At 47.3% G+C, this 243,793-nt stretch overlaps 2 protein-coding genes across 2 annotated transcripts; one reads left to right on the top strand and one right to left on the bottom strand.

The window, feature by feature from the left end:
- Positions 1–210: 210 nt before the first annotated feature.
- VWF (von Willebrand factor) lies at positions 211–153,260 on the bottom strand. The gene is made up of 52 exons (XM_014793926.2): positions 153,121–153,260; positions 151,864–151,918; positions 150,176–150,340; positions 141,707–141,809; positions 141,274–141,482; positions 127,010–127,134; positions 111,069–111,285; positions 109,255–109,377; positions 108,247–108,358; positions 107,235–107,281; positions 99,156–99,292; positions 98,276–98,414; positions 97,032–97,132; positions 92,756–92,951; positions 91,896–92,111; positions 87,771–88,011; positions 81,661–81,755; positions 79,118–79,278; positions 71,746–71,849; positions 70,361–70,499; positions 67,658–67,792; positions 65,895–66,041; positions 64,219–64,359; positions 63,911–64,024; positions 62,272–62,428; positions 61,485–61,643; positions 60,661–60,796; positions 57,299–58,677; positions 55,536–55,652; positions 55,301–55,441; positions 54,860–55,003; positions 52,290–52,454; positions 51,092–51,135; positions 50,603–50,780; positions 38,985–39,205; positions 37,363–37,555; positions 36,824–37,165; positions 34,862–35,061; positions 28,873–28,975; positions 28,351–28,425; positions 26,910–27,014; positions 25,572–25,777; positions 21,730–21,879; positions 17,352–17,462; positions 14,926–15,106; positions 13,761–13,801; positions 13,097–13,213; positions 4,725–4,823; positions 3,932–4,060; positions 3,365–3,404; positions 1,327–1,424; positions 211–529 (listed from the first exon to the last, which is right to left on the bottom strand). Exons 2-52 carry the CDS (start codon positions 151,916–151,918, stop codon positions 341–343), a joined length of 8,442 nt encoding a protein of 2,813 aa, XP_014649412.2. The 5' UTR covers positions 153,121–153,260; the 3' UTR covers positions 211–340.
- A 53,317-nt stretch (positions 153,261–206,577) lies between these two features.
- On the top strand, positions 206,578–239,577 carry CD9 (CD9 molecule). The gene is made up of 8 exons (XM_004438738.3): positions 206,578–206,742; positions 227,589–227,691; positions 234,329–234,426; positions 235,189–235,263; positions 236,885–236,983; positions 237,120–237,209; positions 237,827–237,910; positions 239,080–239,577. Exons 1-8 carry the CDS (start codon positions 206,677–206,679, stop codon positions 239,143–239,145), a joined length of 681 nt encoding a protein of 226 aa, XP_004438795.1. The 5' UTR covers positions 206,578–206,676; the 3' UTR covers positions 239,146–239,577.
- The last annotated feature ends 4,216 nt before the right edge of the window (positions 239,578–243,793 follow it).

Below are 243,793 nucleotides of genomic sequence, written 5' to 3'. Positions count from 1 at the left end.
AGGAGAAACACCATCCCTCCCCGTCCACTCCCCACCCCATGGAGGAGAAGACGTCACTTGTCCCCAGAGGTTGGCAGTGCCTCCCGCAGATGGAATGTCTTCAGATGCAGCCTGTGCTTTCTCCCTCAGAACCAGCCTCAGAACCCAAGCCCAGCCTACAGTTGTCGTCTCGGCCTGGAAGACGCAGTGAACCATCAGCCTTTTGCAAGATGAGAGATTGACCTTTATTATGGCCCCAGGAGGGCATGAGAGCAGAGCATGCAGAGGACCGAGCAGCACTCTGGCCGGTCCGGCCCCAGGCGGGTGACAGCGGGCGTCCATGGCAGCAGCGGCAGCGGCCTCACTTGCTGCACTTCCTGAGGTTGCACTTGCACTGCATGGCATTGAGGACCTGGTGGAAGATGACTGAGCCGTTGGTGCAGTACAGGGGCACCTGCATGGGCTCCGTCCGCGTCGGCGAGCAGCAAGAGCACTGGTCTTCCACATCCTCCGTGTCGATGGAGTATATGGCTTTGCTGGTACATTTACCCTGCAACGGAGCAGAGAGGAGAAGCATCACGATGGTGGAGAATCCTGGGGTGGGGAGGACTCTGGGGCAGCCTGCTTCCTCCACCTGCCCTCCTCCAAGCAAGGCAGGGCTTGCCTCACCCAGAGAAACCCAGGGCAGCTAAGCAATTTGCAAAGGTAGACCTCAGGGAAGTCTGGGATGTCCTCTCTCCTTATGGTACTATCACACCCACATCCCTCTCGCTGCAATTTCATGCATGGTTGATTCACCATCAGGAAATGTAGCCCACATCTTCCATAAATAACTCTCCATTCTCTTTAAAGCATTTGTCGAGTCTTTCCTCAGTTTTTTTGTTTGTTTTGTTTTTTGCAGAGGAGTCACCCTGAGCTAACATCTGTTGCCAATCTTCCTCTTTTTCTTTTTTTTTTTCCCCCTCCCCAAAGCCCCAGTGCATGGTTGTATATCCTAGTTGTAAGTCCTTCTAGTTCTTCTAGAACTGCCACAGCATGGCAACTGACAGATAGGTGGTGTGGTTCTGCAACCAGGAACCAAACCCAGGCTGCCGAAGCAGTGAGAGCACCAAACTTTAACCACTAGGCCATCAGGGCTGGCTCTTTCCTCAGTTTTTTTCTTCTGGGGTCAAAAGTTCCCAGTTACTTCAATAAAACAATTGCTTTAGAAAAAATTGCTTCCAGTTCCTTTCACTTCTCTTGTCTGTGACTTTTCCAGATCCTTTTAAAATGTCACTAAAGAGATGTCTCTGAACAAGGAGACCCAGCCCCCTCCACCGAGGCCATGGTGAAGTTGGGGCCCCTTACCTCGCAGTAATGAATGTCCACTTTCTCTTCCGACTTACAGTTTCCCACCTTGACATACTGCAGCCGGGCAGTGATGTCCTTGCATTCGGGCTCCTCACCTGGAGGACAGGGCAGAGGTGGACCTGGGGCCTGGCAGGGGTTCTGTGGAACACTCGCCACCCACTTCCCTCACTGGGCTGGAAGTAGGTCAATTTCACAGTAACCAAATCACCAACCCCATCAGCAGGGAGGGGAATTCAGTTATTCTGGTTCACCTCAGCTGCTCCCCGCCCCTCATAGTCAGAGATGTAGTTGTTGCCGGGTTTAACTCATTTAATGAAACAATTATAATTGCAGGAGGAGCCTAGATTCACTGGGCTTTCATGATGGAGATGGATGAGTCTATATAATTGTAGACTTTAAAAACCATAATGACTGGAGAAATCCTCTTATGCTTATAAAATATCCGAAGCTAATGGGCAATGAAGTAGCCAATAAATATAATACCTGTCATCCCTGTCTTTGGGTCAGAGGAAAGGCAAATGTCCTGGCCACATAAAGGTGCTCACTGCCTCTGTGGGGGCCCTTGTGGAAGCCCCTCTTCAGGTATAGCTGTCTACAGGTCATGGGCATGGGTTTCTCCACATACAGGGCTAGTGGCATTCAGATTTGAATCTCTACTTGGCCAGCTGAGAATTCTGAGATTTAATACCAGCTCACCATTCTTCATCTGAACACTGGGAGTTTTCCATTCTTGGATGCCACCAAGTCTAAATCAACCCTAACTACATATTAGCCTGCCTCCCAACTTCCAAATAATTCCATTTTAAAGTGAAAGCCTGCCAACTACATTAAGAGGATGAATAAGGAAAACATATTTAGGCCGACATACTATATTCTTTCACTGTAGATTTAAATCCCTGAGCATGGCTAACTTTCCTTATGAGGGTTCTCAGCCTCCTGCACGCACTGACCACCAAAGGGCCCTTGTTGCTAGTTTTGCAGGTAACAGTCTCCTAACCAAACTGCATGTGCAGTGCGCCTAGAGAGAATTCATCTTCTCTGATGGTTTCCTGACTCCATATTCTTAACCCATTCATACAGCAATCATAGAAAGAGATGCTTTCAGATCGTGTTTCCTCAGTCTGCAGCCTGGCTACAGCAATTACAGGGACTGTCAGAGTAAGCCATCAAGAAAAGAATGAATGATGGAACACTGAAGGTATTCATGTGTTCACCCGTCCTTTCTCTACCCAAAAATAAACATGGACCAATGAACCCAAAACAAAAAAAACAAAAAAAACTAAACTAAAAACAAATATATTAGTCCAGGAAAGTAACTCTATATTCAGAGAATATAGCATTAACATTGGGATTCTGAAAGTTACTTGTGCTCATGATCACAAAAATGTGTGGTAAGAATGCCATCTGACGTGCAGACGTGTTGAGCCCGTCTCCAAAGCTGCTGCTGTGAGCTATTAGGACCAAACAGTATAACATAACTACAAGGTCAAGAGGGGCTGAGAGTGAAAAGGGGAGGATAATACCCTGAGAGCTGCCTTATGAATCCTTGAGAGGACTCTATGTTCCCTGCAGCCCCCACAGCACATGGTAGGGGCTAATATTGGCCAACTGGTGGCTCCCCATCTCTCCAAGATAGCTGTATGACATTCAGTGAATAGATGTGTATTGAGTGTCTGCTCTGTCAAGATCAGGAATCAAGGGTGCCTGTCTTCAAGGAGCTCCGGTTGGAGAGAGAAGAGATTCTCTCATGATAAGACTATGAACAACTCAAGACTCTATGAGGGGAAAGGCAGATAAGAGGCTCGAGACAGTAAAGAGTTTGGAGGAAAGACTACATGACAGGCATTTGAAAGGGGATTTGAGCAAGAAGTAGTCTAAGGACTTTCAGGGAGAGGTGGCAATTCCCTACAGAATTCAACATAATGACTGGCCAGTGATCAAGAAATATCTTTCTAGAAGAAAGCTTACTCCAAAGAGCAGTCCCTTTACTTGGTCTCACGGGTTTCAAGGGACAAGCTATTGGTAACGTACTTACACATGTTACAGCAAGTGCCTGGAACGTTCATGACTTTCCCCTAAAAAAACAGCAAAGGCTCAGATTAGGCACAAATAGTACACAGTGGTCAGCTTTCAGGTCACTCTCCGGGCTAACTCTCAGCTCTGTACTCACAGTCCTGAGCTTAAGTCCCCAGTAAACTGTGCTTTCCTGTCTCAAATGTGAGCAGAATTACCACCCTACCTGACCAGGCTGAAACAATTTTGATTATTCTGAATTCCCTTCTGATTGAGTCATCAGGATCATCATTCCCACAGGAGACTGGAAATCAGTTTGATCTCTCACCTTCCCATTCAACGGTCACAGATTCAGTATGCTCCAAGGGAAAGGTATTTTTTAAAGCATCATATAGCGCAGAGAGTTTTGTCTCTCCATCGGGCTTTGATTTTATAAATTCATTGATGCTTAAACCAGGCCAGGGATCTCCCTCGGACACCTGGAAATCATGTCAGAATTGGACTGCATGCTGTTCAGAAGGACTCTGTTCTTAGAGTCAAATATGGAGACAGTCAAGTGGTAAGCAGGATCTGAGCTCCGACTACTCACTCCTTCAGCCCGACATTTGTGTTCATCAAAGGGAGGGCAGCTCATGATTCTCTTCTCCCAGATATACTCTCCTCTCTCATTGACCTTGCAGAAGTGAGTATCACAGCCATCCTGGAGCATCTCATCACGCTGAAAGGAAAGAGGGGAAGTGGGTAGAGACAGTGTTTGGATTACAAAGCCACTTCAAACCATCACCTTGACTCCTTGGAGTTGTTGACACAATTTGGAGAACTATGGAACAAGAATGAGACAGTATAAAGTCTCCACACCCAGAACACAGAATAGAGGTGGAGTCCCAGTTTTACAACTTATTTACTGTGAATAGTGCTGCATAAATGTAGAGAATCCCCAAATTCTCCTGACAGCTTAAAAGCTTAAAAAGCAAGGGTAAATTGGTTGATCAATAACTAAACTAGAGGTGAACCCGGCACCACCATCCAGCCCTACCATCTAATTCTGGCTTTCATAGGTCAGAGTTTGTTTCACCCTGATTGCCTATCCAGTCTTATAGACAATCAAGGCTGGAGAAAATCTTAAAGATCAACCAACTCCAAATCATGCGGCCATACACCACCAACTATGCTCTTGTCAAGAAGAGTGACAAAATAACTAAACCAAAGAAAAAATTCCGTACCTTCTATAGGTTATCCATCTTCTTTATAAAATCAGAAATAGGCAGGAAAAGAAGCCAATACTGACCCAAACTTAGTCCCTCTTTCTTGAAGAAAAGATCCCAAAATAGGAAACCAGATGGTGATATGAGGGGAAACTCCTAAGTTCAACTTGCTCCCACCTTCAGTGTCATGGTCTGTCCTCCTCTTAGCTGAATGGTGCAAGCCGTAGGCAGACATCTCCCACAGCAGTCACCTTGGATCTTCTCTTCCTTGTATCCCTATACCCAGGAGAAAAAACAGCCTTAGTTAACTTCCCCTGAACATCCCAGCATAAGTAGGCTTACTTTTCCAGCTTCCCATCTCTCCTATTCAGCAGTTTCACCTGGAGTTCAGAAAGTCAACATCCAACTCTTAACTAACCTTTGTCAGTTCTCAATCCCCTAGAGAGCATTCTGTCCCCCTACATATATACATCTTACTCAAGTTCTAGCAGCCAGATCTATTAAATTAGACCTCTCTCCTGAGCTCCAGGTTTATAAATTCAAGTATCTACTTGACAACTGTGTATCTTATTGTCATCTCAAGACTTATATACACAATGCAACTTGATTTTTGTCCCAAATCTCATCATTCTCCTGTCTTACCTATCTTGGTAAATGGTTTCATTGCTCAGTTGCTCAAACCAGAAATGTGGGAGTCATGCTTGACTTCTGTTTCTCATCGCACCACTCATCACCAAATCTTGCCAAAAATCATCTCAGACTCATCCACTGCTTGTCATGACCAGTGTCCTCTGTCATCACCTAGTCCAAGTAATCATCCTCTACCACTGGACTCTGGTAATAGTCTTAATTTGTCTTCCTACCTCCATTCTTGTCTCTCTACTGTAGGTCTCCACACAGCTGCTAGAATGACCTTCTTAAAATATGTCTAATCATGTCACTCTCCTGCTTAAAAACCATCAATGGAGTTCTGCTTCTAGTAATGGCAGAGTAGCTTATATTGGACTAACCCTCTGCAGATAACAATTCTAAATTCCTGACAAAATATTTAAAACAATTGTTTAAAGGTACTAGATGGCAAACATCAGAGATAAACCATAGGTGATTTGATCCTTGAAAGAGGAAACCATAATGGACAAGAATCTTGTTTAAATGGCTTTTCCCCTGAGAGCAATTTGCATGACACCGGACAGCTGGAACTTGAGCAGAAAATTACAGTTGTATCTGCCTGAGGCATCAGAGGACAGAGTTTCAAACTTCTAGAACAGCTGGAAGCTAAAGGGAAAACCTCAGAAAATAGGAAGTCAGGAAGGGAAAGCCATATAATCTGCATATAAACTCCCTTCAAATCCTTGGTTGACCTCTGAATTATATATGCTCAGAGAAGCCTATGAGGAAACCAGGGACAAAACAAGAGGTGGATGGCTAAAAGAGCTGAGCAGAAATTTCAGCTGCCACACACCACAGGGGAGCCAGAGTTTGGAGTCTGAATCCCACCAAGCTGAAGGGGCTAGATAAACACTTCAGGTTTCCACTGAAATTTCAGAAGGGTCAAGCCCTTGGAGTAAAGACCATGTGTCAGGACTAAAATATTCACCCTTGGACTAAGAAATATTGAGATAGACCATCCCTAAGGTAGTTTAAAATCTAGCCTTCTTTAGTTCAAGGTGAACCACCAATAATCTAACCACCTGCTAGAAGCAAACTTAATGTTCATCAGAGGAAATAGCACCAATGTCTAACACATAGTAAAAATTTCCATTCAAAGCAATGGAAAAATTTGATCTTCACTTTAAGAGAAAAAAATCACTCAATAGAAACAGACACACAAATGATCCCGAAATTGCAATTAGCAGGCAGGAACTTTAAAATAATTATGATAAATATGTTAAAGAGTCTAGAGGAAAAGATAGACATAATGGGAAAAGAGATGGGGACTTTCAGGAGCAACCTGGAAACTTAAAAAAAAAAAAAAATCAAATGGAAATTCTAGAACTAGAAACATGGTACCTTAAATCAAAAACTCACTTGATTGGATTAACTACAGAAAAGAAAAGATTGGTGATTTTAAGACAATCAATGAAATTGTCCAAACTGAAGCACAGGGAGGAAAACAGATTGGAAAAAATATACAGAGCCCCAATGACCAGCAGAATAGTATCAAGTGGTCTAATATACATGTAATTAGAGTTCCAGAAATACAGGAGAGAGAAAAGGGAGCAGAAAAAAAATTAAAGAAACAATAGCCTAAATTTTTCCCAATTTGATCAAAAAATCAATTCACCAGGAAGGACCCAGGAAGCTCCATGAATCCAAAGTAGGGAAAGTATAAAGAAAACTACTCATAAGCATATACTTAAAGTTCTGAAAACCAAAGATAAAGAAAAACTGTTAAAAGTATGGAATTGGAGGGAGTGTGAGGGGTACACACAGAACAACAATAAAAATCAGGTAACTTGTCATCAGAAAGAATTCAAGCCAGAAGACAACGGAACAACATATTTAAGGTGATTAAAAAAAACTTTCAACCCAGAATTCTATGTTCAGTAAATAAAGGAAAAATAAAGACGTTTTCAGCTAAATAAAATCTGAGAAATGCAATGCCATTGGGTGCTAAAAGAAGTTCTTTTTTAAGTTGAAGGAAAATGATATAACACGGAAATTCAGATATACAGAAAGGAAGAGCACTGGAAATTATAAATATGTAGATAAATATAAAATATCATTTTTAGTTCTTTTCTTAAATTCTATGAAAGACAATTTACTGTTCAAAGCAAAAATAATAGCAATGTCTTGTGAATTTATCTCATGTAGAAGTAAATCACATGACAACAAAAGCACAAAGTATAGGAGAAAGTGTACATTATACCTGCAATAGTATATTATTCAATCAGGGTAGACTGATAAGTCAAAGAGGCATATTACAATCTCTAGAGTAACTACTATTATCTCTAGATCAAAATATTTTCTATTTTCACTTGTGATTTCTTCTTTGACTCACAGATTATTTAAAAGTATTTTATTTAATTTTCAAATTTGGGGGAGTGTTTCTAAACACCTTATTGTTACTAATTTCAATCTAATTTAATTGTGATCATAGAATATAGTCTATATGATTTCAAAATTTTGACATTTATTGACTTCTCTATGGCTCAGATTTGGGTCAAGATAGGTGAAAATTCCATGTGTATATGAGAAGAATGTGTGCTCTGAAGTTTTAGAGTATAACAGTCTATTATTCTCAATTAGGTCAAGGTGGTTGATATAGTTTTCCAAATCTTCTACAACGTTTTTCCCTACTTATTTTATCAATTACTGAGAGAAAAACATTAAAATTACCAACTAAGGGCCGGCCCCGTGGCTTAGCGGTTAAGTGTGCGCGCTCCGCTACTGGTGGCCCAGGTTCGCATCCCAGGTGCGCACTGCCGCACCACTGCTCCAGCCACGCTGAGGCCACGTCCCACATACAGCAACTAGAAGGATGTGCAACTATGACACACAACTATCTACTGGGGTTTTAGGGGAAAAAAAGGGAGGAGGATTGGCAATAAATGTTAGCTCAGAGCCGGTCTTCCTCAGCAAAAAGAGGAGGATTAGCATGGATGTTAGCTCAGGACTGATCTTCCTCACAAAAAAAAAAATTACCAACTAAGATTGTGGATAAGCCTATTTTTCCCTCTAGTTCTGTCAATTTTTGCTTCAAGTATTAGAAGCTCTGCTATTGGATGCAGACACACTTGGGATTCTTATGATGAACCTACTGTTTTATCATTATGAAATAACCTTCTATATTTTTAGCAACATTTGTCATCTTAAAGTCTATTTTGTTTGGTATTAATATACCCATCTTAGCTTTCTTATTTTTAGTATTTGCCTGGTATATCTTTTTCCATCCTTTTATTTTCAACCTGTCTGTCTCTTCAAATTGAAAATGAATCTCTTGTAAACAGCATACCAGTTGAGTCTTGCTTTTTTATCCAAGTCTGGCAATTTCCATTTTTAATTGGGATTTTGTTTTGCCCATTTACATTTAATGTAATTATCCATATCATTGGGTTTAAATCTACCATTTTGCCATTCATTTTATTTGTTGTCTTCTCTGTTATTTGTTCTATTGTTAATTCTTTCCTGTCTTCTTTTGGTTTAATCAAGTTTTTGTTTTTCTAGTATTTTATTTCCTTTATTGGCCTTTTAGCTGTATTTCTTCATATTACTATTTTAGTGGTTACCTGGATTTATACATTTATTAGACCTCATCAAAGTATATACTTAATATCTGTGCATTTTATTGCAGGCAAACTATACCTCATTTAAAAAAATAAATTTTACAAAAATTTAAAAAATAAGACTTTCTATGGCTTCCTATTGCATTTAGAATAAAATCCAATCTCCTTAGTATGTCCTACAAGGCCTGACATGGCTCTTTCCTAATTTTCTGACCTTATCTTATACCACCATCCCATTGCTCTCCGCCATCCACTCCTGTGCATCTTCTAGGACCATGAACACGCCAACCTCCTCACCTGAGGGCCTTGTGTGTGCTGTTACCTCTACCTCGAATGCTCTTCTCCACGCCTTGTATAAATAGTTCTTTCTCATCCTTTAGTAATAATTTTAAATATCATTCCTCAGAGAGGTCTTCCAAAACACAACACGCACATACACACACACACACTATCTCTCTTCATAACACTTAACACAATTTGAATTTTTCACTTGTCTGTTTAGATGGCTTTTGTTCTCCCCGAGAGGCATGTAAACTCCAACTACATGTATGCTGCTGGTCAGTGTATCCCCAGCGCCTGGCTCGTACCAGGCACTCCTACATTCCCTGAGGAGAGGCGTTCAGCTAGGAACTCCTAGATAGTGGCTTAAAGTGAGAGCCCTTCATTTATATCTGCACTGGAAAAAGCAGCAGCTTCCAGACAGCAGGATTTGACTGTCTTACAAAAATGCCCCAAATTTGGGAGACAACATAGGGTAATCAACTTTTTATTTCGAAAAGTAAGAGTATTTTAAACAATGTTAATAAAATAAAAACCAAAAAGCTATCATCAGCTGCCTCATCATTGCATTAAAATTAAAGCTCTTTTAACTCTCTCCACCACTCCAAAAAGAAAAGGAAGAACATAATCTCAAAAACTGGTTAAAGCATAAATTTAGTTATGTGAGAAACCAACTATATTGTCATTCTTTTTCTTATTTTGCCACATTTAGTAATGACCACTTAGAAATTCCTTCATTGGGGCCCTGAGGGTTCTCTAATATGAATCTCCAGCAGGTCAGTTTGGAGTCCCCAGACAGAGGACCTGGTCATCTCCACATGGCTCCCTTGTTCATTGCTGTGCACAGACTCAATGGCCCTAACCAGCAGGCAAGGTTAGGAGTTGGTAAGCTTGCTCAGAGATGAATTTAAACAATTTGCTACTCCTAAATCAAGCTTCCGAACTCGTGTCTTCAGGGTGTAGGCAGTAGAGAAAGTGAATGAGCACAGAGCTCAGCACAAAACTGGGCCCGGGCCACACTTCCCTGGGAAGGACACTGCCGGAGTGTGAGGCCATCAGGTGGTGTTTCACTGGTGAGCTTTAACTGTGTTCTCAAAAATGCACAATTCCTGGAAGGTGTAGGACGGAGGTAAATGGCAGAGGAAGAATAGAGATAGAATAAACATTATGAGTGAATGCGAGTGGCCACAGTCAGAAGGAGGAAATAAAACAGGGCTTAACTCAGGAAAGATTTCACGGGAGCTTGGATTTCGGCATTTTTTGGTGAGTGTTAGGAGAAGAGACTAGGAAATACCCTCCCTCCACTCAGCAGGCCCAGGAGAGGAAAATGCACAAAACGTTTACAGAAGAAGTGAGGGGGGTGAGGACAAATGGAGGAGGGGGCTGCAAAGTGACAGGACAAGCAGTGGAAGCAAAATCCACAGAGCAGAGAGGCAGAGGGCACAGTTAAGCCAAGAATAGGGAAAGACAGAAGGCATTACGGGAGGAGGAAGAAGAGGAAGAGGGGTGGATGGTAACAGGAGAGGGCAACGACTTGAGAGGTGCGGTGGGGAGTTGGGAAGGAGGGACAGGAGGAGGAGAGGGAGCAGGGCAGAACCCACTTACAGGAGTAAATAAAAAACCAGACGCCCAGCATGACCGCTGCCCTGGAAGGCAAGAATGCAGCTGCAGCGGGTGACAGGGCTTGTTCGAGCCCTGCGGGGCTTCCCGGCCACTGCTGACGGCTGCATGTGTTCCATGTTGCCATGTATACACGGAGAAGGGCGGTGCTGAATGGGCTTTGGCTGAACATGCAGTCAGGGGCAGCCACTTCCTCTGCCTGCTGAGCCAAGTTCCCAGCAGCTAGACTTCACTTGTTTAGGTCTGAGCAGCCAATTAGTCCTGCTCTCCCCGACCAGTCAAGTCCCAAAAACTCTGCTTGCGTGGGTCTTGCAGCCCCCTTTCATAAATTGCATCGGCTGCCCAAGAACCTCCAGTCTTCTCTCCCCTGCCAGCCTTCTCTAACTCTTGCTTCTATCTGCCAGTCTGTGCCTCACGCCCCGTCCTGGAAGGTCCTCTCTTCTACATTTGACCCATTGCTCAAGGTCAGCTCACGGCCGCGCCCCTCCGGGACACCTTCTCAGTGTTCCAGGTCAGGGTGACCGCTCTTCCTCACGCTTTCCTTGAGAGTTCACCTGTCCAGCTTCCTCCCCACCACCCGCCAGCACAAGCCGCCTTCTGCTGGGCTCCTCTTAGGCATGAGCATTGTCTCCCCTGGGAGGAAATGAAGGCCTCACATGTCAGGTGATGCTAACACTTCAGTCTCACATAGGCAGTTCAAGCAGACCTACCTATACTGAAGTCACCACAGCTCTCCACCTGTGGGAGCCCTCACCGAGGCCCTTCATGGCAGACGAGCATGACAAGACCAGTTTAGGATGCTGAGCTAGAACGGGGCCAACTGAGGCAGTTTTCAGCAAAGGTTGAGAGATACATAGAAAGAGGGATAATCTAAGGGTTCTCAAGAGGGGAAAGTGGGTACACTGCCATGGGGAGATATCAGCATTTGGGAGGGAAGAAGGAAGAGTACACAAACCAAAAGGGACCATGGATTTAAAAATATTTAGAAACCTACATCTACATGGATTCTAAAGCTGGATTTCTACTGATGTGGAGGAGGTTACCATGCCACCTCTGACCACCAGAGGGCGCTGTGAGAGTTAGCAAGCCCTCCCTCCAGGAAGCTCTCCTGCAGGACAGCGTTGGTGTGGAACTCTTGCTGCACTGATCCTGGTTCAATGGACATCCAAGGTAAAAGGGATGCCACGAACTCCAGACAGCATTATTTCATTCCCTGTTCAAGCCCAGATGTATTCAAGGGGAGTTGTGACACACACACACACGCACCTAAAACCCTAAAACATCAATTGGGATTTAAAAAATAAAAGCAAAAACATGTACTTAATGGGCTTCTTTCTAATTGAGGCAAGAATGGTCTCTTTGGACCATTCTATCAGAAATAGCTATCTCCTATAGACCTATTCACTCCACATATATTTTATTAAGCCCTTACTTTGAGCATGCCACTGTGCCAAGTGCCATGAAGAACACAGGTGCAGAACACGCCCTTGTCTTCAAGAGCCCAGAAAGCACCTGAGCGAGTGTTCCTCGTCCCTGTCCCCACCCTGCTGCTGACCCCTCCCCCTCTGGCCCGCTGTGTGGCTCTGCTTAGGAAGGACTCCACCCCAGGCCTCACCTGCTGCCTCACAGAGAGGAGAGGAGAAGCCCTCTGTCTGGGCCATCTGAAAGAGTGATTACTACATTCTGTGCATCTCGCTCACAAGAACCTCCTCTGACCAACTGCATTCCCTAAGACGGCAGGAGCCCTGGCACAGAGGGCAGTCTGAGGAGGAAGCCAAGGCGTCCACCCAAGTGTTAGGTCCAGCTCTGTGAGGTGGGGCTAACAATCATAATTAAAACAGTGACATGCCGGTTTTCGTCTACCAAACTAGAAACCTAGATGCCACTTCTCAGAATCCACCCTCAGGAGGTACTCAGAGCAAACACAGTCATCATGACCTGGCAAAAACAGGGTGAAATATTTTAAACCACCTAAATGTCTAATAATAAAAGTATATGTTGAGGTACATATATTCTAAAGAATATCGTGTAGAACCTCCCACATAGTAAGTGTGATAAATATTTGTTGACTAATTTTTAATGTTTTCAAAGAATGGTAGGAATGCTTCTTAAAATGTGTAAAAAGAATACAATATCGTAATGGTATGGTACTATATGGTAAATATGGTGTCATAAGCCTTTCAAATATTGTGTTTATTTTAAAAACACAGGAAGAATATGTTTAAAATTTACAAAACTAAATTATAATTATTTCTGAGAGACGCAATTTGGGTGGGTGACTTTTAGTCTCTTCATTACAGTTGTCAAATGTTGTCCATAATCAAAAAATCATGAAAGCTTTATTTAAAGACCCCAGTGAGGTCCCATTGCTTGAGTCCCTCAAATACTGGTCCATCCCCTGGGTGCCCAACAACCCTCTCTTACCAGGGGGCAGGCCTGACAGGTGGTCTTCCTGCACTCCAGCTTGAATCCAGAAATTGCCCCCTCCCGGACGGTGCAGAGGCAAGTTGTACACGCATCAATCATGAGGCTCTTCCCGGGCTAGAACCAGAGGCACCAGAGTCAGGCCTCCCGGCACCCCGACCCACTGACCTCCCACTAGCCTCAGCCACATAAGCTGTCTGCCTTATGAGTGGGGGCCTGGCCACCCACAGCGGCCAAGAGCCATCACCCTGCTGCTCTCCTGTCTCCAGTGGCCCACTCCCTTCCCTGCCCTCCCACCTCAAGTATGGCAATGGTAAGAGTGAGGGCTGCCAGAGAGGGAGCTGGGACAGAGGGAGGGGGACAGATTGAAAAGTGCACCATGACTTCAGAGTGTTTCTCTGTACACAGAAGAAATGCTCATGTGCCTGGGGTGGGGGCCGGGAGATGAGTGCTGGACAGGGGGCCCAGGCCCTAGAGAGTTAGGAGGACAACTGGAGCCTGGGCTCCAGGATGCCTGGGAAGCCCAGGAGGCAGTGGAAAGCACAGTTGGGGTTGGTCTCCCTGGTTCCTCTCATTTCCACTTTAGAATGAGCTGCCCACCCTTCCCACAGCACCCCATTCCTGCCCCGTCCCATGCGTCCTGGAGAAGAAGGCAGCAGCTCACCTCAATGATGGTGCTGTTGAGCGTGCAGGCCTGCATGGGCTCTGGGGGAGAGAGAAGGGCAGGGCATCAGTGTGCAGAACACACCCCAGCAAAAACTCGCAAGCAGCCGGTCCCTTCAAGGCCTTCTTCTCCCCATCTGGGCTCCTCTCCTGCATCTGCCCGTCCTTCTCCCCACCCACCCCAGCACGGGGGTCCCACTGCCAGAGCCCTTGGTGGCCTCGCTTCCCCCAGGCCTGCTGAGGAACGACAGGCTGCCTGTTTCCTTCCACCCAGCCCACAGTGAGAGATCCCTGTGATCCTTGAGGAGTCAGCCCTTGTTTAAGTGATTTACACTTAAGGGGTGAGTGGGAGGATGTTTGGGCTCATGAAAGAATGAAGTTCTCCTCTAAAAATGTTAAGGCCCAGGGCCGGCCCAGTGGCACAAGTGGTTAAGTGCGCGTGCCCCGCTGTGGTGGCCCAGGGTTCACCAGTTCAGATCCCAGGCACGCACCAACGCACCGCTTGTCAAGTCATGCTGTGGCGGCACCCCATATAAAGTAGAGGAAGATGGGCACAGGTGTTAGCCCAGGGCCAATCTTCCTCAGCAAAAAGAGGAGGATTGGCATCGGATGTTAGCTCAGGGCTGATCTTCCTCACAAAAAAAATTTAAAAAAAAAAATGTTAAGGCCCAAGATAAAACCATACAAAGAATCCAGAGCAGGTAGTGGATGGTTGTTTGCTGTTGGAGAGAGTTGTTTATTGTTGTTGTTTATTTAAACAAATAAATAAACGAGGGGGTTGGGATGGGAAGTTAGAATTCCTCCCCCAGCAGAGGCAATACAGCAAATGATTGAGAAGGTGGCTCTAGAATCAGAGAGGCCTGTGGTCGAACCCCAGTTCCACCCTCACTAGCTCACGTGAGCCATGGAGGTGGGAAGAGTACCCGCCTCACGGGGTTGTCGTGAGGGTGACATGAGACAATGGTACAAAACCATTGCTGAGCACCAGGATGACCTTCAGGAAATTGCTACATTTCTCTCATCTTATTTGCTTTCTCACAAAAGCATTAGGAACAGATGAGAAGATCTTGATCCTACCCATTTCCCTGAGTTGCTAAAAGGCAAAGAATTCAGGAGCCCTTAGTGGCAAGAGAGGCTTGAAAGCTGGGCCAGATGGCATGCCTTACCACAGCGACAGGTGGGGCAACACTCTGAGGTCTTACAGCTCAGCTGGAAGCCCACAGGGCAGGTGGGCATGTTCAGCTGGGGGCAGGAGACGTTCCTCTGCTGCACGAAGACCTCCTCCTTCACTCGGACGCACTCGTTGATGAGGCAGGGGTTCTCAGGGGAGGCCCACTGAGAGCCGACCTGTGGTTAGAAAACTAGCGTTGGGCAGGACTGGGGCCCAGCGTCCCAGTGGGGATGGGCTGCTCTCTCAGGGAGCTGATTTGGGCCCTGGAGGTGAGCCACGGCTTAACATCTAAGTCCCACCCACAGGTAAGGCCCACAGAGGGAGTGAATGTGGCTCATCCCAGGTCCTTCAGTGAGTCTGGGCGAGTCACCCTGACCAAGATCCTAGCTCAGAGTCATGTGTGCTCCTACAGACGTGGTCTTCAATTGCCTGAGTGAGCCCCTGAGGGAAGCCCGGGGACCTCCCTTCCACCCTCAGCATCGGCCGTGAGCTGAGCTCAGAGACTCTAGGGCACTCTGACCCAGAAGCAGCAGCGCAGGCTGGCATGGAGACACGTGGAAGGAGAACTCAACCCACTGCCCAGCTGGTGCCACTTCCAACTCATGTGTGGAGACAGCAAGAGACAGGGGATGCCAGCGTCTGCCGCCTACAGCCCTGCAATCTGTCCCTCCAGGGTGTGGATGGGTGGCCTGACCTCAACGGTTGGCTCCACAGGCAAAGAGCACTGAGAGGGTCTAGAACATGGTTCAGAAAAGTCACCGTCGAGGTTCTGCCTGGAAAACGTGTCACAGCAAGCGCTGTCTGTGTAGGCCAGCTTCCCAGTGCATAACTAGGTGCATATGCCCGCCTACTTCCTGTCCTGACTACCGCTCTCAGCAACTGCTCACTTTCTTCTCTTCCCAGATGAGAAGCAGAAAATGCCAGACACCTGCAGCCTCTCTTTTCATCCCCACTTCTGACCCACCCTGACCAAACCTTTCCACTGCAGGCCTGACCCCAACCTCTGGCCCTCTCCCCCGTCTGATTATTTACCTGCTGAGCCTTGGCCACCCCCACTGGTCCCTGACAGATCCCAGCAGCAGGGCCAGAGCCATTGCTGCTGCCTAAGTCTTGTAGGTAAGTTGCAGGCTTGAACTGGGGGAGAGAAACTCCGGTCCCCTTATGTTTTGTAAACGCTGAGGTGGGTCAGGGCTGTGGGAGCCCTGGATGGAGATGAGAGATGGGTGGGGGGGCTCAAAAGGAGTACTGAGCCTCACAGGGACCAGCTGTCAGCCCCACCAGGACGGAGCAGCCTCTGATCTGAGCTTGACCCTGGCCCTCAGAGAAGGGGAAAAACCTGTCTTATTCCGGAATGGATGAGGAGCAGAAAAACTAAAAGGGTGGGGAGGAGGGACGCAGGAAATCCACAGGTAACTTGGATTAGAAGGGGAGGTGGGAACCCATGTGGAAAAACTCAGTAAGTCACTCTGTTATCACTGAGGGGAGAAAGGGGATGACAGCTAACCCTTTGCCTTCCCTTCTAAACACAGTGCACTATGTTCTTACTGGAACAACACGGAAGGGGAGGCCCATGGTGTACCTCATGCTCTTCCTGCCTCCTGAGGCTTCCAGGGCTCAGAACTACCCACTCTTCCTTATGAATCAGAGTGAAAGAATTGTTACTATCCTGGCATCTGGACTAAAATTCCCAAGGAGGGAATACTTATGTTTCAGAAAAGGGCTTGATAAGCATCCAAAGTGAGTACCTGAGGGCCAGCAAGGAGACGGCTAAACTGCTCTGCTTTAGGAGAGGGAATGCGGCTGGTGTGGGGGGCCAGGCAGGAGAAGACAGGAGTGGGGAGATGTGGGGCTAGAACATGGCAAGATGCTACAGCTGGAGTTGCAGAAATAGCTCGGGGCCTTTGGGAACAGAAATACTGTTTGCTTCTCTGGGTTATAAATTTATCCAGTGGAAACCAGTGAAAAGGTGAGAGGACCCTGCCTGGGTTGATGCATACAGAACAGTACTTGCCGCCTGTGGAGCTTTGGAGGGGTGGCGGGCCCACAGCACATGCAGAGTGATGAGACCATCCCCACACCAACCACTGAGAGGAAGCAGGACCTCAGATTCACAGGTAAACAGGAGAACATAAATCCCCCAGGAGTTCACAGAACTCCTAGGGAGGGAATTGGGCTTCTCCCAAAATTCACACAATGGGAAGTCTGAGGCAATCTTAACTAGTTCCTCAAGGGCAAGGTACTCCCATCTGACACTTGAATAACACCAACAGGCAGATTAAACTCCCTGTGGTGAAAGCAAAGGACAGGGAATGAGCTTCTACTGTACAGATGAAACCAAGGCCAACACTGGACCGTAGAATGGACTCCCAAGCTGGTGAGGTCACTGCCCTCCTTCCTACCCACCCTGGGGTCCAGACTTACATTCTCCCAGTAAGACTGTGAGTCCCCCCGTGGTGAGCCAGTCACCACCTCACAGCCAGATGGCAGGCACCTTCCACAGCACTCGCCTTCATGGAGGAAGTAAGTGAAACCCTGGAAAAATGCAAAGAACAGAAAGTAAGGAAGGAGAGGCCAGCAGTAAAGACACAGGTGTTCTTATCTACTCCACATGTGTACTGAGCCCTGGGGTTTTGCAGAGATACAGTTGGATTGAACATTTTCTTCTCTGTCATCCACCAGCCTCAAGATGCACACTAAGAAGTGACTAGGAAGCATCAACCATTGAGTCACTAAGCTAGGTCTTTCACGAGCTGAAGAGACATAATCCTGCCCTCTGAAAGCTTCCACTTGGAGACCAAGAGCCAGTCCATGGGAGTGTTAAAGACAGCCCAAATTTCCTTCAGCAGCAGCTAGGTGACCTGATCCTTATCATGGCCAAATCTAGGGCACCTCATTGACTAAGGGAGAACATTCAGGATGCCTGGGATCTAGTCTCTGCTCTAACAGGGCTAACTACCTATACAAAATGAGCACCTTAATCCCAAGACCTCTCACCAATGTGCAGAGTTGGGTTTCTCCAGGTAATTACTTGACATTTACCTAGTAGTTTATGGGGCACAGTAAGATGAGAGAGCAACCAAGACCAACCTCCCTCAGAAAGCCTGCCAGGAAGACCAGCATCCTTGAAGTTTGTCAGCCCATCCTGCCACTTGGAGGTCCTCCAATCTGGCCAAAGCATTAGGAACTTGGATTGCAACCCTCCACTGAAAACTCTGAAGCAACATACAAGAATAGGCAAAATGACAACGTGTGTGGTTGGCCCAGGAGGCAAGGGGAGAAAACCCAGGACTGTGCTTTGTCTTGGAGCTCTGTCCTTCACAGAGAAGGAGTAACTGCAGCTGTTCAGGCTGAGTGTGGATGCCAATTCTGCTCTGCTCCCCAAGCACAGTCACACGCAGGGCCAAGTCAGAGCTCACACAACACTCGCTGTCAGTCTAGCTGGTGCCTCTCTCTGGGGGACGGCGAGCACTCTGGAGACTTGACTCAACTTCACACCATCTCCGTGGGACCTACTTACATCCCGACCTGCGTCACAGCGGTGCCCAGTGAGCTGTCCCCAGTCTTTTATCAGCTAAGTTTCTAATCATTTACTGTGCATCTATGATGTGCTAGGTACTTTGGAGGAGCCAACAAATTAGGATGATACAATCTAGACACCCTCCACTATAAGGCAGAATATACAAGGGGCCATAAAAGAAACAAAGCCTCAAGGGAGCACAGAAGAGAGTCATCATACCTTTAGGGATCTAGAGTCACTCTTGTGCATCTCTCTAAGAGTACTCAGTGATCTGGATTTGTGCATTCTTCATGTTTTCTGCTGCCTCCCACCACGGGCAAACACACTGTTGATATTATGAATGCCTTGTTCCCAAAACCCCACCAACTTCTCATGCTCACGTACTCCTAGCCACGCCACCAAATTTCCTAGCTGCCATCTTTGTAAGTTTCCCCTCAACACGTCCAGCATTCCCATCTTCTTGCTGCACAACCAGGTTCATTCTACATTTTCATCTGTCTTTCTTTTCCCACACTCCTCCAAAACCTCTAGTTTATATCTGTTCAAAATATATGTCTCAGAGTCTTCTCCTTACTCTCTCCCCATCCTGTTTTCACTGGTTTTCCAATGAAGAGTGGAACTAAGCGGGTCTGATATCCACCCAATCTGAAGACAGATGCCACCAAAAAATAAATTCCTAATTTATTTAGCAGCACCATCCTTTAAGCACAATTGCCATCACTGAAATAGAGGTGGAAGGCATGGAGCACTGGTCCCTCGGGTCTTTCCTGGATCAAACTGGCCCTTGCAATGCCGGTGGTGGCAGGTGTATTTGTCTAACAGAATGGGCCCTGGGCTAGGGGTCAGGACATTCTCATGTCTGCTGGCTTCAAATGAGCTGTGGAGCTAAGGCCAACTTCAATCTCTGTGCTAGTCTTCTGCTTTCTATCTGACAAGTGGGAGGAACAGCCCTGCCTCTTCTTCCTTCTGGAGGAGTATCATGAGGATGAATAAAATATAATGCATTACATTCAGAACTGTGTCCCTCAGAACACAGTCCCTAAAGCCAGGACTTAGTTTGATTCTGGGGACTAAGCGTGGGGAATCCAGGTGGTCATAAGCCTTCAGAGAAAAACTCCCCTAAGGTTTATACAAAGGAGTGGGAATTCCTCTTGCTGTCAATGTGGAAGCAAGGCCATGGGCGTGTAGGCACAGCCATGAAATTCTTTAGGAAGCCAGCAATGTCCTTTTTTTGCTTTACATCATTTTTCTGACATGAAGAACAGAGAAACATGGAGGTAGTTGGGGAAAGGATGTTTCTGCAGACTGTGGCTTCAGAAAGGAACAATCAGAGGATGATGGTGAGAATGTTGTTTTGTTTTTTTTTTTTTTGGTCACATCCTATACAACAAATGAATTTGGGTAAGTGAGCCCAAATGTCTCTGGAGTCTGACCAGAGCTGACATAGTTCCTTTTTGAAGAATGAACTGTGAGGCCATCTCAATTCACTGAAGCTCCCACCTCCACCTCACACCCAGTACAGACCAAAACCCAGCCTCCCCCATCCCGTCAGCTTTAACTAAACCATGAGGCCTCCTTCTCCTCCCTATAAAGTGTGAACATTCAGTCTCTAAGACAGGCCACTCAATTCCCTAAAGCAACCACACAGTCAAGAGTTCTGGACATGCTGCCTACTCCACTCATTCACCTGACCTCTGACCCATCTTCTTTTTGAAACTGCCCCTGGCACCACAGCCTCCAGACAGCCAGGTTTATGCCACATGACCTGCACCCTCCCCAACAGTTGACTCGACCAGAGTGGGGAATGGACAGAGGACCCAATCCATGGGCTGAGCTGAGCCCATCAATTTTCTTCTTGAGAAGTTAATCTATGGAACACAAAGATTGAATAAGTCAAACTGGACAAGAATGAACCCTGGATCTGAAAAGCCAGGTTGAGTTGAAACCAGATTCAATAAGGCCATGTGCAAATGAAATTTATGAGAAAGCAAAACTTCCTCCCAGAGGAAGCTGGCCTGCAGTGAGGAGCTGGAGCAGATGGGCAGAGAGCAGGAGAGACGGGGGCTCATGGAACAAGGGAAGAGAAATGTATGACACGGTACCCACCCATATATCCTGCACTTCAGTTCTGAGAGATTTCTCCTGTCTTTTCCACAAATCCCGTTTATTTTAGCTAGCTTGAGTGGATTCTATTCTTCGCAATTAAAACTCCCTACTGAAACACAAAATATATGGGGTTTGACCTCTAAACAATAAAATGACCTCTAAACAGCACTCTCTTTACTTGATAGCAAGTTATTTCCATGCCTCCCATGGCCTGTGGGAGGAGATGGAGACCAATGGGTTTCCAAAACTTAACGTTCCCAAAGGGCACACCTAGATACCACAGCATCATCTTCTCCAGAAGGTGCCTAGCAACTCTGATCCTCCCCCATACCAGCAAAGCAGGTAGACAGCAGATGAACTGAATGCACTTTCCCATTTCTGGATTCACACTCAGGCCCTTCCTTCCATCATCAGACCACAACACTTCCAAAACAGCATCAAGAGCATTATCTTCACTACTGTTAACATTCACAAAAGCAACCACGAGATGTATGTACTTGCCTCCCCTGGCCACTTTTTTTTTATCATCAACTCCTGATAATACTGCAGTAATAATAATATTAGCATTAAGCCAGCAAGCAGAATTTGACCCACAATTCTCTCTGAATACTATTGCTCCCTTTTTCTACGGTGTGATCAGTCTTAAATGTGCAAGAATAGAGTGCCCCAGAACACATAGGAGCCTACGGATAGGCCACCACAAGAAGAATTAAAAACTGAATTGGGGTAATCTGTGCCTCAAATTATAAACATGGTCTGAAAAATCACCAATCTATATGGAAACACTGTAGTACATTGAAACTGGGACAATCTCAGGGATTTTGGAACATATATCTGTTCTAGGGATAGACTAAGGTGATGTCTGAAGGAGAAGAAACAGGAAAAAATTGAGTCTTCTTTTCTAGGCATTTAATCCACATCTCTGCTCAAACCAACTCCACAGCCCACTGGACTCAAGACCATACGACAGAAATGACCATTAGCGAAGGACTGAAGCACAGAAGGATGACACAGCAATCTGTTTTTTTTACCCAGCCCCATTCCCCTTCCCTCCCCCTACCTCTGGCCTTGAACCAGAGGTTACCAGAGGGGCTGTCTTGCCCCTTCCTGGGATCCCCTCCCCTACTCCCCTACCCCGATTACTCCCTGCAGTGCCCAGCCCCTCGCCCTCCTTACCGGCTGGCAGCTTTCTTCACAGGACTTCTGAGAGCACTGGGCAACACGCAGGCCCATCACAGCATCCTCCATGTCTGTGCAGGTGCACACGTCACAGCCCTCCTCCCAGAACTGGCCCACAGGGTAGATGGTGCCTCGGTGGACACACACCTGTAGACACAAGGTTTCTGTGAGTGAACTCATTCAGTTCATTTAAACAAGAGGGTAGTAAGCATCTACCATGTGTTGGAAGCTGCTCTAGATGCTGAGAATACAGCAATAAATGAAACCAACATGGGCTCTGCCCACATGGAGGGGTGCTTATGAAGTAGATTTTGCCCTCTTCCCTTCCCTGCCCACCAACCTTAGAAAGGCCATCCCTGGTCTATCCTGGGAGTGGCCCCTTGGGAGTTCTTTGCGGCCCACAGGCTCAGATATAACACACTGATCAACACCTTGATCTGGTTTCAACACTGCCTTAACTGCATTTAACTCCTTTTATGTCACATAGAAAGCTGCACCCTAATTCTCAGACCTAGTGATATCCTTGGACTTGGAACCCATCAGACATAGCCCTCATTAGGAGTGGGTTGAAGGTGAGGGCAGATTGGGCAGGGACTATGAATGAGTGTTCCCTTGAGGCCCACAAATGACAAGGAAAGTGAAGACTCTGAGGCACAGAGTACAGGATACGTCTGAGAGACAAGGGATCCTATTTGGAAGAACTATAGGCTATGGAAGGGATGTGGGAAATGACATCACAAAGCTTGGCTGGGATCTGAACATGTAGAGCCTGGGGTGCATGCGATATACAATGCTCAGACTTTATTTCTTAGGAATGAGATGCTAAGGAAGCTGTTTGATCTGAAGACTTAAAGACAGTTTTGAAATTATCCCAAGTCTGCCCTCCCCAGCTAGAACTGGTCTCCACCCTCATTCACATAATAGCACTACAAATACTTTCAAGTCATTATCCTACACCTGCCCAGTCTTCCAGCTTCTGTATAACGAACTCATTGAATGAGACCTCCTGTCCTTCTACTAAGAGGCTTGCTAGAAAATGTTACCACCCAGAATCTCACTTCTAGGATTCTGTCCCAAAAGACACACTGGAAAAAATACAAAATGACAGATGTACAAGGCTATTTGTTACAGCATTATTAGTAATAGCAAAAGATTGAAGCAACTCAAATGTCCATCAATAGAGGACATGTTAAATGAACTAAGTACTCCATGCAATGGAGTACTATGCAGCTAAAAAGAAGAATAAGATAGATCTCTATCTACTGGTATAGAATAATCTCTATCATATATTGTTAAATGAAAAAAGAAAAGTTCAAGACAGAATTTATAATATGCTACTCTTTCTGTGAGAAATGGGAAGAAATATATATATAATATGCCTGTATTTTCAAACAGAAGAAAATGGAAGGATATGCCAAAAACTAATGAAAATTATAAATTACAGAGAGTAGGGAAGGAACAAGGTAGAGGAAACAGAGACAGAGGTGAGACTTCTGGGAATGCAACTTGTTTTATAATTTAGGTTTCAGAATCATTTAAGTGTTTTACATAAGAAAAATATTAAATCAGAAATAAAAAGCAACCTCTAAAAAGAGAAAACAAATTGATATATCTAATTAACTGGACATCAAGTCAGTGGCACAGGGAAAATCATTATTTCAACTGACTTTAAAATCCAGTATTTCTACCATATATCCCTAATGGGTTATATTCTTAGGACAAGAAGAACTACAAAGAAATCTTAAACCTCTCTCAATAGTCTTAAATGATTAGCCGTAATATTGGCATTGTTATTTTTGGGACTATTATAGGCATATTGTAAGATAAAGCAAATAAGTACTTACGTTAGGAAACCAAGGTTTCCAACTTAAGAGAAGTGATATAAGCATAAATCAAAGAAGTTAAGCAAAACCCTTTAATCAAATTTGAATCAGGAATATCATGAATGTATGATATGCATTTCCAAGCTCTGTTCACCAGAAAGGTCCAGAGGCAATGACAGCCCACAAGCAGCAAACATCCTTGACACCCAGGTTGTAATAAATACTACGTTCACGCAAAGGTGCTCAGAGTCAGGCGAAACGGCTGACCCAAGGACTGGGGCAGGAAATGTCCATGAGGAGCCTGGAACACCTTATTGTTTCAGAAAGCAAGAAAGCAACCAAAGGCTAACAAGGCCATGCCAAAGGCCTTAAAGGTCAGCTCCCGCTGACCCCAGATAGACAATTTGAACATTAAATAAATAAATGAAGATTGCAATGTATCAAAACACATCAAATACATCAGCATCCATGAGTTCATAATGATACTTAAAAGAAACTTTTTGGTCACCACTGAAGGTTGCTAGGGCATCAGCTCATTACTCTGAAAATTGGTAAAGGAAAAGAGTCAAGCATTTATCCTGCCTTTCCTAAAGTAATTCTATTTTAGGGTAACCAAAAGCAGTTGGGGGAAAGTTCTTCCTTACAGAAGAATCCCAGCTGGTAAGTGCATAAGAATGATAGAAGTAGAGAGGAAAGTCACCATTTTGCAACTCCTAATGACATAATGAATCTTAGGCAACAAAAACATCCATGAATATAAAAACTATTAGTTAAAATGTCTATGGGGGACTCTTCATGACGGAGAAACAGTCTGGTACCAACTGAACTGAGTAATAAGTCTTACCTTTAAAAGTGGGACAACAGAACATGATGTGCCTCATAGCATGAAGCAATAGGAAGCACCAGCATCCCCTACACTGTACTCTTGCCCCCCCAAAATTGTACTTGAATGTAACTAATTCCCAGGGTCTGACCTTTAGTTTACTGGAAATACAGGGGATAGGAGAGCCCATTAAGCAACACCATGACGAAGCTATCAGCCAAATCCAGAATGTTGGCCTTCTATAGGACAAATGACCCAGATTCTCCAACAAATCAAAGGCATACAAAATGGGGGTGGGATTGCTATGGATTAGACAGACATAAGAAACATTAACAGAAGAAGAAGGGCAAGTAGTGGGGGGAAAGGAGACAGAACAGAGACGTAAGAAGCAGCAGCAATCCCTGCCTCCTAGACCTCCTCCTGCCTCTCTAGAACCTGGGGGCTTAGAAACTTTGAGCTGGAAGAGAATCCAGAGGTCTAGAGCATTCCAGGCAAATGAATGTGTGTTCTAGCTCTGACAAGCTCTGGGAAAGATAACTGCGGCTCCTCTTTGGCCTTCATTCCAGGACTCAGCCTCAATAATCCAGTAACTGCAACTACACCCCGTCTTCCTGCTGCAATTCTGCTAATGATAGCTCATCTTGATGGATCTCTCCCCTATAAGACTGCTATTTGCATTTAACATCTATACCATCCATTGACACTTTTTATTGTATTCAGTTTATAGACTATGTCTTATATATACTAGCATCATAAGTAGACTGCATCTTACATTTCTCCCATAATGCCTAACACAGTAGCAGTTCTGGTAGAACAGAGCAGTTGCTCAGTAAATATTGAATGGATAAATGGACAGATGAAAGGATGGCAATTCACAAATAAGTAAACTATTAACTAGTCTCTAAATAATCCATGCAATCATATTATTTCCTTAGCTAACCCACAAATAATCTCTTTAAAGTTAGAGACCAAGTCTTAAACCTTGTTTGTAACCTTAGCACCTAGCCATGCTGCGAACAGAGTAGATTCTCTATAAATACCCCCTGAGCTAACTAAATTTCCATTTAGGCTGAGATGGAATGCTGACTGCACACCCACCAAGCCATACAGCACTTGGTTTGGGCAGGAAGGCAAATCTTCCATGAGAAGCACATGTTTGGCCATCATCCTAGCCAGAGCTGAGCAGCCCATACCTTGTCAGGGAGGCAGGTGGTGGTGGTGCAGCCACAGTCATTGGTGATGGTCGAGGCCAGGTACCCCAGCGGGCAGCTCACCGTGGAGTTGACACAGCTGCAAGCACACTCATACTCATCACAGCACTGGGTCTTCCGAAGGGTCGGCGTCCGGTGTGGGGGGCAGGAGGGGGGGGACTCCCTTTTGCACTCTTCCTTCCTGCAGGCTGAAGGGCAGCACAAGGTGATGCCCTAGTCCTGCCACACTGAGCATTGCACTCAGCCAAGGTCATATGTACTCAGCTAGGATATAAGGTTCCAGAGAACTCTAGACCCAGAATATTACATCAGAAGTGCACAAGAGCCCACCTCCGGAGCTGCAGGATATTCAATCATACCAAAAAGCAGTTAGTCTGCAGAAAAATAACAGTTATCAAAAGGAGGAATGTGAAGCTAGGAATTCTAATGGAGGAGAAGTGAAAGCTGTTTGGTCCCTGCTCTATCTCCTTCCCATGAACATCTGGAAGAAACAGGGTCCTTCCAGCTACTGATTCCCAGAGCTGGCAGATGGAGACTCTCTAAGACCCAGATAGGCCTGGGCACACCACGATCTGGTAAGCATTTTTATATGCTGACAGCTTCTGTGATTCTATCCTATCTCAGTACCTAGAACAATACCCTACAGTTTTAGGTCCTCTAAAAATGTTGAATAAAAGAATGACAGCAATCCTGTTGAATCCACAATGTCATTTTATAAAGGCCAAATCCCATCCCTGTGTCCTTTGCCTATCTCCAACTTCCTTCAAATCCCGTGTGGTCTCCTCTCACCCTCGAGGTCTTACATCTAGAAACTCAAGACCTCCACTTGACTCAAAGCAGGTATTCCCAGTAGCTAAATACAGAATCATTTTCTTGACATGTCTTACCTTAGTCCAACACTGTGCTTAAATTATAGTATTTAGAAATTAAATATATAAACATACAAAGGGAAAAAAGTCTATAAATTTGTTTGGGAATAAGATCCAATGATGAGGATAAACCAAGGGAACATTTCCTCCCCTCAGTGGCATATGGGAGGATGGGAATAAATAAAGTTTGGATCTGGAGCCTACGTCATCTCAGACCCAACCTCCTCTTGAAACAGCCCAAGAGGGAGGTGCCTGTAGCTGTGTCCACACCTGGTACACCTTCAGCAGCACACAACAGGGGGAATTCTTAGAGAACTCAATCCAGGCATGACTTTAACCCCTCTTTCAGATGTACCCCACCCCTGGATTCAGCTAACCAGAATACCAGATGCCTTCCCCAGGCCAAGAGAGAGCAGCCACACCAACCCCTCCTCATCCATGGAGGCTTTACCACAGGCGAAGTTGGGTCTGCAGTCGCCGGGATTGGTCAGTGTCGGCTGGAGGCCACCTTCACAGTGAGGCACCAGGGGCGGGTCACAGTTCACCAGGTCACAAACTGAGGGCCAGGAAAGAGAGACATCCTCTCAGACTTCAGCAGTTATTCTCACATTACCTGTGAGTGGGACTCCACATTCCTGTTCATGCAGACTTCCACTGGTTTAGGCAGATGGTGATGATGAGATAGAGGTAGAAATAGAGATGACAAAGGTAAAGGTAGAGAGAGAGAAAGAAGAGGAGATGAGACGGGAGAGGAGGGGAGGGGAGGGGAGGGAAGGGAAGGGAAGAGAAGAGAAGGGAAGGGAAGGGAAGAGAAGAGAAAGAGATAGATGCATGATTACAGATAGATAGATAGATAGATAGATAGATAGATAGATAGATAGATAGATAGATATAGATCGATCGATCCAAGTCATATGATAAGCTCACATTGTCACTACTCTTGTCATCGTCTAGGACTTCCAGATCTCAGCCAAGTCACTTGAATCCTCTACACCTCAGTTTCATCTTCCGTGAGGTGGGAACTCTACCTTGTAGGGTTAGTCTAAGGAAGTCATGAAGTAACGAAGGCCAAGTGCCTGGCCCACTGCAGAATTTTAATAATGTTTTCAAGATGAGGGACTTGAACTAAATGATCCCTCCAGTTCTCTCTACTATTAACATTTTAGACCTCTTTTACACAAATTGTTCTCAAGTCAGATGCCCCTCCCCATAGGACTTCTATTCATCCCTGATAAATTTCATCAGCATAAATTTCTCGGATTATTTAATTCTTTTTTAGATACTTGGACTGTCCTTTGATCTATCTGCCCTCCCTTGAAGATCTGCATCACTGCGAATTTCACAAGCCTGTGCTTTGTGTCTCCATCTGCACAATCAATAAACACAGTGGGCAGGACAGGGACGGAGCACTAGGATTTTCCGCCGTGTTTACCATAATTCCATCAGCTCCCAATTCCTCTGATTATACCATTATTCAGCCCATTACTCAGTAAGTAGTTTGCAACCTATGATGAAACCTTCTGACAAATATTTGCTGAAACCAAGGTGCCCTGTGCGTGGCCCTCTCGAAATCCAGTGTCCTCGGACTCTTATTGGCATAGTTTTCCTTCAGTAAATCCCTGTGCACCCTCCCTACCAGTGATTACCCCATCCTTTTCTTTAATGCTTCCAAACCTTACATTTAATAATTCACTGCAGAATTTTTCTAGGATGCAAATCCTATTTTCCAGAGGTTACTCTTGCCTGTTTTGGAAAATCCAGTCAGTCTGTACCCCCTCCTCTCACACTCCCTGTGCCTGCGGGACACATGTCCCTTTCAGCACCCACCACCTCGTTGCGGGGGCCGGGCCGGGGCTCAGACCCTGGAGAAATGCCCACGGTGGGACACATACCACACTCGTACTCCGGGCAGCACTGGCCTGCGTTCCGGTGGAGGCGGGCCACTTCACACGGGCCGCACGTGGGAGCTGGAGGAGGAGAATGCCACGGAAGTCAGAGAAGAAAATAACGGTACAGCCTGGAGAAGGATTTAAAATGTTGCAGACTCTCGCCCCCTGAAACCAGCACAGGCCCCGCTCGGGAGGCCCGCGAGGAATCAGGCCAGGGGGCGTCTGAGAAATGAGTCTCCTCGGTGCGTCCCGCTGAGCCCCTCAAATGTGCCCTCCAGGAGACTCTGAGCTGAGGGCCAAAGCGGGGACAGGCGGGCAGGGTTCACCTCGGAGAGTGTCTACCCCAGATGCAGAAAGGGGACCTGAGCCCGGCGAGGTAAAGAAGGGAGGGGCTGACAAGGGGAAACACAGACGAGGTCGAGGAAATCCACACTTTAATCTGGTCCACCAGGTCTGGACACAGGGTGACCACAGGGCCTCGAGGGAGCCCTCCTGCCTCCAGGAGCGCCGGGCGGGTGGGCTCACCTCTGGCCGAGGGGCAGGGCTGCGACGTGCAGTTGACCTTCCGCCCGCTGAGGCACGTGCAGATCTGGCAGGGCTCGTGGTGCGGGATCCAGGTTTCCAGGAACTGAGGGAAAAGGAGGTTCAGAGAGGGCCCAGGACACTCGGAACACAAAGTCCTGGAGTTCACGGCAGTCAGTTCCCCCCACCTCGGGCTCGGTCTCCCCCTGAGGGCAGAGCCTGAGCCACGTCTGTCAGAGGCGCCCAGATGAACAGACGACGTCGAGAGGCGGTGTGGGGGCTGATAAGGAAGGAGCTGGAGGAGCGGCAGGGGCACCCAGGGGGCCGGCCCATGCTGCTTTGTAAACTCAGGGGGGCGACAAACTACAGATTTCAGAAAACTGAGGAGCTTTCACTGCAGCCTTCTCTCTTGGTGGCGCTAAAACTAAGCAAAGCAAGAAAACGAGAATTCCTGCACCGCACCACTGGCCATTCCCCAAGCCAAAGGAGAAGCTGGGATGTAGCTTGAACAAAGCTTCCATCTATTTCTGGAACTGACTTAAGACAATGGGGCAGGAAGAGTCGAGGCGAGGACAGCAAAACTCCCAAAATCGTCACATCGTGGATACCGGAAGTGATCTTAGAGACCACAGTGCAGTCTTCAGATGAGGGTTCGCCCAACTGGTGAAGCAACTCTCTCAGAGTCGCACGCAGCCCTGCCGCGTAGGGGCTTTGCAGTCAGGGAGACCTGAACTCCAGTGTCGGCTTCACGCCTCCGTGCCTCAGTTTCCCCACTGTGCAGTGAGGGTACTCAAGCCTGCCTCACAGCACTGCAGTAAGGAGGGGGAAACCAACCAGCCTGGGTGGGGACTGCACAGCTAGGACTAGGTCTCCCTCTAGACTGCTCCATCAAGTTAAAATCTAAGTTAAAACTAAATTCAAGTTAAATTGCCCCTGAATAAACACCTTCTTATCCAGTAGCTCAAAGGCCTCTAAAATGTCCCCAGATCAAGAAGTTCCTACTTACTCCACATGATTCTGTGGTCAGCAATCGGTCCTCTGAGAAGAAGGAAGATCAGAGATCTCCAGGAAAAACACCTTCCCCTGAGCCACCCGTCCTCCCCAGGGTGGAACCTCTGATGGTCCCCTTGACCTCCCACTCCGTCCATCAGCCACAGCAGCCGGCATCCGAAGAGCATCTGCCATGTTCCACCCTTTCAGGGGCTTGAGATAAATTACTCATCTCATCCTCACTGCACCCCTATGGCGAGGACATCTTTATTATTATCCCCACTCGTCGGGGGAGAAGCTGAGGTACGTGCTCAGGGTCTCCGTGTCGCAGCGGCAAAGCTAGGATTTGGACCCGGAATCCATCTTTGTAACACTGTGCTCTGCTGCTCCCAGGAATAACGAGCATTAAATAAGTCCAGGATGTTTGTCCAAGGGTTTTACATTAAATCACTTTATGCTCCGTATAATAACCCTACCAGGTAGGTACTGTTATTATCCACATTTATAAATGATGGAATTGAGGCCCAGAGAAGGCACTTGACCAGGTGGCGCATCCAGGATTTCAGCCTTGCATTCTGGCCCCAGACACCACGCCTCCTCCATGCGACAACTGCTTCTCGTCGGTGGTCACAGTGCCTGCCATGGCCAGTCACACTGCCCGGGCTGTGGGGGTGACGGGCACTGAACACATGGTCCTAGCCCTCAAATGGCTGACAGTCACATTGAAGAAATAAGATTCTTCCACAAAAAGCTGAATGGGATAAATAAGTTGTGATACATCCACACCCTGGAATACTACTCAGCCAGAAAAACAAACTATCGGAACACACAACAACATGGATGGGTCTCAAAAGCGTTATGCTGAGTGGAAGAAGCCAGGCAAAAAAGGAGCATATACTGTATGATTCCATTTATATAAAATTCCAGAAAACGTAAATGAATCTATAGTGAGAGAAAGCAGAGCAGTGGTTTCTGGGCGATGGGAGATGGGGCTGGGGGATGTATGAAAAACAACCTTAAGGAAACTGTTGGGGGTGATGGAAATGTTCATTATCTTGATTGTGATGACAAGTTTTCAGGTGGGTGCATATGTCAAAACTCATAAAACTGTACACTTTAAACAGGCACCGTTTGTTGTCTGTAAAATATGCCTCGATAAAGCTGCTTTTTAAAGAATGAAACACGAAGGAGCTGCAGGAGTGCAAAAGAAGAGTTCACGAGGGCTGGTGTGCTCCAAAGAGGCCTCTCAAAGGTGCACCTGTGAAGGTGGGAAGGACGTGGGCAGAGAGGAAAGGAGAAGGAATTCCAGGTGGGGAACAGAGCAAACAAAGGCACAGAGGACGGGATATCCTTCAGGGCAGGTGGACTGTGGCAGAGGCCTCCCCGTCCACTTCGGGAGGCTGTGCTTCACTTGGTAGGCAGGGCGCAGCCCTGAAGGTCTGTAAGCAGGACCCGGCCTCAAAGAGAAGAGCACGAAACAAGGACAAGCCTGGTGACAGCGAGAAGGATGGAGAAGGGAGGGCCTCAGAGGGCTGGGGGGAGGCTGGGCAGAGTGGGGCAGGGCTGGGGAGAACACCTCACGGTTCCTCGGGCCTCTCTGCCCTGCCTCCTCCCTGCTTTTACGCTGACAGTAATGCCACCAAAACAGCGAATCAGGGGACCTATATTTAGACTTTTAAGTGGCAAAAGTGATGAGAAGAAAAAGGACAGGGTTATATGGACACGTTTTGAGTTTTTTTTCTCTTTTTAAAGAAACTTTAAAATGAGTCTCTTTTCTGTGGACTTGAGATATCTAAATTCAAGAATAAATAATACAACTTTCCAACTATCCTTAGAGGGGGCAACACCACAATAGATGACCAAAAGCAGGCGTTAAATATCCTTCTCCAGGAATTTCCATTTTCCCAGGAAGCTTCAATGAGACCCGCCCAAGACAGGGAAGAGAACCTATGGCCCCTGAAAAAGCTCTTTCCTGCTCAGGCTAAGCTTATACAAGTGCCAGCCGTCAGCTCTACCGCCCTGGTCGGGTTATGCAGCAAACAGCCAGCAGGTGGCACTCCTGCATCAGGACAGGCCAACTCCAGCGGCCCTGTCTCACCCACCAGGTTCCTGCGGGGTGTGACTATCACCGGGACAGGAGAACAGGTACTACAGCTAGCTGGAGTTAAAGATTAAATAAAAATGGCATAAAGACGGCCTACAGAGAATATGGCAAGGGAAAACGGAAGTCTTCAAAGTCCAAGGTCAGAGAAGGGACCCAAGCAAGTAATCAAGCACCATCCCCCACCGCCGCGGAACTGATGGAAGAATGAATGAACGGAAGCACTGGGCCGGCTACAGAACACCGGAGAACAGAGAGGAAAGCGACGCTCCAGGCCCTACGCTCTGAGTGATGGAGGCAGTTTTGGCTGAGCTGAGGCCGTGCTTGCGCGGCACAGCCCCCACCCCACCGCCCCCACGCTGAGAGAGGCACAGCAGTGCGCAGCTCTGCATCCCTTCTGAGCCCGCTGGAGAGGCTCACGTCTGTAGAGTGCATATTGTAAAGTAAACAAGAGCTATGGAAACTGGTAAATATTTTGCCCTTAAAGTTACCACAAGAGATTTACACCCTGGTTTATTTCCCTGAAGAAAAGTTTTCTAGGCTTTATTTTTCAGTTAAAAAAATTTCATTTAATGGAAATGTTCCTCATATTAGATTTTTATTCTTTCTCCGCTTGAAAGCTGAAATGGCAGGTGGCTGGATAAGATAGTTGTTTTCATCCATTTAAACTCTATTTTCTGAAATAACTAAAACTGGCTGTGTTCCCTTCATAGTTTTTGATTAATTTTCTCACTTGATTTTAAAATATAAGACTGTTTCCTAGTCAAAAATATTGCACTATTTGGAGGCAGTGTGTTGGACTGCAGGTGAGAGGAGCAGCAAAAAGGGGAAATAGAGTCAGAGAGGAGGAGTCGGGGGAGGGGGTGGAGAAACTGAGATAACATTCACAAGCTTCCTGTGTTCAGCACCCTGCAGACCTCTGACACTTATGGAGCCAGAAACGCTTTGCAAACAAGCTCCCTTCTCACCACAGAATGCCAAGGAAGAGGGTAGAGACCATTTCCGCCTCTCTCTGAGAGTACCTTACCACTACCAGCAAAACCAGTCTGGAATTATCACTGGATGCCAGCACCACATGTAAATGGTACATATCACCTGAGCCCAATGAGAGTCCAGAGCTGTGCAAATCTGGGAGAGCAATGTTAGGTTTTGTCAACTCCTTTGGGGACTATTATGGTACAGGCAGTTACTTAATTTGGCAAGTTGGAATATGGCAGTAGAGTATGACTGGGCTTCCCTCCTAGTTTATTTATTACACTGTGAGAACAAAAGGGATCCACTAAGATAAAGCCCAACAATAAAACAGAGCAGATGGAACCATCCAAGTGTAGCCTACTGGACGCCATGCTTACATGGACACCCAGTTAGTGAAGTTTAGCTCACAGTTCCAATGAGATCAGTGGCAGGGCTAGACACTGTGGGATGACCTGGTGTAGGGAATAGGAATTCTAGTTTTATCACCTCATGCCATCTGAGCCTCAGTTTCCTCATCCATTCAATGGGACATGTGAAAATTACCCTATGAAGCTTTGGGAAGAATCAAATGAAATGGTCCATTTCTTGGCTTACGATGTCAGGGACAGAATAGCGTAGTTACTGGGATTATTGTTTTCATCATTCTCCAGGTTGGTTAGCTAGTTTTACCATGAGTTCTCCTAGTTGTGATTAAATATAGTGGTAAGTCCACTGGTCCACTTAGTGATGAAGGTCCACCTTGGGAATGATGGCGTTGTTAGGTCTTAGGTGCAGCCCATGATCATGGAACACATTCTCCTTTGCTAGAAACCAAATGTGCTCCTGCCTCTACCATGCTCTGTAGTATCACTGTCCGTGTATCACAGGACACTGCACACAGTCATGTGTGCACAGACACACACTGCCCCAGATCCTACAAATATACATGCTGTCAACTTTGAAGAGATATGACTGCTATCTTAGGCCATGGGGGATTATCCTTTCAAAATGTGCTCAGTAACTCCTAAAGGGCTAAAAGAATTGGTGACTCAATGACGTGCAAGCAAATCAGCCCAAAAAAGACCTAGCAACAGGGAAATAGCATATTATCGGAAAGAGCAAGCTCCCTGGAGTCAGACAGAGCTTCAAATTCTGAGTCCAATTCCTAACTCCATCACTTACAAACTGTGTCCATAGGCAAGGTGCTAAGCTTTCTAAGCCTTAGGTTTCTCATAGAGGTTTTGTGAGTATTTATGAGATGATGTAAGAAATCCCAGTGTGTTCTGATGAACCTGAAGCCAAGGGAATGCTGCACACACACACGCGCGCGCGCACATGCACTCACTGCACCACATATACAAGTTCCATGGTCAAATAAGTTCAAGAAGCAAAGACCCTCTTAAATATTTGCAATGTACATTAGTACATTAAAAGCTCTAAAAAGTCCTGCAATAAAGAAGCTTATTTAACTGTGTTTGGCTAGTGTTCTTTAAACTCTCTTGACCACAGGTTACTGTTAATACCCTGCAAAACACACCTTTGAAAAACGTTGACATAATGAATATATAGTGCTTAGTACAATGCAAGGTGCATAATATATCTTCATGATGGTAGACATCACCATATAAAATACTCTTTTCCCATTCCCTCCTGGGTTCCTACAGCATTCTACATGCATGAATATAATGATCAAAATAGTAGTAGTGGTAATGTGTTTTGACACTTTGGTGTTTGATCACACAGCTAATACATGACAGACCTGGGATTTGAACCAAGATCTGTCTGACTCCAAAACCATTATGCCACGCTGCTTCCCTATCCCTCCACCATCCCCTGAACTCAACCCCTGCTGCCAAACTTGTAAGGGGCGGATCACTAGTGAACACTTCACCTACTGACCCCAGAGGGAAGCAGCCCCATGAGGAGGTGAGAGGCCAGGGCTCCTACCTGGTGCCGGACTCCATCCTCACTGACACACTGGGTGCAGGCCTCCTTGGGGACACAGCTGCCTTCCAGCATAACTTGGTGGTGGGGGCAGAAGCAGCCTTCCAAGGGATGGTCCCCACAGGAGCTCGTATTGCCCTCACAGTGCTGAGGGCAGCCATGCTCACAGTGGTTGTACACCAGGGATGGTGGGCACGACATAGCTGCAGACAGAGAAAGAGGTCACTCTCACAGGCCCACACCAACCAGAGGGAAACAGGCACAGCTAATTCAAGGTGGTCAATCATCTGACAAACTTGCTGGGGCAGAGATGGCTAGTTTCCACCAATTTTCATTCTCCCCATCTTCCACAGAACTAGAACTTTTAGCTGGGCACATCATCACCCAGAATAAAGACTACATTTCCCAAGCTCCCTTGCAACTAAATGTAGTCATATGATTAATTTCTGACCAACGAACTGTAAGAGGAAGTGTAGACTCCTATAGCAGCCTCCAGGAATCTTTTTTAAAAGACAGCTATGCATGCCCTTTGTCCCTTTTCCCTCCTTCCCTCATCCTGCCTCTTGGAACATGGATGTGAAAGCTTAAACCATGAGGAAAAACAACACCCAAGGGAGGGCAGAGCAAAAAGCTAGAATCCAGTTAAAGGCCCAGAAACAGTGGGAGCCACCTCCCTCTGATCAGCTGTGAGACAGAGAATCTTACTTCTCTGTTACTTGTAGCCAAATTTAATCCTGATTATGTGAACCTGTGTGTCCTTCGGAAGTTTTGTGATTTTTTTCTTTTGAATACAGGTATATTTAATGCTTTAAAAATCCTCTTAAAATTAAATAAGTAATCCACAGCGATGAAGAGTTGCCTTTGGAGAGAAGCTGCAAGACCATTCACTTCCCCCACTTCTGGCCCTGCTCAACCCCTGCCTCACGATCTCACGGTGCTGAGGCAGGTGGCAGAGAAGGTTTCCAAGGGTTTAGAGCACCACGGGTTTTCCTGTACATGCACAATAAATAGCCAGGAGGGAGACAAAGAAATTAGTAAGCAGAGAAGTTACCACTGATAACTCAAAAACTAACTTTTGCTCCTTGATCTGCAAGCAGATTGAAAGGAGTTAGTATCATACACATGGACTCAGAAAATCAGGGCTGGAAGGAACCTAGGGGTTATCTCGTCTAACTGCCTCACTCTAAGATGCAGAAACTGAGGTCCAGAAAGACTAAGAGAACGGCCGGTCACCAGCTGAGTGGGGACTAGGATGCCTGAAGCCTCCAGCCCCAGGTTAGAGCTGCTGACGGCTCCATGATAATCAACTCTGAGACCCCAAGATGCTTATGCATATTGATTTCCCTCAAAAAAAAAAATCAGGGGTTATATTCCATAATTGAGGATGTTGAAGTTCAGTATTCTTTTCACTCCAGCACCCCTCGAGAGCAGGAGCCATATCTGATTCATTCTGGCATCCCCTACATGTTAAAAGATAAATAAATGCCATGTCCAAGTAGGGAAGCTGACCTTGAAGGACAGATGTGTACACTTGTGATCCTATGCTATTTGTCATCAAGAAGCTTCTTGGTACTCAAACGGAAAAATTCCACCCACACTTCAAAATCCTGTTCCTCATGGCCTACTCTGTAAGCCTTTGCTAAAGTTTGGTGGAATTTCAAATTCAATGTGACCGGTTATTCTGTACGTTGATGATGCCTATATTTGTCTAATACATTAAAATCACATTTGTCTGAACTACAGAAATACTAATAGGAAGGATCGTGCTTTCACTTACATAGAAATTCTACATTCAAATTACTTATACATCTACTATCTTATTTGATCCTAACTGGAATCCTAGTAATAGGAAATGCAAGGATTTTGATCTTCATTACCCAGATAAAGAATTTGAGGCCCAGAGAGGTTGAACAAGCCCACAATTAGCTGGTCTTCACAACTTTTGGGGTCCATATGGAGACTCACCACAGAAATCTGTTGTCCTCCAGTCAACACAGACCCCACCGGTCCGACAGAGGTGGGCATAAGAAGCAATCACCTCACACACTTTCTCCTGGTGGCAACTGTCCTGTTGGCAGATGGTGTAAAATGTGGCTGGATCAAGGACCTTATGGCACTCAGCAAACAGCGCTGAGAGAAGGACCTGACAGTGGGAGCTGCTGGAGGCAGGACACTGCTCCTCAGGCACAGGCTGGCATTTCTGCCCTGGCTCCTGCACAGTCCATTCCTGGATGAGCGTTTTCCAGTCTGTGGTGACTGTGCCATCCCTCAGCATGAAGTCATTGGCCCCGTTCTCATCACAGATCCCTAGAGAAACAAAAAAAAAGAAAAGAATGGTAGCCCTGGGTACTAACTCATTGATGCCAGAGACCTGGCCATTCTCCATCTCCAACAGGTCTGAACTTTGCTACTGGACCCAGAAATATAAGCACCCAAGAGTCTTGAGAGTAGAGCAAGGAAGGTTTATTACTATAAAAGGGGGAGAGCCGAGAAGATGTTCTTACCACAGAGACCATACATCTTTGAAGCAAAGGTGTTGGGGCTAAGCTGCAGCTGGAACTCATTGTTTAGTGGAGTGAATGTGAAGACGTGGTCAAGATGGTTGAATGTGATCTTAAACATGATAGCACCATAGACGCTGACTTCCATGTTCCCACCCACGTAAGGGAGAGAGACCACTCTCCCATTCACTGACACCTGCCCAAAGAAGAAAATGAGTCCTCAGTAGTCATAGCAATAAGAAATCCTCGAGTTTCACTCTTAGCTTATTCCCAAAGTTACTCACAGTCCCTACACATTCCCCACCCTCAACTCCAGTGTTCTCCACAAACCCTAATATTCGTCAGCAGCTCTTCTAAGATAAAGGGGCTTTGCAGATCTTGACAGGAGAACAGACTATTATAATACTGTACAGACAGCCGTGCAGCTGGAACCCAAAAGCCCAGGAGTTAAAGTGAACCTTGAGTCTGTGTGCATTCACTATGGAAGAATGATTCCTTCAAGATAGGCTGGGAAAGCCGCCATTTTGCCAGCTCATCAGGGTAGTGTCTCCAGGAGCATCTAACAGGACTATTCTAAGTCTTTTTATTTTATTTATTTATTAATATATATAGACTTTTTGGTCACCAGCTCTTTGGAGGCCCCACTATACATCATATCAAACATATTAAAATGTACTTATATCCCAAAATGAATATAATTTTTGCTGTAAAAATTTTGGAAAGCTTCTTATCCTTTTGATTTTAAAATTTTTGGCTATGAGTTACTCATTTAATATATGACTAATTGTGATTTTTTTAGCAATTACTCTACATATTCAAGAATTCTTGCAAAATGAGAAGATCTACCCTATGTTATTTTCACGTAATGAAATATTTATTATTTCTAAATGAGCAAGTAAAGAAGTTGGCATAATGTAACCTTTTATAAACATTTAATCAAACCTTTATTTATATCAGTTTTGCAGTTTTCTTTTTGAATTTTGGAGCCATTCTTTTTGTTTAGGCCCTGGCTAGTTTCCTTTGAAAAGCTCACAGGGGGCTGGCCCAGTGGTGCAAGCGGTTAAGTGCACATGCTCCACTTTGGCGGCCCGAGGTTCACAGGTTCAGATCCCGGGTGCGCACCAACGCACCGCTTGTCAAGCCATGCTGTGGTGGCATCCCATATAAAGTAGAAGAAGATGGGCACAGATGTTAGCTCAGAGCCAATCTTCCTCAGCTAAAAAAAAGAGCAGAATTGGCATTGGATGTTAGCTCAGGGCTGATCTTCCTCACAAAAAAAAAGAAAAGCTCACAGGTCCTAGGCACTGTGCTCATAATGCCTGCTGGGTAAACAGTCCTGGTGTCAACCCCAATTTTCTACCATGCCAGAAACTAGCATAAAACTCACAATTTAATGCTATCTAAAATTGACCTTTTCTTCCAAATCTGGGCCCAGAACAACATGGAATCATGCCAAAACAAGGGAGATGGCAAGAAGCCCTCCTAAGAAGGTGGTGCTCTCCCAGTTAGGCAAAAGGCTAAGTCCTAACAAGAGCACCAACTAAAACCAACTGCCACCAGGTCCATGTAGTCCCCCAAGATTCTACTGCTGCCATGCCATGGGACCCACAGAAAGCACCTCTCACCTCCATATCACTGTGGAGCTGAACCGAGAGGCCGTTATGCTTCACCTCGATGGATTTCACACAGGCCTGCCTCGCCCCAGGGCTGCAGGCACCATTATGGAGAATCACCTCCAGGTCCTGCTCCTTGTTTTGAAATAGAACATACGAACAGTCGCCAGTCAGCTTGAAATTCTGCCCATCAAAGGTCACAATGTGCCGGGTAGAGCTGCCCATGCACACACCTGGACAGGGAGAACAAAAGATGGATGTGTCATTATCCAAACCCCCATACATGCAGAGGCAGGTGTTAGCAAGTTGCACACTGATAAATAGAGTTGAGAGCTGAACAGGCCCTTTGAGATCATATAATCTAATTTCTTCCATTTTATAGATTAAGAAACTGAAATTCTAAGAGGTAGAGTGGCTTAGGTAAGCAACATTTGGTCACTAAATAGTTTCCTAGAGAAGATTTAGAGGAACAAGTATTACATAAAACTGTGGCAAATTATAGAACCATACTTCCAAAAACTTTAAATGTGCACAGTGAATGATCTACTCTACAGGGATGCCTTGGCCCAGGAAACAAAGTTAAGTTCCAGGGGTGTCAAGACTCACTGAAATCACAAGGAGCTAAGCAAACCATGAGCTCATGATCTCATTGCAAAGACAGTTCACCTAAAGACACATGTGTCCTTTCAGCTGCCAAGTGACTAATGCTACAAGTGGCCATGTTGACTCGATCACTTAAGAGGTCACACAAGAGAAATATTTCTGAAGCCAAAACAAATGGCTGGGTCCCAGCACTGCCTCATTTGCCACTCATTCAGTCACATAATCAGTAAATTCTCAAGGTTCCTATTAAAGCACCACTTGGGAAAACTAATCATCTTGTATCTAAATAAGATGATTCTGTAAAAATCCCCCCATGGAAGGCACCACTGCCATACATGATTTGAAAGCTAATCTTGGACCTAAATGAAGTTGAAGATGAGCTTTCCAGACAAGCCATAATCACATCTATGGTGGTGGGTAAATGAAAGCCCAAGAACTGACAGGCAGATTCAGGGACATGAGGCCACACTACTGTCCCTCATTCATAGCCAGGCCTAGGCAATCTCTATCTGCATGAGTGACCTGTATATCAAGGCAGCGTGGCCACTGACAAGCGATGAGTCTGGATGTACCATTTGTCAGAGCTAAGCAGCCTCCCCAGGAGTTCTCTCACTCAAAATCCCCTAAGTCCCTGAGCAGTTAATCATCGCCAAGTGACAGCACTGAGTACTACTGGCCTAGTGACATACATGCTTATGCTACAAATGATCCCAAATACTCCAGCCTTAAATATTGTCAAGTCTTAAGGAGTCCAGCCCCAACTGCTATGAGTAAGTAATAAGTCACAAGGCAAAGAAATGGTTTTATCTCACACACGGCAAGTTAATGAGAAAGGCTTTGCCCACCATAAGATAAACTGTTACAGTGACATGGGTACTTCAGAGCCAGAGAACTCAGGATTGACTTCTGTTCCACCACATGCTTGCACTGTGACCTTGGATAAATTACCTAAATTATGTAATCCTCTCCTATCTCCTCTGCATAATGGGATTATAATAGATACCTTTTAGGATTAGTGTAAGAATTAATTGCAATATAGATAAAATGCCTGCCTAATAGTGTATGACACATACATGCATGTTTAACAAATAAACCTATAAACCTATGAACAAGCCAATGCCACAAAGGAAATCCAATAATTCATAGTAATAAGAAGGTTTCTGGATTGTAGGTATATGGAACTTGAGGTCCCCCATCTCCAGAATACTGAACCAAATCACCTCCCAACAAACCATTACATTGTACTCCAGTTTATTGATCGGCTTTAATGAAACTCATTCATTAACACATTCCAGTGTTCAGGACATAGAGAAAGTTAGGCTGAACCAATTACAATTAACCTATGAGAGAAAAATAGTTAATTGCAGAGTAAAGTATACCACTTATAAATATCTCCTGAAATCATTTTATCTCCTCTCTCTCCTTTTCTGCAACATCTGCCTACTCATTCTCTTTGTGAGTGACAACAGATGTATCTGTGACAGAAAATTATATTAAAACTTTTAGCTGCAGTGTCAAAATAGGAAGGATACCAGATACTGAAGCAAATTGTTAGACAGACCAAAGGGCAGATGTTCAAAAAGACATCCATTAGCCAAAGACAAGAGCAACTCCCCAGGCCCTTACATTCAGTTTATCATCCAAACACAACACAGAATAAGAAGAAGAACAAATTTGACTGCATAAAAACCATGCCTTCAGCATAACTAGAAAACAGAGAGTGCCCAAACTTTAATGTAACTGTAAATAAAACAGGAAGAAAACAAACACCAATCCCAGCAAACAATCTCTCATTCTCTTGCCACTAGCCTTTGTCATGAGCAAGGGCAATCGAGGAAAACTGTAGAGAAGAGAGAAAAGGGAAAAACTGTAGAGAAGAGAGAAAAGGGGAAAACTGTAGAGAAGAGAGAAAAGGGGAAAACTGTAAAGAGAGAAAAGAGGAGGTAGCAGCAAGCCTAAAATTTCTCTCATACCACCCCTAGAAAGAGAAGTCCTCAATGCAAAAATATTTAAGTATCCTGGTCAGAGCAGGGGCTTAAAATACACACAATGTTAAATGACCATCTGAGATGCTCAGCTTCTGAGCCGAAAGAGCAAAAAGGAAAGGAAAGGTGCTATTTGGCAATAGAATGGTGATATAAAAAAGAAGCAAAAGGAGAAATTTAGAAAGAAAAGAACTAAAAATTCAGAGGACACACAACCCCACAGCACACATGTGTGTACACACACACACACCACTGAGGAACCGATTTTTCTACACTGACAGAAGAGCATGTCAGTGAACTAGGAATCTTGTGAAACCTCAAGTACACAAAATGAATGGAAGGAAACTAGGCAAGTCTATATAAAGTTACTTCTAAAAATCAGAAAATGAGAATCAACACTCCTCGGCTAACAAAATCCACCAAAACAAACAAACAAACCACGACACAGAAGAAAACGGCAAGACAATACTCACGCTAAATTGAATATACTCAAACAAACACTTGCAAGAATGAAAACCACCTTGAATGAGAATTTTAAAAACTAAGAAAAGAAATATACAAAAATAAGAATAAATAAAAATTGAGCTGATTGAACTCAGAGAAAAGAAATGGAAGAAAAAGGCGAAATCATCTCAGAAATAAAGACTAAATTATAAGGGCCCAAGGGAGAATAGACCAAAATAGAAATTTAGTAAGGAGCAACTGAAGAAAAGCAAGAAACAACAAAGAGGATGAGAATGAGTTAATGATGGGAGTAAAAGGGTCAGAGAGAAAGTAATGAAAATGTAAGACAGACAGACAAAAAGAGAGTCCTAGGAAAACAAAACAAAACAATAGAACAGAACTAATATTTAAAGACTGTAATCCATGAAAAGTTTCTGGAAATCAAAGAAGAACCAAATCTACATATTGAAAGCACATGCCAGATGTCTGGAAAAATTAATCCAGAACAGTCAACTCTGAGACGTATTATAGTAAAAGTATTAGATTTCAAAGATAAAGAAAAAATTCTAAATCTCCAGACAAAAAGATCAAATAACATACAAGGGCAAATAATTAGATTGGTATCAGAATTCTCAAAAAATATATATAAAGCAAGGCAACAATGAAGCAGCATTTTCCAGAAACTCAATGAAATAAAGTGTTAACCAAGAATTTTATAACCAGCCAAGGTGTTCTTCTAGTATCAAGTCTATAGAAAAACAGTTTTAAATATATAAGAACTTATGGAAATCTGAACCCATAAGCCCTTCTTGAGAAATCTACTAGAAGACAAGCTTCCTCCAACTAAAAAATGACTAGGATATGTTATCAAAACAACTGAAGGTGAGAATTTTTATTTATATCATCGTAGATTTAAAACTAAAACAAAGGAAGAGTGGAAGACTAATGTACAAATGTTATATGCTGTGACAAAGTAGAAATAATGCAACTAAAACCCAGGAGGAGAGGGAGAGAGAATGACACAAGCAGAATAACCTCACAGATTGATGTTTAAGCAACAGGAAGAAGTTAAAGGATGCTATTAAAAGTTGACAAACCCATTAGTGAATGATAAAATAAGAAAACAAGGGACTTAGAGCATTAAAAAAGGTAAAAGTACAAAGGTAGAGACTAGAATGAAAATATAAACCTTCCTAAACACTAGAAAAAGAAAAAAATAAAAGGCAAAGAATACACACCATGTAGAGAAGGTAATAAAATAAAATATAACAAACATAATTATAAAACATAATGACAGAGTAAGACCAAACATAATATGGCAATAAATGAAAATGGGTTTAACTCATCCATCAAAAGAAAAAGATTTTCAATTTGGCTCAAAAGCAAGATCCAACTATATGCTGTATACAAAGGACATACCTAAAATTCAGAAAAGCTAAAGTAAAGGGATGGACAAAGGATATCAGGCAATAAGCAACTAGGAATAGAGATTCTGATATCAGACAAAGTAGAATTCTAGCCAAAAAAAGTTTAAATATGACTAATAAGAGCATTTTTGAATGCTAGAATTCACAACGAAGACATAACAGTTGTGAATATCTAAGCACTACAACCACCTTTATGAAGCCAGAACTACAGTCGATGCAAGGGGACACTGATAGACAAACTAATCATAGGAGACTTTTACACACCATTCTCAGTACAAGACAGACAAAGTGGGCAAAAAAAGTAAGGATATAGAAGACCTAAACAACAAAATTGAAAAAGGTATATCCTATGCATTGTTTGGACTGGATGTTTGTGCCACACCAAAATTTATGTTGAAATCCTAACTCACAATATGATGGTTTTAGGCAGTAGGGCCTTTTGGACATAATTAGGTCATGAGGGTGGAGAACCCATGAATGGGATTAGCACCCTTATAGAACTGTGAGAAAAAAAATTTCTGTTGTTTATAAGCCACACCAGCATGTATTGTGTATGCATGTATGTATACATCAAATTCTACACCCTGATAATAGAGAATTCACCTTCACAAAAATCGATCATATATTAGTTCACAAAGAAAATAACAACATACATAAAGTAGAGCTATTACAAACAACATTTGATCACACTGCAGTAAAAATCGAAATTATTTTAAAATTTAAAACCAACAACAACAATAAAAAGACCATTACACTTGGAAATTTTAAATTCTATTACATAAATCTTGGGTGAAAGGGGCAACGCAAACTGAAATTACGGCATTTTTTTAAAAAAGTAATGATAATGAAAATACCACATATCAGACTCATTGGGATACAATGAAAGTGATCATAGAAAAATTCATTGCACTAAGCACATCAATGAAAACAAAAATAAATAAATAAATAAAATTCCAAGTTCCAAAAAATAGAAAACCACAAAAATAATAAACTAAAAGAAAATTCTTTTCTAGGAGGAGGAAGGAAATAAAATAATAGGAGGAGGGAGGAATTAAAATAATAAACATAAAAGCATAAACTAATGAGTTAGAGAATAGGAAATAGTAGACATAATAAATTGAAATCTTGATTTTTTAAAAAATTCACAAAGGCAAACTATGAGGTACCTTGAGCAAGAAAAAAAGAGAATGCAGGAATATATAAAATAAGAAATGAAAAAGAAAATAATTATTAAAAGAGAATTTTTAAAAATATATTATAAAAGACTACTTTGCAGATCTCCATGCAAGAAATTCAAAAATCTAGATGAAATGGATAAATTTGTAGAGAAATAGAGATTACAAGAGTCCCCCCTTATCCACAGAGAATATGTTTCAAAACACCCGGTGGATGCCTGAAACCACCATATATTCAGATAGTACTGAACTCTTTTATACTATCTGTCTTCCCTTACATACATACTTATGATAAAGTTTAATTTATAAATTAGGCACAGTAAGAGATTAAAAGACAATAACTTCTCTTTGGCATATCCAAATTGCCAAATTGCCAGCACCACTACCCTTGAGCATCGGGGCCATTATGCAGTAAAATAAGGGTTACTTGAACACAAGCACTGTGATACTGCTCGTTGACCTGATAACTGAGGTGGCTACTAAGTGACTAATGGGCAGTTAGCATATACAGTGAGGATATGCTGGACAAAGGGATGATTCATGTCCCGGGCAGGACAGGGTGGGACAGCACAAGATTTCATCACGCTACTCAGGACAGCATGCAATTTAAAACTTGTGAATTGTTTATTTCTAGAATTTTCCATTTAATACTTTCAGATCACAGTTGACCAAAGGTAACTGAAACTGCAAAAAGTGAAACCACAGATAAGGCAGAACTACTGTACCAAAATTGACTTCATTAGAGATAAAAAGCTGAAGCATACCAATTTCCATGAAATATTAGAGAAGGTTAGCAAGGAACTATCTCCACGGAAGATAAATAAAATAAAATCCCACTAGACCCAAATGTTTTCACTAGAAAATTTTACTAAACCTTCAAAGACCTGACAGTCACAGTGCTCTATAAATTGTGACAGATAATTGAAAATGAGAGGAAACTTCTTAAGGCTTTTTATGAAACAAGTTACAACATTGCTATCTAACCCAGATAAAGACAGGACAAAAAAAAACTACAGGTGAGAGCTAGAGGAAAGACGGCAGAGTAGGAAGCACCAGGAATCTGTTTCCGCACCTAGACAACAATTGCATTGGCAGGATCTGTCTGATGTAATGAATCAACAGAATCTGTCCTGAGACAGACCAGGTGGTGGACTTACTAGACAAAGAGCTCAAAGAAGAAGTGGGTGAAGTCGAGTAAATGACAAGAACAAAATGAAAATATCAATAAAAAGAGAGAAAATAGGAAAAGAAACCAAAAAGAAATTCTGGAGATTATTGTAATTTTAGTTTGTAATTCCATTTTTTGTTTTCTATGTGATTTAAGAGACTAACTTATTAAAAAATAATTATTAGTCTATATTTTTGGATACACAATGCATAAAGATGTAATTCTGTGACATCAATAATTGAAGGAGGGTGGGGATGAAGCTATATAGGAGCAGAGTTTTTGTATGTTATTGACATTAAGCTGGTATAAATTCAAAGTAGAGTGTTATAACTTCATGATGTTAAATGTAATTCCCATGATAACCACAATGAAAATAGCTATAGAACATAGACAAAAGAAATGAGAAGGGAATTAAAACATTTCACCACAAAAAAATCAACTAAACACAAAAGAAGACAACATGGATGAAACTTGAAAACGTTATGCTAAGTGAAATAAGTCAGTCATAATAGGAAAAATACTGTATGATTCCACTTACATGAGATACTTAGAGTCATCAAATTCATAGAAACAGAAAGTAGAATGGTAGATATCAGGGGCTGGGAGGAGGCGGAATGGGGAGTTACTGTTTAATGGGGACAGAGTTTCAGTATTGCAAGATGAAAAAAACTCTGGGTATGCATGGTGGTGATGGCTGCTCAACAATGTAAATGTGCTTAATACCACTGAACTATACACTGAAAAGTGGTTAAAATGGTAAATTTTGTTATGTATATTTTACCACAAGCTTTTAAAAATAGGTAATTTTAAAATTACACACAATACACTTAGGAATATCAAAGCCAAGGTACTAAATAAAATATTACCAGTTTCCAACACCACATTAAGAAAATAATACACCAAAACAAGTGTGATCAACATTAGGAAATTCCTTCATATAATATACTATATTAATATATATAAGGGAAAGAAATCATATGATTATCTCCATATATGCTGAAAAAGCCTTCAACAAAATTCCACAATAACTCCTGATAAAAACACTCAAGAAAATGAGAATTGAGGGATACTTTCTTAATATATAGTAAAATGTATGGGGTGTGTGTGTGTGTGTGTGTGTGTGTGTACACTTAGCCCTAAAGCCAGTATCTTACTTAATGGGGAAATATTAGAAGCATTTCCACTAAGATCAGGAACAGGCAAGGATATCTACAATCTCCACTACTATTCAACATTGTACTAAAAAATTTGTCAATGCATCAGACAAGAAAAATTAATTGCAGGCACAGAATTGATAGAGAAGAAGTAAAATAATTCTATTTGCAGATGATACAACATCATATCTGGAAAACCCTAGAGAATCCACACTAAAACTAATTCAATAACTAAAGAATTCAGTTAGGTAGTAGGATATGAAATCAATATCCTTCATATACGCAAACAATAACCAGTTAAAGAACATAATGAAGAAGAAGAAAAGTTTTAAATAGCAACAAAGAGAGTTAAATACTTGAAATAAACTTAACAAAGAATGTGCAAATCCCACATGAGGAAACTTTAAAACACTACTAAAAGACAGGAAAGTCAACTTGAGTAAGTGGAAAGACATCCTCTGTTCTTGGGTGGGATGATTCAACATCATAAAAACGCCAGTTCTTCCCAAGTTAATGTATAAATTTAATGCAATCTCAATAAAAATACCAATAAACATTTTACGGAGCTAAACAAGTTGACTTGAAAAAAATCAAACATGAAAGAATAGCCAGGAAACACTGTAAAAGAAAACTATGTGAGGTTACCTCCAGGGAATAATAGGTGCAAGTGGGTAGAAATATGCGGGAAAGGGAAAGGGAGGAGTGGTTTAGAACCATGTTAATGCTTCACATACTGAAAACAAGTAAATAAAATTTGCCAAGAAGGGGAGAGGGAAATCCAAAATGGAATACAAACAGAAACAAATTAAACTAATGGTAATGAATAACATAACTACACTGAAGTGGGGGGGAAACTATCCTAAATAACTTTGGGAAAAAATTTACTATATACTCAAAGACTAAAGACAAAAAGAATTGTACACAAATATTGTACTCAAGTTAGCAGATCTGTTTTTCATAAAGGTATTGGTTAGCAATTCTGAAACTACTTTATATATATTCTGGGATTAAGCCAATATATAAATATATTGTGGATAACGAGAGCCAGGCTTCTCACTGTCTGAGAAAGGAAGGGATATGGACATCTCAAAAGGACACAAGAGTAAAACTGAAGAGTAAATTCTCCCAGTGGCCAAATCTGGGACCATTTGAGCTAGAAAATAAATAATGCTAGTAATCGATTATACCCCATAGAATAAAATAAAACCCATGAGTCCATATTGTTACAAATAATTAATAGAATTAATAAATAACAGAAATAAAGCTCTTCTTTTCAGTAGAATTCCAACCAATAAATGTGGGTGAAGGGAATGATGGAAATCGAAAATCACTATTTGGTAAACACTACAGTAAAAAAAAAAAGCAAGGATCACCAATGCATGCTCAACTTAGTGAGTAAAAATATATTTCCATAGTTTCACACTATCTCTGCACATGATAATTATTAAATGGAAGGAGGAAAATAGTAACTTTACAGTGGAGAAACCTGGTGAATACCACCTTAACCAAGTAATCAAACCGAACATCACCAGTAATTGGAGAAACTAATATCATGTGCCTCTTGATACATCAAAAAAGACATAGTATGTTTTCTGGGGTATTCTTGACAAAATGTATAACCTGAATTTAATCCAAACTGAGGGATATTCTACAAAATTACTAGCCAGAACTCTTTAAAATGTCAAGGTGATTTAAAAAAAACAAAAATGAATAAAGAATTGTTGCAGATTTAAGGAGACAAAGGAGATATGACAACTAAGTGTAATGTGTGATTCTGGGTTGACTCCTACATCTGAAAAAGGGATGTTGGTGGGATAACTGACAAAAATTAAATAAGATAATAGTGTTTTATCGATGTCAATTTCCTAATTTTGATCATTATACTGTGATTATATAGGATATTATAGTCCGGGTGAAAGTATACAGGAATTCTTTATACTATTTATGTAACTTTTTTATAAGTCTGAAACTGTTCAAAATAAAAAGTTTTAAAATGTTTTTAAATTAAAAACGTTTTTAAAAAAAATAGCCAAAATTTAGTTGTATCACTCTTGAAGCCCTTCACTCGTTTTAACGGTATAAAAAGAGTCAAGAGGGGTATTGAGGGATTGGATTTAAGAAGAGATTTATTTGGAGAGAGCTGCTACTGTGTTGTGAGTCTCATATCCCCGTGCGCCCCACCAGGGACAAATGGGGCATCCAAGCCTAATGAGCAGGACTTTCAGGAGGCCGTTCCCTCCAAGAGATGGGTGTGTGTTCCATGCAATTATAGAGAACACTGGACCAGCGTCTGACACATGCCTGAAGAACCTAAAAGAAAGAGGATATGGGTATTGGCCAGAGGTGACCAGGCAGCAAGAGAGAAACGTGCTGCTGTTTGGGGAAGTAGGCGCACGCCACTCCAATGGTGGGGCCAAGGTGCAGGAATCTGGGATCAGATATAGGATCTACAGAAGGAATGATGGCCCGGGGCTGTTCTAAAAGTGACCCTGTCTAAGAGAACTTCTGCGATAGGGGAAGGAGGATCCCTAAAGACAGAGCGAGTCCATGAGGGGCTGAATGCAAAAGAACCAGAAGCATGGCAGGAACAAGAAGCAGCCACTCAAAGGATATAGACGACTCCTTGCACCCCATATCAGAGGAACATAGCAAGGGGACCTCTTAAATCCTCAAGAGAGCAGGCAAGAAAAAGCATCTGCCTTAAACACCTGCCAGGCCAGAGAGTGCAGAACCCTCTCACAGAGGCGCCTGTCAGTCACGTAAGAACCTGAGCCCCCTTCCAACTCCTCCCTCTCCACGTTCTAAGCTGGGAGAGAAGCTGACCACACCCCTTTCCCAGAGGCAGGAAGCCCAAACTGGGATTAGGGAGGTGTTTTAACTCTCACTCAAGTTCAAAGTCTGGATTATTACACAGGAGTGGGCATCTGACTACCAAATTGAGACTTTGTCTTATGACTCAAAGTGACCATAGAACTCTTTACGAATAAACAGAAATGACATGAGGTCTAGTAGAATTCTCATCTAAGCCAGGGAGAAAATGTATCCCACTAAATAAATTCTAAAGGGAGAGAAAGATATAAAACACTTTGATTTCATCCCACAAGTTGTTTCTGTTCAGCATCATAATTATGTTCTATCCTCTGCTAAGTAGGGATTATCATAAGCAGCCATTTCTACCAACCATGAGACAGAAGGCAAACCCACCCCCATGGATGAATGCTCTCCCCAGGTCTGCATGAGAGGGAGTTGACTATGTCCTTCTCTTAAACCAGGCTACCATGATGATACACCATCGCACCCAACCCCCCTACAGCCATAAGTGTGATTGTAGCTCTCTGGGGACATCTCTCTCACTGCTATACTTCCGCTGCATAGATTCCTAAAGGTTGACTTGCCAACAGCCAAGCTGAGCACTGACCTCAGAAAATCAATTCTTCCTTCTGCCTATGCATAATCTGGGGACGTGCCTTCCAAAGACACAGGAAGAGAACAGTGATCCCTGAGACTAAATGAAAACACATCCAGAGAACGGGAGAGGAAGGGAACGTGGGTGAGGGTAGAAGTGTGCACGCGGTGAGGAGAGAAAGTGTCTTCTGGGATGCTCAGCTTCTGGTCCATCTTTCTGCACAGCCAAGCTAAAAATACTGTGCAGGGTGGTGAAGCAAAGGACTCACAGGGGCAGGTCCAGCGGCAGCCACAGGTCACTTCCACCTTGATAGGGGACTGGCTGTTGGGGCATGAAGGCCTCGGTCCCAGATCACAGTTGACCCGATGACTCTGCAGCAAGGTCTGGCCATTTGGCAGGCAAGTCACTGTGTGGCACTGATCTGGCAAGGTCCAGACGTCCCCGGGCTGGGGAAGAAAGAACCAGATTCAGGCAGGGAATAAGATGAGGCACTCCAACTCTAAGCCCACCTACCAGGCAACTGACACACTCCGAGGACATAGAGACTAGGACTTGGACACAGGCCTAAATAGCAGGACACAGGATGCAAAACACAAGACTTACAGGTGGACTCCCTTCCCAAAAAATAAAAAACAGGATTTAACAGTAAGAAGGAGAAATGGACCAAGACCAGAAGAATAAAAGTGAACCAGGGGGAACAAGGGCCCCAAACATACATTTATGACCTTTCTTTAGATGTCAACGGAAAGGAACTTACCCTCTTCTCATTCCCATCCTCGTCCATGCAAACACTGATAAACCCTGAAACAGACACAAATAAGATCTGAGGTCCTGCCATCACCCAGAAATTCTAAGCCATTCACAACATCTGCCTGGGCTACCTGGGCTAGTCCTTGAAGCCGACTTAACTCTGAAAAGAATGTGAGTGTGTTTAATGGTGAGGATGCAGGTACACCAGATTAGGAGGAGGTCATCCTGTGGTTCTCCAGGCATGCTTTGTGGTTATTAATAATTACGGTGATGACGGTGACAATATGGCAATAACTACAGTTCATGACGCCTTTTCACAGTCGATATCTCCTTGTCCTCTTTCATATGTGGATCAGTGCCTAGTGAGGGACAGCAGGGAGGAAGGGAGCCCAGATCCTGAAAACTTGAAAGAGATCTTGGAAACATGATGTAATCCGTGCAGAAATAGAAGTATAATGATGTACACCTGAAATTTATACAATGTTATAAACCAATGCTACAGAAATAAAAAAAAAACTAAAAAAATTAATAATAAATGAATAAATAAATAGAGTTCAGAAGAGACGACCAGAAAGGATCAATTTAATCAAAGGACAAAAAAAAAGAAAGAGATCTTGGAGATTCCTAGCCGGGGAGCTATCTTCTAGCAGGAAGGGGCAATAACTCTGTGGCGGGTTTTGACTCACAGCTAATTACATTAGGAAAATACATAAAACCAGGTTTTAAAAGACACATATATGGTTAAAAAAAAAAGTTTCTAACCTTAAGCCAACTTAAACTGTGGTAATCTGATATTAGAATCTGTGTTGTTGTATTTCTAAAGCCCTTTATACCCACCCACGCTGAGGGTGAGTGTAGGGTACGGGGAAGAAGACCATGATCTGCAGGATATTGGAGCTCCCTACTTCTGTCTTCCACTTCTTTTTTCCAAGATCCCTCTGCAAAAATAAGCAAGGGCTTTCTCTGCTCAAGTTTGGATGGACAGGTAGGATGGAAGGAGGACTATGCACAGAGAACTTTCTGGTATCCCCTTGGAGGTTTGTAGCACAAATCTTTCATGAGTAGAAACTTAAAGGTCCTGGTCTATATGAGAGTCTTCATTCAAGGCCAAATCTCATGCATGGGCACTCTCGAGTCTCTAGAATGGGTGTTGCTATTTTTGTTCTTGTTTTTGAGGGGGTTAAGAAAGATATTACAAGACTCACCAGAGCACAGCTTGTAGAGGAAGGAATTGCCCAGGGTGAGCATGGTGGGGAGGTCTTCGATTCGCTGGAGCTTCACTATGTTGGAGCTGGCCTCTGAGCCTGCCAAGATCCTCAGCTGGGCCTCATCATACCTATCCCCAATTCCAATGGGGAACACTCTCACTCCTAGAGTTAGCAGAGAAAAAAGAAAGGGTCTGTATCGACCTGCTTTGGTCAGGTGGGCTGGCCCAAAGCTATACCCAGCATCTGTCTATAGCCTCATGTTTTTCAGCCTGGTCACATCCACCGACCCTAGGAGGAGGATATTCCATCAGTCAACAAATGTTAATGAGCTCCTACTCTGTGTCAGGTATATTCTAAGCTACGGGGATACAGTGAACTGAGCAGATCAAGTCCCTGTCCTCGTGGAGCTTACATGGAGGAGAGACAGACAACAAACACAAGAACACAAGTAAATATCTAGTATTTCAGATGTGGATAAGTGCTTAGGAAAAAACAAAATAGGATAAGGAGGATGGGAGTGCCCCAGAGTAGGGGTGAGGGTTATTGTTTCATACGAGCTGGTTGCAGAAGTGTTCAGTGGAGAGATGACATTTGTGCAGAGACCTGAAGTGAGGATGGAAGGAGCTAAGAGGACATCCCAAGCAGAGAGAATGGTGAGTGCAAAGGCCCCAGAGCAAAATTATGACTGCATACCTCAGGGTGGCTGGAGCAGAGCAAAGAAGAGAGGGAGTCAGGCACAGATCACGCAAAGCATCATAGGCCACACTAAGGACTTAACGTGCTCTCTGAATGAAACGGGAAACAAGCCAAGACTTTGGAGCAGAGGAGTGACATGAGCTGACTTCAATTTTAAAGGGTCACTACAGCGGCTGTGTTGATTATGAACTGCAGGGGACAAGGTGGGGAAGCTGAGGTCCCAGTTAGAAAGCTATTACAATAATCCATGGGGGCTGGGGTCAGAGTGACAGTGGTGGAGGTGAAATGCTGTGGTGGGGTTCTCAATATATTTTGAAGATGGAGCTATAGTTTGCTGATATATTGAATGGGAGAGGGAGGTAAGAGAGAAAAAAAGAAGTCAAGGATTCTGAGGTTTTCGACCTGAGCAACTGAAAGAATGGAATTGTCATTTTCTAAAATGGGAAAGATTGCAGGAGGAGATTTGGGTATGAAAGTCAGGACTCCCATTTATATTGAGTTGCCTGTTAGAACATCTAGGTGGAGCTGAGGTGAGAGATCCAGGCTGGAGATAGAAATTTCAAAGTCAATGCTGTATAAATGTATTTAGACCCATGACACTGAATGAGACCACCCAGGGGAGAGTGTAAGAAGAGAAAAGAATGTCACAGGGCTGAGCCCAGAGCATGTGCGTGCCCACTTAGGGATGAGAAACTGAGGCTCTGAAAAGTTCAATGACTTGCCCTAGATCACGTCTGTTTCCTCCAGACCGTAATTGCTTCCTTTCCTATTGAAAGTCTTTCTTTGGATCCTTGATACTAAAGGAGAAAAGTCTCCATCCTGAAATTCCTTCAATTAGTTCTCCAGAAAGTTCTAGGTATTTGCAGTTTGCTTAAGGTTATACCTGATTTCCTGCTAGCAACTTTTCAGCTCTTGCAAGCTGGTTGTATTATCCAAACATATATCTTTTCCCTTTTAGGGTCCCTTTCCCTAAAATAATAGATTTCATAAATGTGTCACATTCATTTAGTCAACAAACACTAAATGGCCACCTATTCCATGCATCATGTACAGATGATACAAAAATAAGATTTTGCCCTTGCCTTCAAAGGACTCCCAGTTTGTGCAAGAAAGAGATATGTAACAAATAAATACGATACAATGATTTGCACATTTTGAGTAGTTCAGATGTGGTACAGGAAACAGAGGGAATAACTCTCTCAGGAAGAACATCAGGAAGACATTAGAGAAAAGACAATTCCAGAGCAGGGTTTAAAAGACGAACAGCTCTCCAAGTGGCCATGAGGGACCTTAACATCATTCCACTCACCCAGCCCTGCCCCGGCACTACACCACCTGTCCTGGCTCATATTTGTTGATATTCACAGCACAAGTTCTTATGGGGCATCAAGGCTGGGCATCTGCATCCATCCCCTTCCCAAAGCAGCAGCCTTGCCTCTTGTCCATCCAGCAGCCCCCAAGCCCATTAGGCTGGTACGGGAAATGGGCTCTGAATGCGTGAAGGTCTCTGATGGCTCTCAACGGCCCATAATGAATCACTCTGGCCTAGATGTGGCATTTTGGTGAGACCAAAGATACCACTTTAAAAAAGAAGGGTATGGAGGTATGACCCACCCCTGGACACAAAGGGAAAATATGGAGAAATTAAAGGTTACAATCTATCTAAAGCATGCAGACAAATGAAGGATAAACACACATTTATTGCTCTTTGATTTCCAAATAACCCAGGGATTGGACAATTTCCTGCTCTTTGAAAGGCCACATGTGGGTATTAAGTGTTTAAAATCAGCCAGGACATCCGAAAGTAACCCCCACCCACATTCAATCCTCTGGCAGTTTAGGAGTCTCAGGACTGTACACTGGACACTCACGGTTGGATCTGGCGGCGGCGGCTGCTGCATCCACCGAGTCCGTGGAGACGTCCATGACCAGAATGACCACTGCCTTAGAGGCTCCAGGCCTGGCACCATGGACTTCGGAAGTGACATATCGCAGAGCAAAGCCCAAAGCATCCCCTGAGAATGGAGAGCAGACCACACCACGTCAGTCCTGACCGCAGTACGCTATATTTCTGCAGCCAGCTGGGCATCCAGTCTCACAGTGGAGCCTGAGGTCATCAAAATTGAAAAATTCAGAGACTCAGAGACACACATAAGTGAGACGTGGAAAAGGAAGAGCCTCTAGGCCCTCACTTTACAGAAAAGGAGACTAAGGCCAAGGAGTAAAGTGGCTGGCAGAAGTCACCCAGTCACTTATGCCAAGAATTAGAACCAGACAAAGCTCCTGCATCCCACTCCGTGGCACCACATTACCAATCTGGCTGGGGCCTCCCTCCCGCTGCATGGGGTCCACGAGGCTCAGTAAATGGGCTTTCTCCTGGGCCACCTGCCACGGCACATCGATGGTGGTGACGCTTCCATACTGGAGCACTGACACATGAGTGAGCTGAGGCCCTAACAGGAAAGAGAACATAGGAATCATGCTCTGAATCAGGTGGAGCCCCAATAGGGCCTCTTCCTAACCTGCTCCTTCTGGAGCATCACTCACCTATATTGGCTTTTGAAATGAAAGCCTTGGCGAAACTCTTCATTTCATCAAAGTCAGAAGCTAGAACATTGGAGGAACTGTCTAGAAGGAGGACCACATCCAGGGGCTGGCTGCAGTCTGCAAAGAGACCAGGACGGTGAGCACACAAGCACCAGCAGAGGGAATGGCCACCAAGCCCCCTGCAGCAGACACCTGCATTCACTGGGCTCTGCAGGGCACTGCCAACCGCATGGCACCATAGGGGGAGGTGTTTCTACTGGTCCTGCACGATGGCAACACGGGCCAGCGAGGAGGGAAGGGGACCCATGAGCACCCAGATTGGGAGGCACTGGGAAGTCTTCAGCTCCACCCAAAGGCAGTTTAAATGCCTGCAGATGAAAGCAAGAGGCATCACTTCCTCCAGCTCCCTGAATTGAGTGAAATATTGGAGCAGCAAACAGGGAGATGGCAAAGGAAATGGGGTCGCAGCATGTTCCCAGAAAATGAGCCTGTGTGCTCTCAGGTCTACGGGCAGGGAAGGTGCCATATGGTATTCCGATGACAAACGCCTAATGCACGTGTTAATGTTTGGGCACAGAGTCTCGATCATAGAGAGGAAACAAACTCTGGCCTAAACGCCATTCTGAGATTTGATAAGATGATGCAATTACTGTTCTCCTCCACAGAAATATCACAAGAATTTAAATAAAACTGTGATCAAAACAAAAACAAAGAGGGGCCGGCCCCATGGCGTAGCGGTTAAGTGCGCACACTCAGCTTCTGGCGGCCAGGGTCCGGATCTGGGCGCGCACCGACGCACCACTTGTCAGGCCATGCTGTGGCGGCGTCCCATATAAAGTGGAGGAAGACGGGCACAGATGTTAGCCCAGGGCCAGTCTTCCTCAGCAAAAAGAGGAGGATTGGCATGGATGTTAGCTCAGGGCTGATCTTGCTCACCAAAAAAAAAAAAAAAGAAACAAAGGCACTGATGACAAGTGTGAGGATCAAGAGACATTAAAAGAAGGCTAGTTATTCTGAGATGGTCCCAAACACACCAACTAAAGATGTTCAAGAACTAGGAGTTGATTAAACATTAGTATCAGTTAAGAGGGCAATAATAACAGTAGTGTTGGCAAGTATTTTCTGAGCACTTGCTCAGTGCTGGGGGCTGTTCTAAGCATTTTACGAGTAGATCCTATTATTATCCCCATTTCTCAGATGAGGAAACTGATATACACAGAGATACTTGCCCAAAATTACCCAGCTACTGAGTGGCAGAGGTGAGATTCAAACCAAGGCAGTCTGGCTCCAGAATCTGGAGATGAAATCTGCTACCTGTCACCTAACTTCCTGGCCTTGCCCCAGAGAATGTTAGCTACTCAGAATAATTTTATCCACCCAGTGTGGTCAAAAAGCTGATAATCACCAAATTTAACAGGTTACCTCCAAGGCAGGGAGTGGGATTGGGTGGGAATGAGGCTGTGTGATAAATTAAAACATGCATTTTTTACTCCATATCCTTGGTATTGTTTAAATTTTAACCATAGATTTGCATTACTTTTGAATTTACAAGCACATACAATAAGGAAAGATCCTCCCCCAAAAAAGGATCACAGATGCATCCACCTGCCCGGGAGGTGAGGAAACACAGGCACTCTGAAGGCAGGGGTTTGACCCAAGGCACAGAGCGGGGAAGCCAGGATTAGAAACCACGGGTCGCATCCCCGCCAAGGCCACCTTCCAGCCCTCGCCAGCCCTTGCATCAACACAAGGCAGCAGCATACCTGGGGCGGGGGAGAGGGTGGGGATCTGCAGCCCCTCTCCGGAACAGCACCTCTGCAGCACCAGGTCAGGAGCCTCTCGGGGGAGCGTCTCAAAGTCCCGGATGAGGATGGGCGCATTGGGCCAGCCGATCCTCTCCAGCTCCTGCACGTTGGCGTGAGGGCCCACTCCAATGGGCACCACCTGGATGTCTCCGGGCATCCGCTTGATCTCATCAGAGGCAGAGTTTCCTGTGACCATGTAGACCAGGTTAGGCGCCTGCTCCCGGTCCCCCTGGCGGGCCGAGAAGCTGTGCTCAGCCAGGTACTGCAGGGCCAGTCCGGTGTTGGTCCTGTTGCCACCCTGGTAGCGGATCTCACGCACCCGCTGCAGGACGTCCCTCTTGGACTGTGCCTCGAGGAAGGTGTACTCCTCGGTCACCATGTACGAATACTGCAGCACTGTGACATGGATGCTGTCCCGGCCCACGTCCATCCGCTGAATCACCTCCTCTATGAACTCCCTGCTCCTGTTGAAGTTGGCCTCACCAGTTTTGTCTGACCCTTCCAGGACAAATACCACATCCAGAGCCATGGACTTCCTCTCGGGTCCCAGTGACAAAACCCCCCAGAGCTCCGGACGCACAGTGACTTGTGCTGTACGGGGGCGCTGAGTAGGGGCAGGTGGTTCGGGGGCAAGGTCACAGAGGTAACTGATAATCTCGTCCCTTTGCTGCTCCAGCTCGTCCACACCACTGAGCACAAAGGCCTTGTTCTCTGGAGCCTGCTTCTCGATGAGGCGGATCTGTTTGAGGTTGGCATGGGGCCCAATGCCCACTGGGATCACGATGACCTTCTTCTTCTTCAAGGCCTGGATGTAGCGGACCAAGTTCCGGGCCAACCTCGGGGGCTCCTGGCTGGCCATCAGGAGCAAGGTGATGCGAGAGGCTTCGGGGCGGTCAATCTTGCCAAAGATTTGGAACAGCGTGTACTTCAAGACCTCACTGGTGGAGGCCACCTCGCTGCCTGCGTACTTCACCTGGCTGGCAATGCGCCGCAGCTCCGAGGGCCGCTTCCGGTCCCTGAGTGCAATGTAGGCGTGGGAGCCATCGTGGTACTCCACCACGGCCACGCGGATCCGCTTCTGGGAGATGTGAAGGCGTTCCATCATGCCCACCACAAAGGCCTTCAGCACTTCGAACTCGGCCTCAGAGAGCTTGGAGGAGCCATCTAGCAGGAAGACCAGGTCCAGAAGCTTGCTGCAGTAGAAGTCATGCAGGGGTAGCTCCGGGGCGTCCTCCACATATGCGGTGGTGGGGCTGACCGGGCCTTCCGTGGGAGGCATCGGTAGGACTTCCGGTTTCCTGCAGGCCTCACAAATGAGGTTGACACCATCACAGCGACTGCAGTAGAGAGGGAGAAATGGAAATGAGGGCACTTCTCAGTCCTATTCGGAACCATTGCACACACTCCCATGGAACTTCCTGCCCAGCCCACCTGAACCTGAGCTCCCACGGTCACTCCCCACCCAAGTACAACGTCATTTTTTAACATATGTCCCCAAATAGCACCCCTAGACACACACACACACACACACACACACACACACACACACACAACAAAGCCTTCCCTTGATTCTAGAAGCCAAAGCTTTAACCCATCCTAGGGTCTGAAAAAGAATGTTTCTGGCTCCTAGGTCATCCACACAGCCATTCAAAGTTGATGTCTCCTCAACCCACATCTCTAGCAACAAGAACAATTAATTATAATCCAAACTTTCTTCCAAATATCTCCAAAGACAAATATTGCCCTGAAATGTTGACACTGACTCAGACTTGCAAATGTTCTATTGAAGATAAATGCTTTACAGTATTTATTACAACAGAATTTAAGCTGTATGAATTTTGCACCGTGTTTAATACATTGGGCCTTAAGGAAGAGAAGAAAAACTGGAGCAAAAACATTTTGAAAAGATGAATAAAGATTCAAAATCCCTTCTTAATCTAGCAGAACAAAGTACTTGGGAGTAGTATAGGGTGTCTCCAAGATGTTAGGGGGGAAAGACAGTGGCTCATTCATTCATTCCTCCAGTGGACATTCAGTGAGCACCTACTATGTGCCAGGGACTGGCTAGGCCCTCTGCCCAGCCCCAAGCACATCCCACGAGTCTGTTGTAGAGCAGCACAACCTCCTACACTGCCAGGTGAATCAAGTCACCCGTGGTGGAGATCCATGCAGGCTAGAACCTTCTCCTCTCTATACCTTCAGCCTTTAAGGCAACTTGCCTTCAGCAACCCCAGTAAAGCCAAGAGGGCAGCAGCGCCTTGAGCCCTGGGAAGTGTCTCCTGTGGCTTGCCTCCCCGGCGATGACCCTAGCCTGCCTTGCAATTACTGTCCACACCTGTTTGCAGACACGGTATGTACCTGGTAGTTGTCCCTTCCCATAAGCCAATGGAGGGAGGCAGGAAGAGGGCTCTAAGCTCTTTTGCCCTTGTGGCTCGGAACCCCAAGCCCACCTTGGGCTCACCCATTCTTTATTCCTTACAGTCTCCATTTCAGCATTGAGTCAGTAAACAGGCAGGGCCTAACTGAGAAGTTAATTCCTACTTCCTTGTGGTTCACATGATTTATTGCTTCAATCCTTGGTTAACAGTGCATGAGTGACATACTTTCTAGTTTCCTGTGTTTGCTAGAAAATCCACCCCAGGCGGTGTTCACTCTTGTTTGTACAGATGGCGGCGGCAGGATCTGACTCTGGCAGCTGTGGCCGCGGCCCCTTCCCCAGCAATGTAAGTTCTCAAGTTTAGGTTCCCATAAGGAGTGGTGTTGAATACATCAGCATCTGAATACATGTTCCCTACTTAGAAGCAGGACTTCAGAGAGTCGGAGCTCACACTGAGGACTCCTCACCTCCCCAAAGGCTGGATCCCAGAGGCGAGACAGGTGAGAGCCCCAGGTGCAGCTACAAGTGTCTCCCTCCTAATTACGAGAGCCCCATCCTGGGACCCTGGCTGTAGCCCTGTGGTGTCTATGTTACACTGAGGGGTCAGGGCGCTGCCTCACTTTCCTCCCATGCATCCCCACCTCCAGTAGAAAGAAATCTGACTTTCATAGACACCTGCACCCAGACTAGATGTGACCTCCAGGGACGATATGAGACCACACACTTCCTCCAGTGAGAAGAGTTGAAAAACCTAAACCTCTTAAGAGATATTTCCTGGGGAAGTGATCTTGTCTGTCTTTAAAGAAAGAGAAACAAATTAAACAAAAACACTCTGTGTCAACTCACATAGCAAGGAAGTGTCTCCCAAAAACTACACCTCTGAGCAGCCCCCAGAGAAAACAGTCAGACCCATCACTTCAAACAGCCGGGGTGACTATTTTACCAAATCTGGCAGTGCTGAAGGTCACTGGAGTTCAAGGCGACTTTCTTTCCGGGGGCTAAGCGCTGGCCAGCCACCTCACACACGGGGCAGTCTTCAGGGTCCACGCAGGTCTGCAGGAGCTCATCCAGGATCTTCCCTGTGCCACAAACGTCTCATGAGGAGCCCAAACTCTCACCTTTCCCACAGCGAAGACTCACCTTCAACTAAAGGGCCCTGCCCCAGGAGCCAGCTCTGCCTGCCTCGCCCGAGGGTCACCCCAGAGCTTGGGGAGCAACCCTCCTTCCTTGGGCCTTGATTTATCCCTCTGCAAAACTGGGAGGCGGATTCCTTCACCCTACCTCACCTCCCCCCAACCTCAGGACAACTGAAATCTTATCTCCAAAGGTCTTTTTGCTCCACCAAAGAATATATTTGATAACTAGATCCGTGCTATTCAATACAATAGCCAGGAACCACATGTGGCTAGTTAAATTTAAATTAAGTACCAATGAATAAAATTTAAAATTCAATTCTTCAGACACGTGAGTCACATCTCAATAGAACATTCTCATCATTGCAGAAAGTTCTATCAGCAGCAGAAAGTGCTGCTCGAGATGATTAACCCATAAATAGGCAAACGGAAGTACCGTATCAGAGCTCAACTTCACAAAACTCAGAGCTGGCCTGGCTTTGATGGAAGGACATGTGGAAACAGAACCTAGGGTTGGAGGGTTGGAGATAGGGTGCCTCTGGGCAAGGCCGAGAGCAAGCAGGACAGGGAATCACCTCTCCTAACAAGCTCTCCCATCCTGCCAGCCCATCCCTACCCATGTGAGGTGCCTCACCTGGAGGGCAGTGTGCGTGGCAGCCATCCACACACTGCACAGGGCACGCCAGGGGCTCGGGGTGCTGGCACGTGACGGGACAGGCAGGAGCACAGCTGTTATAGCGCCACTCACACTCGTACCCATTCTCCCGGTGATTCCTCTCCTCGCAGTTCTGGGCTGTGTGGATGAAGAAACAGGCAGGGCCGTGAAGGCGCTAGGCAGCCCCATGCAACCTGAGAAGCTGGGACTGCACCGAAGGCCCCAACAGATGGTGGTGAGACCACTGGTGGTGATGGCACTGGGGGAGATGATGACTGTGTTGGGGAGCTAAGAAACTACAGAAGTCACCAATATTAGAGGCTTCCGGGTTTTTAAACCACCTACACCAGGAATCTAGTTGTTCTGAATGAGTTTTCAGTATAAAAACAATCAGCTGCTTACACCCGAAGAAGGAAGACCTTATGTAAATGTGTGAACTGATCACTCATATGGGCAGACATGATAGTGTCTAATTAAAGACATCTATTGACCTCCTTCTGCTCTTCATCACTGTTCCTTCTTCTCCCTCTTCCAGACTTCTTCTTCAGAAGAACCTCCACATATTAATGTCTTGAGTCCCTGTCCCTGTCTCTCCTCACATCAGTGTCTTAACTCCCTTCAGCCCTCGGCCATCCATCCCCACATTAGAGCTCTGTCTTCTCTCCCATGAAGCTGTCCTCCGGCACCCCACTTTAAGGTCTTAAAGTCTAGACACATGAGGGCTGAGGGGAGGGTGTCTGAGACCACGAGGGGTATCAGGACTCACGGCACAATGTGGCCGTCCTCCAGGTCACCACCTTGCCATGCTGGGCACACACGTGGGCATAGGCAGCAATGATGTCGCAGAAGCAGGCGCAGTCCCCTATGGACTCACAGGAGCAGGTATCGTAGATGCAAATATCCAGGAACGGCTCAGGGTCCACCTGCAAGGGATCCTCAGGGTGGCCTAGGCCTGGGACTGGCACTTAGGAACCCTGGCTCTTGGTCTGGGTGAAGATGTTCCAGTGATAGATGAGCTCCAGGGTAGAAGGAGAAATGTAGGCCAATGCTCCCAAATAGGGAATGGGTAAAAAGGCAGAATTCCTAATTCTAATCTGGATTACAGCAAGAAAAGTTGAATAAAGTAGTTTTGCCAGCCTTTCATAGAATAGATACACCTAAGAATTTTTCAAAAGAACATTCCCTTCTATCCATCTGCTCAGTCATCTATCCATCCCCATAACCCACTCCCAACCTCATGGGTGTTTGGGGTTTTTACATAAACACATACATGCTGGTCACTTTCTTTCCTTGCCTCAATTCAGCAAAGAGAAGGAGGAAATACACCAAGACCCCTCCAGTTGCCTCACTGAGGTGCTATGGGGCTAGTACGCTGGACAGTAGGACAGCCTGGGGACTCCTGGACTCTGACCCCAATCCGCATGGAGGGGTTGCCCACCCACCATCCATGTTCGATCACAGTAACCACTTCCCACCTTCCCTCGCCTCCAAATATGCCACTACACACACTGGCCTTTTTCGGGGTAGTTGTGATAGGAACAAATTCAGACATTACATGGGTCATTGTTTCTAAGACATTCCAATGATCCCAGTTCCCCTGACTCCTCGCACTGTCTTCACTCTTCCAACTCAGATGCCCAGGGTTTCCACCAAACCAGGGAATCCTAAGTATCCTTTGGAGTCATCAGGGACTAAAAATCATTGGATGGATAGAAAGAGAGCTGAGATACGTATTCAACCAGTCACTCCCACACTGGTGGTGCACAGAGCAGCAAGTGTGTGTACATGGCTGTGTGTGTACATATGCACATACACACACACATACCTGCACATAGCCCCGAATACATGTGTGTGTACATACATTCGTATAGAGACAGAGAGAAAACTACATTTAACTTTGTGGAATTCCTTATCACCATTTGAGATAAAGACACAAAAAGAAGCCATAAAATGAGAGCTCAGAATCACTGGAATTAAGGCCAGAAAAGAGTTTCTGTGAGACAACAACTAGGAGCTAAAAGGTTTTGTGAGCAGGGGGTGGGGGTGCTCAGGTCCAGACACATAGCGTGTCACGGGAAAATGACATCCCTGGCCTCTAGTGTTGGAGAGAAGATAATTTGTGGGGGAACAAACCCTAAGACTGAGGCCAGGAGAGAAGCACTGGCAGATGCCCTGAAGAGCTATGCCCTGCCCAGAAGGAAAATGATTTGCCAGGAATCGCTTGCTTGTCGATTATCCTTTTTGTTTCCCAGCCTGAAGCCAAGAGAGTAAAGAGGTGACTTGATGCAGATCATTTCTAAGGTAGTGTCCACAAGTAGAGGCTCACGGTCTGAGTGCCCAAGCCCCTGGGCCAGCCCTGAGCCTCAGTTAGCCTCTTCTGCCTCAGTTACCCTGGTGGGCCTCACCAGCTTGTTGCAGTCCTGGAAAACGTCACTGGTGAGGATCCTACAGGAGGAATCCACTATCGTCTGCTTCATGATGTTGTTGTGGCAGGAGGCAGGGGATGAGTCTAGCGGAACCTGGGGACCAGGGCAAGAGTACACAGATGAACCAAAAGACAGTCAACCAGAAGGACCCAAGAGACCCCCTTCCCAAGCCTTGCCCCACTGCAGTTCATGGCACTCACCACCCACCCTCTGACCCTGATGAGATGGGGTGACATTCCAGGAAGCAGGCCCCTCAGGCTCAGTCCATACAGAGACCCCAGACGTACTTTCCTGGTGTCAGCACACTGCGGGCTCACTTTCCAGGAATTCCCAAAGTCCACAGGGTTCTCCTCCACTTGGAGGCTGCTGCTGGTGAAGTCATTGTTCTGGATGCCATCAAAATTCCCACAGAGGCCACACACCTGCTCCTGATGGACAAGTGGAGAGCATGAGCATTGCCAACCTCAGGGAAAACTCTCTGATTCAGGGAAAGGAGGGTTCCAGGAGCGAAGGAGGCTAGGCTCATCTGATGAAGAGGAGGATGGGTAGGGGAGAGGGATAGAGACCCAGGAAGAGACCAGGGTGATCAGCAAAGCCTTGCCCTTCCACGGCCTTTTCTCAGGCTTCCTCACTGATCTCATTTTAAAGTTAAGGAAACAAAGGTCATTCACAAAGAGAGGGAACCTGCCCATGTGACATAGTTGGCCAAGGGCTGAGGTGGAAATTAGGCAGTCTTGGCCCTGGAATCTCCAGTATAAACCATCACCTTCCCAGTAAGAGTCTGAGTAGAGAGAGGAGGTGGTTCAACACTACATCAGTGTTGAATGTAGAGGCCCAAGGAGGGGACCTTATGGTCCCACTTTACTATGGACAGGGGAGTCCCTTACCTGGAGAACTGCAGCCTGTTCAGAGCAGGCTAGCCAGGATTCTGCTATATAATGAATGCCACCAGGGCTGACATAATATCTTATTCATCTCTGTGTTCACCTACTGTGGTGTACAGTATACAACAAGTCCTGAACAAGTGATTACTGAATGAATGGAAACCGTCACATAGAAACTATGGGAAGAACTGGAAATATTTGGCCTGGAAAAGAAAAGGTACTATGCTCTTATGACATATTGGAACCGTGTCTTGGGATAAAGAGATGTGATTTACTCTATTTTGCTTCACTAGGGAGAATTTGGTTTGGTACAATGGATCTAAGTTATTGGGAAACGTAAGAAGAATGTTCTCACAGTTGGACAAAAGGCCAAAGACCTTTACATGGCCTAACATCCCGCATGGGATAGCCTCTGCCCTCTTCCTGCCCTGGTTAACTACCATTCACCCCAAGTCCTTCTTCTCCAGCCACACTGGTCTCCTTGCTCAAACACTCCAAACACTGTCGACCTTAGGGCCCTTGCACATGCTATTCCATCTGCCTACGTTCTGTCGTCCAGATATTTACACGGCTCACTCCCTCCCTTCCCTGAAGACTCTGTTCATACGTCACCTCTTCAGACAGGTCTCATCAGACCAATCAAATAATATCCCCACAGGATATGATCTCCACTAGGGTTGTGGTAGGCAAAACCTTGGTCCCCCAAAGATGTCCATGTCCTGATCCCTAGAACCATGAATATGTTACCATACATGGCAAAAGGAACTTTGCAGATGTGACGAAGTTAAGGATCTCGAGATAAGAAGATTGTCCTGGATCATCTAGGTAGGCCCAGTGTAACCATGGGGTCTTCTAAGGGGCACAGGAGGAGTCAGAGTGAGAAGGGTGAAACGGCCAAGACTAACTCTAAACCTTGAGTCCATGATCGTATGTGTGAGGGGAGAAGGCTAGACTAGATGACCACCCACCCTCCCCCAAGACAGAGGGCAGAGGCAGTGTGTTGCTATTCAGGAAGCTGAAGAAGGTCCAAACAACAAGTCACAGACAAGATGAAGAGGAAGTGCAGAAACACCACTGACCTGGTATGTCTGCTTCAGGACCACAGAGATGCCCAGGTGGCGGTCCCAGACCACAGACAGTGCTTTGCCTAGCAGCAGAATGATGTACCGGCCGGACTCCACCACCTCAAAGTGAGTATCATCCCTCACGGGCTTCTTCACATTCACCTGAAGGAGGACAAAGTGTGAGAACAGGGGGGTGAAGGACACGCATGAGTGTCCAGCTCCTCCCTCTACCCCACACCCATGCCTGTCTCCACAGCCCCCCAGAACCACAAGTCGTTTGTCCCAGCCGGTCAGATCTCGCCCCTTCAGGGCTAGCACCCTGCCTGGATGTTTCTATGTCCATCTCGCCTACCGCCGTCCAAGAATCCTATGACTAAGGAACAATAATAGATGTGGCAGCAAAATCGTAATTATGAGATTAAAAATGCAATGAAACCAACTAGCAGAAGGTCATTCATCACTTCACAAAAAGAATTTTTTTGACACTTGGTCATTAAATACATGTGGTCCCCTAGAAAGGTTTTTAACGTGGCAATGATTTTAAGCACCTCTAGGCAATTGATTTAAAAATGTATCCCTTTATGAAAATGAGCACGAGACTCCTTTCCTTCCCCCATGTCCCACTCCCCAGAGTCGCTGCCCAGAGGACAGAGAGGCTGAGGGGCTCACTTCACCTCACCAGAGCCCGTCTCAGCATGCTTGGCTGACGGCCTAATTTGTAACATTGAGCTGATGCTGAGACCCTGTCACTGCTTTGTAAAGGTCCTCTCCTTGGTGACATACAACATGTAGAGCTAATATATGTGCACACCTCCTATTTAACATCACTATTGTCACCTGTCCTAAGTAGAGCTGTCCTTTGAAATGGAGTTGACGCTGCTGACCCACAGTCGATAGGACACACTTGCTGAACAGTTTTCTTCCATAATGGAGGAGAATTCACCTCCTGTTCCCTGATATCAGTGGTGGGTATTTGCAAGAAGGCAGGGATACAGGCTGAGGCCATGGAACGAGATGAAGATATCAGGACAGGCTTGAGCCCAAACCCTGGGTCTCTCTGGCACTAGATGTAGTCAGACCAGTGGAACCAAAACTATGGTCTACGGACTATCTGCCACTTTAAATGCAGATTCCTGGACCCCACCTAGACCTACTGAGTCAGAATCTCAGGGGGGACCCTGATATCAACATCTTAAACAATATCTCCCAGGTGGTTCTGTGTACCCTTCCGAGAACCACTTCATAAGCTCTTGGTACACAGGGACTGAACCTCTTTACTTCTCTTTTCAGCTCTTTTAAAAAGATTAATCTGAAAAGAACTGAAAAACATACAAGAAAGTAAAAACCCCCCAAAATACCATCACTTCCCAATATACATAGATATTTATATATGTGTATATAATATATATTTTACATGTATGTATTTTCTATATATGCATACATATGTAAAAGGGAAAGTCCTCCTGCCCTTCAACCTCCACTCCGCCCTCCAGAGGTAAGCACTGACTCTTCCTGTGCTTATGCAGACAGCTACATGTCTTCTCCACACATATCTCTGAACTTTATTTTACTAAAATGGGATCACACCATATCCATCTGCAACTTGTTCTCCTCATAGACCATGTCAAGGTTGGATGATACAGCTCTACCTCATGCTCTTTAATGGCTGCACCAATTCCACCCACACAAGTTTTAAATGAATGCTTGATACGTGCTCATAATCGGCTGACAGAAGAACAAAGGGATGTGAGAGTGGAGGGGATGAGGCTGGTACTCACCTCTCCATTCAACAGTTCAATCTCTCCTTCTTCCACCAGGATGGTGACCCGCTTCTTGCATTTCACTGAGGGGTAGATGCACCCCTCGTTTGCCACCAGGATCCGGAAGGTTCCAGAGTTACTGCCACAGTAATCCTGGGGGAAGGGGTGCCAGGAGAGAAATATTATCCCTACTACCTCTCCGAAGATCAGAATATTGGCATCTCGTCATCTCAGGCCTTTGAAGAGCATGTTTTATAGGATGTTACCATGTCCATGCATGTGTGTGTGCGTGTGTGTGTGCGTGTGTGTGTGTGTGTGTGAGAGAGAGAGGGAGGGAGGAGGGGGGGACACTCTCAGGTAAACTCCCTCAGGTGTGTCATCCTCACCATTCCATATGATCCAGGTGTCTACAGTCAGTGGGCAAGGGTGGTAATGCACACAAGGTAGAGAGGGCGGGAGAGGGAGAGGGAAAGTAGCATGTGCAGTGCTTTGATGGAGATATCAGCCTAAAGGCCCCCACCTAGAGCTTGTTAGTTCTGAGTCTCACCCAGGTAACTAGGACAGTTTGACACATGGCACTTGTGGCTCTAAATTCCAGTTGAATGTCCAGACTGCTGGACTGCTGGCCCAGAAATGTAACCAAAGGTCCTTTGAAACAACAGCACCAGTCCTGAGCTACCATCTTGGGAATAGAGGATGAGGGAATGCTGGTCCTTAATGGTCAGTTCCATAGAAAATTAAGCAAAAGAGGACACGTTTCTGACAAATACCTCCTCGTGGTGGCTATTACTGTGGTGTGATAGGAAAAAAAAAAACACTCAACTTAGAAAACCTGTGTGGCCTTGGTTCTGCCACTATTGAATAACATTAAGTCAGTTACCTCTCTGATCCTCCACACACACACACACAAGACACATACACAGACACACACACTTATGTTCACACACACACACAGACACATACAAACATACATACACACAACACACATAATCTGCCCCTCTGTAAAATGGGATCCACCAACTTAACGGGATTGTTAGGTGAAATGGGTTGGTATTGGGTTAATGGGATTGTGAAGGTTAAAAGATGGAACAAAGGTGCAAGTGCTTTGTAAATTATTCTTGTCACCAGCTGAGATTTTTCTGAAAGAGAACAGATAAGTCTTGATAATACCTCTCAAAGGAGGAAGGGAGAAAGGGGAGGGAACAAAGTATCAGAAGGGACAACAGGAATGGGCTGTGGGGAACGAAAACAAGCAACCCACAGAGGGGCACCATTTGAAAGGAGACTCTCTGAAACTGGCCCACTTGGGAAAGCTTTGCCTGGGCAGGGGAAGAGCTGGAGAGCAGTCGATCTGACCGGCTGCTTCTCATTGCACTGAATTAGTCATGTTTTCTGGCTGCTCAAACTTTATATACTGGCTGAGTGGTTAAGCCCCAGAGCCAGTGTCGTCCAGTCTTTTGCTACCAAGGTTGGGAGACAGACAGATCATCAAAAGACAGGCTTCCATATATGATCTGTGGGAAAGCTCTAGAGAGGGATACACCCCACCTAGGTTTACAGATGTCGGTAAAACCATTTCCATGGTATGCATGCCCCGTCTCAACATGCTGCACGGCTCTCTGGGGCCAGACTGGGGCGTGGGAAGGGGAGGCTTAGGGGCTCACTCCCAGCATGCTCTGCACACGGCTGCCTGGTGTGGCTGCTCACTCCCAGCATTCTCTGCACAAGGCTGCCTAGTGCAGCTGCTCACTCCCAGCATGCTCTGCAGGCGTGCGTGCTCAGTCACCCTCAATCCTTGACTCACAGGGCCCTGCAGTTCACGGGGGCTAAGGGTCCTATGGGTTTGTGGTCCTCCCTTCAGATCACACCAAGCCCCCATCCCTCCTCTTCCCAAGAATGGAGACAGACCACGTTTGTTTAAAGCTTCACAGAGTCCAAGCCATCTCATTTCTCATGAGAAAAGCACTCATACCTCCTTGCTTACCCATTTTGGTATCAACCAGCGAGAGAAATTTACAGGAATCCATGCATGGGGAGAGAGAGGCAGAGGGGCTGGTGCCCTCATTCACTGGCTAGGATTTCCCGGGGTCTTTCTCATCCTGCTGGGCAGTATGACTTTTCTGTGCCCCCACCCCCATCTCCTCCCCATACTGAATTGCACTAGGGTTAGAAATGAAAATAGTGGAGAACGCAACAGGATCATAGGGCGGGAAGCAAACTCCAGGGGTCATTTCAACCATCTACCTGCACAGGGCCGCTGCATAAGGCCACGTGGGCTGTGCCCCACACAAAGGTAGTAGCAGAGAGGGTGAGTGGGGGCTGAAATCCAGCCTGGGCTCCACTCCTCACCATGCATCCTGACTGAGGCTGTGTCTGCTAGAAGGAATGGATGCCTTTATCTAAATCCATTTTGGTGCTAATTTAGGCTGATGGTAGCCTTGCCCCCACACAATCCCAGTGAACAAATGAGCTTCTGTCCTGTTCTAATAAGTCTCCAGGTGAGCTGAAGGATAATGGACAATTACTCTGAGTTTCAAGCCCCCTACCTCTTGAGACGTTTCTTTAAGGGGGTGGAAAATTACTCCAGTAGAAACCAGCCCCCAGAGTTTTTCTGCAGAGAGAACAACAGAATCTGACCTAGGAGCCCCCAAATTGCAGTCAGCACCTCCCAGGTCCTCCTAGAAACAGACAGAACCCTCGTCTCCTCTCCCTCACTCTCACCTGCACCAGAACGTACTGGCACTCCCCGGGGAACATGTATTTGAGCCCGTCGAAGGTGAGGTAGTGCGCCATGCCGATGGCAGAGCACGTGGCATCACACACGTGGGCCGTGCAGTTCCACTTGCGGTCCCGACAGACACTAGGAATAGTAATGGGAAGGATGATAGGTTGGGCACCTTGGGTGTGAGGGGCTCATCTAGGAAATGAGGAGACAACGAAGGAACATAGAATGCTCTGGGGTGCCAGCCAGCCCTCCTGAAAGCCTCCAGAGGTGGAAGATCTGTGGCCTGTGGAGCCTGGACCTCACAGAGTGAGGGGATTGGGGAACTCTGCAGTTGTGAATTGACACATCTTTAGAGCATGAGGCCCAGGAGGAGAGAGGGAAGCCACACTGCTCTTCAGTTACAAGATGGAAACTGAAGCAAAGAAGGGAATGGATTGTCCAAGGTGATCCAGGCAGCCAGGGGAAGAGCCCAGATCCTCTATGGACCACTTGCTATGGATTCGCTAAAACTTCCTTCCTGGAAGTTGCCTGAGTGGCCACAGGGTCTCTACAAAACAGAGACATGGATGTTGAAAACACTCTGAGGCTAATGAGAAAGACAAGACAGAACGGCAGGAAAGTTCTGAGTCGGGAAAATAGTGATCAACTGTGAACTTCTGCCAGGAGAGGTTTTGTGTATACATAGCTATATGTTTAAGTCTATAGTGATCTCCCGACCGCCACATGCCCCATCCCACCAGCCCGTAACCAAAGCTGATATCAGGAAGCCCACTCTGTGCGTCAGGGGTGGTAAGCTCAGACCTCAGGCCCAAGACACAGCTGAGCACCTTCCGGGTCCCAGCCCTTCCTGCCTCTGTCCACATGGGCCTTTCCCTAAACCTGTGCACAGCCCCGAAGTCAAAGGCAGGGTGAATGAGCAGAGCAAGGGCTATGGGAAGGACGGCCAAGGAGAAGGAAGAAGGAAAACCAGCCACCCTCACAAGGTCGCTTTTCAAATAACACCATTACAAGCACATTTGCAATATGCTCAGGGGGGAGTATAAGGCCAGAGAAGGACGCTCCAAATTCCACGCCCTTTGGCAGCTTGGTCACATGTGCAATGACAGATACAGACAAGGTCCTCAACTTCCCCAGGATCTCCCTGCACAGAAACACTTCTCCCTAGGAGCGGGTCTCTGTGGGGTGAGCACAGGTGATGACAGAGTCTCCCCACTTCACAGACAGACAAACAGAGGCACAGACAAAAGGAGAAGGTGCTGGAGGCAAGTGCCAGAGGTCCTGTGGCCGTGTCAGCCCTCGCGGCATCTTGATCTGCGTCCCCACTTCCGCTCACTCCACCCCCAATGGCTGGATCGCCAGGAAAGCCCCTCCCAGGCCTCACCAAGTGTTGCAGTCGATCTTCACCGTCTCTCCAGGGGCGTACTCTCTGCCCTGATGGAAGCAGGGACACCTTTCCAGGGCCACACATCTGTTTTCATGCCGGACCTAAGGAAAGCAATCCAAAAGTCTCAGGGGCCATAGCGAGTGATCTAGAGCCCTGCTGGGACACAGCCTCAGCCACAGGCCAGGCTGGGGAAGCCACGCCCAGAGTGGGGCTTGGTAGACATGGGCACCCATCTATACCAACCCTCCCTAGATCAGCTGAGACACTGTGACTGCCTTCTGCCCTCATACCCCACTGGGGGCAGGGTAACCTGGACCTTGGTGAGGACTCTTTGGTAACATGTGTCTGAAGCCCTCGAGATGTTCATATCCTTGGGTCCAGTAATTCCACGCAGATGATTTCTCCAAAGGATATAGAGTTATGGACAGAGGTTCACGTAGAATTATTTATCATTGCAAAAAAAAAAAATGGAAACAACCAAGTGTTCAACAATAGGAAAATGATTAAATTCATTAAGGAATCCTGATGGTGTCCCATGGAGCTATTAGAATCGCCCTTTGGAATAATCTTAAATGATGTGAGAAATACTTATGCTGTTGATTTTTAAAACAGGGGGAAAAAACTGTGTATACCTATGGTCCCAATTATGAAAAAAATATATATATCTATTTCAAAAAAAAGACTAGAAGGAAATATAGAAGTAGCCTCCAGATGATAGAATGGGATAAGGGAGTGGGGAATTTCATTTTCCTTTTAAATTTTTTTTTTTTAATTTTTTAAATTTGGAAATTTTTTTTCCAAATGTTCTTCAATGAGCATATATTTTGTTTATAATTGAAGAAAATGGACAATCTATTTAATGAAATTAAAATGCACTTAATACCCTGGAGGTGAGAGCTGTATATTGGTTATAGGCAGGGATGGACCAAAACGAGTGTCTTGGGCTTTTCCAAGCCTCACATGCCCTCTCCACACCCCGTCACCCAAGATTCTGACACACCATCCAGGGGGGTGTGCTCTGCTTCCCTGTCGTCCACCCACAAAGAAGTTACTATGTGAGCATGTTATATTCCTCAGGTCTGTAGGAGCTGGGGGAGAGGGGACGGAAGACCTATTGGCCCCCGTGGGCTCAGGAAGAGCTGGCCAAACCCACTCTGACCCCAACATGTAGATCTGCTCTGTCCCAACCCCAGGAGGCAGCACGGGACATCTGCTCTGCTGTGGCCTAATGTTGGGTGGTCTAAAAGAGCCCTGAGTCACCCCCAGGTGAAGGGACCATGGCACTTTGGTTCCAGAGTTACCTGAGCGGTGAGAAGCTTCTGGTCTGGATGGCTCAGGATCCGTGTGATCCAGTCACTCCCCAGACAAGCCTAGACAAGGCTTGGATCTCAACAAAGCCCTGGGAATAGGGCAGTCTTGGGCTGAACAAAGGACTTTCATGCCAAGGACCACAGGTTAAAATCGTGTGTGTGTGCATGTGTTTGTGTGTGTGTCTGTGTGTGTGTGTTGGAAGGAGATCAGAAAAATAGTCTCCACTACTTAGCCACCATCTTCACCCAACCTCAGGATATTCCTGAGTCCTTAAAGCCTCAGTGATGGGGCAGAATGGGAGCACAGAGCAAGGAAGATGCGGGTCAGCCACATTCTTGGCAGCTCTTACCTCCTAGGACCACAGTTCTAGGAAGACAATGAGCTTAGGCTCCCAATAGGGAAGATGGCAGCGTGGTAGGAACAGGGAGGGGGTGAAGAATGTCTCTACCAGAGCTTCAAAGGCTGTCACAATCACGGTTCATTCCCACATCCCGTCAAGCTTTGTAAGCTCTAAGTCCCAGGCCTGCCACCTGGTGGCTACTCTAAGAATGACTGGCGTGTCTGCTGGGGAAGCTTGACCTGCCCTCCAACACTCACTCCTACGGTTAGTGGAGACAGTCAGCCTCATTACGGGAAACATTACGTGAGACGAAAGTGGTGCAGGATGCATGGGGATGGATCCAGGGAGCAGAGCCCTGCTCACCTCCCCTCACCTCAGCAGAACACGAGCTGCCCTGTTGCCTTCAGCAAGCTGGGTCAAGGGCTCCCAGGCCTCTTAGTTTGCATGCTGGATGTTTTTACCTTTCTCCAGGATATTCAACCCACTGAGAAAAACTCCCGCACACCCATGGCCCAGGCAGCCCCTCCCCTCGCCCAGGGTGAGTCCCAGGAAGCCCAGCCTCCCCCAGGGGACGTGCAAGTCATATCCCAGCTTGGCAATGAGACAATGCTGCCACCTCCTTCTCACTCTCACTGACACACCATATGGCTCCTCTCTGCCCAGACTTAGTTTAGCAAAAGGAGATTACTAACCGATGGATTACACTATTAAAATAGCACCTTGACGTTGAATGAGGACTGCTGTAAAGACAACAGGGGCTTGGGATTAGATCCGTAAGTCAGAGCTGGAGGGAAGACAAAGCAGAACCTTAAAAGGAGAGGAGAGGTTTCCAGGCCACACCTCAGCAGCAGGCTCCTGACTCGGGAGAGAAGATCAAATAACACCAGTCCAGCCAAAAACACCCAAAGAGGCCTAAAGCGTTAAAGAAACACACAGAGACAAAAAGATAAAGGCACAGTGCAGGAGAGGAACAGGATCTCGATGAGACCTGGTCAGACACGTGGGGTAGGCCAGTACAGCAGTGCCTAAGTGGATATTGTGACAAGTCACTTACACCTCGCGTGTAAAATGGAGAGAACCATCTCTGCTAGTGTTTGTCCCTTTGTGACACCAGAAGGACAATAAGGTAAAGTTGACAAATGTCCTTCAGAGACTTCAGAAGAAAACAGGCAGAAATAGTTGTCACTATTCTTCATCAACTCATGACAGCTGGAGTAAGAATGGCTCACGCTGAGAACACACACGGTACTAGGTCTTGGTCAGCCCCAAGAAAAATTACGAAGTAGAAAAAATTTGGTTTTGTTACTCTTTTCTGAAAGGGCTTCATCTTCCCCCCACCAAAAGACATGAACACCATACCGACCCGTTCTCCAAAATCATTTTTGCCTTCCCATGTCCTTTGTTCATTCTCCCACCCCATCAAGACTCCCAGCTCCACACAGCTGATTTCAACTAGATGTTTGCTAGGAGGAAAGAATCTGATAAAATAACTCACGCTAAGGTGTGAATGACTTCCTACGAGGATTTATAAGGGTGCAAGCTTTTTTAAAGTTTGTGCTTGTTAAGCAAAATGAATTTATGCTTACTATATTTCAGTAAGCCTTATTCAGTGACAAATTGTCGGAGGTGTAGGAGATATTTTGGAGATAGGAGGGCTTTCTTGGACCTTTTAAAATTACATCTTGTAGGCTTTACAATGCCATGTGAGGTCCACTCTGGATGGGCCCCTCAGGCCAAGCTCTAGATTTCAGGAATCAGTGCCAAAGTCTTTTCAGTCTTCATACTGGGCCGGCGAGAAAACTGAGCATCAAAAGACCAGGGAAATGAACACACTTCCCAGCTGCCAAGAGGTTTCCTATTACCAGCAGAACTGGGTACTAGCTTGGGAAATGTAACCACTAGATTTCAGAGGGTGAGTTAACGTCTTCCAGACAGTAGTACTACATTTTCCCCAGAGCACCTGGTGGCCCAGCCTCCCAAAAGGAGACAAACGGGGCTGAAGGAGCCCTGGTCTGGGAGACAGGAGACCAGGATGTCCAGTATATATGTAACTGTGTAGCCTTCAATGGTTCTCATTCTTTTCCTTCCTCAGTCTCCTGTGTGATAGAAAGGGTTGAAATCGTGCGTCTTTAGGGTTCCTTCTCACTGTGCCACTCAGTGATGCTCCTGGAGAGAATTGGGACTGTGGCTGGAATGAGGTGTGAGCGGGGCAGTGGGCTGTGCTTTGCTGTCACCTTGTGGTGGAAGCAAGTAATATTCTAACTTAAAGGCAAGAGGTTCACTCAAGAATTTTTGAACTTTAGAAAAAGACTTGGGAAGTTTTCTAGTGCAACTCCCTCATTCTATTGACCCAGTGGGTCTCAAATGTGGACCCTGAGGTCCAAAAAATTGCTCCCAGGGTGTACTAATTTCTTATTGCATCTCTGTTCCTAATATGATTTGTGGTTTTCCTCTATGAACTTCTTATAACAGTGGTCTTTCACCCACCACTTACTAAGCAACTTCCATATGCCTGCCACTGTTATCTCCAGTCCTCCAGACAACCCTTCTAACCCAATTTTACATGTGAGGAAAATAAGACACAAAGATTTTAAGTGACTTGCCACTCAGTGAAGCAAATGTTGGGAGCCAGGATTCAAACCAAGAAGTATGGGACTCCAATTCAGTGCCTTCTCCATGCAGCTTCTCCACCCACGACTTATGCTGGCGTTGAGCACTTATCAAAAGCACCCCCACCCCCTTGTTCCAGGCAAGGAGACCTTCGCACCAGTGGCAGGAGCAGGTAGAGTCTGCAACTTGTGGAGTGGACCAGAAAACCTCTGCTCTCAGCACATGCCAGGCCTGGAACAAACTGCAGAGAGAGGGACTCCCTCACTGTCCCCAACATTTTCAAACAAGTGCTGCTGGCCTCACAAAGGACAGCGAGAGCTGCCTTGAGAAAGGAAAGGAAGTCTTCAACCAAGAGCAGGGCTGCCCCACATGCTGGTCCGGCTGATATAAGTATGGAAAAAGAGAGTAGGTGTTTAGAAAATCGTATAGCAATTTGACTGAGCAATATATCACGTCTGCTGTATTTAATTAAAATTGGGGGGGGCTCATATCTTGTGTGTCATTGCTTTTTGTTTCATTTTTCTGATCATTCATTTCTATTGTATTTACAAAAGCTTTGGTCCACAACAGACTGGAATTTAAGAAAACGGGCCCTTCCCGGGTCTCTCCTGTGGACAGGAGGAGGAGGGGATCGGCACAGCCTCTGAGAATGAGCCTTGGTTATTTACGAAAACGACAATTAAAGCTATTCCTACGATCCTATAGCACTTTCTGTTTCAAAGTGCTTTCACATACAACTCGTTCAGCCAACGTGTGATGCAGGCAGAACAGGAATTACGTGTCCATGTTACAGATGAGGCGACTGAGGCCCAGAGAGAGAGTGAATGATTGCACAAGAGTGCGGAGCTGGAAAGGAGAGCAGCCTGGACTGAGCGCTTGGCCCTTGGCCCCTGCTCCTACTCGGGGGCTCTTTCTGCTCTCAGCAGATCTGCCCCCCAGGAAAGAACGACTTCCTCCCCCCTTCAAGTCCTCAGAATGCAGAATCCCTGACCTCTTCCCCCAACCCTCGGTACCACGCCACAACTTCACCACTTCCACGGGCAGGCTGAACAGAGAAACCCCCTGAGTAGGCTGTCTGCACCGGCAGAGGGGCCCAAACAGGGTGTTTCCAGCTCCTTTCTCTTTGTGTTGTAGCCAAGAACATGTGTCCCGTGCAGCAGCCAGCACACTGCACACTTCATAAATCACCTCGACTTTTCTGCTCTGCCGAATCCGGCCTCAGCACTTTGCACGTTAGTCGGCATCGTAATGAAGCAGTTGTGAAAATAACCCAATCTCTCACACCACGAGCTTTCAAGTTCATAATCCCCAGCCGCCGAGGTGAGAGACACCTCGCTATATGACAGATACCAAAGACCGTCCTCAGAAGGATGCCCAAGGCTTCAGGAATGCCAGTGAGCTCCTAACGGTGTGTCCACATCCTGTGCTTGAGGTCTCACTCTCCACTGGGGATTTGGGGCAATAACACATTTATCGTGGTTATTAATATTTAAGACTATCTGTACTGTTTCCTTCATGGAAAAGAAGTTCATTTAAAAGAATCCCTGCTGCTGACATAATCTCCCAGGTGATGTCCCTTTTCTTGCCAGAGCCTTCTCTGATGCGGAAAGAACTTCTCTTCCAGGTATGGTAAAGGGACAGTCAACATAAGAGGCCCTCAGGGTAAAAAGAGCAATAATAAAGGGGGAAGCTTCCCCTCTCCTCTCCTATTTCTTGCCACTACCCAGTTCTGAGCTTCCTCCTCCTTATATACCTCCTTGAATACCCACCTTCTGCACCAGACAAGACCTTTCAGTTTCGGGGTGCTCCCTAGCCAGTCTCTAGCTCCCTCATTAGAAAAGACAGTTCCAGAATCCTCAGAGGCTGAGACAGAGGGAAACACCCAGGGGAGAATAAATAACAGCTCGTCTTTGTCTTAGAGAGGAAAGAGTCGGAGGGAAAGGAGACAGACTGTCTGCCCTGCACACACCCCAATCCGCAGCCTTCCTGAGGCCACTGGGATGCGCCCAAGTTCCTCTGCAGAATACTGGCAGCTCCCATGGCCCAGGACACTGCCCCGAAAGCTGAGGCCTGCGCATCATTAATGCCCTTTACAGCCGTATGAGAACCATCCCGCCTCCTCCCATTTTGGCCTCTAAAAGCCTTGCCCCAGCCCCTCACTACTCACTTTGGGTATGGGAGATCAGAGTCAGGGAAAGCAAGAAGACAGGATGCATTTGAAAGAGACAAATCCAGAAGTTGCATCCTTCAGGGTGACAAGAACAATATATGCATAATATATTTAATACAAAACAACCTAAGATTAGACTTAAGAGGGAGGTAAGGAGGCTTGAGCATGCTCAGACCATTGCCACCACCAGGAGGTACTTAGGCCAGGTGGCTGCAAGCCAGCGTGGCCTTGGACCACACGTGGCCTCTAACGAAGGGCTGGCGTGGCCTTGGACCACACATGGCCTCTGAGGAACTGCTGGCGTGGCCTTGGACCACACATGGCCTCTGAGGAACTGCTGGCCACAGTTGCATGTTTGTAGCCCCAGCCCCAGAAGTAGAATGTTACAAGCTGGCCAAGACCTCATCATTCACTTTACAGATGAGGAAAACAAGGCTCAGTGTGCAGAAGGGACTTGTTGGACCTATGGCTTGCTGATGGCACGGCAAGGACATTAATGTCTTCTCTTGAAACAGAAAGTTATATGCATATATGTAAATCATATGCAAATCTGTGTGGGTGTCCACTGACCTTCATCTGATGGAATGCAGCCCTTGGGAAAGTTCTAGTGGAAATGCCTGTTTTCACTTGTGAGTATTTTCTGGAAATACTTGCTTTGCTTCCTATGGCCCCTCTGCACTAAGTTCTTGTATTTTTGTCAGATCTCATCAGGATCAACCGCAGGCACTGCTTTCCTACTGTCTCCCTCCCTGACGCTGGTGGCTGACCCAGCCACAGAAGACTCTCCCCCACCTCTGCCCCCAGTGCCACTGCCGCCCCATTACCATCCTTGTTTAGCTCTTGTTTCTTCCTCTCTCTGGCTCCATAGCCCACCTCACTCCTCCCTGCCTGCAGGAAAACGGAAGGCTGCCGGCCCTTTGTGGCTGTGGATGGCTCACCATGCCCGGGGGACAGAGGCAGCCGGAGACGCAGCCTGTGCTCATGCACTCCAGGTCGTAGTTCTGGCAGGTTTTGGCACACTCGAGCCCTTCAGCCCTCGGGTTGTCAGCAGGACACACCAACTTGACCATGGGGGGCCGACAGGATAGGCTCCTTTTGCCTTGGAGACAGGAAAATCGAAGAGGCGATTGGTGAAGGAGTGAATGGATCTACCTTCTGCCCTGTCCTTTGGTCCCCTAGGTGTTGTCACTCAATTCCAGAAACTCAGAGCTGCCCACTCCCTGGGATAAGGTGCTACCCGACCTCTGGCTGGGTCTAGCCCTGAGCCAGGTTCCCTGGGTGGGACTGCGATGGCAGCCTCGGCTGCTCATCTGAACTTCTGACCTTTGCCTATGCTGAAGGTACCCCTCCTGATCTCAGCACCCCTCTGACGGCCCACACTCCTCATCCCCCTGGATCCTGCTATAGCAGTTTGCATTGAATCAAGAGGCATTGCAAAAATGTCCAAACCCAGGCTTCAAAGGTGCTAAAAAGGAACCTTCACAGTCCCAACAGGACCATTCCTAAAATAGTTACAACTGATTTAGTCACAAAAACTTTAAAGTTGCCTTTGCTCACTTGTCATCCTCTGCCCAGTCACTGGCCATCCCAGCCACCCTGTTGAAATTTGCAACACTCCATCCCCTGCCACTCCTGCCTGCCCTCCTGCTTGGTCATTCTCCATCTGATCACCACCTGATATCACCATCTGATTACCATATATTTTACTTATTTGTTGATTGCCCACCCCACCCCACCCCACCCACTAGAATACATGCTCCATGAAGGCGGCGGTTTTTGTCTACTCTGTTTCTTGATATACCATATTTCCTGACAATTAGCAGGTATCAGTGGCTGATTGAATAACTGATGACAGCAGATAATTGATACAGCACCTTTCTTTTGAAAACCCTGATGCACTTAGTGCATTTATATCTTTTATATATCATTTATATCTTTATGTATAGAACTTACTATCTCTTGTGGACTAGGAAGCTGGAATTTTCAGCCTTATTTTTACAGGGGAACTTTTGTTAAGAAACTGAAACACTAAGAGGTTAAATGGCTTTTTCAAATCACATGAAATTCTAGGAGTTTTCTGACTTTGAAAAAGATGACACCTTCCAGTGACTAGGCTAGAGGACTTTGAGCAAGAGGAAGCATTAAGACAGAACTAAGAGGCAGAAAGCAACATAGAGGGGTGGGTGTGTGGAAAAAATGCTACAGTGAGAGAGAGCAAGGGAAAAAAAAGAAAGAGGCAGAAGGATTTAGTGACCTTGAGGTCTGCTATGGTCTGAATATCTGTGTCCCCCAAAATTCATATGTTGAAATCCTAACCCCCAAAGGTGATGGCATTAGGAGGTGAGACCTTTGAGGGTGACTAGGTCGTGAGGGTGGAACCCTCATGCATGGGATTAGTGTTTTTATGTAAGAGACCCCACAGAGCTCCCTTGACCCTTCCACGGCGTAAGGACACAACAAGAAGTCTGCAACACGGAAGAGGGCCCTCAACCAACCCCGTCGGCCCCGATCTCAGACTTCCGGCCTCCAGAACTGTGAGAAATAAATTTCTGTTGTTTATAAGCCACTCGGTCTGTGGTATTTTGTTAGAGCAGCCCGAACAGACTAGGACAAGGTCACAAGTTCTGATTTCAGCTCGTGAGCCCCCATGTGATTGGGAACTTGCTCCAGCTCCAGGCTGAGAGGTGCTCCCCAATCAAGTCCTCAGGGGAGCCAGACTCCTCTCCCAGGACAAGCTGGAGAACAAACGCCTGGCACAGAGCTGGGTCACTGGGAGAGAGGGCATCTTGAGGAAAGTGACAGGCAGAGAGAGAAGAGGTCAAGCTGGAGGTTGAAAATAGCCCATTCGTCTCCTAAAGTCCCTCTCCCTCCTACTAGGAGAACCCTTCCCAAGCAAGGATGACGGATCCTTCTGGGAGCCAATAAGGCCCCCACCCAACCCATAATCATGAATATGGTCCCACTAGTGCCAGGTCCCCTTCTCCCTTCTGTGCCTTGTCATTAAACAGTGCAGCAACTATTATGACCTTCAAACTGAGAGCAACGGGTCTAAACTCTCCTCGTTCAAATCCATCTGAGAAGCTTTCTAAAGAGGTGTCCTGGCCAGCACAGCCCTAGGTGAAAAGAGGCCACTTGAAGGAGGGCGATTTTCACCACAACCAAGGTGACCAACTCCCTCACAGCTGCTTCCTAGGTTAAGGTCACCATGGGCAAAATAGAGGTCTCACCCATTCCATCTTGCACATAATCCAGTCTTTCCCCGCCACAAAATAAAATTCTTACTCTCTCAGCAATTTGGATGTACACGTGCAAAGGCATGTCTAGGCCTGAAGGTCACTCAACCAAACACAGAAACTGTGGCAATCCTGACAGGTGCCCGAATGCACACCCACAATAGACCGAGCAGCCAGCTCTCTCCCCGCCTCCACGCGGGGAAGTCTGGGCACAGGGAGGTGAGGAGCCCCCTGGGGACAGTACTCACTGCGGTGAGACAGGGGACTGCTGAGGACAGCGTCTGGCAACAGGCTTCCCGGGGCCCCGCTCGTGGAACAATGCATGAAGCCATCCTCACAGTAGCTGCAGAGAAGAAAATCACAGCCCGACGTCGAAAGAGCGGCCACATCTGCCGTCTCCATTTCCTTGCCTCCCACTCAATCTCTGCTCCATCCACCCTGGCTCCCAGTCCCACAATGTAGCTTGCTAAGGCCACCAATGTCCTCCGTGTCACTAAACCCAATGGAATTGTCTCCAGTTCTTTTCTTACTTGATCCCCTCCAACTTTATTCATCACGCTTGACTTCTCCATTCTTCTAGAAAACGAAAATAAAACTCTCTCCTGGTTTCCCTCCTACTCTCCTGGTTGTTCCTTCTCAGGCTCACTGTAGCTCTTCCCCCTCTGCTGGCTCCAGCCCAGGCTCTCTCTTCTTCTCATACCATGTGTCAGTCACACTTCCAACTGCAATTACAGAGACGACTCACAAATTTACATCAGCAGCTTGGATCTCTCCCTTGGACTCGAGATCCATACATTCAAATGCCTACGTGATAGCCTCCTTTGGTGTCTCAAAGACAGTTCAAATTCAGTGCGTCCAAAACTGAACTCATGACCTCCCACCAAAGCCAGTCCTCCTCCAGGGCTCTGATTCATTGCATGACACCACCATCCACCTAGTTTCACAAACCAGAAACCCAGGTATCAGCCCTGACATTGCCCCTCCCCAGCCCCTGTATCTGATCCATCACCAAGCCCTTGCACTTTGTTTCCTAAATTCTCTGGAATTCATATCCACGTCTTTATCTCCACTGCCACAAGCCACCGTCACCTCTCACCTAGACAATGCAAAAGCCAACTAACTGATGTTCCTGCAGCTATTCTTGCCTCTCTCCAAAACACACTCCTCTTGACAGCCAAAGTGTTTTTTCAAAACCTAAATCTGATTATGTCACATCCCAGCTTGGAATCCTTCAATAGCTCCCCCTCAATAGGCCTTAGGATAAAGATCAATTCCCAACCATGGCCTCCCAGGCACACATGAGCTGACCCTGCCTACTCTCCCCTCTCCATCCCCCTGGCCTTCTTTTAGGCTTGAAGATGCATTGCTCCCTTCAAATTCAAGGGCTTTTGCACACACTGTTTCCTCTGATCTAATGTCACTTCTGCCCACCACACACACACACACACACACAACCTTTGTTCCCATCCCATTTGAAGCTTTCATAGACCACGACCTTCTCTTCCCACCACACTTGTAACATCACATTATTATTTGGTTAACATCTCTCTCTCTGTCACTGGACTAAAGGACCCAAGAGGACAGAAGCCATGAGTGCTCTTGCTCACCATTATATCCCCAGCATCCAGCAAAAGGCTTTGCATAAAGTATCCAATGATTTTTTTTTAATTCTCTTTTATTCCTCTCCTCCAATCACAATCCTCTACCCTAACATGGGCAACTATTTTTATGGTATCTAGTCTCCTAAATGGCCCCCAGTGATCCCCACAACCTGGTATTCACACCCTTGTGGAATCTCCTACATTGTACCAAGGTTGGTCTGCACAACCAACAGTACATGGCAACAGGGACATGCCACATGTCACTTAAGATTTGGTCATAAGAGACTGCAGCTTCTGCCTTGGGGCTCTCTCTTGGATACTCACTCTGGGGAAACCACATCATGAGCAGCCCCATGGAGAGGTCCACACGGGGAGGAACCAAAGCATCCTGCCGACAGCCATGTGAGTGAGCTGGAATGGACCCTCCAGCCCCAGGCAAGTCTCCGGATGACCACAGCCACGGCCAACAGCTTGACTGCAACCTTATGAGAGGACCTGAGCCAAAACCACCTAGCTAAGCCACTCCTGGACCCTGACTCTTAGAAACTGTGAGAGATCACAAATGTTTGTCATTTTAAACTGCTAAATCTGGGGGTAATTTTTATTGCAGCAATAGATAACTGATACAATTCTATTCTGTTTAATGTATATCTGACTGAGTCTATTCTTATAAAATATGTGATTGTTTTGCATGCATGCATGTTTTATGTATATAAATGATATTAGCTTATATAACACACCGTGTTTTACTTTTTTCATTCAGCACCAGGTGTTTAAGACTCATCCCCGTTAACACATGTCCTACTTGTCTGGAGCATCTAAGGCTGCACGACACTGCAGTGTGCATCCGCTACATGTTACCTATTCACCCCCCAGCGATGGACAGATTGTCACTTACTCCTCACCACCACAAACAAGGCTGTGCCCTTAAGAACTCATGGAGAATGTCCTTAGTATATGCCCAGGAGCAGAACCGTGGGAATATCAGGTGTGCATAGCTAATTTGCAAACACTGCGCCAATTGCTCACTTAGGTGCAGTTGACCTTGCGTTTGAAGGGAGCAATGCACCTTCAAGATTAAAAGAAGGCCAGGGCCTTGGAGAGGGTAGAGGTAGGCGGGGGTCAGACCACATGGAGCCTGGGAGGCCATGTGTAGGATTTGATCTTTATCCCGAGGCCTGTTGAGGGGAAGGTATTGAAGGATGCCAAGCAGAAATGTGACATAGTCAGATTTAGATTTTGAAAAGATCCTGGGAGTATCTGAACAAGTCTGTGTCCCACCACTAGCAGATCAGGGCCCAGGTCCCACAGCCCTGCCAACACTTAGCATTATCCAGGTTTCGAATCTTTCCAGTCTAATAAATATAAAGTAACAGTCACTGTTTTCATTTGTATTTCTCTGATTATAATGATTTTGAACATTTTTAATGTTGCTGCTGTTCAATCAAAATTTTTTGAATGAACAAGAAAATCAGCCCTTTCCTCCCTGGGTACATGCAGAACTGTGCCTTCCAGTTTTTAACGAACTTTTAGTTTAAAAATACTCTTCCCTAAATGTAATGTTCTATCTGTCATTTGGATATGACACAAAAGCTTAATTTTATTTAAAAACAAAATCCTTGCAGGTAGGTTAAAAATCAACTCCTGGCCCACAGCCTGGCCTGCAATAGAGCAAGTGCTTCACTCTGACAGCTGTTAGAACGACCAATTGAATGATCTGAAAAAACTTCCAGGCTACATGTATTTGCACCTTCCTACCACTTTTCATGGGCATCACTAGCATTTGCTCCAGCTGGGTTCATTTTTCAGTGCATTGTCTAAAGAATAAAGAAAATAAACAGCCACAGACAAGCCCTGAACTCTCTCGGGCTCACATTCTCCATGAGATCCAATTTTCTAAACGAAGTGGAGAGACAAGACAGTCAATAGCTTTCAGCCCTGGTGCCTGAAGGGAGACCAGGAAGAGGAGGAAGTCATGGAGAGGTCACTGATGTGCAAACTCCGAAAAGAGCCTGAAGCCAGGGCCCTGTTCACCCAGAAGCTGGTGCACCCCATCTCCTACCTACCTCCGATATGGTCAACTAACCAGTGACACTTGCTGCCCTCCAAGTCACCCCAGCCCCCTACCCTCTGGCTTCTCTCCTCATCACGCTACTGAAACATGGGGGCCACTATGACCTTTTGATCACCAAATTCAACAGCCTATTCTCCGTGTAATACAAAATGTTCAAGAGTCCCTGGGTTCTATTCACTTGCTGGATGATTTGGGAAAGTGATAATCTCTCTAAGCCTCAAATTCCTTACTAAAAAAGCAAGCCCTGCATGCCTAACAGTGTTGTTTTAAGGTCCCAGAGAGAAACACTGAAAACTATAGCCAGACAACTGTAGTAAAACAACCACTGGGCTGAGGCCAAACGCTCAAACCAACAGAAGATGTCATTACTCCCTTGTCCCTTGAACTTCCATGATAGGGCACTGTCCTGGCTCTGACTTTTTTGCCGGCCTTTTTTCTTTCACCTCTCTCATAGGATCCTCTTTCTCCTCCCCTGGCCCTCTGAATATTCCCACAAAGTCTGGACTCAGTCCTCTCTTCTGCTCTTTGGTCCACTCCCCTCACAAGCCTAGCTACTCCCACGACTATAACTGTTACTTCCACTCAAATCTCTTTCTCCAGCCTCAATCTCTCACTCCAGTTCCAAACCCAAAACGCCAGCTATTGGTTCCACTCATTCACCAAAATGCCCTTCTGATAACTCCAAGTCATCAAGGCCGAAGCCAAACTCATTACCTTCCCTCTACCTACAAAGAGCCCTCTGGCTGTTCTCGGCATCACTGTCCTCCCAAGCACTCAAGTTCAGAGCACCGGGGCCATCTTCCACAAACTCTGTCCTCCCAAACACCCCACCAGTCTGTTCACTTCTTCGGGGTCTCTGGCTTCTGGCTCTCTCTCCATTTCTACTGCTGTTACTTGGCCCAGGGCCTTATCACCTTTTGACCAGACTGTATCAACATCGTCCCCCCACTGACCTCCCTGCCTTCAATGCCCATGCAGCTTCCAGAACCCACTCCCTAAATCTACACTTTGATCCCATTTACTCTCTGCTCAAACCTTCCAAGGTCCCCACTGCCTACTGCTCAAGCATCAGTCCTCACTCTGTCTTTCAAAGACCCCTGAACCTGGTCCTAACTTCCCTCCAGTCTTATCTTTCCTTCATACAACATATGTTACCTCCAGAGGACTCACCTTGGTGACTGATGAGTACTCCTTGTGCATTTCAATCCCTGGACCTCAACTCCACCGAAAAAGCCCTCCTCCCGTCATTCCACCCCACTCCAGCTGTTAGAATCCTCCTCAAAGTCAAAGCTACTTCCTGCATTGCATCTTTAATTTCTCCCAAACGGAAGTGATCCTCCCCTATTCTGAATGAGTAAGGATTTTTATCTCTCTGATATGGCATGTCTACAAATATTATAGTTATTTCATCTCAGTAAACATTGATTGCACCTACTTTTTTCCACAACTGTGTTAGGTGCTAGGGATTGGGGCCTAAGATATGGTCTCTACCCTTGGAGAGGTTACAGTCTAGAGGGGAGATACAGCACATTTTGCTGAAATCCAAGTTCAATAGCCATAACTGTTTTAGTACAGTGTAAACAACCTCCTTTGGGTACATGAGATTGGGAAGGGCTGCAAATTAACCTCACTGGAGTGCTGAGAAAAGCTTCATACCAAATGCAACGTGCAGACTTTGTTTGGATCTTGATTTGAACAAACCAATTATAAAAAGACATTTTGAGACAATCAGGAAAAAGTGAACATGGATTGACTATTAGACATTATTTAGGAATTATTGTTAACATTTAGGTTAATAATGGTATTATGGTTAGGTTTTTGTTTTTAGTGCTTATCAGTTAGAAATTCATACTGAAGTATTTTCAGATGAAATGATGCAATATCTGAGGTTTTCTTTACACTACTCCAGACAACAAGGGGAGGAGGGAATAGATAAAGTGAGAGTGGCCAGTGCTGATGATCACTGAAGCCGGGGGCACGCGCCAGGGCTCCTTACACTCTTCTCTCTCTTTCACGTCTGTTAGAAATGTTCCGCAATCAGGACATTTTAACTGGTCCCCCGAGCAGACCGTCAGCATCTTTGGGCCCACACTCTCGGGTTCATCTTCAGATCACCCATCTCTAGCCCAGCATCCAGGACAGAGCAAGTGCCAAGGAAGTTTTTGCCCAACAAAGGTGCAGTTACAAATTTCTTCTGTGACCACGACAGCCCTGCGGAAACTGACCATGACAGAGGGCCTGAGCGAAGGGCTGTGGGAAGCAGGCGTGATTGAGAGCTATTTCAGGGAAGGGCATGGAGCAAGTCAGGACAGCAACGCATCACGGAGGCAATGCCGCTGTGTCTATTTTCTTCTGGCTCAAATACTTCAGCCTGAGAACACTGACGGGAGGCTGACGGGGAGGGGGACTGGGAGATCTCCCATTTCCTGCCCTAGGAAAGGAAGACTGAGACCTAGAGCAGGGAAAAGGGGCTCTCATATGACATTGGCAATAAAGCTCAAGAATTCTAGTTCCCTGCACAGGAAGGAAGACAGAAGACCTGGGCGAGATCCCAGCTCTGCTTCTGACTTGCTGTGCACATCTGGCCAGGTCGCTTCCTTTCTTGGGCCTTAGTTTACCCATCAGTGAAATGAAGAACTTGGAGGGCCGTCCTCCATTCCCTGGCCCTGCTGCTTGTACTTACCACATGGTGTGATGGTCTGAGAAGATGTCTTCGGGCTGGAAGATCTCACCATCATAGTAGCAAGGGCACTGGGCCCTGGGCACGCAGTCTCCCCTCTCATCCAGGTAGAGCCCCGGCGGGCAGAAGCAGCCCTCGAGGCAGACCTCATTGCATTCCTCGTCCGGGTGAGAGAGGGAGCGGCAGGTCCTGTTGCAGGGAGTCCCACACTGCAGGTACACCTGGCCCTCTGGGCAGCTCAGTGCTGGGAGAGAGGGCGGGGAAGAGGGCCTCAGTGGAAACATCAAGATGACAAGGACTGTGGTTCTGGAACTTGGGCTGCCACCCTTGCAGCTGTGACCCCTGTTATATCTGTATGGTCACTGCCTTCCTTTCCCACTATGAGCAAAAGTGTATTTTTAATGCACACAAATGTATATTAAAGTTAAAGATGCACAGGTTTTCTCTGCTTAACCAGAGGGATCATGCTGAGTCATCTCTCAATTCTCAGAGCCTAGGACACAGTAGAAATCCTGGTGGGTAGAGAAGCTGTGAATATTAAAAAGCATTGGGAGTGATTGGCAAGGACATTTCTCCCATGACGATAATAATAATAACAGCCACGATTTATTGAGCACCTACTGTATACCCTTATACCTACAGTATAAGGCATATATGCAGGTTTATGCCTTTTACGCCTCTCTCAGGGAGTTAGAGCTTGTTAACCTCTTTCTACGGCTAAGAAAACCAGAACTTAAGCTAAGTGGCTCATCAGGGTCATGATGAAGAAGCAGAGGCAGGATGTGAACCCAACTCATGTTCCTACTCACTATGCTCTAACAAGGAACAGTCCCATAGGAACCGTGCTCCTGAGGGCATGCCAGTCTAAGACACACCAGGGTAAGAGCAGGGGCACTCCTATATCTACTCCAGCAGAGGGGGCAGCACCCATGTATCCACAGCCCTCACTCTCCCTGGCTTCCCACAATGAAACAGCACAACAGACAGACACCAAGAACAAGCATGGCAAAGTTGCAACTCAGCTACGAGAATGGGCTCTGCGTCCCAAAGTCCTGGGTTCAAGCCCCAGTTCTGCCGTTGGTTAGCTGTGTGACCTTGAGCAGTTCCCTCACTGGAATATAATAATAATACCCACCTGGGTTGTAGCTCACTTAACCTAACACATTTAGAGTAATGCCAGGCATAGGGTAAATGCTTACTGCTATTATTATCACTATGATGAACAGGGAAACACAGCCCCGGGTCAGCAGGCTCCAGATGGGAGGAGTATTCCAGAGGAGGTCTAGGCCTGAGAAGACCTGGCACTCTGGGATTCGGGCCAACACATAACCTACTTTCTGTGCTAACAGTAGTCTCATGAGCACCCCGACGACGAAATTTTTTACTGGGGTGTGGGAAGTACTTTATCCTTTCAAAATGCTTTCCCGTTGCTGATCAGCTGTTGTCCAAGAAATGAGAACCTCACTCTGGGGACACCCCTCCTGGGACCATTAGAATCCTTCCCCTCTCTGTTAGAACCCATTTCTACAGCAGAAACCCACTGCAGAGGATTTCACAGAAGCAGTACAAGGAAGCCCTGGCCATGAACCTCAGAAACAGGGGTGGGGGACCTCTGGAAAGCCCCTACAGCCTCCCCCGCTCCAACTGTTCTAGGCTTGGTGTTTGAGGGTAGCTGGGAAGGGAGGGGCTCTCTAACCATACTAGACATGGATCTTTCCCTGAACCAGCAGAGTAGTTGGGTCATTGGATGAATATTTAGAGTGAGGGTGGGTTAAGATGGGGCATGCTGAGCAATAAAGATGGGAATCCCTTTCAATCCATTGAACCCATGATGATAAGGGCACATTTCACCCATTAAGGGGCAGCTAGAGCTGAGAGCTTAGTTTTCCTCTGACAGACGGTCTCTAGAGCTGGCTTGGAGCCATATTAGATTTCTCCTTTGGCCTTCTTCCCCAGAAGAGGTAACGCACATCTCCATTTAACAAACATTTATTCTGTGCCCACTGTGTGCAGGGGCTGTTCTGGGCTCAGGGATGCAGAGATGGGAAGACTTGGTCCCTGCCTTCAAGGAGCCCACAGTCTTGTCTTCCCAAAGGAAACATTACCAATTTACAAGAAAAAACAAATGTGTGTGTGCTTCTCCCAAATCTCCTCACAGCATCCCACGCAGCAGCTATGTGATCAGTCCTTGCTCCGTGAGTGTCCCCATTGGTGTGACCTCTTCTTATGGACAGAGTCAGTGGTTTAGGGAGCTCTGCTCATTTCTCGGGAAGGGAAAGTGAGGTACAGGTCAAGGAGAAAGCTGAACCTGAGCTCCTATGTTGAGAAAGGATGGAGGCAGGAACCCTGGAGTCCTGCCCACCCTCCTTGGGCTCAGAGGAACAACCCAAGGCTGTCCAGCCAGTCTTTTCTCTGGTTCACCTCCACATAACCCACAGAGACAAATTCCTCTTGTCCTTAAAAGTCTCCTGGGAGAGCTCCTTCTCTCTGCCCCACGCTTCAGCCATATCATGAAGTCTCAGGAGTCAGGAAACTCTACCCGAATCTCAGGCCCCACTATTGTAATGTCAGCCCATTTCCTCTTGTTCTGTTCTCAGTGGAGGTTAAGAACAGCTGCTCTCAAGAGATTAAAGAATATTTCAGCAAGCCCTCAGCCTTCTGGGAGAGTTTCCCAAATTAGGAGATCCTTCAGATGCTGCAGCCCACTGATGACGTGTAATTTCTAATGTCGGCTGACAAGTAAGGCACGTTCACAACAGTGTGCCACTTACTCTCCTTACTTGCCCCAATTTCCAAACAGCAGACATGGAGGAGGAAACTGCAGTTTGCAGGGTGAAGTAAAGGGCTCAAGTCACGCAGCTGGGAACTCACAGGCAAGTGGCCAGCAAGGCCTCAGACTCAGTTCTTCCAGCCACCAGCCCGTGATTCTCTGACGTACCAGAGCTAGAGGAACAGGGGCCACTGCATGCCTCTAGACGCCTGTTCCCTTTCGTCCTTACTTGTGTCTCTGCTCCTCTTTTTTATGAGACTGCTGAAACCCAAATAGTGACACTTCTGGAGCCCTAATACCTCAACTTCACTTCAAATACATGATATTAAGCCCTTTCACCATTTCTCGTAGCCCCTATTTTCCTGCCTCTGTCAGGACCACTGACATCTTAGTCTCCAAACATGTCTAATTCACCCTAAAAATCAAAATATCCACTACACCTTATCCTTGCAGGACACCCTCTACATATCACTACTACAATTCATCATTGGAAAAGCAACTCTCTGCCAAGAAAGCACCTTTTGAAAGCCTGGTCAAGTACACCACCTCCAGAAAGCCTTCCTTGGTTGCCCCTGCCTGAATCTAATTATCCTTGTTCTCAGCAGTTTCAGTCTGTGCCTCAAAAGGGAAGGGCAGGCTGTACAGTGCTGCCACTGCCTGACCACACTGGGCACTCAGCAAACGTGCCCAGAGCAACAACAACAAAATGAGCACAACCCAGCCACTCAGGGACCGGAGAGCGGGGCGGGGCAGGTCCCAACTCTGGTGCCGGGGATCCAACAGTGCCGAGGGAGGCCCCAAAGTCAGCTGGGGACAATGGTGTCATTCGACTTTAAATAACTTCCGACAACGCCAGAGATTTGGGCCAGGAGTCCACCCACGGTTTGCCTGAAGTTGTAAGCGAAGGATGAGTAGGTGCGTTTCCCATTGCCTTCATCAGACCCTCCGGGGATGCAGGGACCCCTGCGATCCGGGACCCACTCACTCCTCAACCTGGCTGTACATGTACCCAACACTAGGTGGCAGCAGCCACAGGAACTCTCCTCTGGGCAGGGACGCCAAGGTCTCGGCCTCCAGGTGGGGGTCAACTTGCCCTCCTGGAACAGGCCAGAGTAGCCAGACTGTCCTATGGGAGAGCCAGTCCCCACCACCGTGTCCTGCTGGGAGATAAGAGGGGAAAGCGGCTGCAAATCAACTGTTCCCGCAACCCATGCTTGTCAAATGCCCCCGGGCCGGTTTCTGAACGCCACGCTGCAGAGACAGTGCTTTGAAAAGCACGCGTGCGCAGAGCCCGCGGGCAGCCCCCGGCGGATCCGCGTGGGGTGCGTGGAGAGCTGGCGGGCAGGGAGGGCACACACCACAGAAGCCGGGCTCGCGCCACGCTATGTGCACGCCTTTCCGGGCGCAGGCCGCGGCGTAGTTGGCCACAGCGCCGCACAGGCAGTCCCTGCCATCGGAGCAGGAGCAGACGTCGTAGCGGCAGTTCTGCAGGTAGGGCAGGGGGCCCACGGCGCGGTGGCAGGCCTCGAACCTGGGCGACGTCAGCAGCGCGCACGCCTCCTCCGCGAACTTGGCTGCAGGGGAGAGAGAGGAGGGAGCCGGCATGGCCGGGGCCTGCCGCAGCCTCTAGGTGCCCGCACCCCCAGGGCAGCAACGGCTCCTACGCTGAAATCCCGGCCCAGCTTCTCCCGTGGCAGCACGCGCTGCAAAAACAACTTCTCTCGGCTCAGGAACCATTGTGATTTTTGTTTCACGGCCAATATACTTTCCTAATTACCTTTGCTTTAAGTACGTAAGAAACTGCATTTCCAGGGCACACACCCCCGGACAGAAGGGGAAAATCGTTCCCTGATGAGTTGGGTGAGAGGGATAAGTTAATGTAGGACTGAAATGTTGCCACAGGTAAATCTGCACATGGCCACCCCCGGGGCATTTATCTTCCGATAGTTTCGTTCTGAATTTGTGTGCCTGCTGCTCCAGCAGACTGAGAACGTCCGGGGGCGGGAACTCTACTATTCCTTTCCTTCCCAGGGTTTGGCGCGCGGAGGGTGCTCAATACAGGGACTTGGAAAGATAAATGATCCAGACGCAGATAATCAAATGCTGATGGTGAAAACAAAGTCCCCACCACCACCACCCCACGGTGGTGCACTGTCCGCTGGAAGGCACCGGAACGTGGGGGCTCCGCGGAGTGCCCGCTGCCCCCAGGCTCACATACTCAGGCGCGGGTTGAGGTGGCACGGGTCGCCAGGCTGCTTCTGCAGGTCTTCGCAGTCCCCGCGCAGTTTCCATGCGTTCCCGAAGTCCTCCACCAGGGGCTCCACCAGGCCCGCGGGCGTGAGGAAGTCGTCGCCCTTGTTGCCGTTGTAGTTCCCACACAGGCCGCAGGTCTTCCCCGTGTAGACTGGGGACAGCTGCGGGGAGAGGAGACCACCCTGAAGCAGCTGCCGCCAGAGCGGCAACAGCTTCCTTTTGCTAATGAGATGGTTTTAATCAAAAAAGCTCTGTGAGTGACAGATAAATACGAATTTAATGAACTGCAGCTAAGCTCTAGGCTGCAGAAGAAAAAAGCCACCTGCACATCAGGTTACCACCAGCAACGTCCCTGCGCTTCAACCATTAGAGTCAGAGAGCTGTTGTGTGGGTAGTGATTTCAGAGATTATCCAGTTGTCCAGAGATGGAGACATGGAGTCCCAGAGAGGGAAAGTGACTTGCCTAAGGTCCCAGAGGTCGTGGCCAAGCTGGGACCAGCAGCCAGGCTGAGCCCCGGTCCAGTGTGCTGTGCCACCCTTGCCTGTCAGAGGAGACGTCCAAGCCAACGGGCCCGGACACCCATGGGAACCAAGTGCAAAGTCAACACCCCTTTGTGGAACACTCACATCGGTCGCACACACACAGGGAAGCAGGCTGAGTCGGTTATGGTCCAAGTCCTCTCAGGGCTCACATTTGGTGACAAAGCATAACACTTTCCTAACTGTTTAACTGAGCATCATTGAAGAGAAAAGGTCACCAGCCAAAGAGGACTCTGAGGGCTGTGATAGGAGGAGGTAGAATCAGAGAGGACTCTGGGGCAGCCTGCTGCAGGTGACCAGGAAGGGCCTAGGGGTCAAAATCCAGGCCATCAGCATGTGGCTCATTCTCCATTCTTCTGAGCCCAAACTGCACGTTTGGGGACGACTTGCTGAGTGGAGCCTGCCTTTCATACTCTACAGCTGGAGGCATCTGCTGGTTTGTATCGAGAGGGCTCTGACTCAAAGGTGGAGCAGGGGCTGGGACCCCGAGTGCTGACGCCTGCTCTGCATGTAATAAACAGGCTGCATGACCCCCTGTGTTCTGAAACCTTCACGGGCCAGGCCTGGGCTCCATATGCTCATCTCTAGAGCCCCGGCCAGCTTCCAGCTCTGACTTCACGAGATGCAGGATGAACAATCTAGTGGAAGATTCTGGACCCATGTAAAATGTACCCAAGGAAATATTGAAAGAAAGAGGATGGAGCCACATTTCCTTGTTTGCTTTACAAACATCAAGTGCTGCACATCAGGCACCGGGCCTGCCCTGCCCTCCCTGTTCAAAATGTAAATCCTCCCCACCCTGGCACTTCCTGCCCCTTCTCTGCTTTGTTTATCTCCCGGGATTTATCGTCTTCTCGTACGTGATATAATTCACTTGTTGGCTTTGTTTATTGTCTGTCTCCCCCATTAGAATTTAAACTAATTGAGGCAAGGATTCTTGTCTGTTTTGTTTCACTGTTGTAACCTCGGCCTCTCGGATGGTGCCTGCGCACACTCAATAACTACGTGTTGAAGGAACGAATGGTTGAACAAATGACAGAATACATTCATGAATGAATGAGGGTCTCCTCTGGACGCAGCTGAAACGTGATGCCAACAGGGTGGGCCAGCCCTGAGCAGAGTAGCAAAGTTGGTGACGAGTCCTTTTTCCCCAACCTGCGCCTCGGCATCCTCGCTCTCCTCCTCTTCCTCAGACCCTGAGTGCACTCCTCTCCCCAAGTCCCCTCCCGTCGACCCCACCAGGCCTTCCTACCACCCCCCAACCCTCTCAGAATATATCTTCCTCCGTCCCCTTGGCTCAGAGGTGGGCTTGCCCGGGGTTAGAAGAATGGACTGACCGCGGGCCCTGCATGTCCCGAGATCAGGGACTTGGAGAACACGCTTGGAGAACACCTCAGATCAGTGACACTTCTGACAAAGTGAAGACTGTCACAGGGTCTTTTCTACACCGCTCAGCCTAAGGCCGAGCTGGCCCACATCACAGCCAGCAGAGCCCCGCTGCCTAGACCGCCCGGCCCCACGGGGACAGGGCATCCCTTCCTCGCCCGGGGGGAGGGAGAGCAGGGGGCCCCTGGCAGCACCTCACCCAGCCTCCTCCCAGGTGAATGTGCTCACTCTGCTTCTCCCCGGGGTCCTGGCTCCAGCTGGTGCCCTCCACTCGACAGTCCCCACAAACCCCAGGGGTCAGCACGGCTAGGCACCCCAGCTCTTGCCCCATCATCCACAGATGCTCCCTTTCCTCCTCCAGACCAAAGCACCAGGACATGCCCACAGGCCACGAGGTCACCTGCCCCTGTCCTGAATCTTGACCTCGGAAATCCTCTTCTTGTTAAACTGAACTTGCTAAACTGACCACACCCACCCCCAAAGATGACCTGACATCCCAATCCCACAGAAAGAAGGCTTCCTTTCTCTCCTCAGAGGAGAGATGAGGACAGAGGAGCCTGAGGAGAAGGAGGAGAGCCGCCCAGGACGAGATGTCATGGCCTGCTGCTGAGGGGAAACACCGTCTCTAAGACGTGGGAGGTCACTGAGAGAGTAGGATGGCTGACGGGGGCACCTCCCTCGAAGACCGGGGTGCAGGAGGCAACTTCAGACAGGAATCAGGAGACCCGCGTTCTAGTCCTCCTCTAACCACGTGACTGTGAGACCCGGGGCAAGTCACGTTCCTGCTCTAGAAATGATGGAGGTTTATTTCCAACTGTACACGAGGGGTTGAAAGAAGATCTCCAAGACCCTCGTGCTCTATGGTCTGAGGTCATAACGTTTATTTTTTGTAAACGAAAAAAAGGTCGTTGATTTGGAACTGTGGCAGGACTCTAAGACAGGAGAAGGAACGTGATGTCTGAGGACGAAGGAAACCAGGATCTTATCAGGGACACCCCAGGCACCCATCACAGGATTCTACCAAGGACCCTGTGGAACACGGAACCCCAGGACACAGGAGGGGACTCTCCAGGGATCCTAGGAATGATCTAGGGCAGTGGTTCTCAAAGTGTGGTCTTGGGACCCGGGAGGGGCGGGGCCCCTGAGGCCCTTTCAAGGGGTCCACAAGGCCAAAACTATTTTCATAATACTACGAAGATGTTATTTGGCTTTTTTCCTCTTGTTCTCTTATAAATGTGCAGTGGAATTTTCCAGCGGCTACATGACATATAATATTGTAAAAGATTGAATGCAGAAGTAGACATGAGACTCCAGCTGTCTTCTATTAAGCCAGCTATTAAAGAAATTGGCAGAAATGTAAAACAATGGTATTCTTCTCACTGCTTGTTTTCGTTTTGGAAAACAATATTTTTCCAAAAAAATGTTGTTTATATTAACGTTTAGTGTGTTTATTACTGTTATTTTTAAATGAATTAATAAATACATATTTTAGATGCCTCTGATTTAATTTCTAATCTAGTAAATGTGGACAGATATAATCTTCATAAAAGATCTGGATTTTTAAATCATTGTTAAGAGTGCAAAGGCATCTGAAGACCAAACAGTGAGAGGCACTGGTCCAGTGGGGAGGACGCTGGGCAGACAGCTGACCGGCTCTGCCACCAGTCGGCTGCGTCTTGCTGGGCACATCTCCCAACCCCCTGAGCCTTGGTTGCTTCATTTATAAAGTGGCAGTGATAATGTCTGCACTGCCCACCTGCCAGGGAAATTTCCAGAGAACAAAAGTATATGGAAGCCCTGCGAAGTGTATGGATGGTTATCTAAATGTGACTCCAGGCCCACAGAGACGAGAGGAGGTGACCACAGGCTGCAGAGGCCCGGGGACCCGGTGAGGGATGTGGCAGCCCTTTCACAGGCAGCCGGCGGATTTGTCCCCCACAGCGCACCACACAGGGTCTCAGCTGTGAGTCCCAATCTGGTTCTTGCCTTGCCACCCACAGTGGGCACCCCTGGGGTCACCCCCCCACTCCCAGGCCCTGTGGCAGCCAGGAGGCCAGGCAGCAAGTCTGTCGCCTTCCCGGCCGGCAAGAGCCCGCCCCCTCTGGAGGCACCAGAAGTGAGAACCCCCAGGCCAACAAGGGGCATCCAGACAGCAAACACCAGTTTCCCATAAACAAGAGGGGCCTGTTCCTCCGTCTGGGGGCATAGGGTCTGGGGAGAAAGGAATTCTCCTCCCACCACACAAGCCACCCTAGAGCACAAGGGGCACTTTGTAAGGGCGGCTGCGGAGAGGCAGTGCTGGAGAGGGGACCTACCTTCACCAGCAGCCTCCCGCGGCCGTCCCAGTCCATCTGCAGGTCCTCTCCATAGCTGAGGCGCACGGAGCCCATCACTGTGTGCTGGATGCGGAGGTCACCTGGAACCGAGCAGGGACGGGGTTTAGGATGAGATGGGGGGAGGGGCAGGGTGGGCAAGCAGATGTATCCTGTGGAGAGAAGGGGTATCTCACAAAGGACTGTAGCAATGAACAGCAAGGAGTTAGGGGGCAGACAGGGATGTCCATGAGGCTTAAGGGGGTCTCAGGAGGAAGGGCTCCCTAGGAAGGAGCCACCTATCCCTGTGGTAGCATGCCATTCCCCCTAATGCCACAAGAGGGCGGCAGAGCTCCTGCATCCTTAGCTTGGCAGGTGCCCTGAGGTCAAGGGATCCGTCTCCCACTGGACCCCTAAAGCCTGAGCATTCCCCGGGCCCCCCTGCACACCGCTTCCAGGCTGAGTTACTCAGTCCTCATAGCTGAGCGATGCTGTGTGCAAAGCCGAAGACAGCAGTCCTCGCTGGAGACAAGGTAGGAGGCGTACCTTTTGCCTGGAGGAAGGAATCATCTTGTGGGGAGACACACAGCATTAAACACACACGGACATGCTGTGTGTCCACTAGCCCAAGCTCCCCTGCTGTGTGCAGTGTCATGACAATGGGCCACAGGGCGGCCAGTGGTCATGGAGAAGAAGAGGGGAGTGGTCTAAGGACCACTCTGAGGGGGGTTGTGGGGATTATGCAGTGCAAAAAGGTGTGGTGCAACCCAGCAAAGGGAGGTTTTTCCCACAGGCCACAGGGTCACCTGGCTTTGCCCCGATGACATTCTCTGGTCCGACCTATGACCAGCCACCTCCGTGACCTCTCAGTGTCAGCCTCTGCTCCTTTCCCACCTCAAAGTAGAACCAGAACCACCACACCCAACCCTTGACTTGCCCCTTTGGCTCAAGCCACGTGAAAATCCTCTTGGTTCCCTTTTCCCCTCTACACTCTGTCCCAGGCCTGGAGCAGCCTGCTCGTCCCCAGGCATCCAGTCAGCTTCCTCTGCTCGTCCTCCTCCTCCAGGAAGCCTTCCTTTCTTGCAGAGATGCATGCCGAGGATACCCAGCCTGCCCTTCAAAGATAGCTCTCCCTCACATTTCCACAGAAGACGTGGGCAGTGAGCACTGCTGAGGGGCGGGGTGCTGAGGGGTGAGCAGCCTCCCTGCAACCAGCCCTAGGCCGGGTGGAGGAGCAGGGAGCCCACCTTGCAGGAGGGGGATCTGGACGTCCTGACCATCCATGGCAACTCCGCCCCCGTGCTTCAGCTTCAGGAGGCCGCTGTGCAGGCTGGGCAGGCGGACAGTGACGGAGCGGGTGCAGACAGCATCGGGGTCGTCGGCACACTGCCAGGAGGGGTCCACAGAGTGATGTCACCACACTCCTGACAGCCCAGAGCCCATTCACTCAGAGAAAGACCCCAGTCCCAGACAGCCTCTGGCCTCTCACATGGAACCAGTGCCTTCTCACAGAATGACCTCTGTGAATGTGGCCCCTGGAGCTGTGGGACCAGAAGGCCCTGAGCCCAGCCCTGACCCCCGCCCTGCTTCCCGTGGCTCCCACACCCTTGCCCATCCTGGTCTGGTCCTTTATAAGGACTCCAGGCCTCTGGCTCTCTTGTTCCTTGAGTCTATCGTTCCAAAGGGAATCAGGGACCTCCATCCTCGGGGGACCTATGCACTCTATATATCTGTTGCTCCATTCTCCAGGGAAAGGAAGCACACACATGTACCTCAGCAGCTCAGTTAAGGAGACTGGCCCTCCTTGTCCCCACCCCAGTCACCCCCAGCTCCAAACAGCAGAGGTTTAGCTCTGGGGGCAATAGACTAGAGCTGAAGGGGCTGCTGCTCCTGGGCCTGGAGCTGAGTGTGCACCATTGATGGGCGGGTTGCCTTCTCTCTACGTGGAGGGATAGAGGGATGGTCTGGGTTTCTGGAAGAATGAGGCGCTAACTGAAGCCTAGAAGAAGGGGGCTCCCTCCTACCCAGAAAAGTAATTGCCCATGCCATCACAGGGAGCTCCCTCTCACTCTGGCTCCGGTCAGCCACCTCGGGCTGCCTCCTGACCGGCCGGCTGGCAGAGCTCACCTGGACGGTCTCTATGATGATGGAGAAGGAGTGGTCCTGGCAGTCTCGGGCCAGCAGGTACTGGCAGACCCCACTGAAGGTGAAGTACCTGTTGTCAAAGCTCTTGAAGTGGGACTGTCCTGTGACGAGACACTCCCCTGGAGGGACACAGAGAAAGGGAGGAAGAACGGGAGGAGGCGGGAGGTCTCCGGGGGTCTCCGCAAACGTGAAATGCGCTATGAGCTGGGCGCCCTCCACCGAAACTCCACAGACATCATTTCTGCACACCAGTCCAAAAACGACCTCTAGAGGAGGATCCTGTCAGGTCTCACTCCTCAAACTGTGAGGGGTCAGAGCTGGATCGTTTAGGTCAATGCCTCATTTTATCAACTGGGCAACTATGGGAAGGGGCAGAGCCACACTCAGGCACGGCAGAACCTGGACCAGAACCCGCAGCTCCTGGCTCTCCATTCCCTGTGGCTCCCAGCCTTCCCCACAGCTGCTCCCACGGGTTCTGGCTCTGCTGGGTCAGGGGCCTCGAGCCTGCAGAGTGCTTGGCCCAGGGAGAGGCCTTTCTCTGCACTGACATTGTGGGGGCTCCTGGACACGGCCCCACCTGGGAGAGTCCCTGGGGGCAAGCGTGCAGACGGGCAGCCCACAGGGGTGATGAGGGAGGGGTGAGGCGGGGCACTCTCTGAGCTCAGCAGTGCAGAGGCCCCAACCCCATGTCACCCCCTCAGCTGAGGGGCGGCTCTAAGGCCTCCTCATAGGCAAGTCTAAGCTGTGACTTCAGTTGGGGCCAATGCGGGGCCAGGAAGCCATCTGTCCATGATCTCACCACCGCCCAAGCCAGCTCCCCAGCCCAGGCTGACACATCTGTGGGTGGGTATGAGGACTCCCCTTCATCACCCTGCTGCTCAGGGCCCTCAACTCACCCCCCACCCAACCACCACTCCATCCTCCCCCAGGCCCCAGCCCAGGCCCCCTACCACTGACCCAATGCACCTCGGACCAGAGATCACATATCCTGAAAAGTATCCATGCAGGGGGCTGTCTGCCAACGTTCCCAGTGATTCCTCATCATCCCCGCCCCAGCTCAGGGCAACCCCATCTCCAGGGCTCACAATGGACCCATTGAAGCTGAAACAGGCATCTGGATCCCTTCCCAACCTTCCTTTATGTATTTCCTCTCATCTTTGCCTTCTACTCTATAGAAAAATAAACATGTACACACAACACGGCCATCCCATAAAGTAGGGGGCCCTCCTGCCCCACTCAGCCACCCCTGACCTCCAAACAGCAGCGACTTCTTGTCCGTAGCACTGATGTGCTCTAAACCCGAAGTGCCCCCTAAGAGGGTCTTAGAGCCAGTCCCACCTGCCCCATCTCCAGGGGCTGATGCTGGGCCCTGCCACACAGTCAGTGGGTCCCCAAAGGCTTCAGGGAGATCCCAGCTGCCCATCTGTCAAAGCCAAGTCCCAGGGGCCCCCAGTGCCTGCCACCCCGTGCCCAAATTTGCCCCAGAAGGCACAGCTGGCACAGTCAGTGGCCGGGGCAGAGCGCACAGCTCTGGATCCAGGTGTGGGCCTGTCTCTGATATGTGTCCGAAGGCTGAGGTAGGGGTAAGTAATCCCGGGTTACGGTGAGCGTCCCTCTGCCTGGCCGCAAGGGCAGCTGACCCCTTCCAGGATGGCATCAGCCAGGAGGGCATGCTCAGCCCAGAAGAAATTAAGGGAATGCAGGGAGGCCGCAGATCATTCTCGTGAGCATCACCTTCTGCGATAATAAGAAATACATATTTGGTCTTTGTCTCTGATTCCTGACACAGAGCTTCTAAAATCCCTGGAATTTCCTGGATGATAGGAGCATCTTCTGTTCTAATGAAGCCATTCTTGGGGGCCCCGAGACAGCTGCAGGAGGGGAGCTGGTCGCCAGAAAGACCAAGGCATGACTAGAGAGTTGGAATTTTCAGCCCCATCCCCCAACCTCCAGAGAGGGAAGAGTGGCTGGAGACTGAGTTAATTAATCACCCCTACAAAACAAAACCTCCATAAGAACCCCTAAACATCAGGGTTTGGAGAGCTTCCCTGTTGGTGAGCATATGTACATGCAGGAGGGTGGCGCCCCTCGACTCCACGGGGACAGAAGCTCCTGTGCTAAGCACCCTTCCGGACCCTCAGGACCCTTCATGTACCCTCCATCTGGCTGCTCACTTGTGTCCTTTACAACATCCTTTATGATAAACCTGTAATAGTAAGTGAAGTGTTTGCCTGAGTTCTGTGAGCCATTCTAGCAAATTATCAAACCTAAGCAGGGCCTTGTGGGAACCCCCAATTTGTAGCTAAGTCAGACAGAAGCAGCTACCCTGGGGCCCAATACCTGTGATTGGTGTCTGAGGTGGGGGCCATCTTGTGGGGTCCACACTAACTCCAGGAAGTGTCAGAATTGAATTGAATTGCAGGACACCTGGTTGGTGTCCGGAAAGTCAGAGAATACGTTGGTGTGAAGGAAAAAACCACACATATTTGGGGTGAGAAGTGGTGTGAGTAGAAATAGACCACGCCTTCCCACTGCATTGCCCCCCAGGAAGGGCAAGAGTGAGCGGTCACTGCTGTGGAAGTCAGAGCAGCACAGGCAAGGAGGTGGGGGCCGGAGTCATCCTGCTGAGCGCAAATGTGCTGGATCGCGAACCCATGATGTCACAGGAAAGCATTTCTCAGACGACTGTTTTTCAGAACCCAGCATCATTCCACAAACAGAGCGATGTGGTCCTTTGTGTCAAATGTCTTGACCCCGTTGCAGTAAAATAGGTGGGAATTCTTCTCCCAACCTGTCTCTGTTTTCTCAAGAGCACTCTTGTCTGAGTAAGAAGTTGGACTTCCATTATCTTTGACAATGCCCAGGAAAAGAGGAGTCAACGAGAAAATGTGCAAACATTCGAAAGCAAAAGTTTCAGGGCGAGAATCTAATCCTCTGATCTGATTTCCTGCTCTGCCCCCACTGACCTGTTCCACAGGTTCCCAGGAATCAGAAGTCTAAACGTTGCATTTAGCTTATCTCCTTGGTGCAGTTGAGCGATGGCGCTGTAAGCACAGGAAACCCAGGAACACAGATGGGTGAGCTGCTCGGCACGGTTGGCTCTGGGAGCTGCAATGTTAGGCAGCACAATGGGCCACAGGGCTATGCTCACCCATCGTCTGCCCAGAGAGGGACACTCAGGACACTCCCAGTTGGACGGTGGATGAGCAAAAGGCAGCCCCTGAGAAAGGGCTGGCCCAGCACAGACAGAGTAGGCAGGCAGGAAAAGTTTGATGAATGAATGAAAAGCAGATAATTCTTAGAATAGAATAAAAGTAGAACAGCCAGAAGTTAAAGCAGATCCACTCCTACATGAATAAAGATCCTCCCTCATGAAAAAAAAAAAAAAAAGAAATCTCTCATTTAATGGAAACTCATTACATCTTCTACACAAACCCTGTTGCAGACAGTGAGTGAGTCCTGCCGGGGCTGCCCTGCTCAGCTCCTTTGCTCCCATCCTTTCCACATGGCTACAGAAGTGCCAGCCCACAGGCCTTCAGCAAAGCAACTCAGACTTCCTCCCAACGTAAATTTCCACCAAAGCCTGCCTCTAAATCACAATAACGTAATCTCCACCAAATGTGCAAGATGCACTGCTAAGTGCTCCCTGAGTACCATCATTTACTGCTCCCATGAGGTGGTCGTTGTCATCCTCACTTTACAGATGAGGAAACGAAAGCACAGAGAAACTCTCACCCAAAGCCCCAAAGTAGTCAAACAGGGATCTGAACACGGGCATTCTGTCTGCCTCTAGAGCCCAAAGCACTTGACGCCACCCAGCACTGCCTCATGGGTTGGCTCCTGCAGTTTCTTATCAGCCAAATCTTTAGGGCCGAGACCCAGATACTACTGGGTCTGGAGATGGAGACTGAGTGGAGGAAAGCCTTGGGTATGAGAGGGGATGTGCTGGCCTGGCCTTAAGGAGGGCTGGTGCAACTCCAGAAACCCCAGCATGGGCCAGGGCAGGCCACAGGAGACCTTCCATGAACTGGGTGAGCCCAGGTCCCTAGAAACGCACGGTCTTCCTGGAGAGGCATCGGCCCTGGTTTACTGGTCACTGTCTCTATTAGCCAGGAAAGAATTTTATCTTCCTTCCTGGAGGCTTCAGAACAGACAGTTTGAATCCCAAGGTTGACTTATTACAGGCTGTGTTAGAATGTATCAGAAATTATCCGGAACCAAATGAGTAACGAGTTACACCAAGGCCCTCCCCTCCCCCTCCAGACCAGGCAGGTCCATGGGCCTCCCACCCCGCCAAGCCCAGGGAGGGCTCTGGCTCTCTTACCCTCCTGCCCCACCTGCCCCAGCTGCTCCAGCCACACCCCGCCTCACACCCCGCTCCGCATTCCAGGCTCCTTTGTGCCTGGGTCTCAGTCCTTCTCTGTTCCTGCTAAACCAAACACCTGTGGCTGTAAAGATGGAAACGGCTAACGTTTATTGAGTGTGTGCTGTGTGCCAGGTAACAACAGCTGCCATGGGATGAAGCTGCTGTCTTCATCCCTGTTTCACAGATTGGGAAACTGATACTGCCAATGATTAAGCAGTTTGCCAAAAGTCACCAGGGTAGTGAGTGTTGGAACTGGAATTCCAACCAGGCGGCCTGAGTCCACAGCCCATGCTCCACCCCGGTACTGTGCTACCTTTCCACACTCATAGGATTGGGGCCACAGATGAAAAGCCCTCCACTCACGTCTTCCCAGCTCCAGAAAAGTACCTTCCACACTCTTCCGTCAGGAGTTTGAAATTCTATACCCAGAGCTCTATCTGCTGGAGGAACAGTCCCTATTAACAGGAATGCCTCTCCACGTTTACCAACTGAATGTGTAGAGTTCAGTGGGAACTGAATTAGCAGTGCTTCTCTGGGAGGCATGTTTGGCAGAACAAGAGAAGAGAGGCTCAGGATTACAGAAAGGGAAGTCCGCAGGCTGTGGCGAAACCACAGTTTTGCCTGGGGCTGCCCTAATTCCTAACCAGAAAGTAGAGGTGTGCAGTGAGCAACGAAGGCCTAAGGAATATGTCCCCCGCCCCTCCCCATATAGACTGCTGCTCCCCTGGCCAACTTTTTCTCCCTCCCACCACCCATACACAACACCTTCTGTGCTAGGCAACCTCTAAGTTGCCCCCTCATAGTCCCCACCTCCTGTATCTATGTCCTTGTGTGACCCCCTCACCTGAGTGTAGACTGGACATGCTGACTTGTTTCTAGCGAATAAAATACAGCAGAGTGAAGGATGTCACTTTGGAGGTTAGGTTTTCAAAAGACAGTGGCTTCTGTTGGCAGCTCTCCTTCACTCTCTCTGAGGTCACTCACCCTAGAGGAAGCCAGCTGTCGTGTCATGAGGCAGCCCCATGGAGGGGTCCACACAGTGAGGTACCAAGGCCTGCCAACCATAACATGAGTGAGCGTGAAAGTGATGCCCCTCATTCAGCCCCAGTGGAGCCTTCAGATAAGACCACAGCCCCAGACAATAGCTTGACTGCCACTTCCTGAGAGCCTTTGGGCCAGAGGCACCCAACTAACCACACCCAAATTCCTGACATACAGAAACTCAGAGATGATAAAAGTTTGTTGTTTGAAACTGTTAAGTTTGGAGGTAATTTGTTACACAGCAATAGACAACTAATATACTCTCATCTTATTCCAGAGAATCAAAACCCAGCTCTCTATTTCTAAGACTCACAATGTCAACTCCTCCAGGGACTGCAGAGGAGCTGCAGCCTGCTCTTTGCTTTACTAGCAGAGCCCAGCATATACCCTTCCAGAACCTTCGCATCAGAAGCTCTATCAGCAATCATCACACTGGGGGCATAAGATAGCCACTTAAGCTGGACCACTGCCAGCTGAATCATGTCAAGTTGTAGAAATATAGTTATGCGCCGCTTCACGATGTCTCAGTCAACAACAGATCACATACACAACAGTGGTCCTATTAGATTAGTACCGTATAGCCTAGGTGTGTGGTAGGCTATACCATCTAGGTTTGTGTAAGCACACTCTATGATCACACAATGACCGAATTGCCTAACGACGCATTTCTCTGAACATATCCCTGTCGTTAAGGGACGCATGACTGTATGCCTGTGTGCTGTAGGTAGAAATGGATTTGGAAGCAATGATAAACTAAACTCCAGAACTAGAAAGAGAGTCAGAGGCTTTAAGTATGCAGAGCAAGAGCTTAGTGGTTTTGTTGGCAAAATATCAAATCACCCACAGCGTTGTCTACAGCATTGGAACTGGTTATGTTCCCATCAAGGCATCAAGAAAATTTCTTGCATCCTTAGCAAAGCTATCTTCTCTATTTTGAATTGAAGACCAGGAGATGGTATCATCTGCCCCAGACCAAGCATTCCATCATGTACACAGTGGGTGTTCAAATAATTGTTTGATGGATAGATGGATGGATGGATGGATGATTGGATAGATGGATGGAGGGATGGATGGATGGAAGACCCTCTCTATAGAAAGTGATTATTAAGAATTCCTAATCTGGTAGTCAATCTGACAAAACTAAATAAATTGAATTCCTAATTCCATCTACTGAGGCTCACAGATCTTATACAATGAGTGCTTATTCTTTAGTTATTTCTTTTTTTCATAGGTTAGTTACACCAACCTCATATGTCTTTCAAAGGGCTCCTTAGGTCTTTCACAGGGTGTGATTATGTTAAATTGGAGCATTGATATCACTTACAAGAGCAATCTTCTGTCCTTTGTGCTTCCTTCAAGAATTGCACAGAAGATAAACTGGTTGGCTGGCTATCCCCGGGCTAGACTAATTGACCTCGCCATAGTGTCCACTTTCCATCTAGTTTCAGAATTTTCCCAGTATAGAGGGCCTTGGAAAAGGTCCAAAGTAACCCTAAAGCTGTAGACCCAAAATATGATCCCAGGTATCCAAGCTCAACCTCCTCCCAGCCCACCAAAGCTAGCGTGGCCTCTTGGGGCCAGGGGGAGGGGAGCCTGGCCATCTGGCTGTTTGCTTTGCAGTTTTTTATTGCATTCTACAAACAGGGGGACCCACAAAGTAGTGTCCAGCATGCGAGCTGAGGCTGAGCTGGTCTTTAATTAAGTGAGGGCCTCTCCAGAGCCCACGAAGGATGGCTAATATCCTTCTGCAAAGGGACAAATCAAGGACTAGGAAGGATACTTAAAGGAAGAGCAAAAGTAGAAGTCAGGCAGTTGTGAGTTTGAGTCCTGTCTCTGTCTCTTAGTGGTGGTGTGACTTTGGGCAAGTTATTTAACCTCTCTGGGTCTGTTACCCCTTTTGTAAAATAAGAATAAATTGTACCTGCCTCAAAAGTTGTTGTGATGAGGTTGTACGTGTAAAGTGCTTAGCACAGTGCCCAATACATAGCAAATATCACATGAGTGACCACAAAAGGGAAAACTATCAGGAGAAGAGCTGGGTCCTGGGGGTGAGACACAAGGGAGCTTCGAATGGGCAAAGTTCGCAGTAAATAGAATAGAGTTGGGGCCAAACAGAGGAGAAAGTAAAGGGCAGAGTTTATAAGGCAACTTTTCCTAAACAGATTTTTCCAGGGTAGGGACAAGGTAGGGGGAATCATTTGGTGGCCTAATTTTCCTAGCTCTTGGACCATGCCAAGGTCTTCATATCAGGCATTCCAGAATATTCTCACTTCAAGCTTAAAGAATTACAAGGCCCTACTTCCTCTTAATTTTCCAAAGAACTTGCATCATCTTTGTTTAGTCAACCATGACCATACAGTTCTTACAGCTCTTTCAACCTACTCCTTTAAGCAAACAGGTGGTGAGAAAAAGACAATAAAACTTTAGCCCAGGTGCATTCTCCCCTTTCGGCTACTGAAGGGCTTCCCTCTGCTGGCCTGCAAGTGGGTTGGCACAGCTGGTATCTGAAACCAGAGTTGGTGTCAGGGGTTTGTACCCTGCCTGTGCAGAGAGGCCACTTTCTCTGTGCCTTGATATGTGGCCCTCCCTGTCTTGTAAGGGAGGACATACTTCTCCACTCAAAGAGGGTAGGGAATGACCAAAAGTTCACCTACCTGGGCATTCTTCATTGCTGCAGATCCACAGGCTATTCCGGCAAATGCTATTGGGGAGAGATGCACAGGTCATGGGTAGTTCTGCAAACACATGGTACATGACCAGATTTAGAGCTCACCACAGGCACCATAGCCCCCAAAGGAAGGGATCTGGGAGAGAAAGGAGCTGATGCTAGAGGCATCTTTATGAGGTTAAAGGTGTACCAGACAGGGCTTTGGCCACAGGGGAATCCTGGAGATACTGCCGAGGGGAAGAAACCCTGACGGAGATAGAAGAAAAAAACCTAGGGGATCCATTGCCCATGAAAATGCACCCAGGCACTAAGCAGGCAAACTCCTACACACACACACACACACACACAGCCGGTGGAAGAGAGGAAGGGAGGGCTGTTGAAAGGGGTAACACCCAGAACCACTTTGGGCAGCCCACGGAGACTCCCGGAAGACTGCCAAGCAGGAAAGACAGAAAGGGAAGAGGCCTGGAGATGAAACAAGGAGTTAGTTTCCCCATGTGCAGAGGGCAGGTGAAGTTAGCCAGAGGAAACCTCCAGAGGAGTTTCTCGAGGAAATGCCTTGAGCTGAGCAGAGAGAGCAGCCCCGGCTGGGCCTGGCCCACTGCAGAAAGCCGTGGAGCTCAGGCCTGCTGCCTCCTTCCACCTGGTAGATAGAAGATCTCAAGGAGACAAGAACTGTGTGTGGCTTGGTGACTGTTATTTAGTCCCTCTTCAGGGAGACAGAGTCGTCTATTAAAGCATAGCTTGAGGGGAAAGCTAGAGATGCTGTTTGCATGTAAAGAGTCCTTCTCTCCCCAACCCTCCACCTCCTCTAGGCGTATCTGTAATATAATTCTTGCTCCCCATCATTGACTTCCACGCCCTTCCCCAAACAACCCCTCATCTCAACCTCTTCTCCCTCAGCCCAGGCCAGCTCCTGTTCCACCTGCCACTGCCCCAGCTTCCCCTCCCACAGCCCCTGGCAGCTCGCCCAGACCACACTGCACAGCCCCAATTACCAGGTGTTGCAGTCTTGTGAGAGGGAGGCGCCTGGAGGGTACCGGTTCCCAGAATGCACACAGGAACACTCGGCACTTTCCACACAGCGGCCTTCATCAAGGAGCTGTCCCTCTGGCATCAAGGGCATGAAGGCAAAGATTCAGCCTTGTCATCAAGATCACTCATCTCACAACTTTAGAACCCCCATAGGTTGTTATTAGTTTAGGGCTTCTTCCAGGAAGCTCAAAAAACCGGTTCTGTGAGGTTGTCTTTCACCTTAGTGCCATACGAGGGAGGGGGGTTATTAGCCTCCACTCTACCGGTGAAGAAATAAGGGAGAGAGCTTTGTTCAATGTCTTCCAGTAGGGAAGTCATGAGTCTAGGCTGAGGGCTTCTTCTACGAAGCTCAAAGAACTTGTGTGACGTTCACCTTTTTCACTAACGCAGTGGGAGACGGGGAGGAGATTATTCATCTCCATTCCCCAGATGAAGAAATGGATCCAAGAGTTTAGTGCAAAGTATTCCAGTAGAGAAGTCATGAATCGAAAACACAGGACTCATCCTCAATAATTAAATGGTATTTTTCACCAAAAGCTCACCAAGTCTCTCCTGAGAAAGATATTCTAGTATAAAGCTCCTTTTTGGCTGAGCTCACATGTCAAACCCAGGAAACATTTTAAAATACCTTTCTCCCAGATCAGTTCCCTGACACTTAACTAAGAAAAGAAAACAGCAGCTCAGATTGGGCCATGTGCTCCCCACACAAAGTTACTGATGGAGCCCAGACCATCCTTCTCTTCCCTAGACACATGTAATCTCGTGGATACAGTACGTACAACAGGAAAACATAAATTAAAAATAAATACCAGCTCAATCCTGATCACTCTGTGCAAAGAGTTTTAAAAAATAAATAAAAGGCCTCTGATTTCAGCAAAGGGGAATAAACACAAGTGGCCTTCATCTGGCTTCCCCAAGCCAAGGGCACTGGCAAGGTCTCAGATCTGTAAATAAAGTGGGAAGTTTATTACCAGGGCAGCTGCAGCCATCCACACATTTCTCCTGACACACTTCATTGATGTGAAGGCTCTGGCAGGTTCGGGTGCAAGGGGACACACACTCCTTGTACTCCATGCCAGCGGGGCAGGCCGGTCCTGAAACAGAAACCCCAGTCGTCTCTCCAGGGCAGCATCTAACAGGCCACGCCGTACACAGTGCCTCCATGTCCTCTTTGTCCTCTTCTGTCTCCAGGGACCCAGGAGCCATCCCCACCCCAATGGCCAACATCTCCTCCAAGGCTGCCCCACCCAACCGCCCCTCCCCTGAAGGAACATCTTCCATCTCGAGAGGCCCTGGCTAAGACTCAGAGAGGTCACCTGGACCACCTCCCTTCCCCCTTGGTCATCTGCTCTCCATGAACAACCTGGCGTTCTTTTGCTCCTCTCTGCTCTGTCTCTTTCACCTAAAACCCTCTCTGGGTGATACCAGGCTCCGCTGGGCTGAAAATGAATGGCCTCCTGGGACCAAGCACGGAGAAATTGTGTCCTCCACCACATCTCTCCTCTGGGGGCTCCTCTTCCTCGTGAAATCGGCCCCCATCAAATGCCCCACCCGGCACGGGGCACATATCATTCATGCCCACTTTCTCCACACGGTGACGTTCATTCTGTATTTATTTCCACTGTGGGGCAGGACTGCCCTCGGAGTCTTGTCACCTAAGCACCTGTGCTCCCCTCTGGACCCAGCTCCTCGTGGGCAGGACTGGCTCTCCTTTCTCTCTCCACCCCGTGGCTGACTGACGCTCAGGCCGACTGAAGGACCAGAACACACCAACTCTCTTTTCTGGGCTTCACAACACCAAACAATTGCCCCCAACCCCTTCTTCTCCAAAATACCTCAGGTATTCCCCCACCCTACCTTCAAAAACCAAAAAAAAACAGCCACTTGCCTTATAGAGGAGAACCCTGCTGCTAATAGCCACCTTTCTCACACCCGCAGAGCAAAGATGAAAAGCTCTAATTTATAAGCTAAAAAAACACAAACTGGAAAACGTGTGTGTAGTGTAAATATTTGGCCCACTCTCCTGTCTCTATCAGTCCAGACAGTCTGCATAATTATTGCAGACTGGCTGTCTATGTGCACGTGGAAAGTCTGGGGAGAGAGGAGGCTTCTTGCAAGGTGACGGGGGAAGCTCTGACTTAATCATGATAATTTGGGGATGATGACGATGACAAGGACTAGGGACCCGTGAGATAAGAAGATCAAAGCCACGGGCACCACGAAGTGAGGGGGGAGGAACGGGGATTGTTGTGCCCAGAGGAGAGAAGGCTGGTTTAATGAAAGGGAAGAACGTAGCGAAAGCCTGCCAGGATCTCCGAGATGACCCGTGGACAGTTTGGTCCACTCGCTGCTCGTCCACTCAGACAGGCAGTCGGCAGACCTTAACTGATTCATGCAGCTGCTGAGATTCCGGTCGGAGGCGGAGAACGTTTTTTGAGTCCAGGGGATGGATTTCCTGAGGGACTCACGGGTAAGCAAGGGAGGAGAAATGACACAGGCACCTTGGGAAGGCCTTTCAAGCCTCACCCCAGTTTTTAAGGGAGGGGACTCCCACTGCAGGCAGCGCTCCATGACCAGGTGGCAGAGGGCAGGAGCCGTGCAGGGACCGGGCCCGGGAACGTGGCGGCCTGGCAGGCACAGGCTGGTTGGGGTGTGGGAAAGGTGCACGAGTGTGACACAGCCCCAGAGCTTCCTAGCGACACCCCAGGACAGACACCACCCAGCCCTAGGCCCAGCCCCAGCCCCAGCGCGCCTCCCCAGCGGGGAGACACCCTGACTGACTCACGGCATGCGCTGTGGTCTGTCCAGCCGTACAACACCATCCCCTGCTGGGCGCAGGCCCGGGCATACTCCAGGAGGGCCGCACAAGGGCACCGCAGCCCCTGGGCACACGGGCACAGGCTCTTTTCACACAGGGCCACGAAAGGCTCGGGGTCCACCAGAGGGTGGCAGCGGGCGAACACCGAGACAGTCTTCAGAAGCTGGCACTGCTCCCACGCGCCCTGCAGGAACGAGATGCCACCTCAGCGAGGGCGCACCCATGTGGCCGTGGCTCCTCAGTGCGTTGGCGTAGTGTCTCCATGAGGGTGGCGCTGTGGAGACCCAGACCTGCCGGGAACCAAGGACGCTCCTCACACTGGGACTGTGTAGGGTTCCCAGTAGGTGCTTATCAACGTTTGCCCAGTTAAACAGTCCATCCATCAAAGGAAAGCTACTGGACTCCTGCTACATGAAATGGACCATGACTAAGTTACCTCCCAGTGCCCTGGAAATGCAGAGTCCAAGGCCCTTGAACTGCGGTGCAGGCAGGGTCCTCTGAAGGGAAAGAGAGAAGAGAGGATAGTGAAAAGAGTGCTGGACTTGGAGTTCATGTGGAACTCCTCAGGGTCTGCGGATGCAGATCAGCACCTGTTTTCGCTGGCCTGGTCCCTTCCCCTCCCTGAGCTTGGTCTTCTCCACGATAAATGAGGAGGTGGGAGAGGAGTTTTGTGAAGTCGAGATTCCTGGGCCTCACCCCCAGAGATTTAAACTCCGTAGATTGGGGATGGAGTTCAGCAGCACATTTTTTCAAACATTCCCCAGCTAATTCCTGGGACCAGTCAGGACAAGTTCCCGTCAGCAATAACATGCTAGGATCCTATGAAATGTCCTGGAGACACTCTGTCAGGCAAGGGCTATCCTTGGGTTTTTCCTCTTTGTTGATACTCTCAACTCAACAACACAAGGCAGGTTGGGAATTGTTGTCAATGGTGACTCCTGTAACAGAGTAGTATAAACAGTCCTCTATGTTGTATTTGTAAACATCTCTGCATTTTGTGTTTTAGTGATTCTAAATGCACATCTTTTTCACAGTTTAACATCTCTAAAATTGGGGTGCCTCTTACACTCAATATCACACTTTAATTGGCAGCTCCTCTTACACTCAATATCACACTTTAATTGGCAGCTCTTTCTTTCTTAGTGATACATGGAGCAAGGATGTGTCTTTGAATCAACGATATCTTAGATTTGACACAATACAGTATTGTCAATATCAATGATCCCCACTGTGTAGATCATTCCTTTCATGCATAAGCATGCTCTCAGACTGGAAGCCAGCAGTTAGTGAAAGGACTTCAGCTAAAAAGAAAGAAGGATGAGAGTATCCAAACAGAGGGGCTGAGCCCTGAAGGGTAAACCAGAGCAAACCAGTGTTAGTAAAAGGGACAATGAAAGAGAGAATAGAAATGAGCAGTTTTGAGGAGAGAGAAATCCAGTCTGCCAGAACTGTACAAAGGACGGCCAGAGCAAGCCCGTGTAAATGAAGAGCCGGGAGCCAGCCCAGGGCCTCGTCTTTTGTGGTACCATGAAAAGCCTGGAGGAATAGAAACCTGACCCAGGGCTGCTCACCATCTGCAAGAACCACCCTGGCAGCACCAGGGATGTGCTGTGGTCCTAGTGAAATCTGTGTCCTGCGCACAGTGCCACTGAGCTGGGGCCCTGCCCCCTGCCTGGGGCACAGAGTCTGCCATCAGAATCAAGCAGTCAGGTCAGAATGTCACAGCGGTACCCTTATCACTGCAGGCCCTGGGGGGACTTGGGGGAGGTCCAGGGCCTAGCTAGCCCAAGACTTGGGTGTGGCTGGTTCCCTCTGCACCTTAGGGAAGCTGCAGCTGCCCAGCTGCTGAGCTGTAGAGCTGCAGCAGCAGACTTGTGGGCGAGGACAATTAGCAGCTCTGCACGTTGGGAGCCAACTGCTGAGAACAGCACTCCCTCCGTGACCCCACCCTGCTGAGTGACCTCCCTCCAGGTTGGAGACGCCACACCCACAGTGAGACTGAGAAAAAGTACAGGCTTAAGCCCAGGTCTGCCACTTCCTGGTGGTGGACTGAGGCAAATCTCCTCCCCTCGTTGGAGAAGGGTGTCCTTGAGTGAAGGGGGACACTAGCCACAGGCGCTGCCTCGCGAGTGGTGCGAAGATGCATAGAGCCTGGCGCTGAGCAGGCAGTCAGCAGATGAAGACTGATCTCATGGGTCCTGTGACCACTGAGGTCTCAGGTGGTGACACGCATCCTTCCATTTGCCACCCTGAGCTTTTCACATGGGGGAAACTGAGGTTTCTGAAGACAATGCCAGGATGAGTCCTGCCCTGGACTTGTTAGGACTTCACAGCCCCAGATCCAAGTTCTGCCCCTTCCACAGGCTAGCTGTGTGACCTTGGGCTGTTGACTTAACCCTCTTCCTCTGTAGAATGGGAATAATAATGACAATGCCTATCTGAAAAGATTAAAGAGAAGATGGAATGGAATAATGCACATAGAAGGTTTAGCCTGATGAACAGTGACCCCATAACATCATCATAGATATCCTGGCCATCAGAGAGATCCCTTCTGCTGTCCCTCCTGCCATTAGGCTTATCCTCCAGAATGATGAGCAGGTCACCAGCAGAATAGAAGGACCTCTTTGTCCCTTTCCCCCGTCTCCATCTCCCTGGGCTGTACAGGGATGAATGGTTGCTGTGGCAATATTATGAATTCACTAGGATCTTGGGGGCTCCGTGGTGAACAGAGGGGCGGCTCTTGTTAATCTTTTATTTGGGAGGGTCACACTCTTCCAGGACACAGTGGGTTTCTTTCCAGTGGGGGGTGGGGCAGGGTCCCACTCGTCTCTGAATAGGCGGATCTAAGGTTCTCCATCCTCACTGGCAAGTTGAGGCTCAGGGAAGGAGGCTGAGGCCGGTGTCTAGTTCTTTCCATTCTGCTACACCACCCACCCCATCAGAAACACCTCTCAGGAAGTGAGGTTACTAGACTCCTAACGGGCAGCTAAGAGGGTCCCGGGGGGGCTGGAGGCTTGGGCTCTTGCCTACCTGCTTCCCCACCCACGATTTGGAACCAGAGAAAAACCCAAAAACACAACATTATGGGGTTTTTCTAGTGACTGCTGCCATCACCTGGGCTCTAGGACAGTGGCTTGGAGCAGCCCCTGCACCACAGGACCAACTTCTGCAGGCACAGGGACCAGACACCCAGGGCCCTCACCAGTGGACCCAGTACCAGCCAGAGGAAAGGAGAGACCCAGGAGTCCAGGCATCCCCTCTCCTCTCAGAGCCACAGTGGGCAGAGTCCAGCATGGCCCATCTCCAGCTGGCCCATGTTCATCTTTTCCCAGCTCAAAGGAAAAGTGGGAACAGTGCTCCAGCACATTTCCTGGATGGTCCCTGGAGGTATTAAATGGTTTATAGAAAGCCTTAGCAAGAAGAGTCTTTTCTGCCTGCAGGATAGGAGTGGATTTCTGCAGAAACAGCCACCTCCCTTCTTAGCACAATTCCTTTGGCCTCTACCATAAGCACCTGAAATCTGGCTAGGATTTCTTTCTCAGCGGAGACAAAAGGAAAAGTCTGTCCTCCCATCTTGGGCTCCAGTCTTCCTCTGGTCAGCCGTGACCTGAACTTGGCCTACTAGATTGACCTCAGTCTGAGGGTCAGGCAGGACTTCCAGACGTCCGCCAGCCCCCACAGCCGGGCATCCCTCCCCTGTGGCTGCAGCACGGTAGCACATCTGACTTGCTGTCTCTGCCTCCCAGGCTTCCCCGTTCCACCACAGGTAGCCCTGCCAGGCCAGGCTAGGTCCTGAGACAGGACATGTCCACAGAAATAAGTCCAGGATGGAGCCAACATCGTGTCCTCTCAGACCCAGGGTAGAGACACGGACCAGTAGACGGTGACCAAATCTTTGCTCAACAAACATTGGCTGTGTGGCCTCTAGGTCTCCAGCAGTGTGTCCAGCTCAGTATAAAAGGAAAATCTGACTATGTCCCACCCCAGCTTAGAGGGCAAAGTTCTGGCCCATTGGGAGGCAGCAAGGCCAGGCCTTCCACGATCTGACCTCAGCCTAACTCTCCAGCTCACCCCACCCCACCCCCTATCTCCTGCATCACTGATGGTTTCCTGAACATAGCCCGGTGTTTTTGAATTTAATTTGTTGCACACCTACTATGTCCAGGCACTGTGCCAGGCACAAGGGATACAAGAGTAAGCATACAGACTTGCCCCCAGGCCTCAGAGAGCCCAGCAAGGGAATGTGCCCCTCGTCCCATCCCCGCCACCCTCCCATACTTTGGCCTGGCTAACTCCTGATCCACATCACAGCTCAGGAGACACCTTTTCCAGGAAGACTTCTCAGATCATTTCCCTGTGTCCCCACCCTGTTGGGTTAGACGCTCCCTCTGGCTGCGTCTACTCTTGTCCCGAAATTATCCGTTTCTGTGGCCATCCCCTCCATTTCCCTGCAGGCTTTTCAAAGATAGGAGCTGAATTCCCAGGGTGCACACACCAGGCAATAAGGAAATGCTGGATCAAACCTCACAGTGACGAACACGAGAATGAGTAAGTCATACTCTCTCTCTAGTTCTTAGGGAGCTTTCAGTCTACCTGAACCGGGTGTTTCCATGGGGAATGTTCACAGAACAGTCTGAACACTCGGCCTCAATTTAAGGGTGTCTCCTCAATGATGAGGCCAACTGCAGCTGGAAGGAACTTGCTGCCAAGATGCCAGGAAAGGCTTCCTGAAAGGAGGCAAAGTCTGAGCCAGGCTTTGGATGCTACACAGGCCCTGGGTTTCAGGGCAGGAGGACGGACACGCCAGGTAAGGCCGACGGCCTAAGTTCAGGCAGGAGGAGAAACAGGGTCATTAGGGTGGAGCCAAACCCTGAGACTGCAGCCCATTGTTGCCAAGACGCCCCAGGAAAGGCACAGCTGCTCCCGGGGCCTTGTTCTAGTAGGTTAGAGGCCTCGGCTTCTCTTGCAGATAGTTACCGCCCCTATCGTGTTCCAAACCTAACCAGAATCTCCTTGAATAAGTTCATATTTTCTGACCATGCCGGTGCCTTCAGACCCTTCGTTTGTTACTCTCTGAGAGAGGTTCTCATGGGCACCTTTCTCTGATTCATCCCGGCTAACTCCCTCCATCCACTTTAGGATTGGTGAACTGGCTTGTGTTCACTTCACCCAAGCCATCCACGGTTTAGGCACATCCCCACATGCCCTCTTGTCCTCGGGAACTGGGCTTGGTCACGCACGTCAGTGTGGGTGGGCAGACCAGCAGGAGATCAGCTCCTGGAGAGCTGGGGCAGCCACCTCTGGCGTCTCAGCATCCACCCAGTTGTGGGAGGCTGTTGACTTACGGAATGCCCTGGCTGGAAGGCCCTCCACAGAGTCTCTGCCCATCTCCCTGCTTTAAGGAAAAGCAGACACAAACCCCTCCTCCCCTCGGTAGTGGACCGCACTCTCTCCTAACCCAACTAAAGTGTTTCAGAGACCCTCGTCACCCACCCCCACAAACTGGCTCTTCAGAAGCCTGAAGACACCAGCAAAGAACACACACCTCCTCACAGAAAGGCTAGATTAAAACAGTCTTTCAGATTTGGAAACTGAGGCATGGAGAGAGTAAAGAATTCACTCAAAGTGTGGTCCGGGAACCACCTACAGACTCCTAAGATCCTCTCAGGGGTCCACGAGGGCAAAACTATTTTCATAATAGTACTAAGATGTGGTCTGCCCTTTTCACTCTCATTCTTTCCTAAGTGCACAGTGGAATTTTCCAGAGGCTACGTGATGTGTGATGTCACAACAGACTGCCTGCAGAAACGGATCTGAGAATCCAGATGATTTCTCTGGAAAATGGTGAAACAATGCCATTCTTCTCTCTAAACTTTTTTTTTGTTTGGAATTTATAGTTATTTTTATTAGAAGATGTTATTCATGTTAAATATAGTGTGTTTATTATTTTTTAAATGAATTAATATGTTTTAAACTTTTCAGTTTTAACCTCTAGTATGGTAAATATCCATAGCTATCGCCCAGGTAAATGAAATCTCTTTAAGTCCTCAATCATTTTTAAGAGTGAAAGGGGTCCTCAGACTACACAGTTTGTGAACTGCTGTCCTAGTGAAGGGGTGACCGAGCACGACTCAAACCCCAATTCCATCCCATAGGCCAGTCACCTGTCACCAAACCACAATGCACATGGTTTTCCACACCCTCCATGCACCCAGCCCTCCCCACCACGTTTGCTAACAATCAAATCAGGACACAGCACAGTACAATGGATATAGTGCAGGTTTTAGAAAACCAGTTGGGCTGGAGTTCCAACCCCATCACTGCCACAGTGTGTGACTTTAGGAAAATTGTCTCACCTCTCTGCACCTCTGTCTCCTCACCCATTGTTAAGGAGGGAGAATGTGGGAGAGATTGAAAGGTGTCCAGTATCTATTCCTCCCTTCTTTTGTAGTCACAGGCCCGTTGGTTTTCAATTTGCCCCTGGGCACATAGCCACTGGGAAGCAAGACCCCATTTCCTAGCCTCCCTTGCAGCTGGGATAGCCATAGGACTAAGCCTTGCCCAGTAGGACATAAGCAGAAGCGTCATGTGCAACTTCCAGGAAGTGTCCTCAAAAGGAGAGGGTGCTTCTTTCTCCATCCTTTCTCTTCCTACTGCTTGGAATGTGGTTGTGATGGCTGAGGCTTGAGCTGCCATCTTGGATCATGAAGTAGAAGCCCCGTGCTGAGGACGACAGAGAAATGAGACAGAAGGACCTTGGATCCTAACGTCATCGGGTCCTGTACTGGCCCTGGACCTCCCACCTCGAGCTTCTTTACAATGAGATAGAAATAAACTTCTAGACCATGTAAGCCGTTGTTACTTTAGGTGTCCTGTCACTCACAGCAGAACTTACTCCTAACATAGACAGCAATACCCATCTTAGAAGGTTGATGCAAAATAAAACTAAATGAGATTACACAGGAGAGCAATCAAGTGCTTATAACTATTACCATTGGCCTGCTGTGAATACTAGCCAAACAGCTCGAAAATGGCTTCTCAGCTCTCTGCTAAACCATTCTGGCAGCGAGACAAGAAGATGGTAAGCTTATTTGCGCATTTCCAGCATCTCCCTGGCTCCAGCGCCAGGCATCAGCCACTTCTATCTTCCCTCATCTCTTGTCTGTGGTGCCAGAGGCTGGCGAGAGCACTCCAGCCCCAGCTCCATCAATCCATGACCTCACCCTGCCTGGGTGGGTGTGCAGACCCAATTGCAGCCCATCTTAATCACATTTTCAGCTCATTAAAGAAGACCAGGCCTCTTCCCCGGAGATGCCAAGCTGTTTCAAGGGAGGGGGAGAGAAAAGAAGCACATCTCCCTAGTGGCAGGGGGGTGGGGGAGGAGAACAAGCAGGAGCAAGAGAGCTGAAGCTTAGCTATTGTGTTTGTTCCCAAACAGCTGACAAAGGAGAAGGGAGGGGCGCATTCCTGGGACTGATGCGAAGAAAGAAAGGAGAGGCTAATATATAAAGTGCAAGATTGTTCAGCCAAGCCCTGATCTTTCCTGCCCTGGGGTGGGTGCCCTGTACTGCCCCTGGAGGAGGTATGGAGGCTCCTGGCGCAGGAACTGGTCCCCAGTAGTGGGTTGAAGAATTCACTCCTGTGGCAGAGCATAGTCTCTCATTGGTCAGCCAGCAAGAATGGATGCTGGAGGGTTGCTGATTCTATTTATAACTTCTGGCTGGACTAAGACTCCCACCCACATTCCATGATCTGCCTCACAAAGACCCAGTGAAACTGTCTGATAGATTTCCACCACGTGGATGGTTTTCTAGGAGTTGGAGGTTTCTTTCTCTGAGATAGTTGGGGAAGAGCCCTGATGAGAAGTAGGGTAACTGAATATGTCACAGAAGTCCCCAGAGCCAGGAAAGATAGTCACAGAGGCCTCCAAAAGACCCTCCTCACCCTCCACCTTGGTCTCCTGGAGGCATCTGAGCAATTCTCAAGGATCAGGGCAGGGCTTGGCTGGCTGGAACAGCAAGGGCCAAGTGCTAGCCCCGGGCTCCTAGTTTGGAGTCTGCCCAAGCTCTGGGGATGGAACCACTCCACGCTCCTTCTCCCAGTAAGGAAAGATAACCAGCTCTGTGATAAGAGCTGATTCCCTTGCCATAGCACTTACCATTGTTTTGGCAATTCCTCATTTATTGACCAAGGATAGCATTTATGTTCTCTTTCATGGTTGTTCAATTTCTCACATGCCTTGTCCCTTGAATGACATTGCAAATCCACCTTACTCGGTTTTAGTATCACCCAAGCCATACTAAACATCTCAATAAATATGTATGAATGAGCACCGTTAAATTCTTGCTCATTCTTGTCCTCACTGGGGGAAGGACAAGGGAAAGAAAGTCACTTCGGGAATATTTTGTTAAAGGATTTTGAGATCGTGATGTTAAGGAGGCATTTGAACTGAGACCCTCTTCAAGGATTTGTCGAATAAGTACCCTAAAAGGCCATGCTCTGCTTAATTTGAGAAGAATCTTTGAAACTCTGTGACAGCCCCGATCTTGGCCGTAAGGCTAGACCCCCAAAGACACAGTCACCAAGGTCACCCCTGTCCCACCACAAGCACATGGGCTCACTGCCCCTTCTCCCACCCTGCACTCAGGTGAGTGAATCCACTCTAAAGGAAAAGGCTGCTTATTCGGTCAGGTGCTGGGTAGAGCTTTACATTAGAGAGGGAAGACTGAGCTGCAGAGCAGGGAAGTAAGTACATGAGGACACCGGGTGAAACCAGGGACTGCACCCTGGATTCTTGGACCTCAGCAAAGCACACAAAATAAACCCTCACTGCTTAGTCTACATATGACTTGAGACAGTGAAACCGGCACACAGTTAGCCATTGATGATTAGGTAGCTAGTAACTAAAGTTTTTTTTCCTTTTTGGAATTACTGATCGTAGATTTTAGTTGTTCCCCTGCCCATTGTTAACTGTGCTGGTTAGGCAATATGCTATCTGACTCCCACTGGGTTCCTATAGATAACATCTCCTTGGAGCCTGGGTCACCACGGTAATGGATATTTGAGCTGTTTTTCAGGAACTAGAACCCCTTGTGCACTTCAGGACGGTTGAGACCACCAACCCATCAACGGGGCCCAGGCAGATGTCTAATAAGGGACCTTTTGACATCAAGAGGCTAAAAACTCCACCCTTGGGTCATGCTAATGCCACCATTTTGTGAACACACATCCTATGAAGAGGCATGAAGTCTGACTACGCTTGCGCAGATCATCAATTACCTCACCTCTCTTCACCTCCAATCATCTATCTCCACATTTCAGACCATCTTGCCCTCTACCCCATAAACATCCCTGAGTCCCTATTTTCAAGGAAGCGGATTTGAGACTCATTCTCCCGTTTCCTCACTTGGCTGTTTTGTGATTAAAAAACCCTCTCTCTGCTGCAATCTCGTCATCCCAGGGTTTGCCATTCAGGGCAGTGGGCAAAAACGAACCTAGTTCAGTAACAAGAGACTCAAGAGAGCAGTTCTCACTCTGCAAAGGGGAGAAGGGTGTGTGTGTGTACTTGCGTCTAAACCTCAACTCTGAGCTAAGCATCACTAGGACATAGTGGGTGGGCACTCTGTCTGTAAAACCAGGGCAGGTCACAGTGCTCTCATCTGACAACTAACTCCTCTAGGGTCTTGGGTTACAAGGGTCTTTCCTTGAGATTTACTGACCTTCCCTGACCAGACCCTCCAACCACAATTTCTCTCTCTATCAATCACAACTATTCTACCAAGCAAATGAATGTAACAAAATTTTTCCTGATCTCCAAGAAAAGTCTATTCCAGGCCAAATCACCCAATTACGTGAATTGAAGAGGCTGAGAGAGAAAGGAGGGATGCCAGAAGTGGACCTGGCCAGTGAGCCCCCCAGCTCTGCCAGGCACTTAGCACCCCAGCCAAGTCCTCTGTGCTTAAATTACCTCCCTCTAGGCCTGAGAGCTCCCTTCCAGCATGACTGTGAGCAGAAATAGTAGAAAGAGCTGGGTACATACTTTGCAAAGAAAAGGTTTGGGCAATGTTTCATGAGGATGTAAAGAGTGAATTGGATTGTTCCCAACAGAATGGGTATTTTATGTGCCTCTTTGTGCTCTTGACGAGACATGTTATGGTTATTCAAAGTAAACATTCAAAGTATTTTCAAATGTTAGCTTGTGCGGACAGGTGACTTCCTGGGGGGAAGAGGAATTACAGTGAACAGCATGCTGTTTCAGAGGAAGAGGAGAGGGGGAAAATGTGCAGACATGAACAGCAAAAGAACAAAAAGCATAAGGATTGTGTCCATGGTATAAACACCAAATTCGGAGCCCAGGGAAAACAGGCAATCAGGGACTGTTGGGTGACTGATGGGAGTACAACTGGACATGAACGCCTGAATAAGACCTGGAGAAACCAGACTGGAAGGATCTTGCTTCTCTAGTATTCAAGGGCATTGAGGAAGGGCTTTATCTTCAAATGGAGATAAAAAGAAAGGAAAGATTTAGAGAGCCAAGAGGGGCTGCCTAGGACTGTGCTCTGCAAGATAGCTGGGAAGGTACCAGCGAGGATGTCTCGAAGACTTGACCCTTCAGGTCAAGGTTACAGCACCACCTGTCTACCTGGATAGAGCTTGTGGAGAGCTTTCATGCAGTGGGCAGGGGGCTAGACTAGATAGCTTTTAGAATCTCATCCCACTCTGAGTTTTTACGAGCCTAAGATTCCTAACATTGATGAAAAGAAGTTCCTTCTGCTCCAGACACCTGAGGTTGATGCTGCTGATGGATGATTTCCCTCTGGAAGGCTGAGTAATAACTGATGAGAATAACTCTTCTCAAGAAAGACTGGTCATCTTGAGGACAAGCTCCAAGGAGGTACATGGAGAGAGCTCTGGGGCCAAAGGCATGAAAGTGTCCTCACATTCAGGTGGCAGCAGCAAAAACAGGAGATGATCTCCCCACTCCAGGGTAGGTGATCCTGAGGAGGAGGATGGTTGCAGGGACCACATCTCCCGGTGGAAGCAAGGCGAAGGCCATGGCCATTGAGTATAGTTCAGCAGCTCACACAGTGCCCGGTGGCACCACACCCAAGACACTGTCATTCACATCGTAGACACCACACATGTGTACTTACATTCTGTGTATATTTTTAATGTTTATTATGGCAATTTCCCAGCAGGTGGTGGTAAAGTGTCTTGAGGAGGGGGTGCCTTGTTCTAATTAGCAAGAGCACTACATAGGCAGCCTCAGTCCAGCCCCCTGGAGCCTTGGGCTTCATGTTGCAGACAGGACTGCAGGACAAAGACAAGATCCCTTTATGAGGTTTAGCCCTTGCTGACATTCCCCAGACTGACAGAATTTTTAAAAAAGCAACCTAAGGATCTTTCTAAAATGTTCCTTGTGTAGTAGAGTTACCTGCAAATTAACAGCAATTATTTGAGCATTTAAAGCTTGGGGCTTTTTATTACTAGGTCTACACCCTGAGCTCCAGACTCCAGCATTCTGCCTTCTGTTTAAAAGCTGAAGAAACTGCAGATTTGCATGCAATCAAACAAGCCATTATCAGTCCCAGGAGAGAGGCTCTGGGTTCTGTTGGCATAACAAGGAGACATTCATCCGCTAGGCAAAAGTAATATGACCTGGCCCTCAGAATGAGCACACTCCTTGCTACCGCCTTAGAAAGACGAAAAGTGCCAGAAAAGTGAGAGAATAGGCTCTCACAGAAAGTTCTCAGGTCCATGTGGTCTCCCTCACAGAGGACTGCCACTGCAAGTGGCCCTGGGAGCCACCATGACAAACACTTGTAAGCGATGCCCATTTGCCAGACCTGACTTCTGAACCTGGGGGCCCAGTGGAACTAAGCAGGCTGTAAACAATTGCAAAGACCACATTAATCACCTCCCAGGAGATGAATCATTGTGGTTCCCAGCCAATGAGGGTGCCCTTGTCATGGGCAAACACAATCTGATTGGTTGAGACAAAGCCAGGCCTCTCTTCTCGGGTAAACAACCTGAAACCAGGGGTTCTGAGCTTGAAGGAGCTTATGCTTTGGGAGGTCCAGAGTGTTTGGGGGCCTCAGCCCAGCACTAAGAACTTGGTAACCAATTTCTTAAGCTGCTCCCAGGACACTGGTTAGTAAGGACTTGAACACACCCAGGAGACAAAGTGAGTAGCGAGTGTGCAGCTGGAGGAGGCACCCAGGAGACAAATGAGGCTCTTGTGGATGTTCCCTCCCTCCTTCCCTCCCCTTTGTCTCCCGGAGAAAAAGTGCTCAGTCTCCCTCCTCAACTGGCCTCAGTATCAGGTTCTCCATTTGAAAATCCTGTCTTCACCTCCCACTCCTTATGGATAAATGAGAGTATTCCCATGTACTCCGAGGGCAGGGGAACATTTGTCCAGCACTTACTCCGAGCTGGCCTATGTTTGCAAAATAAAGTGAGACAAAGCCCGTGCCCTCAGAGAGCTCAGAGAGTATTAGAGGTACAAACACACGTGGCCCCCACCCACCTCACCAATGAGGCACCCCCCTTAATATCACCCCTGCCCAGAGAACATTGAAGGGCAGGAGAGGGTGAACCACCAGCCAACCATAGAACTGTAAGTGTCAAAATAAAAGAAAGAAATGATAAAAATCTCCCCCTCACCGCCCCCCATTCACTGCAATCTTCCTGAGCGCACTCACTCTGAAATTCACTGGGGTCAGTGAGTGGCTCCAGAGGAAGAGCTGGCTTCTGTCCTTTACCTACCCCTCAGCATGCATGTATTTAGGGACCTTGCTCTCCTTCTAACTTCAAGCTGGGCTTAGCTCCCCAAAAGGAATGGGGTTATAACTGGAGGGGGGGAAGAGAAAAAGGATGAATTTTGGAATTTATGCTTAAAATACTGTGTGTGCTTGGCCTCTCCCCAGTCCCCCTCTCAAAGTGTGGGCACTCCAGTGGCAAACACAGACAATGGGAGGACACCAGGGGTCCATAAATAATAAAAATAATAATAACACTAACAGCTCAGACAATTGAGGCCCACTGGGCTAAACACTCTGCACATATTCTCTCTTAGACTTACAATGACCCTGTGTAGCAGGTACTATTCCTGTGCCTACTTAACATACTTGGAAACTGAGGCTCGGAGAAGGCAAGTGTCTTGCCCAGTTACAAAGCCAATAAGTGGCCTGACTCCAAACCCATACCCTTAGAACAATGCCGAAGTCCAGGGATGAGAAAAACCCAAGGGACCACCAAGGGCAAGCTTCAGATATTTCAAAGTTTTCCTGGAAAGGAGAGGAAACTACCTCCTTCCTCATGACAACACCTTCCTCCCAGGTGTTAGAACTCAGTCTGCCTTTGTCTGTTGCCAGTACTGGGCTACATTCCAAGTGACACAGATGTTTATGGACTCGGAAAATCTAGCACCAGTGAAACACTGGAAACCCAGGAAAAAGAGCGTTTGGAATGTACTTGCTTATAAATTGGAAATTGTGTTTACAACCTAGGCAGCTAGATTCATCATCAACCCAGAGTATTTTCCTGGGCCTGACATTCTCCCTGGTTCACAAGATCAAATTGTTCTATGTAAAAGATTGGCTGAGTGAGTAACCAGCTAATAATGAAGCTCTCTCATGCTAAGGTAGGGATGGGTGTGTGGGGGGCGGGGTGTTATTCTGCTTCTGGAGTAAGAGAGGGCTGGAGTTTCTCTACTTATATGCAGATTTGGGTAAATTAGACTTCTACAAGTGAAGGATTCGGGATTATTAGGTAAATAACACCACCTAATTTGCAATTCATCCCTCCATTGAATATTCACTGAGACCTATTATGAACTGTCTCTCTAACCCAATCCACAGAAACACACAAAGAGTTTTAGAGCTGAAAGGAATCTTAAGAAGTGTGGAGCACAACTCTTAAAGGAAAACACGAGGGCCACAAGTAGAAATAACTTGAGCAGCCTGAGGCGATGCAACCAGAACAACAGAAGTAGGGGAGGCAGGCAGAGCATGAATTCAGACTCTGCAACTTGTTAGCTGGTGACTTTGGGCAGCTACATAACCTTCTATGGCTTTGGTTTCCTCATCCCTCTACAGAATTGTTCACACCTAGGCAAAGTGTTTATTGTGGCCTCTCAAGTCCTGTCATGGCGGTGGTCCTGGGTATAAGCAGGGGCCGCCTTCTTCCTTTATGGCTGTAGGTTGGAACAACGTGGTTGCTCCCTGGATGGGGACAGGGAGGTAATGCTGTTAAGTAGTCAGCTCTACAGGGGATGCTGGGTGCAGTGTAGATGCTCTGCAGAGCTGAAGGACACATCCACCAGCAGCTAAGAGTGTTGGCTGCTAAGGGCTCACTGCTGAGTCACTCTGCAGGCATTGCCCTCAGTCCAAGAGCGATATCCTGCCTCCTCTCCCAGAGGCAGCCTACATCCAATGACTGGTCAGTGTGGGCCCTCTTGCCCAATTGGCACCACCCCAGCTTTCAGAGCTCCTTGAAGGATCAGCTGAGCCTTGGTTGTAACTACATGGCGGTTCATCTTCTCCCACTGCCCAGCACTGCTTCTCCCACTCTCTTACCGATGATGCTCCCGAGAGCCTCCCCAGTAACCCCTGCACCCAAACCCCCCTCACAGAGTCTGCTTCCCAGGGAACCTGACTTACAACACCTCCAAGGAACTGTGTTCCCCAGATGGTGAGTCTCTGAGCACAGCCTCAACAGGGCAATCAATGTGCTAACAAGGGCCCACCTTCATCCAGGAGCCTTGCTGCTCCCTCCTCCCTGGGCCCAGGCAGCCTGACCCCAAGCAGGGAGAGAGGGTCATCCATCAAGGGAAGTCTTCCACCTCCTAAAGCGTCATCCTCCCAACACCCCACAGACAGAGACACAAAGGCCATCTCTACCTGCAGAAGGTGGAGACAGGGTGCAGTCCTGCCCACTCCCTCCCAGCCCAAACCCCTTCTCTCCAACTAGGAGGTTCTGGGTAGTGGGATCATAAAGGGCAACTCTGAAGGGGAAAGAGCCACTAACGAGCGACTGTACTGGTAGAAATAGGGGCTGTGTGGGAAGTGATGGGAGGTGCCACGTCTGTGCTAAGTCTCAGGACAGAAGCACACAGACGAGAAGGAGGCCCTGTGACTACAGAGGTGGTGACCAGAGGGATGTGGCCACAAGCCAAGGAATGTCACAGCCACCGGTAGCTGGAAGAGACCAGGGAGGATTCTCCCCTAGAGCCTCCAGAGGGAGTGTGGCCCTGCCAACACCTTGATCTTGGCCCAGAGAAACTAAATTCAGACTTCTGGCCTCCAGAAATATGAGAGGATATATTTCTGTTGCTGAAAGCCACTGAGTTTGAGATAATTTGCTACCGCAGCCTTAGGAAAATATTACAACTTCCAGGCTGGTCACTTCAGGCCCATCCCCGCCCCTTCCCTCCCCACCACTTCCAAATGTAAAGTAACCCCCTCCCTGCTGATGTGCTGGTTAAGATCTTGGGGCCTTGCCCTCCTGTTTGTACTTTATAATGACCCTTAACAAACACCTAAAGAGAAACGGTTTTGCATTGCAGAATTTCAGACAGGTGATGATGGCAATATTTGGGGACAAAAGAAGGTGCTGGAGTGTGAAACAGAAAAGTATAGTCACTCACTAGACCAACTCACTAGACTAGACCCATTTTTAGAGTTCCAGGACCAGGGTCGTATTAGAATTAGAGCTAACCAGACTCTAGCCACAGTTGGTTTTCAGAAGGAAAGAGGTCCATGGGAACCCTACATTGAACAGCCAGAGGGACCCACAGAGGTAGGCTCATTCCTCCCCCAGATGGAAGATCTGAGACCAGATGTCTTTCTGCCTCTTAATTCCAGAAGTCCCACACCATCCAGACCGCACCCAGCCTGGGCTGTACCGACCTTCTGCACTTCCTCAGAGGAGACGTTGCACAGGCTGCTGGGAGGGGATGCCCGTTTGCATCGCTGTTCTCCACTGCTCAGGGCCCAGGAGTTGGCAAAGTCATAGGGGTCTGAGGTCAGGGTCCCTGTAGAGAAAAGTTTCAGGAGAATGAAGTCACAGTCATGCCTGACCCAGGACTTCTGAGTGAAAACTCTAGGTCTGTCGTCACCTAAATCAACCTTCCATTAGATTCATACATAGGGATCTGGGGTGGGGAGTACCTTTTGTGCAGCCCGCAGCATAACACCACAAGGCATGGGCATGGGAGCTCAGCCAATGTCTGGTGAGGGACAGCTGGACAGATGGGCACAGGAGGAAGATGACATGAAAGACGATGAGGAACACGCCCATCCACTCACTTCTCTATGCCTTTGCATGCCTTTCTCTCTCTGTGCAGAATGTTCTCCACCCCCTTATTACCTTGACTATCTCCACTCATTCTTTGAGATGCAGCTCTAGAACCACTTCCTCCAGGAAGCCCTTCTGAACTGGCTCTACTCCCTGTCCCCCACCCCAGCCTGGGTTGGATGTGCCCCTTCTCTGTGCTCCCCCAGCACTTTTTCTTATATTTACCTCCTATTCAACTGTTAGCTCCTAATTCAGGGCACAGGCTGTGTCTCTTTAATTTCTTATCTGGTGGATTGTGGATACTTGAAATATTTTTGCAGAATGAAAGCAAGGATGTGACATGGAACCTAAGACCCCCAATCACTGCATCCCCCATGTTCTCACAGCATCTGTGACTTACAACGATCATGCTACTGTCAGCTACCGAAAGTAGACTGTGAGGACCTCATGGGTCTATGTGGCCTGGTGCAAAGTAGGTGCCTAATCACAGGGCTGAACCTTCACTACAAAGGGAGTTAGCAGAGCATTGAGGCAGCAGTCCTTTTGCATAGCCAGGTGGTAAGAGTGAAACATGTTTCAAGGTCAAATCATACGCTTGGGAATAGGAAATAAACTATCCCTGGGGAAAGAAAAGAAAAGAAGGACCTTGGAAGTATAGTCAGTTGGCATCTGGGGTGTTTTAAGCAAACAAAATGTCCCCCCAAAGATATATCTACTTCCTCATTCTCAGAACCTATGAATATTACCCTATATGGCAAAAGATGTGATTAAGTTAAGGATCTTGAGAGGAAGGGCTTATCTTGGATTCCCTAAGTGAGGCCTGCATGCAGTCACGTGTATCCTTTTAAGAGAGAAGCAGAGGGAGATCAGAGACACACACAGAGAAGGCGATGGGACACAGAGGCAGAGGTTGGAATGATGCAGCCACAAGTCAACAGTAGTTGCAAGAGGCGAGGAACAGACTCTCCCCGAGGGCCTCCGGAGGGAGTGCAGCTCTGTCAACACCTTGATTTCAGACTTGTGGCCTCTGGAATTGTGAGAGAATAAATTTCTGTTGTTTTACACCCTGGGAGAAGCCAAAGGGAAGTGAACTTAAATGGATGGAGTTTCTACCATGTGCCAGGCACTGTGAGAAGTGCTCTCTGGGTTCTTATTCACTCTGTGCCACACAGGCTTGTCCATTTTCTAATACACCATACTAAGGAAGAGGAAGAGAAGAGGCTTTGTGTTGAGTGGGGAAAGCCCTATAGAGAATCAAAACTCCTGGGGTCTGGTCTCAGCTCTCCTTCTCTCGCCCTATGTGATCTTGAGCTGATCCCATCATTCCTCTGAGCCCAATGCCTCATAAGTAAAATGAATGGTTAGACTACATGACCTCTAGGATCCTTTCCATCCCTGACCTTCCATGAAGTGAAACTCTATGGGCTCAACCTGAAATGAGGCATAAAGATGTCTAATAGATAGAATTACAGAAAAGTCTCTGAAAGCCAGAGTTAAAGCCCAGCTGGACAGACACCCGTGGTGTCAGGAAGCAAGATTAACTGTTTGGGGACAAAATTGTTGAATCTTCACCAACCAAATAGAACTAAACCCACAATTCTCTGAGGATGATTTCAAAAATATCACCAGAGCCCTGACTTCATGCAAACAAGCACCATCTTTTCCCTAATAGCATAGATTCCATCTTTAGTTTTTTAAACCTTGAAGCCTGGAATAAGAAAAAGATATCTCTGGGTTGAGAGTTTCATTTCTGGCAATACGGCAGATTAGAAAAATCTGAAAACTGTACCACTACAAAGGACAAATATCCGTTGAATCCATGGTTAGTCTCACAAAAAAATAGAGGGAATTATGAGAGACATAAAAGAAGAGGGAGATGGAGAGGAAGACGGGAGGGATGAGGAAAGAAAGTTGAAAAACAGAACTGGCAAGTGTGACTTGATGTTCTGACTGAGGGTATTAGAGTGAGGATCACAGTCTTGCCAACAAAGGAGCTTGGATTTGACCAGCTCTGTGGAGATGGAAATGAGTCTTGGGTCTGCATTATGGGGGAAGGTGGGCTTGAGATCCCTTTGTGAAGCTGGGATTCTTAAAGGACCACACCCTCCATAAGAAAGTTGACAAGAAAAAATTTACTCTGAGAAACAGGGAAATAATAAGGAAGTTTATTATTTGGTCCGGGCCCTGGAAAGGAAGGGTAAAAAAGTCTTCTCTGAGAATTTGTAATGGTGGGAAAGTCCTCACATGAGACTGAGATTCCAATTTGTACTTCTTTTTTTTTTATATAATTTTATTTATTTATTTTTCCCCCAAAACCCCAGTAGATAGTTGTATGTCATAGCTGCACATCCTTCTAGTTGCTGTGTGTGGGACACGGCCTCAGCATGGCCAGAGAAGCAGTGCGTCGGTGCGCGCCCGGGATCCGAACCCAGGCCACCAGCAGCAGAGCGCATGCACTTAACTGCTAAGCCATGGGGCCGGCCCCCAATTTATACTTCTTGTGAGACTCAGTAATTCCATATTAAAAAATTAACATAAAATCCTTCTAAACATGAGCTCACAATCCAAAATTCTGAAACATAGGAGACAATATGCTTTAAACAAGAGTCAGCAGACATAAAAATAGCATGATTAGAGCCCTAAAAACTTCAGATAATAAAGTTTTTGTATAGAAGTTATAAAACAAATATATTTAAAATTATTATTATAAAGAAGAAATTGAGAGAGTGACATCAGCATCATGGCAGAATGAGTTGCCCCATTTGTCTCTCCCCTCTAAGTTACAACCAGTAGGACATCCATATACCAACAAAGGACTCTCTGCACAGCATATCAGAATGCCTGAGAGATCCATTCATCTATACATTCGAAGGTGGGTGGACTAGATCCCGTAGAGGCAGTGGAACCAGGAGAGCAGCAGCGGTGGCTCCAGAGAACAGAGGCTTCAGGAACTGCAGCAGCGCCCGTGACCCAGCCTCCTTGCCCTCTCCCAACAGTGATGTCTACAATCCCAGCCCTCTCAGCAGCCGGGGCTGCATCCGAGACCCTGGTACCTCCAAAAGCAGGAGCAGTGCCTGTGACCTAAGTCTCCAAGAACCATGATGGTGGCGCCTGTGACCAAAGGCTCCAGGAATCATGGCAGCACCCACAACACAGGTACCCCTCCCTCTGTGGAGGTGACAGAGCACCCATGACCCCAGCCTGCCCAGCAGCAGCAGTAATGCCCACATATCGAGCACCCCCGGCAGTGGTAGTGCCAACAATCCCAGAAAACTTGGGAGCAGCGGTGGAGGCACCATGCATGACAGTGGCCCCTCAGCTTTAGCAGTGTCTGAGACCATGAAGAGTCTGGTAACAGTGACAATAGAGCCCATGAACCCAGCCCCTCCAAGCTGCATTGGTGCCGGCAACCTTGGCCTCCCAACCTGCTGCACCAGCGCCTACAGACACAACAACCCTAGATGTGGTGGAGGTGCCCATGACGCTGGCTCCCATCCCACCTTCCCGCTACCCCATTGCAGAGCTGGAACCCACAACCCAGGTTGCAACTCCTGGAAACAGGACAGGTGCTTACCAGCCCAGCGGCAAAGCCCATGACCACAATGACACAAGAACCAGCAAGGGACCAGCAACCTCAGAGGTGTAAGCAGCACAATGAGGGCATTGATGACACCTCTGGCAGAGGCAGTGGAGAGTGGAAAGTGCAGGTTCTCAAATACAACCAGAAATAACTCAGAATCAAAGTAAACAAAGCCTTACCTAAATAAGAAATGTGTTTTCTACTAGAGATGCACCAGCAGAGAAGCAACTCATCAAGCACTATGAAAAATTATGGTAACACAAAAAGAAAATGACAATTCTCCAGAAACCAAACTTGAAGTCATGGAAGATTGCAATCTAACAGATAGAGAATTCAAAATAGTTGTCATGAAGAAACTCAATGAGCTACAAGAATACTCAGAAAGACAGTTCAATGAGCACAGGAATAAAATTAATGAAAAGAAGGAGTACTTCACAAGAGAAATTGGAACTCTAGAAAAAGAACAAAACAGAAATTTTGGATATGAAGAACTCAATAAATGAAATGACTAAAATAGAAAGCATTGGAAATAGAGCAGACCATATGGAAGAGATAATTATTGAGCTCAAAGACAAAAATCTAGAAATGATTCAGGTGGAAGAGGAGAAAGAACTAAGATTTTTAAAAAAGGAATAAATTCTATGAGAAATATCCAATTCAATTAGGAAAAGCAATACAAGGATAATGAGTATCCCAGAAAGAGAAGAGAGGGAAAAGGAACAGAGAGCTTATTTAAAGAAATAACAACTGAGAACTTCCCAAACCTGGAGAAGGAACTAGATATACAAGTACATGAAGCTAATAGGACACCTAATTATCTCAATGCAAAAAGACTTTCTCTAAGACACATTATATTAAAACAGTCAAAAGTCAATGACACACAAAGAATATTAAGGGCAACCAGTGAGAAAAAACCGATAACCTACAAGGGAATACCCATTAGGCTATCAGCAGATTTCTCAGTAGAAACTCTATAGGCCAGGAGAGCATAGAATGATATATTCAAAATATTGAAAGATAAAAACTGTCAGCCAAGAATACTCTATCCAGCAAAGTTATCTTTCAAATGTGAGAGGAGAAATAAAGGCTTTCCCAGACAAACAAAAGCTGAAGGAATTCAAGCCACTAGACCTGCCTTATAGGAAATCTTGAAAAGAGCCTTCCTACCTGAAACAAAAAGGCAAAGGTATACAAATCTTTGAACAAAGTGGTAAATAGACAGAATCCAAAAATTGCAACTCTATTTCAGAAGAGTTTAGTAAACACTTAATTATAGAGTAAAAGTTAACAGGAAAGATGATGGCATTAAAAATAACTATAACCACTTCAATTTGGTAATGAATTCACAAAACAAAAAGGGATGATTTATGACAACAAAAACATAGAAAGGGAAGAGGTAGAGGATGGAACCTGCATAGGCCAATGAAGATAAGATGCTATCAACAGGTAAATGACTCTTTCATCTATGAGAATTTTTAAGCAAACCTCATGGTAACCACAAAACAAAAATTCAGAGCAGAGCCATGAAACATAAAAAAGAGGAAACAGAGACACACATCACAGAAAATCACCAAACTGAAACAGCAGACAGAAATACAAGGAAAAAGATGGGGCCAGCCTCGTGGCGTAGCGGTTAAGTGCATGCGTTCTGCTGCTGGCAGCCCGGGTTCGGATACCAAGCGGGCACTGATGCACTGCTTGTCAGGCCATGCTGTGGCGGCATCCCACATAAAGTGGAGGAAGATGGCACAGATGTTAGCGCAGGGCCAGTCTTCCTCAGCAGAAAAAAGAGAAGGATTGGCACAGATGTTAGCTCAGGGCCGATCATCCTCACAGAAAAAAAAAAAAAATACAAGGAAAAAGAAACAATGGAAATATAGAACAATGAGAAGACAAAGATAAAATGGCAGTATTAAGTCCTCATATATCAATAATCACCCTAAATGTAAATGGATTCAATTCACTAATCAAAAGACATAGAGTGGCTGGATGCATTAAAAAACAAGACTCAACAATATGCTGCATCCAGGAGATCCATCTCAGCTCTAAAGACAAACATAGGCTTAAAGTGAGGTGATGAAAGATAATACTCCAAGCAAATGGCAAATGAAAGAAAGTGAGTGTAGCCATACTTATATCAGACAAAATACACTTCAAGCCAAGAAAAATAGCAAAATGCAAAGATGGACATTATATAATGATTAAAGGGAAACTCCATCAAGAAGACGTAACATTTATTAATATATATGCCCCTAACATAGGAACACCAAAGTATATAAAGTAATGGACCTAAAGGGAGAAATTGACAGCAATACAGCAACAATAGTAGGGGACTTTAATACCCCACTTACATCAATGGATAGATCATCCAGACAGAAAGTCAACAAGGGAACATTGGCCTTAAATAAAACACTAGATCAGATGGACTTAATAGATATATATAGAACATTCCATCCAAAAGCAACAGAATACACATTCTTCTCCAGTGCACATAGAACATTCTCAAAGATAGACCGTATGTTGGGAAACAAAACAAGTCGCAATAAATTTAAGAAGATTGAAATCATATCAAGCATTTTTTCCAACCACAATGGTATGAAACTTGAAATCAACTACAAGAAAATAGATAGAAAAGTCACAAATATGTGGACACTAAACAACATGCTACTGAACAACTATTGGATCAATGCAGAAATCAAAGGAGAAATCGAAAAATATCTAGAGACACATGAAAATGAAAACACAATATACCAAAATTTATGGGATGCAGCAAAAGTGGTTTTAAGAGGGAAGTATATAGCAATACAGACCTACTTCAACAAACAAGAAAAACCCCAAATAGACAACCTAACACTATACCTAAAAGAACTAGAAAAAGAAGAAAAAACAAAGCCCAAAATCACTGGAAGAAAATAATAAAAATCAGAGTGGAAATAAACGAAATAGAGACTATAAAGACAATTAAAAAGATCAATAAAACTAAGAGCCAGTTCTCCCAAAATATTAACAAAATTAACAAACCCTTAGCCAGACTCACTAAGAAAAAAAAATGTTCAAATAAATAAAATCAAAAATAAGAGGAAAAATTACAACAGACACCACAAAAATACAAAGGATTATAAGATAATACTACAAAAAGCCTTATGCCAACAAATTGGATAACCTAGAAGAAATGGATAAATTCTTAGAATACAACCTTCCAAAACTGAATCAAAAAGAAATAGAGAATCTGAATAGACCAATCACAAGTAAAAAGATTTAAACATTAATCAAAAAGCAAAAATCCAGAACCAGACAGCTTCTCTGATGAATTCTACCAAACATTCAAAAAAGGTTTAATATCTACCCTTCTCAGACTATTCCAAATAATTAAAGAAGATAGAACACTTCCGAAGTCATTCTACGAGGCCAACATTACCCTGATACCAAAACCAGACAAGGACAAAACAAAAAAGGAAAATTACAGGCCAATATCACTAATGAACATAGATGCAAAATTCCTCAACAAAATATTACCAAATCAAATACAACAATACATTAAAAGGATCATACACCACAAGCAAGTGGGATTTATTCCAGGGCTGCAAGGATGGTTCAACATTCACAAATCAATCAATGTGATATACCACGTTAACAAAATAAAGAATAAAAATCACACGATCATCTCAATAGATGCAGAGAAAGCATTTGATAAGATTCAGCAACCATTTATGGTAAAAAAAAATCTCAATAAAATGGGTATAGAAGGAAAGTGCTTCAACATAACAAAAGCCATATATGACAAACCCACAGCTAACATCACACCCAACAGTGAAAAACTGAAAGCTAACCCTCTAAGATCAAGAACAGGACAAGGATGCCCATTCTCACCACTCTTATTCAACATACTATTGGAAGTTTTAGCCAGAACAATTAGGCAATAAAAAGAAATAAAAGGAATCCAAACTGGAAAGGAAGAAGTAAAACTGTCATTTGCAGATGACATGATTTAATAAATAGAAAACTCTAAAGAATCCACCAAAAAACTATTAGCAATAATTAACAAATACAGTAAAGTTTCAAGGTAAAAAATTAACATACAAAATCAGTTGCGTTTCTATACACTAACATAGAACTAACAAGAAAAGAAATCAAGAATACAATCCCATTTACAATCACAACAAAAAGAATAAAATACCGAGGGATAAATTTACCAAGAAGGTGAAAGACTTGTACATTGAAAACTAAAAGACATTGTTGAAAGAAATCGAAGAAGACACAAAGAAGTGAAGAGACATTCCATGCTCATGGATTGGAAGAATTAACATGGTTAAAATATCCTTATTACCTAAAGCAATCTACAGATTCAATGTAATCCCTATCAAAATTCCAATGACATTATTCACAGAAATAGAACAAAGAATCCTAAAATTTATATGGAACACCAAAAGATCCTGAGCAGCTAAGGCAATCCTGAGAAAAAAGAACAAAGCTGGAGGCATCACAATTCTTGGTTTCAAAATATACTACAAAGCTTTAGAATTCAAAACAGCACGGTACTGGCAGAAAAACAGACACACAGATCAACGGAACAGAATTGAGAGCCCAGAAATAAAAGCACACATGTATGGACAGCTAATTTTCAACAAAGGAGCCAAGAACATACAATGGAGAAAGGAAAGTCCCTTCAATAAATGGTGCTGGGAAAACTGGACAGTCACATGCAAAAGAATGAAAGTAAACCACTATCTCACGCCATAAACTAAAACTAACTCAACATGGATTAAAGACTTGAATGTAAGACCTGAAACCATAAAACTTCTAGAAGAAAATATAGGCAGTACACTCTTTGACATTGGTCTTAGCAGTAACTTTTTGAATATGTTTCCTTAGGCAAGGGAAGCAAAAGAAAAAAAATGAGACTACATCAAACTAAAAAGTTTCTGCACAGCAAAAAAACCATAAACGAAAAGACAACCTAACAAGTGAGAGAAGATATTTGCAAATCATGTATTCGATAAGGGGTTAATATCCAAAATATATAAAGAACTCATACAATCCAACAAAAAAATCCAAAAATCCCAATTAAGAACTGAACAGAGGATCTGAACAGATGTTTTTCCAAGGAAGACATACAGATGGCCAACAAGCACATGAAAAGATGTTCAACATCACTAATTATTAGGGAAATGCAAATCAAAACCATAATGAGATACCACCTCACACCCATCAAAATGGCTATTATTAAAAAGACGAGATATAACAAGTGTTGGAGAGGATGTGAAGGAAAGAGAACCCTTGTACACTGCTGGTGGGAACGTAAATTGATGCAGCTACTATGAAAAACAGTATGGAGATTCCTCAAAAAATTAAAAATAGAACTACCATATGATCTAGTAATTTGACTTCTGGTTATTTATCCAAAGAACACAAAAACACTAATTCAAAAAGATATATGCACCCCTATGTTCATTGCAGCATTACTCACAATAGCCAAGACTAGGAAACAACCTAAGTGCCCACTGACAGAAAAATAGATAAAGAAAATGTGAGATACACAGATATATATACAATTGAATGCTACTAAACCATAAAAAAGATGAAATCTTTTCATTTGCGACAACATGGGCCTTGACATATTATGCTAAGCAACATAAGTCAGACGGAGAAAGACAAATACTGTAGTATTTCACTCATATATGATGATAAACAAACAAACACATAGATACAGAGAATAGATTAGCGGCTACCAAACGGGAAGGAGGATGGGGGTAGGGAGAAAGGGATAAAGGGGCACATGTGTACAGTGATGAATGGAAACTAGAATTTTGGTAGTGAACACAATGTAGTATATACAGAAGTTGAAATACAATGATGTACACCTGAAATTTATATAATGTTATAAACCAATGTGACCTCAATAAAAAATAAATAAAAATACAAAACCAAAAAAAAATTGAAACTTGATGAAAGAACATGACAAGAAAAAAATAATAGAGTTGAAAAAGAGCCAGATTTATCTTCTAAAATTACAAATATAGTCAATTAAATAAAAGGAAAACTCAACTGGATTAGGCATCATCTATCAATTACACAGAGTTGAGAGAGAACCAGTGAACTAGAAGACAGATCTCAGTAGTGATGTGCTGATAAGCCAGCTCTCTGGGAGAAATGCAAAGCCCTGATTTGTAGGATTTGCTAATTTCCATGGTATAAATACTCCCACCCTGGCCAATTTCATATTACCAACATGACATTACTGAATGCAGAGTTGGAAAAGATGCACACAATGGTTCTCACTAGCCAGCATGAGCACAATTCTTGATCTAAGCAAACTACCCAAAACGCAAAAAAAGAGAGATAAAGAGAGAAGAATGGAAGTAAAGTAAAGAGAAAAAAAAAAGAATGGGATAAAAATATCTAATCATGTCTAATAGACGGAGAGAAAATGACTGAAATTTTTCTAAATCTGTTGAGAGATAAGAATCATCAGGTTCAAGAATCACAATAAGTCTCAAGCAAGATAATGAAAATAAAACTCACACCTAGGCACAGCATAGGGAAATTTCAGAGTACCAAAAACAAATAGATGACTTATACATAAAGATAAAAGACATCTTATCTGCAAAGACATAACAATTAGACTGACAGCATACATCTCAACAGCAACAATGGAATAGCATTCTCAAAGTACTGTGAGAAATAACTGATGCTCTAGAATTCTATACCTAGCTAAAGTATCGTATAAGAATGATGGAGTGTTTGTTTCAGTTATCACTACCAGACCCTGAATGAAGGAACTGCTAAGGGAAATTTTTTAGAAAAATTGAAATTGAACCTAGAAAAAAGAGAAAGATGAAAGGAGAAATTATGACCTTGTTAAACATGAAGACATATCTAAAGAAGCACTGATTGTGTAAACTATAATGATAATGCCAAATTTAGTGGTTATTCAAACAAGGTGGGGCAGTGAGAGTAGGAAGGAAAGAAGTAGCATAGAAAAAGCAGTAACAGTAGAAAGCACAAAATAGATGGTTAATACAAATCCAAATACATTAACAACACAATTTAGTATAAAATGAATGAAAAGAAGCAAACCTTTACAGTAAGAAAACAGAAAAGATTAGGTTACATTAAAATAATAATAATGAGATACTACTACACATCTATTAAACCTGTTAAAATAAAAAAAAATAAGGTGACAATTTCATATGCTGGCAAGGAAAAAGAGCAACCAGAACTCAAACATTGCTGGTAGAAATGCAAATGATACAGCCACTTTGGAAAACAGTTTGGCAGTTTCTTATAAGGTTACACATACACTTGTCATACCACCCAGTAATTCCACTCCTAGATATCTATCTAGAGAATTTAAAGCACATGTCTACACAAAAACCTACACATGAATACCACTTCACACTTGTTAGGATGGCAACTATCAAAAAATCAGAAAATAAAAAGTGTTGGCAAGGATATGAGAAATCGGAACCCCTGTACACTGTTGGTGAAATGTAAAATGACAGAGCAGCTATGGAAAACAGTATGGCAGTTCCTCAAAGAATTAAAAATAGAATTACCCTATGATCCAGCAATTCCTCTTCTAGGTATATAACCAAAATAATTGAAAACAGGATCTTGAAAAGAAATTTGTACACCCATGTTCATAGCAGTATTATTAGCTACAGCTAGACGTGGAAGAAACCCAAGTGTCCATCAACGCATGAACAGATAAGCAAAATGTGGTACTTACATATAATGTATATTCAGCCACAAAAAGGAAAGAAATTCTGACATATACTATAATATGGATGAATTGTAAGGACATTAGCCTAAGTAAAACAGACCAGTCACAAAAAGATGAATACTATATGATTCCACTTATATGAAGTATTTGGAGTAGTCAGAAATCGTAGAGACAGAGAGTAGAATGGTGGTTGCCAGGGGCTGGAGGGAGAAGAGAATGGGGAGTTACTGTTTAAGGGGTATAGAGTTTCAATTTTGCAAGATGAAAAGAGTTAGGGAGATGGATGGTGGCAATGGTTTCATAATAATGTAAATGTACTTAATGTCACTGAACTGCACACTGAAAAGTGGGTAAGATAGTAAATTTTATGTTATGTGTATTTTCCCACAACTTTTGAAGTGGAGGGAAAAAACCTATACATGAATATTTATAGAGGCTTTATTCATAATTGCCAAAAACTAGAAACAACAAAGTGTCCTTCCACTGGTGAATGGACAAATTGTGGTGTTACCCCTCAACAACAACCAGGAACGATATCAACTCAATTGCATGGATTAATCCCTAGTGAAGTACGTTATGTGAAAGAAGCCAGACTTAAAAGGCAAAATAGTCTAAGTATTGTATGATTACATTTCTGTGAATTTTGGAAAAATCTAAACTATAGGAATAGAATAGTAATAGGAACAGGAATAGGAACAGAAAAAAGATCAGTGGCTACCAGGGCTAGGAGTTAGGGGAGAGTCGACTACAAAGGGGCACAGGAATTTTGAGGGTGATGAAACTGTTCTATAGATTGATTGTGGTACTTACATGGTTCTACATTTTTGTGAAAACTCATAGAACTATACACTGAAAGGGTGAATTTTACTGTATGTAAATCATACCTCAATAAATCTGATTTAAAAAATAATAATAATAGGGCCGGCCTGGTGGTGCAAGCGGTTAAGTGTGTGAGCTCTGCTGTGGTGGCCCAGGGTTCGCTGGTTCGGATCCCAGGCGTGCACCGACACACTGCTTGTCAAGACATGCTGTGGCGGCGTCCCATATAAAGTAGAGGAGGACGGGCACGGATGTTAGCTTGGGGCCAGTCTTCCTCAGCAAAAAGAGGAGGATTGGTATCAGATGTTAGCTCAGGGCTGATCTTCCTCACTAATAATAATATTAATAATAATAATAATAAAATCTGGCTGTGTGCAACTTTCATGAGACGCATCTGAAAGAAAACCACACAGAAAGGTTGAAAGTATAAAAAAATATATATTAAGCAAACACTAACCAAAGAAAGACGTAGCACCTATATTAATATCAGACAGCTTTTGAGGTAAAAGGCATTGTTAAAAATGATGAGTCGTTACATAAAAGAAACAATTCACCAGAAAGATTTGACATCTCTAAAATCTAATAACAATGGCTCAATATATATAAAGCAAAACTTGACAGAATTTCACAAGGAAATTGACAAATTCACCACAATTGTAGAAAAATTGGAAACAACTGTCTTAGTATTGGGTAAATGAAGCAGACGAAAAAGTAGTTAACATATAGAAGATTTGAATAGCACAATTAAGAAACAATTCAACAGGTATAAATAGAATCTTGCAGCAGTCAAGAGAAAAATTCTTTTGGGGCATACATAGAACAATTTGCAAAAAAGATCATGCACCAGGCAACAAACAAATATCCCCAAATTTCTAATTTAAATTAGAAATCAATTTAGTTACAAAAGGTAACCTTTAAAAAGTCTAAACATTTGGAAATTTTAAACACATTTTATAGATTAAGGAAGAACTTAAAGTGGAAATTAGAAAATTCGTAGAACTGAATGAAAATGAAAATATGTTACATATCAAAATTGGTATGGTACAGCTAAAGTAATATTTAAGGAAAATTTATAGCCCTAAATGTATATGTTGGACAATAAAAAGTTGGAGAAATCAGTGCTGGAGAAGACAGAAACAAATGATCTTACTATTTTCTAACATGTACAATCCAATGAAAGGAATGGTCAACTGCTTCTCTACACATTTACCCCTTAATCAGAGAACAGTTAGGTCAAAAGGAAGAAGGATAACTTACATACACATGTACAGCTTTTGCAAAGAGCATCACTAATTAAATGATTATGTAACTGAAATTATCAAAAGAGGACTAAAGATTAGTAGTGGTTTTCTCATTGTCCATATTACCTTATATTGCTCGTGAACACACACATGCACACACACACAAACTGGCCTTTTGGGGCAGTGTTGAGGACCACCCTTTATCGATTTCATCCATAAAGTTCCATTGTAGTGGCGCAGGAGGGTCTGTTCAAACCATCCAGCATTTGCCAACCATCTACCATGCATGAGTTGCTATGGAAAATTCAAAGTTGAACCAAGTCAAGTTTAAGGAGCTCCAAGATCAGGTTTGGCAGAGGTCTAGGCAGTGAGCTGGAATGCTAAGAGATTCAGTTGGCAGGATAAGTTGAGGGAGGCTGGAATGCCAGAGCAGGAGTGGTAGTGAAGGTTTGTGAGCAGGGAAGTCACAAGCATAACAACGCCTTAGAGAAATGGCATCCCAGATAAACTTACCTTCTTGAGTTCTAAGGTCATCTTCAGCAAAGATGTTGAAGTCTCCACACAGCCCACAGGTCTTGTTGAAGTGTCTGTCCGAGAGCAGGACTTGAAAGTTGCCGCTACTGTCGATCCTGGCCACAAAGCCATAGGCCTCACTGGACAGCTTGTAGTACCCAGCCTCAGTTTCTAGATAGAGCCCTTTGGAGGCATAGGGCATGGAGACGCTGGAGGGACAAGGACAAGTTCAGAAAGTGAAATTTCCATGCATTTTCTGGGTGTCCCTCCCACCTTCAACCCCAACCGCACTCTATAGGGTTCAGCTGCTGGCTTCCTCTGGGCACATTTACCTTCTCTGGGCCCCAGCTCCTTCACCTGAGAAACAAGGGGTATGTGCAAGGGGGATCCCCAGGGTCCTTTCTAATTTGGACATTCTGGGCTTCTGACTTACCTTTGGTCCCCCTGCAGCACAGTACCATTCACAAACAAACGGATGTCAAAAAATTCCCCAAGATACACAGAGAGGCCCACTCTCTTGCCATTTTGGAAGTCTCCTGAAAGAGAAAAGAGTCAGCAGTGGTGATTATTCCCCCCAAAATTTCATAAATTTATTTATAATCATCAGCACTACAATCTTATCTCAGTGAAAAACTCCCCAAAAAAACAAAGGGGCAATAAAAATCTCCCCAAAAGTCTCATTTACTCACTCATCTTTCCATTCATCTAAAAATATTTATTGAGTGCCCTCTGGATACATAGCCCTCTAGTAATGTCTTATATTTCTCAAAAGAAAAATGTAAAAGCATGACCCTTCCATCTGGGAGTTTACAATCTAAGTATAAAGATAAGATCAGCATTATAAAACGTTGTCTTAGGACAGCCTAAATCAGAGACCCTGGGCTCTTTGTTTAAAGTGGAGATTCATGAGTCCCACCTCAGTTTACTGAATTTGATTCTCTGGGAGAAGTTTGAAGATACTGTAGGTAAAGTGCCTCATTTCATGGGGGGACCTTAATAAGGATGCAATAAATGATCAGTGTTGCCATTAGAGACATTTACATAGCCAAACATATGATAAAATAGTCTCTGACAACGGTCCAGTTGTGACGAGCGAACACAGGGACAACGGTGATGGCAGTTGACGTGAAAGCAGCAAAACAGGCAAGAGACCCATTTTGCAGCATTATGAAGACTCAACAATCCCACAGCTAGTCCCTGAGAACTGGTGCTTGTGCTGGGCCCCTGATGTTCAAAGATAACTGAGAGGCCATAGGAGATGAAGTCACCAGAAGGAACAGTGTAATTGGAGTCTCAAGCCTTTGAGACTGAGAAGTTGATGGAAATAGGGAAGACGAAGAGCAGCCAGTGAAGACAGAGATGGAAGATGCTGGAGAAAGAGGAATCAGATGTGGGGGCAGAGTGCCTAGGGCTCCTGAAGAAATGTGGCCTAGGACCCAGGTGGAAAGGTTAATCTTGGAAATGAGTAAATGTGCCTTCTCCTAGGAGGGTCAGGGGAGTGGGCTCCAGACCCTCAGCAAAGAGGAGGCAAGAATGTCTGTGGAACTGAGTCCAGGAGACTAGGGAAGGGTTGTTGACGTGAGGTACTGCTGCCACGGCTGGGGCCACTGATAAAGAGAACCAAGGAAAGGGCCGCCTCAGTCACAGCCCGGCAGAGTCACAGCCCCCTGAGAGGGGGCCTGAGCTGGACGGAGACTGCTGGAGGACAGCAACCACCTGGTACATGCACACACACTCTCACACACACACACACTCCTAACCAACCAGAATGAGCCAGAAAATAGACTTGTTTCTGGTGAGATTTCAGTGAGGGCCATCGTATGTCAAAAACTAGCCCATTCTAAGAACAGTCTTGAACCATAAACTTAGCAGCTCAGAGACCACTAGAAAAGGCCCACAGACCACCCACAGTCCACAACCCATGTTCTGCAGAGCTCTAGACCAGCACGGTCAGGAGGAAAGGAGATGCCAACCAAGCTATGGGGTTTTGTCCCATTTGACTGAGAAGGCTTGCCTGCTCTGCACCTTCACTTAGAACAAGCAAATCCTTAAAAAGTTAAGCGAACTGTCTAACAGCAAGAAATTAGCCAAAGAAAAACAAACAGAACAAGATAGAGCAGTGATCAGACAAGCAGTGAAATGTTAAGGGCAGAATCCAAGTGAGAGGTATATGAGGGCTCACTGCCCTATTCTTTCAACTTTTCTGTATGTTTGGAAATTCCCATAATAAAATGTTGAAAAACAAACAAATGGGACAGCGTGGCACCAACTTCCAGCTTGCAGTCCCTCCCAGGAGCCTTCCCAGCCCCTGGGCTTTCGCAGTGGATCAAAGACCAAACCCCTTCCTCGCCCTCTCCTGGGGCCGACACTGAGCATCACACCCCAAACTGAGTAAGCCGACTCCACTCACCCACCCACCTCGCCTGCTGGAGGGGGTGTACAATGAGCCCACGAGATCAAGGTCTCTGGGTCCCTTATGACTACAGAACTCATCTCCTCATCAGTGTGATTCTCCCTCCCATCCAGCCCCAGTCTCACAGAGCAGATGGACGGGTGGTTTGGCCCCTGCTTTACTGGGTAACCCAACCAGTACGTCATCTCTAAGCCAAAGGTGTCTCCTTCCTGGAAACAGGAGAGGCATCCCTGTGTGCCTCTCCTTGCAGGCTCTCCCTCCCCTCATGGGGATTCAGAAAGGGTGCATGAGAACAAGTCGGACGGTGGGGGGGCGGGGGGTGGTATATGTGGCTGGAGGGTGGGGAGGGAATGCTTTGGATGCAACCAGGCAGCTTGGGGTGAGTCACCGCCCTGCAGCTGCAGATCTAGAGCTCTTCAAGGCATTCAAGGATGTAAAGCCATATAAACAGTCACTCATTCCTGTTCCCTGGCAGGCAGAGCTAAGTGCCATAGGAAATACAGAGGTCACCATCACTATAAGGTTCAAAGGTAAGGCCTGCAAGGCTGGACAAGCCAAGAATTCAGCAGAAGCAGAAAGTCCAACAAGAGGGAAGCAGGAGAATGTGAGACGGAGCCCCCCGTGTGGGGTACATGGGAGCCCCTGCCGTTTTCAAGTAAATGAAGAGGGCAGCCTGACCCTACAGACCCTGGGACTTGGGTCCACTCAGGTAGCTGATGCTCGGGGAAATATGTCCCTCGTCACAGAGCTAGTGATTGATGACAGGGCTGGGACTCAGAGCAGGTGCTGTCTAAGCATTTGAAGGGCTGGCTCTGTGTGGTCCCATGAGATATCAGCGTTAGGAAGCCAAGAGGGCAGCCTGCTGGGGGGCACCCAGAGCCAAGTGCTATGTGAGGCAGCGGCCCTGTCAGCAGAGGTGGGGCTGGCTGCCCAGGGTCATCACCTGTCTAGGGGCAGGGGGACGGGGACTGGGACCCTTAGTGAGGACTGAACTGCAAGGAGCCTATGGAATTCCTGACCCTGGGCGGCTGAGGGAGGTCCTAAGGCAGTCAATCCACATCCAAGGCAGGGGGCGGCAAGTGGATTCTGGAAGAGTGTCCTGGAGAAGTCTTCAACTCAGAAAAACATACTACGGCAGCACAAAGGGTCTTGGAGATCAGCTAAATAAGTGGCTTTAAAACTTTTTGCAGAAAGCAGAGTAAAAACATAATTTCCTTCGTGACCCAGTCTGCATGCACTCACACATCTCACATAACAGTGCTGACCCTTCCCAGATGCTGCGCACTCTGATACTTTCTGATGTCTTCTATTCTAGTCCATTTAATTTAATTTTTTAAATGCTGGTTACAACCATTAAACTAACTTTAGGACCCATAGGTTGTCACTCAGTTTGAAAAACACCAACCTAGGCTGATTCCATTTACAGATGGAGAAACGGAGGCCTAAGTTTACAACAGGATTTCTCCACCTTGGCACTATCGACATTTAGGGCCAATACCCCTTTGTTGTGGGGGCCATTCTATGCAGGTAGGATAACTAGAGATCCCAGGCCTCTACTAACCAGGTACCAGTAGCATCTTCCCCACCCCCCAGTTGTGGCAACTCAAAAATGTCTCCAGACACTGCCAAATGTTCTCTAGGGGAAAAGTCACCCCACTGAGAACTACTGTTTACATCACTAACGTGAGGCGGAGCCCACACTCGATTTTCTGGCTCCAAGTCCAAATCTCCTTTCACAACACAAAGCTGGCTTACAGGGCATCTGAGTTCTCTGGATTCTGTCAGCCACTAATGCAGGGAGAACTCCAGATTAGCCTCATATTTTATTTGTTTCATTCCCTCCCTGCAGAACTCAGTGGGGAATCTGATGACGTGCAGCCATTAGGAAGACAAGCCATTAGAAATTGTCAGTGAGCGGGGAGGGACTCCCACACTCCACCGACCTGCAGGTTAGCACTTCCTGTAACTGCAGGAAAAGGGGGGCTGGGTGTTCACCCAAAAGGCCAGAGCCAACAAGGGAAGCTCTCCCCCGTACCCTGACTCCCGCCTGGGCTCTGGGACTCAGTGATTGAGGCCCTAAGTGAAGGGGCAAGGCCTTCCCCAAGGGTTGGAGCGAGAAGCAGGCCCACTGCTGGAACCAGGGTCAGATCTGGGTGCGTTCTCCAACTTTAGGAAGTAAAACTCACTAATCTGCATTTCTAACGAACGCTCTCACCCTCCACCCCTGTGATTCTCATACAAGTGAACATCATCCAGACACTGAGAAACAGCAATCTGGTCTGAAGGCGCCATTTACTGACGTGGAAACTAAGGATCCGGCTGGGGAAGTGACTCAGCGTGTTGTTGGTTGTTTATGGCTCTCTCTGCGCTGGTTTGGGGCCAGATCCTGCCGCGTGGCTTAGGAAGAGCAGTCTCTCCAAGCAGGGGCACCAGGACTCCCACCGTCTCTCCCCGGTCCCCGTGCTGGTGGGCTAGGAGACCAATAGCCTTGACATGCGACCCTGGAGCCTGCCTGACCAGGAGCCGGGATCAAGGAAAGGGGCCTTCCCTTTGCAGCAGGTGGTCCTTCGTGCTCAGACATAACACTTTACCCAGGATGTGAACAAGGTCCAAAGGCACTCAAAAAAGAATGTGAATTTGTGGTTTAGTAACGAGAAAACAGGATGTCATTGGAGAACAATGGAGCAGAGGTGTGTGCAAGGACACAGTCACATGTGCGGAACCAGAACTTCGGGGTGCAAGCGTGTTGGACCCCTTGCCCTGGCCTCAGTGCCTCAGGCCCCTGAAGCAGCAGCACCAGCCCACCCTCCCCAGGCCCAGCCTCCTCGGATTATTCCTCTCCTCCCAACACCCTCCACCACCACCACCAAAACCAGAAAAATGTGCCACATATTCTCTCTGATGTTAGCAGCACGATTTTTGGTGGGAATTAAACCAATCTACATTAAAGTGTGGCTGATCCATAGCCTGGTTTAGGCCAGTTACTTGCCAGAAGACTGACACTTGACAAGAGCAAGTTGTCACAAGAAAAGACTAATGACCCGTGCAGCATCCCACTGAGATGCTCTGAAACAGAGGGGCCTGACAGCCCCACAATTCCTCCCCAAGCACTGAAACCCAGGAAAGGATGGCCACAGAGGCCAGGCCTCGGGTGCAAACCTGCATGGATGTGTTGGGGGTGTTACCCTGACCTTGACGGGAACACCCCCAAGGACCCAGCAGCCTCTCGTATCCACCACATTCTCGTCCAGCAAGTGGACATCCTGTGTCAAGGCAGCTGCTGTCAATCACGAGGTGTAGGTAACACTTCACATTTGCAAATAATGCATCTCCCTTCACCCTCACAGTATCTCCATTTTAAAGATGAGGAAATGGAGGCCCAGAGACACTGCGACTTCCCTAAGGACACTCAGTGAAGAGGGAGAGCAGAGACCAGAGCACAGTTTTCTGACTCCAACTCTGGCTGTTTCTACGCCTCCGTTTCCTGCTGGGGCAGAGCCACCAGGTCCTATGGGATGAAAAACAGGCCATCAGCACAAGTTGATGAGCCCAATGTTGGACAGGCCTGGATTGGTCAGGAAGGCTTTATGGAGGAGGTGACAGTGACAGCCCAGAGACACCAGCACAGCCTGTTTCCCTGTCGGCGAAGGCTACCCTTAAGCAGGGAGGGGTCCAGAGTTCGGCTTAAGTAGGGGGAGGGGGCTTTTACAAAGTACATCTCAACCCCCTGAGCCCAGAATATGAACTCTGTGCCTGGTACTAAGATTTCATTACATGCTGTTTACAAACCCATCTCTGGGATAAGGAGTTTGCAGCAGAGCTGAAATAAAACAGATCACGGATGGAGACAGTAACCCCCTCCAGGGCACCCTAGTGTCTCCATAGGGTGCCCTTCCCTGGAAACTCCATTGAAGCCCAAAGCCACGGTGTGCAGAGGGTATCACTACTTCTTCTTTCAAAGTCTTCCTCCTGTCACTCCCAAGCGTCCCACTGACACGCCCAGAGCCATCTCAAATAGAGGGTCTGTGTCATCTCCACTATGATTTTAAGGTGAAGAAATCCACTTAAACACTGGAGCCACCTGAGGTGGGAGGAGCTGAGTCTTCAGCTTCCCAGGGGAGGTGAAGGGGTGCTTTTTCTCCCCAGCTGCTGCCTCTGAAGCAAGAAGGGTCCCCAAAGTTCAGCGTCCAGGATAGCTTCCTCGCTTTTTCAGGCCCTAAGCATGTCTCTGGTCCTTTTCACCTCCTGTCTGGTTAGCATGGCCAAGGCCAGCCTGCCTCCCGCCTCTCTCCCTTTCAGGATCATCTTGGTAGCAACTCCCTCTTGAGCCTTCCCACTGCACAAGACTCTGCACTACCTCCTCCGGGCCTGCTGAATCGAGAAACAAACTCACCCATCAGACCACAGGACACTGCACTATCAACCTCACTCTATGACCCAGCCTGACGTCCCACTGTTCCCCAGCTCTGTGCTTCTCAGTGTTTAGTCTCCAAACCAGCAGCATCGGCATCAGCTGGGAACTTATTAGAAATGAACATTTCAAGCCCACTCCAGATCCACTGATGCAGAAACTTTGGGGGTGGAGCCCAGCAATCTGTTATTACCCGGCCTTCCAGGTGACCCTGATGCATGCTAGAGTTTGAGAACCATTGCTCCAGCCACACTGACCTCCCCACTGGGTGCGTGGAATGAACATATGCTCCCTCCAGCCTCTTCCCCTTGTTCACGCTGTCCCCACTGCATGGAGCCCCTCCCTTGTCCTCTCTGCCCAAACAAAACCCCTCACCCAAGACTGCTCACACACCATGCTTTTCATGAAATCAGCTCTTCAGTTCAGAAGAGCACAGAGCTTCATGGATCCCCCCATTCAGTGTTGACAGAGACCCCAGTGAGCTAAGCACCAGGAGACAAAGATGAATGAGATGTGGTCTTCACCCTTGAGGGACTCACGGAGGAGGAGGAAAAATGGCAGTCCACTGAAGTTCAGGCCGCTGAAGTCACACTGTGATAGGTTTTCCAGCAGAGGTAGGGCAGGCAGGGAAGACGGCATAAGGGGGCAGCCGAGAAAGCAGAAGAACCTCACAGCTATAGCAAGCAGACAGCTCCCTCAGCTCCCAAGAAGAGCCTAGCCCAGTGCTGGACACAGAGGATGCTGCATCCAGCCTTGGTGAGTGATAGAGTGACAACCCCAAGAGCCCTACTGCCTGCATCTCACATAAGGGTCTGGGTGTTGACGAAGACTCTCTCCTTGACCAAACCTGAGTCTGGCTCCTCTGAGCCCTCTTCTCGATTAGGTCCCACCTCAGCTCTGTCCTTGGCCTGCTTAGTCCAGTTTTAGCAAGAATCCTGCTGGGTCAGTTTAGTGAAAATCCCCCATCCTCATTATCTGATCAAATTCCTCACACCCACCCTCAAAACCTTATCCCCCTGGCCTATCTTCAGCAAGAATCCTGTCAAGTTGGTTTACCAGAATCTCCACTACCTCTAGTGTTTCCTCTTAGTCATTTCCCATCCACTGACCCCGACCCTGCTCCTTGGCTATAAATCCCCACTTTCCATGTTCTATACGGAGTGGAGCCCCATCTTTCTCCCCTACTGCAAACCCCACTATTGCAATGGTCCCTCTTGAATAAAGTCTGCCTTACTCTCTTTAACAGCGCCATGAAAAATTTTGCTTTAGCAGTGTGGGTCTGTCCACTGCCATCTCAACTCCCCGAGGCTAAGAATCCCACCTTTGTAGGTTTTGAAGCATCCCTCCCTCACACACCACACACATCTGATTAATTGTTAGAGTGTGAAGGTCACCAAACCACAATTTTCCATCACCGCCTCCAGCCCCACTCCCCGCCTTGGAAAGTGCCCTCTCTCCTTAGCACACAGGAAAGTTCCTTCAACCTGAGAAGCCCAGGATCAAAATCCAGCTCCTCTTTTTATTATCTGTCAGACCTTGGGAGGATCATACAACTTCCTTGGGCTTTGGCTCTTCATTTGTGAAACGGGGGTGACTGCACCTGTCCCTGCATCTCAGAGCTGCTGTGGGAGTGCAGGGGTAACATGGGCACAGTACCAGCACTTTTCCAGGAGCACAGGAGACACTCAACATCAGCTAGATACTCTGAATTCCACCAAGAAAGTACAACGATCCTTCCCTTTTGCTAGGAGTTTTGCTAGGAGTTTGCACCTTCTGGTTCCTCATTTCTCTTGATGCTTCAGAGTTCCAGAGTGTTGTCTGGACTCAGAGCAATGGACACAACCACTGAAGAAGCATGAAGACTCTCTCCATCCCACCAGGCTCCCACGGGGGGAAGCCATGTGTCATGGAAAGGCCATTCCTCTCCATGCTCTCGGCAGGGACCTTCAAGCTCAGTCACAGTGGTCGTAAGAATAGGAAACCTCCCCCAAGCCCTGCACCTTCCCACCCGTCGCACCAGGGTTGAGCTCAGCTGGTCCCCCGACTCTGAGTTCCTCCCTTCAGTGCCCGGGACTCACCAACAAGCGAGAAGGAGCGTTTCTGGCAGTCCCCAGCCAGGAGGTAACTGCAGTCTCCAGCAAAGCTGTACATGCTCTCATCAAAGGTGTTGATGAAGTCATCTCCGAAGAGGCTGCATCGGGCCATTGATGACTTGCCAAGAGTCCTTTCTGCACAAAGCGTCCCTGTAGGGAGAGGCCACTGGTGAGCACAGCTGAGACCACCAGCCCAAACCACTCCAGCCTTATAGAAATGAGGCCATGTCTGATAGAAATTGGGCTACAGGGAAGTACTTTCCATCGTAAACAAGACTCAGGCTGTTGCTTTCAGCTCCCAAATATGAGCCAGGACTCATTGCAATAACGGAGAAACCATTTTTCAGGAAATCTATTACTTTTAACGACATTTACTTACTGATTTAAAACATAATACAAGTTCATTATAGAAAATTTGGAGAATATGGAAGAATAATACAAAGTTAAAATCATCTGTTATCAACATTTAGCAATAACTAGAGTTAACATTATAGTGTTTATCTTTCTGTTCTATTTTACAGGATATATACAATTAAGGATTTTTTACCAATTTGTGATCATCCCATACAATTTGTAACCTGTTTATTTCTCAACATATTGTAAAGAATTGGTCATACCATTGTGTATACTTCCAAAACATGATTTTGAGCGGCTGCATTATATTTTGCATCTAAATGTGTTATAGTATAGCCCCCTATTGTTAGGTTCTTAGCATTTTTCCAAATTTTCTGATATATAAAGAGATTTTAACGAGCATCCTTGTACATTAATCTACTAATATATCTTGAATAGATTAAATTCTAAACAGATCAGCCTGTGTCCCTGACACAGAGAATCCGTGACATGTTAACTCCTACAGGGTCACATGCTAACTCCAAGGGGACCCTCCTGCCACCTGCATACTGTGTGTGTGTGTGTGTGTGTGTGTGTGTGTGCGTGCTGGTAGGTGGGGAGCCATAGCATAAATGTCTAAGTTCTCTGGATCCCCTGGCACAGGACCCACCTAGTAGGAAGATGCAGAGGCTGTGACAAATGTACATTTTTGCCCCAGACTAACCTGTGAGCAGCAGGCTGGATGCTGCTGGCCTGAGTGGTCTAAGTGGAGACAGGTGAGGGTCAGTAAAGGATCCCTCCTGGCATTCACAGACTCAGAATCTCAGCCAGGGAAGGAAAGCAGTGTAGTGCAGTAAAAGAGAGTGGGCCTGGGACTCAGGAGAACTAACCTCTGATCTTGGCTCTGTGTGACTTTGGAGCAGTCATTTTTCCTCTCTGACCCTCAGTCTCTTCATCCATACTAGGGGAGGTTCAACTAGATGACCTCCACAATCCCTTCTAAAGCCAATAATCTATCCAAGTCTTGGATTCCTTCTCCATCCTCCATTCCCATCATATAGGACTGTTCTGTGTGGCCCTCATGCTTCCTAATTCCCCAATCAGAGAAGACATTTGCAGGCACCTTCTCCTTCAGGAATACAAGTCAAGGGCAGAGGGCTCTGCAGAACCTTCATAAGAGGAATTAAAGAGGTAACCAGCGACTCTGGCAGGCCCACCACGAGCCTAACATGGCGCTGGGCACACAGGTGAGCTCCAGACACACCTGCTGATTCCTGGAAGAGGGTTATTCCCAATGGCGCTGAGGCAGGAGTGAAAAGTGGCAGCACTCTGGTACCTACCTGGCAAGGTGAGGGCCAGAGCAAGCAGCACCCTCGCAAGCCTGGCAGGAATCATCTGCAGAGAAGCAGGAGAAATGAGCTGTGATCACTACGCACGTAGATGGCTGCTGGTACGTGTTACTGTCCGTGTGTAAGTCGGAAGAACATTTTTTTTAAAGCCAGAGAAAAGATCGACCCGCATTTGCCCCTTGAACATTGACTGCTGGTCCCCCAAAAAAGCCCCTGGCCAAGGCCCGGCCCAAGAGTAACAATCACTGTGAGCCAGGACCCCAGGCCCCCTTCCCCAAACAGCAGTCCCAGAGCCAGGACAGAGGTGGAAAGCTCTGCCTGCTCCTCTATATGCCTCCAGGCCAGCCTGACCTCTCATTTCCCTGCCCTCCCACAGCAGCTGAGAGCTGATGCCCACCTAATTCCCTCCTGCCTCTTCATCCTTCCACATTTGGCAGCAAACTGAGAAGTGGGAACCGTCTTATGCTTCTGTTCCTACCACCAACACCCAGACTTAGAGAACACTCAGGAACCATGGATTAGACCACGGTTTGCTGGTCAGTCACCTGCAGTGTTCCGTGGGTGCCTCGCTCATCTCATCCCCAGCATCTAGCATGGTGCCCAGCACCCAAGAGGTGCTCAGGCAATGTTTGCTGAGTTGATCTGATAAATAGGCAAGAGTCTAGCTGCCCTGGGCCCAGGCAAGGTTCCCCACTATGTGGTCCCCCAGAAAGGGACAGTTGACTCTGGCTGGCAGAGCGCACCCCAAGTCCCTTAGTGCCTCTGCTAAAGGTTGCTAAATTAAGTGAAGAAGTTGTCACCTGAGATTCACTGAGAGTTACTCCTTTCCTACACAATGCCCCACTCAGCCAAACAAAGGAGAGACAAACCCAACCGATTATATATCTGTGGAAGGAACACTTTGATGTCATATGGCCAAGTCTTGCTCTCAAAGCAGATGCCCCTCTCCCCCAACCTCCCAACACACAGGTACATCAGGCTGCTCCCAGAAGGTACCCAGAGGTGAGGGCAAAGCTGGTTCCAGTCTTGTCTGGTCAAGTATTACCAGCAGTGAAGCCCCAGCAGGAACAGAAGCAGCCACAGGACCCCCCAGAGGCAAGTGGAGGAGGGGGCATTAGGATGGCCCCTGGCTTTGAATCACCCTTCAAACAAAGCCCTCCTAGTCCGGGGACAGAGCGCGCCAGGGGTAGGGATCAGTCCTGCGTCTTCTCCCACAACTGAGCCAGCTCTCCTCCCAAAAGACCGTACCTTCCTCTGCAAATGGGGGCTGCAGGGATGTCCAGGTTTCCAAGGGACACTCAGCCGTGGCTGCACGGTGGTGCCTCCAGCCCTAGGCCATGCTCTCCAGCAACTGCTGCGGCTGATGGGGCTGCTGCAGCCCTGGACTGTCCTGCTGCTGAGTGACCCAGGGCCTGCAGACTCCCTGCAGCCGGGGGAGATAAAGCCCAAGTTGTGACGTCTGCCAACCCCCCCTTTCCCCACCACAATAGCTGTGAGCTGCCACAACAGGGGACTGGCCTCCTCTTGATTACCAAGAGGAAACAATGAACGGAAATGGTATTAGAAGTACCTCCAAGCCGATAAGGCTTTGAAGGGTTTGGTGGGAGACCTCCTAGCAGCTGCCATGAGGAGTTGCCTGCTCTCCATGACCCCACACCAGGTCCCAGCCGTCCCCACACAGAATCCCCACACAGGGACGGCCAGGAATGCTGGCTGTGCTGGGCAGGCTGCTCCAGGCCAGGCGGGAATCCAGACCAAATCAACACAGCTTCGGGATCCGGCTTTCAAGGCCAGACCCCAGGGAAGTTTGGAAAACACCTCAACCTGAGCCAATTCAGCAGCCACGTTTAGAGGAAGGAGAGAACTCATGTTTCCTGTCCACGCTAGGTGTGAATGATCTGGTCCTGGCCCCTGACAACAACAGTCCATTTGGTCCTGGCTGGGGTTAAAGGACCAGTTAGAGGTGGGGAGCCTGGTCACAAGTCCAGGCCTTCGTAAAATGGTGGCTGGGATGGTGTGACTCTAATACTCCTCCCAAGGACTCTTCACCCACTTCTCGTGCCCTGACTCCTCCCCTGACCTTACACACACACACACACCACACACCACACAACATACATACACCACACACCACACACATACACCACACACCACACATACACCACACACACACCACACACCACTCACACACCACACACCACACATACACCACACACATACACTATACACCACACACACGCACACCACACACTACTCACACACCACACACCACACATACGCCACACACGTATACCATGCACCACACATACACCACACACACATATACACACACACCACATACACCACACATGTACACCACACATTCACACACATACACACCACACAGACACACCACACATACACACTACATACACACACCCTACACACACATCACACTCACCACACACACCACACATACACACACACCAAACATATACAACACACACATACACACACCTCATACACGTACACACACACACCACATCACACTACACACACATACACCACACCACACACACACACCAATCCTTCTTCCCAACCTCCAATTCCCAAGAGCCTAATTTTCAATGTCATCTTCGAAACTAATTCCTGCTAAGAGAGGTAGCTGATAAAATAAGGGAAGAAGGTGCCTCTCATGGTGGGATTCCAGGCACTATGACAGGCAGCCTGAGCCATATTCAGGTAAGGAAGCCCACCTCATTGCTTCTCCATTCATACCACCTGCCCTAAGACTTTGGGAAATGATATGTCCCCAACCTCCCCACTTACCCGCCCACATACCTCACACTCTACCACTCCAGCAGAGGAAGACGAATGTTCCCAAGAAAGAAAATGGTAGAAGAGGCAGAATTAGCATGATATAGTAGAAAAGGCACTTAAGGATTTCCATTTCCAGCTGTTTTCTTTTTACTAGATAACCTGAAAATCCATCCACTACAAAATAACTTGAAATGCTATGTTAAATATGACAAATGTTCCTTAAGTGCCCAGCTAAACTGGGAGGAAAATAATGACTATCTCCAAGGATCAAGGAGGAAGAGGGACTCAAGTGAGCAGGAAGCAGTGCGGGCCCACAGGGTTAGCGAGTCTGGGTATCCTCCAGGCTTGAGGCCAAGCCTTGCAAGGGCGGGACATGAGGCTTGGGCCTGACCCAGGTAGAGAGCTGGAGGAGACTCCTGCATAAAGCTGACACCCTGGAAGGGAGCAACCTTCCAATGGGTAGGCCATGAAAAAGATCCAGCCACCAACACAGAAGATAAGGAACGTGTCTGTCTCCATGTGTTTTGGAGGTGGGGACACTGAGTCTTTCTCTAGAATGTGTAGCCATGGGCCTGCACTCTTGCAGGTTTAAGGTTCAAATTGAGATTACCACGCGCTCTGGGAGCTCCCAAGCTGAGAAGTTGATGCCGGTATTAGTCTTAGGCCAGTACGTGGGGTTCCTGGCACAAACAAACACAAACCAGCTAAAAAAACAAACCTTCTTCCCAGGCCACATATGATACCCACAGATAAAGCTCTCCAGCGGATGAATTCAAATTCGCAAATTTTAAAACACTTGAGAAAACAATCCCCCATGAGCAAGAATAGGCAGTCACAGCCGAAAGTGGGATTAGATTCCCCACAAACTTCAGATAATAAAATGATCAGATAGAGATGAAAAAATGACTGCGTTTAAAATTATCATAGACTAAAGAGCAGGAATTGAAAACATAAAAGAATAAGACATCATGAGAAGAAAACAAGACGACTTGAAAAGAAACTTTTAGAAAGGAAAATAAATAGTAAATTAATTGAAAAATTCAAATACAAACACCCGATATTTCTGAAGAAAAATTTGCTGGAAGATAGAGCTGAGTAAATTATTCAGAGAGAGAAGGAGGTGACAAAATGAGAGACGTGTTAAGAAACATGACAGACCGAGAAGAGGAGGGCTGAGAACATGTCCTTCAGTATAGATCTCTATATACAGGTCTTAGCCTGAATGCCCCCAGAAGCAGGCCCGGAGAGTTTTAATGCAGATAACTTATTTGAGAGAGCAGGAAACACCGGCAGGGAAGTGAGGATGTGATGTGGGAAGGGAAAGCAGCCAATAAAAGATGTTTATGAAGCCAGCCAGCATGTGGGCAACGGAGCTTGCTCCCAGGAGGAAAGTCTGAGGGAAAGGCTCAGGACTATCCCACTCTTGGGTCATGAGAGCAGGGGTATTCCTACACCTACACGGTCATTAATTGTCAAGGGCTGCTCCTGGGGGCATTGACTCCCGACACTTCCGGCCCTCAGGCACAGAGGTGCAGACCCTGGCAGTCTGGGAGAAACACATGAAGAGTTAAGGTCAGGGGGATGTGGGAGAGGACTGTAGCAGCTGCTCTATCTAATTAAATTATCACTCAGAGTTAAGAGAAAGTAGAGACATTTTTTTCAGAAAAATGACAGTGTGTTTAACATTAACAGTCCTTTCTGAAAGAAATACCAAAGAAGGTACTTCAGGAAGAAGGAAATTAAACCCAGAAAGAAAATGCCAGAAGAAAAGGTAAACAAAGAAATTGGCAAATATGGGAGTAAATATGAGCAGGCAGTAACTGCATAACACAACAACAATAATAATGATAAATCGGAAAGTTAAGATGGAAACAAAACACCAGACAGCAGCACCTGAGATGGAAAGGGGACAATGAGAGTGAAAGTGTAGGTAGGTCCTTGAACGGCTCAGAAGAAAGAAAGAGGTGATAACTGTGGACTTTGTTAAGGCTAGAGTGCATAGTAAAATTTTAAGAGAGGCTACCGAAAAAATAGAATTGAGTCTACCAATGGGGAAAAAATAGGTTTTTTCCAAACAAATAGGGTAAAAACAGGAAATAAAGAAAACTAGTTTGACCTAGGAGAAAACATGGAAAAGGCAGGACAAGGAGCTTAAGATAAGATAGTACCAAAAATCCAAACATTGATAATTAACAGTAAAAAGAGATTATCAGACTGAATGTCTTTTTTTTTTGTTTTTTTGCTGAGGAAGCTTCAACCTGAGCTAATGTCTGTTGCCAGTCTTCCTCTATTTTGTATGTGAGCCACCACCACAGAATGGCCACTGACAGATGAGTGGAGTAGGTCTGTGCCCGGGAACCATACCCAGGCTGCCAAGGCAGAGCATGCCAAACTTAAACACTAGGCCACTGGGGCTGGGCCCTGAATGTCTTTTAAAAGACACACAATCCAGCATTGATCAAGAGAGAGGCCTACAACATACAGACACAAAGACTGCAAGGAACAGCAAATGACAACCAAGAGAAAGCTGATTATACTACCATCGGACAAAATAGACTTTAAACTAGAAGTCATTATTAAAGATAAAGAGGATAAAGAGATGATAAAAAGATGAACACACCAGGAAAATATAATTATAGATTTATGTCCACTTCTTAATATAAGCTCAAAATGTATAAAGAAAAAAATGATTGAATTATAAGGCAAAGTGGAAAAAGCTTTGGATAAAAGTCAACAACATCCACTTATGGAAAACAAGCAAACAAAAACATCTTAGTAACCTACAAAAAGAAGGGAATGTCCTTAACTGAGAAATAGAGCAAACTTCACAATTATGGTAAAATATAAGCCATCTTCCCTTTAAAAACTGGAACAAGACAAAGATGCCCAATATCATCACTCCTAGTCAACATTGGGTCAGGTGTCCAGGCCAGTACAGTAAAAAAAGAAAAGGAAATATGAAGTATATGGCTTTGAAAAGGAAAAAGCAAAATAGTTATTATTTGAAGATATGACTGCCTACACAGAAAAATTCCGGAGAATTCTACGTAAGAGCTTCTTATAAGAGTTCGGCAGTTTGTTAAAATAAGATTAATTTTTAAAATCTATTATGTTCCTATATAATTATAAAATGCAATCTTTAAAGTGACCCTATTAGTAAAATAAATACTGTAAGGCACTTAAGAATAAATACAATAAAATCTGCACGATACCAATATGCAGAAAATCATAAATTTTGTTGCAAGACGTAAAAGAAAACCCAATGAGGAGATATACTGTGTTCATACTTACTAAGTCATAATATTGTAAGGATACCAATTATCCTCAAATTAATCTGTAAATTGAATGCAATTCCAATCAAAATGTAACAGGATTTGTCATGAAATTAGACAAGCTGATCCAAAATCCATATGGAAAGTAAAAGATTAAGAATAGTTCAGACAATTTCAAATTTAAAATTATCAATAAGAGATGGACAATGGGTATTATCAAAAAGACAAGAAATAACAAGCGTTGGCGAAGATGTGGAGAAAATGGGACCCTGGTGCACTGTTGGTGGGAATGTGAATTGCTGCAGCCACTATGGAAAACAGTATGGAGGTTCCTCAAAAAAATTAAAAATACAACTACCATATGATTCAGCAATTCCACTTCTGGGTATTCATTCGAAGAAAACAAAAACATTAGATCAAAAAGATATATGCACTCCCGTGTTCAATACAGCACTATTTACAATAGCCAAGACATGGAAACAATCCAAGTGTTCAACAACGGATGAATGGATAAAGAAAATGGGAGATACACACACACACACACACAGAGGAATATAATTCAGCTATCAAAAAGAATGAAATCCTGCCATTTATGACAACATGGATGGACCTTGAAGGCATTATGATAGGAGAAATAAATCAGAAAGAAAGACAAATACCATATGACCTCACGTATATGTGGAATCTAAAAGAAAACCAGGGGCCGGCCTGGTGGCACAAGCGGTTAAGTGTGCGCGCTCTGCTGCGGCTGCCCGGGGTTCGCCAGTTCGGATCCCGGGCGCGCACCGACGCACTGCTGGTCAAGCCATGCTGTGGCGACGTCCCATATAAAGTGGAGGGAGATCGGCACGGATGTTAGCCCAGGGCCAGTCTTCCTCAGCAAAAAAAGAGGAGAATTGGCAGATGTTAGCTCAGGGCTGGTCTTCCTCACAATAAATAAATAAATAATAAAAAGAAAAGAAAACCAAACTCATATAGATACAGAGAATAGACTGGTGTTGCCAGAGGTGAGGGATGGGAGGGTGCATGAAATGGGTGAAGGAGGTCAAAGGTACAAAGTTCCAGCTACAAAATAAATAAGTCCTAGGGATGTAACGTACAGTTTGGTGACTATAGTTCGTAATACTACATTGCACATTTGTAAGTTGCTAAGCCAGAGTAGATCTTAAAATTTCTTATCACAAGAAAAAAAATTGTAACTATGTGTGGTGATAGATATTAACTAGACATACTGTGGTGATCATTTCACAATATATACAAATTTTGAATCATTATGTTGTCCACCTGAAACTAATATAATGTTATATGTCAAATATATCTCAACTTAAAAATTTAAAACAAAACAACCCAGTGCCAATAGAAAGAAAGAAAGAAAGGCAACTCACAGAAAGGGAAGAAACCCAGTTGGCCAGTAACATATGAAAAACCATTCTATCCCACTGGTCATCAGGGAAATCCAAAATAAAACCACAATAAGTTATCTCCCCATCAGATTGGCAAGGATGTGGGGCTACTGGAACTATTTGCTGTTGTTAGGACAAATGGTGTATTACTTTGGAGAAAACTGTGGAAATAGCTATTAAAGCTAAAGACACTCTCCACCATGGCCCAGCAATTGCACTCCCTGGCATAGCCCCGGAGAAAGAATCCACACACACCGAGCAATGTGCATAGAATGTTTACTGCAGCACAGAGTATAGTCACGAATATGTGTAAACAACCTAAATATGCTTCAACAGAGTGAATAAATAAATTGTGGTTCATTCATCCTATGAAATACCAAACAGTAATTAAAAAATAATCTAGACTGCATGTACCAACATAGATAAATCTCAAAAATAATGAGCAAAAAATAAACGCAAGTATCAGAGGATCTCTACAGCATGATAACATTTATGTAAAGTTAAAGACCATGGAAAATAAAACTGTATATTCTTGCTTATAAATATGTTTAATTGCAGGTAAAGTGAGCATGCGCGGTGTAATAACCACAGGACAGTGGCTGACTCTGGGGAGGAAGAGAGAAGATGGGATCCAGGGGTCGGTACATAGGGGCTATACCTCTCTGCATATGTTTTGTTTATTTATAATTTCGAAATTATGAGGCAAATATGGAAACATGTTAAGATGGGACCAAGCTGGTTGGAACACGGATATCTTTACATTGCCCTGTCTAATTTTCTATACAGTCGAAATTTTCATTTGAAAGATAAAGCCCTGAAGCCAGTGACCTGGGCGTGGTGGCTTTGCCCTGACAGACAGCAGAGTGACCAGCATCCTTGCACACACATCTTTGTACATGTGGCCTATTGCCTTAAAATAAACTCCAAGAAGTAAAAGAAATCACTAAGGCAAAAGACACAAAAATTGTTAAGACGTATACATCCGGCCAAGAATTATACCAATTTACCCTTCCATAGCATTTTATTACTGCTATGGACTGAATGTGCTCCCCTCAAGATTCATATGTTGAAGGCCCACCCCCCAATGTAATGGTATTAGGAGGTGGGGCCTTTTGGAGGTAATTAGGGTTAGATGAGGTCCTAAGCATGGGGCCTCCATAATGGGATTAGTGCTCTTATAAGAGGAGAAGAGACACCAGTGTTTTCTCTCTCCACCACATGAGGACACAGTGAGAAGGCAGTCCTCTGCAAGCCAGGAAGCGGGCCCTCACCAAAAACTGAATCTGTCAACACCTTGATCTTGGACTTCCAGCCTCCAGAACTGTGAGAAATAAACATCTGTTGTCTAAGCTACCCAGTCCTGACTAAGAAAATTATTTTTTTGTTTTTTGGTAATTTAACTGGCAAAAACTGGTATAGGATTATTGTTTCACTGTTCACCCCTTTAATTATTAGGGGAAGGTTTTCTAATACATAGGTTCCATTTGTATTTCTTCTTTTGTGAATTTCTTGTTCCTGTGTTTAGCTCATTTTTAACTGAGATGTTAATCTTTCCCTATTGATTTGTAAAAACTCTTTATAGATTGAGTAGTATTCTTTTTTTTCTTACATTGATATGTGAATGTTTTTCTCAGTTCTTCATTTACCTTTAACCTTTATTTATGGTGGGGTTTTTTTGTACAGGAGTTGCAGGAATTGTTTAATGTCCTTTTTTTGAGGGAGGGGGCTGGGTAACAGGCACAAAGTAAAAGTACAAAACACAAGGTGTATGAGAGGATACACAGTGAGAAGTCAAATCCCCCTTCCTCCCAGGTGGATGACCAGCTGTCGCAGCTTGCCCTGAACTGAGGGACCTTTGGGGACATGGGATTTTCATTACTAAAACTGAGACAGTTCTCAGCAAACTGGGATGGTTGGTCACCCTACCAGACCCCTAGCTCGCCTCTCAGAGGCAATATTGGTTCCAGTTTCTTGGGTAGACTTCCAAAAATATTACCAAAGTTTTAGACTTTTCTCTCCAAATCTGTTGTAGAGAATGTGAATCTTAGTCCACAAACTTGCATTTGCAAGATATGTCACATTGCGTTATTTCTTTAACTCTAATTAAACCCAACCTTCTTCACAGTCGGGGTGACACCAGAATCCAGAAGGGTTGTGGAGCACTCAGAAAACAGGGCCAAGGATCCTCCTTCCCAAGCCCACAGGACTCCTTTAAAGACCAGCAGTCCAGCAACTTCCAGGCCCTGTTGGCATGACCTCTGGGTCCAGCAGCCTCTGCTCCCCAGGCTGCTGCTTCAGCTCCATCATGAACACCAAGAAAGTGTAGGCAAGGCAGGAGCAGCAGAAGTGCAGGGCCACCACCAGAGGAAGGCAGCAGAGTGAGCCCTGAGCCCCCACCTCTTCCCTTTCTGTGGGCCCTCCTTCTTCTCCGGCCCCACCCCCAATGGTCAGCACACTTAACTGCCTCCTGGGCCCCCCCTGTGCACATGCTCACCCCAACACCACCATGCACCCCAGAATGCTGCTCGTCACCCACCAGCATCACTCCCCAGACACCTTCTATGCTCACCCACACGGTTCCACCACCCGAAACGCCGCCCTCTCCTCTCACTCCTCCTCTCCACTAGTCATCTTCCCATGTCCCTCCCCTCCACAGAGAAATGATCTGTCATTCAGTGAACACCTTCCAGGCACTCTGCCAAGTGCTTCATATACATCCTTTTACTTAATCCTCCTGTATTAGCTTCCTGGAGCTGCTATAACAAATTATGACAAACTGTGTGGCTTAAAACAACACAAATTTATTCTGTCATACATCTGTAGAAGAAGTCTGGAATCAAGTGTCAACAGGGCCACCGTCCCTCTGAAGGTTCTAAGAGAGAGCTTCCTGCCTCCTCCAGCTTCTGGGGCTCCAGACGTCCCTTCGCTTGTGGCTGCATCACTCCAGTCTCTGCCTCCATCTTCGCATGGTCTTCCCCTTTTCTCCCCGTCTGTCTTCCCTCTATGTGTCTCTTATAAGGACATTTGTCCTTGAGTTTAGAGCTCTCCTAAGTAATTTAGGATGATCTCATCTTGATATCCTTAATTAATCTGCAAATACCCTTTCTCCAAATAAGGTCAAGTTCACAGGTTCTAGGGGTTAGAATGTGGACATATCTGTTCGGAGGGCACCATTCAACCTACTACACCTGGTAACAACATCGTACAGATGAGGATGCTGAGGTTCAGACAGGCTTGCGTAAGATCTTGCCGCTACAAAAGGGCACCCAGTGTCTGAACCCACTTCCACCTGATGCAAAGTCCATGTTTTTTCCACTACACCTGTAACGCTTCTAGGAGCCTTTTCTCCTTTCCTCCGCTCCTCATACCCCACTTTGCTGACCTGAAACCACTTTCCCGCCTTTGAACCGCCCCTAGATGGCTCTGGTAGAACTCATCTTGTCATGCATTTTCCTGTTTAAGTCTTATCTCCTCTAGAGCAAAGGCTCTCCTAGAACAAGGACCAGGCCTTACTCATCTCTGCATCTTCCAAAGTGCATGGCACGGAGCATGGCACATAATAAGCGCTCCATTGAATTCCCTGTGGTGTTTAATTAGCATGTAATATTAAAGTGTATCTCCAGGGCTGCATCTGCAGAGAAAGAATTGCTCAACACCTGAGGAAGCTGTCAGCTGCTCTCTGATGCGTCAGCACAGAGGTCAAAAAACGCCCTCACCACCGTGGTCAGGGGGAGATTGCACATGGAAAGTCACAGGATTGCGCTGCTAGGGGACAGTGACGTCAGACCAGGGTCACACACCCATGAGGCATTCTACAGCCATATCTGGTATGACACTAAGGCACTGCCTGTTTCTAATTAACACTCAGATTTCTATTTTATCAGAGTATAATACCCTTGACTGGAATATTAAGACTATTTTCCCTAAATACAGGTGAACATAGGTGGACACAGCTGGGAATCCCAATCTGCTGAGAGAGCGGCATAAACAGCCCGCGGCAGCGGAGGGTGTGGCGCTGCAGAGAGAGGGGCGCACAGGGCTGCGGGCACAGGCTGCGAGTGACAACTTTCCCACCCCCAACTCCACTCAGCACACCGAGAATCGGGTCGTCACCACCAAGACCAAGTCAGAGGCCAAGCCATCACGTTTTACATATGACAGTTTAAGCCCAGTGATTTTAATGGATATTTCATATATTAAATGCAATTGATCAATTATGAAATTTGAAAATTGCCCAGGAAGGCTTTCCTGAGTGAATACTTCCACTGAAGTTATTAGTTTTCCTGGGATTATATAAAGTTCTTTACGTATAAAAGCATGCTATTTGAAATGAGAGCCAGAGACATTAGCCAAAGGCGCTGAGCTAGGTTAGTGTTAGAGGTACGTTTATATACAGCTGGGGGCGTAATTCCATTGGCCTGATGCTCCAACAGCCCAGAGCACATCTCTGCCATGACTGTGGTGACCTCTCCTGCCTCTGACCTCATACTGCTCATCTGGCAAGTATATACTACTCATTTTGCCCATTTTTGTATTTTTTTATAAACATGTGATGTCTTGATGCCTTATCTCCCTCATCAGACCACCAATTCCAGGAGAACAGGAGTGGAATTTTGAAATCAGCCTGCCTTCTCAGACTACAGCCCACCCCCACACACAGGGCCAGGACCCTTAGCAAAAGTGACCCTACAAATCACTGAGCCTCCCCTCTCCCGGCCTTGTACCCTGGCTTCCTCCCTCAGGTGGTGGTGAACGGGATGTATGAGCGCTCCCAACGGCAGAGAGCAGCCCTGCAGCCTCACACTACTGAGATGGAGCTCTACACCTGAAGATTGCTCTGTACCAATTTCCTAAATAAAAATCAAGGAGGGGCACTAAGAGCTTACAAACAGTGCTCGAGGGTCACAGAGAGGGCACCCCCCTTCAGCCAGGATGACGGCTGGGGAAGGCTTCAGGAAGGGGCAGAGTTTAAATGGCCTGGGTAGGGTGGGTAGAATGATTTTTTAATTTTAATCTCTTTTTTATTACTATAAAAGTAACATGCGGTCATTGTAGAAAAAAGGTATGGACAAATAAAAATAAGAAAATAAAAATCACCCATAATCCTACTACCCAGAAACAACTACCATCAATAATTTAGCATTAGTTTCCTTTTTTAAAAAATGTATATGTAATATAATTTTTAAATAAAATCTTCCTATACAGAGGGTTTTGTAATCTGTTTTTGTGCTTTTGAATATATAATAAATATCTTTCAACTCTTTCTGTATTTTTTTGCTTTTTTTCACTGTACAATATTTCACTTTATGATATTCCACAATTTATATAACCAGTTCTATATTGTTGGCCATTTATTTAGGTTGGTTCTACTTTTTCTTTTTTTTTCTTTTTTTTTCTTTTTTTTGTGTGTGTGAGGAAGATTAGCCCCGAGCTAACATCTGTTGCCGATCCTCCTCTTTTTGCTGAGGAAGATTGGCCCTGGGCTAACATCCATGCCCATCTTTCCTCTACTTTATATGTGGGATGCCTGCCACAGCATGGCTTGATAAGTGGTGCGTAGGTCCACGCCCGGGATCTGAACCCACAAACCCTGGGCTGCCAAAGTGGAGCACACGAACTTAACCACTACGCTACCAGGCTGGCCCCGTCTACTTTTTCTTTTTATTACCAATGCTACAGTGAACATCTTTGAAACTGTATCTGTGCACAACCCTCAGGATTATTTTCATAGTATGAAATTCCTACTAGTGGAATTTCCAGGCCAATAGTCATCCACATTTTTAAGACCTTTAATTATAAGGCCAAATAGGATTCTGACAGGTGAAAATGAGGGCAAAGGGTATTTCAGATGCAAAGAAAGAAGTAAAAGCATAGAGGCAGGAAAGCTCTGGGCATATTAAAATAAATAAATACCTAACTAAGCCAGTACTTAAAGCATGTAAGGGAGACTAGTGGGGGATAAGACAAGAAAGAGTGGTAAGACAATTCATCAAAGACCTTGAGCCAGGGTAAGGGGCTTGTGTTTATCTGGTAGACTCTGGGTGAGACACTCTGGCTGCAGTGGACATGGAATATAGAGGGACCAGATGGACAAAGGGAGACTAGTCAAGTGGCCAATGGACTCTTCCAGAAGAGGCACAATGAGGGCCTGAAAAGGGCCATGGAGCTTGAGAAGAGAAAAGCAGGTACAGCCAACCACATAATGGCGGCATGGTAGACAGAGTAATGGCCCAAAGATGTCCTCATCCTAATCCTTAAAAGCTGTGAATGTCACCTTACATGGCAAAAAGGACTTTGCAGGTGTGATTAAGCTAAAGATGTTCAAATGGGAGATTTTCCTGGATTATCCAGGTGAGCCCAATCTAATCCCAAAGGTCTTTATACAAAGTGGCAGGAGGGTCCGAGTCAGGGAAGGAGACAGAATCACAGAAGCAGAGGTTGGAGTGGTCCACGAGTCAGGGAATGAGGCCAGCTTCCAGAACCCAGAAAAGGCAAGGAACAGATTCTCCCTAGAACCTACAGAAGTAACGCAGCCCTGCCAAGACCTTGATTTTGACCTATCTCAGACTTCTGACCTCCAGAACTATAAGATAATAAATTTGTGCTGTTTTCAGCCACTAAGTTTGTGGCAACTTGTTACAGCAGCTATAGGCTAATACAGGCAGAGACCACATGCCACACAGCCCTGCTCTCATGGAGAGCATCCCAAGGCAGCTCTGCTAAATTGGTGTGAGAGGGATCAAAGAAGAGGGATCCCTGAGGGCCAGGGTTAAGTGCTGCTAGAACTGGGCTTGAAAGATGAACTGGTGCAGAGAATAAGCACACATGGGCAGGTATGACTGGGGACACTTGGGGCAATGCTGCCCAGAGGCAGGGGGATGGACGTGTTGACCTCTGCCTGCCTGCAGAGCAAGTTCTCCAGGGTGTAACTAGAACAAGTGCAAAAGAACCTCAAGGGAGGAAAGATTTCCTAGCAGGGCTCATCTTTGCCTTCTCCTTATACTTTTGTAGCATGTCTTCTCCTATGTAAACTCCACAGGAAAGAGATCTCTCTTAGAAGTCCACTCCAAATAAGTAAATGTACCATATTCTCAAGCCAGGCTACCAGATCCCAGTACACACTACCAGCATCTCTGCTGAAGGGAAGCCATTCTCCTCCACTTCCTCTCTTCTAGGGACCCAGACATTTGTGGATGAAATAGCATGCTCACTTCCTTCCTCCACTGTCTTCATCACGGTGATGATATGCCTGCGGTACAATGTCAGAAGAATGGCAAAACTTCAGACTAATCTTCTCATGTTCCCAGTAACTATGACACCACATTATTATTGCCACAGAGTTAGAGAGGGCTCAAACCACTACATCTCGTGGAGTTTCTGGTCCTAGCAGCACAGAAGGATTCCTGAACCCAGAACCACCACCCCAGGACCTGAGGTTCTAATTTTATAGACAGAAAGTTATAACAACTCTAAATTTTATGCATCTTATAAAATAGCTTCAAAATACATACATTGATAAATTGACTTCAAAGTCTTTCTCGGTTATCCATAGTTCAAGTGGATAAAATCAGTAAAGATAGACTTTTTTTAAACAATTGTTAAACCCAGGAATTGCAGTCTTGGGCATGAGAAATGGAAACAGGTTCACACTAAATCCTGTACATGAGTGTTCGTAGCAGCTTTATTCTTAACAGTCAAAAACTGGAAACAACACAGATGTCCTTCATTGGATTAGTAGTTAAACATACTGCAGTCCATTCATCTGTGAAATACTACTCAACAATAAAAGAGAACAAACTATTGGTACACACAACAACACGTATGGATCTCCAGGGAATTATGCTGAGTGCAAAAGGCAACCCCAAATGGTTACAGAGTATATGATTCCATTTATATAACACTCCTGAAATGACAAAATTATAGAAATGGAGAACAGATTAGTGGTTGCCAAGGGTTAGGGACAGGGGAGAGAGGGAGCAGGGGACGAGAGGGTGGTGGTTATGGTTATAAAAGGGCAACAGGAGGGATCTTTGTTGTGATGGTCATATCTTGACGTGGTGGTGGATACACAAACCTACACATGTGATAAAATTGTACAGAACTAAATACACACACACACAGAGGAGGACAAGTAAAATGGTGAAGTCTAAATAAGACGGGTGGCCTGTCACAATGTCATTTCCTGGTGGTGATATGCTATTATAGTTTTGCAAGATGTTACCATTGAAGGAAACTATGTGAAGGGTGGAGTGGATCTCTCTGTATTATTTCTTACGATTGCATGTGAATCTATAATTTTCTCAAAAATAAAAATTTTAGCTAAAAATGGTTTTTATAAAACAATAAATAAGCTTGATCTAACGTATCTTTTTAGAACTCTGCGCCCAATAATTAGAGAATCCACGTTATTCCCAGGTACACACAAGGTAACCAGCTCAGCCCACTTTGCCCAGAACTTTCCTGATTTTAGCACTGAAAATCCTTCATCCCAGGAAACCCCTCAGTCCCAAACAAACTGGGATGGTCAGTCACTCTAACATTTACAAAAATCGATTACACACAATTTTCAACGTAAAACAATTCTCAACACGTTTCAAAGAATAGGTAACATACACACCATATTCTCTGACCACAACACAATTAGATTGAAAAATCAACTTAAAAGATCAAAAACTCCCTCATACATTTGGAAATTTTAAAACACACTTCCGAATAACTCACAGGTCAAAAAATAAATCAGAAGAGAAATTTTAAAATACTTAAAACCAAGCAATGTGAAGATACTCCGTATTAAACAACATTCAAAGCATGTGAAGATGCAATGAAATGTGTTCTCTCATGCTCTCAGGTCTTCAAGCTGGTGGGAGCATAAAAACAGCACCTTCCAGAAGGCAACGTGGTAACATGTGATGCACCAGATCCTTTAAAGTCTTCATACTCTTGACCCAGTAAATTCCGCTTTTAGGAATTAACTTAAGGAAAATATCTACAATGAGGACAAAGATCTACCTTGAAGACAGTCAGTGCCGCATTGTTTCTATCTTCAAAATGAAAGTGTAAGCATCCTAAATGTCCCGTTTAGGAGATCAGTCAAATAACTTTTGGCATACACATAGGATAGATTATCACGTAGCCAGGACAAACAATGTTGAAGAAAGTCATGAAGGACATGGGGAAATACTTATGATATAATCTTAAGTGAAAGGAGATAATAACACGCATATACAGTGCAATCTCAACTATGTAAAATATACACACACACACACACAAGAAAACACTGGAAAGAAATATGCTAACGTGTTTGCACTGTTATTTCTAGGTGGCAGGAGGTTGTCATTTTCTTATTTAAACTCTGTACCTTCCAATTTTTTCACCATGTGCTTGTAATAGTACTTAATGTCTTTAAAATGATGTTTACTTTTTTAATGTTAAAAAAAGGGAAAGGGGGGAGAATTAAACACAGGAAGTTACAGAGAATTCAGTTCACAAGGTGAAGCTGCAGACGAGAGAAGGAGGAAGAAAGGACGGCCCGTGAATTCTAAGGAAAAGGGAAAGGCTCTTTCCTAACCGATCAGATTCCCTCTTCCCCGGAAAAAAATTGAAAAAAAAAATGCTAAAAGGGCACAGTAAAAAACAGCTTGATTTACTTTTAACACCTCTTTACAATTAACCAGACTTAGCAATGCTATTATTTGTCACAGTCCCAAACTGGAAACTACCCAAATGTCCATCAACAGTAGAATGGATAAATCCACTTCACTATGTTCCACACAACGGATTGCTATACAGCAATGAGAATGATCTACAGCCGCACAACAAGGTATGGATGAATCTCACAAATACAACGTTGAGTGAAGGAAGCCAGGCTCAAGAAAATACTTACTGGATATTCCATTTACACAGAACACAAAAATTGGCAGAATTAATCTACGCTGTTAGGATTCAGGAGAGTGGTTCCCCTGGGGAAGGAGGTAGTGACTAGAAGGGAGCATGAGAGGAGCTTATGGGGTGCTGGTAATGTCCTATTCTTAACCCGGGTGCTGGTGATGAGAGGGGGTGTTTAGTTAATGAAAAAGTATTGAACTGTGTGCTTATGATTTGTGTACTTTATGAATATTATACATCAATATAAGGATTTCAAAATGAAAAAAAAATAATGGTGTCTGGAACCACACTTGGAATTTATCTTCCCTTAATTGGATAAAGGTTCCTGAATAGCTACTGGGCTTCCTAGAATTTTTATTAATAATTCAAGTCTCCCGAGCAGTGTTCCAGACAGAGCAGGATCTACTAACACATCTTGTGCCTCTCGTTCTGCAACCCGCTTCCTGCTCTGGCTGGCTGTTCTCTGGATCCAGAGCTGTTTGCCTCTCCTGACAGGCAGAGAGGCATCCCCTTCCTGCCACTAATAATCGGTTGCTGTAATTTGATGTAGACAATATATATGGACATCAACATGACATCACAGAGTGGGGCACAGCATGGCTTAAAGGGAGGGGAGGAAAATGTCCAAACACAGGGCTTATTCAGAAAGGGAACATTCCTTACTGGATTTCCTCATTCTGAGCATCCTAACCCAGGTACCTAAATCCAGAATCCCTGCCACCTAGACTCCTGAACCTACTCTGCAATCACTGACGTTTATTTGGTATCTGGACTAGGCTCTGGGGATACAAAGTGAGCAAAACTATATCATTCTCTGCCCTCATGGAGCTTATGGTCTAGTGATAAGAACTGACAGAAATCTAAACAAATTATAACTACAAACAGTAATTAGAGCTATGTGAGTAAGATAGTGGTGCTATGGAAGCATGCATGTAACAAAGGATGCCAACCTAAACTCATGGGAGGAGGGGTGACAACTGAGCTGAGTTTTATGGGATGAGTGAGAATAAAACCAAACAAAAGACATGGGGAGCACTTCAGGCCATAGGACCAGCATGTGCAAAGGCCCAGTGACAAGAGGAAGCTACCTACGAAGAAACTGAAAGATGATTTGCAAGAATGGAACAGAGAACACAAGGGGAAGCATGGTATGCAATAGGGCTAGAGAGGTAAGAAGGTGCCAGATGTAATGTGAATCCCTTCTGTGGTGCCTTTCAGTTTTCAGGGCATTTCCACAGACACTACCTCTCAGAGCCTTATACCACCACCATGAGTCAGCAAGAGCAGGCAGATTGTTCCCAATTTGCAGATAAAGAAGTAAATGCTCAGTAAAGTGACTTACCAGAGGCCACACAGAGAGGAAGTGGAAAAGCCCTCTGACTTTGCCCTCTGCCTCCTGGTCCAGTGCTCTCTGCCCTACACCACCATTGCATTCCCCTATGTCCAATCCAAGCTGAGCCTTCCTTATGGCTCAGCCCTCAAATCCCAAAGTGGAGACATTGGGTGTCACAGCTGGAAGGGACCTTAGAGATGGGTACCTTCTCTAGGACTCTCTCAATTTGCATCTTGACCGAGCTGAAGGGTCCCAGACTCTCTGGTGAGCTCTACCTCATTTGCTGTGAAGCACGGACTAGAATCCTTTCAGCTCAGGCTTCACTGGTGGGAAAAGGCTTAGGGATGGTATGGTTTGGCTAGACCAAGCAATCCCTGCTTTTAATTCAGTTAGTCCACAGTTCCAGGCATCTGCTGTGAGACACAGAAAATGCCTCTGTGAACCAGCCACATCCTCTCATAGGAGGTTTTACCCACACATTCACAAATCATGGGAATTTTCCCTTTATCTTTGTGCCTTCCTGTAACACAATCTTTATCTATTTGAAATGACCTCTCCGTACTACAAAGTGTTTGTTGATTTAGAAAAAAAACAGATATCTCTTTCTTCTTCCTTAAATACTCTAGGACAAATTCCTCTGTCCTCCTAAACTTTCAGCTTCTCTCTTTCTGTGAAACTGAATTACGTGCTATAATTTGCATGAAAAACTTCATGCATCCTAAATTGTGGGCCTTGAGCAAGCTGCCACCACCCTCCCTCCAGTCGTTCACCCAGAATGGAGCCTCTTGCTCCAAGAGAAAGCCACGAACATTTAGGATACGGCCCTTGTAGCGAGCAAATAGTGAGATATAATCATGCCCTTGATTTGAATTAATAGCTGCATATACTTAACCATTGACTCTCAAAAATAGAAGTGTCTCAGAGTCAGAGTCTCCACCTACTTCATCCTCCACCTGGAGAAAGTGACTAAACTCTGACCCTCACTTTTCCCCAAAATAGTCAGACGTGTGTGTGCATAAGCCTGTGTATGTGTGAGTATATGTGTGTGTGTGCATGTGTGTGTTTAATTCCTGTCTGTGTTCTTGAATTTTGAGCCAATATTAAAAACTCAGGATCTTTTACATTAAATGTGGATTTGGGGTTCACTTGGAAGACTGGCAGGTCTACCTCACTGGGCCACATTCTCATGAAGGAACAATCAGCTGGGGATGAAGGTCTTCTCTCTTTGAATGGGCATGTTCTCTTCAATCTGCCAGGCCCTTCCACATGCTGTTATGTCTCCAACAGTGAGATCCAACACCAGTTGCCATTTATTATTCCACTTGCCTTGTCATTTTTTTTAAAATATAGAAACATTTCTTTGTAGCCACTCCTCTATCAAAAAGTGGAAAAAATAAGACACACCAAGAGAGCTGAGTTTCAAGGAAAACAAGAGACTACATTTCTTTGTAGAAGCTAAAAAATATTTTCTGTGTTCAATTAGCTTCTCTCAGTGGTTCTAGCTCAGGGTCTGTCAGATGCAGGCTGGGGCACCAGCCATCTGAAGGCTTGACTGGGGCTGGAGAATCCACTTCTGAGATGGCTCACTCACAATGCTTGTAAGTTGATGCTGTTTGTTGTCAGGAGGTCTTGGTGCCTTGCTGTGTGAACCTCTCCAGAGGGTTGCTTGAATGTCCTCATATCACAGTGACTGGCTTCCTCCAGTGCGGGTGATCCAAGAGAAAACAAAGTGAAAGACACAACGTCTTTATGACCTGACCTCAGGAGTCAAACTCTGTTATTTCCACAATATCCTATTGGTTACACACGTCAGCCCTATTCTGGGGACAACCCAAAGGGGTGAATACTGGGAGACAAGACTCATTGGGGGTTTATCTTGGAAGCTGGACACCACATAATTCTATGATGCTTACAAGAGACATACTTAAAATACAAGGACATGGAAATGTTTGAAATAAAGTTTGGGATGGCTGTATTAATAACAGAAGACTTTTGAAAAAAGCACTATCATGGATACAGAATGAGATTAAGTAATGATTAAAATTTCAATTTATTAAGAGGATATGACTATTATAAAATAAACAATAAATTAGGTTCAAAATATATAAACCAAAAATTAATAGAACTCAGGGAGAAATTGACAAATTCATCATCAGAGTGGGAAATGTCAATACACCTCTCTCTATTATTATTAGATCAAGGAGACAAAAAATAGAAAAGACAGAAAATTTGAACAATACAATTAATAAGTTTGATTTATTGGACATACATAGAATTCTGTATCCAACAATTAGGGATGACACATTTTGGACATTTATAAAAATTGCCCAAGTACTAAGCCACAAAACAAGGCTCAACAAATTTCAAAGAATCAATATCAATGTGTTTCCCAGCATAATGCAATTAATTAGGAGTAAATAACAAAATAAAACTATTTTTTAATTCCCATACACTTAGAAAATTTTAAGCATACTACCAACTCCTGTGTCAAAGAAGAAATCATCATGAAAAATGTAAAATTCAGTCTATTATGCTACAATGCATGTAAAATTCAGAATATTATCAGTTTAATATGAAAGTCATGGTGATTCATATGTTTAGGAGCAAGCTTTCCTATAATTGAAGAAAAAGTCTTTAAAGATCTTTTTAAAAGCTGAAAATGTTTCATAATTGACATTCTTTCGTGCAAATAATGGCTGGTTTTGTGACTTCAAAAACTGATACTCTTTTCACTATGTTAAAGTATCTAGAGAAGCTGCAAATATAGATCAAGAAGCAATTAAGATATTTGTCTAACCCTACCCCAATGTATAAATATATATATATTAAGAAGTCTATATGTTAGATCATATGTTTAGTTTTAATGAAACTAGTCACTACTAGAAACAAATGCCCTCAGGGACCTAGTTCTCAAAGCTGGAATTATAAATCTCAGGATTTGGGTCTATAAAGAATTGACTTACTATGGTGCTGATGAAGGGATACTGGCCAAAACTTAACCCCTTGGAGGACTATGAGGGAGGCTGGGAAATATACTCTTTAGCTACATGTCCAGCTAAAAACTGGAGTTCTGTTGAATTAAAGGAAGAAGGACAGAATAACTACCAGAGAATCATCAGTAGACTCTGCCAAAAAGAAAATTATTCCTAATTCAGACTATGGATCTAATATAACCTTGATGCCAAAACCAGACATGAACAGTATAAGCAAAGAAAATCCCTGGCCAGACTTACTCATGAACATAGAGTAAAAAGTAAGAGTAAAAAATCCTAAACAAAATATTAAAAACTGAATCCAATAGTATATAAAAAAGATAATACAATGCAACAAAGTTTTATTTATTCCAGAAATTTAGGAGGGGTTTAACATCAGAAAATCTATTATTATCACACACCACACTAATGAATTAAAGGATAAAAACATGAACATCTCAATAGATGCAAAAAAAGCATTTAACGAATTTATTCACTCGTCCTACAAACTCTTAGCAAACTGGGAATAGAAGAAAATACTTTAACCTAACTAAGATTAATTAACAAAACTTATGGGATACATCATTCTAATGAGGAAATGTAAGAAATTAAGATCAGCCCCTTTAAAACAAAAAACAAGACAAAGATGTCCACTCTTACCACTTCACTTTAAACTACATTTAAAATCCTGGCCAATGCAACAAGACAAGAAAAATAAACTAATTAAGTCATAAAGACCAAAAATAAACAAAACTGTCATTAATAACATATGATATGATAGTCCCAAAAATATCTACAGACAAAATATTGGAAATCAATAGAAATTTTGGCAATGTAACCAAATATAAGATCAATTACATACACCAGCAGCAGTTAGAAAATATAATTGTAAAAAAAGAAATTCATGTAATATAACTCAGAATTGTAAGTACATAATAACAGATCTAACAAGAGATGTTCAGTACATGTAAGAAAAAAATAATAAAATATCATTAGAAGACATTAATTAAGACCAATAACTTGAGAGTTATATCATGGATATTTAAACTCAATATCATAACAATCTCAGTTCCCCCCAAATTGAAATATAGACCCAATACAACACCAATCAAAATCCTAACATCTTTTAGAGGACCTCAACAAGCTGATTCTAACACATACAGAGAGAGCACAGTGGGCCAAACATAGCCAAGACACTCCTCAAGAAAAAGAATGGGATGGGAGGATCAAGACTTACTATAAATCTACAGCATTTTAGATGGAATGGTATTGGTACAGGTATAGACAAATTGATCAACAGACTTGGATAAAGAGCCAAGAAACAGACCCACAGATATACAGAAATTTTATATATGACAAAGGTGACTTTGTAGAGCAATTGGGGAAGGTTGGACTGTTCAACAAATGATGCTGAAATAATCAGTTATGCATATGGGGGAGAAAAGGAACTTGGATCTGTACCTCACACCATACTAAAAAATCAATTCCCAATGGATTAGGAGATTAAATATGAGAGGCAAAATTTTAAAACTTTTAGAAGAAAATATCTTTATGACCTCAGGGTAGATTTATTAAACAAGTAAAAATAGTAATCAAAAGATGATTGATATATTTAGCTACATTAAAATTTAAAACTTTTGTTTATTAAAAAACAAGATACAAACTGGGAGAAGATATCTGTAAACATATAACCAATACATGGGGGCCAGCCCCGTGGCTTAGCAGTTAAGTGCGCACACTCCGCTACTGGTGGCCCAGGTTCAGATCCCGGGTGCACACGGACACACCACTTGTCTGGCCATGCTGAGGCGGCATCCCACATACAGAAAATGGAAGGATGTGCAACTATGACATACAACTATCTACTGGGGCTTTGGGGAGAAAAAGGAGGAGGATTGGCACTAGATGTTGGCACAGGGCTGGTCTTCCTCAGCAAAAAGAGGAGGATTAGCATGGATGTTAGCTCGGGGCTGATCTTCCTCACAAAAAAATAAATAAACAAACAAACATATAACCAATACAGAACTAATATCCAGAATATACAAAGACCTCCTACAAACCATTAAGAATAAGACAAACAACATAATTAAAAATGAGACAAAAGATAAAAATAGGGGGCCAGCCCGGTGGCACAAATGGTTAACTGCGCACGCGCCGCTTCAGCGGCCTTGGGTTCGCAGGTTCGTATCTCTGGCGTGCACCAACGCACCCCTTGTCAAGCCATGCTGTGGTGGCGTCCCATATAAAGTAGAGGAAGATGGGCATGGATGTTAGCCCAGGGCCAATCTTCCTCAGCAAAAAAAAGAGAAGGATTGGCATCAGATATTAGCTCAGGGCCGATCTCCCTCACAAAAAAAAAAAGATAAAAATAGGTATTTCAAAGAAAAGAAAACGCAACGGGTGAGTAAACGTAGATAGATACTCAACCTCATTAATAATCAAGGAAATGCATACAGAGGCAGGCATACAGAACAGGGAAGGGGCACACAGGCAGATGCAGCCATACCAATAATGTGTTCACAGATGTTCATTTTGTTAGTATGTTTCATAACATGTATTTTACACTTATTATTTTATACATAAAATTTTTAAAGAAAAAAATTTCTCTCAAAGAGAACAGCCACCACTTTCCTAAGGAACAGATAAGGTCTTAGTTACAAAAGGTGAAAGACAAGGTCCTGAAGCAAAAACGTCCAGCCAAATTTGACGTGGGCTGCCAGATTGGGCCGGAAGCCTGGGCTGGCAAGATGTGAAGGTGAATCAAGCCAGAGGGTGGAAGGTCATTCTGTAGGGAAGGGTGTAGCCTGCCCAGCACCACTCAGCTCACTGATGGAGATTCGGGGTTCGTGGACTGACTGGTGATGTGTGAGGAGCCAAGAGGGAAGACGTGAGAGCTGACTTGCAGCGCCAAGGCCAGCCAGCCAGGCAGGCTTGGGGCTGCCGCCAGCTCTGGAATGCATCCCAAGACTTATCACAATTGAATTCCTGCCAGAGCAGAGGAACAGGGACCAGCCAAAGCCTCCCAGGTCCACTTGAGCCTCACGCAAGAACCAACTAGAATGTCTTTCATCTTGGGGGAGCGGGGTTCCTGGAAATAAAGGCACTAGAGACTAGACCTGGAGAAAAAAAGGATGGAGGAAAAAAATCGCAGTTTACGTTGGTTGTTAAGAAAAGAGTACCCACTGCCCCTGGTAAAAATATTCCCTGGCCTCTGGGGCTCGCTTCTCATCCCACCCCCACCTCCAGCAACCATGAGCCTAAGCCTGACAGTATTATCTCCTCTGTCTAATGGTGCAATTTGAGGGCCTGGACAAGTGGGCACCTCCTCACTTGCTGGTTAATGCCTCTATTGCCACCAGTTTCTTAGTTAAGGTTTTTCTCCCCTCCCTTCTATGTTCTTATAGCACCAAAGGGGCTGGTAACTGTCCTGTATTAATCATATGTTGTGAAATTGTGGTAGAATTAGAAATACATATTTGGTCTTCATGCCCAGTTCCTGACACAAAACTCCTAAAACTCTTATGATTTTCTGAGTGATAGGGATGGTAGGAGCATCTTTTGTTATAGTATTTGGTTTTAGTCCTTGGTTCCTGTCAGCAAGAGCTTCTAAGACCTTTGGAATTTTCAGAGTGATAAGATTGTCTTTTTGTATGCAATTGAGATGACTGGTGGCTGGGGGTCCTGCATAGCTTCAGGAGGGGGACTCACTACAGAGACCACAGCAGGATTAGAGGGTTGGAACTTTCAGTCCCACCCCTCCCAAACTCCAGGAGGAAGATGAGGACTGGAGATTGAGTTAATCCCCAACGGCCAATGATTTAGTCAATCATGCCTATGTACTGGGACCTCCACAAAAACCCTAAACAAAGGAGTTCAGAGAACTTCCAGGTTGGTGAACACATCAAGTGGTGGGAGGGTGGCGTGCCCAAAGAGGGCATGGAAGCTCCCTCATACCTTGTTCTATGCATCTCTTCCATTTGGCTGTTCTTGCGTTGGATCCCTTATAATAAACTGGTAAATGCAAGTAAAGTGTTTTCCTGAGTTCTGTGAGCCTTTCTAGCAAATTATCAAACAAGAGGAGGGGGTCGTGGGAACCTCCAATTTATAGCCCGTCAGTCAGAAGTGCAGGTGGCCTGGGACTTGCAATTAGCATCTGAAGTAGGGGCAATCTTGTGGGGCTGAGCCCTTTAGCTTGTGGAATTGGATGCTAACTCCAGGTAGATAGTATTAGAGTTGAAATAAATTGTAGGACACTCAGGTGGCGATGGAGAATTGGTTGGTATGGGGAAAAGAAACTCCACATATCTGGTGTCAGACGTGTTCTGTGGGTAGAAACTGATCATAGTATATGTTCTGCCTCATTTTATGATTATGTGTCCACAGATTGCATTCCCTTTGCTGGGCTGTCAGCATTTTAAGGTGGGAGCTATATCTAACTTCTTTATATTCCCAATCAGCTTCTTTAGAACCTTATGCATAAATATGTCAATAAATATTGATAAAGTTTAATTACACTTTTTAAATCTGGGGAAAAAGAAAGATACTTTAAACTATTATCGTCAGCCTCTAACCCTTTACTATAAATTAGTTTTCAGAACTTTTTTTTTTTTTTTTGGCGAGGAAGATTGGCTCTGAGCTAACATTTCTTGCCAATCATCCTCTTTTTGCTTGAGGAATATTGTCCTTGAGCTAACTTCTGTGCCAATCATCCTCTATTTTGTATGTGGGACACTACGACAGCATGGCTTGATGAGTGGTGTACAGGTCTGCACCTGGGATCTGAACCCACAAACCCTGGGCTGCCAAAGCCAAGTGCACAAACTTAACCACTATGCCACTGTGCTGGGCCCCAGTTTTTAGAACTTTTTAAAGGTGGATTTTGATAAAGGAATTGAGAGAAAGTTAAGGGAAAATTTTTTTAATTATGGGATATTTTGAAGCAAAAGGGGAAAACAATATGTGTCCATTCAGAGAGATGATTTTTTTAAAAAATCATGGTTCATCCACGCCCTAAAATACTGTGGAGACATTAAAAATAGCTAGATCTCTATAGACTGACATGAAAAGCTATCAGACATATTATTAAGTGAAAAAAAACTTGCAAAAAATTTACAATGTGATTCTATTTTTATTAAAAAATAAAACAAAACAAAATTGTTTAGAGCAGTGAGGCTACTCTGTACGATACTGTAATGGTAGATAAATGACATCATAAATTTGTCCAACCCGTGGAACGTACAACATCAAGAATGAACCCTAACGAAAATTATGGACTCTGGGTGATAATCATGCGTCAGTGTAGTTTCATCAATTGTAACAAATGTTACATCAATTGTAACAAAGGTAACCAACCTCTCTGCTGGGGGATGTTGATATGGGGGAGGCTGTGCACGTGGGAGGGTGGGGGTGTATGGGAAATCTCTATACCTTCTGCTCAATTTTGCTGTGAACCTAAAACTGCTCTAAAAATAAAGTCTGTTAAAAAATTATTTAAAGAACAAGCCAGAAAAACATCATTAAAAATTATATGCATCTGTGCTGTGGAAAAGTTCTAAAAGATATCAACAAAATCATAAAGAGTGGTTACCTCCAGGATCACATTTCTCAAACTCTAATGCGTATACATATTACCTGAGGATATTGTTAAAAGTATTAAAATTCATATTCTGATTCACTAGGTCTGGAGTGGGGCCTAAGGTTTTGCATCTCTGACAAGCTCCCAGGCAATGATAAGCTGGAATCAGCTCACACTGGCTTGCAAGAGCTGATTGTTACCTTTTCAGGAATTTTGTGAATCAGTTATTAAATGCAGTCATTATCTAAAATTAAATAATATAAGCTTATAATTAAATGACATATTTAAAACAGAAAATAAATACTCAAAACTCATCGTTTCCAAATTATTTTACATCTTACCATTATCTATCCTCTCAAGGTGATACATACAGACTACTGTATCTGTATGGTGGAAATACTATATAATGGTGCTACTGTGAAGCTCTTCCCAGTTTTGCATTCAGTGACATCACACTGGCGGCATGAAAATGTAGCCACATGTAGCCACGGTGGGCGTATTTACACCGTGGAAATCAGCTATAGATCAGAGCTGTCTTTCCAGAAAGGCATGTGTTAAACATTTCCCAGTACACCACTGCTCCTAGGCATATGGCATGGGCCTAGGGCATGGGATTAATATGGGGAAAAGTTTGAAGAGGAAGAGGAGGAAAAAGTGCAGAACAGGGAGTGTTATGAACACTGAGTATAAATTTTGCCACGCTAAGGTTTTTTGTATTCCTAGCTTGTTAGTGGTACGTAGTACTTAACAAACGCCTGCCAGCTGTACGAGACAATGAATGCTGTGAAGAAAAACCAGGAAGAGTTTCACTGGAAAACACAGGATGGCCCACTTCATGTCCCACGGGGGCTGGGAATGACTGAGCGGGGTGTGCGCTCCTGGGGACCCCTGAGGGGGAAGCCCAGCATCAGTGCTCTCGCTCCCTCCCACCTCGACGTTTCCTGTATGACTTTGGTTCCCGTATCTGGGAACCAGTATTTAGTTAACTCCCCCTCTGGAGTTCAGTGAGAACTATTCAGCAAGAAAAGCCCCAGGCTGCCCCGACTACTGGCCAAGTAAACAAACAGCCAGGCCTGGAAGCAGACAGCTGGCGCCCCAGCAGACTCCGGGACTGCAGCAGCAGCCACGGTCGGGAAAAGACTGAGCCCACACCCCATCCCTTCTGCCCACCCCACCAGCACCCCTCCCGCCAGTCCCTCCCCTGCCACCAGAACCCTGTCTAATCCTCTCTCTCCCTCCTACCCCTACCTCACTCCTCTGACCACCCTGGGCACCTCCAGCTCCTGCCTGCGCGCTCACTTGCCACCCATCCAAACTCGCCAGAACTGAGGTCAGAGCAGTGGCCTGGCTGGCCTCGTGGGTCATCCGAGCAGACCAGGCCGAGCACTTTGCCCTCTCATCCTCCAAGTCTCAGGTCCACCTTACCTTCTCTGAACCCCAGGCAGAGGTGGTTCTGCTTCTGCGCTCTGTTACGGCGGTTCACCCAGCACTCCCCATCCTGCAAACATCGGCTGAGCCCCGACTCTGTGCTGGCATGGTTGTAGGCGATGGAGGTCCACAGTGCCTGACAATCCACTCAGGAGCTTCTACTTAGTGGAGGGAGGAAGTCAATGAACAAGTGCTATGGACTGAATGTTGTGCCCCCCTAACCTTCCTATGTTGAAATCCAAGCTCCCAATGTGATGGTATCTGGAGGTGGGGCCTTTGGGAGGTGACTAGGGTTAGAGTAGGTCATAGAATGGGGCCCTCAGGATGGGATCCGTGCCCTAACAAGAAGAGGAAGAGACACGAGATGTCTCTCTCCGCGTGTACGCACCAAGGAAGGCCACATGAGGATGCAACAGGAAGGCAAACCAGGAAGAGGGCCCTCCCCAGAACCTAGTCTGCGGCACCTCCATCTCAGACTTTCCAGCCTCCAGAACCGTGAGAAATAAATGTCGTTGTTTAAGCCACCCAGTCCGGGGTAATTTGTTAGAGCAGCCTGTGCAGACTGACACAATAAGCAAACAAATATAAGTCAGAGGCAATCCGTGCTAGGAAGGGGACAGCAAGTGATGGGGTAAGTGGTGTTAACGCAGGGCAGTCAGGAGGACCTCTCTGTGAAGGTGACACGGGAGCAGAGGGCTGTGTGAGGGACAAGTCATGGAATTTCTAGGGAAGAACATTCAAGACAAACAGAGCGGCACACAGAGGCCCTGACGTGGGAGCAGGCCTGCTGTGCCCAAGGCAGCCGCCTAGGGGAAGCACGGTCAGAGCCGAGGCCAGAGAGGCCAGCCATCATGTAGGGCCTTGCGGGCCAGCGGAAGGAATTTGGAGCTTACTCTGGGAGAGATGAGGAACCAGCAGAAAGTTTTGAGCAGAGAAGTGACATGATCTAATTTATGTTCTGAGACGATTATTCTGGGTGCTCTGTTGAGAACAGACTATGGGTGAGGGGTCGGGAAGGAGGGAGCGGGTAGGGAGCTAACACAAAAGTTTAGGCAAGAGATGAGTGTGGCTTAGACCAAAATGGTAGGGGTGGAAGGAGGATGGTGGTTCTATTTTTAAAGTAGATCTGACAAGATGCGCTGATGAATTCTTTATGGGATATGAGAGAAAGAGAAAGGTCAAGGATGACCTGAGGTTGTGACCTGAGTGGCTTGAGTCTGTATTACATCACGCTGTGAAGGCAGGAACTGTGCCTTATTCTTCCTCCCTGTGCTCCCAGGGATACAGAGTGAGCACAGTGAGTGGTTGATGATACAGGAGAGAGGAAGAGAGCCAGGAAGAGATGGAGACGTGGCGGGAGGCATAGGTGGAGGAAAGCACTTTCCTAAAGTCCTAAAGTCCTGCCTCCCCTACCAGGTCTTTCCAGAGTGACCCAAAGAGGGCTGGCAGCTAGCTGGGCCCTTGTCAAGGGAATTCTCATACCCACCTGCCCTTCTGACTTCCCAACCCCAACCCCCATCCTTGAACGAAAGCAATGCTTTAGCAACTAGCCTGTTGAGAACTGGGGTACCACTTTTACTTCACCGTCAGGTTCACCTTCACATGGCTAGGCTACAGATGTGACTGCTGTGACAGGCAACCCAAATAACCATGATGTAAACGAGATAGAAAGCATTTCTCCTTCATGCAATGCTCTGCACATAAGCAGTCCAGGCTGCTACAGCAGCTCCGCATGGCAGAGACCAAGCACCACCTATTTTTGCTCTGCCATCCCCGGGGGGCTGGCCGTATCTCCTGGTCTCAGACAGCTTATCATCATATCCGTGCTCTGGACAGCCAGGAGGAGGAAGGAAGGAGCAGGGCAGGGAGAGGGGGAGGAGGAAGAGGTCCTGCCTTTTAAGGACATGTCCAGAAATTTTACCCACCACTTCTGCTCATCTCTCATTGGCCAGGACTTGGCCATGTGGCCACTCTGGCTGTAAGGAAGACTTGGAAATGGAAATTTTATTCTGGGAAGTCATGTCCCCAACTAAAATCCAGTGACTGTGGAAGAAGGGAGGGAGAATGCAGGGGTTCAAGCAGCAGTTCTTCCACATGGATATCAAAACCAGTTCCGTCTGAACTCAATGTCAAGTTCCTGCTCCCTGCCTGAGCCTCTCAGGATAGGGCCCAGCTCAATCCCTTTCATTTTCTGTACAGAATTTTTCAACATAAGTAGCATGTTCACCCATAAAATTGTACTTGATCTTCCCAATACTCCGTGAAGTAAGTAGTTCTATCAGACTTTACCAACGAGTGAAGGAGGCTTAGAAAGGAGGGAGGATTTGCACAGGGTCACGGGCTAATGAACAGCTGGGATCTGAACTCAGAACTTCTCTCCAGACTCCTGCCCTCACTCCTCACCAACAGGGCACTTAATGGATAATTATCGTGATGTGAGGGAGAGGTATTAAAGGTGACCACTAATACCACCTCCACTAGAATCTTCCAGGAAAGACAGCAGTTAAAGATGGATGCAACTTGATAGAACACAAACAATGCCATCATTCTTGCTGAAGAAAAAAAGTCCACCCATCCACCACCCCCAACCCCCAAACTCTGTGTGACACAGAGGCAGAGGAGGCAGAATCGAGCAGCCAGGACAGATCCTGGGGCCCAGCGGATTCAGCCAACATCCCCAGTGTAGGCGGCCTCCTTGTCTCCAGCAGCATCTGGGGTTATCAGTTGGCGTCTGTGCCACACAGTTGTTGAATGTTTTTAATATCACCCCTCATGAGATCTGTTCTTGGTCAGTCCCAGATTGTCCCGTCATCTTGAAGAAGCCCTCTGAGCTTCAAGTTCCACTTCTACAAAAGAGAATGAGCCAATCAAACCCTTCCAAGCCACCCCAGCTGGTGAGGAGACAGCCCTAGAGACATTGGTACAACCAAGAGAGGTGACAGCCAAGTTTCTTCCCAGGCCCCTCCAGGAAACCCTCTGAGCCCTCGGCATCTTTCACCCCAGCAAGCTCCCTCCCACACCCACAGCCTGTCCATCCCAGTTTCCACTCCCAAAGCTACAGCAACCCACCTCCTGGCCTGTAGACCCAGCCCACTCCTACAGCACAGGGCAGGCTTGGAAGAAGTGGTGGAAATCACTGGGCCTTAGAATATCTGAACAGAAGAGACTTTAGAGGCCGTTCAAGCCCGCAGCCACAGTGGCCCCGCATGGCAGAGCCTTGCCAAGTGCTCATAATGTGCAGGGCACTACCCAGGGCCCTCTTTGTGTTGCCTTACCTAATTCAGAAGTACTGCCTGGCTTTGATCCCAGCTCTGTCGCCTAGAGCTGTATGGCCTGGGACAAATTAGGCAACCTCTCTGTGCCTCTGTGTGCTCATCAGTAAAGTATGACGATAACAAGAGCACTGCCTGGTGGGGTTGTTGTGATGCCAAAGGGAGTTAATACAGATGGTTCTCGTTTCTCACAGTGGTGATCTGTAAAGTCATCGTGAACTGAATTAGTGAGTACTGAGCCATGGCTCCTGGGGAAAATACAGGGTTAGATGTCTGCCAGCCTCTGGTCCAATCAATCATAACCTAGTTTTATGTGTGTTTCTGTTTAAAGATACTGTATTTAATATATTTTAACATTGAACTCATGGCCAACAGCACCATAACTCATGCCTGAACAAGTTTATCTAACACACACATTTTCTCCATAAGGCACATCACAGCCTCTTGCACTGAGGACACTAGACAGCACTCCGGCACTAGGCTTGGGGGCCATTTTAAATAGCGAGATCGGGGCCGGCCCTGTGGCTTGGTGGTTAAGTGCGCGCGCTGCGATGCTGGTGGCCCGGGTTCGGATCCCGGGTGCGCATCGAGGCGCCGCTTCTCCGTTCATCCTGGGGCCGAGTCCCACATACAGCAACTAGAAGGATGTGCAGCTACGACATACAACTATCCACTGGGGCTTTGGGGGGAAAAAATAAAATAAATAAAATCTTTAAAAAATAAATAAATAAATAAATAGCGAGATCATCAAGGAAAAGCACAAAGATGAGAAAAACATGGCACCAAACAGACCATGAAAAGGACAGTATGAGCTGAAACACGAAGGAGTCGCCTTGCTCGACCTCAGCTGGGAACATGCGCGCCAGGCCACTCAAATTTCTCACCACTCTGCACGTGTTCTCGAATGACCGTGGAAACACCACAAGTATTGATTTGGGGATTATAAATACATTTTAGCAAGTAGGCAAATTCACAAATACGGAATCCACAAACAGTGAGGATCAGCTGCATGTAGAAAGCCCTTAGATCGGTGCCTGGTGTGTAGGAAGTGTTGGATAAACAGTGTTACTTTTTAAGCTTTACAACACCTGCTAAGACAGCTCTTGCTATTCCCATTTTATAGATGAGGAAAGTGAGGGTCTGAGAGGTTGCAGAACTGGACCCGGGTCATGTCGTGAGAGATGTCTGTTCTTCCCATGCTGACCCTGCACAGACACACAGGCACTGGCCAAATGTGACACACACGCAAGGCAGGCCCCATGCACACAACAGAACCCCCTGTGTTTATGCAACAGCTTCCTTTCCCAAACCTCCTTAACTCCAAGAGGCCTCAGGAACAAAGAGGCTTCCCGGCTTCCTGCCCAGGCCACGGCCTTCCTCCCTTCTGGCTGCAGCCCTCCCAGGCCTTTTCTCCCCCTTCTGCCTCCACACCTCCCACCTCACACCAGCCACCAAGGCAGCCTGGCAGAAAGGCTTGTGGACAAGTAGCTGACTGTGGATCCTCTCAGCTGGCCTTTCCCAGTCAAGAGCAGAAGTCCCAGGAGAAAGGAAAGTGAGAAGGGATGGTGAGGAGGTGGAGAGGCCTGGCCCCACAGAGCCCCCACAGGGCTCTCCACAGAGCAGGGAGCAGGAGAAGGCTGGACAGACAGAGGGACAGGTGGGAGGGGCATGACTGCCTGTGGGGACAGGCGCTGAGACAGGCCCTGGAGCCCACATCCACTAGGTGTTCAGTAAAGCCACACCCATCTGGACCAGACAGGTAACCCTGCCACTCTCCCAGGCCCAGGGTTCTCTGAGTGCATTTTAGATCCCCTCTGAAATCTGGGAAGGAATGCCATTCTACAACAATTTGCATTTCTGTTTACTTGTTACCAGGCTGGGTAAACCATGGCTTGCAGGCCAAATTCAGCCAGTGGCCTGTTTGTGTACAGCTCACTAGCTAAGAATGGTTTTTACATTTTTAAAGAGTTGAAGAAAAAGAGAGGGAAATGGAGGAGGAGAGGACACCATATGTCACCCACAAAGCCTAAAATATTTACTTTTCGCAGAAGAAGTTTGCCAGCCTTGACCCAGATTGACCTAGCTGTGGAGGCCCTGGTCAACCAAGTGTGAGGCAGAGTCGTCAGAGCGCCAACCCTGCACCCACCCATCCCTGGCGTGAGACTCAGGGTGGGTTATTTATCTTCTATAAGGCTCAGTTTCCCCACTGTAAAGTGCAACACCAACAGTACCTATGTCCCAGGGCTGTGAGAATTAAATCAGGGAGTATCAGTGCCAAGCCCTCAGCCCAGAGCCCCCTGGGCTCCCGCAGGTGGCAGTGTACGTTAGCTGACAGCGGCAGTGACGGTGGCAGTAGAGGCATGGAGTGTGTGTGGGAGGATGAGAAAAAGGGTCCCCTCCTGACCAACTGACCATCTCCATGTTACAGAAAAGTGGGGGAGCTGAATCATGGGGGGTGACTCATCTGAGGTCATCCAGCTATAAATAGATGTCACCAGGACAGCTTTCCACAGACACATGAAGGTCCTTGGCACCTCCCTCCCATGGCCCCTTTCCGTGCCCCCTGCCCCATGCTCTCTGTAGCCCTGCCCACCACCCTTCTTCGCACTTGCATCTTGGGTCCCCCTCCCACAGGACTTTGCTGTTTCCTAGAAGCTGATTGACTTCTTCTGTTGTATTAGTTGCCAATAGCTAAAGTTATTTCATATCCTGGGGGTATTTTCACTTAACAAGTAACTCCTGGACCCCCAAATATCCGCAGGTATTTATCTCTAATTGTGTAATGGCAGGCACAGTGACAGGTTTTAGGAGCTGTGCTGAAAACCACAGATGCCACTTCAAACCAAAGCATCCCTTCATTTTGCCCGGTTCTTCCCAACAGTGGGACCACAGGCTCCAAATTCAGTATCACCCGTTTAGGTCACACTCTGTGACAGACAGACTAATATAAGTGCATGACTTGGCTGCGGAGTTCAGCTCAAGTTCTGGTCCAGTTGGCCCCCCAAGTCCTCTCAGGCCCCCAGTTCACTCTCACCAGCCTCCTGGTGCTTGAAGGAGGCAGGGTCTCTCAGGGGTCACACGAGGGGGCCCAGGCCACTTCCATCTTCTGAGATTACTAGTACATACATTTTATGAAACAAACATGTACCCAAACAGGGTTACCCAACTTGTGATCTATTTTAAATATTTATATTGCAATTTACACTTTCAATCCTAAAGTATAATGCAATCTAATGGCGCTAATCTACAAAATAACTTCAGCATTTATAACAAATATTCCTTTATCCTGAACTCTTAGGCAAAGTGGTCCAGTGGGAGTTTAAAATCGGACAGCATGCTCCTTCTTTCCGTTCTGTCACTGTGTCTCTGTGTCTGATTACAGCATCACTTTATTGAGAGATGAAGTCTGTGAAAACGGGACCCAAGCCCAGTGGTGAAGCTCTCTCGCCTGGCTCTCCAGGGACTGTCTACACGGCTCTCCTGCAGCTGGTTTGTGCTGTGTCGCTGCTCTCGCCCAAGTCCTGGACCTGGACTCTCTTCTATTGCATCAAGCGTGTCTCAAAGGCACTAGCTTCTCCTCCTAGCCAGGTGAAAATTCTTTTTCTGTTCCATAAAACCCACCATCACCCTGCTCTACCCTCCCTCCCCTCTCCCTGCTTCTAGGAGAGTCACCAGCTTCTTCTCCTCGTAGTGTTCAAAAAATAACTCTTAAGTACAGTATTGGAAAGGGAGAGTAACTTTACAGTGGACAAACACTACCTCAGCCAGGTGATCAAGGTCAACATCAACCATCATAGGTCATGTTGACAGTATGTACCCTTTATATCTAACGAAAATGGCACTTTACCTCTGTAGTCTTCCTCCCCAAAACCCATAACCCCAGCCTAACCATGAGAAGAACATCAGACAAACCCCAATTAAGGAACATTCTACAAAATACCTGACCAGTACTCCCCAAAATTGTCAAGGCCATCTAAAATAAGGAAAATCTGAGAAACTGTCACAGCCAAGAGGAGCCTAAGGACACGTGACAACCAAAGGCAATGTGGTGTCCTGGATGGGATCCTGGCGCAGAAAAGGATCATGGCAGAAAATAAAGAGATCTGAATAAACTATGGACTTTATTTTATAAATAATGTATCAATATTGTCTCACTAACGGTGACATTTGTACCAAACTAATATAAGATGTAAACAACAGAGAAACTAGGCATGGGGTACACAGGAATTCTGTGTACTGTCTCTGAGTAACAGTCCTGTAAGTCTAAAATTGTTCTAAAATAAAAAGTTGATTATAAAAAAATGACTCACGAATGAAGGGCTGTGTTTGATCCTTAGCCATCTCTAAAGCACCAAGTACCAGGCTCACATAGAGGGGAGTGTGGCCGAGCGGTTAAGAACACAGGCTCCAGCCTCAGAGACGTGAGGCCTGGCACCTGGCTCTGCCACTCACTGCTGGTGTCCTTGGGGGAGTTTCTGGGCCCCTCTAAGCTTCAGTTTCCTTCATATCAGTGGGAAGGGGGTGGTAACAGTAGCATCAGTTTCACGGAACTGTTGACAAGATTTGTATGGAAAGCTCTTAAGCAGTGCCTAAGTCAGAAAATATTCGCCGTGATGTTAATATTTTGAGTGGCTGAGAGATAACATCTGGAGGGAGGGCTGCCCATCGTGAGAGCTGCATGGCCAGAGGCTCTCCCACACCACTCAAATCACACCAAAAAGATGACCATCTCTTCCTGCAGAGGATGGAGTCCAGGAGAGGAGGAGGAAGGAGGTGTCTGGGAGACCTCCCGTAAGTGACTGCCCTCCGGAGCCTCCTTGGAATGCGGGGGAAGTACAGGGTGTCGCTGTGACCACTACAAAGGCTTCCTGCTCTCTGGTTCATGACCCCGGGCACTGGTGGCACAATGGCCGGAAGCGCTACTCACAGCCCAGCAAAACACAAGCGTCTGCCGCCTCCCTCCCGCCCCGGAGAGCTGTTCACCAAACCCTGCGGAAGCATCCCCACTCCGCAGGGAACACTGGACGCACCACTCCCAAATAAACTGCTGGGTAGCCAGGGCCTCCAGCGCCCCCACCAGCCAGGTTGCAGCAAGGCCAACTCAGAATGGCCAGGCCAGACACAGCCCTGGGACAACCTGGATTCCTCTGAGCCCAGCCCTCAGCAGCTGTGGAGCAGTCTCTCTGAGCAGGTCCCGGAGGGCTGCTGGCTTTCCTGACAGGTGGAGCAGAGCCCGTGCCGGGCCTGAACTGGAAGTCATAAAATTTGGGTGTGAGTTCTGCCACAGTCTCTAATTAGGGGGATGGCCTTGAGCAAGTCAACTTCTCAATGCCTCAGCTGCCCCTGTCACCCAGGAGAAATGGCGCCTGTCTGAAATATCTCACTGCCTGGGAAAATCCAAGGAAATCACGTGGGTGAAGGTGCTGGGTGAGCCCTGGAGCACCACAGATTTCTCACTCACCCAGCGCCTTCCAAGCAGGACTCACAGGGCAGCCTCGCAGCTCTGAATCTCTGGGTGTGACGCAGCAAATGCGCTTATGAGGCATTTCACACTCTTCAAAGTACTCGCATGTAGAACCCACTCACACTTACAGGTGAGGATTGATGCTATCTGAATGATGCAGAAACAGAGGCCCAGAGGGCTGAAGTGATTCACCCAAAGTCACCCAGCAGGTTAGTGACAAAGCTGGACCTGGGACCAGACTCCCCCTCCAGTGTCTCGTCATCATCTCGGAAGGATGGAGCCTAACTGTGGGCTTCAGCTGAGTTGGCACACAGGATTCCTGAGTCTGCTCCTGGCCTGCAGCTTGGTCCTCCATCTCCCTGTGGCTCCATCTTCCTCATCTATAATATGGAGAAAATAAGCATGAAGAGCATTCCATTCAATTCGAGCTGAAGCTCTGCTTATCTTACTGAACACCGGCTTTGTGTGAGGCACTTCTGCAGTCTCTGGGGTTCAAACAAACAAAAAAAACCTCAGTCGCTGCCCTCAGGGAATACATAATGTAATAACAATAATTAAAATTTGAAGAGCACTTTACAGTTTACCTTTCCTTTTCTCACTTTTCCTTCAAAATGACAGGCAGGTGGGGGCCAGCCCCATGGCCTAGTGGTTAAGCTCAGCACACTCCGCTTCGGCAGCCCAAGTTAGGTTCCCGGGTGCGGACCTACGCCACTCGTCAGTGGCCATGCTATGGCGGCGATCCACATACAAAATAGAGGAAGATTGGCACAGATGTTAACTCAGGGCCAATCTGCCGCAGCAAAAAATAAAAAAAAAGACAGGCAAGTGTTCCTGGCTGTTTTACAAATGCAGACTTGAGATGGAAGGAGCTAGCCTCAGTGAGGAACTGTGATATTCTGACCAAATCCCATTACACTTTCCACCTGAGGCATTGTCTCTTAAAAAACTAGAATATAAGACAAAATTTGATGATGACTATTGCTTCATGTAGGACTCTCTCAGCTGCAAGTGACCAAAAAAAAAAAAAAACCCAGAAACCGAATATGAGCTCATGTAACTGAAAAGTCTAGGGGTAGGGCCGGGCTGCCTTCCGGTACAGCCTGGCTGGGTTTGCCCCACCACAGAGACCAGGTTTCTCTCTGTTTCTCAGCTCAGCTTTGATCCCCTCCCTGCTGGGGTCCCCTCAGGCCTCTTGTGATGGCAAAATGGAGACCATGGTTCCAGCTTTTCTTCTTCCAGCTTCAAGCCAGTGGGAGAGGAGCCCTTGTCAATCTCCCAGAAACCTAAAATGCTAAAGTCTCATTGGCTCTGGTTGGAGCCAAAGCCCCTCCCCGAACTCATTGTTGTGGCTTTGAAGACAGAACATGTCTTTGGCCAATCGGGCTGACTGTTAGAGCCAGATCAATCCCACCGAAAGCATAAGGGCTGAGGGTGGGCAGGGGTAGGTTCTTAAAGGAAATGTGAGGTACTATTTTACCTAAAGGGCGAATAGACAATAGATGGCCTGACCATGCACATGTAAAAATAAATTTGACACTGTAATCTGCCTTGTTTCAATTCAGTGGCTTTGTCTCTGACTCCCTGAACCTCCTCTCCTTGGATAACAATTCCGTCCTATTGGTATCAAAACCACAACCTCAGAGGGTAAGTGTTTTCAAGATAGGAGAGGTTAAGTGAAAACTTCACAGTGCTAAATTGGAATTGTAAATAGATTTTATGGTCTGTTATGCAGCAGTTGTGGACCGATACTTTCTGTCTTCCAAGCAAGGTACCTGGGAGTGAGGGGTCCATCTTTCCCATCCGCTCCCCCATCTACCCAATAAGTCACCAAAACTTGACAGTTCTAATTCAGAAACGCCTCTCAGCTCTGGCCCCTTCTCTCCATCCCAACTGCCACTACCTCAGTGCCAGCCTATCCCCTCTCCCCTGGACTTTTAACAGTCTCTTAGCTAGCATCCCTGCCTCGGTCTCTCCCCGCCCCAGTCGACACCGTCACTGGGACCATCTTCCCCACCGAATGCTGCATCAGGCAGGCTTCCAGAGGGAACACCCAAAGGGGTTTTCTAACAAAAGTTTAATGCAGGGATGATAAGTGAACTGACAAGGTGTGGAGAAGCACCGGGGACCAGCGCGTCAGGAAGCCTCTACCTCCCTAGGCCTGAGGGACAAGGAGAGGAAGCCATGTTACCAGAGCCAAAGAGAGCTGGAGCCACTGGAGGGGGTGTCTGGCAGGAGCTGTGGCCACAGAGGGATGCAGCCACTGCCTGGAATGTGACAAGGCAATGGAGGGATAGATACCCCAACCTCTCTCTCCTCCTGCCCTCCAACCAGAGGACACATGGTATTCCAGGCACTCTGGTCACACTCTCACCCTACGACCTTGGTGCCCGTTAGTCACCTTCCACCACCCCCATGCCCCAGCCCATCACCCCAGACCTGTATAGCCTTTTCACAACTTCCCGCCTTGCCAGGTACTACTCCCTCTGCTAGCATTATGCTCTCCCTATTCCCCAACCTCTCCCCTTCTTTACATGTCAAACTCCTATTCACCCTTCAAAGCCTTTCTCTGATGGCACCTCCTTTATGCAGCCTTCACCACGTCCCACACTCATAGTATCTCCTCTGCTCCCACAGCCGCCTGCATAGACTCCATCAGAGCAGCCATGGCCTTGTCCTGGGAGATTTATTTGTCTGTCGCCCTGTCCAGACCGTGAGCTCTTTGAGGTTGGGAATTGGGTCTATTCATCTCTCCATCCTTGGCCTAATCACAGTAGCAGGCACATAGTTAGCCATAAATATTCATTGAATCTACAAATATAAGATTTCCTTCTAATTCCCCACACACACTCACACACACTGTTTTTTGCTCCCACAACTGAGAAACAGGGTAGGGCAGGAGTAAAAAGAAAGAGGAACACCTACCCTAATATCCTCTCTCTCCCAATCCAGTTCCAGGCTCTGCCTTACATAATATGGGAAGCCTTTCTCCTCGGCGTTTCTGTTACTGGACAAGTGGTAGGTTTGAGTTGGGTGGACCTAAGGAAAAGGCTTTATCCCCCAGGGTACCCGCCCTGCCCTCAGAGCACAGGGTTGCCTGAGCAGCCTCCACGAGACTTTCTGCAACAGCATCCACCCCACCCAGGAGAGGCCCCGACCAGCTGGCATGGTCACAAGAGGGACACTACTGCCCCTGCTTATTACAAGCACAGACATTTTGTCAGGGCCCGGGGGAAGACACTCATTCCTTCCTCCTTCCTTCACATATTTGTTCATTTATAAGTATGGCCCGAGTGCCTCCCAAATGCCAAGCACTGAGGACACACGAGTGAATGAGCACAAAAGGTCCCTGGCTTCCTGGACCTACAGTCTAGTGGGGACACAGATACTGAACAAGTAACGAGATGTGTGATGAGACGGGAGAGAAGGAGAAGGCAGCAGGGGAGGAAAGAAGCAACCAAGAGAACAAATGGGGGAAAGAAAGCTGAAAGCAGAAGGGTCATCACAAGTCGGCTTCTCCTCTCTCTTCTAGCCTGAATTCCAGAAATCAAGGGACCCGGAGAGGAAGCATCAATGGGCCAGGAGAGGTACTGTATTCATTTCCGGGGGCTGCCATAGCACAGTACCACAGACAGGGGGCTTCAACAGCAGAAATGTGTCGTCTCACAGTCCGGACGCCAGAAGGCTGAGACCAAGGTGTCGGCAGGGTTGGTTCCTTCTGAGGCCTCTGAGGAAGAATCTGCCCTGTGCCTCGCCCCTAGCCTCTGCTGGTTTGCTGGCTATCTTTGGCACTCCTTGGCTTGTAGATGGCGTTCTCACTGTGTCTTTGCTTCATCTTCCCCTTGCACGTGCCTCTTTCTCATCACGGCATGTGTGTGTGTGTGTGTATATGTGTGTGTGTTAAAACATGCATAACAAAAAATTTAGCATTTCAACCATTTTTAAGTATAGAGTTCAACGGCATTAAGCACACTCACACTGTTGTCCAACCATCACCACCGTCCACCTCCAGAACTGTTCCACCACCGCAACCTGAAACTCTGTACCCATTAAACAATAACTCCCCGTTGCTCCCTCCCCCAGTCCCTGGTAACCACTATTCTGCTTTCTGTCTCTTTGAATTTGACTATTCTAGGTACCTCATAAGTGGAATCAAGCAATATTTATCCTTTTGTGTCTGGCTTACTGCATTTAGTATAATGTCTTCAAAATTCATTCCTGTTTGCTTGGTGTTCTTTTTATCAGGACACTGATCCTGTTGGATTAGGGGCCACTCTACTCCAGTGTGACCTCATTTTAACTTGACTAGTTACATCTGCAATGACCTGATTTCCAATTGCAGTCACATTCTGAGGTACTAGGGGTTAGAACCTCAACATATGAATTTTGGGGGACACGATTCAACCCATCATGCACTGACGAAGACAGAAATGAAGACACGGTAAAGGCAGCTCTGAGGCGTGGAGTGGGAAGGGTGGATGAGCAAGTCCTTGTTTTGTTGACCCCCAGCCCCAATGTACTCCTGACAGGGGCCACTTCCCTGGCGCATTTTCCCAGCCTGGCTAACTCACTGGACAGGAAGGGTAGGGCAGGAATGGCCGGCTGCTGAGCCGGGGACCCCTCACCTCTGGCCAGGCCTAGCACAGCCTCCTGCGGAGCCCCACACGCCAGCCCTCCACACTCTGTGTGCCCTGCCTATTAGCAAGTGGCCACTCAGCCCTCAGAGGAAGGCCCAGTGGGCCCTGCTCTCCCTTGACAGTGTCCTTATCCAGGGGCCCAGCTGTCCTGGCTGAGAGGCTTCTGCTGCAAGTCACTCAATCATCCATATATACCAAGCACTCACTTCCCTTTTAACAAAATTAACACCCTCTCTGGGCCTGGTCCAGGCCCTGGAGATACAGCAGCAAACAAAGGAACAGCCATTGCCCCCACGAACTTTACAGTCAAGTGGAAGGAGACAGACAAAAGACAAAAAAGTCAACGTGCACCATGCCATGTATAGGGCGCTGGAGGGAGCAAGCAGGGGAAGGGGATAGGGAACGCAGGGGGTGGGCTGGGCTGTGTCCTGTGTAAAGTGGAGAAGCCATCCTACAAGCCATCCTAGAGTGGAGCAAAGCCTCAAAGAAGGAAGGATCTTGGGGGAGAGGGATCCAGGCTGAGGGAGAGCAAGTGCCCAGGCCAGAGGGGGAAACACCCAAGAGTCCAGGGGGCGGGTGGGTGTTGGGAAGGGGGCGAGGGGCCGGGTACACCATATGGTATGGGCATCATATCGTAGGCCTTAAGGAATTTGGGGTTTACCCTGAGGAACTGGAGACAAAAAAGGAATGAGAACAAAATGTTCCACGCCCTCAAGGAACTGCCAGTCTAGGCTTAGGAGAGAAGCAGCCCCCCAGGCAGCTATGTTGACAGTGGAATTCACGCGAAAGACGCCTGAACCCAGCTGGCCTCAGGAGAGACGAGTGCACTCCACCAGGCCTGGGGAAACACTGCGTGTCTCAATTTAGAAGCCTGGCCTCTTGTGCCGGTGTTGGCTTGAGACTCTTTGTCCCAAGGGGGGTTGTTTGTTTGTTCATCTTCAATTTAAATTGAGAGAGAAAGTACAGTAATCTCTGGGTTAACCACTTTTGCCTCGGAAAGCAGACTGATCCAGCCACAACCGACCCCATGCCACGGAAAGCAGGACACGATGTGTGTGTGTGTGTGTGTGTGTGCGCGCGCATGTGTGTCAGTGTGTGTGTGCACACAGGTGTGTGTGTACGTGCATAAACAAACTCTCCCCAGCCGGCCTCGCGGGCCAAGAAGCAAATAATATCTCCCTCCCACCATCTTCCTTGTCCCCTCCAGCCTTTGGGTTTTCCTGGGACTGTTCCTCTCTGCTGGAGGGAGGAACAGGGGTGGGTATAGGAGATGGGGAAGGAGTTGAGGAGACACTTTGGAGAGTGTTTGTGGCAGAAACATGTGTACAAGCAAACGAGGTGACTAGAGGGAGAGAAATGCGGGCAGAGCCCATGTAAATGTTGTGACTCAAGCACATTCCTGAGGCTCTAAGAATCTGGGAAAACAACATGCAGATCTGGACAAGTTCATGCAGAGATGGGTGCAGTGGGATGGACTGGGGCCAGAGCTAAAAATAAGGTGGTATTTCTAGGCCGAGCAAAAGCATTAGCATCTGAGGTCTGTGTGGTGGAGAGAGGAGAGTTCCAGCCCACTGCCAGGCACAATGAGGCCAGAGGAGAGGGAGGGGTTGGCCAGGCCTCAGTCTTCAGCAGTGAGAGAGGACAGTGCTTCCCCCAGAGAGGAGAGGGCCGCAGCGGGAAGCCAAAGGAGAGAGAAGGCCCGGAGTTGGGCAGGGAAGGACTGAGAGTTAAGGCTGTCCCACAGCAGAAGAAAGTCTCCAGGCAGTTACGGCCAGCCCACCCCGGAGGCTGGCCCCAGTCAGCGGTCAGCACCCTGCACTCCAAACTTCCTCCCCAAGGAGCCTAAGGAACCCGGAAGGTGTGGCCTGGAGCAGGAGGGAGGGAAGCAGCATTTATTGGGTGTTCGCTCATGTGGGATGCTGTTGGTAGGGTCCCACGACGATCCTGAAAGGTAGGGGTTTTTGTTCCTTTTTTATAGATTATGAAAACTGAGTTCAAAAAAGACTCACATAATCCCAAGGCCACCCGCAAGTAAGCAGCAGAGCTGGGACTGGACCCCCCCACATCCCTGCTCCCTAAGTGTACGCTCCTTCTGCCACCCCTCACTCATCTAAAAGGCAGACGGGCTGCCATTTGGAAGGGAAAGCAGACTCACTCTATGTGGCCATGGACAGGGGTTAAGGGGGTGGGGGTAGGAACCCTTTCTAATAACCAGAACTTCCCAACAGTAGAGTGGCCGGCCTCAGGAGGGGGTGAGCTCACGCAAAAGCTGGCTGTTGGGGACACTGAGAGAGATTCTGGAGGTTCCCACCACTCTGAGAGGCTATGCCCTGTGGGAGCAGCACAGACGCCTGCCAGGATCCAACCGTGCCCTTGACATGCCCTTAGCGTGGCGAGGAGGGAACCTCAACGTTGGGAAGAGTGAGCGCGCAGACTCTGGGAGGGGAAGCTCCCTGTTAACAGATCAAGCACCCAGGTGGTATGTGATCCTAAATACCCTGCACCAAGACGTCTCAGCAGAGTCCTGCCTCACACCGCTGACGGCTGTCTAGGGAGATAGGGCTCGCACACAAGGGGAAGCAAGCATGCAAGACCAGAGAGGGTGTTTGCTGCAGAAACCGGGGCTGTTATGTCCCATCTCCTAGGTCTATAAGAAATCAAAAGAGAGGATGATGAGAAGCGGAGAACCCAGGAAAGTTCCTTGTTATAATAATTATAATGCTCATAATATTATTAACGGCTGTCATTTTTTTGAGCATTTACTATGTACTAGGCACTGTGCTCAATGTTTCATACGCATTCTAAGATTTAACCCTAAGAGCAACCCTGTGAGGCAGGTGCTCCAATTCCCTTTTCACAGACAGGGACAGGCTCAGAGAGGTGAAGTAACTCACCCAAAACTGCACAGCTAATATGTGGCAGAGCCGAGACTCGAGCCCAGATCTGTCAGGCCCCAGACCCCGTGTATAACTGAGGAACTAATGCTTCTGCACTCTCTGCCCCCATACAGAAAGATCTCCAGGATATAATGTGGTAGTTTTCTATCGCTGCTGTAACAAATTGCACGAACTGAAACACACATATTTATCACATTGCATTTCTGGAGGTCAGAGGTCTGACACACGGGTCTCACTGGGTAAAATCAAGGTGGCAACAGGGCTGCATTCCTCTCTGGGAGCGTTAGGGGAGAATTTGCTTCCTGGCCTTTTCCAGTGGCAAGAGGCCGTCCTCATTCCTTGGCTTGTGGCCCTTCCTTCAGCTTCAAAGCTAGCATTGTTGTGTCTCTCCGACCTTTTGTCACATCTCCAACCACAGCCAGGAAGGATTCTCCAATTTTAAGAATCCACATGATGAGACTGGGTCCACTTGGATGATTCAGGATAATCTGCCCATCTCAGACCTTAACCTTAATCACATCTGCCTAGTCCCTTCTGCCACCTAAAGTAATGTATTCACAGGTTCCAGGGATGAGGAGGTGACATCCTTGGGGGCCATCATTCTGCCTACTGCATGTAATAAAGAAGGGGAAAACCAGTGCACCAGGAGCAAGGTGCTAAAAATGGTGAGGAGGGGGAGTGTGTAATCATATATATTAGTCTCTGCATAAAGAACGACACATGAAAACCAGTATCGATTATTGGGGGAGGGCTAGGCTGACAGGGGACAAGGCTGGATGGAGATTAACTTTGTCATTATGGAAGTGTTCAAACACACACACAAACTGAGAGAATAGTGTAGTGAATCCCACACCCGTCAACTGGCATCAACTATCACCACCACTTCGCCATTCGAGTGTCCTTTATCTCCCCGCTCTTTGGGAAGGGGCTGAGAAGTTTAAAGCAAATCCCAGACGTCATGTCACTCCAGCCACAAAAATGTCAGTACGTATCTCCAGGAGATAGGGTTTTTTTCAAAAACATACCACAATGCCATCATCACACATTAACAATATTTCCTTAATATCATCTAATACTTAGTCCCTGTTTAAATTTCCCTAATTGCCCACAAAACTTTTTTTAATAATTTTTTAATCATGTAAATGAATGACCTACATAAAAGTTAAATTTAGAAGAAAATGCAAATCTAAAGCTTCACAAAGAGTTAGCTCTCAAAAGGCCCCAAAGGGTGGTGGGTGAGAGAAAGCAGCCCCCGCAGCGGGGAATTGGGGGCAGAGAAGATAGGGGGCAGAAGGCCCCACCAAAGCCCCAGGTGGTGCATGGAGTCCGGGAGCCCAGGGGTCTGGCATTCTGGGGGCTTTCCTGGCCTGCTTGGCAGTGGTGGGTGGAAGGGTAGTGGGGACACCAGCGACAGTCTAGCCTGGAGCAGCTTGAGGAAAGTCCCCCAAGTCAAGGATGATGCAATGCAGACTGGTGAGAAACCACAGGAAACCCACCACCAAACACACCGAGCCAAGTGTTCCAGCAAAGCACACCCGGACTGGACAACAGAGGAAAGTGGAGACGGTAAATCTTGAAGGATGAAGGGAGCCAATGAAACTGCAAGTCAGGAGACTGAGTTCTGTTTCTAGATCTGCCACCAGCTGCCTGCACTGTCCTGTGAAAGTGACCTGTAGACACATCCCCTTGAATAACCGTGGCTGGGAGAGCAGGGAGGGAGTCACAATACACATTAGTATTTGCTCAAATTTGCATAAAGAAGGATACATAAAATCCAAATGAGAGTCAAAGCAGATCCTGAGTGTGGAAGAGTGGCAATTCTCCCCACTTAATAATATTGCTAACAGGCGGATCCCCAAACCCCACTCCTACCAAGTTCCCCACATTATCCCTGATCTAAAAGAGAAGTTGCTGCAGGATGAATAGGAATTTGCTGGGAACAGGAAAGTTACTGTAGACAAAGATCGTGACAGGGTCAAAGGCAGAAAGATAGATGGGAATGAGCCCAGTGAGTTCAGAGAATTAAAAGGAATCAAAGGAGTAAATCAATGTGGGATCTTGGATTGGATTCTGGAACAGGAAAAGGACCTTAGTGGAAAAATTGACTCTAAGCAATATCTGAGCAAAATCTGCAGTGTTAATAGTATTGTCCCAATGTTAACTTCTTAGTTTTGACAAATAATGCCATGGTTATATAAGATGTTAACAATAAGGGGAAGCTGTACTATCTTTGCAACTTTTCTATAAACCTAAAATTATTCCAAAGTAAAAAGGTTATGAAGAAAGAAAGAGAGAGAAGGAAAGAAGGAATGTAGTGCAAACTGTCTAGAGCAGTTAAGGTGCCGGAAGGGGGAACAGGTGACGGTAGCAGTAGAGGCCAGATGACCAGGGGCATCCTGTGCCACGAAGTGGGGTCCAGACTTCATTGATCTGTAGGCAATGACTCCATGGCAATATTCTCCCTCCCTCTGAGCCCTCCCCTAGGTCCCAGGGGGACATTAGTGACAGCTTCTTACCTTCAGGTTCATCTCAACTATATTTTACCTGCCCATATCTGCCTGAATCCACATACTAAGGTCCCAGGTCTTACACACACACACACACACACACACACACACACACACACACTGCCCCTCTAGGAGGAGCCTGTGTCCAGCCTCTGGTCCTCCGCCTGAATCCAGAACCACCCCCCAGAACAGAAGTCAGCAGCCATCCCCACTCCATATGGTAGAGAAAAAGCAGTAATTCTCCCCTCTCTTCAGCTGTGGAAGGGGAGGCTCAGAAGGACAGACACCAGCAGAGGCAGGACCAAGGTGCAAACTCACCATCTGTTGTCAGCCCCTGAGATTCAGGGAGTCAGTTTGCTGGGAGGCACCTTCAAGATGGCACAACCCCTGAGGCGTCACCTGCAGCCCCCCGCCAACCACTTCTACAATCAAAGGGCAAGAAAGGCAAAGAGTAGCACCAGTGTTAACACATCCATTCACCCCATGAAGAGGTAGTTCAGCACCTGGGCTCTAGAGCTGGACCACCTGGGTTCAAATCCTGGCTCTGCTGCTTCCTAGCAAGTTAATTAACCTCCTTGTGCCTCAGTTTCCCCATCTGTAAAATGGAAATAATAAGACTATCAACCTCACAGGGTCATCTGCAGATTAAATGAGCTCCTATATAGCAGTTAGAACAGCATCTGGCACATCATATGTGCCCTTCCAGTGTTAATTCTCTGACTTATTTTTATTAAGTTTCTGCAGAGTACCTACTGTGGATACTATAGGAGCTGATAATCTGACTGGGGAAATAATTTAAAAAGAAACATGAAATTAACCACCTAGGACAACGTCTGATCAGAGACCAGTGGGTGAATCAGAAAGAAATTGCTACAGGAGCACTGAAAGGGAGGGTCAGAGTAGACTGGGATGACCGAGGATGCTGGGGAATGCGGGGGCCGTGCTGGCCTCAAAGATGGGTAGGCTGCATATAGGGGGAGAAGAGAGGAAGACGGGCCAGGGGCCAGGGCTGAGGTTAGGGGAGGTGGGAGCCCAGGCATAGATGCGAGAGTGCATGCAGTGTCCCAAGAGAGGGTGCAGAATTGTAAATATAGGACAAGACAAGAGAGCAGAGGGCTTTTATGGTAATCTTAGAATGGGACATTAGCTTTTCATACAATTAATAAGTATTTATTGTGCACCTGCTGTGTGTCAGGCACTGTTCAAGGCACTGGGATCCATCTGGGAACAAGACAGTCAAAACTGCCCGTTCTAGTGGAGTTTACATTCTAGTGGGAGGAGGCAGACAAGAAACAAGACACATACCAAGAAAATGCTCCACTCTGTTAGAGGGTGGTAAGTGCTACGGCCAACAATTTAAAAGTAAGAGGAGTTGGGAGGTTTTTGAGTAGGAGAAATGGAGGAAAGAGCAAAGCAGGGGCCGGCCCAGTGGCATAGCGGTTACGTGTGCGTGCTCCACTTCAGCGGCCCGGGGTTCGTAGGCAGATCCTGGGCGCAGACAGAAGTACTGCTTGTCAAGCCATGCTGTGGCCGTGTCCCATATAAAGTAGAGGAAGATGGGTATGGATGTTAGCCCAGGGCCAATCTTCCTCAGCAAAAAGAGGAGGATTGGCATCGGATGTTAGCTCAGGGCTGGTCTTCCTCACAAAAAAAAAAAAAAGAGCAAAGCTTTAGGAGTATGAGGAAAGGATGATATTAACTATTAGTTACTTACAAGGCCTCCTGCCCCCCAGTCTTCTAAAGAGGACAGCTCCTGAGACCTGTGACTTGTTTTGCTGAGCTGGGGTAATGGGAGACGGCAATACAAACTGGAAAGGCTAGGTGACAGCTACCTTGTTCCAGGACAGGAGAGCGAGGGCCAGAAGGCTGGCAGGGCTGGGTGGAGGGCAGGACACAAGGCAAGAGTGGCCGCCACAGAATGGAAGTCTGAAGAAAGACGTATCCGAAAGGGGTTTTTGGAATGGTGCTCTCTGTCATGTGAGCTGTCAACCCTCATCCACCTCTCCGTGAAATCCTCATAAACTCCTCACTCTACACAGGTGGTCTGCATGTGGACTATGCGTGTGTTTAATGCAACGAACAGAAGTTACGGGTGAGAGTAGAACTGCCCAAGCCCAATGACATGGACAGACAGTCCAGTGCTGTGTGCAGACTGGATGGGGGAATGACAGGGAGACAGGACGGAGGGGAGGACATTCGTTTGGGCTGAAGAAGAGTTTCAAAGACATGGCCCCCATCTTGGGTGGTGGTAGGAGGAATGAGAGCTGACAAGCTAACACGGGGCTGGAATCAGAAGACCTGAGTCTGATCTTTCCTCAGCCACTAAGTCCCTGTCTCCTGCCTTAGGCTTGCTTCCTCATCTTCAAACTGGACAGCCTCGCTGGTGCCTCCCGGCAGCGACATGGGGGACACTAGGAAGCAAGGCCCACATTCACGGAGCAGGTGTGGGACTCCGGGGAGAAGGAGTCACAGGTGAGGTACGTTCAGTGCTGACTGGTGGGAGAGTGGGAGGGCTAAGGAGAAAGGAAGCCGGCTTCCAGGGTAGGGAGGCCCTCGCGGATTAGGAATTCTGATACTGATGTTTATTTTGAGATAAGTATATTAGTTTCCTATTGCTTCTGTAACAAATTACCACAACTTTAGTGGCTTAAAATAACATATTATTCTACAGTTCTGAAGGTCAGAAGTCATGAGCTGGCAGGGCTGCATTGGTTCCTTCTGGCAGCCATAGCGGAGAATCTGTTTCCTTGCTATTTCCAGCTTCTGGAGGCTGCCTGCGTTCCTCGGCACGTGGCCCGCATCACGGGGATCTCTGCTTCCACCTTCACCTCTCTTTCCCTGGCTCTGATCCTCCCGCCTCTTCTTAGGAGGACTCTTGAGATCAGGCCCACCAGTATAATCCAGGCTCCCTGCCCCATCTCAAAACCCTTAACTGAATCAAACGCGCAAAATCCCCTTTGCCATGTAAGGTAGCATCTTCGTGGATTTCAGGAACTGGGACATGGGCATATTCGGGGGCCCAGTAAAGTGGAAATGACAACAGGCCCTCTGATATCATGACAAGTTTAGGGAGAGGTCAGTTCCAAAGACAAATGGAGGGAGGATCAAGAGGGGAGGAGAGTTTAGTGAGAGAGCTGAGAGAGGGGAGCAGGGGCCAAGGACTACCGAGGAAGAGCCACTCCCTTGGTTTTTCCACACACGTTGACAGAGGGCCTACAAGGGCCCGGGTGCTATGCAGAACACAGAATTAATCAAATGCAAGCGTACTTTCGAGGAGCTCACCGCCAAAATGTGTGCACACAAGAGAACGTGATGAAGCTCAATGAGTCGCACACGAGAGAGATTCCAACAAGGCCCTCCATGGGGGAAAAGACTGGAGTGTTCAAGGAAGGCTTCATGAAGGGGTGGCATTTGAGCTTAGTAAGAGGAGCAGTACAGAAATTTCCAGAAGGAAAGGGAGTGAACCAAGATGGTATAGCACCAGGGACACGGATGGAGAAGTGTCTATTAAGAAGGGATGGTCAGCGGGGTCAAATGCTGCAGCAGCATCAAGGAGAAAACACGCCCCAAATGGCCACTGGTGTGGTGCTTGGGAGGGCCTTAGAGGCCTGGGGGGTGTGGGTCCTGCCTGTTGCCTCCCACAGCTGAGGGATGAGCAGCCCCAGGGCGATGGGTGTGGCCAGTCATTAGCTCACCTAGCCCCTGCATGTTGAAATCTTACCACCAGGGGGAGCAAAAGAGCCAAAGTGGACCCTCAGCCTGAGACCATAGGGGCTGGGAGGGGGAGAGGGGGGTTGTTCCAGAAACAGGACACCCTGAGGGAAGGGAGGAAAACTTTTCCCACTCTTGCACCACAAAGCCTGGAAGCCCTCACTGCCTCCATGTGATCTCTGACTCAGGGGCTTACCCAGATTTTCCCCTTCCAGTTAAAGCAAACCATGTTTTTTCCATCTCTCCCTTTCCTGGTTGCCTGTAGAACTAAATGCCTGTAACAAACACACTTTGGCCCAGAGGATTATTGCACCACAGAATGTCAGAATTGAGGGGACCTTGACATCTGCTAACGCAAAATGATGCTCACTGTACAGGTGAGGAGATTGAGGGCCAGAGAGAGGAGCTGACTTGTCCATAATAAACCAAAGGGCAGGACCAAGCAGAGAACTCAGGTCTCCTCACTCACATTAGGAGGACCCTCTTGAGTGTGTTAATTTGCCGCTTAACTATAGGCCCCCCCAGTTGTTTCTTGAGTGTCGATAATAATAGTAACAACAGCCCACATTGCTTGGGCACTTCTGTGGCAGGCGCTGTACTAAGCCCTCCTTGTGGATTACTTCATTCAATACTCACAATTACCCAGGAGCAGTTTCTGTTGTAAGCTTACATATTTACTGAACTCCTCCCACCTGTGCTTGTTCATGGTGCGGCTGGGGGCAAAGAGGAGAATATCAAGAGATAAAATCTCTTCTTTCCTTAGATCTGTTCTCCCAGGACCGGTGGACCGCCAAGAGCAGCACAATGGGACATTGTCTGTTTGGGACATTGTCTGTTTTTCTCCCTCCCCCCAGTGCTCACACTGTGGTGCCCCAGCTGTCCTCAGTGGATACTGGATCAGGGTGACGGACTAAGGTGAAGCATTACCAAAATCCTCTGCTTGGCGACTCTGAACATTAGGGAAACTGAAGGGGGAACCCTGTTTTCTCTGCTTTTCCTTCCTCGTCTTCCTTCCTTTCCTGTCTCACCCACTGCTGGAGTTTCCCCAGCGCCATCAGCGGCCTGTGGTTTCACGATCTGTGCCTTTGCACATGCAGTTCCCTCTGCCTGGAATTCCCTCTCCAGCCTTGTCAGCTGACCTCGCCTTTCAAAGTCAGTTGCTGCCGTATCCCCTGCACTAGGAAGCCTCTCCTGACTCAGGCAGACTTGAGGACGCCCTCTGTGCCCCTACTTGTTCCCAAGGCACATCTCCCTCGAAAAGATCCTGTGGGCTGCTACTTCTCTGGCCTATACTGAGATTCTTCCATGAAGGAGAGAGGTCATTTCATCTCAGCATACAGACAGTACATGACATATCATAGGCTCTCAAGAAACGTTAGAAGAAGAACAAATGAATGAAGTCCTCCATAATCTGGCTCCTGCTGCTCTGACTCTGGTCTCCCCCTCCCCTCCGCACACACACACCTTGTCCCCTCTTCTGGTTCAGCTGCAGTCTCTCCACCCTCTGCCCCATTGCCCCACTTAAATTCACTTCTCTTCCTCTCTGTTCAACAGCCTCCTAGCCGATCTCCACACCGTCCTCAGCTCACCTCTCATCTCTCGCAGCTTCCCTCACGTTACCCAACTGCAGGTCCCCAGATACAACACGTCAACTTTCAGTCTAATCCCCTGCAGCTCAGAGCCAAGTGCTGGAGACACAATGGTCCTTATCCTCAAGGGGCCTGCTGCCTGCCCCTCCTGCCTGCCCCGCCCAGCTACCTAAAGTGCAGGCAGGGATCCACCTAAATCACACAGCTAATTAAACCGGTGCCCTGCTTGACCCTTCAGGGGCCCCTCCCCTCAGAGTGCAAAGTCCAGGACCACAGGGCTCCTCACCTCATCCCTAGCTAGGTCCCCACCTTCACCCCCCACACACCTCCCCACGCTGTGAGCTCCAGCCCAGACCCCAGACAGCCCCAGCTCCAGCCTTTGCCTAAGATTCTCCCGTGATTCTAACACCCTTCCCTCTGGTTCTGCAGCTTTGCTTCCCAGTTTGAAGCTCCTCCTTTAGCCCCCCAGACCCCCAAGCCTATCTCTATGACCCACAGAGCACCCGCATCCCATCGTCTGGCTGCCTGAATCCCTCCCCCATGGACTGCAAGCTCCTGGAGTGCAGAAACAGGACCACCTCCTGCCCCTAAGGGTATACTCTCATAAGCGGCTACTGGAAAATGTTTCTGAACGAACGAATCAGTGAGACAAATCTAACGATGATAATAGAGCAAAATAAGAGCTACACTGCTGAAATTTTGAGTTCTGTTCTTTTTGTTTATTGATATTTTCTTTTTTTTGTGAGGAGGACTAGCCCTGAGCTAACACCTGATGCCAATTCTCTTTTTGCTGAGGAAGACTGGCCCTGGGCTAACATCCGTGCCTATCTTCCTCCACTTTATATGGGAGGCTGCCACAGCATGGCTGGACAAGCTGTGCGTCAGTGCGCACCAGGGATTCAAGCCGGGGAATCCCAGGCAGGGCCGCCGCAGTGGAGCGTGTGCACTTAACCGCTGCGCCACCGGGCGGCCCCTATTGATATTTTCTGATGTTTCATAACGAGTAGGTTTTGCTTTTGTAATAACGACACTAAATGAAATTTCATTTTGAAAAAAATATAGAGAGGTTTTGGGACTTCAAAAGAAGGGGGAATCTCCTCATCCTTTGGTGTGAAACAGGAAAGGAATGTTTAAGGAGCCACAGAACTTCCGCAAGTGAAGAGGGGAGGGCCAGCAGGCCAGAGGGCACACGGCACATGCCACGTGCCCCGCTGGGCTGTGCAGAGATCTCTTCCCCTTTCCGGGCATCTAAACCACAAGTCCGGGAGGCACTCTCGGACTGCCCGACCCTCGGCGTATTTTACTCCGTGATCAGTATCTGAGAATTACTCCCATAAGCCTCCCACCTATCTTCCCACTCGGACCGCAGGCTTCTAATTCTTCCTACTCCCTATGACGTGCCAAATAAGAGTGTACTCGATGAGCGAGGGTTTGCAAGGAGCTGACCCAAGGAGAAATAAAGCCAGACAGCTTCCCTTCAAATGGAGGCCAAAGCAAGAAGAGCCCTCATTCTGCAGGCCGCAGCCCGGGGTACAGGACGACCCCCGGCGACCCAGGGAAGGTCTCCCGCAGTAGAGGGCTCGGGCAGAAAGCGCAGAATCAACAAGGCGACAACCGGAAGGGCGAGGCCTCCATATAACTCCTAGGTAAAAGCAGCAGGGGTGGCGGTCTGGAAAGACCCCAGGACGGTGGGGAGGATGGCGGGAAGGAGGGTACGGCCAACTGGGTGGGGAGAGGGCTGAGCGGAGGGCAGAAGGGGTAAGAAGGAAGGGTGGGCTCGGGGGCAGGGGGGCTGGGGCCTGAGTCCCCAGGAACCTGGCTGGGGCGGGGCGCGGGCCGGGGCGGGGCAGGTGGGGCCGGAGGCGGGGTCGGCGGGGGCGGGTCCACGGCACATGCGCGCCGCGGCCGGCCGTGCGCCCTAAGGAGTGGCACTTTTTAAAAGTGCAGCCCGGAGGCCAGCCTGCAGCCGCCAGCACCTCCTGTCCGAATCTCGGTCCCGCCCGTCCCGGCCGCGCGCGCCCCCGTCCCGCACCAGTCCGGCCCCGGCCAGTCCAGCCCGCACCATGCCGGTCAAAGGAGGCACCAAGTGCATCAAATACCTACTCTTCGGGTTTAACTTCGTCTTCTGGGTGAGTGAGCGCGACTGCCGCGCGCTCCTCTCCGGGGCCACCTGTTCGCCCTGGGGACCCCGTGCGCGGTCGGGGGCCCGGGTAACTGGCACTGCTCGATCCGGGTAGACTCGGGCGGGAGGAGAATGGGCACTGCGGCCGCCAGCTGGCTCCTCGGCCAGGGCCGGGGCGGGCGGGGCGGGCACCTTCTCAGGGGGCTCTTTCGAAGCCGAGTGGGCAGGGGGCCACGGGGGCCTGGTGAGCTCGAGTCTGGGGACACGTCCCGGGCCTCTCCTTCACCGAGGGTTTGGGATGGGGTTTGTGTCCACTCCCACCCCAAACCCCTCCGAATGCAGCAGGGGAAGGCGCCAGGGAGAAGGGAGCACCCCTGTTCTGGGAACTCAAGGTCCCGGCAAGGAGAACTGGGGTGGGCAGGGCAGACTGTGAGCGGGGTGGGGTCTCACAAGTGGCAGGGCCGCGAGGAGGGGAGGATGCGGGCGCGCCAAGGGACTTCGGTGGGGTGGGGCAGGGAGAGCTCAGCTAAGACCTGCTGGCACTTCTGCACTGGAGAGGAAGCGGCGGGCCGGCCGCGGGGTCAGAACCTCGGGACCCAGCCCCTGAGTGAGAGTCGGGGACCCATCTCCACCCTTGAGGAGGAACCTTCAGGCCCGCATTCTCTCAGACTTTGGTTCTGAGTCGCCGTGAGAAAGTGGGAGCTCCCTCGAAACTACCTGAAAGACTAGCTTGTCTTGATTTTTTTTCAGGGGCGATAAGTATCTGAACTGGAGAGAACTCCGGCAGAGCTGGGGAGAAGAGGGGCGGGTGCCCACTGGGGCCTTTTGGGGGGGTGAGTCCTGTGTTTCTCCATTTCCCCGGGGAGATCAGGTGCCTGCCCCAGGGCCTCCGGCCTCACCCCCTCCCCGCCAGCCCACCCAGTGGCAAGGCCAGGCCACAGAGAGGACGGTCACCTGGAGAGGACACCAGGCCAGGGAGCTCCAGGACTCCTGCTGCCGGCCACGCTCAGCCTCTCTGCAAATGGGGAGCCTGAGGAGGGCAGCAGGAAAGGGGAGTGTCCCCTCCACACCTCCCCTGGGGTAGTTAGGGGACCTTTGTGTCCTGGTTCTGAGGGCCACGTCCCCTGCACACAGATAGACAGTATTTGCCCCTCTGCAGTCGGGAAGGAGCTGGGAAAGGCAGCCCCTGTGCCACTCTCAAGAGAGGTGGCTGTAGGAACAGGGGCATGCCACCAGAGGCTTGTAACAAAAAAATGTACTTATTCCTCTGGGAGCTGGTCACTGGGGTCCCCACGGACCTCGGGGCAAATCTCCTGATTTAATCCTCTCTCTGGAGCTGACTGAGTAAGAAACTGACCTCTCCTTGCAAGAGTTAACCACACCCAACACATGCTCTGGTGAGAATGGTACGCAGGTGTGCCCCGCCCAACCTTGGCCTGCTTTAGGGAGACCCTCCTGGTGTTCCCAGCAGCCCCAGCCAGCGAGCTGCCAGGCTGCACTTCCTCCTCACCAGCCCCCGGCGGCGGCGGCGCAGCAGAAAAGAATGTCGGAGGGTGGGCTGGCCCCGCCCTCCCCACCCGTCCTTTAGGGAGTTTTCCTCTCCCCTCCCAGCAGTCTCTCCCCTGCCAGTCTGTTGCTTAGTGCTCAGCTATCTGCCTCGGCTGCATCAGGGTTTGGGGCTGCAGGGAAGCACAGACTACCAGCCTGATGGGAGGCTCCCACGGCCACGCCGGTGTCTGCTCAGTCTCTTACCATCTCCAACCTGCCACCCCACCCGGATTCGAGCTTCCCCTGCCTGGGATGGGTGCTAGGTGACCAGCTATGAAATGGAAATGACTCACTCTGGGGATGTTTGGGTGTAGTTAGGAATGACTCTAGAGATCATCCAGTCCAGCCCTCTTCTTCACAGTGAGGAAGCAGAGAACCAGAGAGGGGGTGACTTGCCCAGGATCACAGAGACCGAGCCAATACTACAGCCCCTGGCCCCTTGCTTTAGTCCTGTCCTCTTCCATCTCCATCATGAAACCAACAAGGGTCCTGGTAACGGGCTGGTGTAGGGGGGTAAGCAGTAGCTACGTTTTCCTGAATTCATTATTGTTCAGTAGTTCTGGATTAAGGTCCCTGTAGAGATGAAGCCCTCTAGAGCTAGAGGATGGAATAAAGAAATATCATCATCTGTTTGTGCAGCATTTTACAGTCTGCAGAGTCCTTTTCCAAGTCCCATGATAGAACCAGAGCAAGAAGCATTATCCTAATTTTACTGATGACCAGGAAACTAGTCCCCAGAGAGGTTAAGTGACCTATCCAGGGTCCTGGGGCAGGATAGCATCAGAAGTAAGTTTGAAGGCAGGTCTGTTTGGCTTCAAGTCCAGCGCACTTTCCATCACAACCTGCTGCCGTGCCCAGCTGGGTGGGAAAGGAAGAAGGGTGAGAACAATCTCAAAAAATATCTTTTAAGGGAAGCTATGATCTAAGGGAACTACTTGGACTGTTATGAAGTCACCACTTCCCTTTCTCTCTTGAGACCAGGAATTTATAAACTTGGCACTTGGGACCTGATATGGGCCTTGAAAACCAGGAGTTGTGAGTCTGGGGGCCACCAGCACCTCATGAGCAGAGGATGCTGAGAAGGGTGGTCTAGCAGGGATCCAGAGAGAGGAAGCCCACCTCAGTGGCAGTGAGACGATCAGGGTGGCGTGGGGATGGGGCGTACCTCTTCCCTGGCCCCCACTCTCGTCCCTGTGGGACCCTGAGTGTCGGCTGAGCCTGCACTGCCTGCCCTCCCCAAGCAGGGCCTCTGATGCCCACAGCAAACCAGCAACTGGTCTGCTCTTCCAACACCCCGGAACCCTGACTTCCCAGCTCTGATTCAGTTGTTTGTGCCTTTCCTTCAGACCTCCTGCTTACCCACCCCCAAAAAGGGTTGAGAGGGAAAACATCTTCCTGATGTCCAAGTTGTAGAGTCTCAGGCTGTGAAGTGGGGAACCGGTGCTAGGGCCAGGTCAGGAACGTGTCTATCCTCTACCCCCTTCCTCTCAGATCCTAGGCCTGCATTGAGGGCCAAGTTCCTACCCCCACCTCCCTATGCCCCTTTGCTCCCTGCCTCTCACCCCTCACGCTCCCTCACTGATGGAAATAGCAGGGGATTTCTCTTTCCCAAGAAATGGTGTCGCCTGGACCTAATGGAGGCTTCAGGGAAACGTGGGCAGAGACCCGGACTGGAAATTCAGAGACCTGGTGTTAGGTTTCACACCAGCTCTGTCCCCAGCTCACTTTGAAACCTTGGGCAGGTCACTTTTGTTCTCATCTGTAAAACCAATGGGTTGAAGCAAATGGTCTCAAAAGCTCCCTTCTGCTCAGTCTACGAAACTAGCCCTACCCCCACTGCCTACAGCGATAGGACCTCCCCACACAACCCACAATAAGAGCCAGGAAATAGAAATGTGCAGTGGGTACTGAGGCTTGTCCTCAGAGGTTGGCATCATTTGACCTTTACCTCTGGGGTCTGCTTCTTGCGTCACTTTCCTCTTAACCTCACAGTTCCCTCTACTCACCCAGAGTGAGGTCTCTGTTTGGGGGTTCTCTTTTTTCATCACCCTCAGCCACTTGGGGTAGTACGGCCCAATGGTCAGAGCACCAGCTCCGGATTCGATTTCCCCATCACCACATGGAGCTGGTGTCCGCCCCGTGGGCTGCTGTGAGGGTGAATGAGAGAAAGGATGGGATGCACTTAGCACAGTAGCCTAGTACTAGGTGCGGAGTTAACTGTCCAGCTGGAGCTGCTGTTCTTCACCAGTTGGAAGTAGATCGGTGAGGATGGTGGGAGCTCTTCCCTAAGAAGTGTGGAAGTCTGAACCACAGATGTAGCCAGGAGCACACCCCGAATCCTCACATGCTGCTCCCTTGTCCTTCTCTTCCTGCTGTACTGCCAGCCTCCTTCCACCCCGCCTCTGCCTTCCCACATCAGGACACTGGCTCCATTTCATGTGTGGCTACAAGTTTGACTGTGGGGCGTCTCCACTTCCGAAAATAAAACTACATGGCAAGGAAACCCTAAGACCTCAAGATTCTGGGTCTGGGCAGAGTATGGACTGGGGCGGGGGCGGGGGCAGGGGGGAGGGGGGGCCAAAGCCCCTCCCACGCAGCCTGCTGCTTCAGCCAGAAGCTGTTTGCCTTCACCGTGGCGCTGAGCAGGCAGCTGGGCTGTTGTGTAAAATGGCTCCCCACCTTTGGCCACCGGACAGCCGGAGCGTTGGGAAGGCCGGCTGTGTTTGTGCTGAAGCTGGCAGGTCTGCGGAGAGGTGAGGCGAGGCCAGGTGTCTGCGTCTGCTAAGGAAAATAGGACTTCTCCCTGCCCACAACGTTCATGGCTTCTCCCCTGCTTTTCCCTGCAGTGGTTGTGGACAACAAAGATCTGACTCCTGATCTGGGGGAGAGAGAGGGTTCCTCTACACACACACACTCTACCCTTTCTTTTCACGGCACCATTCCAAACCATCCCCTTTTGGACCTGCTTTGTTAAGTGGCCCTGTGGAACGCCATCCTCGCCAGAGCTCTTTCTCTGCTAAATGAGTCTTCTGTGGCCTCGGATCTCGCAAATCAGTGTTCTCACATCTTCGTTTTGTGTCAGATGTGAATCTTCCCTCTTAACACACAGAGCTGGGTGTGACGTGTTTGATTTGTCTGTTTTCCTGTTCGATTCCATTTTATAAGGAGGCATGGCTTTTGGAATCAGCCGCACAGTTTGGAACTTAATAATACACCTTGGACTTACAGAAGCACCTTTTCTTCTAAAGAACGCAAACTTTGACTGTCTCTCCTGGGTGCGTCTGGCTGTGAGGGTAAGGGACCTGAGGTCACGGTCACCGTGGCTTCTGTGGTCCTTTTGCCTCCTTGGTGGCTGCATGTTCTAGATAGACCTGTGTCGAGTTGGGGAGAGGAGAGTGGAGAAGTTTCAGGAAGCTGCATATGTATGTTCTGTGTTCCTCCCTCGCCCAGGTTGGGGTCCGTGGGACTTTATTTGGACCGGCCACAGGTCTTCTCAACCAAGGCGTTGCAGAGAAACGGTCTTTACCTCTTTTACATACAGAAGAGCAATAATCTCATTGTTTCGGGGTGTGTTCTCCACTACCCCAAGGTATCCTTTGCAGCTGGAGGAATTCAGGAGACCAAAGGGCTAATCTTAACAATACATTTTTTTAATTTATGTTTGTGACGTCTGACTGCCGATCACTTGCCTGTTTCATCCCATGGAAAAAGTCATGCTGGTCCAGGGACATTTTCCTTTTCCAACAAGTGATGGCATGCAGCTGTGGAAAACAGTGTCCTGTCTCCAGATGAGATAATTTTATAATAATTACCTCCATCCAATAATTCCCCCACCAAAAAAGTACTTAGTTCTGGATAGTTTTTAAGTACTGTATGCTCTGATCCTCGACTGGTGGATCTTAACCTTTCTAGGGAATCCCATGAAATCTATGGGACCTGCCTCCAGAAACATGTTATGCCCATTTTTTTGCTTTTTTTCTGGAGGCGCATGGACCTCACATTATAAATACCCCATGTTGGTTTTTGTCTCTTGGTTTCCACGCAACCCATGCTCTTGTCTTGAATCCCGTGTTTCTCCATGAGAAGCCGGTTGCCCCACCACTCCCCCGGGACTGCATGGGGGAGTGATGGAAGGCCTTGGAGAAAGGCATTAGGGAACCGAAAGTTCTCGGATCAAGAGCAGCCCTGACTGGAGAGCTGGCCTCCCCGCCCAGCCTTGCTCTGACTCTCAGCTTAATCATTGCCCAAGGAGTGGCTTTGACTCTCCATTAATTTAATGAGTGTTCTGTATTTCTAGTCCACACGAAAAATCCAACTTAATGAGCTTCCAGCCAAGTTTTGCTTCTTGGGTTAGGTTTCCCCATAGTTTGGGGATTTGTCTTTGTTCGGGAAGGGCAGATTTCTGTCTTTCCCTCTTCCTCCTTCCCACCAAATGGAGACTAGAACCTTCTCTGGCCTTGCCTCTGAGGGCTTTGGAAGGGGAGAAATGTCTCCTGGGGGTCATTTGGGGACTTGGACTCCTGAGGAGCGGTATGCGGCCTGGTTAAGTAGCAGGGGAGGATGAAGCCGTCTGACTTGGAGAGGCGCCCATATTTGTTTGATTCCAGAGAATATTCCTGGATAGAGAGGTTTGGGGACTATTGACTTGGAGAAAAAGTCAATAAGTCTTCCTTGTTCAGTCTTCTTGCCAAGCATTGTACAAGGGAGCAGAAACAATGGCTCTGTAGGAAAGTAACCCTTCAAGGCTTACCCAACGCATATTTAAGGTTCCAGGGAACACCTGTTGGCCCGGCCAGGCCAATGGCCCATGACTCCTCCCTCCCAGGCCCCTGCCTCCAAACTGCTCAGGAGGCAGCTCCTTGCTTTTACTCCCAGTCTGAGCTGCATGTCAGTGTCCGAGTGCAGAAACCACAAAGACATGGCTCAGAGGAGAACATCCTTGACTGGGTTAAAATACGATAAAGTAAATCAGACGGTTTTATTAAATTCAAAACAGATTTCTATAGCATTTTAGTTTAATTTATCTTTAAACCTACATTGATTGGATCAATGGCATAATACATGATGTGCTTGATTTATTAAAGCTTTAAATGAAAAGATCAGCAAAATCATACTTAGTTTGTGGACTCGTTGCTTTTCAAGTCAATAGAAGTTTGGTGTTTTAATTTAAAAGATAGTCTGCTATAGGGGCCGGCCCCATGGCTTAGCAGTTAAGTGTATGCTCTCCGCTACTGGCAACCCTGGTTCGGATCCCAAGTGCGCACCGACGCACCGCTTCTCTGGCCATGCTGAGGCCGAGTCCCACATACAGCAACTAGCAGGATGTGCAACTATGACATACAACTATCTACTGGGGCTTTGGGGAGAAAAGGAGGGGAAAAAAAAGGAGGAGGATTGGCAATAGATGTTAGCTCACGGCGGGTCTTCCTCAGCAAAAAGAGGAGGATTAGCATGGATGTTAGCTCAGGGCTGATCTTCCTCACACACACAAAAAAGATAGTCTGCTGTAGACTGAATGTTTGTGTCTCTCCAGAATTCGTTTGTTAAATCCTAAAGCCCAATGCGATGGTATCTGGAGGTGGAGCCTTTGGGGGTGATTAGGTCATGAGGATGGAACCCTGGTGAATGGGATTAGTGCCCTTATAAGGAGAGGCCCCAGAGAGTACTCCTTCAACCATGTGAGATTATAGCGAGAAGACAGCTTCTATGAACCAGAAAGTGAATCCTCACCAGATACCAAATTTGCTGACACCTTGATCTTGGACCTCCCCTCCTCTAGAACTGTGAGAAAATAAATTTTTGTTGTTTGTAAGCCACCCAGTCTATGGTACTTTGTTATAGCAGCCCAAACAAACTAAGACAGTTATTTAGAGGTTCAAATCAAAAACACCTCTTCCCTTCTAGATGAGCAATTGCAGTGTGCCAATTTGGATGCTCCCCTCACATCAGTGCCCCCTCTGATGGGGGGTAAGCTGCTCTCACCCCTCAGCAGCCCTGCTCCTGGTGCAGAATGTGCACTCCAAAGACGGGAAACCCTTCCCACTAAACTTTTCCTCCTGCTCACCCTCATGCAGTGTCAACACCTTCCTTCTTGTGATGTGGGGCTGTGGATTTCAGTCTGTTACTGTTATGCTCAAACTTTTTAAAGCTTCCTTTCCACAAGCCTGAGGAAATCTTCCCATACTCTACTTTTCTCCACTCTAATCAAATTATAGCCCTGACTCCCTAAAACAGATAACCCTTAAAAGACCAGGAAACTCATTTCAAATAGAAATTAGATTCTCTTTCAGTGCAGGGGTGGGGAGGAGCCTTAGTATGGGAAGCTGGCATCATCCTCGTGTCGCAGGTGCCTCTCAGGACCCCGTGCCCTTTGCTTGCAGGATGGTGCTGTGGGGACAGGGCAGAGGCTCTGGTCCCACCTTGGGCCATTCCTACAGGGGCTTCAGGGACAGTGGCCGCTTGATGGGCCACGGCCCCGTCTGTGCACCTGGTGGCCAGCGGGCAGCTGCAGCAGTAGCGAAGCTTGGATGAGAAGAAAACACGCCAAGTTACTCTGGAGAGTGTGTTTCCCAGAGCATGCTTGTGTCCATGCTGGACTTCTGGCCGGTAGAGCAAGGGCGTGGCAAAGCCTCAGGCCAGAGGCCAGCGAGAGGAAGCGCAGGCTCCCTCTAGACTGTCCACCTGCGGCTCCCCCAGAGCGAGGCCAGGCTCAGATGGCACCTGCAGGCCAGGGGGCATTCCAGGTGCCTTCCTGTTGTGAGAGGGTAGGCCCTCTGCTCTTGCAGATGGGCTCTTTCAGGGCCTATAAGGACAGAAGATGCCACTTTTGAAATGGATCAAACATGGCTAGGAGGGAGAAAGGACAAAAGGGAAAAATTCTAGCTGTGAAATAAAAGAAATGGATCAAAAAGACAAACAGTTTAACAAATGATTGAGAATTTGGGCTTTGAGTCAAAGTGTTCTGATTTCAAGTTCTAATTCAGCCATTTATTTGCCTGTGGGATCTCAGATAAACTACTTAACTTCTCTGCCTGAATTTTCTCATCTGAAAAATGGCAGTGAATATTACCTACCTGGTGGGTCTATTGTGAAAATTAAACGATTCAGGTGGAGTGCTTCGGGAGGGTTGTGGGCATAGCAAATGTTGGGGTGCTTACTATCTAATAATTAAGAGACCTAAAGTGAAGGCAGGGATCGCGGAGAGGGACAGGGCGGGTGATCGTCAGACGCAGCAGTTGGGGAGCCTTGGCTCTTGCTGCCTTTCTGGCTTGGTGCTCGAGAGTGTCGCGAGATGGAAGAGGAGGGCTATTCAGCTGAGCAGCACTGGGTGTGCCTTCTGGCAACACTGTTGATCCACGCACCATAGCATCGCTTGAAAGGTGTAAGAGAGAGTGGCATCTCCCAGCACTCAGGGCCGTGCAGGCAAGTGGTAACCAGTCCTACAGATGGAATGAGAGCTAGCTGGTCCACATGGCTAGAGTGTATGAGCGAGAGAGAGAGAGAGTGTGTGTATGTGTAATCGCCAGACATCTTAGTGAGGCATACACAATGGAAAACAAATGTGTGGTATTCTGGAATTTAAAGCAAAACATCCCCCAGAACAATCCCCCACATCAGATGATTTTGGTTAAGATCAGAATGCCTGCTTTCAGCAGAAAACGGATTTATGGGCTGGCTGGTGTGCGCTCCGTGTCTGGCAAGCAGGCAATGGAAACTTGACATGAAATTTCTTGTTTAGAAAGAGGTTCCCTTGGGCAGAGGCCCCCCTCCCAATCCCTAGCCCCGGAGTACTTAACACCAGCACATCGTATGAGCTGAAGCTTTTCCCCTCTCTTAGGCAGAATAAGGGCTCTGGTTTCTAAATGATGCTGACTTTCTCCTTGAAAAGGAAGATTTCTCAACTCTTGAACTTGTTCAGACCGGGTCGCTGCCTAATTTCCATAAAAGTTGCTGAGAAAAAGCTTACAAGGCCCTTTGTCACCTGCCACACCCCAGATAAGGGACCAAGCTACCTCCCTTCCGCCAGGGATGAGACAGGTGTGTGCTGTGCATGTGACAGGAGAGAGCTGGCAGCTGTCGTCCCGCACCTGCTCTGTGACCATGGGCAAGTTACTTGACCTCTCTGAGGCGGTTTCCTCATCTCAAGCTGGGATGATCGTAACTCCCTCGAAGGGTAGAACAGTCCCACGAGCACTCTTAGATTCAGGAGGGGCCGCACGGCCTTACAGTAGAACGCTCTTTCCCAGTATTCCTCTTCTCCCTGGGAAATCTGGCACCCTTGCTCCTACAGGGAGCATTCCCCTGTTAGCCTGAGGCCAGGCCTGAACATTCAAACACAATTGCCCAGCAGAGCCAGGCACAGCAAGATGATGGCACCTACAGGCTGTGGCCATTGAGCCCCTTCACCCCTCCAGCAAGAGGCCGTGAAGGGCACTAGAATCCCCAGACAGGGAGGCCTAAGGTCAGCGGGCAGGCTTGAACTTCTGTTAGGATTTTGATTTATTTTCATATTGAATTATATGGGTGGTGCCATAATCTTCTCAGTGTTTAGGGCAAGAAATGGCCACAAGAGGCAGAGATCTGCTTCCCCAAGGACCTGGCTTCTCAGGGACGGTTGGGTGTTTTCTCGTTGGTGTCAACCCCGCAACGGGCCCCAATGCTGTGAAAGAACAGCATGTAGCCGCAGGGGCCCTATGACCCAGGGTTGTTGTTGGGGAATGCAGGTGCCTGAGGGGCGGGGAGAGCAAATTGTTGACTCTCCTCTAGCCCCACTTTCCTTATTTGTGTAATGAAGGTAATAATACAACCCAAGTCTCAGGGCCCTGAGGAGGAATGAGGGGCTATTTCATGGAAAGCTGTTATCGTGATGCCTGGCTCATAGCAAGAGCTCAGATGTTAGCTTCTGCAGCTGTTGCTGTAGTTACTGTTATTACTAACTCTCCTTAGAATTTTTCGGAGATTGAGGTTGTCCTAAACATTCGCGTTCATCCTTATCTTATTACTTCAGTTCTGTGAAGCCGCAGCATGCGGGATTGCTCAAAGCTGAAATTTTACTAGATTTCATCCCTTTCCGAAGATAAATTAGAGGACTTGTCTTTCCATCTGCCTACAAAACGCCCATTTCAGAGATTTCCCCAGTTTAGGAGAGGTGGGTGAGGAGAGGTACCAGTTTTACACTTTGCTGGAAATGGGCCCGTAAGGATGCCCAGTTGGCAGAGGTTCCTCTGTGGCGTCTAACAGGGAATTCAACAATCGGAATCGAGAGAAGAAATCTAGTCTGCCTGCAAACCAAGAAGGGCAGCCTCAGCACCCCTCCTTCAAGTCACTCCTCATGCTTCCCAAAAGAGGATGGATTCCTCTTTCCTAGAACTTTCTTGACACCTTGAAGCCAGGTCCTAGAAGGGGGCAGAGCCAAAGTCACCATTGCTTCTGTGTGGACACCATGGGAAGAAAAGAGAGGAGGGTAGAGCTGGCCCTGGTGCGTTCTCCCTGGGACTCAATGATGATGGGTTGAGACCAGCACCTCTCCCAGCCTCAACGGAGGGAGAGGGGGAAGGAGAAAGAGAGCACAAACCCAAAGGAGAAGGTAGTGGTGGGTGCCCTCCCTCCTTCTGACCTTCACCTAGGCTGGGGTGATGCCCTGTACCTGAATCACCTACCTATAGCAAAGAGGTTAAGGTTTAGGTCAGAGCATTTTGCCAAATTCAGCATGTGCAGACCACCCTCCTGTCCCCCAAGAAAAGTCCGTAGGGGTTCCCATTCTTCCCATTCACCAGCTGGGCAGAGAAGGAGCACAGTGTATTGGGAAGAGTGTAGCTTTGAGTTGTCTACACGGATCTGGTTCAGTGTGAGCTCTGCCTCTTGCTGGCTGTGTCTTTTTGAGCAAATTAGTAACCTCTCTGAGCCTGTTTCATCTACAAAATAAGGGTGACAAGAGGATTAAATGTGGTAATGTACACAAACCACCGTTTGTGACTGCCACCGTTATTATATTCCTTATTTTCCTCTCCTTGGTGTCTGGAGGTGTTGCTAATGGGCAGCACGCCTGCCAGAAGTCAAGTCCACTAAAGCTAGGTGCCCTACAATGACACTGACCATCAGCCTCTGCATGTATTCTTTTTTTTTTTTTTTAAAGATTTTATTTATTTTATTTTTTCCCCCCAAAGCCCCAGTAGATAGTTGTATGTCATAGCTGCACATCCTTCTAGTTGCTGTATGTGGGACTCAGCCCCAGGATGGACGGAGAAGTGGTGCCTCAATGCGCACCCGGGATCCGAACCCCGGCCACCAGCATTGCAGCGCACGCACTTAACCACCAAGCCACAGGGCCGGCCTGCATGTATTCTTTAAAAAAAATCTGTTTTTCTAGAATTAGGGTGGTTTGAGGAAGAGTCCACTCTCATACGTAATAGCAGCCTGACATAGGCAGAACGCAGGCTGCAGAAATCAGGGGGAAGTTTTTACCAAGAGCACCCGGCTGCAGAGGCTTTGGGAATCATTACGGCTTCTCTGGGAGGAGGGTTCATGGGGCGGAGCCTCTGTGGTGAATGCACATTAGGAAGCCAAATGCAGGTTCTAACTTGAACCATTTACTATGACCTCCCAGGCTCAGTGGGTTTAAGACAGTGTTGTCCAGCCAGTATCTCTCTTTCTTACCTCTTGCTTCCTTCCCTCTTACCTGTCCTGTATCCTCCCCACTAACTGTCACTGTGTACCAGTTCCCGGTGGTCTCTAGGCCTAGTGCCTGCAGGGCATCTGAGCCCACACTCTCCAGATGGGAGTGTAAAGTGGAATGGTGGAGCCTGTGAGCTTCTCTGACACACAGGGAACCCTGAGCCCAGAGAAGGCTCACACATCTGCTCCCTGGCCCCATGCTCTTCAGCACTACCATTTAGAAAGCTAGTCTCTGGGTTCAGAACCCCCAGAGAGCTTTTCCATGTCCGTCAGTTGTTCGGTGTTTAAATGAAGGCCAATTGCAGTGGTTCTCAAACTTGAGTGAGCATCAGAACCATCTCTGGATGTGGTGAGGGCCCCACCGCACGCAGATCTCTAGCTGAGTAAGTCTAGGATGGGGACTGCGAATTTGCATGCCTGCCAAGTTCTCAGGTGCTGCTGCTGCTGCTGCTGCAGCTGGTCTGGGGATTACATGTTGAGAATCCCCGGCCTAGAAAAAAGTTTCACGGTGGCCATTGAGGATGTGAGCTCCTGTAGATTCAAGCACTGCCCTAAGATGGGAAGCTTGGTGGAAGCCTCGAGAGCAGAAGTTGTCTAGAGGGACTAGGTGACCCCAGGATGATCATAGTCACAGGGGAACTTGATCTCCAGGACTGTGATCTATGGGGCTTTTCAACTCATCTCTACTAAAACTAAAGTTGATAATATGCCCTTGTTGCCATCTTTAAATTCTGCCCTGAACTAACAATTTATTGTGATCCTCAATGAAAGCAAGTCATGGCCATTTTTTCTGCTGAGTAGAGTGGAGTCTGGTCTCTGTTGTTGTTTTACTGTGTGGTGGGGCTGGATGAGGGAGGCCTCCGAGACCTCTGCTCCTGCCCAAGTGGCTTTACCTTCCAAAGACAACAGCTCAGCCTTCCTTTGGAGAGGCTTAGAAGAGGCCATGAGGACTGGGCTCCTGTTTGTTCTTGCTGGCGGTGCCCAGCCCAGCCTCCTACCGAGTGAATCAGCCCATCTGAGGTTTGGCATTCAGCTGTGAGCCAGCGTTGCTATAGAGATGGGTGAGGCCCCCAGCGCACAGGTCTGGGTGGCCTGACTTGTTTTTAAATGTTGAAGCCCGTGTGAACATAGAGGCCCTTATCTCCACTTCTGAGGCTTTCTTAAAGCATGACTGATATTTTGGGGCCCAGAAAAGCTGGTAGGGGAAACTTGCATCCTCGGTGTTTAGTCTATTGCTGACTTCCTGGGTGCCCTGGGCAACTATGCCTACAGATCTCCCAAGTCCAGTACATTCAACAAAAAAAATCCAGGGCTGATACATATCTTCCTGAAGGAGGAAGTAAAGAGATAAAATCGCTTCTCTCTCTGTTATCTGCTCTTTTAATAACTCCTTTGAGGAGAGCTAATTCGCCCATGGAAGCAGCCTGTGACTCAAGGAAGGACAGAGGCCTCCAGTCTTAGCCCACAGCCTCCTGTTAACCTTCCTTCTCCACTTTGCTTCGGCCATTTCCATCTGATCCTAGGGGAGCTCTGGGAAGCAGTGTGTGGGTGTGATGAAGGTAAATTTATCCATCCTCACCACACAACACTCACACAGACTTTCACAGAAACCAGACCCCAGTGTCCTAGATTGCCCTGCTCCCGCCCAGGCACCTTCTCAGATCGTAAGAGGATACACAGCTGACGTGTGCCGAGCGCCATGAATTGCCCACTGTCGTCTCGTGTCTTTCTCAAGGTTTATGATTATTATTATTTTCCCCACAGAATCTGGCTGGCTCTAGCACTTCACATTATTCAGAGTGTTTCACACGCATCACCTCATTTAATCCTCACCTTCCACCTAGGCCAAAGGCAGGACAGGTATCATACTGTCTTTTCTTAGAAATGAGAATGCTAAGGTTCAGAGAAGCTAAGGCAAGTGCTTGGTGACATATAGCTCCAAGGTGGCATCACCAGAATGAGACCCCAGAGTCCAGGCCCTTCCACTGGTCCAGTCATTCTCAACAGAGATGTGTGATGGAATCCCCTCGGGCCCTTGGAATCCCCTGGGTGGAGCTGAGGCGGAAGCATGTTTAGAATTCCCCCAGGTGACTGACATCCACCCCACGTGGATGGCGTAGGCATGCAAGTGACAGGTGGCAGAGTGGAGGCCTCCTACTCCTTACTCACCCTTCTTTTCCATTGTGCCACCTGCCCATCACTGAAAAATTTCACAGCATCTCTTTGACTATAGGCTCACCAAAGTATTCATATAGCCATTGCTTTTCCAGGACAATGGGAAGTAGGAAAGAAAGCGCTCCCTTCCTCCCCAACCCCATCCTCTCACCACTGCCCTCCTCCAGTGCCTCCCAGAGTGGCAGTGTGACCACCTCAGGTCTGAGGCCGGCCTCAAGAGAAGCCATGCATGGAGAATGATCTGCTCTCTACTTTCTTGGCTTTCTAAGACAGCTGGATGGATAGAGAAAACACAATGAGTAATTTGTCCTTTTAAAAAATGTGACTAGTCAGGTCATATTACGGAAGAAAAGGAGACCAAGCCAAGATCACCCAGTTTGTTTGCCATGAGAGGATTATTCTTTGAAGTGGGGTTTGTCCCACAGGCAAACATGCTTCTTTCCACCTGGGGGATGGGATGCAGTGCGACATGTGCACGCACACACACACAAACATTGAAACCTCTACAGCCAACCCGTTGCTCTTTTCCTTCTCGTCACCTGCTCATCTTTCTGCAAGCTTACTTCAAGTGTTTCCGTCAGTGGGGCCGCCTGGACGTAAAGACCTCCTCAGGTTCTAACTGGAACCAGTTTTGCAAACTTGGCGTAGGGTCAAGAGGATTTGTGTTCAATCCTTCTTTGGAATTGGAGAGGTTTCCTTTAACTCCAGGTGTGTGTTTCAGTGTAAGGTTTCTGGACCTGCCCTGTAGCAGGATTTGTGGTGTGACTCGCTGAAATCTTGATGTTTGCGTGGGTGCTGTTAGCGAGTGTGCGTCAGCAGTGAATGAATGTGGTGAGAGAGGAGACGACCAGGAAACTGCTCACCGTGGGCCTGAGCCTGGGGGGGTACTGAGTTCTCATGTCCCCTGAAACTGGCAGAAGCTCCGGGTGACTGGGGTACCTGTGTGTCCATCCAAGGTTGGAGTATCTAACCGGACTTTTTGAGAGGCGAGGACACCAGTGCATGGACTTTTCATAAACTCTCATTTTCAAAAGACTTTATGTGGATTTGCCTCTAAATCTCACTGTGACGTTTCATCACAGGCCCTCGTAGGTCTTTCTCAATATTTTCTCCGGGCAAGAATTATTCTTTGTAGATTCTGACTTTTATTGTGAGATATTAGAAGATGGATCTGGATGAAAAGCCAGATGGGAAAGGAGGCTTGTCCAAGGGGAGAAGACCCAGGAGAGGAAATTCTGGTGGGTTTCAGAGATTCTCTTTCATTGAAGTAATCATTCATTTATTGAATAATTATTTACTAATGACTGTTCTATCCATAGTGTGGATGGGGCAGAGGGGAGCTACCAACTGACTAAGAAATAGCCCTGCCCTCAAGGAGCAGATGCCCTAGTGAGACATGAGATGAGCACACCCACGAGAGGGAGGGAGGATGCTGGCGAGAACAGATGTGGACCTTAGGGATTGCACTTCCTTGGGAGGAGACTGAGGAAACCGTGGGGACGCAGCAGGCCTAGCTGGCCACAACGGCTTCCCAGGAGGAGGGACTTGCATGAGCAGAGGCGGGAGTCCACGAGACTTATTTGGGAAACTTCGAGCGATTCCATCTAAGGAGCCGATGAGGAGGAGGCAGGGTGGAACGGTGTCGTGCCGCTGAGAGATCACAAAATGTGACAGTGGAGCAAAAGCCCTAAAGGTTGGTGACCAACCTAAGCCATCTGCAGCCTTTCGGAGAAACAGCTGGAGGGCATGAAGGGCAGGAGGCAGGCTGGGAGAGTGGAGCGGTGACCACTTACTTAGTGGTCTTGGAGGTGGGTTAGCTGCAAGCCGGGGTTTTGAAGCACAGAGCAACCAGAAGGAGCAGGGAGGCTGAAGGAAGAGAGGGTTTGTTTTCTGTTTGGTTTTTAGGATAGAGAGACCTGCCCACAGGTGTTGGCACCAAGTGAGCCAGTGGCAGAGACAGAGAACAGAGGCAGGAAAGAGGTGGATTCATGGAGCAGGTTCTTGAAGGAGACGGGATGCTTTGAAAGAGAGGCCCCATCTTCATATAAATAATAAATAGATATATACACACACACACTTTTAAAAAGTTTTAGAGCTACAGAAAAATTGGCAGAGATAGTCTAGCGAGTTCCCTCATACTCCTCGTTGGTTTCCCCTGTTGCTGACACCTTACATTACCATGTTAGATCTGTCACAGCTAAGAAACCAACGTTGGAACATTACTGTTCACTAAACTAGACTTACTCAGATTGCACTTGTTTTTCCAGTAACTTCCTCTTCCCATTCCAGGATGCCATCCACGATACCACATGATGCCTGTCATGTCTCCTTCATCTCCTCTGGTCTGTGACTGTTTCTGTCTTTCCTTGTTTCTCATGACCTTGTCAGTTTTGAGAAGTACTGGTCAACTATTTTGTAGAATGTCCTCAATTTAGATTTGTCTCATGTTTTTCTCATGGCCCGTCTTCTAAGAAAAAAATGAGCATGCATGAAGAAAAGAAAAAAATTCCAAGCAAAACAATGGGAAAAATCTATCTTTTTTCTCCCCGCACTATCAAATGGATGGGACCATTTCTGGCCCAGAGGCAACGAAGCTTTTCTTAGCAAAACCAGAATGTTTCCCTCGGGCTTTAATTGGAAACGGAGAGGTAGCCATGCAGACTGTAGGCTGGGCCTGGGGCTGGGAGTAGAGGTGGACTTTCTATTTCCATCCCCACCAGACCAGGTAGTGCTCTTGGGCAGGTCGCTGTCCTCTTTCCAGGGCTCTGTGAGCAGAGGATTGTCTAACTGAGCGTCCACATCAGACCTGCCTGGGTCCCGCGCTGAGGGGCAAGTGTGTGGCCAACAGTCCTGCCACACATCAGTGAATTAACCTGGGAGGAAACCGTCAACTTCTTGGCCTCCTATTTTCTTATTTTTATGGAGTCCCTTAATAATTGACTGGGTGCCATTTTTTAAAGGTTAAAGCTCTCTTTGGTTTTTGCTGATCCCTTCCAATTTAGTTTCTCCTAGTATTCAAGTAGCTGGGGGCGAGAGCCAGGTGGGGGGCTGGGGAGCCCCTCTGTGCCACACCACAAAGTGAGTTCTCCTGGGAAGTACTCAGAGCTCCTTAGATGGTGCTGCCTGCACAACCGTGGGAGCCATTATTAGGTGACGCCAATTATACACATTTCGTGGCCCTGTGACCCCCCAGCCATCGTGACCCAGCCAACTGAGGCAATTTCTCCAGTAGCGTTACAGAAAATGGGGCAGCTGAGGGCTTATATAGCATCCCTCAGGCCAGTTAACTCAGTAATTTAATCCAGAAAGGCAGCAGGACTCATTCCTCTGTGATGTTGTTGAACCGAGTGCTCCCTGTCCTGCCCCTGACGTCCCTTCCCCCTGGGTTTCTTGAACCTTTCTCCTCTCTTATGGTGTGTTTTTTAGGTGTAAGAGACTGAGATCTATTACCGTTTTTTCCATTTTCTCCAGAGCTAGCCACCTTTCTTTCCTCATTTTAGCAAAGTCTTCTGGTGTTGACAACCAGGCAGCATGACCTTGGGTTTGGGGTGGGGTCCAAACATGCGGGACCTCCGACTCCTGCATCTGGCCTTCTCCGTGGCCGGGGTGAGACCTGAAGTCCTTCCCTGTCTGCTTCCAGTTTTCCAGCACAGTGTCCTTGCCGCCTGTGCCTGTAGACCAGACAGATGAATGGACTTCTACAAACTGGCTCAGGAGCCTTGAAATTACAAATTGGAAGAGGCCTCACCAGTGGAAGGTTGATTTGGGTGCCCTGCCGTTATCTGAGCGTGGACTCATTTCCAGAGACCCAGCTCCTGCCCGTGAGGGGCTTCTGTACAGAGGGTAGCTTTCCAAAATCTTTTGTAGCTTAGTTCTTTTGGATGGGATTGTTTTTATTCTTTCCATGGTGACTTGTTTAAGAATTTCCCTGGCAGAATAAGAGGCAGGTGGGTAATTTTATCAACAGGGAGAATAAGATGCCTTGAGGATAATTCTTTGATAAGCACAAGCCTAGAACAGAAGGGACAATAAAGGACAGTGCCTCTCAGGTCCTGGGTGCTCTCGGCAACAGCACCACGGAGATGAAGATGACGCTGAGAGGGAGGTCAGGGGTTGTGGCTAAGTGCTAACCAAAACTTAGCTCCAGCCTACACGGTTCTCAGGTCAACACGTTCATGTCCACAAGGAAGCCAGCAGCCTCAGTCTTCCATTTTCCGGGGGTCTGATTGGGCCTCCATGTGTTGGGGGAAGAGGGGAAAAATACCACCTTCTTTCTTTTAACTCTCCAGGACCCTGGGGGAGCTAGGCCAGGGCCTGCCCACTGTGGAGTCCACACCCACTTAGTGTGTATGTGTCCAGTACCCAGTGTACAGGGGTGTCCCCGCTGGGCCCCACGATGCCCCTGCCCTAACGGAGGTGTTTCTGAGTCAGGAGAACCCCATCTGAACCAGAGTTCCCAGGCTGGGGATGAGGGAGAGACTCATACTTCTCCCCGAGCCATGGCTGCTGTCTTTGGATTAGGCCAGGACACCCTCACTCACCTGCATGTCTTTTGTTAATAAGGAAAACCTGACCCGTCTGTTTGAACCCAAAGTTCTCGGGTTCATTTTAACTCTAAAATTCCTACTCCTTCAAGCCTGGCATCCATGAGTCTTTCTTTTCTGCACTGTCTGGCCCCGGGGTACTTGGCCTTGCGTAGTTCTTACTGATGTTTGGTGTCACCTTCCCTAAGATGAGGACTGAGAGGTCTGGGAAGATGCTAAATGGGGGGTGGGCGTGCAACACTGGTGGTCTGAGTGCTGATAAAGTCGTTCTCACAAAGCTCATGTGGTACCTCCTTCCGAAGTGTTTCTCATATACTCTCCTGTATTCTTTAGCCACACATAAAAGGCAAGGAAGGGCCACATCTCACCATTCCTGATTTACAAATGTGAAAACTGAAGCAATAGAACTCTAAGCCAGGAATTCCGGATCCTCGTGGAAAGGAAACACACCCATATCAGCTGACAGCACTGGGGGTCTAGGCAAGGTTTGACTCTACTGCAGGCTGAGGTCTGGGTCTCCCTTTCCACTGCTGCCATCTCCACTCTTCACCCAACACGTCCAAACCCACTGCCAAGTCATGGGAAAAAGGAGAGGAGCAAAGAAGGAAAGAAAGAGAGGCCTGTCCACACCACAGGCTGTGCCAGCTCCTGGGGCAGAGAACCAAGTTCACTGAAGCGCAGGGCTCTGACATAGGGCGCCTCTGTTGAGAAGGGAGGGCCAGTGAAACCTGGGGCCTGGGCGTTGGCCGGGAGCCCACACTCAGCATCCAGGCAGCCACTACACTGCAGCCTGGGAGTCGCTCCCAGGCAAGAACTGGGGGGCTGGTGCGAGCTCGAGACCTCAGCTGGCACGGGAGGGTGGGGGAGAGCTTGGCAAGAGGCCTTCTCCACAGGCGTCTAGTTAAACAATGCCAGGAGGGCTCAGTTCTGTTCCTTATTGGGAAAATCTGCCCTGTAGGGTCCAGTATCTCAACTTGCCCACCTATGAAAAGGGATTTTCATAAAATTCTAAGGTGGGAAGATTACAATGGAGGTTTCTGGATGTTTATAAGGATGTCTGATGTTTACAAGAATCCCTTGTAAGGAAGCCTGGACCTAAAACCTGGAACTGAGTGGATCAGCTTGTAAGGTTTCCCTGTGTGAAGAGGGAAAGGACAAAATATGGGCAACTGAGGGGAGACTCTGATATGTCGTTTACTGAGCAGGGTGGTTTGATAAGGAATCACAGGTGCCCTCGGTGCATGGGTGTGCCCTTTGAGTGACTTTTTTTTCTTTTTTTATTGTATGCTATATGTACAGAGTCGTGCATAAAACATGAACGGTTTAAAGAATAGTTATGAAGTGGATATCCATGTTGCCACCACCCAAGGCAAAAGCTAGAATATTGCCAGTGCCCTTGACCCCACCCCCCAGTGCTAGTCCCTTGTTAGAAATCCCTCCCTCCACCTACAGATCACCACTCACTTGATTTTATGATAATCACTTTCTTTCTTTCCTTTGTCACTTCTAGGCACCCCTAAACAGCATAGTAATTTTTAACTCTGTGGAATCATATTGTATGTGTTCTGCAGCTCCTGCTTCTCTTGGGTGGCATCCTGAGATGCATTCATAGTATTGCACTCAGCTACAGCTGGTTCATTTTCACTGCTGTATAGTATTCTATTGTCCCTAAAGTGGCCATCCTACCACTGTACTGCTGGGAGATGATTGTTTATTCCTGGCTGGCTGATATTTTTAGCAAACGGATTGATTCCCCCACCCCCACCCTGGCTGCTGCTACTCGCAGGTGCATGGTGAGGGGCAGAGACCGAGAGTGGTCCCAAACTCCTTTGCAAGTCTGGCCCTTCAGCACTCGGGGACCATGCTGTCCCTGGCTGCCAGGATTAACGCTGACATCCTGTGTATCTTGCAGCTTGCTGGGATCGCGGTCCTTGCCATTGGACTATGGCTCCGATTCGACTCTCAGACAAAGAGCATCTTCGAGCAAGAAAATAATAATTCCAGCTTCTACACAGGTGAGGAGGGGAGACTTGGTGCTTCCTCCAGCTGTGGAGAGGCCGTGTTGATCCAGGGACTTGGGCTGGGAAAGACTTCTGCTCTGGCCACAGTGGCCAGTCATGTCACTTTTAGGCCATGCTTTTGTGTAGTTGTGCCCATGCATTTGCATTTGACTGATAGGGGTTTTTTTTCCTGCTAAGTCTGGCATTTTGACCATTCTCTGATGTGAAGTTGGCTCTGCCAAAGTTGCTGCCACTCTTGAGGGTTTAAGAACCTCTGTTCTTGGGGCCGGCCCAGTGGCGCAAGCAGTTAAGTGCGCGCGCTCCGCTGCGGCGGCCCGGGGTTCGCTGGTTCAGATCCCGGGCGCGCACCGACGCACTGCTTGGCAAGCCATGCTGTGGCGGCGTCCCATATAAAGTGGAGGAAGATGGGCACAGATCTTAGGCCAGGGCCGTCTTCCTCAGCAAAAAAAGAGGAGGATTGGTGGATGTTAGCACAGGGCTGATCTCCTCACAAAAAAAAAAAAAGGAACCTCTGTTCTCATCCCTGATCCTCTCTAATTTCATATCTTCCTAGGCTTGATCATTTCCTTAATTCAAAAAACTTTGTCCTGGGGATCCCCAGTGCCAGGAAAGGGAGAGGTGACTTCTTCCCGCTGGGGCTCTGAGACCTGAAAGACCTACCTCTGGGATAATACGGTCAAATACAAGAGACTAGCAGAGACACCAGTCCTTCGGACCTCTGGTGCTGGTGTACGTGCCATGGGTGTTAAGTTTTATTTGTTTGTTTTCTAAAGTGCTTTTACTTTAGGGCAAAGGTTTCCAATTTAAACATGAATAGACTTAGCAGGTTTCTTTCTACACACAGGCATCTTGGTATCTTTTCCAGCATAGTTCTGTCACTTTCACTGCTGTATCGCCATGTAAACACCTCTCTAAGAGGAGAGGGAGCGCTGAGGCCTGTCGAATGCAATTCCCCAGTTTCCTAGTCAGCTCACAGAGTCTGTGGCTCTCCTTTCTGCCTGGTTTGGGGATAGGAAACACTTCATTTGCGAGAAACAAAAGCAGCCCCCTATTTTTAGGGTGATGCTGTCATGTCATCAGGCTCAAGCTGTAAGTTTGGTCCCTTCCTTCCCACCCACCAGAGAAGTTATTTTTAAAAAAAGAGAAAACAGTCTGAAGAGAGTTATCACCCAGGCCTTCAGGAAGAACGCAGTGGTCAGCTGGCGTGCGGGTCCCTCCCTATCTCCCAGAGACCAACTTGGGCAGACTGGCACAGCCCAGTTGGTTGCATGGCAGGCGCCTGGTGGGCCCTGTGGAGTGTTTCCCTCCTTTCATTGCTTTTTGTTGTTGTTGTTATTTGGGGGTTTTAGGGTATGTCTCCCTATTGTAAGAAAAAAATTGTGGAAAAGGAAAGCACAATATAAGGTTTTTTAAAAAAAACTACACACACACAGAGTTTTTAGGGATCAGGTTTCCATAGTGTCCTGACTTGTTTCAGCAACAGCGATTTTGTGAGTCTGCAGGGGGCCTGCAGTGCAGGAGGTGGGGGGGCTGGGGGAGGCCTTGAGCACTCCGAGTCATGTCATGTCATGTCGTGTCACACCGGGGAGCTGTGAACCCTCTGCGGGGAGAGCAGATCTGCCAGCAGCAATGCGGTGGCAGGTGGCACTGTTTCAGGCCGGTCATCCTGAGGAGAGCCCCCAGCCTCCCGTGCCCCGTCTCCATTGTTCTCTGCAGGATGCCTGGCTCCACGCGCTCTTGCCACTCCCAAAACCCGGTTCCCATCTTTTGTTATCTAGGACTCTGGCTAATTCTGTGTATTTTTAGACGTGGGAGGTAAGGATCTGCTTGGTGAGTGGATGGAATGAGGAAGACACATTTTTGAACCCTTCTCTGTATGTCTCACTTCTCACACATATTGTTATATAATTTAACCCCCAGAACTCCTTAAGGTATGTAGAATGATTCCCATCTCATGGATGAAAACACCGAGGCCTTGAGAGGTTAAATAACTCGCCCCAGCTCATGTCCCTCAAGAGGCAAGGCTAGGATTTGAACGAGGCCTGTGAAAGCTGCGTCTTGGATTATCTGTGCTCGACTGTGGGGGACTCCCCACGTAGGACTAGAAAACATCTCCACTGACTGCACAGTCCCCATTGCCAGGGGCCAGGTGGAGGCTTTCTTGGCCTTTTAACTTCCCCCAAATTGTAGTCGAGGGAGAGAAGCCCCCAGTGCCGGTGGCCCTGGCCAGCAGATGACAGGTGGGAAGGTCATGCAGAGTGAGGACAGTGATGAGCACACAGTTGGAAGAGTCGGGGCCTGCCTCACAGGATTCAGGTCCCCCGGTGAGCAGTGGTCCTGCCTGAAGTGACCATGAGGGTGACTTGAATGCACAATCTCAATCTCAAAGAGACACAGCAATCCCTAGTTGGGGGCTGGTGGCCGCTGTCCCCTTAGCTCTAACAGAGGAATACAGACCCTTTGGGCTGGACCCCCTTCCTGGGAAAGGGCTCAGCTTCGTAGACTTTCTTCTGCTTGTGGAAGCCCAGGGAGTGGGGCGATGCAGTGACACTAGACGTCTGTCAGCCAAGTGACCACTAGGGTCTGGGCCCTCACTTCACTGAGTGCTTTGGGAAAAGGCATAACTGTCGTCCGGGGCCAAAAGGACAAGGAGGCTTCAATCTCTGTGTCCCCTTCCCCCTCGGGCTTTGAGACCAGCAGAGAGTGCCAGCCCCACCTGGCCCTACTCCCGACATCATGGGGTGACTGTCCCTTGCACTGGGGCACTAACCATCTGTAGGGCAACCCACAGGCCAGCCTAACCACGCAGCTGACCCTTTGAGAAACCTGAAGGACCCATGGTGTCTTTTCTCCAGCGGGGCCACAGCTTTCGAAGTAGAGAAAGAATGCATAGCCAGGCAGAGAAGCAAGTGAAAAAAGAAACTTTCCAACGTTCAGAACAGTCTATAGTGGATCCAGAGCAGCTGATGCCTTATATGGGCCTTCTCTCCGATTCAGGCCCTGGAGATCCAGCCCATCAGCAGTATCCGTAATCCTAGGCTGCAAACATGTTGGGGAACTTCATTTTCTTGGTCCCAGGCCAGTAGCCCTTCTTAACTCCTTGGTTTCCTTCCAGACCTATAGCCACTGAATGAAGGTATCTGGGGGGCTCCAACCAGAGGCCATGGATGTCCACCCCTCCCAAGGACCGTTCCCCGTGGCGGCCTGGGGCAGTTTGTTCTGTAGCTCTGTGCCTGGTTTTCCCCTCCTGAAACCAGCAGAGCTGACACACCCACACCCCTCTGAGGCAGAGAATTCCCATGCTTGGCTAATGGAGTCCACCGTGGTGCTTATTTTTTTTTTTTTTTTTTTTTTTTTTAAAGATTTTATTTATTTTATTTTTTCCCCCCAAAGCCCCAGTAGATAGTTGTATGTCATAGCTGCACATCCTTCTAGTTGCTGTATGTGGGACTCGGCCTCAGGATGGAGGGAGAAGTGGTGCCTCGATGCGCACCCGGGATCCGAACCCCGGCCACCAGCATTGCAGCGCGCGCACTTAACCACCAAGCCACAGGGCCGGCCCCACTGTGGTGCTTATTAATGAGACGTGCTGTCAATGGGACCGAGGGGGACCAAGGGAGAGCCATTTGGAGAGCAGAGTTAGGATTCCTTTGAAGCTCTGATAGAGTTATTTGGAGATAATAAACTGTTCCAAGCTAGTGGACGCCAGAGGCCCTGCCGGATCTTGTTCTCCACACAGACAGGTGTGGCAAGCGCTGTTTGCAAGATGGGGTCAGGGTGCTGACAGGAAGCTGATGTGTCCATTCCCTGCTGAAGCCGAGCCCTGATAAGCAAGTGGAAAAGAATGCTCCATTTTGTCTGTAAAGGACATCCTTGCACATGCTCCTGCTACACCAAAGCCTTTTTTTTTTTTTTTTTTTTGACTGGGCCTATAATGTCAGCCTGAAGAAAAAGCAGAATAAATAGCCCTTAGCAAAATAATACAGTAATCGTAGAGAAGGCTCCGTGACGGATAACTTTTTCCATGAGTCAGACAGAAGCTAACATTCACTTGTTTTATAAAGGGGAATGCTCTGTCATTTATCATCCCGGCCTTTGCTAGCAAGCTCTGGTGTGCGCCGGGAGGAGCCTGTCTAGGGGGAAGCCCTGGGTGGCCCTTTTAAGCAGCCGACGCCCCGCTTGGTTCCCTGGCTTCCGGGGGCGCTGCTTGCACACCCGCTCCATAGCTGGATGGCTGCTGCTGGATGTCCCCATCAACAGCTGCCAGAGAATTGCTCATCTCCACCCCTAAATGGAGAGGGTGAAGCTGAAACACCCCAGATCTGCAGCTGTCCCAGCAAGATTTAAAGCCAGCAAGACCCTTTGTCCCAAAATCTTCATCTACTGAGCCCAAGAATGAATATTTACTATTAACCAAGAGGCCCGTTGGAAGAATGTTCTTTCTCTCTGCATGGAAAATACTTTTTCCTTCAGTAGCTCACTATTGCTGCTGACCCATCTGTCCTGACTTCTGCCAGGGTTACCTGGGCTTAGGAACTGGGATCTGGACTTAGAGAAAACATGTCTGTTCATTCCCCGTCGACTCTATTTCATGTGCTCGTAAATCCTTTTGATCTCTTAATACCCCCTATTTATTCAGCCCCTGGTTTGGCGCTCAAAGGAGTGACCTCATCCTTGGTTGTCTTGCCCCGATGAGATGGGGAGAAGCTGGGGCCATTTGATGCCCTTGGCTCGTTGGTGTCCCCATGTCAGAGCCCAGACCTGAGGGCGGCTGCCCGTCCTGCCGCCACGCCTGTGCGTGGGGCTGCACTGCCCCTCCGAGTCCAGCCTGTAGCCCCACGGTATTGGACGGCCTAGGAGGATGGGACTTGACTCGAGGACAAGCCACATTTGTCCCCTTGCCCAGTCTGGGCCGGGCATGCACGGGAACAATACCCATATTCATACAACATAGGGGTTTGCCAGGAAACCCACGTGACTTGACCTCACGACAGATGGGGGAAAGGGGAGCCACAAATGCTCCCTTGTGTGTGCTCTGCTCCATGCCGCCGGGAGCCTCAGCTGCGGGCAGACGGCCTGCAAAGCCTCAGCCCCTAGCAGGGGGACAGTGAAGTCACTGTGACACCTGCTGAGTGTCCTCATTACAGGATCCTGTTGTGTATTGTGGGGAAACGTCACCGACTCTCTCACTTTCATCCCCTACTTTAAGGAAGTCTCCCTGGTCCCAATTAGGGGACAGTAGGGAGGGAGCAACAAGTATGTAAAATTCATCACTGTGATTATTAATAATCATCCATCCTTCGTATTATTTACATTAACAATAGCCAGCATTTTTTGTGCACATTTGGATGATATCACTTAATTTCACAATAGTCCTTGAGGCAGGCATGCTTACATCTCTGTCTTGAAGATAGAAAACTGTTGCACAGAGAGATGAAGTGGCTTTCCCAGGGTCACAGAGCTAGTGCTCTCAACATGTGACAGGAGTCCCTCCCACAGTTGAACAGGACATGCCTGCGAGCCAGGGAGGCATGGGACTTGCTGCCAGTTCTCCCATGGGGCCTTCCGGGTAAGGGGGTGGTCCCTTCAGGACAGCTGTGGCTTCTCAAGATATAACGGCAAGATGGGCCCCTCTAGACATTCCCTGAGGGGTAGTGGAGTCACTGGGGCCAGGGCGCTCCACTGTGTTCCCCTGTCCCAGGAGTTTGCGTTGTGTGGGGTCTGAGGTTGTGGAAGTCACTGCCCTTCTCACCGCGCTCAAACTGAGGGCTTAGCAACCGTGTTGGTCTCCCGCCCTTTAGCAAGGAGGGCCCCTTTTCACCCTTAACCTGGGGTAACTGAATTGCACTGTAAGATCTCTTTAGTGTACTGTAAGGGATCTTTTAAAATTTTCCAACAACCAAGTTCTCATTTTACTGATATATAAAATGAGGCCCAGAGAGAAAAGTGTCTTACCCAGGATCTCACAGCAGTTAGTAGCAGAGAAGACACCAAGGGTCTTCTGACACCAGGCCTGTGTTCTTTGCACTAGAGCAAGGGACTCCTGCCTTTGCCAACATCAGCTCTTGGGTATGACTAACTGCCTGTGCCTGACGGCCACCCAGCAGTGGGGGGAGGCCTCCCTGCTGGGAATCAAGCAGAGCTGGCCAGCCCAGAGCATGGCTGTCTGAATGTGCACAGCCCCTTCCTGCTGAAAGCTTGCTCTGACAGCCTCTTCTGTCCAGTCAAGGCCAGCAGGAGGCTCGTCTGAGTCCCAGGAAGTTAGCCCAAGTTTGGAGGGTCTATTTTAATTAGCATGAGTGGATTCATCGTGCTGGAAGCAGCTGCCAGACTGGACCAGCTTGTGTCCTAAGTGGAATCTGGGGGTTCCCATGGTTATTCTTTGTCCAGGTTGGGCAGTAATGGGCACCTTCCAGGAAGACTAGAGGGTGAGGTAGGAGTGAGGACTTGATGGGGTGGGGTTCTAGAAGAGAAACTGATGGGAAGGAGACTTAAGAGCAGAGGCGGAGGAGGCTGTTTTTTAAGGACGGAGGGTGGCGCAGAGTCACATAGAAGGAAAAGGAATTGCAGGAAGTATCTGGGCCTCCACGTCCAGTGTCTCCATGTCTTGTCCTCTCTCTTCTCCCCGCAGGAGTTTATATTCTGATTGGAGCCGGTGCCCTCATAATGGTGGTGGGTTTCCTGGGCTGCTGTGGGGCCGTGCAAGAGTCCCAGTGCATGCTGGGATTGGTGAGTGTCCCTCTGCTCCCCACAGCCATTCTGACTCCTGGGCCCCCCGACCCCAAGGTCTCATAGAACAGATGGGGTGGGATGAGGTGAAGAGGGAACCCCAAGGGCATGAGCTATCCTCAGCCCCCCAGTGTCCCTGCACTCCAGACCCTGCCCCCGCCTCCTAGCTGGGTGGCCATCTTGTCCTCCTCCCCTGTGGTGACATGCTGTCCTCTTCCTTTCTGGAGCCTCTCTCTTGTCACTTCCCTTAGGCAACTAAATGCCAGGGCTTTGTTTTTCCCTTTTTTGAGGACCACATTTGCTTTTTTTCCCTGAATCCACAGGTACCTTTGCCTTCTCTTATTTCAAAATTTGTTACAGTTTTTCTCAAACTCCAGAGTGTATTCACATTCTCTGTTTCCTTAGATCTCTATAGTTTTTTTGAGTGAGCAATGGTATTTTATCTCTGACTGACCCTTAATTTAACACCTTAGAAATACCAGTTCTGAGGTGGGCCGTGTCTAGTCCTTTCCTGTGTCTAGTCCTTTCCTGTGTCTAGTCCTTTCCTCAGGCTGGGAGCCTTCACAGTACGACTTCCACCTCTACCTTGGCTCAACTCTCGTGGTTCTGTAAACGTCTTCCCAGCCCTGCCAGGCTGTTCATTTGTGCCCCCAGATCCCTATCTCCAGAAAGTCGTCATTCTTCCTTGTTCTCAAAATACCCTTTGGTTTTCCTGGTTGGCTGGCTGGGATTGTTCCTCACCCAGCCCTCTTTGCCTTCTAGTTCTTTTGCTTCCTCCTGGTGATATTTGCCATCGAAATCGCTGCAGCCATCTGGGGATATTCCCACAAAGATGAGGTAGGTTTTTCCCATAAGGTCTTGTGGGACCTGCCTACAGTGATGTGGGTTTGGAAGTTGGGGGATGGGGGTGACGAGTGTGGAAGGTTGTCCTGGCTGGTCGCTTTGGTCAGCCTTCAGCCATCAAATATGCCTCTTATTTCACGTCCCACATGCCCATCAGAACACGGGCTCTACCAGGGCAGGGAATGTGAGTGTTTATACTTCCCTGTGCAGGGCTTGTGCCAACCGCTGCTTCCAGTGCCCTGAACAGTGCTGGCACACAGGAGATGTTCAGGAAATATTCCCTGGGTATGCGTGTCTGTGTGTGTGTCTCCATCTCACACCTCAGCAGCCCTTTCCCCACCTCCTTTGGAAAGGTGGCTTAGGGACACATGGCTTTGTGTGGGCTGGACACCCCTGTTCCTTCACCTAGTCTATAAATATGTGCCACCATGAAGTGCTGTGCCAGGCCCTGTGCGGGGTCCAGAGATGCACAAGCTGTGGTCCCCCACTTCAAGGAACCTTGCTGCCTAGTGTGAGAGAAAGACAGGAATTTGATAAGTGTCGTAGAAGTCATTTATATCCAAAAGTCCCATGGGATTTGAAAGGTTAGGTGAGGAAGTGGAATTGCTTCTGGCTTCATGGAGAAGGGGGCATTGACCTAAACCTTAAATGGGAGATAGGATTTCAGGAGGAAAGTTGGTGGGAGATAGGGGACTCCCAGCAAAGGAAGGGTCTGAGCACAGCTGAGCTTGGGATCCCATGGGGAACCACCAAAGAGTTGTGGCCAGGATGGCCCACCTCAGAACAATGTTTTAGGAAGAGCTGTCTTGTCGTGTTTAGCAGGGAGGGGGAAGAAGAGAGATGTTGGATGCAGGGACCCTGTTTTTAAAAAAAAAAAAAAAAAAAGATTTATGCAGATGATAAAAGCTGCAGCCATGGAAATAGGAAGGGATAATTATGAAAGATGCTACAGGAGAAATGCTCGGTGTGGGTCAGTTAATTGATGTTGGCGGGAAAGGGGACCAAGGGAGAGGCATCTGTTAAACTGGGATGCACACGGGTACAGGAAGATAATAATATATCCTTTATTTCATAATATAATAGCTAATACTTATTCCAGATTTACTCTGTACCGGACACTGTGATAAGGGCTTAAATGTAATATCTCCTTTACATCCTCACCATAACCTCTGAGGTAGGGACTGTTATAATCTCCATCCTGCATATATGAACACTGATGTTTGGTAACTTGCCAAAAGTCACACTGTCTCTAAGTGAAGAAAAAAGAAGATGGAAGCCTGAGGACCCAGCCAGGTTGGGAGTAGGATTTTTTTTCTTTAGATTGAAGAGATTCAATTTTGTTCATAGGTAGAAGGGAAGGAGCCATGTGGGGCTGAAGGGACCGACTGAAGGTGCAAGAGAGGAAGGGAGAATGGCCGGAGCAGGTTCCTAGAGGATGTGGGAGGAGAAGGGAGGGGCCCTGGAGGCACCAAGAGAGGCGGTACCAGTCCAGGGGCTTCAGTCTGCTCTCAGCCATGTTTTCCAAGCACTGGAATTCGTTTGTGAACAAGATGGAACAGGTAACATGTGTTCATGAAAAAGCCATCTCTGCTTCTCTCTTGTCTGTCCATCATAGGTGATTAAGGATATCCAGGAGTTTTACAAGGACACCTACAACAAGTTGAAGTCCAAGGATGACCCCCAGCGGGAGACGCTGAAAGCCATCCACTATGCGGTAGGTCGTCTTTGCAAAGACTCCGACCCTTCTGACCTTTCTTGTGAACGCTTGTGCACATGGGGGGGCTTGCCGCACGTGTCTGTATCAATCATCTTTTTATTTGTTTCTCTCACCCCCATCCCTCTCTCTGCAGTTGGGCTGCTGTGGTGTGGCTGGGGGAGTGGAACAATTGATCTCGGACATCTGCCCCTCGAAGGATTTCGTCTCAACCATCACAATGAAGGTAAACTTCAGAGCAAGACTCTGTGCCCCTGCCCTCTTGTTCTGGGGAGACAGGTATCCACAAACACCTCTTCCACCTGTGAAAGGGCCCAGGGTGGCCATCTCATTTCCCCTCTGCCCTGGGGCCTCTGTTTCCTTAAGGGCAGCAAAACAAATAGGGGAAATAGAAAGTGTTCTAGCTGCCTCCAATGATTGGCACCTGGAACTGCCCGCTGCCCCACATTCTGCCCCACCCGGCCTTCAAGCCATCAAGGACAGGTGTGCTCTAAGTCCTGGACTCCTGCTCGTAGACTTGTAAACAGCTCCTTATTGTACACTAGAGCGAATATCCAAACTTCAGGATCAGAAGAAAAGTAACCCAGATAAGAAACAGACCCCAGAGCAGGGGCTTACCCCTCTTCCCTTCCTGCTCTCTCGCCCAAATTTTAGGGACCCACCTCACCTATCTCTCTGGGTTCTCCTTTCCATCCATCAGCCACGACACCTGAACACTCCTGTCCCCAGCCCTTTGTCTGGGACCACCAGTGCCCTCAGTGTGAAATGGGTGCTGTGGGCGGGAGGGGGTGCTCCCTGGAGCAGGGATTGTGTGTGACCTAAGTCTTGGTTTGCCCCCTTAAGTCTTGCCCTGAGGCCATCAAAGAGGTCTTTGACAACAAATTCCACATCATTGGCGCAGTGGGCATCGGGATTGCCGTGGTGATGGTGAGTGGTGGGAACGTCGTGGTGGGGGAATGCTCCTCTTAGTAGTTAACGTTTAGTAAGCACATGCTCTGGCCAACTAATTTATCAACTCATTTAATCCTCACCCTACCTATGAGGTGGGAACTATTAGTATTCCCCGCTTTACAGACTAGGGAACGGAGAGACAGAGAGGTTGAGTAATTTGATCAGAGTCTCCGAGCTCCTGAGTGAAGCATCTGGGGTTTGAACTCAGTGTGTCTCCAGAATCCATTCTCTTCACCATTAAGGTTCAGGGGTAAATGTAAGGTGATGCCAGTGCTGCTGGACCCTGGACCATGCTTTGAGTAGCAAGGATGGAGATCACCCAGACCTGTTAGTTATCTGGGATAATCTTCATAACGTTTTTCTCATGCACCTGCTCTTATTTTCCCCAAGAAAGAAGTTCAGTAAAAGCTACATGGATGTGAATTGTTTCACCTCCCCCTGTAGTCTGAAGGGCACCAAAGGTGGACAGCCAGAAGAAAGACGGAAGCTTCCAATGACCGACAATCAGACCCTAGAAACCATCAAGGGCCAACAAGGTTCCCTGGAGTCATCCCCTCTTTCTCCATAAGGGAGTGACCCTGTAGGGGACACAGTCCTCACTGGGACAGCCTGGCTCACTAACATCCCAGAGTCTTCCCCCAGGCCCTCCTCTGCCACTTGCAAGACTACCCCGAAAGAGAGAATTGCTTCCTTCCTGTTATTTGCACTCCTCATCTGCATCTAAGAAAGCCTGGGAGCAGCTTTCCGGAAGAGGCATAACAATACCTTTTAAAATAGAATATAAAACACAGACACACACAAAGATGGAAGTGAAAGTACTAGCCTGTATGGACTATTGGACTGTCTGGAATTTGAGCATTAAACGTAGCTCTGAGCTTATTTGTCTCACCCTGGAAGGTCTTCAGGGCAGGTGCTCGTGCAGCTTTCATTAGCAAGTGGCTGCAGACTGTCAGAATCCCACCTGTCAGCAGTCCTTTCCCTCATCTAACCTACATCACTCCTGCTTTAGCACCCTGGAACCCGTCTGGCCTCATGGTCACCATTCTCCCTGTCGTTTGTCTCATGTTGAATGACTCGTCTTTCCTCTCCCTCAGCCTTCCGTCAGCAAAGCCACCCTGTCCCTCACGTGCCTTCCTGTCTTCCAGATCTTTGGCATGATCTTCAGTATGATCCTGTGCTGTGCCATCCGCAGGAGCCGAGAGATGGTCTAGAGTCGGCCTGCACCCTGAGCAGGAAGGTTTACCCCTGAAGATCGTCGGTTGCTTTCTTGGGGTTTTGTTTTTGTTTTTTGTTTTTGTTTTTTTGCCACTAACTTTAGTATTCATTCTGCATTTCTAAACACAAAAAAGTTATTCTGTTTGTCTTTTTAATGCTTTATTCAATATTGATATTTGTAGTTGAGGGAGTTGGGAATTTTGTTTGCTTTGATTATTTTTATTTTTTGGTTGTTTGTTTTTGCTTATTATGTTAAGCAGAAATCCTGCAATGAAAGGTACTATATTTGCTAGACTCTAGACAAAAGATATTGTACATAAAGAGAATTTTTTTGTCTTTAAATAGATAAAAAATGTCTATCAAATTTAATCAGGTTGTAACTTATGTTGAAGACAATTTGATACATAATAAAAGATTATGACAACATCCCCAACTGGTTTCTGGTTTTTACTTCCTTTATTTTTTTAGAGGGATTTATTTTTCAGATGTCTTTCAACTGCTTTTGCTGTGACTGCATTTATATGAGAAGGAGGTTGGAAAGTTAGTCTCCCTGCTTTATTAATGAAGGAATCAAGGCACGGAGAGATGAAGGGATTTTGATCCAAGATCACACAGTTGTTGATAGGCAACACTGGAACCCAGCCCAGGACTCATTCCTGTCTTGGGGACACAGCAGTAAATGGGAGCTCCCTGATGGCACTGTTTATTCACTGCCATACCTCCAGCACCTAGAATCTACTATTTGGTGCATAGTAGGTGCTCAATTAATATTTGTTGGTTGAATAAATGAGGGCCTACTCATCAGGGTTTAATCAGAGAAGCAGAATATTAAATATATGAAATTTGTTACAGGGATTGACTTTACACAGCGATTAAGCAGGCTCTATGTTGCTGTTGTCTTTGCGTCTGATACTGGAGCATGGAGCCCACGGGGCAGACAGTTGGGAAGGACAGATGGATGGGAAGTGGGGGACAGGCTGGAGCCCACAAAGATGGACAAATCCCTGTCAATTCTTGTTCCTCTGATGCTGGTGGTCTGGGTCCTACATCAGCCCGGACCCTTTGTGGTGGAGCTCAACACACTGGCTGAGAGTGGGAGGTGCTGAAGTGAGCCAATAAGCAAATAAGCAACAGTGTGTGTGAATGACAAAGAGAATGACTGCCACTTCTTTCCCTCCTCCAGACCCCCCCACGAGGATCTCCTCCCTTTGTGCTCCTCGAACCAGAACCTTGCAGGACAGGGAACGCTGGGAAGTGTAGTCCAGCTTAACCAGGTTGCCCGCTCACCAAGCCACTAGTGTAGGAGACACAGTCCCCGCGCGGAAGTCTACAATCCAGTGGGCAACTACAACAGAGAGAAATGCTATGAGAAGGGAAGCGCAGAGGCATCGAAAACCTGCTCTTATTTTCCACTCCTTGATTCAATTTGGATTCTTAACATTTAAAAAAAAAAATAAAAGAATCAAAATGGCCCTGAATGCCGTTAACATTAAATATCAGAACACCTGTGTTCACAGCAGCATTATTCACAATAGCCAAAAGATGGAAACAACCCAAATGTCCATCAAAGATGAGTGGATAAACAAAATTTGGTAAATCCATACAATGGAATATTCTTAATTTCTCCTTAACAAGAAATTAAATTCCAACACATGCTACAGCATGGATGAAGCTTGAAGACATTATGCCAAGTGACATAAGCCAGACACAAAAAGACAAATACTGTATGATTCCAATTACATGAGCTTCCTCGAATAGATAAATTCATAGAGACAGAAAGTAGATTAGAGATAACTAGAGGTTGGGGGAGGGGAGAATAAGGAGTTATTGTTTCAGGAGCAAAGAGTTTCCATTTGGGATGATAAAAAGTTCTGGAAATGGATAGTGGTGAGGGTTGCACAACATTGTGAATGTGCTTAGTGCCATGGAATTATTAAAATGGTATTTTACCACAATTTTAAAAAAAATCAGAGTTACCATCCTTGTGTCTCGTTGCTGTTCTATGGCCCCAGTTCCCTTATTAATGTGAGCGTTTGTGGGCTGATTTTACTGTTTCGGTTGTGGAAATGGCAGGTCAACAATTGGTTTTATGTAAGAGTGGATGAGACTGTCTTAACTCACAGCATCATGATCCCTGATTATTCTGCTCTCCGCCCTGGGGAGACGGCCAGCTCCTCTAGAAAAGGCAGGTCCCATAGATGCACTTTCTACTCTGCTGCTTTGCTGACGAATGGGTGGAGTCAGGATAACAGATTGCCACTACTTAAATCGAGGGACACCTCAGGGTTATGCCCATACCCTGTATTCCAGTTTATTGTTAATAAAGGACCCATTGACTAGCTTAAGCAAAGGCGAACAATTTGTTTTTTTTTTTGTGAGGAAGATCGGCCCTGAGCTAACATCTGCCAATCCTCTTTTTTTGCTGAGGAAGACTGGCCCTGGGCTAACATCCATGCCCATCTTCCTCCACTTTATATGGGACACCGCCACAGCATGGCTTGCCAAGCGGTGCATTGGTGCGCGCCCCGGATCCGAACCAGCGAACCCCGGGCCGTCGCAGCGGAGCGCGCACACTTAACCGCTTGCACCACTGGGCCAGCCCCAAAAGCGAACAATTTATGAAGAACACAGGTGGTGTCTCATGGAATGAATGGAGACACAGCTGAGCGGTAGGAAGATCCTGGAACCATAGACCAGGCGCTCTCACAGCTCTCCGCTCGAGTGCTGTGTTTTGCTCTCCAGAAAGACCAGTTGTCTCTGCTACTCAGTCCACGTGGGCCGGAAAAGGGTTGCCCTTCAACTCCCAAGCTTGCTTACACAGAGACAACCTCTGTCAGCCCCATTTGAAGTTTTAGGAGAGAATCCGACCCAGTTTCAGTCTAATACCTATTCCTGACCAGTCAGTTGGCAGGCAGGGGGAGGGGTGCATGTGGTAAGGACTCGGCCACCCTCTGACCCGTAGACTGGGCCCAGGACCAGAAGAGGAGGGGTCATCGGGAGCTGGCAGACACCCAGAAAGGAGCCAACTGGTCCCCGCTGCCCTCCATCCAACCGAAACAAGCTTGCCTGACTCCTGACAGACAGTCCAGGTGAAGCTCTGCAGTTACGAGAAAACCAAGATGGTCCACAGCTCTCAGGACCTGAAGGGCTTTGGGAGCAAAGGCCTTTAGGAAGTTTAGGTCACACAAAGGCAATAGACTCTGCCAATAACAACAATAGCTATGGGTCCAGAAAGAATCTTGAGCAAAAGAGGAATACCCAGCTGGGTAGGTTGGCCTCCTGGTTCAACTGTGAAAAACAGCCCAGGGGCAACAGATTTGAATAGAAACAGCTGGATAGTAAAAGGTTATCACTTCACTTGGTGCCCTTCAAGGACTGAACGTGCTTTAAAATCCCCAAACTCCTGGCACTCTCCTCACAAGGCCCGTCTCCCCACATCCCACATCCTCTAAAGTGGAGTTGAGTGGTACAAGGTGGAGCCAAGATCACATGAATCCCAGCACTCATTCCATGCTGCTGTCATTTCTCCTGGGAAGGAGGTTTTAACTGGTGCATTAGGGCATTCCGGAAGTACAGTGAATTTTTGTTTTCCTGAAAGTTAGGCTAAGGCATTTCATGAGTTTCTTGGGCACAAGGTGGAGAAATATGGGTGGACTTAGAGCACAATTAGAAGATCCATGGCTGGGTGAACACCCCCATACAAGTGGAGAGGTCTCTACTGGTGGGCTAGGGGGCCCTGCTTTGCCCTATCATGCTCAATGTTTTAGATGATAACTTGAAATATTATTAAATATTGTATGTTTCACAAACCTCTGAGGAATATCCAATAATTTGGGTAACAATTATAGTTCAAAGAGATCTTGGAGTCTGGAATAATGCATAATAACACCCAAAGGATATATCTTAACAGGAATAAATAATAAGTAAATGAAATCAAGCAATCCGTATAATATGTTCAAGAGTCCCTGATCCCTACACTTCAAGTGCTGAGTTAGGTTAAACAGATGTTTGGCTGGGTAGATAATAGGGTTTTTTTCCCTCATATATTAGAGGCAACCACAGGTGATTTAGCAGCTAGGCACTGTCAAATATGGCATCTCTGTGATTCTCTTGGCTCATCCCCCCTGGTCACCAGGTAGCTGCTGCAGCTCCAACCATCTACATTCACAGCAGGAAGTAGAGGAGAAGGGCAAATGCTCACAACTACCCCTTTTATCTAAACTGCAAAAGTTTTCCACAACAGACTGGAAGCCAATTTCCATTTTTGCATCATTGGCCAAAATCTGTCACATGGGTCCTCATAGGCCATAAGGGGGGCTGAGAATATAAATATTGAGTTTTTCCAATCTATAGTGAAGGAGGGAAAGGGACAAATGAGTTACGGGTGTTGTAGTCCATTTTACACTTAGAGAACTTAAGGTTCAGAGAGGTTAAATATTTGCCCCCAAGATCATACAGTTAATATACTGGATGCAGATTTGAATCCAGGTTTATCTTTCTCCAATCTTCTTGCGTATTTCACACAATGGTGCCTCCCAGGATTAATATCATAGGGGAAATTTAACAGGAACATACCGGAACATCTTTTGATCAGAAAACTCATTACATAAATGCAGGATGGAGAAGCAATTTCATTTGAAAAAA

The sequence above is a fragment of the Ceratotherium simum genome, chromosome 17, assembly GCF_057802395.1.
Source record: "Ceratotherium simum simum isolate JZ-2026a chromosome 17, ASM5780239v1, whole genome shotgun sequence".
Taxonomy (NCBI): Eukaryota; Metazoa; Chordata; class Mammalia; order Perissodactyla; family Rhinocerotidae; genus Ceratotherium; species Ceratotherium simum.
The sequence above is the reverse complement of the archived record's forward strand: the minus strand, read 5'-3'. Positions and strand labels throughout refer to the sequence as shown.

What these genes read in the sequence shown, in the direction of transcription:
- VWF (XM_014793926.2), bottom strand. Translation starts at nt 151,918, where the DNA reads ATGATTCCTGCCAGGCTTGCGAGGGTGCTGCTTGCTCTGGCCCTCACC. An exon ending in GAGGACGGCCACATTGTGCC is followed by an intron (nt 61,644 to 62,271) that starts GTGAGTCCTGAT and finishes TCATCCACACAG; the next exon opens with CCCAGAACTGCGAGGAGAGG. An exon ending in AGGCACTTGCTGTAACATGT is followed by an intron (nt 1,425 to 3,364) that starts GTAAGTACGTTA and finishes CCTGTCCTCCAG; the next exon opens with GTGAGGAGCCCGAATGCAAG.
- CD9 (XM_004438738.3), top strand. Translation starts at nt 206,677, where the DNA reads ATGCCGGTCAAAGGAGGCACCAAGTGCATCAAATACCTACTCTTCGGG. An exon ending in TAATTCCAGCTTCTACACAG is followed by an intron (nt 227,692 to 234,328) that starts GTGAGGAGGGGA and finishes TTCTCCCCGCAG; the next exon opens with GAGTTTATATTCTGATTGGA. An exon ending in GATATTCCCACAAAGATGAG is followed by an intron (nt 235,264 to 236,884) that starts GTAGGTTTTTCC and finishes TGTCCATCATAG; the next exon opens with GTGATTAAGGATATCCAGGA.